The following is a 274707-nucleotide window of genomic DNA, read 5'->3' as shown; positions in this document are numbered from 1 at the left end:
GAGACTAACTTCCTGCTCTGCTCTGGCTCAACCAACCACAGTTTTCACCACTTCTGCTCAAAACGGCTTTATTGAACCAGAACTCACATTTAGGAAGGAAACTGACTCATGGCAAATGTGTCGATTGCGATCTTTTTTTTTGTGAGAATTCAACACATTTTTTTATCTCTATTCCCTTTTTGACCAAGATTGCGTTGATTTGAAAATGAAACACTTTAGGGGCAAAGGTCAGAGATAATCATTTGAAACTTTTCCTTTTGATTCCTTTGGACTTGATTACGTAAAAAGTGCATTAAAAGTGCATAATCTAGCTCATTAATATGCGCGACATCATTGATTGCAAAAGTATCGATATCGGCAAGGAAAGGTATCGCATCAAGCTGCAAAATATCGCGATACATCACACAATCGATATGTTGTCACACACATGATAAAGCTATGTTCAAAACACAGAGACTTTCTTTTTCAATCCCAGATCACCCACAGCGCATGGATGTGTCAAGTATAGAAACGTGCACGGACACAGAGTCACGCCTCTTTGTTTACTGCAGGGAAGGAGTGCAGTCAGGACGAGAGCACCGCGGCGGCCATTTTGACCGTTCAACTCGACGACTATCTGGGAGGGAAGCCCGTCCAGTCCAGGGAGCTCCAGGGGTGCGAGTCCAACGACTTCACTGGCCTCTTCAAAGGAGGCATCATCTACAAAGTACGTAAGCTGTAAGATGCATGTACAGTAAGTGTCACTGTGAAGAAAAGGTCGGAGCTGCAGTAACAATGCTAACAGAATGCAGCGTCTACCTGGTTATATTGTTTAGAGTAGACCTTATTATTCCATCTGTGAATTTTTCTTCACCCCATTAAGAAGCTTTAGGATGTGCTGGAGAAGGCTTTGTGTTTTGGTCACACTCTCCCCTCATCTTTACAAGGTCTTGGTGGACAATGTGCGGAACTGAGCGGTAACAAACCTTGTGACATGCACTGGTAAAAAGAACTGTTTTCAGCCTAGATTTGAACATTATCTGAGTTGAGGCCTGTCTCACATCCTCATGAAGACTGTCCCAGATTTCAGCTGCATGAAACTGAAACGCAGCCTTTGTTGTCTATGCCTGACCATGAAGAAACGTTAGAGAGTTGTACTGGTGCTAAACCATGAAAGACTTATATTCTCTGTGAGACAGGAAGCCAGTGCAAAAAATGGCCCCTCCATCACAGAACCTCTAGTTCTCAAGAAAATATACACAAATTAGAGATCAAATGATTGTTAAAAGTACTCCAGAAATGTGAAAAATACTGTCAATTCCTTTAATATTTCCTCACAGAACACCAATTTACGTCATATATGATGGACAACACTTGCCTTTGTCGAAAGTGATACTTGACTACAATTGGAGGGTCCAGCCCTTTGTCTTTTGACCATGAAGAAAATCACCCTCCACCAAGCAAACTTGCCTACTCCTGCACTAGAAAAAATCGCTACCAAAAAAAGGATGTTCTAAACCGGAACAGTTCCGTTGGCCCGTCAGAGAGTGACCTGCTTTTGCACAGCATAATGTGGTTAACACTAACTCTCTTCCCATTCATTCTCAATGGTAAATATGGATGCAGTACACTTTTTGACCACTAGCGTCAAATTGGGGGCGCTGTTTCACTCCTTTCGAAAAGTTAAGTGATGTCTGGGTTTTTATCAGAGCGTTGTAGCATCAACTTTTCCAGTTTTCCAACTTCTATTTCATAGGTTGTTGACATAAACAAAGGTGGGCGTTCAAAATTGACTTATAAAATAATATATGCTGAACTGACACTTTCAAAATGAAAATGATGATAATAGGGCATTTTCTTTGAGTTACTCAATGAATGAGGTAAAGTCACTGTAGGTGCTGCAGATACAGGTGTTGTTGTTGTTTACATTTTGCACTATATTTCTACAGTTGTTGATTTTGTTCGACTAAAACTAGACTAGACTTGCCATAGTTAACATTTATATTAATGTAACATGTTGTTTGTGTAGATAGAATCAAATGCACTTGTATACAAAAGTGATATAATAGTCTAATATGATAAAAATATTATTATTTGCAGTCATATGTGTTTCACGCTTGACATCGCCGAGTTTGGCCCACGACCCACAGGAACTTTTTCATTTTGACCCTTGGAGACAAAAAGTTTGGGCACCCCTGCTCTAAACTAAAGTGTCCTTTTTGGTGGTGACGTTTTTCTGGCCAGGCGGTGTCTATTGCCTATTGAATAATCTATTGTCCGCCTGTTTTTTTTCTTTTTTTCTTTAAGGATGCAGTTAAAAAGATTAAAAAGATTGAATGCTTTGTTTCTGTTTTATTTCTATGGCGACTTTGCTCATTGTCCTCCAGTGGTGGATAGAGCCTCACCACTGAGCTTTCCATAAACTCTTTCGAGTTCCGCCTGGTAACAGTGACTCATGGCAGTCCTGACCATGTGAAATTACAGACGCGCAAACGTCACGCTGTTTTCCTTTCCCCCCGCTCAGACCGGAGGCGTCGCGTCCGGGTTCCACCATGTTGTGACCAACGATCTGACGGCACGAAGACTGCTGCACATCAAAGGACGGCGCGTCGTCAGGGCAACGCAGGTGCCTCTGGACTGGGCCAGCTTCAACAGCGGAGACTGCTTCATCGTCGACCTCGGACACGTGAGGACCCTATAACTTGTTCAGGTTTAATTCTAGTTCCAGTTCTGGTCCAGACTTGGTTTTGGACTGGTTTAAACTTTTTTTTTTTTTAATACTGGTCTTGCTCTTCCAGGTTTCCATTACCAAAACCCAGCTTAGTTCCTGGTTCAAATTTGGGATTTTTCCGAGTCAGTGGTGTTCAAAGTGGTTGATTTCATTATTTACAGATGCTACTGGTCAAATATTACTCCAATAACACTTAAAGTTGCCCAGTCAAATTATAACTTAAAGGCACACTGCGTAACATTTTGGATTAGAATACTGCCAGCAAAACATGACCACGTCTACATAAAAAATGCTGTTTTTGCAATGGGTAATCACAGAATGGAAATGGATGAGGACTTAAATGATTTGAATCTCATATTTGGCTGCCTTTAGTCAACATCTCCATGGAGACGAGCTGGAGACGTCCCGCTCGCAGTAAAGTTACACTCTGGTCTTAGGAGAGATGAGCCACTCACAGCACAGACGTTTTTGTAGAGATTTTTCAACCATAAAAATATCTGTGATTTTAAAAAAGTGTTTGTATTTAATTATATTTACTGGGTGGAATGTTATTTTGAGTGGCTTTAAATGAGGATTGTGAATAATATCGCGTAATGACGACAAATCGTAATTGTAGGGAATCACCAACCGGCTGTTCTCAAGTGTGCATTATAAGGCGTAAAATGGAAAATAAATTAACTTTGACTTTTGACTTTGGAGCTTTTGTAGAAACGTGCACTGATATTCAAGTACTGCAGATATCGAGTTTTCGAAGGACGCATTCGACATGAAGGAAAGCTAAAAGGATTACTTAAAGTGCGTTTCTTTTTTTTAATTTCTATTTTGTTTTTATCTGTGAGTGTAGGTGATCTATCAGTGGTGTGGGGCCAAGTGCAACAGGTTCGAGAGGCTGAAGGCGGCGCAGGTGGCCCGGGGGATCCGCGACAACGAGAGGAACGCCCGCGCCAAGCTGGTGGTGGTGGAGGAGGGCGGTGAACCGGGGGCACTGACTCAGGTACAAACTAAACGTCCTCAATCACGCTTTGCTTATACTTCTTTCCTTAAGTTTTGGACTCCTTCGCAACAATCATGAGTTAGTTTGATGTATAAATGTGTGGAAAGCGGGTCATAGCAACATTATGCTAACATCCCAGGACAATGATTGTTTTCAATCTACTGTATGTTTTATTCCTATTCAATATTGGATAATAACTTACAACATTTTAAAAACTTGCTTCACTGGAGCAGAGTTCTGTGTTTTAGCCTTGAAGCTACACCTCACAAACCTTGAAGCTAAAGGCTAACGCTAATTCAGCACTGACAAATGTTAAAATAGCACCACCATATGAACCAACACCCTCGACTTGATGTTTATTTAAGCGTTCTTCTGTTTAATAAGTATTTTTTTAGTTTGATTTTATGTTCAAATGTGGACAGGAAGTAGTTTATACCTTACACTAGCTAACAGGAAGTTAGCCAGTTGTGCAGCAGATATTTGTTTTGTTCTTTGGTTTATTGTAAAATCAGACATTCATGTAAGCCAACCTTTGTGTGCTGGGTATCTAATTTTTATTCATTTTTTTTTTTTTTGCAATTGTGAAGTAGCAGGCTAGTTGTTGCTAGCATGACCCTGGCTTGTCTTTGCTCTCTCAAGTTGTTGAACGTATTTAACGGCATGTTAGAAATGTGTTAAGACAGTTATACGAGTTTGAACCACAACAACACAACTTGACTTTACTTTGCTCTGTTTTGTTTGGTCACGTTATATTTAGGTCCTGGGAGAAAAGCCTGTGCTGCCGGAGGGAGATGATGATGAAGATGCCACTGCAGACATTTCCAACAGGAGGATGGCGAAGCTCTACATGGTATTATTTGTATTATTTTGTTATTTATTATTTTATTTACGTCCTGGTTTGGTTTGTGTTCAGTTCGGTCCTAGTTTTTATCAGTGCTATTTGGAAAAAGATTTTTTTTTTTTTTATCTCTTTCACTTTGGCTCTTGAAGTTCCTTTCTGAGTCCATTTTTACCCCTAGATTTCCAAGCTGATTTTTTTTAAAAACGTTTTTAGCATAAGGAACTCACGGCAAATGCAAAGACTTTCTCTGTGTCTGAATCCGCCTCCATACACTAATCCATTTGATACTACAGTTGTTTGATGCTAGAGACTCAGACTTCCTTTTATACCCGTCACTGTCTCTGGTGCAGGTGTCTGATGCGTCGGGCTCCATGAAGCTGACCGTGGTGAAGGAGGAGAACCCCTTCCACCAGAGTGACCTGCTCTCAGAGGAATGCTTCATTTTGGACCACGGCAAAAACAACATCATATTTGTCTGGAAAGGTAAACACAAACTTCAGGAAGAGGACATTTCTTATCTCTGACTCTTATGACTTACAAGTTAATTATTTTCTTGTATTTGATTGAAAGCTATTTATTATGCAACGGCCATTTGTGGGAAAATGTCGATGTTGTGCACTGCCTGTATTGGATCATAAACTATACACTTGCAATACAGTGACAGTCTAATTGCACTTTGCCCTCTGAGAGTTGTGAAATGGATCTATAAACTTGATACATCAAGTTAAATATAAACCTGAATAGCTCCTTCTGTCTGGTTTGTAGACAGGACAAATACAGTGGGCGACGGTGTAGTATTTTTAAATTGCCATTTTGTTATTATAAGAAGAAGAACTGTTTTTTATGTTGCACTTTTCACAGATAAAAAATGACTACTATACCTGATAAGCTATTTGATGTAACGTGCATGAACATCTCCAGACGGGACTCACACGGAACCGAATCCATACTTTCCTTACATTCATTACTCTTCAGACTTGTTTAACGTTCTTTTCTGTTTGTTCACCAGGACGTAATGCCAACGCCAAAGAGCGGCAAGAGGCCATGAAGACAGCGGAGGGCTTCATTAAGCAGATGGGCTATCCCGCTAACACACAGGTACATCCCGCAAAGTGCTTTTCCGTGTCAGGACCGACATTTTTAAAGGCTGCAAAAAAGTCACTTTGATTTGGAGAAACTAAGCGGCTAAAGTTTGGCACTTCGACCCTGGCAATGTGATGGAGATGAGGAAAAATATAATGTAAATAAGACGAAAGAGCTTTCATGTCGCTGTTTTCATGAAGGGTTTGTGTTAAAATACCGGTAGCAATAAAATAGAGTTTGGGTATTTTGGGTCTGACCTCAGCATACTGTGATTCTATATTTAAAATAAAGAGAAGCCCATTTCTCTTTATCGACGACATATTCAGGGCAGGGACGTTAAAGCTGCAGCATTTCATGTGACATAACCAAAAACACTTTACAAAAGTGGGTCAGAGCGGCTACAGGGCGCGGCTTCAAGCCAGTTGAAGTCGAGATCAGAGACCATTCTGTTATGTGCTTTTTGTTGCCTTCAGAAGTTGTGACAGGTAATCATCTCTTTGGCATTTGATCCGGTGGTTTTGGCAGGTTTCTACACCAAATGATTCTTTCCCACCACAAGAAGGAACATGCCCCGGCTAGTATCTTGAAATGAGCGGGTTTCTGGAGACTAGAAGTTGCTGAGCAGTTTTGGAGGAGGAGTTAGACATACAAACTAGAGCCTAGACATTTGCTTGCAATAAAGGAGCATCAAGTTGCTAATGGTCTGATGTTCAGCGCTAAGGTGTGGTGAGTCCCAACTTAAACGGACATTTACATGGCTATGAAACGCACCTGGACAAGTGAGGGACTACTCGGAATTAGTGTAAAAATCGAAAATCAGTGAAATCAAACTTTTTTTCTAGTTCACCAATTACCTGCCAACCACCTGTTAGTTGTTTCACTCACACAAATCTTACACATAATAAACTACAATTTCTTAGCTTTCAAACAAGGAACTGCACTGGCTTACAGGCTGTTGCAACGAAGCAAAAAGCACACAAAAGGGACAAAAAAAGAAACTTAAATATGAGAAAAATCAGACAAAAACGCAACATAAACACAGCTAAAAAGCGATGAAAAAGCAAAGAAACAAGCCACAAAAATGCAATGAAAATGTGACATAAATGCAGCGAAAATGAAAATAAAAAAGTTTAGATCAGTTTTGTTGGGCTTAGCTGTCAAAATAGGCGTTACACTGTAAGCTCTCCAGTCAAGAAGCTTTTCGATTTGGGTAATGCCGAACTGGTGAAAATGTGTTGGGTTAAGATAAATAAATGTTTACACTGCCAATGCTGACATATTTTCATCTGTTCATTTAATTTTTTTTATACTTTTTGTCCCCTTAAGTTTTTTTGGTCATTGTATGATACCTCTATTTCCTGTCTATTATGCACGCCGAGTGTTTTCTTGAGAGCTGAATGTACCAAGCAGAAGCGTAGCTGGCCATTAGGCAAGGCAGGCAACTGCCTGGGCCCCCAAGCCAGCAGGGGCCCCCAGAGGGCCAACAGATTTGACAAAAACGACCAAGAGAATATCAGTGATAAGGTGCAACGACAATTGGCCGTCGCATATTTCCTGAAAGGGCCCCATGAACCCAACCCCCCCCCCCCCCCCCCCCCCCCCTCATGTGCTCAAGGAGAGAGAGAGAGAGAGAGAGAGAGAGGGTGGATGCAACGTGTTGGGAGTAATCAGACACAGCTCCAACAGAATGTTTTGCTTCTGGCAGCAAAAACAAAAGAAAAGGAGGATAAAGAGGAGGAAGGAAAGCAAGACAGTAGCGAGTGTAATAAGTTACTGTAGTTGTATGTCTCTGAAGTGCTTTCCTTTAGCAGCCGTCATTGTTCGGCATGCAAATATCGTGTAACCATGATGGTGATGTGTGTCTACCAGTTGTTTGTGTGTTCCAACAGACTGACACAGTATTGAAGCTTCAGCACATTTCTGATGTGTTCACAAGTACGCCACACAGCCCCACTGTATCAGCTCATGTAACCTGTACACTGTCTGCCTCAGATCCAGGTGCTCCCGGAGGGCGGGGAGACTCCCATGTTCAAGCAGTTCTTCACTGGCTGGAAGGACAGGGAGCAGACCGAGGGCCTGGGGAAGGTGTTCGTCACCGAGAGGATCGCGCACATCAAGCAAGTGGAGTTCGACGCCTGCAAGCTGCACGAGTCACAACACATGGCCGCGCAGTACAACATGGTGGACGACGGCAGTGGGGACACGAAGGTCAAACATTTAAGGTTTACTGGTGTACTGCGAAACTTCACATTTAAAGAGTAATGTTTAGAATTGTGTTGTGTGTTGTTTGTAGATCTGGAGAGTGGAGAGCAGTGGGAGAGTTCCTGTTGATGAAAAGAGCTATGGGCAGTTTTACGGAGGAGACTGTTACATCATACTGTACACCTATGGGAGAAGACAGATCATCTACACTTGGTAATGCACTTTTGGACATCGATATACAAGTAATTTAATTTACTGTGGAGGCCATAAAAAAAAGGGAATACCGGAGGGTGTTTTCTACAATGAAATAACACTCCTTGGCCTTCTTGGCAAGGCCTATTCCAAGGTACTGAAGAGGAGAGTCTTATCAGTAGTGGAACCCAGGATTAAGGAGGAGCAGTGAGGTTTCAATCAGCCACATGTGCTTTAAGAATATGAAGAAGGCGTCTCTCATAGTGTTCCGCTCCGAGAGCAGAGCTACTGGGTGTCCTCCAGGGCTGCCTTTTGTCCCCAGGTCTGTTCAGGATCTCATCTCTGCTGTTTGCAGATAATGTTGTTCTGTTGGCTTCATCAAATTAGGACCTTCAGCGTGCACTGGGGTTCGCAGCTGAGGCCATGGTTCTCAATCGGGAAAAGGTGGCTTGCCCTCTCCAGGAAAGTCCTTGCCTCATGTGCAGGGGTTGAAGTATCTTGGGGTATTGTTCATGAGTGAGGGACGGATGGAGCATGAGATTAACAGAATGGCCTACATTCTCTCTCTTACGTCTGGCCATGAGAAATTGGGTTATGACCAAAACTAACAAAATGAATTCTCTCCTTAGGGTGGCTCCATATAAGATAAAAACAATCCACTTTTTAAATTAACAGTAAACACATTTGTCTGCCTCTTTTTTATCATAGGCATACTGTTTCTTTAGAATATTTTACCATTTTCAACACAAAAATAAATCCTCAAAGTCACCAAAACTGTTCCATCAACATATGAGCAAAACATATACCCAAGTAAACGTATTGCTAAGATTACTCGAGTACTAGTAGAAAGTAGCCGCTCAAGTAAAAGGTTATCGTAAAATCTCCCTAAACAAGTATGCACAGTTTGGCATCAACTACTTTCGGAAGCACCACTTCAGCACAGAGGTTTGGCAAACTCTGCAAATGTGAAACTGTGATTAACCACACACAGTTCAGTTCTCTCTGAGGTATATATTTTTTCTAACTGGTGACTTCCTCCCTACCACGCTCTACTTACTTGTCTTCCTGCTTTACCTCCGTCAACCCTTAATCCCGTCATCGGCTCCTACAATCACCACTTTATCTCGTTGGTAACACTAGAAACAAATCTGCAATTCTGAATCCAAGATAACTGGATATTTGCCGAGCTGAGCTGTAACAGAAGCTTAAATGTCATGCCCTCCGCTGCTGATTGCTGCCAGCAGGGGGCGTCATGAACCTAATCCACGTGAAAGCGAAAGCCCATGTTCTGTGGAGTTGTGAAGCGACTTCTTTTCAACATTCCTGGAGTAAACTTTATTCAGTCATCCTGTTCACTTTGGACGTTTCCTCTTCTACTGCTGTAGCCCTCCAATCCGTAGTTATACATGGTTAAATCCCAAATTGTCCTCCACATTTGTAGAGCCCATAATCCAGCATTGTTTGTGTTTTCATTACGCCGCCATGATGCCAACCACACTGTGCGTTGACACTTGGGTTGCAAAGTTTATCGACATCGAATCACAATCGAGGTTTTAACTACTGCATAATTTCAAGAAGCCGCGGATTTTATACTCAGATATGTTCTTACCTGAGCTTAGAAGAGTTGATGCGCACCGATCTGGTCTTTGTGCGTGCGCTCAGTCACGCAAATAGACCAGAGACGTTAGCATTTAGCCTCTCCCAGCATAATTCCTATAGCTCCAAACGGGGGTGAAGTTAGAAGCTACCAAGCTGCTGCTTGTTCTAATGTCGGGCAATTTGAGCAAGAATATGTTGTTTGACTAAAGTAAAATAAAATCGTGCAGCTCTTAATTGACACTGAAAGGTCATACTTATTCCCACTTCTGCCTGAAGGGGGAGCTCCTTGCCAGCTCTGGTGCTTGTGTTTCAGGGTTATTATCTTAGACATTGTTTCACATTATAAAATGTAAAATATTATGTAGTAAAACTAAGTCTGAATGAGGTGTGTCCTGTGTTTAGGCAAGGAGCCAGCAGCTCTTTGGATGAACTTACGGCCTCAGCTTTCCTCACTGTGGAGCTGGACCGGTCTCTGGGAGGAAACGCAGTGCAGGTGCTCCAGTCTGACAATCAAATGCATGATTTATAACAACGAGGCAGGAACGGAAATATCTTGACTGGTTTTCAGAAGAAAGGAATAGTAGTAGTATTGGGTCTCCATATTTACTAAAACTCCCTTCCTTCCAGGTGAGAGTGTGCCAAGGGAAGGAGCCCCCGCACCTCCTGAGCCTGTTCAAATCCAAGCCCCTGATCATTTACAAGAACGGGACGTCCCGCCTGGGCGGCTCCGTCCCGCATCCTGACAAACAGCTCTTCCAAGTGCGCCGCAACCTGGCCTCCATCACCAGGATCGCAGAGGTGAATGAGATTCTCTTGACAATGTAAAGTTCAGTTAGACAGGGACAACTTTGGACAACAAACGTACATTTATTATACACAGTTACTCTTTTCACTGAAAATAATTGCACTGGTTTACTCTAACTTTGTGAGCTGATTTTTTATCCCTTGGCCAAATTTTGTATTTATAATGTCTTTGTCCTGGTGCCTGTCTGTCCACAATTATGAGGAGAATTGTAGAGCAGCATCATTATTTCAATATCCTTAGCATTGGCTTTACAGTGAGAGTCTGGAGGTCTAAATGTTTTACAAATTTTATAAAATGAGCGAAATCGACCAATTGGCCTTGCATTTTGCCTCATTTGCGAACTAAGAAGGGCGTTCTGGTTAAAGGGACTAGACAGAGTTTAAATATGTTAAAATTATGCGCTGCCACTCAAAATGGTGTTAATTCGGGTCCGAAGTGCCGTCTTGCATGAGCTTAATGTAGAAACTGCAGTTACGTGTAAGACCTGAGGTGGCAGTTGTGAGTACAAAAATGACAACTTCCATCTAGTCCCTTTAAACAGGAGAGGAATTTTATTGTTTACTTTCAAATTTCACTCTCACTTTGTAAACCTACACACTATCACTTTAAAGGAATAGGCCACCAATGTTAAAAACTGAGATATGTTCTTACCTGAGCTTAGACGAGTTGATATGTAGCATAGCCTCTCCCAGCATAGGTATAGCTCCAAACTGGGTGAAGTTAGTTGCTACCAAGCTCTTTCCCTATTTAAATACATACATGAGCCTTTACATGATCCAAGTATAGTCGCACAAAATTAAACATGTCGATTTTCTAAGCGGTTAAAAAGGGGAACTATTGCAAGGCGTAGTATCACTAGTTCCCCTTTTATTCTCTTAGAAAATTGACATGTGTAATTTTGTGCGACTATACTTGGATTGTGTAAAGTCTCATGTAACCATATATAAATAGGGAAAGAGCTTGGTAGCTTCTAACTTCACCCCAGTTTGGAGCTATACCTCTGCTGGGAGAGGTTAATGCCAAGACCAGACAGGTACGCATCAACTCGTCTAAGCTCAGGTAAAAACATATCTCAGTATTTAAAAACTGTGGCCTATTCCTTTATATCATGTGACTCATGGAAAACAGAGATTGGAAACTCCACTTAGCACCAGGACCTGACCTGATACAGAAAAGTAAGACACCTGCTTTTTGGAGGTAGTGCTTGACATGAACGCTCTTACAGGTGGATCCGTGCGCTGCCAGCCTGAACTCCAACGACGCCTTCCTGCTGAAGCTGCCGGGGGGGAGGGGATACCTGTGGATGGGCAAAGGGGCCAGTAAAGAGGAGGAGAGAGGGGCCGAGTACATGAGCCGGGAGCTGAGGAACACGCCCACACGCATCGCGGAGGGCAGCGAGCCAGGTGAGTCCAAAAGACACGCTGGGATTATTCTACAGCGCTAACATTGATCGTAGATACATTTTTCAAAGCGTAGTCATATGTGCGGCTTGGGTTTGCAATTATATGATGTTGTTTCGCCTCACTTCCTTTTAGAGGAGAAACCGGCATGAAAATATGAAAATAGAAATGACATTCTGTAAAAAGATAACCAAGGCACTTAGATCAGCACAAAGATTAGGGATTCTGTTCAAACCAAACCATGGTCAAGTCGACAAACAAAAATTGCTGCTGCCAGAAAAATTGTTTGTGAAGTAAAGAAAAAAACACAAATAACTTTACCTGAAATACATGACTCTGAAAAAGTGGCGTAGCTGTTACAAGACACACAATAAAATAGAAAGCCGTTACTTCACAAATGCCACAAAGTATCCGCTGACAAAAAACCAAACAGCACAGAGACAAGCCTCAACATTTCTGAAACAATGTCATTTGGAATGATGAAACCAAAATGTGACTTTTTGGCCATGACCATGAACGTTACATTTGGAGGGGAGTCAACAAGGCCTGTGATGAACGGTGCACCTGCAGTGAAGCACGGAGGTGGATCGCTGATGTTTTTGGGGTTGTGTGAGCTTCAGGGAACTGGGTCAAAACTGATTTCAGGATGAATGCAGCATGTTATTAAAGAATACTGGAGGAAAAGTGTCATCAGCCTGGAAGCTGCACATGGGATGCAGTTGGACGCTCCACCACTCCAGTTTCCCCAGTATAATCCTGTGTGGCTTGTTTACATGCATGAGACCCATGCATGTTTATTAACATGCACTGTCCCGACCAAATAAAACAATACATAAACATGACAAGGGTCCAAAGCACAAAAGGCCATGTGGACCTCTCATTGGCTCCAGCAGAATTAAGTGAAGGTTCTGGAGTGGCCATCTCAGTCTCCTGACCTCAATATCATTGAGCCACATGGGGAGATCTCAAAGTGTCAAAAGAGCTACAAAAACACTGCACAACCTGTGACACAAAAGTGATGAAAAAGCAACAAAAAAACAAAGACAAAAAAACCCCAGCAAAAACGCAACAAAGCAGGCAACATAAAAATAAGTAATGAAAATGTAACAAAATGGATGGCAAAAACACACAAAAAAGTGATGACGCGAGGAAAAATCTTAGCTCACTTTAGTAGGTCTTAGCTTTCAAATGAGGCGTTACACTGGTTTATTTCTTTCTTCTACTGGAGCTGACAGCCCAGCTTTAAGATTTAAGAGGATGGATTTAAGAGGTTTAAAATGTTCATGAGACAGAAACTGTGACTAAAATGTCCAGATATTATTTTCGAATGAAATATGACTAAATAGAAATCATCCAATCTTCCACTGACAGTTTGAAAGAGCTTCATGTCATTTAGATTCTCTGCCAAAGGAACAGCTCTGAGCTTTGTTCATTTGGAGAGCAAACATGGAGCAACCTTGATTAAATATGATTATAATAAATATTACAAATGCAAAGCTGACTGAATTAATCTTACATGCAGTTTTAGTCGACTAAAGCTGGACTCAAATTGAAGAGAATTATTCAAGTTCAATAAATTTTTTGTAAAAAGACTAAAACATATTCTAAATTACAATACGGCAAATTGAATGCAACATGCTCACAAAATAGCATATTTTTCAACTTGCACTCGCTTTTTTGCACTTGCCTTGATGAAAAGACCCCAAAAAGTGCTCTGATCAAGGGAGAGACCAGTCTTTTTTAATAAAAATGGCTCCAAACAGCGTCTGATTTCAGAGCCGGTTCTGACCCTTCTGGGGGCCTAAGCAAAAATCCACCCAAGGCTATTTGATGAAGAAGCAAAAGTGGAACATAACCTCAATTTGGGCCGTGCCCCACTGTGTGAGAACCACTAACCACAAAGCCACTGTCAGACTGGGGTTTAGGACAACGCTATTTTCAACTACTTTTTAAAAAATGGTAAATGGTCACATCCTCTCACCTCTGGTCCCTGACCCAGTTTGGGAACCACTGACTTCAAAACAGCACCTGACAGTTATATTTTTATCTTACCACTGAGAATAAGCCTGACAGTAATTAGTTTTAGACCAAGCACATTCCGAGAACTGGAGTTACTGAAAGTAGCTGCGCTCATGCAAACCGTGTGGTTTAAACTCCCATTAGAGACAAATACAACGGCTTTGTCTCTCTTCTATTCACCAAACTACTGTCCTGATGCTCTGCTCGAGACAACAAGAAGATAGTTTAAATGAGTGTGTGGCAGATGCAGCCCCGGTCCGAGCGGAGTAAACATTAGACGAGCAGTGCCCTGGGCCGGGAGACGTTAGAAAGCCGTACGAGATGCGAACATGAGGCGAGACCAACACCAATATGTCTCTCCAGCTCATCCACTTCAGACTGCTCCATTTCGGTTTGTATGTGGCAAAGTAGGCGGAGAGTGTAGCATTCGCACGCTCATTAATCAGCGAAACAACACCGTAATTTGACTAAGATGCGGGGCCCTTGCGGCTGTGGGGGCCCTACGCAACTTGCATAATCTGTGTATAGGAAAAAAACAGCTCTGCCTGATTAAGCCCCAGCCCAGAAAAAAACACCATTCTTATACATGAAACTGTAAACAAGTAGTCCTCCTGACCACAACTGAAAAAGGGATTGTTTGCTGCAGCCTTAACTAACACTCTAACCCTCTTTGCGGTGTTCATTCCAGGGGACTTTTGGGAGGCGCTGGGCGGTCGCACCAAGTACCAGACTTCAGCCAACCTGGAGAGCGAGACCATGAGCCACCCCCCGCGGCTGTTCGGGTGCTCCAACAAGACGGGAAGATTCATAGTACGGCAAAAACCTCCTACACCCACTTTATGCTACTCTGACGCAATCCTTAAGGAGTTTACAAAAGAGATTACTCCCGCCTCTTCGGCAGCCTGTTGATTTCTCCTGTGAAGTCTGCAGTCTCGCTTTAATATGGGGAGTTTATTGCTGAGTAGGAGGGAGCTAATGTGTTTGTTTTTTTGTGTGTTGTTCAGATCGAGGAGGTCCCAGGGGAGTTCACTCAGGACGACCTGGCTGAGGATGACGTCATGTTGCTGGACACGTGGGATCAGGTAAAAAGAATTTGTACATGAAATGTTTGACAGTGTACTGACGCAGAACGATTGTAGGAAAAAATCTTCAAAGTCCTGTCTCAAACTGACATGTGTTTAAATATGGATTATGTTTTTGCTCACAAATCTAGCCTCCTTCACCGCTCGAACTGCGGCTGAAAACCATTAGTTTATCCGCCCGAGGGATAAACTAAAAACAGAAACTGGGGTTCAAAACCAGCTCCGTTACCCAGTCCAGATGGGTTAAATGCGGATGACAAATTTCCCTACAGGGACAATAAAGTATATTATCAAACAAACAGTTGACGACTTTGAAAATCCCATTTCTACTCTGCAAAACAGCAGACCAACCGAGAGCTTACACGCCTCAAATTTAAGGTTTCAAAAACAAAGATTCAGTTCGTGCAGGTTTTAAACACATCCTGCTGCTTTTCAGTTTGAGAGACAATAGACGTCAATCAGGTTTTTCAATGGGAACAGCAAAGCCTTGAGCATGTCTGGTGTTAATATCTTAGTTGTACTGCCAAATGCTGCCACCTAGTGACTCAATAAAAGAACTACCAATTCTATTATTGAGTCACTAGGTGGCAGCATTGCTCTTTCGTTTTCTCAGCTTTTTGGTCAGAAAACAGGGGGGTGATTTCACCTATTTTCTACGGACGATTACTAAAGAATGGAAAGAGGTACAAACAGACTTTTTTTTTAGATAAAAGAAGAGAGTCTAATCTTTCTTTAGGCGGGTTTCGTTTTGACATAGACCTAGACCTGAATTTTCTGTGGGTCAAAATCCTGAAAAACCTCTGGCAGTAGGGATTTGAAAATGGCTGGCAGTTAATAGTCAGACTTGTACAAGACTGAAATTCATTTTAAAACGTGTTTGCAGAAGTCCTCAGAGTTCTCTATGCTGTCAGGAGGCCGCACAAACCTTTCCTCTCTACATAATCTCTGTTTGCAGGAACATAGTAAGAGAATGATCAAATTAACCATCCGTCTATTGCAGGTTTTCATTTGGATCGGAAAGGATGCTAACGAAGTGGAACGGACGGAGTCTATCAAATCAGGTTCGAACGGGCGCATTTCTGTCATGGGGTCTCCAATCTGTAACCCTCCTGCCTTTTCCAGAGAGCTTAAGCCTAAGTCACAACCGGACGTACGACTATTTGGCAGGGCGATTTTTGGCGTTTCCCAAATCGCTGCGTTTAGTTTTTTGTATGTGGAGAACGTAGTTGTGGTGCAAGATCACCGCGCACCCAACGTACAACCTTTAAGTCAAACGTTTGTCACACGGAGGCTGCTCGGACGTACGGGCGTGTCGCTTCATTCGCACAGCCAACGCACGTAAGACAAACCTGCTAGAAACGTACTGGGCTTCAGGCGGGCTTCAGGCGGGCTTCAGGCGACCTTCAGGCGGCCTTCAGGCGGCCTTGAGGCGGGCTTAAGGCGGGCTTCAGGCAGGCTTCAGGCGGGCTTAAGGCGGGCTTCAGGCAGGCTTCAGGCGGCCTTTAGGTGGCCTTGAGGCGGGCTTCAGGTGGGCTTCAGGCGGGCTTAAGGCGGGCTTCAGGCGGCCTTCAGGCGGGCTTAAGGCGGGCTTCAGGCAGGCTTCAGGCGGCCTTCAGGTGGCCTTGAGGCGGGCTTCAGGTGGGCTTCAGGTGGCCTTGAGGCGGGCTTCAGGTGGGCTTCAGGCGGGCTTAAGGCGGGCTTCAGGCGGCCTTCAGGTGGGCTTCAGGCAGGCTTCAGGCGGGCTTCAGGCGGCCTTCAGGTGGCCTTCAGGTGGGCTTCAGGCGGGCTTCAGGCAGGCTTCAGGCGGCCTTCAGGTGGCCTTGAGGCGGGCTTCAGGTGGGCTTCAGGCGGGCTTCAGGCAGGCTTCAGGCGGCCTTGAGGCGACCTTCAGGCGGGTTTCAGGCGACCTTCAGGCGACCTTCAGGCGGGCTTCAGGCGACCTTCAGGCGGCCTTCAGGCGGCCTGCAGGCGGGCTTCAGGCGGGCTTCAGGCGACCTTCAGGCGGGCTTCAGGCGGCCTGCAGGCGGGCTTCAGGCGGCCTTCAGGCGGGCTTAAGGCGGGCTTCAGGCAGGCTTCAGGCGGCCTGCAGGTGGGCTTCAGGCGACCTTCAGGCGGGCTTCAGGCGACCTTCAGGCGGGCTTCAGGCAGGCTTCAGGCGGCCTTCAGGCGGGCTTCAGGCGGCCTGCAGGCGGGCTTCAGGCGGGCTTCAGGCGGCCTGCAGGCGGGCTTCAGGCGGGCTTCAGGCGGTCTGCAGGCGGGCTTCAGGTGGGCTTCAGGCGGTCTGCAGGCGGGCTTCGTCGTGCGCTTGTCGCAGAGACTACCCGGCAATTGGGAGGAGTATATACATATTTCAGCATACTTTGACCACATTCTCCCTGTGAAAATGATGATATCTGCTACACTGAAAGAATACGACACACTCCAGGTACATTCTGTCTTTCCGCCTCACTGCTCCTTGCCCTTTCTCTCTCCTCCCTCTCCGATACCTGTTCTCTCCTCGCCTTCCCTCTTCCCCTCGGCATATTGCAAAAACTTTGCACAAATGGCCGCAGGCACCTCTGAAGCTTTATATATATCGGAGTTTTCATGCAATATGCACTCTCGTCAAACAGGCAACTCACGATCAACTACGCGACATGTATGCAGGACGTCTGAACGTGCGTTGGCCGACACATATATGAAGTCCTCAAGTGCGACATATATACAAAAACAAAACGTACAAAATATACACTCTGGCCGCACAGACGACGCAAGAAGATGTACAATGTGTTTACGTTTGTCTTGCAACCTGAAAAACCTGATTTTGTTTGACATGACAAAGAACCTCTTGCGTTTTTTTGCACAAAGACCGGTTGTAACCAAGGCTTTACCTGATTTCTTTACTTTACAGACACTGCTGGTCAAATATTTCTCCAATTAGACATAGAGGCTTCTGGGTTATGTGTTTTTTACTTAAATGAAACAGCTGAAGTATTTGCTATTGAAAATACTTAAGAATTAAAATGACAAAGTACAAAACCGTTTGAATGAGATGTTTGTAAATGATGGCATTGAAAGAGCTTCTGCACAGCGCCACCTACTGTTCTTGAGTGTGCATTTTAAGGCCTTTGAAATGAACGCAACACACACACAAATTGACTTTCTCTTTTGGAGCTTTACGGAAATATAGTTTATGAAATATTATATTTATTTTGCAAATGTAGGTGGAGCAAAAGTAGCAAAAGTTTTCAACAAAAAACGCAACTCAAGGAAAGCACAGACCAGGGCTGTTTTTTTGGATACTTGTGTGGTATCCAAAATAAAGTTTAGGTACTACTGGTATCAAATAAATAAAAGTATCGAAAGCAGGTTCTGAAATAAATATTATATCTTTAGAGACTGCGTTTTTGATACCTGTTGGTCAAGAGACAGCATTAATGGAACTGACATGGTCTTTTGTGGAATAAATGAACTTTATTTTTCAGTTTTTTGGTTCTAGATGACAAATAATTTAGATTTTGTATAAAAACAAGTGGGACGGACACTCAAGAACTCCACTTAAGCAGTCTTGGCAAAACAAATGGATGCATTTTCAAGTGGAAGAGCAATAACCAACGCTCAGTGCAAGCAATAGTTACTGAAGTAACCTGAAAGCAAAAGTTGACCCTGATCTCCCTGTCGTTGCAGCCAACCAGTACATAAAGACAGACCCGAGCGGACGGGACAAGGACACCCCAGTGGTGGTAATGAAGCAGGGCCACGAGCCCCCCACCTTCACCGGATGGTTCCTGGCCTGGGACCCTCTGCACTGGGACGCGGTCACCAGGAGCATGAAGTCCCTCACTGTTTAGACTGCACTGTGCGATACTTCTGTACATCAGAGGCATGGTTAGCCTTTGGGGGGAACTTCTTTTGAAATATTGGTCAGGGTTTGTTTTGTGTTCCATTGTGTTCCAGTCCTCCACTGTCCACACCCAGCCACCCTGGTTCAGACTTTGCGGCCTGCAGCACATCAGATGGGACAAATAAATTCAATATTAAGGGTTACTAGCCAAAGTGGGGTAAAAAAAAAATATATATTAGCATAAAATACTAGCATTTGATATGTTGAGTGTTGATGCCAAGCCCTGCATGGATTTTTATCTTTATGCATCTGAAATTAAGTATGTTTTTATATTAATTTTTCTTGCCTAAAAACTGTATAAATTCACTATATTGCATTTGTTTTTATTTTCATACAAAGAGCACATAGGAGTGTTATAAAGTGTTTTGTGTCTGTTGCATGGACGAGAGAGCCCATTCACTCCAGTGAAATATTTATTTTAAAAACAATATTTCTTGCTTTTAAACCATGTACAAATGTAGATGGTTTAGCAAAAATGTTTTGATTTAGCCAACCAAGATTTGCATCAACTTTTTTTTGGTTTTTATTTTTGCAGTTTGCCTGATATGTTTTATGAAAGCTGTATTTCTCACTCAAACACATAACTGGACAGAATTACTTAACAGTATTCGTATAGATTTATTATGTCATTCTCTGATTTAAATAAAATCTATTAGCGTCCAGTGTCTGGAAGTGCTTTGTTATTCTTTGTACGGTCACAAGATGGCAGCAAACTACCGACAAACCCAAGGTTTAGGGTTTGTTTCGATTAGTTTAAGCTTGCGTTGTCCTGTGGAGGACATTAAAACAGAGGACAGTTTCCAGAGGACAGTTCCAAGATCCATTGAAACAAACAAACAAGCAAACAAACAAACTATTAAATAAATAAATAAATAGTGCACAAAGCGAGAAACCCAGATCTGTTCCCTAGCAACCTGGAATACCATTATTAATCTTTTTGAGAGATGTTTCCCACCCCCTTTTCATGCCATAGTCACCGTGGTGGTGGTGATGTCGCTGTGTGCAGTGACGACTGAACAGGTCTATTGACACGCGGGGTTATGTACATGCAGCAGATGTCTGTGTTTGCAGAACTCTTTTGACATTTTTTGAGTCATAAGACTCACTTGGACGCTTCTACTGTTAATATTTTCTCACCATTTAATTAATATTAAACAAAATGAACAAACGAACTAGCAGCAAAACAATCACTAAACAATTTCCATTGTTTGCCCAAAGCCTGCAAATGTTGAAAAACAAGAAGGCACAAAGGAATATTTGGAGTGGAAACTTGCTCAAATGGATGACTGCTGGCTCAGTATAAAGTATATGTCGCTGTAACAGATCAAACAAGTGGAATATAACTGGGAGCTTCAAGAAATCAATAAATCTCAAATCAAACAGTTAACCACTGTTCAAAATGAACTTGATAAATCCCTGAAGGAAAAAGCAGAGCTGCAGGGAAAATACGACAAGTCCCTAAGACAGAACGATCGGCTCAAGAAAGATCTGAGTCTTACAAAAACGAGGCTTAATGATGTTGAAGCTTCGCAGAGAAATATTATTACGACGGCCAAAGACAGACACAGACAGAACGTGTCCCAGATTACGAATGAACACACTTCGAAAGCTGGAGCGAAAAATGGAAAGATTGGCGCAAGATCGGGAAGCGAAATTAACTAAATTATCGCAGGCGCTCCAGGAAGCACATGAGTCCACGAGGAAAACGATAAGCGAAAGGGACGACCTGATCGACGATCTGACAAAGACGATCGAGGAGCAAAGGGCGGGAGAAGAACAGCTCTATCAAAAACATAAAATAGAGCTCAACGCCATGCGATTAGCTACACAACATGAAAACGCTGATGAAATGACTCATCTCCGTAAAAGTATAAAATCTTTGAGAAAAGAAGTCACCATACTTGACGTGATCAAGATAAGGAATGTAGAAATCTCAAAACTCAAACAGCAAAAGCAAGACCTTCACCAAATGATTGAGGTCAAAGATGAAGACGTCAACTTTATCAGAACCAAAAGGACCTGCATGAGAAGTTGAGGGCCTCAGAGACAACGGGTGGGTTGATGGAGGCTAAATTTCGAACAAAGAGTTTTCACAGGAGACCAGAGAGTTGCAGGTCGAGCTGAAGAAAACCAAGGTGGAAGGTCAACTGATTTTCTACAGATCTCTAGAGTGTGAGTGGAAAGACTTTCTGGTGAGTTTAGAAGCGTTTCGGGCAGTTTTGGAAGACCCCAGAGGCTCAAACAGAAAGTCAGCGCCATGCTCAGTCGCCACATTGAGCTGAAAGATAAACTGGACAATGGAGATTATGAAGGCACAAGCAGAGCACACGGACAACATCGTGCACCATCACAAGAGGGACAAAGAACCGATGGCGAAGGCGATGTCAAACTATCGTCAGCGCTTCGATGGCGACATGAAGTCGTGCATGGATCAGTGAAAACCGTCTCGCCACCAAGTTCCCCACCAAGGCCACCACAACCAAGCCGAGGGCAAACACAGCTACGACAAAAAGAATGATTCCCGATGTTAGCTAGGTTGACAGTTAAGCGCCCGTTGGCTAAATAGTAAATAGACTTAATACTCTGGAAGCAAGTGATCTACCTCTACACTATTTTCCCAATAGGCATTAGCGTTGAGGGGGCAGGACCATTTAAGCATTTAAAAACAAATAAAAACAATATAAAATGGACCCTAAATGTGCTCGAATTTCCTAACCCTAGCCCATAAATTTCCATGTGTACCTGTCTGGTCTTTAAGTGTGCGCTCAGTCTCGCACAACGATCAAAGATGTTGTTAGCATTTGGCCTCTCACAGTATATTCTTATAGCTCCAAACGGGGGTGAAGTTGGAAGCTACCGCGCACTTTCAAGGGCACGCACAAAGACCAGACAGGTACGCATCAACTCGTCTAAGCTCAGGTAAGAACATATCTCAGTATGGATAGACGGTGGCCTGTTCCTTTAAAAGACGAGTGGCCACATTTTGCAGCAACTGCAGTCAGATAATTAAAACCACCAGCGGATCAGCCCAGGTCCATTTTTAAAAAGCGCCTAAAAACACATTTGTTTACAAAAGCATTCTAGTCCAATCAACTCACACTGTTTATGATCGTCGGCATATGATATGTTTAAAGATGTTCTCATATCTGTTTTTTACTGTGAAGCACTTTGTGACTTTGTGTCTGTGAAAAGCGCTATACAAATAAAGTTTACTTACTTACTTAGTAAAGTCACAGGTCAAGTGAAACATCACCATCAAACATTTCTGGGCAGCAAAATAGCATGCAGCAAACCCGATCATAACGAAATATAAGATACAATAAAATGATGGTCACTGTTTGAATTTATTTAACTTTGATTAGTTTTGTATACTTTGCCACGAAGTTATCATAAGTAGCCTGTACTTTCTCCTCATGGTTAATTCTGTTAATAACTTCAGATAGATGTGTATTGATGAGTTTCGGTTCAAAGTAGCACCAGGATACTGTTCTTTCTGTCAGCACCCGCCAAACCGTCTAAAAACATCAAAGCCCTGTCGGAGAGTCGAGCGAGCTCGTGCGTCTGATCTAAACTCAGTCACGCGCTCCTGGCCTTTAATGTGCGCGCGCTCAGCCCAGCAAAAGCTGCGTCAAGCTGGCCAATCACAGACCGGGTAAACAGGAAGCAGGAAGAAAGTAAGCGTTTGAGGACAGTTTATACAAAATGCTATATTTTGAATTAAAAAAACAAAAACATTTACCTGTTTTTCTTTTACCCCGTCTTTCTTTCACAGGGTCAAATGTGCCCCCAGTCATTTGCATCTATATTTGGGGGGGGGGGGGGGGGGGGGGGGGGGTTCGTGACCTGAGAGCACCCCCATTATGACGACATACAAATCAGGTTTCACAATTGCTGGGTTTCAGGTGACATCACAGCCTTCTAAAAGCATACAATATTATATAGAGGTCCTCTGTTTCTTTTACTTTTTGTTTTAATATATGTTTTAATACTCTGTCTACTACAGTTCAAGATGCAATGTAAAAGTAATATGTAAGTAAATAAAAAAATAAAAATAAATTATATAGAGGTCCAATTATTTTTATTTTGAGGACATTTTTGGTCTTGTAGAGATTGATGATCATGGATCCAGTGACTAATATTAATGATCATTTTTGTAATTCATACATGTTCTTTTTATGCACGACTTGTGAAAGTGTAATGCAGTCAATAGTAAAAACTGTCTCGTGCCCCCCGCTGGGTCCTGTGACATCATCACATCCTAGAACCTGAAAACAACCAATAATAGGATAGGCCTATTGAAACCTCATTAGCCTCAGCGCTTGAATGGGAGGGTCGTTAGGCTACGATAGGGCACAATTTAGGGCTATCTCAAGCTATTCATGTATTTTCAAACAGGCCTTTTATCTGCCGGAGCTTTATTTTGGAGAGTGCCCGGCGGAAGTGCCTGCGCTCGGCTCTCGCGTGACTATTTGAAGAACAGAAAGCGAGTGGCAGGCGCTGTTGCGGTCAGAAGCTCGGGAGCTGTGGAGCGGGGCGCACGCGAGAGACTGGAGCGCACTGTGATTATAAACTACTGAGGGAGACAGGGATTTGTTTTCCCAGCTTTGCAGCACCCACGATTTCTATAAGGTAAGATTTCATTAGGCTTCTTTCCCTTCGTGAATTCGGCGCTTTATTTTGGAAATGCGTCACTTTATAAAGCGCCGGCTGAAGCACATTTTTGTTTATCTATAGTTTCTTACAGGGTGGATATGCTGTGGTTAATGGTGACTGTTAGAGGGTGAATTCCTTTATCTTTTGCATTTAGGTGAGATGATGCGAAGCTGAGGCCTGGCTGGGTTTTATGTTAGGACACTTGTTGGTCTCAGGCTGCCAACCCAAGTGAAATGTGTGTTCTTGTACGCATGCATGCACAGAGGGGACCAAACGCTGTTTCTGTCTGTCTGTGGCTGCACATTATCAAGCTCAGGGAATGCATTAGGCTTTCTATTTACGTGCCATTTAAAAAAAAAGATAAAATCAAACTTCACACACCTGTGACGCTCTGAAGAAGCGCATCAGTGCCTCCGTTCTCTTCTCACTCTTCCTTATTTCTCCTTTCACCTAAATCAGGGAGCGGTCAGTGTAGCCAGTGTGAAGGCCAGTGTTATTGTTGTTTATTGTGTGTGGATTCAGTGTGTGTGTGTTTTGCGATAATGTCACACTCAGGTCTTCAGAAGAGCAGTTAACATTATGCGTGCGAGCGTGTGCTTTGAAGCCAGTCTTTTGTGATGCGCTACATATCGCCGATGGAAATGTGCCTTTTAGCTGTAGTCAAGCTGTTGCCCAGCAACACATTTAAAGGGGTAGCTTAGAAATGTGTCACTGTGTCTCATTCCAGTGTATTTATTCATTAGAGTTTATACATCTGTGCATAGCATATGTGTTTGTTTTAATAGTGTGGTCTCTCAGAGTTCAGATAAGAGCTGTAGCCTATCCATAGCACTTTTTTATTATTATTTCCTAAAGCAATTGGATGGGGGGGAAAAAACTACTCTGCTCTTTAGTATCAACACATGAAGCTAGCCTATTAAACTACAACTATGCTGCAGAATATTCAAGATGTTGTGAGACTTACCAGCAACTTGTTCCTGTCACAACACACACCAAAAATATAATACACTGATAAAGCACTGGAGTGTTTGTAAACCTTTAGTTTGTCTTCCCGTAATGCTAGTATTTCATTGTATTTACTGGGTAAAATGCTTTGCGTCGTGGCTTTAAAACCACCAGACTGTTTTAAAAACCTCTCAATTTCCTCCTTATTGTTTCCTCGACTACAGATTATGTGTAAATCTCCAAATCCTTGCGTGTATCCGGGTGTTTACTGGGCCTGAATAGAAATCAAAGACAGTCCCCTCTGGCTACTCCATGTGCAAATGCGCCGCGATAACCACCCTGCTGTTTTTATTCCTCATCCGCCTCCCGCTGCCACTGTAATGCAGAGATGTGTAGTCCGCGGGAGCAGGCTGGATTAATCACTTGTTGTCTGCCTGCTCTTTTGTAAGTCGATGGCCTGTCAGTGTGTTGTTGTTGCTCATTATGCATCTTCTCTCCACCCCTCCAGGCTCCTGCTGCTGTGAATACCAAAAAGCCTACTTGAATATTAAGCGACGACTTCCTGTCTTTTCCGGCGAGATGGGGAACGGAATATCGGACCAACCCGCGCTCTTCTCCTGCCTGCCGTCCTTCCAGTCGTTCCACATTGTCATCCTGGGGCTGGACTGCGCCGGGAAGACCACCGTTTTGTACCGGCTCCGCTTCAACGAGTTCGTGAACACTGTCCCGACGAAGGGCTTCAACGCCGAGAAAATCAAAGTGTCGCTGGGAAGTAAAAGGCGCACCGCTTCTTTCCACTTCTGGGACGTCGGCGGGCAGGAGAAGCTCCGGCCGCTCTGGCGATCGTACACGCGCTGCGCCGACGGGATTATTTTCGTGGTGGACTCGGTGGATTCGGAGCGCATCGAGGAGGCCAAGACGGAACTGCACAAAATCACCAGGCTGGCGGAGAACCAGGGCGTCCCCGTGCTGGTGGTGGCCAACAAGCAGGACTTGCGGAACTCACTGACGCTAGCCGATATGGAGAGCATGCTAGCGCTGGGCGAGCTTAGCATGGCGACGCCTTGGCACCTCCAGCCGGCCTGCGCGATCATAGGCGAGGGGCTCCAGGAGGGGCTCGAGAAGCTCCACGCCATGATCATGAAGAGGAGGAAGACGCTGCGGCAACAGAAGAAAAAAAGATGAGCGTTTGCCGCAGCGACTGAATGGAGCGCTAGAGCTATTGTGTTAGCCGCTAAAAGGACGTAACAAAGTCGTCTTGGTCAAGGGCTTTCCGAAGTTTTGGGTTGGATTGTTGCCTGCTCGGGCGATGCATGGCCTGAAATGGTCAGACGAACTAGGTTGGGGTAATCCTGGCCGGCTAAAGTGACCCTCTCAAAGAAGTTGACACAAAGTTCTATAGATGGACTGTTACTATTACACAGTATGTGCTGCTTCTATGTTCTGAAACAATCACCAAAGTGTTCAATCCCATTGTTGATATACAAGTGTTATGTGTCCATGTTGCACAATGAGGGTGTTGGACAATACGTTTACATGAATGCTAATCATGCTAATGATTCACTGGAAACAGGAAGCACATGACCCCTATACACTGTTTGAAGGGAGATTGGAGATGCCAAACCTTCTGTGGAGAATGGGCAGCTGTTGATCACAGGAGCCAGAGAGCATAACCCAAAAACACTTAAATAAGGTCAGTGTTAAGGACCCCAGTGTAGCAACATTAGCATTTTATCTCCGCTGAAGCAGCGCAGTGTAAGGCAATGGGTGACTCTTAAAATGAGCCAGCGAATGTGAACTGTCAGTATTATTTGCACAGTAAAATGTTATGACAATCTGCTAGTTGGCCTGTGATGTGATTAATCAGTTTCTTTCCTAGCAATACAAAGATGTTATTAGTCAGTTATTGAACATGACTGCTCTAAAATGTTTTGCACTGTATTGCATTGTTGTACCCTAATCAAAAGTTGGTTTCGCTTGGAATCTTGGCTGATGTTTAGCAAAAGGCACATTGTTCTTTTATTGGACCAGGCACCTTAAGCTTGTCAATAGATAGTTTACAGTTGTATCCCTGTAGCTCTGAATGAGGTGAACAGCTGTGAGGTGAGGCGTGTGTCTTGTGTAATGGTTGACTGACAGCAGCAGCTGTCTCAGCAGGCCCAGACTCTACCTGCACACGCCGCTCTCATGCTCAGCACGCTGCCACTCTTCAATGCACTTTAGCCTCCTTCTCCTTCTCTGATGGACTCATGCACAATGATCATGTGGACTCTGGATCTGAATGAAGACAATTATTGCTTCTAAGAAGCATATTTTAATATATATCCACAGATAGATGAGTTGGATAATGTTGACAACGTTTTACTGTCTCTGTTTAGTTTAGCTTTGAGTAATTTTATTCATGTGTTGCAATAAAGCTGCCAAAAGTCAAAATAAACCTTTGTGTGTGTTTGTTTATCTGTAGAAAGGTGGTGGGTCAGCCCTGTGTCAGCACACTGTGATAATGCACAGCAGCTTTGAGTGGAAAAACACACTTTGTGTACTTTGTACTTTTATCTTAGTTTCTCTACATCAAACATCTGAATTGTTTTGACTGTGCGCGGCTCCTTTCCCCGTCACCTGAGCTGCCTGAAACATTGCATGTCCTTTTATTTAAAGATGTGACTGAAGGCACACTAAATCTTATTTCTATTAGCACAGCTTATCTCTTATTTACTTAAGAGAAGGAGGCGTGCGAGTTGCTCTGAGTGAGCCAGTAGCCGGGCATGGCCTCCTCCTTACTAAATTGAAGACAAATATGCTCCCAGGCCGTCACTGCTTTCGTCAGATGTTCTGTTTGTGGAAAAAGTGACACCTGCCGCGCAGCCACTGAACATGTGCAGTCAGTACAGGTTAAACAGCCCTGTCCAGCTGTGCACGGAAACCTCTAAACTATTAGTCTGCATGAGAAGTGCTGGGAAAATGCAGTGTCGCAATCCTAATACTAGAACAAGATTAGATTTGGAACAAAAACAAAGGCCATATGCTACAATCATTTACAAAATAGAAGTTATGGTACACACCGTTCTTTCACGAGCGCTATCGGCCGCTCAGAATAGACTTGGGGAACATTCTGCTCCTCTTAAGACTGTCTTTACTAAACAATAACAACACTTAGCTACTTTTCTCCCATATATTATACTCTTTCCTGTGTCATCAAAATATGCCTGCATAAACTGACTTCACAACAGGAAATAAAATGTTGTATCATAGTATTTACCAGACATTAGCCGGCACTTCTATAAATAGATCAATCTGTACTTCTAGTCTAGTAGTCAGCTGATAGGTGAGGACGGCTCGCTTGTTTTGGGGATTAGAGGCAGCTGGTCGTGTTGTTGTCTCAGGATGTTTGGGTTGGTCCTGCTGGGAGCACGGACAATCCCAGGGACAATATTATGCTTCCCTAAACAGTACAGCCACAATGTCAGGCCATAAACAGACAGAGGCAGATCACATTTATTTGAGGGATAAATCTGAGAGCATCATCGGCTACAGTCATAGTTTTCTATAATAATCTAGTTTAAAATTGAGGCAGTGAGCAGCTGAGAATGCTATATGGGCGACAACTCTTTATGTCTATTTGTAAGAAACGATACTCGAACACACCCCCTGCAGACAAAGGGAGAGGCACATGACCTGTCCCCATCTTTCCACACACTCCTGCTTCAGTTTTGGCCTTTTTAAGTTGGGACCTCGGTGGCCTGGAGGGGACCTCGGTGGTCTGGAGGGGAGTGGGGGTGGGAGTCCTCGGGGGTGGAACAGGTCCACAGAGAAGGACAGTAAAAAATGAGACAGACTGGCTCCCAGCATGCCACGGGGCCAGAGCGCCACCGGGCCAGGAACTTGAAAGAGAATGTCAGATGCTTATTTATGGAATGTTCGGCTGAGGCCAAGAGGAAGGAAAAAAATGTGGTCACAATTCTCAAGTGATGGTCAAAAAGACAATCATTTGGGATTTTTAGTGCGTTTTTCCTACTCCCTTATGGTAGTAAGAATAGTATTGTGTACATCATATCTGCATTGGTGTTCAACAGATGCCCTTCATAACACAACCAATACTTAGGGAAGCTTGCAAAATATTTACTCTAGTAGGATAGCAATACTTTACAATTGTTTTACTCGAGTTTATGTAAAAGCAGTGACCCAATTATAAATAATAAAAGAAGCTTTTCTTCTGTTACTGTTTGAGCAATTATGTTTAATACTGACTTAATCCCATTGACAAAACATAAAATAATATTTGACATTTTGATATTTCCCAGGAATACAGACAGCAATGTGTCATACAAGGGGGGAGATAAACCTCGTATGGGAATCACAATTGTTCTCTCTTAAACTATATGTATTTTTACACACCAATAAAGTCAAGCCAAAATCGGGTCCATTTGGGTGTTTTTTCACAGAAAAATTGTTCAAAATAAACAGCACTTGTTGCTAATGTTAGCTTATGTGGCATGAAGCTAGCGTTGCTTACTGGTTAGCATTGTTAGCAAGTATTTATAAGCTGTTGTACCACTTTGCTCCGCTCCGTGTCTCTGTATCTTAATGTAATTCAGCGTTCATTAAAGTATTGGTGGAGAAATGGGAGAAAGTTCTGTATATTTCCCGTCTTTGTTTTCCCCCTCTGGCCGCTTTGCACATGACCAAATGGGCAGTTCCAAAGATGCCGTCTGTACCAATAAAATAAATAAGAGAATCAAACCTAAACTAATAATGCGTTTCAGGCAACTGGTAACTGCGACCTGCCACTTGAAAAATGCCTTGTTGCGCTGCTCGAACTCGTAATTACGGCTTGTAAACTCGGAGACCTCCAGACTGCTCCGAGTTCGGATGTGACATGAAGACAGTAATGGCGGCCCCCAGTGGAGGAGCGCAGCTAATGATAAAATTGTTATAAAACGACTGCACTAGTGGTGTGAACGTTACTTTTGGCCATAGCCTTCAATATAATGTTATGTAGCAGGTTATGTGGGGAAAGATTCATCTAACATTAGCACATTATTAGCGACGTACGACTTTATTCAGCTGCAATGCTCTGAGCTCGTAAGTTGAAATTTTCAGAAAGATACCAGTTACCATTTGCCTGGAACAGGTTCATGAAACACAAGCGTTTCTTCTTTATTTCCTAATTATGTTAATTTCATGACATGTTGACCATCATTTTCCACTATAGGCAACTATAGTCCTCCACAGTCGGTCAGATGATTGCAACCTTGACCACTCAGAATGAAGATGGGATACATATCATATTTAAAGGTGCACTATGCAACCTTTTATGTCAAAAAGTTCATACTGTATTAGCGTCTATTTGACCTTTCAGTGACCCAGCGACTGTGTGGGTGATTAGCTTAGCGCCTTTACTTTCCATCACGGTGGCTCCTATGATGCTTCAGGATCAATTTTATTTCAGTTATTTAGGATTTGTTGTAGGTTTTTGAAATGGAATATATACGTTACCATGGATATGGTTCAATCAGCAGCGAAAACCTAAAAAACAACCGATCCTGGAGCATCCTAGAGGCCATCGGGATGGTAGGGCGCTATGCTAAACACCCGAGCATCTGCTAAAAAGTTGGATAATGCACCTTCAAAGGCACATATGGAAGCGGCCTGGGTCACATTTGAAATAACTGGATCTGTGTTGTTCACACGTCATGCAAAGTTCAGATACAGGTCGTACATTTGCAAAAACATCAGATTTGGGTCTGAATGTAGCTTTAGCCCCAGGCATGAATCAATCAAATCGATTGTATCTTTTTCTTTATTACAAAGCAAAGTTCACGACCTGTCCGATTGCCAAAGTCGATCCATTACTCATTCGCCTCCCTTCACTGATACGTCTTTCCTGATTGAAATACAACGCCAGGATGTTGTAACAGCCTTTGAACAAAACACCCGCCTTGTATTTTTTTTTCCTCCACCATTTCCCCGTGGTGCATAGGTCAGGGCTGGTAGTGCGTCAGCATTGGCCCGTTCCCATGCCCCGTTCTGGGGGCTCTTGAGGGGTCAGTGTCCCCAAACATCGGCATCAGCCGGACTTCCTCAGCCCGGTCCCGTCCTGGTGGGGGCAGTTTTGGATGGTGATGAAAGCTCTCATTATCGGAGGATTAGTTCTAGCTTAGGGGCATGAGAGGTACTGTGCTGGCAGGCCTACAGCAGGGCTACAAGATAGGAGGGGGGAAAAACTTTGTAACTGTTGTTAATATCGCAATACTGATATTATTGCAAGGTTTTACAGAAGCAATTTATCTATTTCAACAGAGTACAGTGAAAATTGTAAGCTAAGATTAGCACAGAATGCTAATCAGTTAATGAGGAAAATTGTTTAATGTTGTGGAAACAATCATTTCACTACATATTGTTCCGCCCTTTTATGACTTACTTGACAAACTGGGGTGGTGGCCTATGTAGTAGTAGTAGTATTTCAAGTCTGTTTGCTAGTACAGATGATGACTTTAAAGAAGAAGGAGATGGTGATCGACTTCAGGAGGAAGACACTACCGCACACACCACTGAACATCCAGGGGGAGGACATTGAGGAGGTGGACAGTTTCAAGTACCTGGGTGTTCACCTCAACAATAAACTGGACTGGTCCCACAACACCAATGCCCTGTACAAGAAGGGCCAAAGTCGCCTCCACCTTCTTCTTCTAAGACACTGAACAGTGAAGAGACACCAAGAGCCCCTGCAGCACGGAGGAGGCATCACAAGAGGAGCTACAGGAAACAACAAAAGGGACCAACGAGGAGATGGTGATAGACTGTGGAGGGAGCTGTGCAGGAGGAAGAGGAAGGACGAGGTGGAGCTGACCAGTGCAGGACACTACGCTCTGAGACGGGGACAAGCCCAGGAGGCGGTGCACCGTTTCAGATGATCAGAGGAGACAGAGGGCAGCTACAGTTTCTCCTTCCTCCAAGGTCATGCGGGTGGAGTGGCTGAAGGACAACGAGATCATGGACCCGGCCGAGGACAGGAACTTCTACATCACCGTGGACACAACCTGATCATCAAGCAGGCGCGTCTGTCCCACACAGCCAACTACACCTGTGTGGCCAAGAACATCGTGGCCAAGCGCAAGAGCTCCACCGCCGTGGTCATCGTCTACGGATTTCCCATCAACCAGTGCTCCTCCTGTGACCAAAACAGTGAAGATGGCGGCCGCGACACAACCATCTTTCACCAAAGAAAAAAAAAAAAGAGTGGTGCGCACTGAATGGGTGCTGCTGCCGGATGCTCTCTCATCGAATGCAATTTCTCCATCTGTGAGATCAATAAAGTACCACCTTACCTTACCTTCTGAGGAGACTGAGGTCCTTCAGAGTGAGCAGGCCTCTGATCAGGACTTTTTATGACTCTGTGGTGGCCTCTGCTCTCCACTACGCTGCCGTGTGCTGGGCCCCGGGCAGCACAGAGCGGGACAAGAACAGACTGAACAAGCTGGTCTGGAGGGCCAGCTCCGTCCTGGGCTGCCCCATGGACTCTGTGGAGGAGGTGAGGGACAGGAGGGTGTTAGCCAAGCTCACCTCCATCATGGACAACACCTCCCACCCACTGCACGGGACTGTAGTGGAGCTGAGCAGCTCTTTCAGTGGCAGACTGAGACACCCTCAGTGCAAGAAGGAGCAGGTCCTTCATCCCCACTGCTGTCAGACTGAACAACAAGACTGTAAAGTAACATGTGCAATAACCCCTTTGAAAAGCTACGTGCAATAATCTGTCAGCGCCACTTTATTCCCTGTACCAGCATCACTCACTGACAACCTTATAACTCCGCCCCCTAGGATTTTTGCTTTTACTTATTGTACATAAGATGCCTCTTTTTTCTACTATTTAGCTGTTTTTTTTTTCTGTCTATTTTGCACACCCTGAGTGTTCTTTTTGAAAGCCGAATAAAACAAGTGAATTTCTCCGTTGTGAGATCAATAAAAGATTATCTTATCTCATCTTATTATTATTTAAAGGCCTTTGCTACAGTGGAGGATTGATTCTGGTTCTGGTCTTACACGAACCTTGTGTATAACTGGACACGATTCCAAATGTAGGCAGTTAGTTTGTTTACTGTTGTGCAATCAGAAACAGCATTGGCCTATATTTGCCGTTGCTTTGCTTTGCTTTTTGACCCATTTCTCAAAAGTACGTTTTTTTTTAATACTCATACACTCTCCACTAACAGACTTCAAACTTAACAGTCTTGTACTTAAGATTATTTTGAAGGTTTTATTTTTGTAATATGTCATTCCTAGCCTGATTTGTAGATTTGTTTTACTAATAATATCTTATTTAACAACTAAAAGAGATATCCATGATAGTGACCCATATCTGTGTACGGTTATGGAGCAGGGGTGTATTGGTCATGGAGGTTCTGTTCATTGATTTCAGTGTTAAAGGATAATCTGATGGGGCTCAGTGGGACAGGAGTGTGAACGGGCCGTCGTCACAGCGGCGGGGTGGGGGTGGGTGGAGGGGGGGACAGGAAGTGCTGATAAGGAAAGACGAACCACTCCCTCGTTTGAGCGCTTTTCCTGAGAACAGCCTTGGACCACTGCCACGAACAGCCTCCCTATGACACAGACCATGCAGGCGTGTTCACAACCGCTACTGCAAGTTACGCTACGATAAGTTGGACAACTCACGGCTAACTGTTCTTACGCCGTTTTATGCCCGGGGCTCATTCATCTGGAAAAAAAATAACCCAACGTACTGCATAAGTTGCTATAAACACACGAGAAAATCCACACAGAGCTGCAGTAAAGGCAAAGAGAGACCACTTATCTGCAGTAATAAGTAACATCTCAATACTATTGTTAAATAAAAATACATAAATGAATAAAGCACAAGCATTGAGGAGCTTGGACATGGGCTGTGCTGTCTATGATGGACAGTGCAATAAAAAAAAATCTAAATTATATTGAATGAAAAAAAATAATAAATAAAATGGCATCTGTACAATTTTGATAAAACTTCTCTTAAAAGGTGTCGCCTACTGTATTTAAGGAAATGTAAACGAGTAAATTAAACTAATTACCGACCAATCTGCTGTGAAAAAGTATTAAATAAAAGTATGTTGAGGAAAATGCCTTGCACTCGTAAAGGTATTCGGAATCTGCAAGTACTTAAATCAAAGTACTCATACTCGTATCGGTTTTAGAAAAAGTGGTATCGGTGTGTCCCTCCTGCTTATTATACTTTTATCTGTCAACATACTAATATGTTATTAATAATGCGCTTATTCATATACCTATTCCTATCCTTAACCCTTAACCTAACCCTAAAATGACTAATGCTTATTAATACTTAATGAGCATTAGTGGGACAGGAGTGTGAACGGGCCATTGTCACAGCGGCGGTGGTGCACACCCACCCCCACCCCGCCGCACACCTTAATCTAAAGCGATACCTATATATCTTTGCTGATGAAACTACAAACTAGAAATTACAAACTAGGACAATATTTTTCATCCATTCATTTCAAATACTAGACTTTCTTAAAGTTTTTCAACTGGCCTGAGTACGAGTAGTTTAGGTGTGTACTTTCTTGATCACTTACTTGACTCAATTTGTGTCACTTTTGTTATAGAAATGTCCTAAACTGAAGCACAAGGTGAGGATTTTTGGTGAAGCGCCTGGCTGTCTGCCACCACCCACTGTACCCCGCCTACAGAGCTCCGTCACTGCAGAACGTCTCTCCTGGCACAACTTCTCCATTCATAAAACCACGCTGATGCAACGTGTTGTTTATGACCCACACTTACGCACAAAGGTACAGTATAATTATCCAGGTTTACTCACACCATGGCAGATGTGTGGAACGCTGATAACTGTTCACAAGCTTAGGCCATGACACACCGAGTTCAACCTGTGTTCAACTGTCACCTCCTGTCATGAGCAGAGGTGGGTAAAGTCCTTTACTATTAACTCAACTTAGACCAATGTTATTTTATAATAATTTTACTCATGTAGAAGTAAAAGTGAAAACACAACAAATCAGGCTACGTAGAAATGCTGTTCATAAAAATCTGTTTATAAAAGCTGCAAACAGAACTGGTGACAAAGGGCAGCCCTGGCAGAGACCCACATGCACTGGGAACAGGTCCGACTGTTATTCATGATCAAATAAACAGATTGAAAGAATGAACAAAAAAGAGAGTGGAAAATGTGGAAGTACTTTTGAAGCAAGGTGTTTCACCCCCCTTTTTTCCACTTAAAGTTATAGTCTGTAAATTTGCAAAATGAGGAGAGAAAGAAATTTCAACAGAAAAAGTGCATTATGCAACTTTTTATGCGGCAAAGAAAACTTTATATTTGTAAATTACATTTTTGTGACCCAATGGCCGTATGGATGGTTAGCACCTTTACTTTCATCATCCTAGTGGCCACCGTGATGGAAAGTAAAGGCACCATGCTGGCCACTGAAAGTTCAAATACACACAAATAAAAAAAAATCACTTTATTTTACATTGAACCAAACTACATTTAGTACAATGTAATGTGCTCTGTAACAATCTGTAATAACTTTTACCTATGGGTTAGATACACAATGAAGTAATGTGTATTAGTACTTTGTACATAATGTAATTGGACACGAGACCTTTAGGTTTAGGGCTTAAGGTCAGGATTAGAGTTATGTCTTAATACATTTTGTACCTACAAACTACAAATATATATTATTTCATTGTGTATCTAACCCATAGCTACAAGTTATTACACATTGTTTCAAAGCACATTACATTGTACTAAATGTAGTTAGGTACAATGTATCAAGGGTACTGTAAAATCAAGTGTTACCAAAGTTGCATAATGCACCTTTAACTTAAAGAAATATGTATATTTACTTTATAATATTACTCAAGTGGAAGTTAAATGCTGTGTGGTAAAACTAAAAAGTCAAATTACTTTCAAAACATACTCTAATAGCCTATAAATAATAAAATAATAGTCTACATAAACCATACCCCACCTCTGGTCAAAAGGCTTAAGTCAGGGGTGTCCAAAGTGCGGCCCGGGGGACAAATGCGGCCCTCAGACCAATTTATGGTGGCCCTCGGTCTCTTGCTGTATCGGTACACATCACCAGAGATGGACCTTTTTATTTGAAATGTAATAATTTTATACAATTCTAACCTAACTAACATTTTATTGTGAGACTGAGCTGGCATGAAGGTTTTAAGCTTAAATAGAGGTATGGGGCACAATTTAAACCTCTGCTAGTCGAAGGTTTTGTGGCACTAACTACTGATCTACGGCCCTTCACCCCGTGTACACTTCAATATGCGCCCCCCCATGAAAAAAGTTTGGACCCCTGGCTTAAGTGATTGAGAGACTGCCATATCCAGAGGCTCAGCTGTTCCATTCTAGCTCTTAGTACATATTGTGTCCAAGACACTTCACCCATAACTCATTCAAATTTGGACTTCAATTGTATTCTATTTCTTGCTCGTTGCACCCTTTTTAATCACTGCAGCATGGTTGTTTGCTTGCTCTTGCCACAACAAGCCACATAAATGTCCTGAATGGAAGAGCATGTAAATTCAACTTAACTACATATTTATCCGAAAAAGCCCTATAGGCTATTTTTATGTTTTGTTTTGTTTCAGTGTATTGAAAGTGAAAGGAAAATGCTGACGCGTTGGTGCATTTCTTTCCCAGATTGTAAACAGAGCTTTTTCTGTCCACTGGGGTAAAGTCCACAGGAGGAGACAATGCGTTGATGATTACAAGACCCTGACAAGGCGAGAGCATAGAATGACCCTGTTCCGCCCGATTGATAGAGAAGAAAAATGACAGGAGTTAGCCCAATATGGTAATGTGGACATTTTTAAACAAACTGATTTCTTCAACTGATGGCTTTAGTTCCAACTGGCTACACCCTAAAACCCCATGTGACGATTATAGTTCGAAACAGCACTACCAAATTCCTGTCAGGCCCCCAAACAGCCTTCAGGAGTCTTGCGTAACTGCCTTTCTGTGCACGTGCTTCCACTTGCCCCCCTGCCCTCGGACACTGTGTTTTTAACAAAGCTTATATAACCATTATTTACAGCCTCATGATCTGCATATTCCAACATCCCAGTCTGCTTTCCAGTCGTATCCCCCATTTTCACTAGAACTGCATAAAAAAGAAAAGGAAAAAAAGTCTTCCCGGCAACAGTGAAGTGTGGCGTAATAATTGGAGCAGATGGGCTTTTGCTGCTCTGACACACTTGTGGAACCGCTGGCTGTCATATTGGGAGATGATTTGCACGCTGGAGAATGGATAACTGCACCCACTATGGAGGAACGGGTTTGGTCTGTATGCTGTACCGTATAGGGATGACTCAAACAACGCACTCTCGCACTCTTGTGTCTATGGGTAAAAAGTTGCTTCAAACCTCCTTTCACGGTTTTCGAAAGGGGAAGAAATCAGCTAATGTTTGCTTTTATGCGAAATTGAGAGCACTCTAAAGGGTTGTCCTGAGTGTTTCGAACAAGCCAGCACGTCCGCCGCCGGAGAGACACTATAGAAGGTGACAAGGTTGACGCACCTGGAACCGCTCAGAGAGTTGTTAATGCTGATTTGTCCTGATTGGTTTCCTCGCGTTGCTTGTTTGGATTGAGGGGGCAGCTGGAAGGGTGTTTGGCCCCATGGTTCCTATTACAGTCTGCTTTAGAATACATCCTTTACACAACCGCAACAGCCCTAGATGTGGGACAGTCTAAATCGGTGGATAGAATGAGCTATGTGTTATTCATGCTTCTTTAAAATACTACCTTAATGTCACATTGCCAAACTGTCCGGGTTATGTGTTAAGTAAAAGTAATGAATATAAGGAATATAATATCAATCAATCAATCAAACTTTATTTATAAAGCGCTTTTCATGCCGAAAGGTATCGCAAAGTGCTTTACAGATTACAACATTTAAAACAATACGCCTGGCACACCCTCCCATCCCTAATCTAAACCCAATGCTAACTCTAGCCCTGAAACCACATCTTGACCCTCAAACAGTCCTTCACACACACAGTAAAATAACTAGATATATAAGGCTGGGTACAGATGGACAAGTGTGGAAGCCCCAAAAATATGGAAAATGTGTCAAAGCAATCCAGCTATATACAAGACAGCAGCATTGCCAGCGCAGGGCACATGGAGTGTGGTGAAGCTGTTTAGAATGAATGCTTAAAACAATCGCTGCAACGTGTTACCCGCAGGTTACCCAAATTCAAAAGGCAGATGCGAACTGAAAGTACAGTATTATGAAACCTAACGGAACAACAGTGTTAATTTTGACAACATATTTTAATTTAGTTTTAGTCTTAGTCTTTTGACGAAAATGTAATTCGATTTTAGTCTAGTTTTAGTCTCGACTAAATTCACTTGAAATTTTAGTCGACTAAATTTAAGATGAATTTAGTCGATTTTGCATTGATAGTATTCATTATAATTATAATCATATATAATCTTGTTCCTCTGCTTCATGGAGCTGCTCCACATGAACAAAGCTCAGAGCTGATCCTTTGGCAGTGAATTTACATATGAGGCTCTTTCAGACGGTCAATAGAAGTTTGGGTGATTTTAGTCTCTCCCTTTCATTTTTATTTAGTCTTATTTTAGTCGACTAAAATATCTGGACATTTTAGTCATAGTTTTAGCCTCATGAAAGACTTCTAATTTAGTTTTAGTCCAATTTTAGTCGTCAAAAAAACCACTTTGACTAAAATTAAGACTAACTATTTTAGTCGCCGAAATTAACACTGCGGAACAACTTGATTTAATTTAACTAAATTTCCTGTTTCTTACTTAAACCAACCTCACTTGACATTTAACTTTAGGGACATATATATATAGGCTTAATCAACCTATTTAGAAGCTAAAGATTCGAGCATGCATCCCTGATTGACTCGAAAATCCGATTACTGCATCCTCCAATGAAACAAGCTCTCTCTGACTGCTTTATAATTACAAGCGGCACAGGAGAGACTAGAAAACCATACTGTCAGTATTAGTAGTGAAATCAATACGAGACTGATATGTGGGGTAACAATGGGGTACATCACCAGTAAGAAACACACATATCACTGACATAGAGGAAGGCGGCGTTCTTTGGGAGACAGTCTACTTGTTAGGGATTTCTCCACCATAAAACATTCAATACAGACCTTCTATTCAACACTATAGACACACATGGCAAGCGTCCTCCAGAGTCTTCATTAAATCAATTCTCATTTCAAGGGCGCACATCTACAGCACAATATACAGGGTCATGCTTGCGTAACCTTTACAACAAGTGCGCTGTTCAACTTTTCCCACAACTTTCGAATGTGGAAAGTGATGGGATAATAATCATAGGTGTCAAAACCAGCCCAAAACACATTAAGTCAGCGGCAGGTTTAATAATCCAATGTGCAGAGAGCAAATCTCATTCCTCCTCATGATAATTGCACAATGTTGTCAAAGGAAGAGTCCCAAAAGAAAAAATGAAATAGAAAATCTGTTGGAATCAGCTGATGGGTTCATTTATTTATGAACTCTATTGTAATTACATTGAATTCATGAACCAATCAGAGGGAATATCTTATTATAACATCTGTTGAAAACATCCACACCATGCTTCCTTTAGATAGGGCTAGCAATAACATTCTTTTGCCTATATTTTATTTTAATATCATTTGTTACTCTCACCTATGGTCATGAGATTTGGGAAGTGACCGAAAGGACAAGATCGCAAATACAAGCGCCCGAAATGAGTTTCCTTCGTAGGGTGGCTGGGCGCACCCCACGAGATTGGGTGAGGAGCTCAGTTACGCGGGAGGAGCTCGGAGTAGAGTCGCTGCTCCTTCACGTCGAAAGGAGCCAGCTGAGGTGGCTCGGGCATCTGTTCCGGATGCCTCCTGGTCGCCTCCCGCGGGATGTGTTCCAGGCATGTCCTAGTGGGACAAGGCCTCGTGGAAGACCCAGGACACGGTGGTGGGACTATGTCTCCGAGCTGGCCTGGTGTCGCCTCAGGGTCCCCCCAGAACAGCTGGAGGAGGTGTGTGTTGGCCGGGAAGTTTGGGCATCTCTGCTGAGACTGCTGCCCCCGCGACCCGGCCCCGGATGAAGCGGAAGAAAATGGATGGATGGATTGATCATTATTTATGTATTATTATTACTTTTTTTCACATTAAGGGAAAAGCATAAAGATAAACAATAACATAGGCTGAATATTCAATAGAGTTTCAATTAAAGCAACCCACAAATAAAAAATGCACGTCTTGTTTCCTTTTGTGAACATTAAGACAGTGCACTGTAAAGGTTTGGAGAAATTCTCAGTTTTCTTCAGTAATTGTGAAATTGCAATATTTTTCCTCGCAATAATCATGACCCAAAAATGTACAACTGGGTTAGTCGTAAAGTATATATCCAAATGTACGAAATTTAAGCAAGGCATACGCCTAACAGCACAGCTTTCCTTTTGAGCTTGTGCGTCTCAGTCAATATTTTCAGTCAATAGAATAGGTTCAAGTATTGATCCCTGGGGAACTCCTCTAAATCCGAGCAATTACATAAAAGCCAAGGCCCTGTAAAAGTGTTTGTAATCCATCAGGATCGGATAAATAAACCCAGCTGCTTTAGGATTGGTTCAGCCGCAGAGAAAGTGTTACTTGTGACAGGCTTGTCCAAACACTAAATTAACATGTAATTCTCATGTATGTTTTACAAAGGGGCGTTTGTTTCTTCACACCAGCTCTTGACCCTCCTGTAAAAAACAACACCACCGTTTAGATCTCACGCCAGCTTCAAACATAACAGTCAAAAGCATAGAGGTGCAGTGATATTGAACTGGCCAAATCAGCTTATTTTAATTGATAGTACTCACACCAAATGGTCCCACATGGATTGGCACATGTCTGCTCGTCACATGTTAAAGATGTGCTCTAAATCAGGAGGAGACATGACAGTAAGGCTGGAGTAAGCAGATTATAGGAAGTGTGTGATTCTCGTAAAAGGCAGGAATGGTTCCAACACGACATCTGGGAGAAATTAGATTTGTGCTTGCACCGTGCTGATAAAAAAAAAAAAGGCAAATGGTGTTGCATAAAAGGTTGCGTAACAGGCACAAAAACATCGACAACAACCATGTGTGACTGTACAGGTGCTTGTTTTTCCATTTCTCACAAGGTGAATTCATATTTTTAATTTTCATTATAATCCAAACCATTTCAATATGCAAAATGTGAACAGTGATTTAAAATATAAGCGGACCCAGCAGTGACCCTTGGGGAACACCTCAATGGAATAGGTTCAACGATTGACAATTATAGCGATTAAAGTACAAGCAGTGGAGTAACTTTTTGAAGAAACTGCACTTATTAGGGTAGTCATGTCATGTAGTGTTTTTTTAATTCTACTTGAGTAATGAAGTATCTTTACTCTTACTTGAGTACAACAAGATAGGTGCTTATCCCACTGTGAGTGAATTCTAAAGTTACAAAAGCTTCATTTCAACATCGAATATATGTTTCTGTTTCGTTCCCCTTTTTCTTCAGATATAGATTTTTTTTTTTATTGGAATTTTCTTTATTTTTCATTTTACATCATTCCATGTTTTCTTGCTCATATTTTTTGTCACAACTGAAACATAAATCATACTTTTGTGCTCAGTAAATCATAGTACTCAAGTAACATTTTCTCCAAGTATTTTTTTTTTCTTTTACTTGAGTATTTGTTTGACCCACTACTTTTTACTTGTACTTGAGTAAATTTATTTCAAAGCAACGCTACTTTTTTTGGCTCTTGACTCTTAACACTTGTCGTGAACATTTGAGAACATAAATATAATGATTGTTCTCTATGCTTGTGGCTATGGGAGGATTTTCCCTCTTTATTTTGGCAGACCATAAAAGCTAAACATTATTCCCCGCTAAGCCTTTAACGAGTGTTTTGAATGTTGAGGCAGAGTGCGCAGCAGACCTCAGCTCCTGGAGGAAGCTCCGTCCTGGCGTGGTTCCTTCCCATTCGGCTGGACGCCTGCATGGTGTGAATGACCTCACGCTCTGAACAATAGCAGGAGGGACTGTTTTGTTTTTTTGTTTTTTTTTCCGCACCTTTTTTGTTCTCTCATTTTCATTTTTCAGTTTGGCTGCAGTCGTTTTCTCACTTTTAAACTGTGAAAGGAGGACATGGTAGATGCTTTGGCAGACAGGAACACTAAGCAAGGAGGACGACCATAGAAATAAGTCATTTAACTCAGTGCATTTCCTCCAGTTTGGCTTTACCCAAATCTAGAAAGCTTCTTGAAAAATAGCAACAAAATGAGACAAAAGCTATGATGAAAAAGCAATAAAATAGCGACAAAGAAGTGACAAGAAAGTGACGAAAAAGAAATGAAAAAAATGCAACAAAAAAAGCCACAAAAGAGCAATAGAACAGGGACAAAAACGCAACAAAAATGCAACAAAAAAGAAACAAAAAAGAAACAAAAGAGTAGCTTAAAAGGGACAAAAAAGCAAAGGAAAAGAATGTCCAAAAAGTGACAATGTGAGGAAAAAGATCTGTTGAGGAGTTTTGTAGGTCTTAGCTTTCAAATGAGCCATTACACTGGCCTGTAAGCTGTAACCTTTTAGATTTGGGTAAACCTGAACTGGAGAAAAGGCACTTGGTTAAAGGAACAGGCCACCGTTTTTTCATACTGAGATATGTTCTTACCTGAGTTTAGACGAGTTGATGCGTACCTGTCTGGTCTTTGCGCGTGCCCTCAGTCATGCAAAACGTCCAAAGATGTTGTAAGCATTTAGCCTCTCCCAATGTACTCCTATGGCTCCAAACGGGGGGGGGTGAAGCTTGAAGGCTATACCACGCTCTTCCACGGGCACGCACAAAGACCAGACAGGTACGCATCAACTCGTCTAAGCTCAGGTAAGAACATATCTCAGTATGGAAAAACGGTGGCCTGTTCCTTTAAGGCGGGGTTTAAAATACATAACATTTCCTTGTTTGGCGATCCATTAAAATGCGCTTTACAAGAATTACAAGAAAACATAGGTCGACTTCCCCCACATTTATGAACCGATATTTCCACATTTCTTGCTAAGATTTGACAAAGCACACATTTACCAAAGCACTCTATACTTTAAAAAAAAACAGGTTCCCTTGAGTTCAAAGCCTGTAGTTTGTTGTTGTTTTTGTGCTCCTGCAGCTGCTCTCTGTCCTGGGGTTTGTGCTGACTGGTGCTGAGCCAGTCTAACCACATCCTGATCACACCCAACCTGCCTCCTTCTAATCTCACCTCGCACCCGGAAATCTGCTGCATCTGCGGAGTCATGGCGTTTGGCTCTCCGCGAGGAAAAGACAGTATTTTTTTTCTTATTTAGGAGGGAGGGAGGTTTTGCAATGTTGTTCTCTCATCAGAAACGCACCTGGAGTTGTGTTTGGAGCCACACGTGCATCTTGGAGCAATCTTTCAATCTTTTAAGAGGCCTGTTTCTTTGTTTCCTTCATTCTTGCTCCTTGTTGAAACAGCGTTTTTGTTTTGGGGCTTTTCTTGTTGCTTTATCATCACACGTTTTTGTTACTCTTTGGTTGCGTCATCCACCTGAGCGTGTGACCAGGTTGGAAAGTCCAAAAAGGGCCTCCGCAAAACCAATAACACACCAACGTTTTCTCGACCCTACAATTCTTTATTCATTCTGAGGTGGTGCTCGCTCGAAATCCACCCGGGCCAGATAAGCTGAAGTCCGCCCATTTCCCTGGGTCAGAGGGAAACAGATAGTTGACGCTGTGTTCTGTGATAAGCGCAGAACCACCCTTTTCTCATAAGAGTAGTTCTCAGAGCGTGACGTAACCCCAGGATAGGTGGCAGACTGTATATACCGTGACCTGACTGTGTGTGGCTGTCAGGTGCTGGGCCGCTGGTGACTCTATAGGTTTTAGTACAGAAGGACATGCTACGTTACATTGTCATTACATTTGGGCTTGACACGAAGGCTTCTTTGAGAGTCATTGTATTTGCTAATGCTACCTGCTGTGACATTGCTAACTGAGGGCTGACCCACAAGCACACATGACGGCAGTCGCCCGAGTCACACATTATCGATGTCAAAGGGGATTCCAATAGAGAGTCCAGAGTCCATGTTCACAGCTCATTATCTCTGTTCTATTGCTCCAATGCTGTGTTGTGTCATTCCCTATCTGGGCAATACTATAGCCTTACGCTGTAGTGTTTGGAGATGAACATGAAGTGTTTGGAGTGTTCTATATACTTATTACGTACCATATTGGGAACATTGTGTACAGTAATGGGAACATTATTGTTCATAATGGGAACATTAACAGCAAATTTTATTGTATTTAAAGAGGGGGTGTTATGCCTTTTTCAATCACATAGCACCAGTCTATAGCAAACACAATGATGACCAAACCTTCTGTTGGTCTGTAAATGCAGTAAATTAGAATAACTGCCTTGTATAAAATTGCTCTCTCAAAATGGCTGTAGTGAATGTCTTGAAATAGGCCTCTGTCTCTTTAAGAACCTCTGACCCTTTCAGACACGCCCCCTCCACACGCTGTCTGTGGCATCAGTGGGGAGGGGGTTCTGCTGAGGGGCAGTGGTTGGTTACTCGGCTGGTGACGAAAGCTCGGAGGCGTCTCCAGGAGGTGGGGGCGTTCCTAGGAGGACTCAGGCAAACCTATCCCTAAAATGGCTGCCATCAGAGTTTTTACAGATTACTCAAAAATACGTGAATGTGCCAAGGCAACACTTCAGGCATGTTTTTAATGAAGGATGAACTCAATGAGATTTGAAAAACCTAGAAAGTACAGACAAGTCATATTCACTTCAAATCTCCCATTGTATAAACTCAGGTAAAACATCAAGATAAAGACGTCAGAAGTGAATTACAAGAATCATGTGACACCAGTTCTTTCCATTGAAAATCATATTGTAATTTATTCCAAGAGTGCAGTGTAAAAAATGCCCCATTTTTCCATCTCAGTGGGACTGTGGGCACAGAGAGCAGGGGGAAGTCGTGAGAGCTCGGGCTGCAGCTGCTGCTCCTCAGCTCAATGGGCTGCTGCAGTTAAGGAGAGTCAAAGTAACATGTGCAATAACCCCTTGCAGTATACACACAATAATCCCTGTATTTACATCACTTATCTGCATCACTTTATCAACCACTTGTACTATGATGTAAACCTGCACTGTTAATACTGACTGTAACATTTTTGTTTTAGTCTGTTTACTTAATTATATACTGTTTATACTTTTTGTCCCCACAAAGTCCTTGGTAGTCATTGTACATAAGATATCACTATTTTACTATTTAATTGTTTTTTCCTCACATTTCCTGCTTATTTGCACACCCTGAATGTTTCTAAGAGCTGAATGTAACAAGTAAATGTCTCCATTTCTCCATTAAAGGCTATCTTATAATATCTTATCAACCAGTGTTCCCAATGTATCAACTGGTGAAACACCAAAGATGACCAGCCCATCCGGGCGTTCAGGACACAGAGGTGAGTCAGCGACCTCAGGCTAGTGATAAAACACGGTGCTTCATAATAAACCATGTAATTGTAGTCATATATACGTATAAATGACATCACCATAATCAAGAGCAGGCATAAAAGTGAAGATTAAAAGATAAATAATCAACTATTAAAATACCAAGATATTTATATTCTGTCACCAATTCAATCTCACCTCTTTCATAACTTTACACACTTAAACAATAGATCAGAGCAGGATCATGGTAGAAGTGATAGGACTTGTATTATGGGATAGCACTGGGAATGTTCATCAACCCGAATGTGGCCAGTTCAGTGAGTCGCCACACCAGCTCTTGTTTTTGTGTCACTTCATCAACAAACCTCTCCAATAATGATAATACCTCTACAAACACAGTACATATCTTTATAAATGTTGTTTTTGGCTCACTTCTAGACTGTTTCCTTGTGTATTGCAAGCACAACAGCCTGTTCCCACTATTGTCCCTGTAAGACGCCAACTCTCCGTGCAAGAACCTCCGGAATTGCAAAAGTTCGCCACATTCGTCGGCCATCTTGCAAAACAAACAAACCGTAAACAATCTCCCCCCTTCACACGCGCTGCGCATCTGCTGTTGATTTTGCGCGCACGCCCTTTTGCTCTAGCGTTTTACAGCTCGCGTTTGACGTGCCAGATTTTCCACTTGGGCACAGAGCGGTTAATGGCGTAATTACTGCGTCTGTGCTAAGCTATAAAAAAAGAAAAAGAAAAGAACAGAAAAACGGCTCTGTGGAATGTCTAGCCCGGAGATTCAGACAGAGGTGAGGCCCGCGGCAAAAACATTCCAAAGCCAGAGCTGGGGATTAGCGATGCTGTACATAAAGTAGGCTGGGCTTCGGAGCCAAATCCTCCTTGGAGCGCGATCAGAGAGAGAGAGGCTCGCAGGTTATTTTTGCAGCCCGGCGAGTCAGTCTGAGGCTCTGGGTGTGTGAACGTGCTTGGACCAGGAGTTCACAAGGCGGGGCGCAGCAAGGAGGTCAGATCTTCGACATGACGTAGTGATATATACGTGTTTGGATCAAATTCAAATCAAGGACAATGGAAATAAAAAAATAAAGACCAGCTAGTGCTTCTCTTCACAGCTAGAAGGTCCTGATTCGATTCGTTTGCATGTTCTCCCCGTGTCTGGGTCTAGGATTTCTCTGGGTACTTGTGGTTGGTGGTGGTCAGAGGAGTCAACAGCGTGGATAAATACTGACTACAGTGTGGAGCTTTGAGAAACTCGGTAACACAGGCTTGAAAAGTGCAATACAAGTGTAAGGCATTATCATTTTCGGGCGCTTGCCTCCTTCGCAGGGTGGCTGGGCGCACCCTTCGAGATCGGGTGAGGAGCTTAGTTACCCGGGAGGAGCTCGGAGTAGAGTCGCTGAGGAGCCAGCTGAGGTGGCTCGGACATAGGTTCCGGATACCTCCTGGTCGACTCCCGCGGGAGGTGTTCCAGGCATGTCCTATTGGGAGGAGGCCTCGTGGAAGGCCCAGGACACGCTGGAGGAGGTGTGTGTGGACCGGGAAGTCTGGGCATCTCTGCTGAGACTGCTGCCCCCGCGACCCGGCTCCGGATAAAGCGGAAGAAAATGATTTGATTATTTGTGTCACTATTCTAACAAAGGCGACAAAAATGTGTATCGTATTTTCTTCTTATTCCAGTATTTATCATTCAAGAAATGGGAAGTAACTTGTGCGATCAACAATAAAGTTTACAAGCTTCAATTCAGAGTTTAAAGGAGACATAATCAAAACAAATCAACTTACATTACGTTTGTTAAGTGTGACGTCACGACTTCCGCTTCCAGGTACTAGTAGACCGGCAAATATGCGAGATTTTATTACTTTTATAACAGTAGGTGTAGCATTTTTTGGCTAATGGGCCTGATAAAAAAGTATGTTCAGTAACTCTCTGTTGAGTTTCACAAATATTAATTGTGGAGTTTTTTGTAGTTTCTCACACATCTCGGGACCCGGAAATAGAGCTGTGACGTCACCACTTAACAAACGTATGCCATCCCTTTGTCAAAGATGGTTATGGTTAAGGTGAACTTTATTGTCCCTGTAGGGAAATTTGTCCTCTGCATTTCACCCATCTTTTGATGCCGCTGGGGCGACCCGTGGGAAGCAGTGAGCGACGGCTCTCATCTCCAGATTTTAGCGGTCTCGTCTTCTTCAGTACTTCCTGACAACTATTGCGTCATTGTTAAAACTCAAAAACGTCTTCCACATTTTTAAAGCCTATAATCCAACATTATATTGGCTGTTTCTCAATTGCAAGGATCCGTCCTCCGTTTGGCCACTTCGTTGACGTCCTCGGTGGCGGCTCCTCCAAAACGGAGCGGAGTGTCCTCTCCCCGCCGCCTTTGAGCTCAAATGGAACGGCCTCCGGAGCGAGCGGATGCGTCAGGTCACGTGTCAATCTATGCTCATTAAAACAACTGTTTTATGAATAACAGAGGCCAGGAAACTGTTTATGTGGAACAAAACTTTTTTTTAAAGTGAGTTCAAACTAATAAAGTTTTGCGAGAAAAGAAAAAAGAAACTATGCTGCAGTGCATCATGGGTAATTTCAGCTCTCCGAGGCAGCGGAGGATCCACAGGTGTATCCTTCGTAAATGAGCCAAACGGAGGAGTCGAGCTGCGAGGGGGCGAGTGGTCCAGGTGAAATGGAACACCACTTGGCGGCGCTGTGATGACGCGAATGACGTCCGAAGTGGTCGAGACTCCGAGGATCCTGGCAATTGGGAAACAGCCATTGAGTCTGAGCCGTTGTGCGTTCAGAGTAAAGTGTGTTTATCATCTGGGCTGAACCTGTAAACCACGCTGTAAATCAAAACTGAAAGTTCTGTTTTTTTAACAAGTTATTCCCACAGCGGCCAGCAGGAGGAGCCCCAGACAAAGTCTTCAGTGGCTCTATGGCATACAACGTAAAATTTCAATTCTTAGGCACCCAATTAAAGTTTTTAAGTCTTCAATAAAATAAAATAAAAGTAGGCTAAACTTAACATTATCTGTTGTACTAAACCTGTTAGTCAAGTATCCTGTTGTTCCTTATCATCCCTAAAGCCCTGTGTGGTCGAGCACGAGTCTGAGTATAAGGCGCAGCCCGACAGTGAAGAGAAGAGTCCAGAATGGCCCCTCTATATTTAACACAGAGAAACTGAAGTCAGCTCCTGACGCCCTGAGACTGAGCACCCGATATCTGCCACTGCATAAAACTGTCAGCGCAGAATGGTGTTGTTGCTGACTGCTCAGGACTTGCAAAAACATTTCAAGGTAGATCAGACATCATTGTCTATTATTTTTATTTATTAAGAGGACTGCTTTATTGTCAGATATTTGTGCTCCAAACTCATTCCTAACTTTCCAGACGCATTTCTAACGTCCCAGCTTTTCCACAGAGATGAGTTTATCATTCAGATTCTGAAAACGTCATTGAAAGGGCAATTCATTTGTGGCAAACCTCAGAACGTTTCACAAACGCACCACAGTGTCAGTCCCAACAATTCAGCAAAAAGAACATTTGCTTATTGGCTTTCTCCTGGGTTTACTGGAATATAGCTTGTCCATACTGGGTTACGTAGTTACATATAAGCACGTCAGTGTGTTGTGCACCATGTACAATGTGAGCTCTGCAACCACGCTACCTGAAATAAAAGCTGTCGTTCTAACATTCACCTCATCGATTCTGCTTACCTGAAATGACGGTAGAAGACATACCATTTACAATATATTAAACAGTATGATGCTGCCTTCATGTGCTCTCGTAATTATGATAAATACCATTTGCAGAGTGAAACATTTAACATAAACGCCGCCGTCATCTCGTATGGGAAATCATTTTGCCTGATTTCCTTAGACTGATGGTTATGAAGCCTACACTATGCATTTACTATTTCACCACTCAATTTTAACATGGTGTCTTTTTCCACTTATCGTCATTTAAGATGTTATAAGTGTTACTGATCAAAGCAGATACAAAGGAGCAGTGTGTCAGCAGGTTGTAGATGACTTTCTCACGTGAATATATTTGTTTATACAATCGGAATTTCCACTTCACAACTGGAAAGGATCATCTTCACCAGAGCACATGAAGGCAGCATAAACTTAGATCGGTATCAAAAATGTCCGCCGGTCAATGGTGCATGTCGATGATTTTCTTCTGTGTTACTTCCTTGTTTGCGGCCCAGCATGTGCACTTCTTCTCGCGCACCACGTGAGCATTTTTCAGACCAATCAGGGCAGCGGATCTCAACATCGAAATCATAGAAAGTGATTGTTTCGACGATTAACAACGTCACGCCGCCGATACCCAGCCTACAGAACAAAGTTTGCCGTCCCCGATGCTGTTTGATGTGGACGCCTCCTGCAGGGACGCCCGGGCCCCGGCCTCCGACCAGTCAATACGGAGCAGTCAATAGTGCGAGGGTTCAGTGCGATAATAACTGGGTCACAGTCTAAACTTAGCACGATTGACTGGAGTTTGCTTCTCTCCTGTTTATACCGCCTCCAGCAAAGTTTGGCATTAGAGGTTTTTCATCAAACAACTTATCCGCTTAAAAGGGGCTGCGATCTGGAGGTTGAAGTCATTTGCTGATTATTCAGACGTGGAAACTTGCAGTACTACTAATACTACAACTACTTCAACCTGCCCAGATGGTGTAATATTGTACACAGATTCTCACGCTGCAGAATGTTGACGCTCAGTTTGAATCACGCACATCATTTTCTAATCCGCATTATGTAAGCACACAATCAATACTCTTACTAAATATAATCTGGTTATGTAATCATGTCATTAGGTTGGTTAATATTTGATTTCTCTTGTGTCATATTCATATATAATGCACATGACAGTGGGCTGTGCCATGTGAACTGAAAGCTAAGGCCTGTAAAACTGATCTAGCCGCGCTGTCGTACGTTTTTCATCGCTTTTTCCGTCACGTTTCTGCTGCTTTATTGTTTTGAACTTTCACCGCGCTTTTCTCGAGAGGCTTTTAGATTTGGGTAATGCTGAACAGGAGAAAATGTGCTCGGTTCAGGCGGGGGTTAAGAGGTTAATACTTTCAGATCATGTGTGTGCTCAGATACTGGAGTGTGATGACGCCACCAAGTCATGATTAATGCACTAATCTTTTTTGGGGGGGATTAATCATGAGTTAAAGCTTTTTTAATTATTATTTTTTAATTATTATCTGAGCTAAATAGCTAAATTATGAAGCTAAGGACTGAACAAATTATCACAAAATTTGACAAAAACAAAGATACTGTTATTTGGGAATTATAAAGACGAACATGTACAGTTAAATATACAGGGGGTAAACATAGAACGTGTTAAAGAGATCAAATTCTTCATTATAGCTGAAAAATAAACTGGAAAGTGCTTATTCAATATATACTGTACATAAAAAGTAGCTAAAAGTATAGCTGTATTAAACAAGGCAAAGCATGTTTTAAATACAAGGGCTCTACAAACTAACTTTATAATCTTTATATAATTATTATAAAACTATTTTACAGCCATTATTCATTCTTCAAAAAAGAGCAGTAAGAACAATTTCTACTGCTGGTTACAGAGATCATGCCAATCCACTGTTTATTAAAGGTGCATTACGGAACTTTTTATGTAAACAACAAAAGTTGATATTTGTGCGTATTTGACCTTCAACCTCTTTAACCTAGCGGCTATGAATGGTTAGCGTGGCACCTTTACTTTCGATTACAACGCTCCAGGATCAATTGTTTTGTAGGTTTTCTGGTGACAGGGTCCGTCAGCAGTGTATACCTTCCAAACAAATGATCCTGGAGCGTCACAGAGGCCACGGTGATGGAAAGTAAAGGCGCCATGCTGAGACTCACACAGCCGCTGGGTCACTACAAGGTCAAATATGCACAAATATAAAAAAAAAAATCCCATATAAAAAGTTGCATAATGCACCTTTAAAGCCCAAAACTTCCTGACATGATCACTTTTAAAACTAATAATAACAAAATGATGTGTCCTATGCTGTAAATGTATTGAGCTGCACATTTGATATTGAGCTCACAACTGCCTTAATCATGGCAGGTTGTATTTTGACACCATATGAGTTTATTGTTTAGGGTCCGAACAAATAAATATGTATTCATCCATTCAAAGCTTTAACTTTGAAAGCCCTAGTTCATTAATATTATTTAAAGAATTAAGGCGAGTCACTGCAGGTGAATAGGGAAAAAGTTTAAATTTACAGATATCAATTTGAAACTTTTGCTGTAGATCACTGGCATAAATGTGAGAAGAAAAAAAATGAAAGTTGTGTCATTTTATCTTTTTATATAAGAACAAGGTGTTTTATGCCTAAAAATGCCCCAAATTTCCCATCTTTTCGGCGACAAAATCTGAATAATGGATAGAGCTACATTCAAATTTATGGTTTCATTTTATTGATGAATGAGTTGCCAAGACTTTTTCAGAGGGGATTTTGGATATCTTATTTAGTTTTAAAATAAGCTGTTTTTTGTGGAAAAATTTGTAAAAATTTAATTTTCGCCTTATTTTTTGACATTCAAAACTCAATAAATGGGGCTTAGGGATTAGATAATAAAAAATCCCTCTGAAAAAATCTTCCAAATATTGTTCAGTCCAAGGCTGGAAAATGTGAAGTCTTTAGGTCCGACTGACGTGGACATAGTGTCGCCACAATGACAGAAAAATGTGTTTTGAGAAAAAGGTCCTTGAAATTGCATTCTCCCATATAAGTCTATGGGGGAACATTGAATCAGCGCAATATTTAAACATGTTTTTGTGAAGATTAGGTATATTTTTGGTTTCCGGGTGAAAGCTTATATGTTCAGAGACCAATTTGGCCCAAAACCTGAAAACTGAAAAAAAATGAGTTTTGCCTGTAGTGTCTCCCCTTAATTAAAGAATCATTAGTACATTGTCAACGCTTCAGTAATATGGGAACAGAGGTCTACTATTTCGGCTGAGCCACAAACAGGACAATAAAGTCACAAATGGGACATATGAGCTAACAGGGGCCTTCCCAGTTCCACTAACCAGAACTCTCTTCTCTCCATCTTCCTCTAAGCGTCATCTGAATGTGGTTTCAAACTGGCTGGTTGAGATTCCACGCCCATGCGAACAAAGAGAGAAAGTACTTTTTGTTCCTCCACAGTATATTTCCAACCTGTTTATAGGAATACACTGATACAATCACGAGTCCACACGGAAATGACCTCTCACATCCGAAGTCTCAGTTATTTTTAGCCACATGTGATGCCTATTATTGCATTTAGGGACTTTTCAGTATAGGGTTATATACCATGTGAACAAAGACCAGTTTGTTTCTGCAGTGTAAACAATTATAATCGTACCTGTTAGATCATGTGTGGGTCGCACCAGCACGGATCAACTCAGATTAGTAAGAATTTCAGTTGAGTAAAGTAGTTTTATGTAGCATGCAAACCGACAGTTTCATAAGTAAAGGCATTTCAGGTCAACTTGTCTTTAAGTTTATGTGTCTGGGGTTTGTAAAGATTTGTATCCATTTCAGTCACAACAGATGAATGATGTAAGTATTGGACGCAACAGAAAAATGTGTGTAAAACAGACACAAAATTGACACAAAATTCCGGCAACACCTGCAGCTGTGTTTTCTATTTATTTTTTTAACCCTGGAGTTATAACAGGGTTTAGACAGACAGCAGCAGGTCAAATCTAATACTTTTTAATGCCCCAATACAATTATTGTAAAGTTAGAAATGCACAAATCTGTACATATTTAATTTCTCTTAAAGGAACAGGCCACTGTTTTTCCATACTGAGATATGTTCTTACCTGAGCTTAGACGAGTTGATGCGTACCAGTGTGGTCTTTGTGCGTGCCCTCAGTCTCGCAAAACGATGATGTTAGCATTTTTGTTAGCATTTGGCCTCTCCCAGTATATTCCTGTAGCTCCAAATGGGGATGAAGTTGGAAGCGACCAAGCTCTTCCACAGACACAAAGACCAGACAGGGTCAACTCGTCTAAGCTCAGGTAAGAACATATCACAGTGTGAGAAAAGGGTGGCCTGTTCCTTTAAGATTTGTAACATTTCACCAAGCAGAGGAAATAAGGGGAAATTTAAATATTCACAAGCAATTTGGACAATTGGAGCGAAAAAACAAACAAAAAAACAGCTAAAACTGCAGCTGAATGTGTTTGAGCATATGCAGTCAAAATTACTTGCGCAAAATAATTATTTTCCAAGAAGTTTACATTTAAACTGAATCCAATTCAGTGTTTTTTAATGACATACGAGGCCTTCATTTCGGCTCCCTCTTGGTCCCTCCTGTCAGGCCGGTCCACAGGAAAGCTCGTCTCATTGGTCAAAGCAATGCCACCTGGGATTTAGTAGCTAAGATCAGCAAAGGGATTGACTTTATAAAAAATATACCTATTTACTATTACTTACAGTATGTTACATCCAATTACAGGCCCTGGCGGTCTGTTATACACAATCTATAACATTTGTCAAATATTTCAACTTACAGACTGTCACTTTAAGGCCTTAATTTCAGCAAAATTCCTTCAGTGACTTTAATGGTGCATCATGGAATGTTTTATGTGGGAAAAAAACCTTTATATTAGTGCATATTTGACTTATTAGTGACCCAGTGACAGTATGGGTGGTTTATGTGGCACCTTTACTTTCCACCATATAGTGGTCTCTATGATGCTCCATTGTTTTTAGAGTTTCTGGTAGGTTTTCACCACTGACGGACCCTCTCACTAGAAAACATACAAAATCAGTGATCGTGGAGCGTTGTAGAGACCATCCAGATGGAAAGTAAAGGCACCACCCATACAGCCATTGGTCATAAAGTTAACTTAAAGTAAACTCGACATGTCATGTGTCTTAGACATTCTTTTGGGCAGTATTGATGTTTTACCATTTGAAATGATGCATATGTTTATGTTTAACAGTAAATACAAGTTTGCCTTCTTTAGCTAACGGCATGCTAATAAATCCATTGTGCCTTGATAAACACACATCATTGTTTTTCTTTGGATTTGTTATATTTTACAGAACGCACCAACATTTTAAACCACATTATCAGCGTTTCTAGGGATCACCAGTTGGATTAAATGGAGTAAACGTCATTGGAGCTTTAACTCGTTCACTGTGGACGTTTGGTGGAGAACTAACTGATCCGTATCTTCCCTGGGAGTGAAACTTTAGAGGCAAATCATCACGTTGATCTAAAATACAGGAAGTCTTTTAAACAGTACGTGGCAGTAAACCTATCAACCCCAGTCTAAATCCAGCCTCATTCCACTGGGCCATTTTATCTGCGCTATTTACAGTATAAGCAACTGTAGCACTCTGCGAAGGCTATTTTAACTATTACTTTAACCAGGGACTTGGGCCCAATGCTTTTCAGTCTTTTCTGTACACAGCATTGTTTTTCCATATTTAAGGGGAGACACTACAGGAAAAACTCATTTTTTTCAGTTTTCAGGTTTTGGGCCAAATTGGTCTCTGAACATACAAGCTTTCACCCGGAAACAGAAAATATACCTAATCTTCACAATAACATGTTTAAATATTGCGCTGATTCAATGTTCCCCCATTGACTTATATGGGACAATGCAATTTCAAGGGCCTTTTTCTCAAAACACATTTTTCTGTCATTGTGGCGACACTATGTCCATGTCAGTCTTCAAAGACTTCAAGACTTCAAATTTTCCAGCCTTGGACTGAACAATATTTGGAAGATTTTTTCAGAGGGATTTTTTATTATCTAATCCCTCGCCCCATTTATTGAGTTTTGAATGTCAAAAAATAAGGCGAAAATTAAATTTTTACAAAATGTTCCACTAAAAAACAGCTTATTTTAAAACTAAACAAGAAATCCAAAATCCCCTCTGAAAACGTCTTGGTAACTCATTCATCAATAAAATGAAACCATAAATTTGAATGTAGCTCTATCCATTATTCAGATTTCGTTGCCGAAAAGATGGGAAATTTGGGGCATTTTTAGGCATAAAACACCTTGTTCTTATATGAAAAAATAAAATGACAGAAAACTTGCAATGTATTTTTTTCTCACATTCATGCCCCTGATCTACAGCAAAAGTTTCAAATTGATATCTGTAAATATACATTTTTTCCCTATTCACCTGCAGTGTCTCGCCTGAAAGTATATTTGCTGCTATTTGTAATTGTAAAACTGCTTTGAACCTATTGTGGCAAGGGCAATAGGTAGGACACATATGACACCAACAACGCCACCCAGGGAGTATGGCCCTGGGACCAGAATTACTCTTAATACACCGCGCTAGGTTGGACAATAAAGAGAGAAGGTTTAATAAACTATAAATCCATTTTTATTTAGCGACTCATTAAAATAGGCCTATGTACACTGATAAAAATTCTATGAGGTAGTACATGCAGGACAAACAAATCCCATAGCACAAAACAAACACACAAGCGACCAATTGGCAACACATGCACATGCAATAACAGGAAAACAAATTATACACAAACGGAATTAACACCATGCAACCAAATCAAAATCATGCAAAAACAAAGTCGAAACACTAATTAATAATAAGCACAACAAACCAAAATACATAAAGAACCAGGCAAAAACAACATGCAAGGCGGCAAAACTCACCGCAGCCTGTAAAGGGTCAATCGTGTGTTTGAGCAAGTTTCATACAGGGCATTGGGACTGCCTCGGATCGCACCCTCATAGATTGTAAACATTTGATAAATAAAATACTTGAGGACAAAACAACGGCACTCCCTCACAGGGGGCGGCCTGAAGACAGCCGTATGTCACACGTCTGGTGCCTAAAATGAACAGGACATGGTCGTTAAGGAATATGCCCATAATCTATGAACTAGTGTTTAAGGACATCTTACCGGCTGACCGAGATTGCGTGAGCGCACGAGGAGCGCGAGGAGAGGAAGAGGCGCGGGGGAGCGCGCTTGTTCCCACGCAGCTCAGGATCTAAGGTAAATTGGGTGTCAGCATGGTCCAAGACCCGAAAGAAGTCAGACAAAGAGGGCACTTACCCGGGGAAGACCCCAAACCCGCGCCGAGCCCTACTGTACACTCTGCGCACACGGGCAGGAGGAGGGGAAGAGGCGAGGAGGGATTGCGCGCTATCCAACACAACTCCAAATCTAAAGCCAGTATAGAATCAGCATGGTATACAACATGGTACAAACCCATAAGAGCTAGACAGAAGTGCGCTTACCTGGAGGAAACCCAAACGCGCACCGCGCGGCTGATGCACACACTCCAGCAACGGGGAGAGAGGAGACAGCCCGGTCGCTTACGGCAGACCGACGCAGGCCTGTGCAAGAGACGCGTTGTGTTAGAACCTTCCACGGAACATGGTAAGGGAAGAAAGGGAACGCACTGACCTGAGCGAACAGGCCTGACATGCACAGGGGTTAGGGACTGTGAAGCCCCGACCCAGTCAAGCAGCAGCACGACACGACGCCGTCGCAAAGCCGAAAAGACGGACGCGCCGTGCGCGTGTCCGCTTTTGAAACCTATGTCGGTGACGCCCACTGCGCACCGTAAAGGTAACCACACCACCATACCGACCTATTACATTCTACCCCCCCTTAATTTGTCGGCGCCCCGACGACACCGAAGTCAAGAATCTCTAAGAGATGGTGGCTCAAGGCTCAAGGCTGTTCCCGAGGACTCAAGAACGCGGGGAAGATGATGGACGTTAGAGTGTTGCCCAGCCGTCGCACGAGTGGTGCGACGCAATACTGGCCTGCCTGCTCCAAGTTGCGGTGCCTCCGCCTGGCCGCCCTCCTCTACAGCATCCCTCGGGGGGTCCGGGGGCTCCTGACGCTGCTCCTGAGGGGAGCCCACATCGGGGTGTGTCGTAGGGGTTACACTCCCCGGAACGCCGGTGACGAGAATCCATGAATCATCACCGAAAGGACGCTCTTCATCGGGAGACTCCACTGCCACCACCTCGGTCTGTGGAGGTTCCCGGGACGGGCCAGGCACCACCTGGGCTTTTAACCTATCTCTGTGCACATTACGGGTGGCTGGTAGATTGGCAATTGGAGCCACGGTGTAAACTGGCCCCCCGTCCAAAGGGGCCCTCACTATCTGGTACAACTCTGGGCACCAGATGTCTTGGATTTTGTGGCGACCCCTAGCCCCCTGGTCCCTGAGGTAAACAAGCTGACCAACCTGCAAGGGGTCCTCCTTCACCCGGAGGTCGTGTCTCACTTTTCTGCGACCTGCATTGGACACCATTCGCTCCCGTGCACTGGCAAAAGCCATTTTTAGCTTCAAGCAGTGTTCTGACACCCAATCCTGGACGGTTCCTCGCAGAGGCTCCCGGACCTGACCCAGGGCAAAGTCAATGGGAAGCTTAGGCTCCCGCCCAAACATCAGGTAAAAGGGAGATTCACCTGTGCTCTGATGAGGAGTGGTGTTGTATGAAAAGAGCACGTGAGGAAGACATGCAGCCCAGTCCTGCTTCCGGGATGGAGGTAGGGTTCGAAGAAGATTGTGGAGGGTGCGGTTAAACCGCTCACATTGCCCATTTCCAGCCGGATGGTATGCTGTGGTCCGTGACTTTCCAACCCCATAAAGATTACAGAGCTGATGCATGAGAGCACTCTCAAAACACCGACCTTGGTCGGAGTGTATGCGGCCCGGCACGCCGTACTTGTAGAACCACTCCTGGGTGACGACCCGGGCAACCGTCTGGGCTCGTTGATCCCTAGTGGGCACGGCAATAGTGTACTTTGTGAAGACATCCGTCAGGACCAACACATTCTCAACCCCAGAGCGGGTGGGCTCGAGCACGGTGAAATCGAGGGCCAGGACTTCATTTGGTCGTGAAGCAAGCAGGTGGCCCATATAACTATGAGGCACCGGGGCAGAATCCTTGGCCATCTGGCACCTCGCACACTGCTGTACCCACTGCTTAACGTCGGCCGACATTCGAGGCCAGTAACACCGCTGGCGTACCAAATCAAGGGTTCGGTCAATGCCCTGGTGCCCATGTTCCTGGTGGAGTTGTTCGAGAGTCTGTTCCTTTAGGGCTGCTGGCAAGAGAAGTTGGAGGAATCCCTCTTGACCATCCGGCCGAAAGACCCGGCGGTAGAGTACTCCTTCCTCCTCAACCAACCGGTCCCACTGCTGGAGAAGGATTAAGGTGAGCTTGGAAAGACTGCGGCGCTCGTCCTGAGTTGGCCGGGCCCGCCGTCTCCAAAAGGCAAGGAACTCCCCGAGGCAAGGGTCGGTATCTTGCAGCGCACCCATATCCGCACTAGAGCGGCTAGGAAAGACTGTCATCAAGGACTGGGTGCACACCAGCGGCCCTACTGCTTGCTGCAGCGCCAATGGGACCGTACTACCAGGCAGTACGCCTGCTGTCATGTCTGCTGATGTCAAGTACTGCCTGGACAGAGCATCTGCGTTACCGTTGCTGCGCCCAGACCTGTACTTAATCTGGAAGTCGAAGGCCGCAAGTTGGGCAGCCCACCGGTGCTCAAGAGCCCCCAGCTTTGCAGTTTGCAGATAGCTCAGTGGATTGTTATCGGTAAAAATCACACACTTATGCCCGAGCAAGTACTCCCGAAACTTTTCGGTCAGGGCCCACTTGAGTGCGAGCAGTTCCAGCTTCATAGAACTGTAATTGGTCATATTGCGCTCAGTGGGCCGCAGACCACGGCTTGCGTAGGCAACAGGCCGTAGTCCATTCTCCGTCTCTTGAGAAAGTATGGCACCGAGCCCGCTGAAGCTCGCATCCGTTTCCAGGACAAAAGGTTTGGAAAAGTCTGCATATGCGAGCACAGGGGCTGAGGCCAACTTCGCCTTAAGGGTCTCAAAACTTTCCTCGCACTGTTGGGTCCATAACTCACCCAGAGGTTGTCCAGACCCTCTTTTGGTTTTGGTCCCCCCGATCGTTGCCACTAGCTTGTGGAGTGGTGCGGCCACTTTGGCAAACCCCTCCACAAAGCGGCGATAATAGCTGGCGAAACCGAGGAAAGATCGCAGCTCGGTAACGTGCTGAGGGCGCTTCCAGTCCGCTACGGCCTCGATCTTAGCAGGGTCTGTAGAGACACCATCTTTGGAGATGACATGCCCCAAGTATTTGACCTTCGGCTGGAAGAAGGAACATTTTTCCAGTTTGGCCTTCAAGCCTTCGTGTTGGAGGCGGCCCAGGACAAGATCCAGCCGCTCCACGTGCTGGGATACAGAGGATGAGAACACAACAATGTCGTCGAGATATAGCAAAAGTGACTGACACTGTTGGTCTCCAAACAGCCTCTGCATCAGGCGCTGGAAGGTGCTTGGTGCATTGCACAACCCGAATGGCATTCGATTGAACTCAAAGAGCCCAAACGGGGTGCAAAAGGCAGTTTTTTCCTTGTCCTGTTCCGCCACTGGGACTTGATTGTACCCGCTGGCCAAATCGAGGGTCGAAAACCAGCGGGCACCCGACAACGCGTCCAGGCTCTCCTCGATGCGAGGTAAGGGAAAGGCATCCTTCCTGGTCCTGGCGTTCAGAAGGCGGTAGTCCACGCAAAGGCGAAGGCTACCATCCTTCTTCCGAACCAGGACGATGGGAGAGGCATAGGGACTGCAACTTTCCCTAATTACCTGCGCCTCGAGGAGCTGGTTAATATGGGCCTTGACCGCCTCATATTCCGAAGGTGGAATGCGCCTGTAGCGTTGCCGAATAGGCACGTTATCCAGCAGGGGGATCTCGTGGGTGATCAAGCCAGTGCACCCAAGGTCCCCATCGTGAGCAGAGAACACCGTCCGGTATCTCTGCAGTAAGGCCCTAACCTCGTTCTGTTCCTCAGGACCCAGTGCCGACAAGTCCACGGCCTCCACTCTGTCCGGCTCGACCCCTGCTGCTGCCTGGGACGACACCGTGGCTGTAACCGTGTCCACCTCCGTGACCCCTGCAGGGAGGCTCACTACCTCAGCCTTGCTTAAGGCTCCCAGGCCAGTCCGAGGGTACAGGAGGGCATCAGTCTGGCCCACATTGACCACAGGGACATAGACCGTACCCCCTACAACCTGCAACAAGCATGGGGAGACGAGCAACCCAGCTGGGACACCACAGTCTGGCGGCTCGAAAAGAACAGCTCTGCCAGACAACTGCTCAGGGCAGGTGCTGGCAACAAATTTCATGGTACCCCCCGGTATCCTCACCGCCCGTGGACCCCGGACTCTAACGGTGCAAGTAACGGACTCTGATTCACCAGCTGCAGCCTGGTGGCACTTTTGAAGGGCCTCAACCACTGGGCCTGGAGCTTGTGCAATGGCCGGTAATTCAAACAAAGAGGGGCCGTAAGTGCCAAATAGTTCTCTATAACAACGACCGATCACATTCATCCCTAAAATACCCGGGACTGAGGGGCCAGGTCCAGGGGGATCCCGCACCACCAGAATCCCACACGTAGGGATTATCTTTTCGCACAGCGTCACGTCGAGCTCTAAATAACCAATGTATGGTATTTCGAGCCCATTAGCGGCCCGGAGCTGAAGCCAGTGACAGGACCTCAGCCGATCCGGGCCCCATGGCTCAAAATGGGCTCTGAAGAAGCTTTCGGTGACAGTTGACACCATGGACCCAGTGTCTAGCAAACAGGACACCGGTACCCCGCCCATGCCCACCGTAAGGGTAGGGCAGGATGCCATTAATCCCGACAATGCACTTACCTGTGAGCCTGTGGACTCCCCTCCTGAACCTTGGCTCCCTAGTTCAGAGGGCTTCAGTTTCCCGGCTGGCCGGAAGCATGGGGCAGACCTGAGACCGAACTGGCTCTACTCCGAAACGGAACCCGCTCTCCCTCACACTCACTGGCATAGTGGCCAAGCTGTCGACACCTTCGACAGATGATGCTACTCCGAGGTAACGGACCCCTATCACTTTGCGGTGGAGCCTGCAGTGCAGCCACAGTTTCAGTGAGGCGATTAAGCTGCTCCTGCTGACCCTTAAGTAGTTCCATCACCTCACTCAGGCCCGGCACGGGGGCAGGTGGTGGTGCTGGTGGTTGTGCCGGTGGTGGGCGCATACCCCCACGAACCCCATACTGGAGGCCGTGAACCGAGGGGAGGGAGAAACTACGCTCACGAGGAGCAGGGGGCATTCCCTCTCGCTCCCACTGAAGGGCTTCGGTGCGTACCCGTAGCAATGTGGCGGTAGGATGTTCCCGCGCATACCGCTTTAGCTCTCTACGTAATGCGCCGTCACTGACGTGCTCCATAAACTGGTCACGTAACAACACAGCTTCATTCGGCACACCCTCTGGTGTCGCTTGTTTTACCTGTTCCATCAATGACAGGAGCGCTAATGAGAACTCCTGTAGGGTTTCCCCTTCCTGCTGTCTCCTTGAAAAGAACGCCTGCTGAAGTGTGACATATGGTTCTGTGCAGCCGTAGAGCTCCTGAAGAACACTGAAGATTTGAGCAGGATCTTCCTTGACTTCTGCTGGGCGAAACCTCAACTCACTTCTAGCCTCACCTTCCAAATGGTCCAACACAAAGAAGGCTTGGTCCCTGCAGGACAGGTGCCGTGCACGCATGCAAGCCTGAATCTCTTCAATCCAATCATCTAATGACAAGCCAGATTTGCCACTAAACAGCGGGCACTTCCGGTCCCGGGACATCACCACCACCCGCTCGTTGAAAGTAGCGTGAGCAGGGGAAGCTGAACCAGTGAGAGTGCCGGAAGCCTGGGTAGCTCCACTAGGGCCGGCTTGGGCCGGGGCCCTCTCCCGTAGAAGGCGCTCATTGTCTGCCTTAAGCTGTGACAACTGCTCTCTGAGCTGCTTTAGCTCCTCCTCCATACTAGTCGTGGCAACACACACCTCAAATCGCGGGTAAGGGATCAATTTTGATTATTGCTACCTTTGGTTGTTTTCGATCCTGAAAAGAATTGCCGTTGTCTTGTCCAATAATCCTCAAAGAAAACACGTAACCAAAACGGATACAATATAGAAACAATTTTACAAAACAGATCACAACCTCTACTTTCTGTCCGATCCTGCCAACAACGCCAAATGTGGCAAGGGCAATAGGTAGGACACATATGACACCAACAACGCCACCCAGGGAGTATGGCCCTGGGACCAGAATTACTCTTAATACACCGCGCTAGGTTGGACAATAAAGAGAGAAGGTTTAATAAACTATAAATCCATTTTTATTTAGCGACTCATTAAAATAGGCCTATGTACACTGATAAAAATTCTATGAGGTAGTACATGCAGGACAAACAAATCCCATAGCACAAAACAAACACACAAGCGACCAATTGGCAACACATGCACATGCAATAACAGGAAAACAAATTATACACAAACGGAATTAACACCATGCAACCAAATCAAAATCATGCAAAAACAAAGTCGAAACACTAATTAATAATAAGCACAACAAACCAAAATACATAAAGAACCAGGCAAAAACAACATGCAAGGCGGCAAAACTCACCGCAGCCTGTAAAGGGTCAATCGTGTGTTTGAGCAAGTTTCATACAGGGCATTGGGACTGCCTCGGATCGCACCCTCATAGATTGTAAACATTTGATAAATAAAATACTTGAGGACAAAACAACGGCACTCCCTCACAGGGGGCGGCCTGAAGACAGCCGTATGTCACACGTCTGGTGCCTAAAATGAACAGGACATGGTCGTTAAGGAATATGCCCATAATCTATGAACTAGTGTTTAAGGACATCTTACCGGCTGACCGAGATTGCGTGAGCGCACGAGGAGCGCGAGGAGAGGAAGAGGCGCGGGGGAGCGCGCTTGTTCCCACGCAGCTCAGGATCTAAGGTAAATTGGGTGTCAGCATGGTCCAAGACCCGAAAGAAGTCAGACAAAGAGGGCACTTACCCGGGGAAGACCCCAAACCCGCGCCGAGCCCTACTGTACACTCTGCGCACACGGGCAGGAGGAGGGGAAGAGGCGAGGAGGGATTGCGCGCTATCCAACACAACTCCAAATCTAAAGCCAGTATAGAATCAGCATGGTATACAACATGGTACAAACCCATAAGAGCTAGACAGAAGTGCGCTTACCTGGAGGAAACCCAAACGCGCACCGCGCGGCTGATGCACACACTCCAGCAACGGGGAGAGAGGAGACAGCCCGGTCGCTTACGGCAGACCGACGCAGGCCTGTGCAAGAGACGCGTTGTGTTAGAACCTTCCACGGAACATGGTAAGGGAAGAAAGGGAACGCACTGACCTGAGCGAACAGGCCTGACATGCACAGGGGTTAGGGACTGTGAAGCCCCGACCCAGTCAAGCAGCAGCACGACACGACGCCGTCGCAAAGACGAAAAGACGGACGCGCCGTGCGCGTGTCCGCTTTTGAAACCTATGTCGGTGACGCCCACTGCGCACCGTAAAGGTAACCACACCACCATACCGACCTATTACACTATGAAACCTTTTTTACAGTATAATGCGTTAAATAAATACCCCAAGGACTCAAAGGAATCAATCATATCTGCCGACAAACATGATAATCTTGGCAAAGGAAGAGAGTTTGGATCAGAACTGGTTTGGTGAAAGAAGTGTTTGGTCTTGGATGGATTGCTCCTAGTTACGTGTGTCAGACTGTGGGTTGGCGTTTTGAGGGCGGCGGGTTTTCAAAACACAGAGGAGCGCCATCACAGGGCAACAGCAGATGGGTCTCGAAGGTCATGAGTAGGGCTGAAGACGCAGATTCAACGCCTTGTCTACTGTTTTAATGCCTCTGACTGCACAGGGAGCACTTGCAGCATGTCCAAAGAGAGGAGTGGACCGGAGGGACGCTGGGACAGGGTGAGGAATCAGAGGAGACAGGAAACCGCTCAGTCTGGAGGAAATGCATCACGCTTCATCCTATAGAGTAGACAGACACAACATCACGTCCAAAACAAGCCCATTGTATTTGGGTACGAGACACAACTATGATCCAAGAGCTCAAATAAAGCAAAACAACAAAGCACAGGCACATAAGCTTATTTGAATGCTTTACTTAGTCTTAGTATATAAAGTATCTCTTTACAGAAGCAAGGATGTTGAACAAGTTTAGAATCTCACATACACCCCTTGTTGCGGCGAGCTGCCCGTCACCCCGCCTCCCTCTGCAGAGCCCAGGCGGAACCAATTTTCAAATGAACAGGGCGCGCCCGGGCTTCGTTAAATGGGGCACCCGTTCACCTGTGTGTGTTATGCACGGGGAGCTACAGGGACATCACGGCAGCAAAAGGCCAGCAAAACTGCTGCCTCAACAAAGGAACGGAGAGTTTTCCAATCCTCTAAAATGCAGTGCAGGACCGGGCACTCGCAAAAGACTCTGGAGTGACGGCCGGTAAGAATCTGCGCTATTTGCGAACGAGATGAACGTTGTCAATGCGCTCTATGCTAAGCTGCTGATTTCTTGTTTTTGCGCACATATTGCTAATGTTAGCATACACTGCTGGAAAATACTCGTGTAAAAACAAAGGTGGAAACTCAAAGAACCTCATGGGTGTTCTTACAATATCATTGGTTAAAAACATCGAATAAATTATGTTGCCCATACTTACCTTGTGTACTTGTACGTGTAACATTACGAGCTAAAACATGGATATTTGGGTTTTATGTGTAAAAAAATAATACTCGTTATACCTTTTATTGCAAATAATAATGTTGAATTGTGCATAGCGTATACTTACACTGGGTATCTTTGTGTTCTTGTGTTTTAGGTTTTTCACCTACTATTATTTCTACAAACAACTACTACTGTTCATCAATAAATAAGTTGATCAAATGAAGTTGAATTGAGTGAATTCCAGTTAAAATTCTCCAGAAGCGTTGCCCACCCTAGTCAAGCATAGGAACCCGCACAGCTGCAAATTGAAAGCTTGACACCCCTCACATTGGTCCACACGAGATACAAAACTGCTGGCAACAAACGTGAGTACACCCTCCAGTGAAAATGTACAAATTGGGCTCAAAATGTCACTATTTTATGTTGCCACCAGTATTTTCTTGGAGCTTACGAGAGCTTCCGTTTGGGGATAGCCCACAGATGCTCAGTAGGGATCGAGGGACAGGCTCAACCAGTCCATAACCTTTACGCTCAGCTGCTTCGGCAGGGCAGTCGTCGTCTTGAAGGTGTGTTTGTTTCTCATATTGGACATGCTCCTTTGATCCAGTTTGTGAAGGGAGGAGGGTCACGCTCTGCACCAGTGTGGTCGATGTTAGCCTGTCGGTTTTCAGATCATACGCACTGTGTCAGATTGGTCTGTATGGATGACATCCTCCTGTAAACATTGACACAGGATACTCGTTACCATAGACATGCACTAGCCTGGCACTAGCCTAGCACCACTAAACTCTTCAAATATAAGGACTGCATGAATTAAAATAAAAAAAATATCTCCAGAAAACACTCTGGATAACTAGGAAATGTGGCCCTATAGATACAGACGGCATCGCGTCAAAGAAGGGGGCGTGGCTTCGCCGAGGGGGAAAATACAATCTTTTGGGAAACACAATTTTTCACTCTTTTTAGCCGTTTTCTGCTGTAATATAAACTTATTTATCACATACAAATAAAGTCAAGTGTAAATCGGGTCCACATGGATATTTTCTCACAGCAGATTGTTCAGTAGAAGTGAAAAAACGGCAGTCGTAGCAAGCACTAGCTAGCGTTAGCACGATGTTAACATGTAGCATCATGTTAGCATTCTCTGTTAGTTATGTATTTATGGGCTGTTGAACCACTTTGCTCCTCCCCATGTCTTTGTATCTTTATTTAGTAGAAAACTATGTTCATAATTCAAATAGTTTTTGAATAATTAGAGAAGAGATTTTTCTGAAGGCTGTGGGCCTACCTCGAGTTTTGTAGAGGGCGCTGTGAATTTGCACATTTATACAAGATCTTCACAGACTAGACTACTTTGTGGTTCATTTTCTTTCCCTCAGTGTTGTCCAATGCAGTGTTAATTTCGTCGAATAAAATATTTCGTCATACATTTTGTCATAGTAATATTTTTGCCGACTTTTTACTAGACTAAAACTGTGACATGCCCTGAAATTATCGTCAACTAAAATATGACTAAATAAAGAGACATAATAAGAAACATAATCCAAAGTTCCAATGACAGTTTGAAAGAGCCTCATATAATTTACTTTCACTGCCAAAGTAGCAGCTCTGATCCTCGTTCATGTGCTAGAGAAAACATGAAGCAGAGGAATAAATATGATTATAATGAATATTACAAATGCAAAGTCTAAGTTGAATTTAGTCTAAATTGAATTTAGTCGACTAAAACTAGACAGAAATTGAAGAGAATTATTTGATCTAAACTAAACCTAATGACATTTTCGTCAAAAGACTCAAACTAAATCAAAATCTAAACATATCAACACTGGTCCAATGAAACGCTATAACAAAATATGTGCAGAAATGGATCGGTATATTCAAACTGCTGCTAAAAGATCATTGGTGCTGACAAAGCAACCCCGCAGGATTTAAAAACCTTCATCTACACTCAACCAGTGCTTCTCAAACAATGCTCAGCACTCAGGTATTTCCTCAGGCGGTGCTTGGCGTGAAATGTCGAGAAGCACAAAGCACTAAACTATATTGGTCCACACTTGTCGGATAAGTAGTAACCAGCCGCTCTGACAGACAGACTGAGGGAGATGGGCCCGGCACCACAGGCCGAGACGTGAGCTCACCGTCAGTCCTGCTCGCGCCCCATAGCCTTCTTGGGTTACTGCCAACCTCAGCACTTTTTGTTTTATATAGAACCAGCCTATATGTGAGAAGTCCTGGCTGGCAGATGATTGGCAGATTTAAATTTATGTCAACAGTGCCGTATAATGAAGCGGGAGAATGAACTTAACAAACAGAAGAACTTGCGGCGTCTGTGTACACTGGTGTATGCATGTGAGTGTGGATGGGTGCGTTTCTCCTTAACGTAAAGTGCCCACTTGAGGGAGAAAAGTACTGCATTGTTGAATGTATTTCCTCCCTCTGAAGTCGTTCTTCCTGCCGTTTCAGCAGCAGCCCCATCTCGGCCCGTCGATATACAGTCAAAGGATTGCAAACACTTTTTAATGCACTGGTTTTTCTTCTATTATGTATATAAAAATGGGCTAAAAATTAGGACAGATTATACAAGTAGAATATCGGGGGTGTAAAGTTACAGTCTTAGTGCAGGTTATCAATAAGTGATGCTTGTACAGGGAATAAAGTGCAGTTGATACAGAGATTATTGCACAAAGTTTTGCAAGGGGGTTATTGCACAAGTTACTTTACAGTCTTGTTGTACAGTCTGACAGCAGTGGGGATGAGGGCTTTGTGGTAGCGCTCCTTCTTCCACTGAGGGTGCCTCAGTCTGCCACTGACATTATATGAAATTAATGTTAGCCTTCAGCTTCAAGACAAACTTTCTATAAACACAAGCATCTCCTCCACTGAAATATTTACATCCAACAGCAGGTTCACACGATCATCTACCAGGAACTCATTGTCCACATAAAACTTTAGAAAATATGGTAAGACTTTTTTTGTCACATTTGCCGACAAGATCGACAGACGGATCGGTGCGGCGTCAGCAGTGATGCAGTCGCTGTATCGGTCTGTCGTGGTGAAGAGGGAGCTGAGTCGGGGCAAAGCTCTCGAGACAACAAAGTTACAGAATATCAAAAAAAGAGAGAATACATTCCCCAAGAAAAGACAATACAGTTCCAATAACACATTTTACCCTTTCTCTTCCATATATGAGTTCATTGTTCCAGACCTTGAAACGACAGACTTTGCAGTTCATCTGATCGTGGTCGAGGTTTAGCCAACATAAATGATCCTCTAAGTTCAAACAGAGCGGTTTGTTATTTTTTAACCATTTCTGGACACAATCTGGAAGTATATTGTTTTTTTAGTTCATTTGAGAAACATAACCGACGAGACCAGGGTTCATTTTGCGTAACAGGGGACCTTTAAAAGCACAGAAATGTCAAATTAGCATAACTCACCCTGCCTACATAACGCTTTCTTTCTTTGGCCAAACACTGCATAGGCCATAACACATTCCCCGTGTCCTCCTGTTTACTAGAGCAGGTATCAGCACGTGGATATAGACTTCAGAGCGTTGACAGGTCACATGCAGCAGAGCCCTGACGCCCGTCACACTTAGCCCCAGCATGTATTTACGGCAATGAGTGAACGGTGTAAACGATGCAGGCTCACAGAGGTTAGGGGCAGAGAGCACGGCTGGGGCTTTGTCTGACGCCGTCGCGACTTTACGACCTGTGGGCACGATGTGCTGAGTGGGTACGTCTCGATTTAGGAAGCGTGCGACAGGGACGGGGTGTAGTGGTGGCTAATTCCTCAGTGGTCACGTCACTCGGACGGTGGGGTCTTAGATCAGAGAATCTCATCTGTCGAAGTGTCAGGACTAGGGCCGTCACGGTATGAAAATGTTACCTCACGGTTATTGTGACCAAAATGATCACGGTTTTCGGTATTATCGCGTTTTTTTTATTTTTATGTGTGTTAATATGTTCAGAAAGCATTGATAGTCCTACACAAACTGAAATAGTTTCAAAAAAGTTTAACAGTGCTTATTACATTTTAAAAAAAATACAGACAAAACCTTATCAAAAGTGCAACTTTTCACATCAAAGGAAAGGGTATTACATGTACTATTTATAGCGCCAGAAACAAAGAAGAATATCTTTGAACTAGATAAACCGTCTATATCAGGAAAATTGTTCTCACTCTGTGTCCTTCCAGTGAGCTTTCGCTTTGCAGATTTGGGAAAATGCCATCAGACACATCAGCATTTCAGCTAAAACGCTAACGTTAACTTGTTAAGAGTTGTGGGAGACGGTCACGCAGGAGAGTCCGGAGGGTCGAAGTATTGCTGCCTTGAGAGACACTTTTTCCTGCACGTTCCGCAAACAGGAAAACTGTCTCTATCAACTGTCCTTCAGCTTTCTTAAAATACCCAAAATGTGCCCAGACTTCAGGCTTGTCCTCTCTGAAGGCTGATAGATCCTGCGCGCTGTCGTCTCGGACATGATTCCAGCTTCGAGAAAGTTTTGTTTTGGTTGCAGCTACAGAGTGCGCCTGCGCGGCAACTTCAGCACATAAAATATTTTTTCAAAAACAAGACGGTAATTATTATTGTCAACATTTTTTTCTACACCGGTAACCGTGACATCCCTAGTCAGGACCCAACTTCATCCTCAATCCTTCATGCTCAAATAAAGACAATTAAAAAGCATGATTAATGTCAAAGCAGACAAGCAGCAACTTCACTCTCTTGGCCTTGAAGGACCCAGATTTCAAAGTAAACCAATAGCTAGCTTATGAGTTGAAGACATTTCAGACCTTCTTATTACGAAGAGATCCCCACACCTGCAGCACAATGGAGGCCTCACGAGAGGCGCTGCAGGGGGGCAAAAAAGGGACACATGAGGAGGTATCCGGTAAAGACTCACAGGTAAGCCACACAAATCTTCTATCCCCACTATTGTTCTGGCTAATGTACGTTCACTGGAGAATGAGGCGGATTATATTTGTCTACTCTCTTCCCAGAAGATGGTGAAAGACCGTGGTGGAGCGGAGGGAGCTGCGCAGGACGAAGAGGAAGGAAGAAGCAGAGGAGCTGACGAGTGCAGGACACGAGACAGGAACAAACACCGTTTCAGAAGAGCACAGAAGGCGGCCAGCCGGGTTTCCTCTGGGCGCTCCAGTTTCCTCTGCCTCCATAAACACGCTGGTCAGGTCGGCTCGCTCAGTCGCAGCGGCCCAGGACAACACTTGAACTTTTTTGTTGTACAGTTGGACAATGACAAATAAACCCCTTACTTACATAAGACATTCATTGATCATAGCAGTGTTGGGTAGCGCATGAAAGTAATTGTTCAGTCATCTCGTTACTTCTCTGGAAACGTAACTCGTTTTTGTACCCCTGTGTTAAGAGTGCTCCTGCGTTATAATAAACATCTATGTAGCATTTATTTGCTGATCGTGTTTTCCAAAGGCCCCAATTCCCAAACCAAACCACCATAAAAAACGAAACCATGCAAATGTCTACATAATAATGCAATAAATCAGCTTCTCCGAACTTTATTTATGTATTAATTCTGACAAACGGCTTTCAAACACTCAAGCACGCCGTAAGGGAAAGGGTTACAGTATAATAAGATTCAAAAACATAAAAACATTGATTAGAATGAGTGAGTGATGCGGAATAGGTGAGTTTTGAGCCTGGATTGAAGTAGAGAACAAACAGGCAGGACTTTGGCAGAGGAGGAGCACAGTGATCAAAACGGATTGGTCAGATTATACAGTTGATGAACCGGGAGGCAGCGGAGTCATCTGAAGGATTTGGTGAGATGCATTCAGAGGAGGGTGTTCTGGTAACAATATAGACGGCAGTGTTCTGGACAAATTGAAGTTCATTTAGGGCTTTCCGAGGCAGGCCATACAGGAGAGAATTTCAATTTAAAACAAGCAATGAAACAGCCAATTGGTAGCTAAAGATGAACAAATTGGCCTTTGTTATTAGTGATGTTTTTATCTATTTATTTTTGTCACTGGTTTGTTTCCAGCAGTTTTTGAAGGGCGGGCACAACTGAATGTAGATCAACAACAGTACAGCGTTATTTCAATCAGTCAGTCACAGAAAAGCCCTTTCACAGCCCGCAGATCAGGCTGAATGTCATGATTGAACACTATAATAGGGAGTCCAGATGTCCCAGGTCCCTGTGGATTTTTTCAAAGCCATTGACACGTCCCAGTTTTACATAGAGGCTCCGTCCCTCGGGTTGTCGAAACGAGACAAATATAGGACAAGAAGCATGTTAATGTGGGACAAAGATGTACAATCGAAATAATTCTACTTCTACTTTCCGATCTCACGGTGTGAGCAGGGTGGATGCAAATCTGCCAAGAAGTGAGATGTGGTAGAATATCCAATCAGAAACGACTTTTACTGACTTAAACTGGGCACTGTTGGCGGCCACAGCGGGTCGCGGAGGACATGCAAGAAGGAAAGGGGATCAAGCAAACTCCAGTATTTTACATGATAAAATCTCACTTACAATTCTCGGGTATTTCTCTTTGCAGTATGTTGGCACAATCTCAATCTCTATCACCTGCCAACTCTTAACACGTTGAACTGCTTACGTCGGTGCAGCTGGGAGACAGGCTGGCAAAGACGTGCAAACTTTCTCCATTGTAGGTGCTTCAGGCGAGCTGTAGCGCAGGGCCCGTTGTTGTTTTAGCCTGACAGCTGTCGCACATGCCCAGGTTTGTCTCTGTCTGAGGTGTGAACGTAGACAGTGAAAAATGTGATCTCCAAACACGTGCTTTCACCTGGAGACTAAGGTTATATCCACACCAAGACAAACCCTTCTCTGTAAACACGGATCCGGTTCAGTAATGCCGTGCGCCCACATGAAGCCAGTCATGTGTGTAAAACCGCTGCGATTCACCTGCCAGGCCTGCATGTGGCGCTGTGACGCTACCGCAGATAATAGGCTACATGCGCGGTAAACAGGAACACGTTGTGAAAATGAAGCCGCTTCATGGATTTAGGATCTACCACAGAAAAGATGAGGAGAGTAATTTATTCTTCAGGCTCAAGGGACTGAAGCAGAAAAACTGTCAGTGACCGGACTTTCACTGTCTGTCCAAAAACACAGACTGAATGGAGGCGAACTCTGCCGTCTTTTTGTCACCTGTGGCTCGCGGTGAAGCTGACGTAAAACTCATTATTAGGTCAGTAAATTATGGATAACAGATACAACGCTGGCGCTGTGATGTCACCGTGTTAGTAAAAGTTGTGGAGACGCCGTAATGACCGTAAACGGCGTTTTGAGGTCTTTCCATTCTGGGACCTTGTTCGGAAAATGTTTGTTTACAGACCCCCAAAACACTGGCTTCGTGTGGATGATACGCTGGATTGATCAGATGGTTTTGTGTTTCGTCCTGAACTTGACGAACTAACTCAGGGGCCCGCCGAAACAATTCTGTTGGCCCACCAGAGAGTGACCTACTTTTGCGCTGCGTGTGGTTAATACTAACTCTCTTCCATTCATTCTCAATGGTAAATATGGATGCAGTACACTTTTTGACTACCAGCGTCAAATTGGGGGCGCTGTTTCACTCCTTTCGCAAAGTTAAGGAAACACTGTTGTGGTGTCTTTGTATTTATCAACTTTCACAATTTTACTTTTATCGCAAAGGTCGTTGACGTCAACATCAGTATATGGTAGAAATTGACTTATAAAAAAATTGATGCTGAACTGACACTTTCAAAATAATCTAATGTGGCATTTTCTCTGAGTTAATGAATGAGGTCAAGTTACTGTAGGTGCTGTAGATACAGGTGTTTTTTTTTTTTTTTTTTTACATTTTGCACTAAATTGCTACAAATGTTGGTTTTGTTCTACTAAAACTTGGCTTTTGCCATAGTTACCATTTGTTTTAATATAGCATGTTATTTGCATAGATAGAATCAAATGCAAATGTAGGCTATCGAAAAAGTAAATAAAATAAAGTAACTTTGTAATTTGCAGTTATATGTGTTTCGTGCTTGACATCGCCGTGTTTGGCCCGCGACTCACAGGCAATTTTTCCTTTTGGCCCTCGGAGACAAAAAGTTAGGGCACCCCTGAACTAACTACTTTTTCACTGAGTAAATTCCCCTCTATAGATTTACTCATGAAATTGTAACTTCAGACACCTTTTAGACAAGGACACAACAACAGTTTGCGCCGACCTTCCAGTTATGAGGCAGTCCGGTCTGACCCTTTGGAGAAAAAAAAGGTGAAACTTCTTCCTCCTGCTTTTGGAGCTGTGCCTTTTGCGGTTTATTCACATTTCCGTCACGTCAGAGTCGGCGCCGTCACCTCAGGAATTTCAGTGTCAGAATCACCTGTGTACTTCGCCTGCTCCAACCTGCCGCACTGGGAGAATATCAAGATCAGTCTGATTTCAAAGTAGAGCATATCAAAAAAGCAGAGATCAAAAGTAGAGATATCAGTTTGAAACTTTTTACTTCAGATTACAGGCAGAAATATAAAGAGGGGGGAAAACAGCGTATATTTACGTATATAAAAAAACACAAGATGAAGCATGAAGCCATACTAACGTCACCCTGATCACTTTTATAATGGACATAAACTGAAAAGTGGGGTATGCAAAATTATCTATACCCCCTGAGTTAATACTTTGTGGAACTGCCATTTGCTACAATTACAGCCGCAAGTCTGTTGGGGTCTGTCTCATCTTCTTTGCAAAGCAGCTCAAGCTCTGTTAGATTAGATGGAGAGCGCTTGTGAACTGCAGTTTTCAGATCTTTCCACAGATTCTCAATTGGATTTAGGTCTGGACTTTGACTTGGCCTTTCTCACACATGGATATTTTTTTCAATCATTCCATTTTTGCCCTTGCTTTATGTTTAGGGTTGTCTTTAGTTTTATGTTTAGTCTTGCTGGAAGGTGAACCTCTGCCCCAGTTTCAAGTCTTTTGCAGAATCCAACAATATTGGCCTGTATTTGGCCCCATCCATCTTCCCATCAACTCGAACCATCTTCCCTGTCCCTGCTGAAGAAAAGCGCCCCCAGAGCATGATGCCGCCACCACCTTGTTTGACAGTGGGGATGGTGTTTTCAGGGTGGTGTGCAGTGCTACTTTTACGCCAAACATTTCGCATTTAGGCCAAAAGGATCCATTTCAGATTCAGATTCAGAAAACTTTATTGATCCCTCAAGGGCAACTGATTTGCTGCAACCTCAAACAGATATTGCACAAACACATCACAACACTCACTGTGTGTCACTTCCAACAATACAGAAAATGGATGATATAAAAATAAGAAAGGACACATTTCTAAAAGGTCAGGGTCACTTGATCAACACACTCCCTTCAGAATTAAACAGTTCAGTGACAGAGGGGACAAAAGAGTTGGATAAACGATTTATTTTGTTCTCATCTGACCAAAGCACCTTCTTCCACAAACAGAAAACGGGACTTCTTATGGTTTTCTTTTATAAAGGGCTTTTGGCTAATAGTTGTTTTGTGGACAGTTTCCCCCACCTGAGCTGTAGCTCTCTGCAGTTCATCCAGGGTCATCATAGGCTTCTTGGTAACAGCTCTGGTCAGTGCTGTCCTTGTTCGGTCAGTAAGTTTAGGAGGACGGTCAGGTCTTGGCAGGTTTGCAGTGATGCCAGACTCTTTTCATTCCTTGACAGTGTATTTAACTGTAATTTGAGAGATGTTCAAAGGTTTGGACATTTTTTTTATAATCTAACCCAGCTTTGTACTTCTCAATAACTTTATCCCGGACCTTTCTGGTGTGTTCTTGGTCTTCATGATGCTTCTGCTCCCCAATAGTCTCTTAACAGACCTCTGAGACCATCACAGAGCAGCTGTATTTGAACTGACATTAGATTACACACAGGTAGAGTCTATTTAGTCATTATGTGGTCAACATGTGATCATTCAGAAATCATCAGGCAACTTCTAAAGGCATTAAAAGAAAAGAGGTAGACACTTTTGCAGTTCAAAAATCATGTATAAATTTCATGTCACTGTGTCACTTAGAGTGTGTCTTTCATGTAAAATTTCAATAAAATATATTTATGTTTGCGGACCATAGCGTGGCAAAATGTTGAAAAGTTAAAGGGGTGCGGATACTTTTTCAACCCACCGTACAAATCCCTCTGGCAAAGTAAACAAACGTCCAAGAGTGGAAAACTTGGTGCCTGTATTTGCTTCTTCAAACAGACATGTCGCCACAATAAAGTAAATGAATTGAATGTGTTTAATTTACAATATTTGAACAACTTATTGTGAAGAATACGTGTTTTTGTCTCCTTTCTGAAACTCTTTCAAACCAGTCGAAACTGTGGCCCCCCCTCCCCATGTCCCATCTTACTTACCCTGCTTTACGCTGCCTGTGGAGACTCAGCACATCTAGGTCATGTTTGTGTACATACCACCGCTGTTGTCTCCTTAAAGGGGCGGCGTCAGGGCGTCAGGGAAGCGCAGAACCGGTTTGTGCCAAGAATAGACTTAGAAGAGGAAGCTGGTTTGCATAAAACGTCCCACCTGCCGCGTCACCTGTCACGCGTCAACGTCGGTGACCAAAACATTCCGGTCTCAATCCGAAGTCAGGGATGAGCCCGTTTGACAGGGACAATGCGCCGCTGGAGTTTCCACAGGAGCGTTTTATGACCTGGTGTAGCTATTAATACTTTTGGACTGCCCGTTTTAGCGCTACAATTATTTACTATAGCCCTGGCATTTATCTTAGCCTTATTTAAACTGCTTCACTCTCCTTTGTGCCTGCAAATTCCCAGAAACTAGGCCTAGGCTCAGTTCCCATTTATGATACATTCTGTATAGTTTTGGGCCCGTTTCATTTTTTGTTCTTTCACTTTCCATTTGACCACTTGGATGATGCGCTGCTTGAACCCTCGAGTACTGTTTTTGAGAATGGGTCATTGACAAAGTAAACCACACGGCAGAACATTACGTCAAGAGAAGAGACAAACATCTCAGTGATACCGAATGCACTCGCAATGTTCAACTAGACACCGACAATGTCAATTTTGCAGTGGGTTTTTAAACTAAAGCAAACTGTAAGTGTCATTGTAATGCTGACAAGACACCAAGACAACAATAAAAAAAGATGGGAAAGCATCATTTTCTTTTCAGCGTCAGGAGCACATGTTTTTGTTTGTAGTTTCCACTTGCAGCAGATAAACAGAGGAGTTTGAAGGATAAATAAAGCAGTCGGCTATAGCAGCGTAGCTACAGTTGGGCAGCACAGTGGTTAATGCTTGTGCTTCACAGCAAGAAGGCCTGGTTTCCCCTACCACTAAAAACATGCACAATAGCCCAGGTGTGTTTGAGAGAGCAAGTATAGGAACATGGATTGAAATTAGCCCAAGGCTACAATCCTGCGTGGTGTGTTTACATGCATGAGACCCATGTTGTACAAAATCAGAAGACCTTAGGAAAGTTTGATCAGTCATCAATCCATGGGGCAAAGGACTTTGACCTTTGCATAGACTCCACCCCGAGATGAGGAGCATCGAGCGAGGGATAAGAGTGTGGGGAAAGAAAGTAATGACTGTTGAGAGATTAAATATGTGTTTTTGTCTGTTAATAGTTTGGGATAGAGAGAGTACAACTGATGAACTGCTGAGCTAATGAATGAGACAAGCAGTGTCCAGGAAAAGCGATGCCAGTAATTGACTCATTACTGACTTAATTACTGAAATGGCGGACAGAATCACTCTGAATCATGTCTGCTGGAGCTGAAGCCCCACAATGAAAGGGATTCACATGACGCTTCCAAAAAGATTAGATTTTCATTTTACAGGTATGTGTAGATGAAGTTAACATTAGCACATATGAGGTGATTTTGCATGTGTCCCCTTTAATAAAGTACATATTCAAGGTCCTACCACATGGTGAAATAAAAAGTCATTGACTCGTGCTGACTGGCGCAGTGCAGAGAGGTAAATCCCTGTGACTTTGACTGAGATATTAGAATTCCGCTGCCGTCTGTCTGTACTCCACGCCGCTCCGATCAAGTACGGTGTCTCTCCTGGGCGAATCCCACTCAGAAATGTGTTCTTCCCACAGGCGAAGTCTTCAAACAGCTCCTCATCCGCCGCAGACAGGAGGAAGACACTCACGGAAACATGGAAATGAACATACAGTACAGCATTGACGAGCGAAGGTGATGGTAAAATGCAATGCCAACAATGTTACGTTCACGTGACGGTATGACTCTCGAAATGCAGATGTTCTGAACATGGTTTATGGCTAATCTCTCAGTAATGGCCAGGCCTCTTCATGGGAAACAAAAAGTAACTAAGGCCTTGTCCACACTTGTCCTCACAAGTGCCATTTCACTGTTATCCCTTTACAGACCAGCCAAAGTATTTTGAGACAATCGTGACAAATCAAATGCATTTTGCCGGTTTTCAAAATCTCGTCAGATAAACAGTAAAGCACCACACTGACTGGTGATCGCATGACAGTAGACTGTCCTTGAACATAATAACATAATAACTGAAGCACCCATGCTGTTTCTGATGTAAACACAGGCCGCGTGTGTGACAGATTTAGTCACAGACAGTGAGGTTCGGCCACCTAAACCTCTGCTTATTTACTCTGTCCACACTCAAACGCATAACCGAGGTACACTACAAAAAGTAAATATCAAGCATTAAATGACTTGAACTGAGGAAATATATCTTGTTTTGAGGGGTTTTCCCTCATTTAGACCTTTTTCCTGATCTGACCAAGATTGTTTTGCTCGTTTGAGGACATTTCAGATGGTTCTATGGGAAAACTCGCTTGAAATAAGAAAGTGTAACTGCCCATGGGACAAGACCAATTTTCTTACCCCATTGGCAGAGAACTCGAAATAACGGCGAAATGTATTTAAATGAGTCAGAAACATCCCAGAACAAGTGGAATAATCTACTTCTACATCTTAACTAGTGAAAACACATTTGGATTATTAAACTGAGTCATTTAAACTAATCTAGTAAATAACTTTTGCAGTGTTTTCCTAAATCTTCACTTTGGCTGTAGGGCGTAAACCTTTTCAGGGACAGACACCTGTGGTTTGATGTGGATAATCGGCCAAACTGTAGGAAAATATTTTAGTTTTATGAAGTACCCTGCTACGTGTGGACAAGGCCTGAATGTCGACGTCAAGAAATGTCCAGCTGTCTCAATTTGGCAGACTCTCTCTTCAACGCAAATGCTTTTTTTTTTAAACTTTATTCCTGTTCATTCATTCAGTTACCATTAAAGTTAAGGAGACATGACGTACATCCAGTTTAATCAGAATTAGTTCCAATTGGGATCTGTTTGAGCCCCTTTTAGTCCTGCTTTGATCTTTATCCAGGCCTGGTGGTGCTTTGGAAGGTCAAACGTTTTGCGAGATGGTGCTTAGTGTGAAAAGTGTGAGAACAAGTGATGTAAGGTAATAGGCCTGATAGTTTTCGGGCATGTCAAAGTTAATTCATGTGTCACTGTCCCGCCTTCACCTCTTAGGAGAGTAATGGGTCATGTGCAAATGCTTAACACAGGAAGAGGCTCCGCTGTTGTTTATCTGAACAGCATGTGTTAAACTCTGAGTCTGAACTGCTGACAGACACAAGTAACAATGAAGGAACTTGCCCCAAACAAAAGGCTGTCCGGTCAAACACATTTTGTACATAATGATTTAATATGAAACACAATGACTGGTCTTCCATTAAAGTGATACTCTGTAAGTTTAAATGTTTTTTTTTTTTACCAATTTTATAGATTGTGTTTAATTGAACGCCTTGGTGTGAAGTCTGATGTGAGTCATTTTAAATAATAGTGTTGGTTTCAAAGTCTTTTCCTTTGCCGATCTCAGACACTAATCAGAATCTCCGGGCTATTACCAATGAGAGGCTTTCCCGTGAATGTGGAGGGGGAGGAGCTTGTTCGCTTTCAAACTTCACTCGCACTCCTCACTTTGCGATCTCACGGACTATCACTTTAACCCCTTAACTCCCACCTGAACCGAGCCCATTTTCTCCAGCTTTACCCCGATCCAAGAGCTCCTGGAAAAAAGGTGTGAAAATAGCAACAAAACTGAGACGAAAACAAGGAAGAAAATGTGAAAAAAGTGAGAAAAAATTGGACGAAAAAATGACAAAAAATGTACAAAAAATGTACAAAAAATGACTGAAATGGATGAAAATTTGACGAAAAATTGAGAAAAAATGGACGAAAAAGTGACAAAAAAATGGACAAAAAGTGATAAGAATTTGACAAAAAATGCAAGTAATTTGACGAAAAAGTGACAAAAAAATGGACAAAAAAAATCAAAAAAATTGACAAAAAAGTGACAAAAAATGTACAAAAAAATGACAGAAATGGATGAAAATTTGACGAAAAATGGAGAAAAAATGGACGATCACTTTTTTTTAACAAAAAGTGCTAAGAATTTTTCAAAAAATGCGAATAATTTGACGAAAAAGTGACGAAAAAGTGACAAAAAAATTGACCAAAAAATTGAAAAATGTGACGAAAAAGTGACAAAAAAATGTACAAAAAAATGACAGAAATTGATGAAAATTTGACGAAAAATTGAGAAAAAATTGACGAAAAAGTGACAAAGAAATGGACAAAAAGTGATAAGAATTTGATAAAAAAATAAGAATAATTTGACGACCAAAAAATTGACAAAAAAAATTCAAAAACTTTGACCAAAAAGTGAAAAAAAAAAGTCACGAAAATTTGACAAAAATGAGCTGACTGCCCAACAAAAAAAGTGAATCTGATGACGTGAGGAAAAAGATCAATTAAGTTAGGTAGATCTTAGCTTTCAAATGAGGTGTTACACTGGCCTACAGGATTTGGGTAAAGCTGGAGAAAATGCTCTCTGTTCAGGCGGGAGTTTAAAGTTTAAGAGGTTAAATTGTTTAAGAGTTTGGGGCTCCATCAACTTTGTCCTTTTTTCACATTTTTCCAGAATAGGAGTAAAATTAAGTACCGTAATTATGGTCACGATCAAACTTAAACGACGCATCTCTATATATTTTGAGCACATTTTTGGTCCAAAGTGTCTTTTTAAAAATGATTATTATCCTACACTGTTCCGTGAGTCCAGATAGGGCGGCCCTTCAAGGTAACGCGCTTCTTATTGACCGGCTTCATTTCTGTATCGAAGGCGTAATCCCAGCCGGTGAGGGGAATCCATAAGCACCCGCGCCTCCAAAGATTGAAATTCTGACAGCTTACAGTTCAAAGACAGACGGCAGACGGGCTTTAAGTCTATATGAGCGCGCCAGAACAAATACGATCACACTCGCAGCCGGGAGCGGGATACAACTTTAGAGTTAGGCTGCAGTGCGCTGCTCGGTTCATTTGGATGGAACTGTTGGGCATTGTTTTATCATCAAAGGACATGTTTGAAGTTAAAGGAGCCGTATGACGCTTAAAGCCGCCCTCAGCTCTTCCATTTTGCCCGCCCGGAAATGTTAGATTCATGCATTGTATTGCTCGATGTGCCAGCTTCGAAATAGTCGAATAGTGTGTAAAAATAGTGTGTTAAAATACCTGATATTTTTCCTGATTACTTTTCCCCCTCCAAGTCGAGAGACAGTGCATTTAATCATTTTAAAGTCTCTTGTATCAGTTAATATCAGATATTGGGGGACACTCAAACCCCCGGTATCAGTAGCAAAAAAGCTGGCCGACATTGGGACGTGTGTGTTGGACAGCACCGTCGGTCATAGAGGTCGACTGTTACTGGCTGGTCAGCAGATCAGTTGGATTTTAGAAGGAGAGCTTTTCCAGTTTTATCACCTAGCCTGAAAAATATACAAACTTCTTTTCTCTATAAACGGAAATGAAAAGGGGCTCTGTGAGAAAACAATGGACTCGCCTTAGACGACCAGCACACGGCGTTTGAGTGGGGACTGAGGCATTTTGTTACAATTTACTACTAAATACAGGCTACAAACATTACTCGCACTGTGCAGCTTTTAGGCTTCAGTGTAGATGCTGCTCTGAGCAGGTGAGACGGGGGCAGACAAGAGGAAACCTGAGCAGACAAATAGTCACCTGCCCCCCCCCCCCCCCCCCCCCCCCAAACAGTGACAGTGCGTCGGGTTGATGTGAATCCTCATTAACAATCTTATTTATTTATTTATTTTATTTATTTATTTATTTGAAAAGGAGGGACAATACATATTAATGAACATTTTTACAAATGTAAATATGCCAGATTATAGCCTTAGGCTAATTTCCATCTGCAGACCCCCTGGCAGGTTGATGTTACACACGAGTTAGTAAAAACATACAGAGACACGATATACAGACTATATACAGACTATATACAGACTATGTACAGACAGGAATGAGAACAGTGATCACATCATGTTAAAACAAATAACAATAACAAGAGTGGACAGAGGAGAAAATAGAAAATAGTAAATGCATCGACTGTATTGCACAAACCTCAATAATGCACATGCCCTGACAGACCTGATATTGCACTGACCCATATTGCACCATTCTGTGTTGCACTGACCCATATTGCACCATTCTGTATTGCACTGACCCGCATTACACTGACCCCTATTGCCAACCCATGTTATGGGACTCTTATTGCACAACCCGTATTACACTGATAATTGTATCTCTATCTTTGGTTTCCGAGAGTAGGTCACAGGCCGATGCCAGAAAATAGCATAATGCTGTCACTACCACCCTCTCAACCTCTGCTGCAGAAACCCTTATTCATGCTTTCAGTACCTCCAAACTGGACTATTAAAGGGACAGGCCACCGTTTCTCCATGCTGAGATAAGTTCTTACCTGAGCTTAGACGAGTTGATGCGTACCAGTCTGGTCTTTGTGTACCCTCAGTCACGCAAAAAAAACAAAGATGTTCCTATGGCTCCAAACAGGATGAAGTTGGAAGCGACCACACTCTTCCACGGGCACAAAGACCAGACAGGTACGCATCAACTCGTCTAAGCTCTGGTAAGAGCATATCTCAGTATGGAAAAACGGTGGCCTGTTCCTTTAAAGCCTCCTCTACTCACTTCCTTCCAAAAACTGCAACATGTCCAAAACTCCGCCGCTCGTCTCCTCACCTCCACCTGCTCCAGAGACCACATCAAAAACAATGCTTTTTCCACCGTTTAAACTCCATGTGACAACCAACCCCTGACCCACATGAGACAACCAGCCCCATCTGACAAAACCTTCGCATGGCTTTAAAGCAGTACTAAGTAACGTGGAGGGTCTTTCATCTCCCCCTGGTGTCTCTGGACAGAAAACCATGTTTGCAACTTGACTGCCACCGGTCTGGAGAAAGCAATACACACTAATGGAATCACGAAGAAGAAGCTAACAGGCTAACGGGCAAAGCTAACTGCGGGCAAACGTCACTTTAAACAGTATTTACAGCCAAGTTTGAGTGAAAAAAAATATTTCCATTGTATAATTGGATGCCCAGTAAGCCTCTCTCTCTTCGCCTTTCCTGTCAGCGTAGTATTTACTCTCCAAGACAATTGATAAGTTAAAAAATCTTAACTTGCTACTACACCTGCAGTTGCGCTTATGGCCTCTAGGGGGAAGAGTTACTTAGTACTGCTTTAACTTGGTAGATCAATTATCAATCAATTCAAAGCTCACAGGCTTTAAATAGAAAAAGACATCAGACAGTTAAAAAAATTGGCCTGAAACCAACAGAAATTGCTCTGACGGTCACATCTAGCCCCCAGGCCGCACTTTGGGCACCATTGCTCTAGAGTTAATTTATGTGACATTTAAATGACTTCAGTAATGTCATTTATTTCAATAATTTTCCTGCCTCAATACGTCAAACTTCAAATATCGTTATGGTGAGATGCCTAAAGAAAACTACATTGAAAAGGTACTGTCTGTGAACTGGCCCAGATACATGTTATAAAAATCACACTAAAGCACCACTTCAGCTCACAGACATTAGTTTCTGTATTTAAAAACATGCTCCCGTCGGTTTTTATCGCTCCGAACACGCGGCGGAGGGAAAGTGGAGCAGAGCGAGGCTGAACTGCAGGCAGCTGTGGGAGCGCGGAGGGCACAGTGGGAGAGGACGGACCCCGCTGCTGTTCAGAGGCAAAACACCCTGCAGCTGCTCAGACTAAACAGGTCACACACTGGAGGTAAGACTACTGAAAAACAAACCCATTTGGGAGCCTCACACAGCCACATTTACAGCAGCAAACAGCTAAAGCCTGTATTTGTGCGCCGTCAATGAAAACTATAAGCCAACGGTCATCCTGTTTCCCCAACACTGAGCTCACGCGGGAGGCACGTGGCTTTGTGGTTCAGGCGAGGTTCTCCCAGCAAGAAAGCGAAGACGGTCGGGGTCGATTCTCTGGATAAAGAGGAGCCTTTCTGTGCAGTTTGTATTCTCTCCAGTTACTTTGTGTTCAGTGTTGTTAAAGGTGTTTAAATTAGCGGCTAACATCGCCCCCTGATTCGGGATGTGTGCTGTGGTCTTTGCTGTTCGGTGAGGGATCTTCCAGCATATACATTGGCAATGGGACTAGGCTCCTGGTTTAAGGATAACCTTCACTTGTTTTCCACTGTGTCACATCCCCCAGCTAAACAACTGCAATAGAATGACTGGGTTGTGACAAGTGCATTTGAATGTTTGTTTTTTCTATGCTCTCCTCAATAACTCTCCCCAAATAAAATGCAGCACCAAATCGGACACTGGTGAGAGAATGAGGACAGCAAAGGACTTTTGCTCAGTGGCATTATTACTATTTTCAGTTCATATTTTGCCAAGAGTAACTCAGAAGTAACTCAAAGTAGTGTAACTCAGCTACACTTTAGACGCTTCTCAAGCCGTAACTACTTATATAGAATATATCCATCCATCCATCCATTTTCTTCCGCTTTATCCGGGGCCGGGTCGCGGGGGCAGCAGTCTCAGCAGAGATGCCCAAACTTCCCGATCCACACACACCTCCTCCAGCTGTTCTGACCCCGAGGCGACACCAGGCCAGCTCGGAGACATAGTCCCACCAGCGTGTCCTGGGCCTTCCACGAGGCCTTGTCCCACTAGGACATGCCTGGAACACCTCCCGCAGGAGGCGACCAGGAGGCATCCGGAACAGATGCCCGAGCCACCTCAGCTGGCTCCTTTCGACGTGAAGGAGCAGCGACTCTACTCCGAGCACCTCCCGGGTAACTGAGCTCCTCACCCGATCTCGAAGGGTGCGCCCAGCCACCCTGCGAAGGAAACTCATTTCGGCCGCTTGTATCCGCGATCTTGTCCTTTCGGTCATTACCCAAATCTCATGACCATAGGTGAGGGTGGGAACGTAGATCGATCGGTAAATCGAGAGCTTTGCCCCGACTCAGCTCCCTCTTCACCACGACAGACCGATACAGCGACCGCATCACTGCTGACGCCGCACCGATCCGTCTGTCGATCTCACGCTCCATCCGTCCCTCACTCGTGAACAAGACCCCGAGATACTTGAACTCCTCCACTTGAGGTAAGGACTCCCCACCGACCTGTAGAGGGGAAGCCACCTTTTTTATATAGAATATATCACAATTTTAAAGTAACTTGCTCAGACCAGAAGTAACAGCCTCTAAAAGGCATGAAGCTGTACACATGACATTCCCATTACATTTCAAACAAAAGTATGTTTTTCAAAATATTGTCCAGTCGATGATTTAGCCTACGATGGACAATCCCTGGATGAATGAGTACCTTCACAAAAAAGGACACACAAAAAAAGCCACGGGACGCCCAACGTAACACCTACTAACTCGTGGCAAGTGTCACCGCTTTAAAAGCTTTTTGTTGTCAGCCAAGAAACTTTGGCCCTTTCTTTCCCCCCAGTTCTGAGAGATTACTGGGCTGTCTTGGAAGCACTGCTCTTTTGAGGTCAATCCACAGATCTTCAGTGAGGTTCAGGTCAGGTGACTGAGGAGGCCGTGGGAAAAACACCTACAGCCTGCACCTCCCGAAGTCCACCGTGGATATTGAGGAATGTGCCAATTTGTCCATTTGCTTTTAGACGTCTTCTTTTTCACAGATGGTGTTACGTTTGGTTGCAGAATTGGCTGGTTGAATTTAATTGAGTTCATTCTTCCCTCATCCATCCATCCAATTGGGAACTCTCGTACCGTCATATCCGGTCTTTGGCGGTAACAATAAGGTTGGGGGGAGTTAAGCTTGTAGCATTTTTACGAGCTTGTTTAATTGAGGTTTCCTCTTGTTGCAGCGTGAGCAGATCAACAGAGTCATGTTTGAAGAATAAATCACTTGAAAAGCACTTCAATATTTAGAAAGCTGCATGAGTGAACAAGTAGGCTAATACAGCAACAGCTTTATAGGAATAGTTCAGTGTTTTTCCATACTGAGACGTGTTCTTACCTGAGATTAGACGAGTTGATGCGTACCTGTCTGGTCTTTGTGCCCGTGGAAGAGCGTGGTAGCTTCCAACTTCACCCTGTTTGGAGCTATAGGAATACATTGGGAGAGGCCAAATGCTAACAACATCTTTGGTCGTTTTGTGTGACTGAGGGCACGCACAAAGACCAGACAGGTACGCATCAACTCGTCTAATCTTAGGTAAGAGCATGTCTCAGTATGTAAAAACGGTGGCACAGATGGTAGAGCGGGTCGTCTCGTGATCGGAAGGTCGGGGGTTCGAATCCCACCTCCTGAAAGTGCACACTGTCGTTGTGTCCTTGGGCAAGACACAATTGCCCCCAGTGTCAGCATACATTGGTGTATGAATGAGAGTATGAATGGGTGAGTGGATCCTTGCTGTAAAGCGTTTTGAGTGCCTAATGTAGGTGGAAAAGCACTATACAAGTTGAGACCATTTACCATTTTAAGGGCTTAGCTAACGTTAGCATTTGATCTGTTGTACAAAAACAACATAGCTTAGAAATGTTGTCATCTATCCATGCGACAAAGGGAAATAACATCCCAAGACTCTAGCTGGCAAGGATGCATTTATCTCTGACTTTAGTGGAAAAAGCTTTCACTTGTGTGGCGTACTCCATTGTTGGGCTGATTGTTGTGTTCATTCGGGGTAATATTGGCTGAGAATAAGATCCGTTCACCTTAAAGAGCCGGTCGGTCGGTATCCATGAGCTGTTTACTCAAGCACCTGCTGGATCGGGACCAGAAAAGGCTGTCTGTGTCGTGGAGAAACCATTAGCTTGATTGTTCGTCTAATTTCCTCTATTCTGTGCATTGTGCTAATTGATTTAACTCTGCGAAATGCTGTGTTTTCAGTGCCCGTAGGAAGAGTCCCATTTTGCAAAGCAATGACTATAATAAACAAGCTTCAACTGCCCGGCAGTCAGCGGACACCTGGATTTTGCCTTGATGATGCTTTGTTATAAAACGTGGCACATTTCTGACCGGGGAGATTATGTTTCTCTCTCACAGAGGCCCATTGTTGATTGCTCAACGCGCCGCTGCGCTGGCCCACAGGTTACACAAATAGTAGCTTTCCCACTAATAGAACAGCCCTCCCTTTGTTTTTTTACGAAAGCCTCTATTTTCAGACTGGGTCGCGGAGGTGGGTCAGAGGGGAGCGCGGAGCAAGCTGTAAGTATTTCACAGCTGCCCGGCTCACGTTAAAGCACACGCTCAAACAGAATGTTGCACAATGGTGTAACAAGTGTTAAGGTTACAACACTGCTGTCCCAGTGCATCTCTGTAGGATGACAGCCTGGGACATTTCCATATAGGCTCCGGTTGATTTAAGCATTAAATAAGCCCATAAAAGTTGAAATCATTGCACTTTCAGTGACCATCATTAACCATCATTACCAACACACATATACTAAAAGCTTAATCCTTCAGCACACTCCTGATCAAGATAGTTTAAGATCTGGAGAGGGGTCAGAGCCATTTCACTACAACTGCCCATTGTGTTCCTGAAAAATGGGTCACATATGAGGGTCACTTATATATCATCTTATATTGTGATGTTATTGTAATTTATAAAAAACATTTAAACACAGTATGTTTCATTAAGTTCAAAGTCATATTTTAAGCCCACTTTGGAAAGGACTTAGAAAAGAAGATTTGTTCTTAGCCGAGGACAGAGCCAGTGATCCCTTGGGACGCAGCAGTGTTTGGAGAAGAGAGTGGGATTTTTTTGTGTCATTTTGACCACACACAAAAAAACGCACAGCTTCTTGTCATGTACATATCTGCTGTGGGGCCCTGACACTGTAATGCAGGACATTTCAAAGTGTAGATTAGGTGCAATATGCCAATATATACTCTTTTCCAGCCTGTACTTGCTATTTCGCACCTGTCTTGATAAATGACCCCCTCAATCTTTTGGGCAAAAATGATTGTCGGATTTAGTCACTTTTTAGTCATTTCTATATTTGACAGTTTCAGATAATGGGGAGTCCTTACCTCAAGTGGAGGAGTTCAGGTATCTCGGGGTCTTGTTCACGAGTGAGGGACGGATGGAGCGTGAGATCGACAGACGGATCGGTGCGTCGTCAGCAGTGATGCGGTCGCTGTATCGGTCTGTCGTGGTGAAGACTCAGCTCCCTCTTCGAGATCGGGTGAGGAGCTCAGTTTCCCTGGGAGGAGCTCGGAGTAGAGTCGCTGCTCCTTCACGTCGAAAGGAGCCAGCTGAAGTGTCTCGGGCATCTGTTCCGGATACCTCCTGGTCGCCTCCCGCGGGAGGTGTTCCAAGCATGTCCTATTGGGACAAGGCCTCTTGGAAGGCCCAGGACACGGTGGTGGGACTATGTCTCCGAGCTGGCCTGGTGTCGCCTCGGGGTCCCCCCAGAACAGCTGGAGGAGGTGTGTGTGGATCGGGAAGTTTGGGCATTTATAATGAGACTGCTGCCTCAGTGACCCAGCCCCGGATAAAGCGGAAGAAAATGGATGGATGAAAAACTCAAAAAGGTTTTAGTCTCTTTTAATTTAGAAAATGCAAGAAAAAAACAAGCATATGATGCAGCTTTAACCTATTGACAGACAATGTGATGCTTTATAAATGTCAGAAAAAACACCTTCTGACATTTTTGTCCAGTCTATTGAACAAAAGCTCGTCACGTTTTAGTCACTAAAGATGTTGTTTGTTTAGCTCATCACGTCACGTTATGGTGATGAAAAAAAGGACGTCAATGACAACAATGTCATTGTTGACAAACCAACACAGCAAAAAAGCAATATCCTGTATTTGATATCCTTTGTATAGTTAATAATTTATAATTTAATGTTGCCTGTTTGCACCAAAGTAAATTCCTAGTTTGTGAACCTGTTCACTGACAATGGCAAATCTATTCTGATTGTGATTCTGTATCGTTAAGAGCGATGGTAAGAAATGTGTTTGTTTTTTTCATCAAAGTGTGAAAACAAGACTAAACTAATACTAAATCAGGACCAAAATGAGGCTAAATTTGACCTAAATTTGGAAAATCATGACTTTAACTGAACTTCTGCACATTTTGGAGTCTCTGCGTGAGGTTTGCAGCACATGTGTCAGCCCTCAGTGCTTCTGCCTTCTCTCCATGTGGCTTTTGCGTCACCAATATTGCGATAAGGTACAATCAGGTAGAACGCTGTGGCTTAGTGGAGAAAGTGTTTATCCCTGACGTCCCTCACGACATCCACAAACCCCCCCCAACCCCCCCCCCCCCCCCCTCGCCTCGGCGGTGCTGGCGCAGATAAGGCGGCGCGGTGTGCTCCATTGTCAGCTCTGAATCCATTGTTTCTGGCCTGTGTCGGAGCGTGATAACGTCTGAAACATGTGCGTGCGGAGGGAGTGCAGATGTCCTTGAAGAGCAGCCACCACGAGGCGTTCAAGGACATCACAAAAGTTACCTTCTCCGGCAAAAACATGACTGACTGAAATCCAGCATTGCGCAGAAGTGGAGTAAGTTCTTTGAGTATATTAGTTTTTTTGTCCTGATTTAAATATTTCCAATGTTCCTCAAGACACAGATATCACTCCTTGTTTCTCAGCCTCCTCAGGGCATCGCCTCAACCGCAAACATTCTTCTGTCTGGGAGGTCTGTATAACTTCTGTAGCATCCAGTATCTTTTTCTTTGAAGCCACTTAAATGTTTGTTCTTCCCGTACTTGTGAGGGAACCCAATGGTTAGAGAGGTGCTCAGAAGTCCCGCCCACGGACACATACCACTACAGCAAGTATATAATCAACTAGGCTCTTATCTTTATGGCCCTATTAGTGAAGGGAGGGTAGTAAAAGAGAGTGTGTCCGGGACCAACCAGGAGAGTGTGGCCACGGCTTTATCCAGCCACCAGGTCACCAGTGTTGTTTTACTGTGACTCCAGAAACAGCTCCGACTCCATAATGCTTTTAGTCACTGTTTATGTTTTTGTAAATCCGTCATGTGCTATTCACGGATATTTTCCAGCAAACACACCGACATGTTTCTCGGAATAGGTTGAATCATGGTAAACGTTAACAGCGCTGGCTCCAGAACAAACGGACTGGATCGGAGTTTCAAATGGAGGTACTCTTCATCAAAATACACTGCCATGTGAGACGTTTAGCAGCGCTCCCGTTTGCACCCCTGTGGATGTGGGCCTGCCCGGGGGCCTGCCAGACGCCTGCTGCTCCAGGCTTCAGAGATCCATGTGGAGCTGCCACCGTCTAAATCAGGGGTGTCCAAAGTGTGGCCCGGGAGCCCAATGTGGCCCTCAGACCAATTTTAGGTGGCCCTCGGGCTTCTTGCTGAATCGGTACACATCATCAGAGATAGTCTTTTTTTTTTTTTTATGTAATAATTCTACACAATTCTAGCCGCACAACTAACATTTTATTGTGAGACAGAGCCGGCATCAAGGTTTTAAGCATAAATAAAGGTATGGGGCACAATTTAAAGCTACTCTAAGCGATCCCGTTTTGCCGGTCCGGCACCGATGCATTACCAGTAAGCTCCTCTAGATGCGCCACCATGTGTGCCACACCCAAACAGTAGAAGAAGACCGACGCTGCACCTCGCTCAACCGTTTAATATAATAGATCCATGCCCTCACTTCACAGCACATCCCTCCCCCACCCCCTCAACCCCTCCCCCGCGCCATGTAAACACAAACACGTGAACAAGAGATTGCAAATGTTTGAAGCAGAAGACGCAGCAACAGTTAGCGGCTAACAGTTTAGCATTCTGGCAGAAGTTTGCAAAAAGATGGTGAACTGACAAACATGTGACCAACCTGCTCTGATGCAGCTGAAATCCTCCTGAAATGTCCGTTTGTTTATTAATCCAGTGTCTACAGGAGCTGTCAGGTCTTTTTCCTCCTTTTTTTTCCTCACAAAGCAAAGCAGCACCTGAGGAGAGGCTGAGGCGTTCAAGGGTTGCGGGGGAAAAAAGTACTACACTGTAAACTTAGCTCTTTTCCCCCCAAAAAAGTGACAGACTTTCATGAAAGTTGCAGTTTAGCAAATAAATGTAAATCTCAAAATAGTGGAGGTTCTCCCGAAGCTAGTGACAGAGTTCAGTTTGGAGTGTTTTTTTTTGTATATATGTAGCAGCCGAGGCTTAACTTAAATCAAAAGTGTATCTACTTTAAGAATTACCAACAACGCCACCTTGGATTCTGGGCCCAAGGAACCACAATTATTTGTTTACAAGGTCACAGGTTCGAGAGGAGCGTGAAAATGGACAGACAGCAAAAGTTATTATACAAAATACTTTATTTTAGTTTTATAGAAAAAGCATTTTTTGTTAAATTTGTAAGTCTATTTTAAAAGCATTGAACACACACAACCGCATTCACACTCATTCGTATCCACATCCACTCAACAATTAATAAAATAAAACAAAATCCACTAATCCTATTGCAGTGTGGCGCTCAGGGCCAAGCTCCACAACTTGGAGACTAGGATAGGAACGAAGTCTTACAGCAGCCGTTGCGTATTAGGGCCACGCAGATGGCGATAGCCTTGTTACCTTGTTTGTGGAGGAGTAGTTCGTGAGACCAGCGGGGAGCGCACTCAGGTGCGGGAGCCCTCGCGCCCTGGTCAATTGAGTTCAGTTCAGTTCGTACGCAGCTTTAACTTTGTGCGCCGGGTGGGCGCTTACTTTGACCAAGCGACCAGCAATTCGAAGCGATCACGACCATATGGACGAAGAAGGGGAGGTAGGAACAGGATCCTATGAAAATATGACTTGTTTTAGAAGGAGAAGCACGCATACATTTGTTTCCTGGAAGCACTGTGAAAACATACCGTCAATTGAAGCACTCCGCACACGATTCGCCCGGTCCTCTCTCAATACGACCGCGTTGCACCGCATACGCACGGCGAGGAAAAGCCCCAACGCCACAGCCCACGGGGACGGCAGGTAGAGCACGCGCACGGCAGAGGCGTGAGCTCGAGAAACGCCAACATGCTACAAACAGCACGGTTTTAGGACAGATCGAACTAGATTTAATGAATGAAAACCACACGAAAACTTACCAAAGACGCATACGGCGAAAGCGTAGTTCAGTTGCGCGGCCTTACGCCTTGTACAACTGAATCGTGTGTTTGGCACGAGACGCCGGCCAAACGCAGCAGCTCCGTCCCCAGGCTAAGCTATGCGACGTCAGAGGCGAAAGGGAGGGCTGAAGGTGCGTTGCGCCCCTAATATAGCATCGGGTGTAGCCGTGATTGGTTTGCCAGCGGAAGTGCGTACTACCACATTCATATTTTGTAATAATACGGGAAATTTCTGAGATGAAACTAATAGGGAAGAAGAAAAAGGAAGAAGAAGAAAAATGTTATCTAATTTTGAAGCACTTCGAATCGCCCTGTGCATGAATTGTGCTCTACAAAGGAACTAGCCCCGCCTTTGTCGCTGTCCGGCTGATATCGCGGGCCCCATTCTGCGGTTTGCAAGCGATACCTTCACGCTTACATGCCTTATATAATTCAAAGCAACTCCTCTTCCTTTCATCTGGTGTATTTTATAACCCTGTCATAGCTGTAGATTTGCGTCCGGCACAGTTTGTGTTCGTCTCGTGCTCCGGTGCTCTCCCACAATAGACCCACTGGACTTCCGGGACATTTCTCATATAAAGGCCCCTTTGTGCCGGTTCAGCCGTGTGAGTGGAAGGATCCATCACGGCCCGAGTGCGTACAGTGCCCCCCCCCCCACCCCCCTTGCCCCGCCGCGGCCCTCCATATCACCCCGCGGCCCGCCACAGTCCTGGGCTCGGAGAAGCTGAGTGAAAGGAGAAAAAAGAAAGTGCGCATTTGGTTTTTCATTATGAGGAGATGAAAAGGGCTTCCCGGAGCTTAACGTGGAGGAGATTCAGGTAAGAGCGTCCACTTCAGAGCGCCCTGCGAAAGTCTGTGAAACGCAGCGCGACCAAGGACCAGGGCGCCGCGCCATCCTCTGCATAATAACACGGGATGTTCCGGGGCGCTCTGGAAACGTGGACTTTCGAAGGTCAATTTTGTAACAAGTTTTATTTTAAAGGAGCGCTTACGTGAAGGCCTGTTACTGTTAAGGACAAATGGGCGCTTTGACAAAAAGAGAAAATGCTTCAGGAGCTGTGAAGAGACCATGAGTCCGGTCAGTTGGTGGTTTAGTTCAGCAAATTGTTTTTCACCTTTTCTGGGATGGCTCATAAAGGTAGCCAGAACACAATTTTACTTAAGATCGCGGAGCCTTGGTATTTTGTGTAGTATCACTCCCTTGAAAAATGTATCTGTTAAAGGAACAGGCCATCGCTGTTCCATACTGAGATATGTTCTTACCCGAGCTTAGACGAGTTGATGCGTACCTGTCTGGTCCTTGTGCGTGCCCTCAGTCAAGCAAAACAACCGAAGATGTTGTTAACGTTTGGCCTCTCACAATCAATCAATCAAAGTTTATTTATATAGCACTTTACAGCAACACCAGGAGGACCAAAGTGCTTCACAGAAAGATAAAACACATTTTAAAAACACCAAATAATTACAACCTAGACACAATTCAGTGCTCTAAGAATTAAAAGCAAGTTTGAAGAGATGAGTCTTTAATCTGGATTTAAAAAGGGACAGGTCCGTGAGAACACGCAGACTGAGGGGCAGGCTGTTCCACAGTTTAGGCGCGGCAACAACAAAGGAACGATCGCCCCACTGTTTGTACCGGGACCTGGGCACGTCCAGAACCATCTGATTGGCAGACCGGAGAGCTCTGCTGGGGCGATGTACGGTCAACAACTCAGTCAGATAAAAAAGGAGCGAGACCATGGAGGGCTTTAAAAACAAGCGTTAACATTTTAAAATCAATCCGAAAACGGACCGGGAGCCAGTGCAGGGAGGAGAGGACGGGAGTGATGTGGCTGAGTCTGGATGAACCGGTGAGAAGACGGGCTGCTGCATTCTGCACTAACTGTAACCGGTGGAGTGACGACTGCGGGAGGCCAGAGTAGAGAGCGCTGCAGTAGTCCAACCGAGAACTGATAAACGCGTGGGTCGCCTTCTCAAGGTCTTGGCGTGAGAGAAAAGGCTTCACCTTGGTCAAAAGGCGCAGCTGGAAAAAGCTGGCCTTGACCACTGCATTTATCTGTTGTTTGAAGTTGAGTTCTCGGTCAAAGATGACTCCCAGGTTCCTGACGGCATCTCGGACTGGACCCACAACCCTCGACTGAATCTGAGGAACATCCTTGGAACCAAAAATAATAAATTCAGATTTAGTTTCGTTGAGGTGGAGGAAGTTCTGCGCGAGCCGTTGTTTAATGTCCGAAAGGGAGCTATGGAGGGAGTCAAGAGTAGAGGCAGTGTTAGGGAATACTGGTAAATAGATCTGGACATCGTCAGCATAAAGATGGAATGATAAATTGTGTCTGGCAATGATGGACCCGAGCGGCAGCATGTAAAGTGAGAACAGGACCGGGCCAAGGATGGAACCCTGTGGCACCCCAGATGACAGCGGGGTAGAGGAGGAAGAACAATGTATTCCTATGGCTCCAAACGGGGGTGAAGTTTGAAGTGACCAAGCTCTTCCACGGGCACAAAGACCAGACAGGTACGTATCAACTCGTCTAAGCTCAGGTTCCTTTAAAGGAGCTATATCATGCTATTTTAGCCATTCCAAAGTTAAGTATAGGCATTTATATGATATATTGTACCTCTACCATTATGGAGCACTCATTTTTGTGATAAATATAAGTGTTTTCTGGAGGTATTTTTCAAACCCGGAAGACACAACGCTTCGATTCAGTTAACTCCGCCCCCTCTCTCCGCGCATACAACTTTACCGTAATATAAATAAACAGCAATAAGTGAAGTCACTTCACGATGCAGTTATACGGAGTTGACATCTGCAACACAGCTTCATAAATGGCTAACACACATGCTAATATGCTAACACACAAGCTAATATGCTAACACACAAGCTAACACGCGTTTGGACTGACTCACCGCTCTGGTCCATCGCTGTTTACATTATGGGACTCGCGTTGGTTATAAAAGTTAATCCACTTTGATTCTGGCGAAGGTTCCCCAAACATCCATCAGAGACAGTCACAGAAAAACAATATTTTGGTTGATAGTCGCTGTTTCCCGGAGAAAAAAACAGCTGAGTGGCCTCTTCCTGAAAAGGGTTGAATATAAACTCCTCGTCCTCGTAGCCAAACGCGCTTCTTTTTCTCCGTCCGTGACATTATCGTTAGTTAAGAATGAAGAACAGGTGTGTCCAGAGTAGGCAACGAGCTCCATCTTCACAGCTGCAGCGCAAACATGACTGATCTGTTCAGACGCGATGTGTTTGTTTTGGCCTCAGCTGACCTGGAAGCACCTCGGGCACTTCCTTTTTTTTTTTCCCCACTCTGGGGGTGTTTTTGATAAGGAAATAGCATAACAACATGGCTAAAAGCTCCAAAAAGTCGATTTTGCATGATATAGGACCTTTAAGACAATACCCCTGATTAAAAACAAAGTCAAATACATTGAAACATTTGGACATTACTTAATACTGAAACCCGATATTTTGGGATCTACCAAATCGCTAAAAGTAGGTGACTGGTAAGGACGGCTGGGACGATACATTTTTGTCACGATCCAATTGCAGTACTCAAGGGCCTATCCGAAACGTATTGCGATACAGTAAGTCATTAAACTAAGTAAAATGTGTAAAAAGACGACAGTGTTGGAGCCACGTGTCACCATTAGGAGGTGCTGTAGTGCTATATAAATGGGGAGCCACTCCTTAGTCCCACAGGTGTTGGCAATCCAGAGGAGCACACGGTTTGCTGACCGCTTCACTGTGTCGGATTTTAGCCCTTTTTTTTGTATATGGAACTAATTAACTGGATTTTATGACGATTATTGGAAATCGATTTGAATGTGAATTTAATAAAGCAGCTGTAATTTCGTAGATTTTGACTCTTCGGATTTGTATTGAGTGCACACTGTAAGCTCTCAGGTCAAGACACTTTTAGATTTGGATTATGCGATCTGGAGAGGGATTTACGTCTGAAACGAGACTTGAAAGCAGCACATGAGGCACAACAATCAGAGGTTCCGCTTGTGCCACATTAGAAAAGTCGCTGCGTAATAGTGACGTTAGCCTCTCACCACCACGCAGCTGTTTACATCCAGTTCAAAGGTCATGGCTTTAGAGAGGGCACGTGAAAAGCCCCATGTTAAAAGGTCAAAAATGCGATATTTTTGTTTGAGCTTTTAACCAGGTTGGGATGTTTGCTCATTGAACACATGCCTGGAGTGTTTGCTATAATAAAGTACACCTTTTTTTGACATGAAGTACTGAATATGGGGCAAACCGAGTCAGAAAAAGCCCCCTCTCCGCCTGAGTGCGCGTAAACTGTGCCTGTGACCTTCGCGAGCGCCGTGTTTTGTTTGACAGTCGGGTGCGTGCCATGGCCTTTTATAGAGCCGGCAGCTCCGTTCTCCCTCTCCCCTCGCTTCATGTGTGAGCCTCATGCTGACAGTTACGTAAACGTGTCTCTGCGCCCTCCAGACGCGAGAGGACTTCGGAACGCGCCCTCGTCCTAATATTTACACTCCGGACCAGGCAGGGGAGTAATGATGGAATGATTATGCTGCAGAACACGATAAGGCTGAAAAGTAAGCACTGAGCAGGGTTTGGTGTTTAAAGGTACACTGCGTAACATTTTGGACTATACTGTTGCCATCAATACAAAACATGCTCCCAATGACCAGACACTGCTATTTCTGCAGTGAGAAATCAAAGAATGGATTAGGATGGGAACCTAACCTGTTTAAATCTCACATTCTGCTGACTTTAGTCGACATCTCCATGGAATCGAGCTGGAGACGCACCCACTCCCGGTAAAGTTATGTCATGTCTTAGGAGAGCTGAGCCGCTCACAGTAACATCACGTTTGTTTGAGGTCTTTTTCAATGCTGAAAATATCTGTCATTGTCTTTCCATTTGATTTTTTGGGGTAAAATTCTACGCGGTGTAGCTTTAAGTAAACTTTTGGCACTTTTTACTGCAGTCTTGATCATTCCACACAATTAGCTAAAACATCAAAAAGAAGCATTTGTTGTGAGACAGAGCTGGCGTTATGGCTCCAAGCCTAAATGCCAGTTGAATGTTTGAATTCACTGAACACCGATGTCAATATGCGGCCCACGTTGAATTTAGTTTGGACATCACTGGTCTAAATGTTGTGTAATCCTCCCCTCTAGTGGTGAAAGACAGGCATGGCAGGTGACATTTTATTCCTCTGAGAAAGTTCCATTTGGATTCAGAATCTAAACTTCTTATGTGGTTTGGCAAGAACAACAATAAAACTACAACAAATAAATAATATATTTCTTGTCAAATCCATCAAAACTATAGGCAAACTATGCAAGGTGCCCTTGTGGCCCCCGCAGCCACAAGGGCCCCGCATCTCAGTCAAACTGCGGTGTTGTTTCACTGATTAATCAACGCGTAGTTACGGGCCTATTTGTCTCAAAGATTAGCTTAATCCACACGGTTCTCATGCACGCAGTTACTTACAGTAACTCTGGTTCTTTGAATGTGCACAGTCTAAAACGAGTTGGGCTCCTCACAGGCTATTCTGTGGTCAGACACGATTCTCAGGTGCAGGTGTCAGTTAGTTTAAAGGGGGGGTTTTATGCAAAATTGACTTTTTCAAGCTTTACATCATGTTATTATGTCACTCCCTCATTAAAAACATGCCTGAAGTGTTGCCTTGGCACATTCACGTATTTTTGAGTAATCTGTAAAAACTCTGATGGCGGCCATTTTAGGGATAGGTTTGCCTGAGTCCTCCTAGGAACGCCCCCACCTCCTGGAGACGCCTCCGAGCTTTCGTCACCAGCCGAGAAACCAACCACTGCTCCTCAGCAGAACCCCCTCCCCACTGATGCCACAGACAGCGTGTGGAGGGGGCGTGTCGGAAAGGGTCAGAGGTTCTATTTCAAGACATTCACTACAGCCATTTTGAGAGAGACATTTTATACAAGGTAGTTATTCTAATTTACTGCATTTACAGACCAACAGAAGGTTTGGTCATCATTGTAGTGTGATATAGAGTGGTGCAATGTGACTGAAAAAAGCATAATACCCCCTCTTTAAATCAGCGGTTCCCAAACTGTGGGCCAGGGACCAGAGACCAGAGGTGAGAGAATGGGACCATTTGCCAGTCTGACAGTGGCTTAGTGGTTCTCACACAGAGGGTCGGGGCCTGAATTGAGGTAGCTATGTATCTGCCCTGCACTACAGCACAGTGAACTGTTTTTGACCGTAAATGGATTCGCTCTTCGTCGAATAACAGTGGGATGCGCAAGGTAGGGCCCCCCGTGTGGATGTTTGCTTAGGGCCCCAGAAGGGCCAGCACCGGCTCTGCCACCAGCCAACCTCTTTACCTAATGATGTCAAATAGTGTTTATGTACACCACACCACCACATGACTGTACACTTCACTTCCCTCAACGTCCACAAGATGGTGCTGTAACATGTGTTAGAAAGCAGCAATCCTCTCACTGAAGGTCTGTAGATTTTGTTTCATCTCAAATCTTCAAGTCATTTCAAATTTGCAGGAACAAATTAGTAAATTCATGGTGCTATGAGCACTATTGCTGAGCTGGCAGATTTGTTCTCCAGGTGTATATGAGGAAAAGATGGAGACATGGCTTTATTACTGCCTCAGTGAAGCTGTGACAGTACAAGCCGAACATGCAGATTTGGACTTTTCGATTTGCTATAACAACATAAAGTTTATATCACATTGACTGATGTTGCATACTCACATTATAGCTGATTTTAGCTATTTTAGTCTATATCACGCAAAATCGACTTTTAAATGGCTTCTTAACTTAAGCAATGTGATATTCTCTTAATATATCTTAAATCACATCGAGAGGTGTTATTGTTTCAATCGCTCATGTTTCACTAATCATATCCAGTCTGAAAGGCTCGCGACCCACTGAAAAAGGTTCCTGGGACCCATTCGCTGATAAACACTGTGTGAACGATAACTCCACTTCATATTTCAAAATGTCTGTCGGTTTATTAATATTATGGAAAGTAAAACGTTTCCAGACGACACAGACCCGAGATCCATCGAAATAAACTATGACATAAACTGATGAATAGACAAATAGAGCACAATGCTAGGAGGAAATACTGGCTCGACGTAACGAAGCATCGCAAACGTTGACGAAACAGCTGAAGGGTTAGATCAAGGAGCTTCAACAAAAAAAATCCTTCGTACCTTCAAAAGCTTCCACAACTCGCCCCGTCCTGCCTCTCATACCTGCTCCACCACAGTAATGTATTATACTGTACCAAACCATATTTAGACCATTCCCACTAAAACACACTTTATCAGCTACAAACCAATCTATAAAAATCTCTCCAGTGATTTCCAGACTTGACGAATCTCCATCCAAAACAAACGTGTTTCTGCTGTGCTTCTTCTCTATCCCCACCACCGCTGATGATTAAATAAACCCAGGCCATTCCTCTCAGTGTTGTTTTTTCTTTATATAATGGTTGAAAATGTAAATGTGCAGAGCGTGTGCCAGCAGCAGCAGCAGCAGCAGCAGCAGTGTTGGTCTGGTCTGTCTCTCAGCTCGGGTCGGTGCACAGGGTCCTGGCGGGCGAGTGGCGGCCTGTCCACAGTGAGCGCCAGAGAAAGAGCAGGGCAAACCGGGAACTGGTCACAGGGGAAACCGGGAACTGGTCACGGGGCAAACCGGGAACAAGGCACAAGCACTATGTTGTTTATTGTTGATAGATCTGTTGATGTGCATCGCCAACACAGCATCATCCTGGAAGAGTGACGAAGAACAACTTTCAAACCTTCTTCTTCTTTCTTTTCTTCCTCCACTTCTTCTTCCTTTTCTTCCTCCACTTCTTCTTCCTTTTCTTCCTCCACTTCTTCTTCCTTTTCTTCCTCCACTTTTTCTTCCTTTTCTTCTTCCACTTCTTCCTTCTCTTCTACTTCTTCCTTTTCTTCTACCTCTTCTTCCTTTTTCTTCTACCTCTTCTTCCTTTTTCTTCTTCCTCTTCATCCTCTTCTTCCTTTTCTTCCTCCACTTCCTCTTCTTCCTTCTCTTCTTCCACTTCTTCTTCTTCCTCTTCTTCCTTCTCTTCTTCTTCACCCTCTTCTTCCTTTTCTTCTTCTTCCTCTTCATCCTCTTCTACTTCTTCCTTTTCCCCCTTCCTCTACGTCTTCTTCTTCTTCTTCCTTTTCTTCTTCTTCCTCTTCGTCTTCTTCTTCCTTTTCTTCATCCTCTTCTACTTCCTCTTCATCCTTTTCTTCTACCTCTTCTTCTCCTTCACTTTAATTTGTTCTTCTTGATTTATCTTGTGTCAAAGGGAAAACACAAAACGGTCCTCCATACTTCCTTTGAAGCCCATTATCCAACACTGACGATGGGTTCAGATGTGGGCGGAGTTGTTCTTACTGCTGCCTACAGGGGGAGCTCCAGGAAAACTCCTCAGCAGCCCTGGCGCCTGTGCTTCAGAGTCACTGTTTTGTTCTTCTATACTGCAGGGCGACAAATGATGTGTTTAGGACTCATTTATGCTCAAGTGCAAAGTGAGGAAAAAGTCAGAGTGAAATTTGAAGGTAAACAGTGAAGTATCTCCCCTCTGCCTCCCCCTACTGACTGGAGCAGAAAGCAGGAGCAAAACCTCCCCATTGTAAACGATCAAGCCCCCTTTCTCCTGATTGGACCTGACAGAACGGTCCACCAGAAAGCTCGTCTCATTGGTCAAAGTGGTGGCACCGGGAACAAGTGCAAGAGATCAGCAAAGGAAAGGACTTAAAAAGAAAAACTTTGATTAAATTAGGGAAAAAATATATCAAATATTAGTGGGAAAAATGGCAAAAAATGTGGAGAAAATGTGTAAAACAAAATTTGGGAAAAATAGGACAAATATTCAGGAATAAAATGGGAAATTTAATGTTAATTTATTCAACCTAAAACAACCAAATCACTTTCATGCTGTCCCTGGTCCAACAGCATAAAAATGTTTTCTTTTCCTTTTTTCGGTACCTGCTTTCGACACTCTGGCTCCTGAGGTGGCTCGGGTATCTGTTCCGGATGCCTCCTGGCCGAGGTGTTCCAGGCATGTGCTATTGGAAGAGGCCTTGTGGAGGACCCAGGACACGCTGGTGGGACTATGGGCCAGATCTTGTGGCGGCGCACGGGGCGGTGCAGGCTCTTGGCAAATTATTTTCCGAGTGGCGGCGCTATGTGCCATTCGCCTCCGCCACCTGTGAGGGGGCGTCACAAGAGGAGGTGACTGCACTGATGGAAACACGGCTGACATTCACTTCCTCGTTTACATTGCGCTGTCTTGCGTTCTTTCTTAAGCCTTAGGCTCTCACAGGTCAAACTAAAAACTTTATTTACCCCATCGTGAGCTAAACCATGTTCACGTCTCGAGAGAAAAAGAGCTACAGCGTCCGCTGTGGCGAAGGATCGGCCGCGCTTGGCGTGAACGCGAAGCAAAACAAAAGCACATGTTCATCCCCCACTCCCACACAACCACTCTCCTGGACGCGGAGTCGATCTGGTTGGAGGAAAATGTGTGTCTCCACCCACTTAAATACGCTAAGTCTGGAGTGGCAAGATCACAAAGTGCTCCTACTGAGCGCAAAATGTCACGCTATCGTCTCCGTTTTGATGCACAAGATCGGGCCCTATGTCTCTGACCTGGCCTGGTGTCGCCTCGGGGTCCCCCCAGAACAGCTGGAGGAGGTGTGCGTGGATCGGGAAGTCTTGACATTTCTGCTGCGACTGCTGCCTCCATGACCCGGCCCCGGATAAAGCTACTTTAAAGAGGGGGTATTATGCTTTTTTCAGTCACATAGCACCAGTCTATATCACACTACAATGATGACCAAACCTTCTGTTGGTCTGTAAATGCAGTAAATTAGAATAACTGCCTTGTATAAAATTGCTCTCTCAAAATGGCTGTAGTGAATGTCTTGAAATAGGCCTCTGTCTCTTTAAGAACCTCTGAGCCTTTCCGACACGCCCCCTCCACACGCTGTCTGTGGCATCAGTGGGGAGGGGGTTCTGCTGAGGGGCAGTGGTTGGTTACTCGGCTGGTGACTAAAGCTCGGAGGCGTCTCCAGGAGGTGGGGGCGTTCCTAGGAGGACTCAGGCAAACCTATCCCTAAAAGGGCCGCCATCAGAGTTTTTACATATTACTCAAAAATATGTGAATGTGCCAAGGCAACACTTCAGGCATGTTTTTAATGAGGGAATGACATAATAACATGATGTAAAGCTTGAAAAAGTCAATTTTACATAATACCCCCCCTTTAAATACTTTCATTTTGTTGATACCATTAGTACATAAACTTTCTTTTTTCCATTCCGTACCATCCCTATTATATAATCATATTAAATATGCAAAACATTTAGACTTACAGACTGTATCCTTAAATGTCCAGGAGGAAAATGTGATGGACAACACCAGCACTGCTTGAGCAGCAGGCACACAGCTGTAAATTTGATATGACACACTAACAAGTTTCTGATGCACAGTTAGCGCCACAGATTGAGCTAAAAGAGAAGAATTATGTAACTGACTAATGTTCCCCCTGATGCATGTGTGCGATGGCAGGCTATCCGTCGCCGCCTCAGGGTGGACTTTACCCCAATGATGAATTTGGACCACCCATCCGCCTACATATCCCACGCGGCACCAGGGCTCTCCGCCAACAACCATCCATTCTCCCGCGTTATCTCGTCAACGCCGACATTCGCCAAACACTCATCGCTCGGTTAAGATGGCGACGGCAGCCCGGCGCTCCGAGTCCAAATAAAAGCGGAGAACGTGTCTCGCGGAATTTATGTCACGGTTGTTGTCTTTTAATCGCTTCTCGGCGCTGACCGAGTGTTTGAGGGCGGCGAGGTACGGAGGGGGGCGGCGAGCCAAGTCAAATACACAGCGGAGGGCCTGCCAGGCAAATGGAGCGGCGCGATGTGAAAGTGCGTTTGAAAGATGTGCGCCGAGGAGTGTGTGGGTTGGCTGTCACGGCGTGCTTTACGGCGGAGAAAAGCCCCAAAAGCCGCGGGGGTTACGGGCCGCTTTGTCTGGCTCATTATTTCACAAACTGACGTGCTAATGATCCTTCAGTTCCCCAAAGCGCAAAAAAAACGACGGTGTTTTGTTTTTACGTTCTTAATTTATGATCAGACTAACTTTGGGATTAGAGTTTGATGTGGAGTGTAAATTCAAGCTTCCAGTTGCTTTAAAGTTAGACTATCCATTTCAGAGTTTACAAAAGAATCTTACCCAGTTTCCCCTCTTCATTTCTGTGATGGTTATTATGGCGGAAGAGGAGCATTCCCTAACTGCCGGGTGTCCATACTGTACATCAGTGTTTCCCAACTCAGGTTACGTTAGCAATTAGCAATGGGGCCTGGAATTATTTCAGAACTCAACAGTATTTTCACATAAAAGTACATTTACATTTTTTTGCAGTAAAAGATTTGAATTGGAGAGTATATACACCATATAATAATAGGTGTGTTTAAGATGAACCAGGCGGGCGGTGCAGGCCACAGACACACGATGCTCCCGCGAGAGCAAGGCGCCTGGAGTGAATGAGTCCGCCCTGGCTCATCTTACACACACATAGGGCCCGATCTTGTGTCTCAAAACGCAGACTATAGTGTAACATTTTGCGCTTGTTAGGAGCGCACTTTGACGTGACTTAGTGCATTAAGTGGAAAGTACGTGGGGTGAAGAAACATCCATGGCCAAGGGCGGCGTGTATACAAGAGCCGATTTCCTCCAACCAGACTCCGCAGCCGGGAAGGGGCGAGGGAGAGTGGTTGTGGGGGAGTGGGGGGTGAACATGTGCATTTCTTTTGTTTCGCATTTACAACCAAGCGAGTGCCGATCCGCGCCACAGCGGACGCTGTAGCTCTTTCTCTCCCGAGACACAGACATTGTTTAGCTCACGATGGGGTTAATCAAGCTTTTAGTTTGACCTGTGAGAGCCTATCATGCTTAAAGGGGCTAGATGAAAGTTAGCCATTTTATACTCACTACTGCCACCTCAGGTCATGTGTGTAACTGCACCTTCTATATTAAGCTCGTCCATGACGGCAATTCGGACCTTTTCGAGTGACAGTGCAGGATTTTAGAGGCAGTTGTGGTGAATATGTTTGAGCTCATTCTACACATTAGGACATTGTTGAAACATGTAGGGGGAGGAAAATACTTAATTTGAACTTTTTTAAACTCCTTAAGGAGTTAAGGAAGAACAAAAGGCAGAGTGATGTAAATGAGGAAAAATGAATGTCAGCGGTGCCATCAGAGCAGTCACCTCCTTTTTTAAGTGGCGAAGGTGCATAATGCATTGCTCCGCCACGTGGAAAATCACAATTTGCTAGAAGCCTGTGCACCCTGTGCGCCAGGCTCAAGATCTGGCCCCTAATGTTTCATCAAATCCTATTAAGTATTTCAGACTCATTTTTGGCCCAACACACCATGAAATACTAATAAAACTGAGTGGATCACTTACTAAATAGCACTCTTGAGGGGGATATTAACTCGGAGTTGGACAGTCAAAGGATTTGTGTGACACAAAAAAGTTGGGCACCATGACTGTACATGAGGGCCATGAGTTAGATGGGAGTCCAGGTATTTGTGACCAGTGATGCCAATAGACTATTCATTTCAGCGTTTCCTGAAAAACCCAGTTTTCCCTGTCTGGACATTTCTGTGATGGTTATTGTGATGGAAGAGGAGTATTCCCTAACTGTTGCCGTGTGTCCATACTACACATTACCCATTGCTGTTTCCCAACTAAGGGAAACTTAGTAGTGCTACTTAGTTACTTACTTATGGGCCAAGGCATGAGCCAATGTGCATTGAAGAGATTCATTTTAAACAGTATGTGCTTCTAGTCTATTGTTTCGGAGGAATTCACAAGGACATGGGACCAAAATCTCATAGTGAAACTGTCCCATCTAAACTGGGACTTCTGGTCACCTACTTTAGAACAAATGTCTGCTCTCAGCTCCTTTCACTTCAATGCTAATTTATATCTCCAACAAACATGAGCTGATACAATTAAAGCTTTCGTTGCCAGAGTTAACAGAGACTGTGCGATAACAAACGGCTATATTGACCTCATTCCTCCAATGCTCGTATGGCTCTTAAGTAAACATGAGGACAAGGTTTTTTGCTCACCCATTTCAATTTAGCTCATCATTGAAATTATACACTTAACAAAAGAATCAAACCACAGACATATTCAAGGTCAAATAAAAAGATAGGAATTACAAATATATATATATTATGCAGCCCAAACGTGTAAGGCAACATTCCGTGACAATGCATGCCGCCATGTGGTTTCTGTCACGCCATTTGAAAACCGCAGTTCTTGATCCCACACCAACTGCAAGTCAGTTTTCGAGACGATTACAATGCGGTCTGAATCTCATGAATATATTTGAAAGTTAAAGCAGACGTTGAAAGCGCAAACTCGCCTGCCTTTCCAGTCAGAAGTAGCGGAGAGGCCGAGTGATATTGTTGGAGGCGCGGCGCTGGAACCCTGCAGCCGCTCAGCACCGCTCGCTTGGTTCTCCGTCGGAGCGTTCGTCAGCTCCGTCCGTGACACACACCTGGCATTCAAGTTACCAGCGTGACTCCAGGCCAATGCCATTTGAATAAAAATCACTCATGTTGTGCTTTTGACACTCTCTCCGGGCCTGGCTTTATCCAGTGCAATACTTAACCGTACACAGGAAATCAACAACTCATAAATTAGTGGATGTATGTGGGGGAGAGTTTCTGCAATGTTGGACACATCATGCAAAATCAACTCTTTAGAACTTTTAACACTCTTGTTACATAGTGCCTGTGTCAAAAACATACCTGTTGTAACCGAATAGAAGGACTTTAACCTTAAATGTAATAATCAATCTTCATTTCAGTCTCGTAGACTCTTGATAGACACGCTGGCATCTGTTTAGTGATCGTTTATGGTCATCCAAACTGTATTCACGTCTAGCAGTAGCACACATGCTTTTCAAGTTTATCCTGGAGTACTGTTCATTATGAGAATAAGAATGAGGAAACTTTATAAGTCCCGTGAAGGGCAATTCTTTGCAGCAATGAAGAATTGTTGCTGCAAAGTGAAGTACCTCTGAAGACGTACTTGACTTCACTATTTCCAATCATATTTCGTGTACTTTGAGGAAGCGAAATCTGTGTGGCTTTGAACATAATTTGAGCTGTTTTAAACTGAGTTCCACAAATCTTATTATAACATGAATTGACAAAACAGAAAAAACAGGGAGTTTACTACAATTATAGTCCAGATAAGCCCTCTTTCCAGTGCCCCCAGAGCACAGAGGAGTACCTGACACTGCTCTGCTCAGGTCTTACTAAAGCACTAAGAAGTTCATTTTGAGTCTTGAAAAATGTCTACACAACTTTTCTTATGTCAGTGTTTAATTTAATCCCATTACTATATGGCGGCCGACTGGCATTTGTCCATCGAAGGACCTTCAAATGACCAAAAGTGTCCATCTGGATTTAAGCTGGTCAGGTCTAGGTTCAGCAACACTATGCGCCCAAAGAAAGACTACCTGAACATCCTAACCAGGTTATTCCGTCAATGGATTCCTTCTTCATAGACGGCACAGGCATATTCCAAGATGATAATGTCAGAATTCATCGGACACACATTGTGAAAGAGTGTCTCAGATCTTTACCCCACTATGGCTATATCCACACGAAGACGAGACTTTGTTTGTAAGCACGAAGCCAGCTTAGTAAATGTGTGCGTCCACATGGGTCGACTCAGGTCTCTGAAATCGGCGCAATTCATCTTCCAGACCTGTGTGAGGCGCTGTGACGCTAACACAGATAATAGAACAAGATGTAAAAGGCACATGCGCAGTGGAATGTGTTTTGTGGAATGTAAACAGTGAATATGAAACTGATTCGAGGATTTACGATCTACAGAAGAGACGAACTGGCGAGTTTAGACGTAACGGGACTAAAGCAGAAAAACCTGTCAGTGACCGGACTTTTACTGTCAGTCCAAAAACACAGACTTACTTGGCCGTGTTTCTCTAATTGTGAAACTCATTATAAGGTCAGTAGATCATGGATAACCGACACCACTCTGACGCTGTGATGTCACGGTTTTAGCAAAAGTTGCGGAGACGTCGGAGCCACGTAAACGGCGTTTTGAGATCTTTCCACTCTGGGAGCTAGTTTGGAAAATGTTCGTTTACAGACCCCCAAAACGCCGGGCCTGTATGGATGATACACTGGACTGATTGGTCCACAGCTTGACTTCGTATGGACAGAGCCTAAGAATCTTTGGGATGTGCTGGAGAAGGTGAACTGTCTTCCACATTTTTACAGCATTTTTACAGCCCATATTACATCACTGGACCCCCCATTACGGTGCCACTTAATTTGGCAGCATTACTGATCATAGGACAAACACTTATTCATAACATAAAACCTGAATTCCTGAATTCAAACAATCTAACTAAAGCTGTATGTTATGTTGGCCTTGAGTGTCAGTTGCTGGAGCTCCATTCCACCCGACATACCACATTAAAAGACGGCGTGACCTCCTGCACCATCGGCCCATCTGCTCCTCCACGTTTGATTTAGCGAAACTGTCCGTCCCCGTCATGTCCACACACCCAACCATCCTGCTCCATCCCGTTGGCGTCTATGTTTTCCCGGAGGCCCCCTGGAGACCCGTCCAGCCGGCTTCCTGACCGGTGTGCTGCTTTTGTCGGCTCTCCAAGCTGCCCAGCCAGGAACTTCCAGTCGCACCGAAGATTTATGGAGCCCTCACGGTCGGGGGGCAAAGCCTCTCAGTACGCCCAGAGAGAGAGAGCGAGAGCGAGAGAGGGGCTGGTTCAAGAACAACAATAACATGCCGACACAAAATCCACTCTCGGGGAGAAGCGGACGGTGAGAAATTGAGGCCTGACCCTGGTATGCCTCAATAAAATTTCCAGTAGATTTCTGTCATTTTTATGGGTTTGTTTTTAGCCGTGAAGTTCCCACACAAAGCATCGAGAACTGGAAGAATGGATATGAAGAGCAAGCAAATAATATTTGAAAAATGCACAGCTCGATGAATTGACAATTTAGGTTTTGAAGCACTTTATATCAATATTCTTGTATAGGGCTGGGACGATACACTTTTGCTGCATTACAAATGGTATCACTGTACAGAAGGCTCAATGAAATATGTAATACAATGCACCAGGTATTATGATTCGTCATAACAATGGACTGCAATACTTTACCCTGAAAGAATGCAATTTTCACAAATTTCACACTTTGAGTTTCCAAAAGTTACAAATAAAATATAAATCATCAGACATTGAGTAAGACATTCTGAAAGTGCAAATGGTGGAGACGTTTAAAAAGTCTGGCTCTTTTGTTTAAACCAGGAGTGTCCAAGCATCGAGGGCCGCATACCGAAGTGTATGCAGTGAGGACGGCCAAAAATCGGCAGTGAAACATTCACACGAGTGCATTTGAGAGAGGTTTAGACCGTGCTCCAGCCCTTGAGCGGGGCTTGGAACCATAATGCTAGCTCTGTCTCGTAATAAAATGTCAGTTTTTGAGGTTTTAAGTGTGTGCATTGTGGAATTTGCAGTAAAAATGACTATCTTTGGAAGACTGAGGGCCACCAAAAAAAAAATGGTCCGACTCTGGGCACCCCTGGTTCAAACCAATCAGTCAGTAGCAGAACTGGTATGATTCTATCTTTAAGTCAAAAACATTTGCAATATTTATTCTATAACTGAGTAGAGTGTCAAAGTATTGCAGTCATGGTTTTTGACCCCAGTGGCCCTAATTGCACCCCTCCTGATCAAGGCAGCATTTTGAGACTGTAATACATGCCTTTGTAGCGACCAGGTTGGATTACTGTAACGGCCTTTATGCTGGTGTGAGCCAGGGGGCGCTCTCTCTCGACTGCAGCTCGTTCAGAACGCTGCAGCTCGGCTTTTAACAGGGACACGGAAACATGACCATATCTCACCGGGTTTAGCTTCGCTCCATTGGCTCCCAGTCAGATTTAGAGTTGATTTCAAAATTCTTCTCTTTACTTTTAAAAGTCTGAATGGCCTCGCCCCCTCCTATATGTCTGACCTGATTCAGCCTCACGCCCCCTCTCGTGCTCTCAGGTCAGCGGATCAGCTGCAACTGGTTGTCCCAAAAACCAAGCGCAAACTTCGGGGAGATCGGGCCTTCTCTGTTGCTGGCCCGCGGCTGTAGCCTGGCATCCAGACTAATCTCCGATTCCCCTGTCGTAGAAAAGCAACTTCTTGAGGCGGGACTAATGTGGGACAACCGAAGCGCATAGCAGCCAATGAGAACATAGCAGATGTGACGACGGAAACAGCGACAAGAAAGTTGTGTCATTCGGACATTAACAATGGCGCTCCCGCCACACGGAGTTCAGTAAATGACTTCTGTCGTTTATGTCAGAAAAACTTAAGAACACAAGCATACCGGAGCATTACGTGAAGTGGTTGCTTGTGTTGAAAAACTACAAAACAAAGGCGCAACAACGTGACGCCCGTTCAGGGAGCTGCTCTGATTGGTCGGTAGGCTCCATATCGCTGCGTCACTTCCTTTGAAAGCGCGAAATGGAGTGTTGCCAGACCCGCTTCTGTAAAGAAGCGGAGTCTGTTTGGCGAGACTACCGCGGCTGTGGAACCAGCTGCCATTAGAGATTAGACAGGCCCAGTCCCGACCTGTTTTTAAATCTCTCCTGAAAACGCACCTTTTTTCTCTGGCGTTTAACGCAAATTGGTGTTGCCTGCTGTTGCTGTTGTACTTTTTTCCTTATATTTTTTTACTGTAAATATTTGTATCTGTTTCTGTGTGCGGCACTTTGGCCAACTGTACAGTTCTTAAAGTGCTTTATAAATAAAGTTGGTATGGACAATGCAGCTTGTCCGCTACAACTGGCAGCGTGTCATTCGCACCGGACTGCAGACACATGACACCACCATGTCCCAGAATCCTGAAATATAAAAAGACAAGCAAGAAAGCAAAATCCTGCGACATCGACATGCTGGTGAAGGTTGGCCCACAGTCGCAGCGGCTCAGCACTCAAGGTCAAGGTCAAGCACTAACTCGAAGACTTCTCAAAATGACAAACACTAACCAACTAACAAGAAGACGAATTCTAGCAGCAACCTTCAGATCATTCTTTTTCTTAAGGATTAGTTTTATTTAGATCCAGGGCTTTATTGGGCAGGAGAGGGTAAAAGGGTGTGAAGAGCTCTTTCACTCTTTCACTTCTCCATAACAGTCTCATAACGTATAGCTACTTAACAATGACAGTGTGATGAATGTGTGTCCGGACGTGCCTCTTAAACTCTTTCCAATAGCGTTTTCCGTGGCTCAGCGCATTTGTGTAGCGTGTATATCATCACTGTTTCATTACCGACTTAAAGAAGGAAAAAAAAAGCCCAACCGCAATTAATGGCTCGACTGTCGGGTCCCTCGAAAACCATGTTGTCAGATCTCATGAGGGAAAGTAGCCAGGCCAGGTTCTTTACTATGTTTTGTTCAGCTTTTGAAACTCCATTGGACTCCTTGAAAATAGAACACCTCTTATATTGTCACAAAATGTAGCTATAGCGGAGTCTCTGAAACTGAATGCTCTTTTACAGCTCGCGACTCGCACAAGACAAACATACAAGCCAGCAATCTGACAGACGACGGGAGAACTCGATAAAAACTAAAATACAACCTCAACTCCTCAAATATTATCACACGTGGATTATACTTTAAGAGGACATTGCAGCCATGGCCCTGAGCCGTTGTTTTCCTTATACCTGTTCTCCGTGGTGGTGGGCGTCGGTGAGAATGTGACGAATTGTATGGCGGGGTCGAACCTCCTGCTGCGACGGCCCATTTCACTGAGAGGGTCCGGTCGAGTGTGGAGCGGTTGATTTATGACTCTCCGGAGCCGCGGGGGAAGTGACTGTGGGTTTATTCTGTTCCAGGTGCACTTACAGTCACGTATACGCAACTACAGTAAAGCTTATAGGCTGCCGTTAAAGCTAAGACCGTCTATGTTCAGCTTCATAATGTTGGACTGGACTCTGCTAGAACTGTTTGACTCTACCAGAGCTGCTAATTTGATCCTTTTTTGAGTAGTGTGCCAGTTTTGTTTCTCCTTCAACTGCGAAAGCGAAGTTTCCATCTGTATTTCCTGGATTTTCTTGCGTAATAGATAGAATCAGGAAATGTCCTCCATATGTTCAAAGACCATCACCGGACCTGCTCTGAGCTGTCCCGCACGTCCCAAACGCGATCATCACTGCGCTATCACTTGATTAGCGCGGCGTTGGCTAAAAGCGGCGGTTTACTCTCTGCTGCCAGTGGAGGGCGTTCCAAACAAGACGCAGGACTCTTACCAGAGCAAGGCCTCACTCGTCAAGTGTCTTATTAATGTGCAAACCTGGGAATATCAAGCAGAGCCGTTTTTTCATATGCACAAACAACACAGGGTGCGTAGGGCCCCCGCAGCCGCAAGGGCCCCGCATCTCAGTCAAACTATGGTGTTGTTTCACTGATTAATCAACGTGTTGTTATGGGGACAGGCTCTCTGACAGCACTCACTCTCCGCCTACTTTGCCACATATAACACCAAAACGGAGCAGTCTGCAGAAGTGGATGAGCAGGAGAGACCGACCGCCTTCTCCCTGTCACTTCAAGGCGCGAGTGCTTTTCCGCTCTTGTCTGGGACTCGGGGCTGCATCGGCCACACACTCATTTAAACTCTCTTCTTGTTGTCACAGTATCAGGACAGTAGTTTGGTGAATAGATGAGAGTACAGCTGGTCTACGAGGCCTTTTTGTCTCAAAGAGGAGTTGAATCCACACGGTTCTCATGGGCACAGTTACTTACAGTAACTCTGGTTCTCTGAATGTGCACAGTCTATAACGAATTGGGCAACTTACAGGCTAATTCTCAGTGGTCAGACAGAAATAATCGTCATGTGCAGGTTTCAGTTAGTTTTAAATCAGCGGTTCCCAAACTGTGGATCAGGGACCAGAGGTGAGAGGATGGGACCATTTGCCATTTACCATTTTTAAAAGTTGGGAAATGGACTAGTAGTAGTCCTAAATCCCAGTCTTACAGTGGCTTAGTGGTTAGTGGATCTCACACAGAGGGACAGGGCCTGAATTGAGGTCATTAAGATAAGATAAGATAAACCTTTATTGATCTCACAAAGGAGAAATTCACTTGTTACAGTCGGCGTTCAAGAAGATCACTCAGAGTTAATAAAGTGCAGCACCACTGCACAGTGAACTGTTTCTGACCGTAAATGGATTCTCTCTTTGTCAAATAGCCATTGGATGTGTACTGCAGGGCCCCCGTATGGATTTGCCCCAGAAGGGCCAGCACCGGCTCTGATATCAATACAGAGGACTCTGAAAGCAGACACAATTATGGATTCTGCTAACTGGCAGTCACCGTGACTTTACCATATCACGACACAAATACTTCTGACTTTTGGCTCGTGAGGCTCATCAGGGCACTCGGGATAAGTCTGACTTCATTTTTGAAACACCACAGACCTTCCTCGCACAGAACCGTTTTCTCACATCATCTGATTTATGAGCGAACTCCATGAGCTCCTATGATGTGTTTGCTAAACACACTGGCACTTGGCGTGAAAAGGCCGCCGTCCGCCTCACGCTCCTACAGCAGCGAGGAGAAGACGAAGAAGGGTCTACAGAACGTCTGCGGTCCAGATGTTGGTGCTCCGGAGGGTCCCACTGGAGGGCCCACGGGGTGGGGCCAGCGCAGCCTCTGGAAACATCCCATTACAAGCTGTAAAGCGGGGAGGGGGGACTGACGGCGGCCAGCGGATTCCAGAGTATTTTCATTTCTCCGGGCGAATCCACGGTCTCCACCAAAGCGAGTTGTCTTAACCCTTGGTGGACCCGGAGGTTTGAAGACAATAGGAGCAGATCTGGTCTTTTTCCTCAAGTGAGCGAGTCATAAATCAGGCTCTTTGGGGAACGCCGTGGGCCAAGGCCAAACCCAAGAGCAACACACACGGCTGACGGAGTGTAGGAAATGTGTGCGCCGAGCTTCCACCCCGCTGCTCCACAGTTCAGCTCACGTCTGCGGGCGGACTGCAAGATACTGCACTTCTGTAGGTCTATATTAGAGAGTTTTCATTCAGAATTTCAAAACTACACACATTCTGATCCTGCCAATGGTCGAACTCTTTTCCTATAAGCACTTGCTATTACTACACTATGTAACATCTTAAGTCCAACGCCAACACTTCCCCTCAGGCTAAACTTCCAGGAAATAGTTTGCAAGAAAAAAGAACATCATTTCACAGCAACAATTAACAGAACGTTCAAGACCTTTGACAGAGGAGAGAAAATAACAATTTTTTGATGTTTCAATAGATCTAGAAGTAGCTGGTGCAATTTTTTCCTCCAAAGAAATCTATATAGTAACTCTCTCAGGCGCCCTAGCCTGTATGCCATCCTTTATAAAGTACTGCATTCCATTTTTAATAGTGATGTGATGTGACATTCATGACCGACTGGCTCAATTGTGAGTCAATTTTAACCCAGAACTCCCCCAAACTAACACAAGAATCAGCCCAGCAGCGGAGCTTTTGGCTCTAAAGTCAAAGCAAAATTGCAGACAACAAAAAGTAAATATGTTGGATTGAGGATATTAATCTTGTTTCAAGCGGTTTTCACTACTGTAGATGTTTTTCCTGATCAGACCAAAAATACTTTTCTTGTTTGATGACATTTTAGACTGGTTCTAAGGTGATCTAACTTGAAATAAGAAAGTGAGACTGCCAATGGGAAAATAGCAATTGTCTTGACCCCATCTGCAAAGAAATTAACCTGAAATAAAGTAATGTCAAATCAACTCAAATTTAAGTGGAGACACTACAAGCAGCCCTCCTGGAACTGCCACCTTAACGTGGTGGAGGGGTTTGAGCGCCTGAATGATCCTGGAGCTCTGTTGTCGGGGGCTTCGTGCCCTTGGTAGGGTCTCCCATCGCAAACAGGTCCTAGGAGACAGGTCAGACAAAGAGCGGTTCAGAAGCCCCTTATGAGAGACCAACAGGCCCGGTTAGAACCACGAGGCCGTCCTTCCGTGGACCCACCACCTGCTGGAGGAGCCATATGGGGCTGGTGCAATGTGATACGGGCAGCTCCAACAGCCCCCATGACCCGACAACGGAAAAGTGGAAGAAGATGGATGGATGGATGGACACTACAAGCAAAACTTTGAACACACATTGAATGTCAAAAAAGAAAAAAGTCGTTTTTGCGTTTTGTTTTGTTCTTAATTACGAAACTAGACGCTCTAATCCACCTTCTGTGTGATTTTGGGAGCTCTGTGATGATCAGAACTGAAATAAATGACCATCAATAACTTGTGAAAAGTCACGATCTGGACATTTTATCTGGGCATTTATCACAACGGGGCAGAAATGATCACGGCCCTCGCCCCCTAAAACCACACAGCACAGTGAAGTTTGGTGACTGGAGCTCACGATGTGGGGCTGTTCTAAAACCCATTTCCGAGGAAACTCTAAGCGCTGCACATTGCTCCTTTAGACCATTACTACATTAACCCCAGTCGAGTCAAGCCAACCTAAACCCACGTCTGGACCGCAGGACTAAAAACCACGTCCCTGTATGTCCCCACTTCCAAATATGACTTCAGCGGTGCGTGTGCCGCGGGGCGGTGCGCGGTGACAGATGGAGGCTTGGCGAGCTGCTCTGAGCAAACCCAGGGAGCGCGGCTGGTCTTTCTCCACACATGAAGGCTGAACGTTTGGAAGGCAAGTCGGCACACGGTTCTCCCGCTCTCCTTGCGCCTGGAGGAACCGTGACAGCCCAGCGGAATTCAGTGAGAAAACATGTGGGATGATGGGGGACACGCCCGAATGATGTTGGATCAGGCCTAAAGAGATGAGTAACATTTAACAGTCTCCAACAAAATGCACTTGTCAGAACTGTCTACCATGTTGCAACGCTTGCTCTTCCACTTATCCCCAAAAAATCGTCCCAGGACTTTTAGGTCAAGACCAGCCGTTCAAAAAATCGGTCATTTTCATTGCAGTAGTTGAGGCCGTTTGCAATACAATAAGCCCCTTAAGAAAAACAGTATAAGCTACAAATCGGAGGACAATAGCTGCACGTTGTTTCTGCCGAATTCAAGCTAACCTCAGACCAATCACGGCATTAATCTTGCCGTTTACAAATTGCTGGAACATTTGTAAAATGACTTAACAATCTGAAAATGCGCGTTAAGAAAGGTCCTCTCGCGACACAAATAATAAATTAAACCATAAACTTTTCCAAACTGCGCGCCCAACATGCACTTCTTTGCATACATTTGTCTAAAATGTATAAAAAATAGAGGTCTGAGGTTCTGTGGGTCCTGGAGGGTGCTACAATAAACTGTTTTCACTAATATTGGCAAATATGACGTGAGGGACATACTGTAAGTAATGTTATGTCATGTTAACAGGCAGCAACCTCCCTCTCTCTTGGTACACCTGCATTTTTTTTCCTTTTTATGCAAACTGCATTTGTGGTTTCTGTGTTCCACATTGTTTTACTGGATACTTTTGTATGTCTTTGCCATTTTTTGTGAGGTTTGGTGGATTTTTTTTTTACTGCAGAGAGTCCATAATGGTCCTGAAGAAAGAAGATCAGCTAAACCCATTTGAGACCTACAAAGTTCTTCTTCTGAGACACTAAAGAGACACCAGGAGACCCCACACCTGCAGCACAGTGGAGGCGTCACAAGAGGAGCTACAGGAAACAAGGAAGGGACAAACGAGGAGGTATCCGGGCGAGACTCACAGCTTAGCCACACATGCCTTCTATTGTTCTGGCTAATGGAAGTTCACTGAAGAATAAAACAGATTAACTGCTAAGCTCTTCTCAGAAGATGGTGAAAGACTGTTGTGGAGCAGAGGGAGTTGCACAGGAGGAAGAGGAAGGAGGAGGAAGAGCTGACAGGAGTGCAGGACACCACGCTCTGAAATAGGGACAAACCCAGGAGGCGGTGCACCATTTCAGAGCATCAGAGGACCTCTGAAGGCAGCCAGCCAGGTTTCCTCCGGGTGCCCCGACCTCCAGAAACATGCTGGTCAGTTTAGCTCAGACGCAGTGGCTCAGGACTAATACCTGAACACTATTTTGTTGTATTCTTGTAAAATGCCAAATAAAGCACTTACTTAATGTTATATCAGAGACGCCCATTGCTCATTATACATGAGATTATCTGGGAATCATAACTCAAAATGCGCTAAAGTAGGGATATAGCACGTGCCAGAGAGGCCAAATGGATATGTTGTGCAATTAGGTCCAAATAATGATCTGACAGCAGCAGATTTGACAGTTTCTATTGTGGGCCAGTGTGATTCTATATGGGCCTGTTCACACATATGGCGTAACCAGCCCAAAGTACGTTGGGAAAACTCCCAGTCCTCCCGATGACCAGTCCAGCCCTGATGAAGTAGCTGCTAAAACAATTTACCCGTCAGGATGGCGGTCTGTTGAAAATAAGTTTAAAAGTACAAAAATGTTGTCATTAATCATAAAACTGGACCGGCAGATTGGAATAGAAGTTGCTGACGAAATGTTCCTCTGTTCTTTAGTTATGTAATACTATGCCAAAGCAGTTAATAGCTCCTTCCAACTAGAAAATAAGACATGCACAGTGATTCTTTTAGCTAGGCTTGCGCAATGTAGTTCCGCTCGATTGGAACCCGGGAGACGTGGTTTGGGGTTTGTTTTGATGGGGAGCGAGGAGGGTCTTAAAGAGACAGAGGCTATTTGGAACAACAAAAGTAAAGTAAATAGGGAAAAAATGTATGTGATTTTCAGATTCTGCGCTGCAAAAATGTATAGGCACCTCACTAAAAAGTATTTCTTGTAACCCAGTGTCATCGTTCATCCATCTTCCTCCACTTACCTTGGGATGGGTAATTCTCATGCTTCCCTCACACCAGACACTTCATCCAGCTCCGCAGAGGGAATCCCAACATACTCCCTGCTGCATACGGTCAGGCTGTGGTAAAAGAAGAGAACAACCTGCACATCTTTCGGCTCTTTGGCGTTTAAGTGAGAGGTAATACGGTAAAGAGGCCATTTGTGGTCAAGTGTCTCCTCTTAAGTTGCACATTAGATCTGGGACACGGCTCCAGTTCAAATATCCAGGTTGATATCATCCTATCGACTGTGAAGCTCTTTGCGGAGTTAATGATAAAAACACACAAACCTTTAAAGTAAATGACTAAGCAGCTAGGGTTTGGTAGGTGTCGCGTTTAAACTCACATAAGTTGTTGTCCCAGCAGGGAGGTTTTATTGACCACAAATATTCCAAAGTAGCATCTCCCGTGCGTGTCTCACAATGGCTAAAACAGCTGTGCGTCAGAATCCCCTGTAAGTTTACCCAAAGACTGTGGTTCCCTGGGTTTCATCAGTCAGCCGTATTCACAATCTGCAAAATCTGAACAACTTCCTGAGCTGGACAACATTCCTTGGCTGCCGTCCGTTCTTTCCACTCGAAACGTGAAATCTTCTTTCGCGTGAATCTGATCAAGATTGCGCAAACAAACTGTGGGAAAAGGTTACTATTGATTATCATAGATGAGTGGTTTTCCAATTCCTTACAAAGATGTGTAGTCTGGTACTTGCCGTTTTCTATCGTGAGTTATGAAGGACATGATTGACCAATTGGGAAGTAACCAAGAAATATTGCTCTGAAAATCGCCATCTTCGGCTAAATCAACAGATGAACTCCTAAACCTTTTCTATTTGCAGGTGAGAAAGTTCTAAAGTTGGTTCTGAATGTCAACGATTCGTGTTTTGAGAGTCATTCCATTTGCTTTTGAACAGAAAGCAGGACAGTTGAGGAGCCAGTGCTTTCGGCGGTGAGAAAAAGGGGTAGACTCTACAAACAACGCTCTTCTTAAAGGGGGGGTATTATGCAAAATCGACTTTTTCAAGCTTTACATCATGTTATTAAGGCATTCCCTCATTAAAACCATGCCTGAAGTGTTGCCTGGGCACATTCACGTATTTTCGAGTAATCTGTAAAAACTCTGATGGCGGCCATTTTAGGGATAAAACGCCTGATTCCTTCAGGGAACGCCTCGACCTCCAGGATACGCCTCCGACCTTTCGTCACCAGCCGAGTAACCAACCACTGCTCCTCAGCAGAACCCCCTCCCTGCAGTGTCCAGCCCTAAGATGTAAACAGAGTCATCAAGGAGGATTAGCTTCATGTGTTGTGAACCGGAGCCACAGCAGACTTTTACAAAGACACACATCAGTGTTTCTGTTACCGAAACACCCAGGATTAAAACCGGTGACAAGAACGCTTATTTCAGTGGCTGGTTCTGAGCTGGGAATGTCTTAGGGCCTTGATGATGCACAGAGCCTCCGGAGAAAGCTAATGCTAAACTAACCTCGAGTCATCACGTGAAAACGAGAAATATGCACAAATAAAGTCAATAAAACCACCACACACATAAAGAACCGTTTAACAATGATCACACACGGAGCCTGGCTTGTTGATTTGGAAGTTTATTGCTCACATTTCATCTACAGTGAGTCGTAGCCGAGTGGTTTTCTCCCGGAGCTAACAAGCTAGCCGCGATAAGCTAACGGGAAAATTCACTGAATACAAGCAGCATATTATGCACTAAAAAGGTCACTAAAACAAGCAACTGCTTGAAGCAGCCTTTATGATGATCACACACGGAGCCTGGCTTGTTGATTTCGTAGTTTATTGCTCACATTTTATCTACAGTGAGTCGTAGCCGAGTGGTTTTCTCCCGGAGCTAAGGCACTATTAGCCGCGACAAGCTAACAACCTTCACCTTCACAACATTCATTGAAAACAGGCAGCATATTATGCACGAATAACGTCAATAAAGCAGCAACTACTCGAAGCAGCCTTTACGATGATCACACAATGAGCCTGGCTTTACACATTTGTGGTTTATTGCAGACTTTTCATCAACAATGAGCTGTAGTCGATTATAACAAGCTAACGGGTAACCTCGAAAAACCATTGTCCACCTGCACAAATAATGTCCGTCTTTGAATCGTATGGGCTCCTGCAGATCCTGGTGTCGTCCATGGGGGTATAGTTAGAGATCCATAGGGCATGGCAGATGCAAAGAGAAAACCTCCAAACAGCAGTTATTTTTCAGGCAAGAGCCCCTTCCAAGCGTCCGGTGTGGAAGGTTCGTCTTCAAATCATATCCTGTGTGGCCATTGTTCCCAAAGTGATAAACAGTAGCTCCTTTCCAACAATAAAAATTAAAATGCACCAATCGTAGTTTCAATACTGTGGAGAAAACGAGCGGAGTGTTGTGATGCCACAGACAGCGTGTGGAGGGGGCGTGTCTGAAAGGGTCAGAGGTTCTTAAAGAGACAGAGGCCTATTTCAAGCCATTTGCTACGGCCATTTTGAAAGAGCAATTTTATACAAGGCAGTTATTCTAATTTACTGCATTTACAGACCAACAGAAGGTTTCGTCATCATTGTAGTGTGCTATAGACTGGTGCTATGTGGCTGAAAAAAGCATAATACCCCCTCTTTAACATTAGCATCGGTCGCTCAAATTGCCAGTTGAAATGGTCTATTATAAATCTCTCACAGGACAAACAAATTTCTCCCACGGTGAGTTAAACACTGTCCATATTCCAAGTGTGTCGATCTAGCGCCAGTAGCTGCAGCAATGTCATCAAAACACTCTGCCACCCATAGTAGCGGAAAATATTCCAGTCTGGGATGGTCTGTAGGTGATAAAGCTAGCATCGCCAGGGGAGTCTGTCCATGGCAGTTATGAAGCTGAAGATTTTACACATGCCCCCCGTCAAAAGTCTAGTCTACTGTCTGCATTTAGAAACACACGATCCTAGTGGACACTTCATGCGGAATGGGTCAGGGGAAAAAAACTAACCAGGGGGCCAGATGTGGGTTAGTGTTTGCCGAATGTTTGGCATCCCTGGTATAGAGGGTATGGAGCGAGTTGAGAGTAGCTTTCTAAAATGAAGAAGCCCGTTACCGATATGAAGGTAAACCCTTCACTAGTGGATCAGTGTGTGCTGAATTTTGTGTTATGAAGCCGAGGCGTCAATTCAACCTGGTACACCAATTTCAGCATCACCTACCTCCAGCCAATGATCGCTTCCTCCAGCCATCAGCGTAAGATCCGCACCTCCATAGCAGCCAGATTGCTTGGGCTTAAAAGCAGGCCCTCCGTCCATGGCTTCTACCTGCTGCATCTTTACGGGTCTTCCATACCACCACCAGTGTCCAGGCTCTGGGGAAGACATCTCTAACTCCAAGCTGTTCACCCATACTGACTTTCATACATACTACTGCCGGGGTCTGAGTCGCCAAAACTAATATACACGTCAATAAATCTTCCTAATTTTGTCTGTTTGAGTCTATCCAGGTTGAAATGTTCCTATGCAATTTTACTGTAAAAATCTCACACAGTTTTATACGTAAATGACCCTTAAGACTGATCCCTCTGAGAAGTGGGAATGACACAGTGAGCTAAAGCTTCCAATTTAACCAAGGGCTGCCAGCACGTCGATGATGCCGAGATGAACACACTTTGAGCACTGGAGTCTCAGAACAGGTCTTATTGATGGTTCACGGTCTTCAAAAAGGTGGAAGACAGTTTTGTGCTTCATTTATGACCCATTATAAACACCTGGACGTGCAGACTGGAGCGCCGCCGCAATAGAAGAAACAACCAAAGCACAATCCTGTTTACTTTGGTTGTTGCTTCCTCTACTGCTGAAGCACTCCGATCTGCACTGCGTTAATATGGCAATATACCACTGCAGGTATGTTTGTGACCAGGTAACGATAGAACACGGTCAAAACGATTGTCACCTTCAAGTCCAGCATCCATCTGTCTGCTGTGGTTCCTTCTAGGTAGCCAAGTGCATTCTCCCAGAGTCCCGCTGCATTTCCAGATGGGACTAAAGCCTCTGCGAATTAACATCTCCCCGGGAATTCCCTTTCATTCACGGCACGCAGACAGCCCTGCCGTGTCTCGCATTTATCAGACACTGTCAGGCCCCTAATGAAACACATGCGCAGAGGAAAACCCTGACTGCCGCCGTCCACCGCAAGACTGCTCCGACGCACGCTCCAGAGACAGTCCCAGCTGCTTCTACTTTCTCCGCCAACAAACAGGGGGATTAGAACGGACATCAGCAATGAAGAGGGCTGAGGAAGAGACGTGGTTGTTGTCTGTTTTATTCATAAAGTTAAAAAAAACAAATCACGTAAACTCCTTTCAAATAAGTAGGAATACCTGTAAAACCAAGATATTATTCGTTTGTCAAATCACGATTAAAAACATGTTCATATCCAGGTGGCTGTTACTATCTTTGACAATCCATTCTCAGTTTAGTTTGAAGATGATTCAAACCAAACGCCTGTGTCTACATCTTAAAAGCTCTTTAAAATTGATCGAACAAACTGTCCACGCGGATGGTTTGACTGTGTTGATGATCGGACCTTGTCGGTCCACAACGAAATGTGGAACCTTCGTCATCGGACTGGGACACTGAAGTATGCGCTGGGTTTCGTTGGGTTTGACACTGAAACGGCGCATGTGAAAGCTAGAAACGAGTGGTTCTGCTTGATAACAGTTTGAAGATTGTCTATTGATTTCAATGGCCTGTCCTGAAGGGCGTTTGTTAGCCCGGCCAGGAGGATTACACGCTTTTTCCAATTCTTTACTTGTAGTCTGGGATCAGGCGTGATTTCCAATGGGTATGATTGACAAGAGTATTAACGGGTGATCAATCGAAATTTAGTCGAAATTGCAATCTCTACTTTGGTCAATCTCAGGTTTACAGCCATTTCTGTGGCAGAAACAGAACCTAGTTTTGGAGTTAAGCGACAATGGGGGATTTTTAACTGTTAAATCATACTGGAGGACAGTATTTGTTCTTGTTTGAGGTTTGTATTAAAGGTGTTTCTAAGTTCATGAATTAGTGACATGTATTTATTTTATTTATCAATATGTGAAATCAGAATTCTTGTCTTTGCCACAACGTCCAGCCCGAGTTTCTGCAAAAACAAAAACTTGAGGATAGATACAGACGGCATCTCCGGAATCGCCCATATATGGTCATGTTTGAAAACAGTTGAGGGGAAAACAATTTGGAGAAAACTCTAGACTTTCTCTAATTATTCAAAAACTACTTTAACAAATGCTGAAATATGAACATAGTTTTCTACTAAATAAAGATATGGAGAGGAGCAAAGTGGATCAACAGCCCATAAATACATGAATAACGGAGAATGCAAACATGTTGCTACATGTTAGCAGCGTGCTAATGCTCATGGTTAGCTAGCGTTTGCTACGACTGCCGTTTTTTTCACTTCTACTGAACAATAAACTGTGATTAAACATCCATATGGCCCGATTTACACTTGACTTTTTGTATGTGTGATAAATAAGTTCATATTTCACCAAAAAAAGTCTAAAAAGAGTGGAAAATTGTGTTTCCCAAAAGATTCTATTTTCCCCCTCGGCGAGGCCCCGCCCCTTTCTATGATGCCGTCTGTATCTAGCAACTCGGGTCAGACTTTAAACAGCTGTTTCAATCAATTTACGTTTGGAACGGGAGGAAAAAACGTTTGACAGAAGCCACAAACGAGAAGACAATCCTCCAGAGAAGATGAAGCATCAACATCTACGCAGGTACATTCTTGTCAAGTACATTTAAGAAAATATTTTACTAGTGGGTAATTCTGAATGTGATTCTGATTGGATTGATATAAACCTTTGGAGATTTGATTGATTGTTAGCAAAGTCCTGCTTTTAAACAGGAGTGGGTGGCTGTCGCATTGTCTCCATATTTAAAGAAGTCCTTCGTTTGGAGCTGTATAAGAAACCCCAAGAGAGCAAAAGTCCATGATGTTAAAACAGATAATCCGCCACCTTTTGTAAGTTGTCCAAAAGTCTGCTTTAAAACGGTCTCTGCCTGTCCAGGCCTGTTCTCTAACATGCCGTTGTGGAGGGTCATAGATGGCGCTCGGAACTGCGGTCGCTGTCTCGGCTGTCCTCCTCCTCGTGAACATTCCTGGGAGAGGGGTTGTGACCCTGTTTGGGGGAGTCCTGCGCAGACCGGGGTGAGCCAGCAGGAGGCGACAGTCCCATCAGCCCCGAGAACTCGGATGGCAGTAATGTCCCCTTCTTCACGTGGTTGAGTTCTTTCTCTCTCGCCGCCGGCCCCTGTTGGCCTCCTTTGACCCGTTTCCACTTCATCCTCCGGTTTTGGAACCAGACCTTGACCTGCAAACACAATACAACAATCACATCAGCTTTTGAAACTTTAAGTTGAGTATTTTAAAGATCGACAAGCACAGCAACGTCTCCAGCTCGTCTCCATGGAGATGTGACTAAAGTCAGCAGAATTTGAGATTTGAACAGGTTAGGATCTCATCCAAATCCATTCTTTGATACCCACTGCAGTAATAGCATTTTCTTTGTCGAGCTAGTCATTAGCAGTATGTTTTGTATTGATGGCAACAGGATCGTCCTAAATCTTACGCAGTGTCCCTTTAAGTAAAAGGTACAAACTGGTTTATGAGAAATTAAAATGACTGTATACATCTTCCAGGACATTAAGAGTCCAATAAAACGCATTTCTGGAATCATACAGCAGCCGTCAGTTTCGTGATGAACCAAATGACTTCTTCCAGGGCCACGATTGTTAACAAGGGGGCGAGAACATATTTTGAAACAATGGTTTGTGAAATTAGTTTTTAGTTTTTGTGTTAACTCCTTTACTGCGTTAAAATAAACTTGTAACTCTGAATAAGCTGCAAGCAAACAATGAAACCGCAACACAGAAAGAAAAGTTATTCAGCGATAACACAGAGAGAGATCAACGTTTAAATCAAATAAGATGATTGTGGGCTGATTTTTCTTCTTCTTCATTGATCTCCGCATGGGGGCCCAAGCTTTTTAAAAGCTGGGTCCTTCATGGCTAGTACGAACTCTCAGCTGTAAAAATAAAAAAATCAGCAGAACCTCATAAAAAACATAACAAAGATGTACAAAAGTATCCAGTGAAACAATGTGGAACACAGAAAATACAAAAGCAGTTCGCAAAAAAGGCATAAAACACTGCTGTACCAAGAGAGAGGGAGGTTGCTATTTTCTGGGTGATCCCTGTAGTAATTTGACTTTAAGTGCTACAGTCACGGGTTGGACTCCCCTTTACTCTAAACAGCATTGTTCACTTACTTTCACTCGAGAGGCCCTGGATGAGACAGAGCGTTTTCCTAATGACCGTTTGCTGTGCGGCGGTAAAGGAAGTTGCTGCCAGTGGTTACATAATGGCTGGCGTGAGGATAGCGCTGATATGGGTCGACATTTGAGCTCCTCTGGCTGAATCAACTTTCCCTGACTCCACACTTTATTAATGTTGGGGTGACACACTTTCACGCTAATTGCAAACTACAGATACATAACGCGCATTACCTCTGCTGACCTCTGCAACAACAACAAACTATATCTCCCACGAATGCGGAGATTATTTTTAGACAGCATCTGGTCTCGATTAGATTGTAGACACAGATAAATCGATCTCCTGATCTCGAGTTGTATCACAAACTCGCACACTGTGGCGATGTGTTAACACAGGTGGACAGGGAGGCCTTATCTTCCCATGACATCCTAATGATCTCAGGGGTCCTGACCCAAAACAGACACGGTATTCCCAGCAAAGGAGGAGGTGTGCGAGTACTCTATGAAGACTTTCAAAGTGTATAGAGCCATCTTAAGCTTATACAAAGTGCAATGGCAAAAAACAGGAAGCAGCAAGTCAAATGTTATGCCACAACCGTAACAAACCTATGCATTTGTAATATTTAAACATTTTTATACATTCCAGCAATCAAAAGAATAATGGAAAAGGTGAATTTTCAAATCTAAATTGGGCACAAAGGTAAACAACTTTAGCTAAAAAAATGTGTATAAAACTGAAGATTTACAGACATTTCATTGAAACCTGCTACTAAGTTTGATTTGCTGTATTTCTGATAAGTTTCAGGTGACAAAGAAAAAAGTCGAGCAATGTCGCAATTTCCAATGAACTTTAAATGTAATGCCGTTTGGAATCAAACTGAAGACTTTAAGTTTGACATAACATTCAAGGCCTTTATTTGAGCACAATTCATGCAGTCTTTTAATGCCAGATAGAAAAAGTGTTTTTTTCTGTAATGTCAAATTCCATTAGTTGATGAATGTCATCTAATGGTTAGACATTTCAATTTAGATACAGCTGGTACGGTGTCATACAAGGGGACGTGGCTCATGGGAACAGGGTTGCCAGGTTCGCCAGTGCAGCTTTTTAAGCCTTTTGGTGGGTGAAAAAAAATAGTTTTTTTGCTATGCTGTTTTTAATGTAAAATAGGCTATTTTTATCCACCATCAGTATAAAAATTTCTAATGGCAAACCTCAAACCCAAGGCTTTTTTTTAGAGAGAGAGACAGAGAAAGAGAGAAAGGGGTGGTTTGTCATCTTCGCAAGAGCACATGTTTCTGTAAATAGAACAAAAACATTGAAGATTCCAGCCGTGCTGTATGTCTACACCGAGTTTGGGCAGTTTTTCAGATATTTTTGGGCCGGTTTGGCTGCCAAGACCTGGCAACCCTGCAGTGGAAACACCATTTTTCACTCTTTTAAGACATGTTCTTGACTTTATATATTTATCACACACCAATAAAGTCAAGCCAAAATCGGATCCATATGGAAGTTTGTTCATGGTCAATTGTTCAATAGAAGCAAAAAACCTATATGCTAATGTTAGCATATGCTGTATGAAGCTAACGTTAGCTTCCTGGTTAGCATTGTCTGTATTTATGTAAGTATTTATGGGCTGTTGAAGCACTTTGCTCCTCTCCATGTTGCTGTACCTTTATTTAGTAGAAAAATATTCATAATTCAAGATGCGTCTGTATCTGTGTGTATCTCCGTTATTGTCAGTGGCATCTCTCTGGTCTGATAAACAACAATGTCAGTCACTCTTCTGTTACAAACTGTAGGACGCGGGAGTGGGGCTCGACTTGGAAACAATCACTTAATTTAACTCGTTCCCACCTCTGGACCAAATCAAAATAACTGTGTGGGAAGCATACGTTGAAAGTTCCTCGATCTGTTTTATTAGCGCGGTGTTAGGAAACTGCTGACAGGACAAGCTCAGTCCTGTGAGAGCTATCCGAGCTGAGCCCCGATCCAAAGTGTTCTACCCTGTCAAGCTGTATTTTAAGAAATAAAACACATACCAGTGGCCATATTCAACTCCTAGATTATAACATACCAACATTCCCATTATTATTCACCAAGCCACTTTATATTTTAAAAAACACTTGCACGTCAGATAAATTTACTGCAAGCATTTCCTTGAAGGTATAAAATGTGTCCTCATTCGACTTGTAATTTGTCTTGGAAGTTGACTTGCTTTTCCAACTCGCCATCAGAGCAAAAACAGTGCGGTCATGTTACCAAAGCATCAAATTTATGTTTCCTGGACTGTCAAAAGAAACCATAAATTGTCATCTTAGAGCACCAACAAAGTCTGAGAAGGTTAGCACAACAATGAATGCTCTAATGCTGTGTTTACTTATTTAATATGAGGTCTTTTTGAACAGCCTCAACAGCGGACGAACGTCACGAAACACAAGATGACAGATGGCGTTACACGTTCCCCATCTGAACCCTCGGTGCCTCGTATCTGAAAAAGTTCCCCCTCCTTAGGTTTTGAGGAACAGCAGTACCGGGAACATCAGTCCTTCCAGATTCTGAAAAGTGAAAAGTACTCGCTGTTGGCTTTGATCCCAACCCCCAAATCCAAACCCAATCAATCAGTCAAAGTGTATTTATAATAGATATCAGGAAGACCAAGGTGCCTCACTGAAAGATAAAACAATTGAAAAACACAAATGTTCCACAGTTTAGGCGCGGCAACAGCAAAGGAACGATTGTCCCAATGTTTGTACAGAGCTTGAAGAAGAAGAAGCCTACGATTCCAACCCAAATCCTAACTGTGTCCTTCCATGAACCTCTTAACCTTCACCTTCACCAAGTGCATTTTCTTTCTGATCTTTGTATCAGCTTTACCCAAATCTGAAAGTTTACCGCCCATAGGCCAGTCATTTGAAAGCTAAGACCTACAAAACCCATCTAAACAGATCTTTTTCCTTTTTTGTTGCGTTTTCCTCACATTTTTGGCATTTTTCTGTTGCCCTTTTGTCACTTTTTTGTGGCATTTGTGTGGATTTTTTGTTGCTTTTATCGTCACTTTTTCATTCACTCTTTATTCCACTTTTTCGTAACTTTTTCCGTTGCTCTTTTGTGGCGTTTTTGTACAAAACCTTTTTGCATTTATTCACTTTTTTAATCACGTTTTTGTTGCTGTTTTGTTGCATTTTGATACTCGTTTTCGTCTCATTTTTGACACTTTTTCAAGAAGCTTTTACATTTGGGTAAAGACAAACTGGAGACAATGTGCTCGGTTCAGGCGGGGGTTAAGAGGGTAAAGTCTGATGCGGAAACTGCAATAAACGAGTTATGGTTCTCCCTCAAGGATATATAACAGTGGAGCCATAATTGTCAGTGTATTTTACCACGCTACAGTTTTATAATGAATGATTATCTTCATTGCTTTAACATAAATGAGACTTTAATCTGGTTATTTTTTCCCCAGCGGATATTCTCCAAAAGATGTTGCCCTGCTGCCAAGAGGCTGAGGTCAAGCCACTTCCTGTATATCCCCAAGTTTTGACATTAATAAACTAACGCCGTGTGTCTGCAGGTTTTTGGTGGGTTTATACCAGAGAAACCTGCCTGGCTGGTGCAGTTTGGACCGTCTTCAGGGGGCTAATGGTTCACTTTGCCCCAATGGAAATACATGGGCCTTATGCTCCCTGATAATGCTGTTAGAAATGTATTTTGGACTCATGGTCTTTGGTGGAATCAATGTCACATTTCATAAAAAGTGCTTCACAGCCACTAAACATTACGACTTTTCAAATTCCAAGTACATTGTAGAACCATAGATGTTAAAGTCCCAGACAGCATTTTTTCCTTTGACCTTTATTTAACCAGGAAAATTGCTATTTGAGACATTTTGTGGGTGCTACCATTAGACGCTTTTGTGGCTAACAATGAAATAATTGCCTATTCCTGACTGCAGCCTTGTTTTCTGGGAAGGCGGCGCGTCAGGAGGAGCTGCATAAATGTTCGCCAATTACCGACTGTAGATGATTTAGTCCCTGAACAGTTGAACATGTCATGCTAACGCGCTGCAGCTAATCGTTTCCAGACCGCAGAGACTCTTTGAATTGTCCCTGTTTTTCCGCCGTGTCCATGAACTGGCCAGATGCTTCCAATGCTCCACCGCAACGCGTTTGAGGTTAATTGCGTCGTGGACACGTCAGGGTTGCGGCTGACCGGTGAAATGGTCAAAAGTGCGGATAATGGGGCTGCCGCCGGCCCTTATAATACGGAATCGGCCCATGTTGACCCAGTGTTCCATATTAACCCGGGACGCTATTTGTTTCATATTGTGTCACACTTGATTTGGTGAAAGTCCAATAACAGCTGATCCACCGCAGAGATAAAGCGGATGTGGAAAGGGAAGGCAGAAGGCGTTTAACTCTCATCAGCAGTGGCAAGGCAAGGCAAGGCAAGTTTATTTGTAGAGCACAATTCATACACAAGGCAATTCAAAGTGCTTCACAGTTGAAAACAAATAGAATCAATAAAAACATCAACATAAAATTAATCAATTACAGTAAAAGGCGAGAGTGCAGATAAAATACTTTCAGTCATATGCATCGGTAAAAAGAACTGTTTTCAGCCTGGATTTGAACATTGTCAGAGTTGAGGCTTGTCTCACATCCTCGTGAAGACTGTTCCAGATTTTAGCTGCATGAAACTGAAACGCAGCCTCACCGTGTTTATTATTGACTCTGGGAACCACCAGGAGGCCCCTCCCTGAAGTTCTCAGGGCCCGAGATGGTTCATACGGCTCTAACATGCCAGAGATGGACTTTGGAGCTAAACCATGAAAAGACTTGTACACAAGCAGAGCTGTTTTAAAGTCTATTCTCTGAGTGACAGGAAGCCAGTGCAGAGACCGGAGCACTGGACTAATATGGTCGTATTTCCTGGTTCTTGTCAGGACTCGAGCAGCAGCGTTCTGGATGTACTGTAGCTGTCTGACAGTGAGCAGCCGTTACAGTAGTCTAACCTGCTGGAGACAAATGCATGGATAAGTCTCTCCAAGTCTGGTTTTGACACTATTCCTCTGATCTTAGCCATGTTTTTCAGATGGTAAAAAGCTGCTGATGTTATTACTTTGATGTGGCTGTTTAAGTTCAGGTCTGAGTCCATGATTACTCCTAGATTTCTAACCTGATTTTTTGGTTTTAGAGAGAGAGACTCAAGGTGACTGATAACACTTTGTCTTTGTGCCTGTGGGCCAAAGACAATGATCTCAGTTTTGTCTGAGTTTAGTTGGAGAAAGTTGTTTTGCATCCACAAACTGATCTGTTGGATGCAGTGACAGAGAGTATCTACAGGCCCATGTTCACCAGCCGTCAGTGACACGTAGATTTGAGTGTCATCTGCATAGTTGTGGTACGACAGTGGAGTGAAGTTCAGACACGATTTACAGCAGTTCAGACTGAGCAGCCAGTGAGTGAAAAAAAAAGTGCTGATCACACGATCCCCCTCAGCAGAACCCCCTCCCCACTGATGCCACAGACAGCGTGTGGAGGGGGCGTGTCGGAAAGGCTCAGAGGTTCTTAAAGAGACTATTTCACACATTCGCTACAGCCATTTTGAAAGAGCAATTTTATACAAGGCAGTTATTCTAATTTACTGCCTTTACAGACCAACAGAAGGTTTCGTCATCATTGTAGTGTGCTATAGACTGGTGCCATGTGATTGAAAAGCATAATACCCCCTCCTTAACCAGATGATTTAAACCAGGGGTGTCCAAAGAAGTGTATACAGTGTGGAGGTCAATGCAGCCAAGTATTCAACTCTGTGCATTTAACAGAGAGAGGTTTAAACCATTGCTCACACTTTTATTCGAGCTTAAAACCATAATGAGGTTTTAATTGTGTGCATTATTAAGCTTGCAGTAAAAAGTACCGTCTCTGGTGATGTGTGCCAGTTCAACAAGAAGCCCGAGGGCCCCCGGGCCGCACATTGGGAACCTCTGATTGAAACAATAGACTTAACCTCTTGATCTCCACCTGAACCAAGTACATTTGCTCCAGTTTGGCTTTACCCAAATCTAAAAGCTTCTGAAAAATTAGCAACAAGAAGGAGACGTGAATGAAGATGAAAACCCAGGCAAAAAGAAACATAAGTGATGAAAACCAACAAAACAATGACAAAAAGTGAGGATTAAAACTGCAGCAAAACAGGCATCAAAAAAGCAACAAAATGCAACAAAAACACAAAATATGAGACAAAAAAGTAACGAGAACGCAAGGAATAATCTTAGATCAGCTTTGAGGCGTTTCACTGGCCTGGATTGACTCCAGGAAGAGTAGCTGTATACTTGTTACAGCTAATGGAGACCAAAATAAATAAATAAATATAGGCTAGAAGCTCCAGTCAAGAAGTTTTTACATTTGGGTCAAGTTTACGTGGAGAAATGCTCTCGGTTCAGGCGGGAGTTAAGAGGTTAATGGAATAGCTGCTGTTTTTATTATGGCATTACAGCCCATTAAATATATCTATGTTGACCAACTTACATGTGTTTAAAATGTGGAAATTTGGTCTGATTTCTACAAAATTTCAGGAGGAGGACCCCGTGACCCCTTCTTGACATAAAAGCACATTTGTGATTTTCTTTCTTTTTTAAGGTCATGCATCCATTTATTGCTTCTTTGGACTATTTTCTACTGTTGGTAGTTAGTGTTACTTTTTTCCTGTGCTGACAAGCCTAGCAGAGAATGATGAGAGAAAGCTTTCATTTGAGGAATACAAGGAACGGGGTGAAAGACACCAAAGATTTAAAAAAGCAGTTGGCATGTCGTATCACCATGACGTTGCCCCAACCTTTGAACTGAATCCTGATTTTAAACACTATCCAAACACAATTGCAGATATTTTTCTACCGTACTTGTCGCTCGGTGAGATCCAAGTTGACGGCGATCTCGTAGCGTCTGAGTCTGGTCAGGTAGTTGTGGTGCGCGAATTCCGACTCCAGCTCCCGGATCTGCTCCTTGGTGAAGGCTGTGCGCTCCTTCCTGGGCTTGCTGCTGTTCATGTCAGACTTATAGCTCCCGTCCTGGGACTCTGAAACGAAAAGCAGAACTTTTTCCACGAGATGCAAAAGAAAACAAGGGAGAGCTGGGCCAGAGAGGGGTCGGGGGAAGGAAAAGATTTGAGCGGCGTGGGGGTTGATAAATGGCTGGGGCCCTTCTGAAAGCAAAAATGAAATGAAAGCCGGGACAATTAGAGGTGCCAATCATCTTTTATTGCGGCGATATTGTTGCTGCGTGTTGTGGCACTGAAGGCAGGGAAGTGCAGACCGTTTATTTTCGACGCCTTAGCACTGGGACTTCATGTTGTATAACTTAAAGCGGACATATAACGCAGAATTGTGGCTTGTAAATCTGCTTTTGGTCACGTCAGCGTTGATAATTCAAATGAATGTGTGAGCTTGGATAATACACTTGATGGATAAAGGGGGTCTGACATGTTGTTGTAGAGAGCACTTCACTGGCAGCCGTTGGTATGCGCTACACAGGGAAAAAAACAAGACACAAGCCACCATTTTTAGTTCTCGGCATGCTAACAAATCAATGGTGCCGTGATGGAATGCAAAGATCTTTAATAAAACTCTTGATAGGACATGGACATTGTAATGCGTTGGAACGAATGGCAATTTTGGTGGCCATCTTATGACTGGCCATTGTAACCCAGTGCAATGTAATCAAACGGAAACACCACCTTTTTCCTTGATTCTGTTTTTTATAGATTTGGTCATGGATTTTCCTCTGTCAAACACTCAATTCAGTTCTATTTAAATCAAATATAACATTTTTTTCCCACTTTTATGTACTTTTTAACTCTGACTAACATTTATTGAACATGGAACAGTGACGCAAGGAATGCCAACCACTGGGAATAATGGAGAAAACAATGCGGCTAAACAACACGACTGAAAAACGAGACATCCTGACTGAGAGACCGAGACTCAGAAGTAACACAACCCATCACAAACAATTAGTGCATCTTTCATTCTGCCGTTGAATGAATGAAAATGTTTGCTCCTGGTTTTGCATTGGTTGCTAGGGGTTAGCCTTGCCGGCCAGTCACAAGATGGCCGCCACGTTTGCAGCGTCAAACATGAGTTTTATTAAATATCTTTGGAAGGACGGCTCAGAGTGGGACTTTGAAAATGCCGAAGACACGTCTGGGTTCTGTCTTTCTTGCAAGAAAATCCAGGAAATACAGACTGGAGTGCTTCAGCAGTAAAAGAATAAACAACCAAATTGAACAGGATTACTCAAAGCTGCATGAATGCTCCAAACTAAGACACGCTGTCTACTTCTCTCCAACCACTCTACTCGAAATAAATTCTAAATTGTGACCTGCTTCAGGGAGAAGATTCAGACAGAGATTGGCCATATAAAGTTGCCACCTGGACTTGTTTCTATAGTTAAAAAAATGAAAGAGTACAGAATTTCCTCCAGTTCAGGACAGCCAAAACCAAACCATTTTGGATTGATCGTCACATTGCGATTCAGTGCTTCTCTGCCTAAAAGCTGACCTGCTTAAGCTTAATAGAAATGATCAATATGCACCATAGTCCTTTGTTTCTCACACTAGATTGAAAGTCTGTTGACTCTCGTTGCTCTGGCCGTACTTTGAACCTTTTCTGCATATCCTCGCGCCGGTGATGAGATCATATTATTTCCAGTCACATTAATGTCTTTGTGGTCAGTTAATAGCGAAAGGGAAGGCTCTGTTGCGCCGTAGCGTTCCGCGTCTATAATGATCTTTTTCACAAATACACATAAATCAATCCAAGCTTTCATCATGATACTCTGCGGAGGCCAAAGTGTGCAGTGAGACTCGCATCAACGTGTGTCGCCAACATCTGAGCAAATTAAAAGAAAGCAAAACAGTTTTTCTAGTGATGTCTTTTGTTTATTTGGTCTTTGGCTGACAACTGATACATTCCCAGGGACTCATTGCGGGAAGAGACTGTTAATATCAAGCACTAAACGTTCTGTCTTTCATGGTTAAACCACCTTTATGGTTAGCATTACGACAATAAGCACAGAAGGTTTTAGTTATCAGGTTATAAGCTGCTAGATGGCTTTAGCTACGCAATCACACATGCTAATTATTCATTAGAAACACTTGGTAGTATTTATATTGTTGTATTTTGTGCTGTATACCCTGAGGTTGTAGTAATCCCTGTGAACTCAGTTGACAATAAAAAGTGAGAAAGGTATACTATTTGAGAAGTTGCGACTTCGAGTATGTCATTTGTTTACATTAGCAACAACAGCTAACGTGGCAGCAGGTAGCGTTTATGTCACGTCGCTAGCAATCACCTACCTACAGCCAATGATCGCTTCCGAGAGGGCACTTCAACCAATCATCGCCCTCTGTCCCGCTTTAAGCCTCCTACAATCATGGATCATTCGCTTCCCAGCTGTGCCGCGACCCACCTCGGCCCCCGTCTCCGCCTCTTCTGCCCACGGCTTCTCGCTGCTGCTTTCTTCATGGGTCTCCAATCCACCGCCAGTGTCCAGGCTCCGGGGGAAGACATCGCTAACTCCAAGCTGTTCCTCCATACAGACTTTCTTACAAACATATATCAATGTCTACCGCCGAGGTCTGATCGCCAAAACTAATATACATGAAATCAAGAAATACAAGAAATCTTCCTAATCGCTGCTTTTGTCTGTTTGAGTCTATCCAGGTTGAAATACTCACATAACCATATTTCACTCCCATTTGGCCCCATAGAGGAGAGGAGGAGAGGCTAAATGCTAACAACATCTTGCTAGCTCATCTAAGCTAAGGTAAGAACATATGGAAAAATGGTGGCCTGTTCCTTTAACAAACATATTGCACAATGTGGCTACGCTAGCACCTCACATCCTGTTCATTTCCAGTGGGATTAGCTTTTTATTTTCTTTTTTTTTTGAAGGAAATATGCTTATTGGAACAGGTCCGAAGATAACAGGAACAGGAACTGGCCCTCAAGACTTCAGTCATCGAACCTAGCGTAGCCACATCGTGCAACAAAGCCACTTACCCAACAATAACGCACTCATTGAACTGCAAAATAAAATCTACATCCTTGGTTATTTTTCTCCTAAACTTAGTCTTAACTACCAAGAAAAATGAAATTGTGCAAAATATGATTTCTCCTTAAATCTTGGAAAACGTCCCAGACACCGACCACAAATACAGCCTGTGAAAATAACTCGTAGCGATAGATCATAAAATAGCCTCCATAAACTTTCAGGACCCTTAATTTTCAACATGTGCGCAAAATCCGTCACTGGGTCAGCGACGAGGAGCACCGGTATAACAAGCGACTCTTTTCAGTTTATTCCATCGTGGCTTGACCCTCTTTACGAAGATCACAGATCGGGTCTAAAGCGCCGTAAAAGCGCTGCGGTTTCTGAGAGCCTATGAAGTTAGCGTGGGGGAAATGGGATTTGGGTTACGCGTCTGGCAGCCTCAGCGATCCCCACAAAGCGTCGAACTTGTCCGTTTTGAAATCCTGCCAGCGACAATCGAAAAAGTCCCATTTTTTTTACCATTGTGGTTGGACAACTCCGATACGCATTGCTTTCAAAATCTCTGGGAAACGTCCACGAGATGATGCGATCTTTTGGGACTTTTTTTCTCACTGTTCATGGAAAGCACATGTGCTCAGAAGTAGAGATGTCAAAATTTACGCCAGGAAGCCCAGGTTTTATACGACCAGTATGTGACCTACTGTAGCTAAGTCTCTATTAGCGCTCACGGTTCCCCGGAGGGTTGTCCAAAAATGTGTTGAGGACTGCAGCTGAGGACACACGAGTCATGACCTCAGTACCACTGTCAGGATAGTTTTACGCTTCAGATTTTTACCCTCAGCCATAATTGGATCAAAACCATGCAATAATGAAAAAAGAAAACATTTCCAATAAACTAAGTTATAGCTTTACTATTTTGAGTGTGAGATACATTTGTGTTTGAGATATTCACAATACCCGCTTCTTTAAGCTCTTAACCCCCTCCTGAACCGAGCACATCTGCCCCAGTTTGGCTTTACCCAAATCTAAAAGCTTCTTGAGCAAAGTGTCAAAACAGTGAGGATGAAATTACAACCAAACAAAGTGAGCAAAAAAAGGAATAAAAGAGCGACAAAAACAACAATAACACATTAAAAACACGACTAAGGGTCAAAGCGTCAAAAAGTAAGGGAAAAGGCAATGAAGAAAGCAACAAAAAATGACAAAAATGTGACAAAAGCAAGGCATCCAAAGAGTCATGATCAGTTATGTAGGTCTTAGCTTTCAAATGAGGCGTTACTCTGGCCTATAGGCTGTAAGCTTTTAGATTTGGGTTAAGCCGCACTAGAGAACTGGTTAACACCACTTACCCCCCCCCCCCACCTTAACCAAGCACATTTTCTCCAGTTTGGCTTTACCCAAATCTAAAAGCTTCTTGAGCAAAGTGTCAAAACAGTGAGGATGAAATTAAAACCAAAAAAGTGACCCAAAAAAAGCAAAAAAAGAGCGACAAAAACGTGCTGGAAAAACAACAACACATTAAAAAAGCGTCAAAAACACGACTAAAAAGTGACAAAAAAATGATGGGGAAAAAAGTGTCAAAAAGTAAGGAAAAAAGCAATGAAGAAAACAACAAAAAAAAGGCAACAACGCATCCAAAGAGTCACCATCAGTTTTGTAGGTCTTAGCTTTCAAATGAGACGTTACTGTATGGCTACAAGCTTGGGTTAAGCCAAACTGGAGAACTGGTTTTCTCCAGTTTGGCTTTACCTTTAATCTAAAAGATTACAGCCTATAGACCAGAGTAATGCTGCATTTGAAAGCTAAGACCTACAAAACTGATCGGAACTTTTTGTCACATTTTCTAAGAGTTTTCTTTATTTATTTTTTATCTCTTGTTGTCACTTTTATTTTTGGTTATTTTTTGTCTCTTTTTTTCCAAGAAGGTTGTAGATTTGGGTAATGCCAAGCTCAGTTCAGGTAGGTTCATTATAAGGTGGGGGGGGTAAGAGGTTAAATGATAGTAAATATCGCGTTTTGGTGTAACTGAATACTTATACTCCATATGTGAGTGGCAGTTGTACCTGATATCTCGCTCTTGGCTTTCGTGCTCCTGCGCTGCGTCTCCTCTGAGCCCAGGCCGCGCTGCCCGTACTCCCCCGGGCCGCCGCCGCCACACGCATCCGCCCCCCCTCCGGAGCACTGTTCTGGGGGGTTCATGCCGTGCTGGGCCGTGGGCGACTGGACGATGTGCGCCGGAGCGGGCCAGCCGGGGGGCGCCTGGTTATTCTGCGGCTGGGACAGGGGGCCCCCCGGGTGGGCTCCGAAAGCGCCGGCGTCCTCTCCCCCGGGGAACCCGCAGGGGGGAGAGGAGCTGGGCAGGTCCAGGAACGGATGCAGGCCCTGGGACGGGGCGTGAGGGCTGCGGAGGCAACCGAACAGCGAGTGGTCCATGGCCAGTCCGCCTCAAGTCCTACAGGATGTTTTGGGGGAAAAAAAACTTTCGCAATCTCAAGTGGAGTTCACTCAGAGGAGTCTGGGAGAAATCCTCATGTCAAACGTGAGTGACGCATTAAGTATTTGGATTTTGTCTTATTCCAGTTCAAAAATAACAGAAAGAAAGATATGAGAACTTCAAGGGTGGGTTCTTTCCAAATTTCAAAACAGTCTTTTACTGTAAAAAATGTTTTAAAAATCCCAAAAAGTCAGAGGAGGGAAGGCTTTCAAAAAAGGACAAAATTCTTCTTGACGTTCAAAGCAAATTTATCTTAAAAGATATTAAAAAAGAACCTGAATCCCACTCAAGATGCTGTAATCACTGCCGTAAACCTTGAATTACATTAAAACATAAAAACAAAAAACTTTAAAAAAAGATACAGTCCTTACACGAGATCTGTTTTCTCGGTACGATCCCGTAAATATCCACAGCGATGCCCAGATGCCAGAGGAGCGGCCCCGGTGGAGACTTTTGGGGATGACAGCTCGGAGCTCCGGGGGTAGAGTGGGAAGTGGAGGCAGCTTCCAGGGCGTCTGCAGTTCGGAGGGAGGGGAGAGGGAAAGAGGGGACGCGGCCCGGGGACTTAAACGCGTATATATGGGCTGTAACGTGAGAGGGAGGCTGGCTAACCGCTGCTGACCGCATGCACGCGATATACTCTTCCAAAAACGCAACGCACAATAAATCTGAAGCTGGCTCCTGGCAGCGCCGGGAAGGGAAAGTGGGCAGTTCATTGGGGAGATCTGCTATTTGAGCGAAAAGTTGTTATTGTGAGTTGAATCATTTGCAATAAATTAGTCATGATTTGCATATTATTGTAAAGTTGGTCAAATGACAAGTGAGGCTGAAGCTCCCGGCTCTTGGCTTTTATAGCGGCTTCTGACACCTTAGCATTATGGCAGAAATGGGAAAGATGACAAAAAAATATCCTAAATATCACCTCTTTTTCTCCGGGTGAAAGGGTGTGAGGAGCAGGGAGAGACATTTAGCATATTGTTGGAGCCCAGAGCGGTCAAACACTGTATTTGTTTTTTGTCTTTTTTTGTTAGGGTAGGGCTGGGTTTAATTCAGGGGTGTCCAAACCTTTTTCATCGAGGGCCACATTTTGAAGTTTGTACGGCATTGAGGGCCTCAAACTGGTGGTCAACATGGTGAAGCGTTCAACTGGATGCATCTAAGAGAAGTTTTAACTGTGTCTCACTCCTTTATTTAGACTTGAAGCGTATTGCAGCTCACAAAAATATTAGTTTTAGAGGCTATCATTGTGGACAATGAATCAATTTGCAGTAAAAACTTCCACCTCTGGTAATATGTGCTAATTCAACAAGAAGCTTGGGGCCACAAAAAATTGGTCTGATGGCCGCATTTGGCCCGCGGGCCACACTTTGAGCACCACTGGTTTAATTAATTAATTAAGCAATGTGAATCAATTTTCCTGATATTGATCCAAAAGCCCTTATATCGATCTTTTTAAACACGTTTTCCCATAATAAGGCCATGTGACTTTTGTTTTGGTCATGTCATGTTAAATAAAAGTAGGATTAATGTAACTGCATTGGGTTCATGTAAATATTAATGTTTTTACTATTGCACAAAGAAGCTAGAGTTAGTTTCTACTTATTTATTGGCTTATTTGGTCGGGACAGTGCACGCTAACACACCACACCGGATTGTAGCCATGGGCTAATTTGCATCCGTCACCCCCCATGCGCACTCTCATTCATCCTGGCCTATTGTACATGTTTTTAGCGGTGCACACAAGGAGAACATGCAAACTCCACACAGAAAGGCCCCATCCCCATTGGAATCGAACCCGGGACCTTCTAACTGTGAAGCACAAGCACTAACCGCTGCGCTACCGTGTTGCCAAATATATACAGCATTGTTTCTTCTGAGAATGTCTTTCCAAGTCATTTTGGTACTGCGTGATATCCTTAACTGAATCCAAAATCAATCAAATTGAATCGAATCGGGCTCTTGTGAAGTGAATCAAATCGATTTGGAAAATCTAAATTGATGCCCAGCCCTACAATACAGCGTCATAGATTTGCTAAAATGCCATTAGCTAAAAAAAAGAAGCAAAAATCAGAAGTAGCTCTAACTACTCTGAAGTATCACAGCACGTACTATAACGCTGGACAAACAACTATCCTTGCAAAGCAGTGGGAGCCCAGGGTGCTGAGGGTGCTGCAGCAGCCCCTGGTGGGTAGCTTACGCATTACAGGAAGTGTAATACTATGAATAGGAAATCAGCACCTCCTAAACAAAATATATTCTAGAGTGTGTTTACAAATGAAGATTCGGCAGCATCTGCATCATTGGACAAGTTTTTAGACCGAGGGGGGGGTTCACTCAATAGGACCTGTGATTGATGGGATTACTCTTCTTCTTTTCTTTTCCTTTTTTTTTTTTGCAAACATTATTTACAACACTGTAGAAGAAAGTATAGTATATAAATACAAAGATGAGGGGGACATGAGACAATAGACTGATGGGGGTATACAATAGTGAGTGGAGCTGCGCGTGGCTGGTAAAGCTGACTACAATAATAACTAACTACAATCTATCTATCTATCTATCTATCTATCTATCTATCTATATCGATCGATCGAACGATCTTATTTATATAGATCTATAATTATCACGATGATTCATTTTCCCTTCACATCCATATCAAATGTATGTCATGTTAATAATATAAAATAAGTAACTATAAAGCAAAGGAGAAAGGATTATGAAATAAAAACACAAAGGACAGGAAAGAGGAAGAGAAGAGAGGAGAAAGAAATAAAGAAAAAAAAGAGAAGAAAAATTGTAAGATGTAAATAAACACTTGATGAGATGTTTACAATGGCCGCTGGCTGCTCTGCTTTATGACCACGACACTAGAGGCCGCCATTGCTCCATCATTGCTCTCTAGTACCTCCATATCGCCGCTAGTCTCCCATTGAAAAGCATTGGACTTTAGACACGTTAAAAAACAACTTTAACGCCTGGTTTCTAATTTTTGAACATTTTTACGGCTAGATATTCCTCCTGAGAACCAGGCTGGTTTTCGTAAGAAGAATTTTAGAAATCTCGTACTTAATGAGGGTCGGACTGTTAGCTTTGGAGCAGCGCGAGCTACACGTCACGCAAGGGCCGAGTCTACGGTGAAGATCCCGCCCTTATGCCCTTTTTAGGAACATGCTTTATCAGAGCTGGGGAGGGGGAGTCTGTAAATCCGCCATGAATTCCCCCTTGAACGTGGTCATTATTGGAAACGGGGAAGAGTGAGGAGGAGTAGTCTATTCTTTTTAACAGTCTATGGACGTTTCTGAGTTTACGTCAATGAGACGAGACGAAAATGGGAGAAAGTGGTTCATCAGACCGTTCACAAACAGAGCTTGTGAGCGGAGCGGGAGAAAACACCCGGTAAACGTGACACTGAGCGGCGCCGTGAGTGCACGTGGACTCACAGGCTGCAGGCTGCGCCCCCCTCTCCCTCTATCCCCGCTGTCCTTCTAACACCCCACACCACCATCAGTGTCCTCCATGTCCTCTGACAGCGATGTCACAGGGACTTTATCTTTTCTCAGGACAGTTTTAAATACCATAGTCTATGCACACAGAAAGCATGTTGATATACAAATGTGCAGAAGGTAAAAAAGAAATCTGGAAGTGATGATCAGAAGACGAGGAGAGCGGACACTTTGGGGGAAAAGTCGTGTTTACAATGACACTTCTGCCTATTGTGGTCTAATCTGTTTGTCAATTATTATTGTCAATTACTATTTATTACTAAAAGGTTAGTACAGCCTGTCAACCTTCATCCCAATTCCCAATACTTATCTAAATAATAAAAATAAAATTACTTTTTACTTAAAGGGACTATACAGAGTTTAAAATTATGTATTTTCCTCCCCCTACATGTTCCATCCATGTCCTAATGTGTAGAATGAGTTCAGACCTGTTCACCACAACTGCCTCTAAAATCCTGCACTGTCACTCATATAGTAGTTAATTGCATGAGTTTAATATAGAAGGTGCAGTTACGCATAAGGCCTGAGGTGGCAGTAGTGAGTGTAAAATGACAAACTTGCATCTAGTCCCTTTAAAGGAACAGGCCACTGTTTTTCCACACTGAGATATGTTTGTACCTGAGCTTAGACGAGTTGATGCGTACCTGTCTGGTCTTTGTGCGTGCGCTCAGTCACGCAAAACAACCAAAGATGTTGTTAGCATTTAGCCTCTCCCAGCATATTCCTAGTTAGAAGTTAGAAGCGACCAAGCTCTTCCACAGGCACGCAGACAGGTACGTATAGACTCGTCTAAGCTCAGGTAAGAACCTATCACAATATGGAAAAACGGTGGCCTGTTCCTTTCAGTAAATAATCACTTTTTATAATGAAACTGACTAAAACGTGACTAAAACTAAAAGCATTTTCATCCAAAAGAACGACAAAAACACCACTGAAATAAGCATTAATGCAGCCGTAACCACTCGTATAATCTTTTAAACATTGATCATTAATACATCCACCTGGTCATTTCCCGAGCTCGCCTGAAGGCCTTTCGATGACTCACTCTTCGTCAATGACAAACGAGCCATGATCAGCTTTTCCTCACGTTTCTATCATCCACAATGGATTCCTAATGTGCTGTGTGTGTCACAGTCATTGCGCCGCTCTGGGCTCAGCTGAAACTCTTTCTCTTTTTTTTTTTTCTTCTTCTCTCGACTCTGTGCTTCTATTTTCCTGGCTGGCCGAGACAAAGGCCTCCAGAGCCAGGAAAGTGGAAATCGGATCCCGTGGCTTCCAAACATGACGTCAGCCTTTGGACCGAAACAGCCGAAAGAGAAGACAAACTCTGGCGCTGAGTGACAGCCGGGGTTATTAGCGTGTGGTCAAACTACCGGACCGACACGTTTCTTATGATAACCGGGCTTTCTTCTTGTAATTGCGGAGGGTAAACGGGAACAGATGAAGTCTTTTTTTTTTTTTTTTGTTGGAAGACAGGGTGGGGGGGGGGGTGGACTGGACAGCTGCGCGGACCACAGTGGCTGAAAATGGCTCGTCTTGAAGTCCGACAGCTAATCACACACAATTACGGATGATTAGACCGAGGACAAAGAGCAAAGACGGGGGAATCGTTTCTATGTTTTTATTACCGAACCCTCAATTTGACTCAGCTGAAGCTATTTCCAAACCAGGCTGCATGCAGAATGTTAGGAATTGGGATGGCTAATCATAGAGCTGGTTATTAGAGAGCTACTTTTAGGCTCCAGACCAAACATTTTCAACAACGTCAGAAGAATAGATTTCCCTGAACCTCTTTATCTCCTACAGAGTGCATTTTCTCCTGTTTGGCTTTACCCAAATCCGAAAGCTTCTTGAAAAAGTGTCAAAAAAAACGCTAAAAGAGAGAAAAAACTGAGGTTGAAAATGCAACAAAAATGTGACAAAAATGTGACGAAAACGCAAACAAAAAAAGCCCCAAAAGAGCAAGAAAAAAGTGACATTAAAGCAACGAAAAAGCAACAAATTTAAGGGACAAAATGTGACGAAAACGCAACAGGAAAGCCCCCAAAGAGCAACAAAAAACAGACAAAAAAGTGACAAAAATGTGATGAAAAAGCCCCAAAAGAACAACAAAAAAGTGACCAAAAAAGAGACGATAACTCGGCGACGAAAAAGGGGCTTAAAAAGGCGCTGGGCAGCAACAATACAGTGAGGAGAAGGGTCAAGTTGGATCAGTTTTGTAGGTCTTAGCTTTCAAATGAGGCGTTACACTCTATAGGATGGAACCTCCAGTCAAGAAGCTTTTAGATTTCAGTAAAGGGGGAAGGGGATCTTATTTGTATAGCGCTTTTCATTCACACCCAAAGCGCTTTACACATGAAAGTGAGTTCATTCACTCCATGCTGATGGTGGTAAGCTACATTTGATAAGATAAACCTTTATTGATCTCACAAAGGAGAAATTCACTTGTTACAGTCGGCGTTACTTTTGTAGCCAGTTTCCCCTGGGATAGACTGACAGAAGCGAGGCTGCTCACATCTGCGCCAACGGTCCCTCTGACTACCACCAACCACTCACACATAGGGTGAAGTGTCTTGCCCAAGGACACAACGACATTCTGCACCTGCAGGAGCCGCGATTCCAACCCCCGACCTTCCGATCACGAGACGACCCGCTCTACCATCTGCGCCACTGTCGCCCCGAGTGGAAAACCGAGGTGGAGAAAACACACGGGGTTAAAGTGGGGGTTAAAGGAACAGGCCACCGTTTTTCCATACTGAGATATGTTCTTACCTGAGTTTAGACGAGTTGATGCGTACCTGTCTGGTCTTGGTGCGTGCACGTGGAAGAGCTTGGTCGCTTCTATCTTCACCCCTGTTTGGAGCTATAGGAATATGCCGGGAGAGGCCAAATGCCAACAACATCTTTGGTCGTTTTGCGTGACTGAGCGTACGCACAAAGACCAGACAGGTACGCATCAACTCGTCTAAGCTCAGGTAAGAACATATCTCAGTATGGAAAAAGGGTGGCCTGTTCCTTTAAGAGGTTAAGCCTCTGGACAGTTCATTGTTTTTTGGAAAAACATAACCAGACTCAAAATCCACATATTCACTGTCTGCTGTTTGTGTATCTTTGCGTTCTGTTCTGTCTGGGCTCTGGCTCACAGCTAACCATTTCCTTTTAGAAGTTTCGTGTCAATCCGATCTCAAATCCAGAATGAAATGTATGACTTCTCTCACCAGGGGAAAACATCCCTTTTTCAAAACTATGGGCAGTGTTGAGCATTTTCATGCACACAGCGCCTCATTTTGACATGAAAACAAAATGTCCCAAAACGTTTGTCTCATATTTCTAAGAGCAGACGTCAAATTGATATCTCTAAAGGTATTTATTTATTTCCCCCATACTGACCTGAAAAGAGTTTAGCTGCTGATTCGACACTTTTCTGCCTGATGTTTATTAGTTCTTTTTCATGTCTTCGTACTTGGGTAAACCGCCGTGTTTGTTTTGAGAGGACAGATCCGGCCGTTCTTGGAAAAGAATTGGAAAAGTGTGTGTAGTCTCCAGTCTAGTGGCTAATGCCACCGTGTTATTACTGCGGTGGGGGGGTCTCACTATTCATTTGTGCTGACAAAAAGGTTGATATTTGCGGCAGTTTTTGTTTCATGTGGACAGGCCCAGTAATTACAGTGATACTGACCAGAAACCGGGTCAGAACATCTTCATTTTGACAGTTGCACCACACAAACTGGCCTGTCCTCCAATCGACTCTTCAGAATGTTCTGATGTGGCATGAACGGAACCTACACCTATACTTAAATCAACATAACAAATGATAGACTTGAAGTGATATTGTTTAATCGATCAAGCTAAATTTAAAACAGCAACATAGTCATGGAGGAAATGAGTTATCAGCAGATGGGAACGCAATATTTTCTAAAGTTCACAAACCCACAAAAAAAGTGTTTCCTTTGTTGTTATCTCAGAAACCACCAGCAGAGGGCAGCATCGGCTTTCAATGCTAAAGCTCAATGATGTTTGCCCTTGCTAAGAGCTCCTCAAGTTCCGGATTTCTGAGATTTCCAAAATGTGGATCTTTGTTTCAACATGCATCTTGAGTTTAAGACTGAATGTGGACTAATGTTTAGTTTTTGTGATCTGTTAACAACGTGGACATTTGCTTCTATTCACAGGACTTCTACTTGACTTTGCATGACAATCAAAATGTTTCTTCTCCAGATAAGGTGTAAGGTGTGCTTCATTGATCCCCGTAGATAATGTATTCTCCGCACTTGGCCTGTCCGTCAATGCCGCTGGGTATTAGGCAGGCACCTGGGGGCCCATCTGAAGATGGCTGGAGGATTCACCTATTGTACCTACGCAGACACGGAGAGAACATGCAAACTGTGAGGCACGAGCGCTAACCACTGTGCCACCGTGCCGAGACAGGTCCATGCTCAAGAATGGCGGGAGGTTTTGCCTATTATGCATGTGTTATATTCATGGGGAAAACTGGTGTAACCCATCCAGACAAGGGTGAGATAAGCAAAGTCCACTCAAAAAGAAATCAAACATCCAAAAGACTGACCCACTTGGCTGTCCTGGCAAGTCCAGAAAGATAACGCTGAGTTTTGAACACGGGGTGATCAGTCTGGACGCCCTTGTCTGCACCGAGAAAGAATCCTAGTTTGTGAACCTGTTCTTAAACAATAGCAATAAAGAACATTCTGATTCTAAAGTTCATGCGAATTAAGTATCCAGGCAAACATATCTATCATCTTTATCTTTATCCCAGTCTCACTGTACGATCTACGACCTGCGATGTTGAGCTACGAGCTAAGATTTTGCCTCATGACGAGTGATTGTTCGTCGCAGACGGCCAAAATCTCGCAGTGTACACCTGGGTTAAGACATGGAATAGACATACCTGACAAGTTTTGGATTTGGAAATAACATTTTCCAGCACCCGCTGCGAGCTGTCCCATCACCACAACCTAGCTCCAAGAAGGGGTCAAATACGGTAGTCTAGCCAAAATGGGACACTTGACAGCAATGCAACCTGCCACCCAGGCAACTGCAGGGTCTAGTGGCAGCGGCAGTGAGATCTATGGGATAATAATAATAATAATAATAATAATAATAATAATAATAATAATAATAATAATAATAATAATAATAATAATAATAATAATAATAATAACAATAACAATAACAATAACAATAATAATAATAATAGGTTTTATATAGTGCTTTTCTGGACACTCAGAGACGCTTTACATTGCACTATTCATTCACCCCATACTCAGTGGTAGTAAGCTACTATTGTAGCCATAGCTGCCCTGGGGTAGACTGACGGAAGCGACTGTCAATCAACAGTGGTTGCGCATAAATCACTCGAGGGTGGGGCCGAGGGGGGTGGGGGGGTTTGGCGCAGTGGCTTATGGGATGGCACATAGCTCCTAGTCACCGGTTAGTTAGCACCAGAGGTCCCTATGCTAAAGTGGCTATGATAGTTAGCGTCGAGGCTCCTTTTCCTAACTCCTTCCTAACTGACAGCCCAATTCGGAAGCATCTTGTCATGGCGGACACTGACGCACATCCGGTTTGGCGTAAGACCTCTTACCAATCTGCTCGTTTCGGACGCAGCACTGGTGTTCCCAAACGGTCTCCCATCCAAGTACCACCAGGCCCTTCCTGCTTAGCTTCCAAGGTCTGACGGGATTGGGCAGAGAAAGGCCGTATGGAAAACACTAATACGGGAGGACGGTGGGAAAGAGGAGTAAAAATACAGCCAAACCGTGACACTTGTCCTCTTATGAGGAGAGATCCTTTGACACCTTTGAGTCTTCACCTGATAAATGGACAAAGGTTTGGGGTCTGACGAGAGGCTTCCAAAAAGGTCATGTTATGTGATGTACAAGCAGTTCATCAATTCTCCTCCGCTCTTTCTCTGTGTGAAATCATAGATGTGTTTCCTACACACTCCAATCTAACTGCACAACTACCGACAAACTCAGCAGGTGAAAAATACACTCCCAGGAATGCTGGTACTCGCTTTGTCTGCAAAGACTTGAAATTCAAAAGCTGCGACTTAGGACTTGACTTGGACTGGACTTCCAAAACATGGACTGGCCTTGAGAAGACGCGGTGGTACCACAGTTTGAGAACCGCCGTGCTTCACAAAGGCATTATCTTTATATCACGAACATAAGAAATACGACTCCATATGAATGGAACCTGTAGAGAAATATCGGCAGCCTGTAGCTGCCAGTCTACAGTTACAGTGATTCACCTGAGCGTTATTTTCTTTGGCAGCCTGCCCTCCCTGGCACAGGAACACTGGCTTCCACAAGGATTGATCAAATAAACAACATGTAAACGGTAATTAATGATCATTTCAAATGCTATTAATCACAAAGTGGAAACGAGGCCGTACTTATGAATCAGATCATTGTTTGAAAAAGCCCCAGGACGTACCCGCACTCATCCCCACGGCAGATGGGGGCAACGCAAGACCTGCAAACATGTAACGGAAAACACTGACATGAATGAAACAGAATGGGTTCAAACTGCAGAGGAAACAACAACGCGGGAAGCACAGAACGCATCAAAGAAAAGTTGGTTTTACTATTGTGACTGAGTGAACTTTGTGAACTTCGACACAAACTTCAAAAACACGTCTAATTTTACGAGGGGCAAAACAAAAGGTGGAGAAAATGAATGAGCTCCCCCTCAAAAAAAAAAAGGATGAATGAAGGCAGCGTGGACTTCTTCAATGGAGTTATTGAACTCGCGTTGTGCCTTTGTGGAGGGCTGAATACATGACAGCGCCTCTGAAGTGTGCATTGTGACTGGAGCAGGGGCAGTGGGTGTGTCCGCGCGTTCAAACGCCGTCCTGGGACACAGGACTGGCACTGATGTAAAAAAAATACAAGGTATACACAACTATTTAAAAATAACTATTTTGAGAGTGTTTCATGTATTGTCTGTTGTTTTATGAGGCTGTGGCACAGTGGTTAGAGCAAGTGTCCATGATCCTGTTGTATCCTTGGACACTTGGTCCACACACGTGTGTGAGTGATTGTAGTAGTTGGGGGGACTAGGTTACATTCATCAGCTGACCCCAGGCCTACTTACAGGACCACCTTATGGGCCACTTTGAGAGTTTGTGTTCTGCATCCTCTGGTGCAAAGCCAGTCTAGTGCTTTGACCACAGACACACAGTCAAATGCCATATTACTATACGAGATAAGAGAAGTAAGTGTCTTGCCCAAGGACAGTTTGCTCAAAACGTTTTCACAGTCACAAATGTTAAAACACGCAGTACAGTCATACAGGCACAGCTCACGTGACACATGTCATGGCACCCAAAGCGTTTCATAAGAGACAATGTTTCATTCACTCCATACTTGTGTATGGAGTGGTGCTGCCCTGGGGCAGACTGTGGGAAGTGCGTCATCGGACCGTCGACCACCAGCAGCTCACACACTCACAGGCTGTCTGGAATCCGCTCAGTCTCCCGTCCTGAGATCTTCAGGTCTAACTGTTGTTTCTGTTGTTTCTGAGTTCAGACTGTATATGCATTCACATATTGCACACAGGCACGGTAACTGTCCATCAGTTTCAGAACATTTAACGTTTAGTTTAACTTTTAAATGTGTAAAATGAAGCTGTGCTCCCCTTGAGACTTCTTGATCAGAAACTCTTTTGCCTTTATTGTATGTGAATACTGACGCTATAATAATATTCAGGCCGGCTGCATTTTGTGAATGAATTTATTAGCATTGTGCCTTTGTGGCGGCTGAATGAAGTGCTGCGTGCATTGTGACTGGAGCAGGTAGAGTGGGCGTGTCCTGACCGCTCTGTCCCGCGGGCCCTGAACACAGCCTGTATATAAAGTGCACCTGTGGGGATATAGCTCCACTCATTCATCACCTCTACACCTCGCACGAGCAGACATGGAGCACTTGCACATTCTTCTGCTGTTGATCCTGGTGCGTCTGGGGGGCTCCACCATGTTCAACGACGCCACGGAGGCTCTGGACAGGCTGACGGTCAGCCAGAGCCAGACCAGAGAGGAGCAGGGTCAAGAGGACTTAAACCAGGCCAGGAACGGGGGGAGACAGCGCACGGACAATGCACGCAGTGGTGAGTTTAACGTGTTATATTCAGTTTTACGTATCATGCACTATTGTAACCAGCTGTTTCCAGCAGAAATACATCTACAAATACTTCACATTTGACATTGGTGATACAAGCTTTGTTAAAGCCTATAAGGTGACATTGAGGTGGAGTGGAATATCTATATCGCTGTATAGCATTAAAATGACATTCACATTTGGTCAATGTGTTTATATTTTAGTGGCTGTATTGATTTAAAAAATGGTTTTAAAAGGGCATTTACTCTTGAACTGATGTATAATAATAATAGACAGAATTGTATATTTATGCTGTGCTTCTCTAAATGAATTAGTCTCAGGAAAAGTGCCTGTAAAGATTTCCTGAATGTAGTTTTTTTCAAATCCACCAAGACGGCTTTGCTTTGCAAATTCTTTTTTTTTTTAAGTTACGAGAGTGAGATGAGAATACAGTTAGCTCCGGAAATCAATTATCTTTTTCATAATAATGTTTTATAGATGAAAATCCCATGTGTCTTTGGGCATGACACATTTTAAACGATAAAAGCACAAAAGCTTTCACTTTTGCACACAGGATGGCAAAACACTATGATAAAACTAATCATTTTCATTCTTGTGTTAAATCAATCACATCCAGAGGTCATTCAAAAAATGACCTCTTCAAGCCCCGATGTTCAGACATTGGACTATATTTTTACAAAGTTGGTTAGATTTTCAAATTGAGATTTGAGAAGGTTCAAAACATCAAACTGTTCTGTTGGAGAAGATTCTATCAACCACCACTCGTATGCAAAAAATGTATAAATAACATTTTACAATTATAACAATAATGATCAAGGGCAATTACTAGACTCTGCTTAAACAATTCAGTGAAATGTATGAGCACTGAAGTACTTCTGTATTGAAAGTGATATCTAGAATCTAGTCTTTTCCATTCAATTTCAGCTTCATGACACTGTTTATTTATACAATATACTATTATATATTTATACTATATACTATTATATATTTATACAATATACATTTATACATTTATACTATATACTAGTATATATTGAATCCTCAATATCACTGTCTTTGGCCGCAGGTCCGGACCAGAGCCAGGTGGGCTGCAGGGAGCTGAGGTCCGCTAAGTACATCTCGGACGGCCAGTGCACCAGCGTCAACCCCATCATGGAGCTGGTGTGCGCCGGCGAGTGCCTGCCCCACCACCTGCTGCCCAACTGGATCGGCTCGGCCAGCCACTCGGGCCGCTACTGGAGCCGGCGCGACACGGTGGAGTGGCGCTGCGTGATCGACCGCACCCGCACCCAGCGCATCCGGCTGCAGTGCGAGGACGGCTCGTCCCGGACCTACAGGATCACCGTGGTCACCTCCTGCAAGTGCAAACGCTACAGCCGCCAGCAGAACGACTCCGCCCACAAGGACCCCGCCCCCAGAGACCACACCCTCACGGACAGCAGGAGGAGGAGCCACAAAAAGACGGCACTGGTGGAGGAGCAGACGGAGTTACGAGAGAGTTAGACTCCACTGGGGCTTCATGGGATGGAATGGATTCAGGAAATGATTCTTTCTGTGCGGAGGGCGCCAATATTAGCCTATCAACACGCACGACTGACACCACGCTACATCAGCTGTGCGTGTTGAGAGGCTAATGAGCCCCTCCACTATGGCATGTTTGCTTTTTGACCCATTGGTAAATGTTCGACACTGATTACACTATAACAGGAATCTCCAACCTTTTTCGCCCGTGAGCATTTTGAATACACTCGATACTCTTGAGTCCGTCCATCATTGTCAAGCCTAGTTTTGCTGTTTTTGAACATTACAAACGTGGGTAGCTTTTTGGTAAACTCAATCGATTGCCCATGACACAGAGAGGTGCAGCCTCTATATCAGAGACTTCACATAATAGAAATAGGTGAGGGATACTTCCTGAATCTACTGCATTTGAAACAGCGTTGGACTGGTTATAATGATAAGAAACCACTTCAGAACTCTGTATAATATGGGATGCTTTATGAAGGACATGGACAGTCACCTAAGTGTCGCCTGTTGGTCCAGAAGAATATTTGTCACCAGTGTACAAACTGTATCATATTTGCTTTGGTTTTCGAATCTCGCTTCGACAGACAGACTTTATCTAAAGTTCAATGTTGAGGAAAGACTTTGTAAATACCTCACTGTGTGCTCATGCTGTACTGCATATTTTACTTTTACATATATTTTTCAAAAGATTTATCATGTCGCCCTTTACGGTTTATAAAATAAGATCGTGTGATTAAATATTTTCTGGAAATCTTGCCTAATCACTAAATTTGTGCAAAAACTATATACATTAAACCTACATATATCTTTGCAGGCCTTTGAGCTTCACCTGTAATCCGGATTTACAGGTATAAGGTCGATCTACAAACATATGGTACATCTGGATGCTGTATTTTATTTGTTTACAGTATCACTGCGTTCCTCTGATGACACAGGAAATAAAACAGCTCTAAATATAGTCTATTTTACCTGGTAGCCCCGCCCGAAATGGAGATTAGCATCTTTTGGTCATTTGTTCCAATTGATCTTAATGCTAGTTACAGACTTAGCAGCGTGGACAACAAAGCTAACGGATCATTGTTAGCCTCCACGGTCAGTCACATTCAGGGCATTAGCAACATTTTTCAATTTAAAATATATTTTTGAAACTACATATAGGGGAGCCTAGCTATTTATCGATGTTTAATTCACTGAAGAGCAGATGAATGGTCCGACAGAGTTGTAAAGTTATATCTAATAGAGTGCAAATAGATAAATAATACTTTAGACGTACTGTTTGTTTTAAAATGTGAATGCTAGCTTTGTAAGATAATGAGTGCTATTAGGCGTATTGTAAATGTACACATTATACGGGCTAAGATGTGGGTTTGAATAGAATGTAATTTATTTTTGTATAAGCCACTTTTGAAGTCCTCTCCTTTTATATTATGCATATATTATATTTTTTGTCATTGTCTGAAATAAAATAAAAAAATATTGAATGAACATTGTCTGTGAGCTGGTGTTTTGGGACAGAGCGCCGCAGGCATACCAGACAGTCTTACGGCAAACAGGAACTGCGGAACAACAGAGGCATTAGTCAGTGATGAAACTGTCTTTTCAGCGGCCACTGTACTTTGTTTTATTGTGAAGGGGAGACCTGTAGCTTCGGGCTAGTGGGGCTTGTTCCAGCTGCGGCAAACATGTTAAGACGCTCCATTGTCCGCCGTATCCGTTGATTTTCTGCCTCTGAAAGCTGAGGCTGAGGGCCCGGGCACGCACTCAATAGAATCACCTGCGCCCGATGACAAGAGCTGTTTACTTGTGTTACAGCCGGGGAAAGAAAGAGTCGCGCTCCTTTTGTCGGGAAGATCCTGAGAGCCGCATCATAACAGGCCGATGGAATGTGGAGTGCATGATGTGTGCGCGGCGATTCGGCTGCATTCTTGTGGGGCAGATTCTTTTTTTTTTTTTTTTTCTCATGAAGCTATGGCATGTGGGACAGACAGTCACTTCACAAAACACCACAGCTCATTACGGTGATATGCTTTATCTTTCACTGTCACACACAATAGCCATGGCATCTGGATAACACAACAATAATTCAACAAAAACTTTAAGAGAAGACGAGGACAATACTGTAAAAAAAATAAAAATAAAAGACTTTCATTTCATTATTGCCATTGCATGTTGAACACAAGAGCCTATTGTTTAACTAATGGGCTCAACAATTGTGATTATTTTGAGATTTGTTACTGATTTCGAATAGTCGCCTCATCTGAATCACTGATACTAAGCTACAGTGTATGTGAAGTAATACAGTATTGATTAGTATTGATTGTAATAGCGGCCCGAATATACGGTCGACATCAGCAGTTCTCAACTGGTGGGTCGGGACCAAAAAGTGGGCCGTGGGACCATTATTAGTGGGTTATTGGCCTTTACCAAACCCTATTATAGAAAACTTTTGATACATTTGAATCGACTGAACTCTACAAACAAATGCTGCATTTTGTTTTAGGTGCTGTAAAAAGATGACAAAACTGCAAACTATTCCATGTACAAGTTGAAATTATATTTATTGTGTTATGATATGTTGAAGGCGGGTCCCTGAGATATACCATATGACAGGGGTAGGCAACGTCAGGCCCGGGGGCCAAATCCGGCCCTCCAGCATAGAACCGCTGGCCCCCCAAGATGATTTTGAGATATATTATTATGCAAATAAGAGGGCAAATACCTATTAAAGTACCTTAAAAATGTGAGAAATAGTGTCAGTATTTAAAAAATGTCCTGGCAGAACGTCCCACTGGGTCATTTTATATCATGTAAAACGTGGATTCTAGTCCCAAAAGTGGGTTGCGGAACAATTTTCAGTGGGTCGCGAGTCTAAAGGGAACTTTTGTTCAATGTTTTCCATCTGAAACTGCATGGGAACACTAACAGAGTTTGTGCAAATGTTTGTTATTGGGTTGTTTTGATCCACTGCCGTATGAGAACAACTATAAAGGGCTCCATGTGATTGTTTTGCTTGGGGCCCCAAAACACGCTAGCTACGCCACTGCGGACCAGATTATTTGGAGACCACATCTCGCCCCTGGGCCTTAATTAAAAAGGTCTGATGTTTGGTTATAGTTTCATATGCTCATATGTTATTTTTATGTCACTGTTCCTTACTTTCACAAAATGTGTTACTGTGTGGTATTTTTGCCCCATTGTCATGAGCTGGTGCAATGTTTTGACACAGCACTGCCCTGGGTTTGTCCGGGGCCTCACCTCGGGTTTCTCAAAACGTGGTTTAAAGTCAAATTATTAGGTTAAACGTAACACGCATAGATGATAGAAAACCAAAGCCCCCAACAACAAAGCATTTATAAATGTTTTGTTGTTTGTTTGTTTTTTTTGTGGAGAAAAAGGCAAAGAATGGGAGAGAGCGCTGAATGAATGAGCCCAGGTCAGTGTGTGTGGAGACGACCGCACCTCCCCCTTCTTTACACAATATGGACAATTCATAAAACATTTGCCAGTTTTTAACCACGACACTGATTCATATCAAAGGAAATCCCGATCTTTAGCGCCATCAGGGCCGGTGAAGGGGCTCTTATGAAAAACAGACACTAATGCATTCCTCTCATTGTGCACGTTTTGCGCACGTAACCTGCTGGAAAAATGAACATTGTAATTGGACAGCAGTGCCCCAGTTCAGTCTGAGACAGTCGTGCGGACAGCCACCAGAAGTACTGCAGAGCGGAAGGGTGGTTGTTTTGTAGAGTATACCATAATATTTAAATTATTATACAAGGTAGAACTACTCGATTATTGAAAAAATAATCATCACGATTATTTTATTCATAATACTTTTTTTTTAAAGTCTTTATTTTATTTATAATATATTTATTGATTAAAAAAAAACTATACTGAATATTTTCTGTTTTCTGAACAGTCATAAAATTACAAATGATTTCAAGTATGCCTCGATTAAGGAGAGGTCTCTGTTTCACACCTGCCCCCTGCTGGCCGGCCCTCACACCTGCGCAAGTAAACTGAGCAGCGCGGCCTGATGACATCATCACACAGCGCTGTTTGTTTTTATGTCAGGCAAAAGCATGAGGCACGTGAAATACGAAGGGAAAATAATCCCAGCGCCATGAAAAAATGCAATCTGCTTTGCAAAAAAAAAAAAAAAAATCAGATATATTTTTTTGCGTTTTTTTTTCTTCCGATTATGCTAATTTTGTAATCATTTAGTGTAATAATCGAAATTGTAATCGAATTTCGATTAATTGCACGGCCCTAATACAAGGTATGAAGTTTCATACGCAAATACACCGGTGCCTCAGCAGCTATAAGTGCATGACTCCACTCACCTGAATATGAGTGTGTTTATATGTGTTCCAGTATCCCTGTCATCATATCGAGGTTATGATAGTATTTTCTCAGAGAAAGCAGGATATTCATATCCTTTTACACATGGGCAACAGGTTATCATGGATACTTATCCCAATGAGAGTATCCTGAGACACTGGCTTAGTACAATAACCAGGATACTCATTGTTGCTTAAACACTGTTGCCAAGCCTGGAGTTTCCCTTCAACACCACACTGGGGGACTGCTCCTCATCATCGCCTGCTCTTACGGATAAGCATGGCCTCTCCAAAGTCATGCATGTAACATAAATTGGCACTGGGAGTTTGATGCAGGCAGGGCGCCATGTGGTTACGATCCCGTGAAAAATACGCTGCAATTAGTCACCAGCGAGTGTTCTGCCATTACTGGGACTGCCGCCCAGCCACAAAAGGGGGATGCAGTGTTAATCTTCCTATACTATGAATCTTCCTCGGCGGCAGCGTTCTCTTCTTCTATACATCAAAGGGAGAATGGAAAACCACATCAGAAAAGCAGCAGAAACTCACGGTCTGCAAACATGTAAACTTAAAAAGGGCCTAACTGGAGGTACACAAAGGTCCATTTTGTGGGTGTCCCGGTGCCTGGAGCGCTGGGTGTCTGCCTATATGTGAGTGAAAAGACTGAAAACAGTCAATGTGTGGAGGACACACCTGTTTGTCATTCACACAGCAGCGCGACTGAAGAGGCCCTCAGAAAGACTCACAAAAGCACGGCCCATTCACCGGCACCGCGGAGCTACGGTGCATTCACAGTTCATCTGCGGCTCGCGCTGCTTTTCCTACAGCACTTTCAGTCTTAGTATTTGTTTTGTTCATTTGAGCTACATTCCTCTAATTAAATGTATCTATCGTTATTTTGTATTTTTGTACACAGCTTTTTGTTTTTTAGCTTTTTACTGTTATTCTGTGTGGAGTTTGCATGTTCTTCCCGTGTCTGTATAGGTTAGTGGTAGGTTAAAAAAACATGTGCAATAGGTGAATCCTCCAGCCAGGTGTTTCTGACCACCAGCCTGGCCCCACATCATGGAGATGGGTCCCCGAGCGCCGGCCCACGCTGGCAGCTCACTGCTCCTACAGGTCGCCCCATGCGACACTGAGGATGGGTCAAATGCAGAGAACTCTACAGAGATTTCTCTACAGAGATGAATGCAGTATAACTTAAACAAATAACTAAACTTAAACTTTCTGTGTGCTTAGTATTAGCATTCTTTAGTGACCGCTTTTACCTGTTCCCCGAAAGTTTATTGTATTTTTTCATAATGACAATAAATTAAACTTAACTAAAACTTAAAGTATCACTGAAATGTCATTTATTTTGTTCCTCCTCTTCTGTTGGCGATATTTAATATTCAGAGGTTTGTGAAAAAGTGTCCACGTTAATGTTAGTGATGGGACTCGATTAAAATGTTTAATCGAGCTAATCAAGGCTTTTGTAATGAATTATTTGGCAGTGTCTATAGAATCGTCCGACGGCTACAAACTCTCTTTGTTATTTTGCCGTCTCCTTATGATAAGTCGTCCAGTAACCAAGGGTTCAAACCACTCTTGTCTTGAACAAATCAACATGTTGTTTTTTTGTTAATTTTAAGCACTTGGTAGTGGTTTGAGAGATAAAACAAGTTTTAAAACTAACCATTAGTTTTTAACTGTTATGTCACAATATAAAGTTCGGGAATGTGATGTCATGTCGCTAAGCATTATGGGATTAGCAGCAATTGTAAACTAATGGAGATTTTAAAAGTTAAAATACTGGAGTTATTGTTATTGGACACCACAGTGAGTTAGATGTATTTACCAGCAGTAACTTAGCAGCTAATGGAGTTGTTCCACGGCTATTTTCTCCACTTTTTATACTGTTTTTAGCTAATGTTAGTCAATGGAAATGTACGCTAACAGCGACAAAGATGGCGGATCTCCATGGTAACTGTGGAACCTCAGCCTAGACTTTTTTCCTGTTTCTAAACTTAAGCGTTTTCCATTTCTTGGCCCAAACCTTAAAAACAAGTCCTCCTGAATCCTCAACCTTAACCAGCTAGATATTGTCCATATCAAACACATGCGACGGCAAAATAGCCGGAACGTCCGACGGCATCGTAGACGCTTCCTTGCATTAGACGGTTATAAAGCACGATGCGAAGTGCATTATAACTGTCACAGCTCCGAGTTGTTTTATCCGCTTATACCATGGTCCCACAAACTTAACATTTTATAACAAATGTTTTTATTTATTTATTTTTATTTATTAAACTCACTAAATATGCCAAACTACAGGGACTATTTTATGTGTTTTTTTAGCCGGTCTTGCACTGTCTGAACGCTCGTCTCAGAGTGAGCCATTCTCTGCTACGAGGATCTCAGTCAGGCTCAACCAAATAACATCAGCACACGCTGCATCGCCAGAACAGCTGCAGTGGAGTTGCTTACACTTTGGCCTCACGAACTGAAACTTTTATGTTTGACTTTACTAATCCAGGCAAATATGCTGAAGTGCAGGGATCATTTTATGTACGCCTAAAAATTATGAATAGTTCCTTAAAAATGGAAAGCTTTGTTGCTGTCATACAATATGTTTACAATAAATTACTTTGGATCTTTTGATAGAACATTTTTAAAAACGTATTTGCAAAAATCTTATATATAGATTATAGGTATAGAATGTAGATTGTTGAATCTCACACTTGATGATTTTTTTTCCAATGCAAGATGACGTTACAGTTTTCCCTTTCTTAAACTGAGAACCATGAAGCTCTACAACAAACCCTTGCACACATTCCCATCCTTCACATACATCTATATCCACGTTTTCCAACTTCTAGACTGCAAAGCCTTTAACACAGGGGTGTCGAACTTGCTTGGGTCGTGGGCCGAAAATCAGACTGACCAATAACCACATGGCTATAATATGCTGTATATATCCTGATCTCTTATTATGTCAGTGCCTCAGTGCCCTCTTCTGGAACAAGTGGAATTCTTCTTTTTTTATTTAAGCTGCCCCTAGTGGCTGGGGTGAGCATTCTGGCTATTTCTTTAAAAATCCATAAGAGACTCTTTTTTTTTTTTTTGACATGTAACAAATATCCTGAAGTGCAGGGATCATTTTATGTACGCCTAAAAATTATGAATAGTTCCTTAAAAATGGAAAGCTCATATTTTACTAACAGTAGGCTGACCTAGCTGCTTACTCTCCTCTACTTCCCATTCATCAAATGTTTTGTTAAACTTGGAAATTTAACCGCAAGATCCATCTCATTCATCCCAGTCAGTCACTAATTAGGCGTTTACCTGATTCATCTGTGTAATGCGTTGCTATGGTGATGCCTGCAGAGGAGTGATATCCCAGTAATTTTATCTACCGGACTACATGTGCAGTTATATGAAAATAATGCACGCCAATCAGAATGGAGTATTCACCCAGAGGTAAGAGGTAAGGTATATTTTAAATGCTTTTTTGTATTTTCCTACATTTGAACTTATCTGAAGTGGAGATGTGAGGTCTGTGTGCTCAGACCTGACCTGCGACCATGGCACAGTTGGTAGAACGGGTCTTATCATGATTGGAAGGTCGTGGGTTCGAATCTCAGCTCCCGCAAATGCACACTGTGTCCTTGGGCAAGACACTTCACCCTCCTTGCCTCCGGTGTCTGCGTACATTGGTGTATGAATGAGAGAGTGAATGGGTGACTGGTTCCTCACTGTAAAGCGCTTTGGGTCTGATAAAGGTAGAAAAGAGTCCATTTACCATTTAAAACACTTCAAAGACAACAGCAGCTTGATTTATTTTGGAGAATGATCTTTTTAAATAAGTTTATGCCGACTTGTGTGAATTAACAAGGGAGGGAGTTCAGCTTCCTGATAGCCTGGTGGATAAAACTGTTCTTCAGTCGACTGGACCTGGCCCGTGGATTTCACAGTCTCCTCCCTGAAGGCATCACCTTGAAGAGACTATGTGATGGGTGCGTACGGTCTCTGGTGAGTCTGACGGCTTTGAGGGTCAGACGGGTGGAGTTTGACACTAAAATAGGTGTTCGTCCCTAAGCAATGTCTGCAGGAAAAAGGAAACTGAAAAAGACTCTGTGACTCTGAAGTGAAGTGTGACACAGCCCGAGTATTTGAGCTTGTAGGCTAGTTTTTGTTAGCATCACTGTGACAGTGACCCTGAAAGTTGAAACATGCTTTTAAATTCATCCCTGCAAAGAATTGGGGGGTGAAAGTTGGGACCACAACTAACATTTTAAACTTTCATGAAAAAACACAGGTATAAATGGGGAGAATAGAAGACAAATGAATAAAAGTTGTATTGTTGACATGATCCTGATTTTGCATGTTGCAGGTGATGGTCCGGGTGACTGTCGGAGGTAACCGCGGGTCCGTGAGACGGCACATTAAGGATACAGAGTTTCCTATCCACGAGGCGATGTTATTGTGAGGCGCTTGGCCCCTGCAGACAGAGGCACATGAAAGCCTCCTGTTTGTTCCTCAGCCTGGATTAGGTGGCAACACAGAATGCTTAAGAAACACATGATAGCCTTTTCACTTGTAGATGATCTCATCCTTTTGGAGAAGGCAGTAGAACAGGCAGCATCTTCGGTTACAGTAAACGCACTGCTGCTTGTAACGCTTTGTTTCTGTCATACAATATGTTTACAATCTTTTGATAGAACATTTTTAAAAACGTATTTGCAAAAATCTTATATATAGATTATAGATATAGAATGTAGATTCTTGAATCTCACACTTGATGATTTTTTTTCCAATGCAAGATGACGTTACAGTTTTATCTTTCTTAAACTGAGAACCATGAAGCTCTACAACAAACCCTTGCACACATTCCCTTCCTTCACATACATCTATATCCATGTTTTCCAACTTCTAGACTGCAAAGCCTTTAAAACCGGGGTGTCGAACTTGCTTGAGTCGTGGGCCGAAAATCAGACTGACCAATTACCACATGGCTATAATATGCTGTATATATCCTGATCTCTTATTATGTCAGTGCCCTCTTCTGGACACAAGTGGAATTCTTCTTCTTTTTTTATTTAAGCTGCCCCTAGTGACTGGGGTGAGCATTCTACAAAGGACCACATTAAATTATCTCGCCGGCCGCATGTGGCCCGCAGGCCTTGTGTCTGACACATGTGCTTTAAGGCCATCCCAGGGAAGGGCCCGGTCAGTACTTGGATGGGAGACAGTGACTGTAATTAAGCAAGGCAAGTTTATTTGTAGAGCACAATTCATACACAAGGTAATTCAAAGTGCTTCACAGTTGAAAAGAGAATTACAAGAAAACAGATGAAATCAATAAAAACATCCACATAAAATTAATCAATTACAGTAAAAGGCAAGAGTGCAGATAAAATACTTTCAGTCATATGCACGGGTAAATAGGACTGTTTTCAGCCTGGATTTGAACATTGTCATCCTCATGAAGACTGTTCCAGATTTTAGCTGCATGAAACTGAAACGCAGCCTCACCGTGTTTATTATTGACTCTGGGAACCACCAGGAGACCCCTCCCTGAGGTTCTCAGGGCCTGAGATGGTTCATACGGCTGCAACATGTCAGAGATGTACTTCGGTGCTAAACCATGAAAAGACTTGTACACAAACAGAGCTGTTTTAAATTCTATTCTCTGAGTGACAGGAAGCCAGTGCAGAGACCGGAGCACTGCACTAATATGGTCGCATTTCCTGGTTCTGGATGTACTGTAGCTGTCTGACAGTGAGCAGCCGTTACAGTATCTAACCTGCTGGAGACAAATACATGGATAAGTCTCTCTAAGTCTTGTTTTGACACGATTCCTCTGATCTTAGCCATGTTTTTCAGATGGTAAAAAGCTGCTGATGTTATTGCTTTGATGTGGCTGTTTAAGTTCAGGTCTGAGTCCATGATCAATTCTAGATTTCTAACCTGATTTCTTGGTTTTAGAGAGAGAGACTCAAGGTGACTGATAAATGAGTGAGTGTGTGAGTGATGGTGGTGGTCGGAGAGACCAATGGGCAGCTGTGGCTACAATCATAGCTTCACATCAAGTGTGAAGTGAATGACTAAAAATTATAAAGCGACTTTGAAGGTCTGGGACTGACCTAATGCAGTATTATTAGCATACATTTTGTGACTAGTAAAAAATGTCATTTTCAACATTGAGAAAAAATAGCCTGTAAATGTTCATGACTGTTAACCATTAACAGAAACCAGAGAGAGGTGTGTTCTGCAGGATAGAGGCCAAACTATTCTTTAGACCAGAGGTGTGTAAATAAAGGCTCTTCAATCCAGCCTGATATGTATTGTCTAAAAAGGGTAAAAACATCACTCGCATAAAGGAAGATAGTGCATTCTGCTAGTATTTTGTTGCTTTTCTTGTTTTTATGTGTGTAGGCAGTTGCAGTTTATATGAGAACTGCTGTATATGATGTCAGATTTGATACATTCCGAGTGTGCCCCCCCCCCCCTAAACTCATATGATGGGCTGAATCAGACAGAAACCAAGCTTGCTATGTGGATTTCCCAGCATGCCTCCCTCTGCCTGTCGGATACCCCCGCTCCGACCGGCTCCCTGGCCCTGGTGAATGAGCTCATAGTGATGTATGTGTGTGTCCATTATCCAAATCGCAGCAGACAAAGCTCTCCCTGCACCTTTATGTGCCGACACTTTTGCCCCCAACACCCTGGAGTCCTGTTACACGCCTTTCCCAGGGCCCGCGCACAATGCCACTCACCTGCTCCCCGCTTTGATACAGGTGGAAATATATCCACCCGCAACACTGGCCACCTCACGCCATTATTGTCGCCTTTCCAAATCATCTCCAATTACCCCCCCCCCCCCAAAAAAAACTGTCACATCTCCTCATCCGACAGGGAAGAAAAAGACGACCGGCGGCGGAGTTCGGGAGAAGACGGTTACTCGATACGACGGGGGGCACTTGCTGATTTTTGCATTTTCAAAAACTGGACATTGGAGATCAGGTTTTTCCTCGAGTCCGGTGATGGAGGTTGAGTTATGATTCCATTGACAGGCATGGGGGCAAGAAGCTAGACTGAGATTACAGAGTGACCCCATGAAATCGCTCGGGAAGACGGTGGAGTATTTGTGGCTGATCGGAGCGATTAGCGATTGTAGTTTACCGCTAGAAGGTCCCGGGCTGTGTGCTAATGTCAACTTTAGTTCTATAGCACATTTACAACTTAAAGGAACTAGACGGAATTTACAAATGTTAAGATTATTGTATTTTCCACCGCCTACATGCTTCAGCAGTGTCCGAGTGCACATGTGTCTAAGTCAAGGCCCTGTGAGGAGCATGAATTCCTGAGTATGTCAAAAAAAAGTAAGTCGCTAGTCTCATTCCTGTGCGGAGTTATGGATTTTTAACGGAATAACCAGTTCGCTCACTCCAGCCACTAGGGGGCAGCTTACATTTTTTTTAAAAAGGAAAGAATTTCACACGTGTCCAGCAGAGGGCTCTGACATAATAAGAGATCAGGATATAAACAGCATATTATAGCCATGTGGTAAATGGTCAGTCTGCCCCAGGGCGGCTGTGGCTACAATAGTAACTCACTGCTATTGAGTGTGGAGTGAATGAACAATGACTTTATGGAGCACTTTGAGAAACATGTCACACAGGAAGCACAATAAGTATAAGCGGTTCTGTACGAGGCCACAGTCCTTTACAATATAAAGCGGCCCGCGACCCGCCATGGGGGCTGAATTTCGGCCCACGACCCAAACGACTTTGACTCCCCGGTCCTAATGTGTAGAATGAGCCCAGACAGTTAAAACCCTGCTCTGTCACTTAAAAAGTTGGTATTTCGGGCCAAGCTTAACACAGAGACTGCAGTTGCATGAAAGACCTGAGGTGGCAGTGGTGAGTAAAAAAAAAATGACACTTCCATCCAGTTCCTTTCAGCAGCCCAAAGAGCTTCACAAGTAACTAGAAATGGCTGCGCCATTGCGATTGACTGCGGAATTGCGGGAAGCGAATGCAGAAACTGTTCAAATTGCATAAATAGCTTAATTTGCATAATCTAATTTTCATAAACTGGTAAAATGCATGAAATGTCATGTTGCATAAACTGTATAAACTGCATAACGTGGTAAAATGCATGAATGGGTCAATTTGCATAAATTATGTAAATTGCATAAACTCTTTAAAATTCATAAATCCTAAATGGCATAAACTCTTAAATTGCATAAACGGTTTAAAATGCATAAAGTGGTTAATTTGCATAAATTGTTAATATTGCATAAACTTTTAGATTCCATAAACTGGTCAAACTGTTGAAATGGCCTCAGTGCTTGATTGGCAGAAGCTGCACAAATGGCTGAAAGTCCTGGAGTCTCCTGATTGGCTGGATTCCCCCCATACACACCAATGCAAAAATTTCAAACTCTCGTATAAAAAAACTGGAAAACTGCAGAAGGCCAATTTTTTCTCAAAACCCACAAGTTGCAGAAGCTGAACATGCACAAAGTGCAGAAATTGCATAAAATGCAGAAAAAAGTGCAGAAAAGCATGGATTTGCGGCAGCCCCATTATAAGTCAATGGGAAAAATCTCCGACATTTTGGCCGATTGCGGAAAAACCGTAAATTGCAGAAGTCCCAAAAGTAATAGCACCCTTCTCCTCAACATGCGGAACGTTTTGATGCATAACTTGCATAAATTGCACAAAGCATGAAGGTGCTGAAAGCTCTAGAAAATCGGGAAAAAGATGGAAGAGGAATAATAATAAAGAACATGAAAACCAATGATTGACTGAAGCGAATGCAGAAATTGCATTCAAATTGCATAATCAAATTTGCATAAACTGGTAAAATGCATAAAATGTTCTCCCCGTGTCTGTGTAGGTTTCCTCCAGGTGCTCCGGTTTCCCGTATACCACTAAAACAATAGGCCAGACTGAATGAGAGCGTGAGTGAGTGGTTGACAGTGGGAGGGGCCGATGGTACAGACTGGTAGCCTCACTTCCGTCAGTCTACCCCAGGGCTGCTGTGGCTACAACAGTGGTTTACCACCACCGAGTATGGAGTGACAGAATAATGACGACAGTGTGGCGCTTTGAGAAACTTGGAATTACAGACTTGAAAACTTGAAGCTTGCCTGGCTCTGCCATACTCTTCCCTGTCCATTCCACGCAGGGAATGAGTCTGGTCATGGAGCAATCGGAGCAGTTTGAACGGGCGGGTCTAACGCGCACACACTGTCAGTGAAATAAACTAATTAGCGGACGTGACGACAGCTGTAGTCCAATTAAAAAAATATTAGGGATGCATCGATACCACTTTTTCTAAAACCGATACGAGTACGAGTACTTGGATTTAAGTACTCGCCGATACCGAATACCGATACGAGTACAAGGCATTTTCTTCAACATTCTTACTTTTTTTTTTTTACAGCAGATTGGTTTGTAATTAGTAAATTTACTCATCTACATTTCCTTAAGTAAAGTAGGCAACACATTTAAGAGCAGTTATATTAGAATGGTGCTGATGCCATTTATTTATTTTTTATTTTCATTCAATATAATTTTTAATGTTTAATTTTTATTGCACTGTCCATCATAGACAGAAAAGCCCATGTCCAAAATCTCCCCAATGCCTGAGCTTTATTCATTTATGTATTTTTATTTAACAATAGTATTGAGATGGTTACTCTCTTTTCGTCTTTACTTCAGCTCCGTGTAGATTTTCTCGTGTGTTTTGTAGCAACTTAGCGAGTAGCTACAGCGTTTTCATTGTTCTGCTGCAGCTCATTTTCGCTCAATATAAACATGCTGTATCTCTTTTATTTGGATTTTCTGAGGACTTTTTAGTCGCTGGGTTAGTTTTTCAGATGAATAAACCCCTGGGCTTAAAACGGCATCAGAATGGCCAAAACTGCGCTAGCCGCGAGTTAGCAACGTTAGCCTGTATGTTGTGAACACTGCAGACGCTGCAGCACTAACAACATTTAGCTCTAGTTAAATCCAGCACAGACTCTGATTTAGAGAGCGCAGTCTGTAATAAAGTCAGCTCTATGTGGATTATTGTATTTACACTAAAGAATTCTCCAGTTTGTTGCTATTTTCTCTCCTCAGCTGAGAGGTGCGCCTCGTAGGTGCGCTGGCCGCACGTCAAATGGTATCGGTTTCTGGTATCGGGACCTCATGAATGAGTACGAGTATGAGTACAAGCCTGTGGTATCGGCCCGATACCCGATACTGGTATCGGTATCGGTGCATCCCTAAAAAATATGAAGTGAATATAAACTCACGCGGAGAACGCGAGGCAAAATCCTCAACTACTTCATCCATGATTAGTTTTGGCTAATATTAATGTTAATTGAACTAACAACATATCGGTGCAGCGAGTGACATAACCTTGTCATTTCTCTGTGACGGTCGTGATTGGTTCAGCTAGGCCTTAGCCGCCAATCAGCAACTTGTTTGCCGTGTGTGGCCAGACCCACCAGACCCACCTTATCAAGCTAATTTGAAGCAATTGGCTTTTTGCACAGTATGGCTATGCTAGTTCCTCTGACCTGAACTTGTGAGCGCCAGTACTTCCTGTCTGTATTCTTTTCCTGGAATAATAATCCTATTTTCTAAAGATTGCGTTGTGGGCAGAGAGTTCCCAGTAGATGATCATTTACTGTGTGTTCAAATCTTCATGTAGGAGTTCAGATCGGAGACGCCTGTGATCATAAAGGATTGATAGTTTGTCTTGAAGCTAAAGGCTAACATGCTATAAAAAAAAAAGTTAATAAAAGCACTATTTCCAATTGTATAATGCATGAAATGAATGTTAGCCTTCAGCTTCAAGACAAACTCACTGATCCTTATGAACATAGACGTCTCCTCTACGGAAATATTAACACTGTACAGCAACTCGTTAACCTGCAGGAAGTGATCATCTACCAGGAAGTCACTGTCCACCACAGAGTCTTTAGGAAACACGAAGATTCAAACGGGTCTAAGCTAATTTTAATGGAATTTAATACGGACAGGAAGTACTAGCGCCCACAACTTCAGCTCAGAGGAACTAGCGTAGCCACACTGTGCAACAAGCCAATACAAGTGTGAGCCGTTATTATTATTTTAGAGTGTACCATGTTGTCCTCTCATCAAAAACATGTAGCTTCTGGTGCAACTTTGAGTAATCTTTGGATCTTTTTGAGTTTTAAGATCTCCACTTCACTACAGCCACACGAGTCACACCAACCTTTTTTTTGTTTCTCTTTTCTTTTTTCCCCTCTTTATTGAAAGAGCTGCACAGTGAAGGGGAGAAAGAGGAGGAGGTGGGAGGGGCTTATTTTTGAAGGTGGATATTAGCTTGGGTAACAATCCTGTATATGAGTGGCGAGACCTGGAGAGGGCTTTGCACAGCGGTCACACTCTCCCATCACACTTTGCCAATAACACAACCGCTCTGACAGAACACGCAAGTTTAAAAGTAAAGTTCACAATTTGGCCACAGCTAAATATGGCACCGAGAACAACGCAGTCACTCACCGGCGATGTCTTCATCAGAGATAAGGCTCACTGTTTCGGTGCTCCATGAGAGGGGAGTCCACTGAGTCCACTTACCAACCGTGTCCTCTGCAGGTAAGGTCTCAGTGCCCACACTTTGGTCGGTGTTTGTGGTGGATGTGAGCCCAGGTGTTGCTCTGCTTCAGTGGGATGGAAGTGGCCTCTCCCTGGCACACAGAAAGTCCAGCTTTAAAAAGTTATTGAGAAAGGGATGGCAAACATATCCACAATAAACATTTGCCTTTCCAAGAAAATAATGAAAACCTAAAAGACAGCATTGCACACACTCATATTACGCATGGCAAACAAATATTTTATTCTGAATTTACTCTTTTTTAGAGCATGTACTCCTTTACTGCACCGCATGGGTAGATGGGCCTCACATGCTCTGTTTAACCTCTTAACTCCCGCCTGAACCGAGAGGATCTTTTTCCTCACGTCATCAGATTTTATTCCATCATTTTTTTGTTGGGTATTCAACTCATTTTTGTAACATTTTTTCGTCATTTTTTTAATCACATTTTTGTCATTTTTTGTCATTTTTTTGTCCAATTTTTGTTATTTTTTTGTCAAATTTTTATCACAGTTTATCATTTTTTTGTAGCATTTTGTCACATTTTTGTCAATTTTTTTTTGGGTCATTTTTGGTCACATTTTTGTCATTTTTTCGTCAGTATTTTATCGATTTTTTGTCATTTTTTTGTTACATTTTTTTCATTTTTTGTCATATTTTTGTAATTTTTTTGTTTTTTTTTGTAATTTTTTTGTCAACTTTTTTATCACATTTTTGTCATTTTTTTGTTAATTTTTTTTTCATTTTTTGTCATATTTTTGTCATATTTTTGTATTTTTTTGGTCACATTTTGTTGCATTTTTGTCATTTTTTCGTCAGTTTTTTATCTATTTTTTGTCATTTTTTTGTTACATTTTTTTTATTTTTTGTCACATTTTTTTCATTTTTTTGTTATTTTTTGTCATTTTTTGTCACATTTTTAACACATTTTTTTGTTACATTTTTTTCATTTTTTGTCATATTTTTGTAATTTTTTTGTAATTTTTTTGTAATTTTTTGGCATTTTTTTTGGTCACATTTTGTCGCATTTTTGGCATTTTTTCGTCCATTTTTTGTCAATTTCTTGTGACATTTTTTGCCACTTTTTCATCACTTTTTGTCACTTTTTTGTCAATGTTTTCTCACTTTTTTGTCACATTTCCGTCATTGTTTTCGTCTCAGTTTTTTTGCTATTTTCACAGCTTTTTTCCCAGAAGCTTTTCGACTGGGGTAAAGCCAAACTGGAGAAAATGTGCTCGGTTCAGGGGGGGGTTAAAAGAGAAAACATCAAATTATCAGAAGCTGAAAATATTTGTTCGGCATCTGCTGATCCTGTTTTTTAAATATAATTGAGAGTTTTGTCTGGACATCTGCACCTCAAGTGAGAGTTTTTATGTATTTTATTCATTTTATCTCATGTATTGTATCACACGGCTGTCGCTTCAAAACAACAATACAGTATTAGTAACGATTCAACGAAAATCGATTTAAAATTGGTTGAAACTGCTTAAAATGTGAGTGGATGTAAAAAATAAAAGAATCGATGTTAAAATGATGAGTTCATTTTCATTCCTGTCATTGTTTTTGTAATATAAATCCATCAGTTACAGTTTGTTACAAGGACGAAAATGCAGATGCTAAAATGAAAGAAACATATATTGGTTATAAAAAATGTTTAAAATCGATAATAAGTGCATCCCTAAACAGTGTGGCCATATTTGGGAGCTGGGATAGTCGTGGCCAGTGTGGGTCGACTGTCCTGGGACGCAAGTCAATATCCCTCAGTGCAAAGAATACGTTATGACACAGATTGCCTTATCTTCTCAATACGAATGATATTAAAGCCACATTGTGTAATAAAAGTCTGATTTATCGTAAGAAGAGGCTTGTAGCAGGGTAAATGTGACTAATCACTGGTTGCCTGCGGACATTGGGGAGTGTGTGTGTGTGAGTGTGAGTGGGGGGGGTGCTGTATTGACAGGGGTCCCGGCACTCTCCCATGGGAGCCCGGCTAAGGAACTCACGGAACAATGGGCCTCTGCAGAAACCTAATGCATCGCCAAAGGACGTGAGCCTGTGTGAGAAAGTTGTACCGTCAGCAGCAGATTTAGAAGTGAGTGGTTAAGAAAACTGTTTTTTTCTCTGCTGTGAATTTGATTAAAACATACATTATGGGCCAAGGTGAGTCTAAAAGTATAGTCCAGATCAGAATAATAAAAGTCCGAAAACTAATGCACAACATCCACTGTCTTCTTTTGGACCTGGTTTACAACAGCACAATTCTTCTTAAAAACAAATGCATATTTAAACTTTTTCAGCTGCTTTCATAATCAATATGAGATAGGCAACGTGTACATTTGTTACTGTCAGTATAACGTGGAGACTTTAGAAGAATTTCATCAGATAAGACTTAAAGGCACACTGCGTAACATGGCTGTATGTAAACATGCCACACCGGATTGTAGCCTTGGACTAAATTAATCTGTCCCCAACTCACACTCATCCTGGCCTATTGTACATGTTTTTTTGTGGTAGGGGACACCAGAGTGCCCAGAGGAAACCTACACAGACATAAGGAGAACATGCAAACTCCACACAGAAAGGCACAGTGGGAATCAAACCAGGGACCCTCTAACTGTGAAGCATGCGTGCTAACCACTGCTCCAACGTGCCACCAAGAATGGATTTGGATGACGACCTAACCTATTTAAATCTCATATGTGGCTGCCTTTAGTCAACATCACCATGGAGACGTCCCACTCCCAGTAAAGTTACACTCACTTTGCACTTTTGTAAAGAGTTCAACAATAACAATAAATGTCGGCAAAATGTATTTTATTGATTTAATTGGGTTAAAAGTTGCGCTGCTTTATGGAACTTTTAATGTAAAACAATAGCTCCAGGATCAATTGATGTTCGAGTTTCTGGTGGGTTTGGCCTCTCACCAGAAAACCTACAAAACAATTGATCCGGAGTGTTGTAGAGGCCATGATGGCCATCATGATCAAAGGTCAAGCTGGGTGCCATGCTAACCATCCATTCAGCACTACAGGGGAATGATGCACAAATATCAGCTTTTGTTTTGGGGGTTTTCGCATAAAAAGCTCTATGATGCTCCTTTAAGTACATGTTGTCTCATGTATCTGCAGTTATAAAGCCACTTAAAAAATAAATAAATTTAAAAAAGTGTAGCTTACCTCTTCCACTTACCGTGGATGACTCTTGATCGGCAGTGCAGTGGCTGCACGTGGGTTTAGGCGGTAACAAGAGCAATGCTGCCCTCTTGTGTTGGAACTCAAACTGCATCTCCACTCACATTAAATCATTTGAAATGGTTTAGATGTACATGAAGCAAATGGAAAGCTTACGTTGCTGCGAGTTAGCATTACATTTAAGCTAGGTTTTGTAGTAGCATTTAGACTTTGTTATAAAAAATAAACGTGCTTTCGGTGGTAACAGTAAGTGTTTCATTTGCTCAGGGTCATTGTGAAAGACTTTGAATTATTTGCATGGACAAAGATACAAAATGGAAATTTAGCAAAAAGAATTACTTTAGCCTAAGCTAATGCTATGCTAACCAGAGGTGGGAAGAGTAAAAAGCACTGCATGAAAAAACTACTGACTAAAGTACAGTTACTTCAAAGAGTTGCTTAAGTACATGCAGTTGATGCTGCAATGAATCCAGAACACTTTATTTGCAGTTTAATTTATATTTTTAAATGATGAAACTAACAACAGGATGTAAGCGTCAATATACTTTTATTATGATGGATCAACTTGTGGTATTGTTCAGAAAAATTATACAATCAGCTAACTCCACATTATATCACATCTGGTCGACAGTGTGACGTCATACTTAGGGCCCTAGGACATAACGTCAATAAACCCATTGACAGACCCTCACTGTGTTTCCCCGTATGGCTATGTGTCTTTACTCTGACTGCCAAAACTTGACCAGATTAATGGTGTTACTACCATCTGGTAAACGAATGCCAGTGTAGGCTGTGGCAAGACAAGTCCCAGATGTGGCAGCCTCCAGTAATAGTCGCTCGCTGCAAAAGACCGATTTGATGTTTGACAGATTTGACAGTCTGTCACGGGTAAAAACTGGCACATTGTCTATGTCATAAAAGCCAAATGTCAAAGTCTAATAAACAAATCTTACAATACAAAGTCATTATTTCTCATCATTTGTCTTGTCTTGTGACATAACAGAAAATACTTCCCACTTCCAACCCATACGTCAGTTTAACCCACTAGTCTAAAAAGGAGACATATCGTGCAGAATTTACTTCACTGAACCTTTTGCTTCATTCCCACAGGTTTGAGAGATCCAATTCCCTTTGGCTATTTCTCCTTCTGTTGCAAAGGCACTGCGGTCTTTAGCCTATAAACCATCTCCGGAATCGTTCTGCTCTCAAAACTGTGTCGCCTTGCCTTGAGCCAAAATATTGTCTACAGTTTAAAGTGATAGACTATAAGATTGCAAAGTGAGGAGAGAGCGAGAGTGAATCCACTCCTGGACCTGAAAGCCACGTCTAGTCCTTGAAATGAGGAAAGCGAGAACAAACTTTCCAAAGTAAACAATAAAGCTCCCTCCCCCTCCCCTCCTGATTGGAGCTGACAGGCCGTTTAACAGGAAAGCTCATCTCATTGGTCAAAGTGACAGCCCGGGGATTCTGATTAGATGATGAAATCAGCAAAGGGAGGGACTTTAGAAATAATATTGTTATATAAGGTTGAGGTTAAGGTAAAATTTCAGACTCAGGCGGTCAATTATACGCAATCTATCACATTTGTAAAACATTTGAAATGACAGACTATCACTTTAAATCAAAACATCAATGCTGCGGTGCCCAAAAGAAAGTTCAGAAGCCTCAGTAATGCGTGATATGTCTACTTTAAGACATTCATATGTAATCAGTAACAGTGGTGATCTCCAATGCCTGCGTAAAACATGTTATTGTGGTAGGGGCCCGGTCCAGGGTTCATTCCCGGGGGGGTCGCGGGGGCCCCTCAGACGAGGTGGAGGGCCGGCTCAGCAGCTCCAGGGGGCAGCCCCCGGCAGCCGCCACCTTCTCCTCCGCCCTCAGGCACAGCTCCTGCAGGAAGTTGGCCGTTTCGAACACCAGGTCACTCTCGTCGTCTGAAACACGAACCCACAGCATCAACACATCAGTATGCTTGAGTTTAGTTTGTTTTCATCTTTCATTCGTTTTTGTTTGGGCTAAAACGCATTGCTTTATTAACGTTGTTTTGACGCAGGCTTCCTTTACCTTTCAGCTCCTTTAGAATGGGAGTCTCCTGTGGCTTGGGCTCCTGGTCCTGCAGAGATCCACACATCTTCTTATGTGTGAACCAGTGAAGCTTCTGACACGCCAGACTGCAGTAGACCACCTTCAGACCGCGCCCAAGGACATGAGGGTAAACATTAAAGTGGGCACTTGAGGCCGAAAAACAATCATGTTTTACGTTTTAGAACTTGAAATCATAGAAATAAACAGGAGAAGCAGCGTTCGATCCTCACATATGCGGACAGTTAGCAAGTCGGCGAGTCTGTGAACTTGCACAATGTATTTTGCCTATAGCCGCTAGCATTTAGCCATCAAACCTAGAAAATTATGAATAATAAAGATGTTTTTAGCTGTTGTCAACCCATCGACCACATTTAGGTGAGATCAAAGCCTTGTTAGAAATCATTATTGAATGTACAGGTCTTTTCCAATTTTACTTTAGATACACATTAGCATATGAAAGAGTCTGGGCAAAACGCTAAATCATATTCAGTTAAGTTTCTGCTTTTGGTGGGGCAGGATACACGTCCTAATGGCCGCTAAACATCATCTTTTAATATGTTAATGATGGAGAAACCACAGAAATTATATAAATGTCATGAAATGGACATACCTTGCCATACTTTAATATAGGGACTGGCTCCATCATAGGGATAAAATTGAGGATAGAACCCTCAATTCAAACTGGTCCGGGAAGCAGTTTGCGCGCATTTGAGGGCACAGGCTAACAGCGTTTCTGTCATTTCTATGCTTCAGATAATGTCTATGAAAAGAAAACTGACTGTCATCCGGATTTTGAATTGGCTAAGCACCCTCTAGTGGCAGCAGTGGGAACGACACGCTCTAAAACTGTTCAAAACAAGCTTTCACATACTGTGAAATTATTGTTGTAAATCAATGGCAGTGTGATTTGCCTCAAAATGCTGATTTAGGGTCAATATACAGTGGGAGGAAAAGTGAGTACACACCCTGTGGAATGTCTTAAATTTCTCTCTAAATTGGTCACTAAATGTGGTCTGATCTTTATTAAAATCACAACAATGATTAATTTGGTTTGCGAAAGAGCTCTTGGATGCTCCACAGCAGTACTGGAAAAATATTCAGTGGGCTGATGGACCCAAAGTTGAATAGTTTGGGAGGAAGACACAACGTCATGTGTGGAGGACAAATGAAACAGCACTTACTGATTTACACAGGGAGCACTTCTTGTCCGCTCCCTTCTCCCCGCATGTCATACAGTAGTCTCCCTCCACAAACGCCATCTGGCCGGTCAGCGCCTGGGACAGCACTGCGAAGGCCGTCGGATCGTTTCCCTGGAGACAAAAAGAAATAAATGACCACGGGGGGGTGCAACTGATGCTTGTTTCAGCGTCTTTCTAAACGACGGACAATGGACCCGAATTATCCTGGGAGCTCTGTTGTCATGGAAAACAGGTCCTTGTTGACGGGTCAGACAAAGAGCGGTTCAGAAGCGCCTTATGAGAGACCAACAGGCCCGATTAGAATTGTGAGGCCGTCCTTCTGTGGACCCACCACCTGCAGGAGGAGCCATAGGGGCTGGTGCAATGTGATTTGGGCAGCTCCAACGGCTGCCCCCACGACCCGGCAACAGACAAGTGGAAGAATGGATGGATGGATGGATGGATGGATGGATGGATGGATGGATCCATCAATGGATGGATGGATGGATGGATGGATGGATGGATGGATGGAAGGATCCATCGATGGATGGATGGATGTACGCAAATTTTTACATTTTCAAAATGTGACAAAATGAGCTAAAGAGGGGGTGTGCTCTTACAGGTGTTTGGAAACCATGTCAAACATATCTTTAGCACTAGCTTACACTTTGCTGGTTAGAAAATGTAATATTGGTATAAAACAAAATATCCAATATTGTCACTTCCTGTTTTTCAAGATATCTCACCAATATCTCACTGTAAGGTCCTCCATCTCCTCTTGCTCCCCTTCGCTGTGAAACAGCTTTAATAAAGAGATTAAGAAAGGAAAGGGAGAAGCTATGGCAAGTGTTTTTGCTCTGCAATTAAAGGATTAAGCTCAGAGAGAGATTAAGAGGGGAGGAAAACATTTCCTGGATCCGTAGGACTTCAGGGGGGCTTTTGGGAGAGTGGCTCCACGTATGTTTTTGATAAAGTACAACATCTTAACACACTAAAAAGCTCTAAAAGGTAGATGCTGCATAGTTCTGTAGTCGTAGCCTCATTCACAAGACCCACTAGATGTCTTAAAAAGAAAAGGTTAATTGCAGAAGAAGAAAGAATACGAAGAATAAGAAAATAGCAGTCAGTTGAAAGGACTTTGGGCCATTTGACAAGTTTGTAGATTTAACCTGATCAAATTGCTGATAAGGTTCAACATTGGTGGATTTTCTGTTTGGAAATCTCTTCCAAAAACAGTGAATCTACCACAGAGCCCCCGTGTTTGGGAATCATGTCATCAAATTGTTCAATAGACCAATTAAAGCCATTTGAACTCATGTGAACACTCTGCTGCTCTGATGTTGTCTGGACTTACGATCTCTACCGGTGCTATGCTCCTCACCAGCTGCTGAAGCAGGTTGGTCTCGCAGTAGGGGAACTTCTTGATGCAGTCTCGGATAAACCTCTCCTGGTACTGAGGGAAGCCGTCGGTGTCGCGGCCCCTCAGGAGGCTGAGGACCAGGCAAGGCACAAATTTAGTGCTGTTCTTTAGACAATGGTGTTCTGTGTGTGGGCATATGTGTGTGGTAACCGTTTATTTTAAGCAGAAATAGCCAAACCATGGTAAAAAAAAAAAGATATTAAAAAATGACAAGCCACCGAGTTTAGTCGATAGCATGCTGACAAATCAATGGCACCATAATGACTCCAGGTTGACCGCAGAACTGCTCAGAACAGTTCCAGAGATGGCTCGTTTTATAAACTGTAGGAAACTTTGTGGTTCTGTCTGTGACGCTACAAAATCCAGGAAATACTAATCAGACTTTCTGGTTGATGAAATAATGGCCAAGGTCAACAGGATCACTCTAACCTGGTTGAAGTGAAATACAACTTCAGCCAAATCATTATTGTAACATTAGGTGACACAATATCAGTATAACAATAAGCGTTAATATATGGCAATATCACTAAGATTTATTTGTTTATTTTTTATGTTATTGTTTATTGTTATTTGCTTCATTAGTTTCTGACTTCGTCCTTGTTTTCATCATAATTAGAAATGTTAAAGTGTTATTTTGACGCAATTTGATGAAAAATGTAATCGCTAAATGATTTTTGTTTCAATTTCTGGGACCGCACTGTTTTGAAATGGTTTTGTAAAATAAAAACAGTATTGCAAGAAAGCCATAACTCCAGATTTTGCGTCACACTGCTCATACTGGTCAAATATTTGTGTTTCATCGTGTTCACCTCCTGAGCAGCGTCTCGAGCTGGTCGTCCTTGTTCTGCCGGAAGGCGCGGCACTTGTTGAGCACACACTTGAGGTAGTGCATCTTCATGGCCAGCACCTCGTTCATGTCCTGCTGCTGCATGCACTGCTCGCACAGGAGCTCCATGACCTGGCAGCACCTCTGCAGAGCCAAGGGGTCTGCCAGCGTGGGCTCGTCCCGCACCAGCAGCACGATCTGGTACGGGTACGGCGACAGAACAAGGAGGTACAAAGTTCACTCTTTATTGTTACGCATAAGATCAATGAGACGATTTCAAGACAGTCATCCAGGTGGTTAGTTTAATCTTCTAGCATTAAGGTGAGAAACTGTAGTTAAGAAAGGAGGTCTTTTTTAGAGACTAATAAAGAAACTCCTGATAATGGGCTCTCAAATTTTGTAATGTATATTGAAATGACCATATTTGGATAACACAGAGTTGTCTGGGAAGTTGAGAGCTTCTGATGTATGTCAATATTGGTATTTTAGGTTTTATAATTTGAATCATGTCTCTGTAAGAATTAAATAGCAGACATATTGAAGACTTTGACTGGGGCTCCTCCTACTGGCAACTGTAGGAATAACCTACTACAATACAAACTTTCGGTTTCGATATGCAGCGTGGTTTACAGTCAGGCCTGACAAACACCCTTTGAGTCGATTTTGTAAGATACAACAAACTGAACAACCACATACACACAACAAAACTAATCCATGGATGTTTTTGAATAGTAAACAATATTACAACATCAGGAACCTTACAGTATTTTTATTTTTCTTACGCCCTCTTGCTAATTCCTGCTTACGACACTGTTGGCATTTTGAATACCCGTCGGAGCTTTGATAAGTAAACATGTGAGCGCATATTAATATCCCGTTCTAGTAAACTACATACACAGTAATGCCCGGCCCTGAAAGTCAATCTGCGTGTCCCACTCATTCAGATATTTTTAGACCTGGAGTGTTTCAGAGGGGGCCGTCCGTCGCACCACTGGGCCTCTGAGGAATTCAGAAAGCACAGGGGGACCCGTGGAGCATTGGACTTCATGTTAGGACTGACCAGGTGTCACCACGTTGTGATCGTAAGCACTCTAGAGGTTGATCTCAAAGGGTTCTTTCATATTTTGGTATCAATCATCCATCCATCCATCCATCCATCCATTTTCTTCCACTTTATCCGGGGCCGGGTCACGGAGGCAGCAGTCTCAGCAGTTGTGGTGGGACCCCGAGGCGACACCAGGCCAGCTCGGAGACATAGTCCTGGGTCATGTACAAGGCCTCCTCCCAATAGGTACCAATCATACAATCATATTTGCAGGTCGGCTCACATTATTGTTATAGAATGTCCTAAATGATGCTTTTATGGAGCCGTTTTTTCTGTAAATCTGTACGAATTATGCTCTGTTAGCCTAAACTTTTCATCCTGATGTTCCACTCGGCTATCATTGTGATTTTGATTTTCGCCGCAAATATGGGAGCTGGGTCCAAAAAAATGGTTAGTGTGCTTCAGTTAGCCCGCGCTGAACACTATGGGGAATGCCACCCTCACTTAGTCCATCACTTTTCTACAGTCTGTACAATTCAATTCAATTCAACTTTATTTGTGTAGCACATTTGAAACACCTGCAGTCGACCAAAGTGCTTCACAGTGACAACATGTTGCAAGTAATCAATAACATGCCAAGAAACACTCAGCTAGCTCGTATTGAAGGCCAGGGAGAAGAGGTGTGTTTTCAGTCTGGACTTGAACTGTTCCACAGACTGAGAGGACCTGACAGACGAAGGAAAGCTGTTCCATAGTCAAGGAGCTGCCACAGAGAAGGCTCTATCACCTCTCGTTTTTTTCCTACGTTTAGGAACCTCCAACAGGAGCTGGTCAGCTGACCTCAAGGCTCTTGGGGAATAAAGTCACAACAGATCACTCGAAGAGAGCGGGCCCAAGGAGTGGAGACATTTAAAAACAATCAACAAAACCTTAAATTGAACATGAAAGCTGACAGGGAGCCAGTGTCAGGAGCACAAAATAGGAGTGATGTGCTCACGCCTCTTGGTGTTAGTCAGTCAGTCTATGGCAGGGGTGGACAATTCATTTTCATAAGGGGCCACATGTGGAGCCTGAATTGAGTCAGAGCCGCAATAACTTGAACTTATTCTGCTCAATTTCATCCAGTTGTACATTACACTAAATTGTGTATTTTGAATAGCTGATACCTACTGTTATTTAGTAAAACTATTATTTTCTGTAAACATTTAGCCATATGAAGCCAAGGACGTGCATGTGTGTGCATTGTTATTTAGGTTATTCAACTTTTTATCCTCGTTAACTTCAACCATCGCACTGAAAGCTCCTCTGCGCTTCCTTTCGAACGGAGTGAATGGGAAATGAAGCGATGCACTATAGCAGGGGTCTCCAAGTACATTTCCCTGGGTGTCAAAATATATGGGGAGTGTATCGCCATAAACAAAAGCTCCAAAGTAAAAATATGTTTTGATTGGGAAAATACTATTGAGGAAACTTTTTTTTCAATAAATGAATAATAATGAGCCCGACAGGACTGTAGCCTCATAAAAACGGTTTACACTTGTATTGCACTTTACCAGCCTGTGTCACAAGTTTCTGCTACACTGTAGTGTATTATTTATTATTTATTATTTGTTATTTATTCACTTCGCACTCGGTGGTAGTGGTAAGCTGCTGTTGTAGCCACAGCCGCCCTGGGACAAACTGTAGTGTCCATTTACCACGCAGCTAAAATGTGTTGTTTCTATCCTGATCTCTCATTATGCCAGTGCCCTCTGCTGGACGTGTGTGGAATTATTTCCTTTTGTTTTTATTTAAGCTGCCCCCTTGTGGCTGGAGTGAGCATTCTGGTAATTTCTTAAATAAATAAAATAAATCATTGTTCCGCACAGAAATGGGCTAGGGAGGTACTTTTTGTTTTTGACATACTCAGGATTTGATGGTCACTCCCATAGTGGTGTAGACTGATTTAATCTGAAAACAATGACACGCAAACCTAAATCAGACCCCGCGCTGTTCTTGTTGAAAAGTGGGTGGGGCTTGTCAGGTTACATTGAAGAACTACGGATAATCTTTAAATATCTGTCATCTGAACACTTAGTTGTCACCTTGACCGGGTTGAGGTTGGTGGTCATTATGATTTTGTGCAGTGGACCGGCCAGTCGAGCGGGCAGCATGGGCTCAGGGTCGACCCCCTGTGGCCGGGTGTAGAAGTCCAGGCGCGCCCGCGAGAAGTAGTTGTTGATGACAGTCACGCAGTCGTGCTGGCCTGGAACACACAGTCGATAACACTGTAATGGAACGTGTCGAGATGTGGCATGCTTCCTTTGCATTTCATATCATTGTGGTGCTTTTGTAAATTGTATTTTGTATTTTAAGAATGTGTCAATGGGCCTGCATTTCCATTTTCACCGACAGATGGGTGTTTTGTAACGAAGGTCATTTTAAGGCTGAATAGACTGAAAGAGTGTGAGGAAGGTGTATATACATAGACCTACAAATGACACCGATCATCAACAATATAACTTTTGACGCCATTGTGAGAAGATGGTTTGACTTTTGTTCACGCTCACCAACAAAGGCTGCCATCTGTGCCGCAGTCCGCCCCACTGAGTTGACCAGATCAATCTCTGCCCCTGCGTCCAGCATCATGGAGGTGATGTCCGTCTTCCCTAAGATACATTACGCGTGAATGAGTGAGACAGTGGTGATGGTGAAAGGCTCCTGTGGATCAGTGACTACCTGACAGGCCTGCGAACATGAGGGCCGTGTAGCCGTACTCGTGCTGGTTACAGTTGACGTCGGCCCCGTGCTGCAGGAGCAGGCGACACATGTCGGCCTTCCCCTTGTAGGCCGCGTGCATCAGCGGGGTCATGCCGTTCTGTGGAGGCCAGCGGAGCAAAAGTCCATGAAAATAATCATAATAATGCATCGGTTTAATATAGCGCTTTTCTGGACACCCAAAGACACTTTACATTGCATTATTCATTCACTCCATACTTGGTGGTGGTAAGCTACTATTGTAGCCACAGCTGCCTTGGGGTAGACTGACGGAAGCGAGGCAACCAGCCCCTACGACCACCACCACTCACTCACTCACTCACTCACTACATTCGCTCGGCTTCCTGGCTGGACCAAACGGTCTCCCATCCAAGTACCGACCAGGCCCTTCCCTGCTCAGCCTCCATGGGCAGAGCAAAGGCGGTATGGCCAAATAAATGAAATGAGCCAAAAACAGTAGATATCAATAAAATGTATGATATATATCTACTGTTTTGTATTTATTGAATAAATACATCTGATCTAACACACTGTAGTGTCCAAATGGAATCAGGAATTCCAGAAATCTTTATGGTTTTAACGATACAACGATACTATATTTATAGTTCATACTTGAATTTCAGTGTTCTCTCAAATGCTAAAGCTCCTGGATGTGAAATGAAATATTTTTCCAAAATTGTGCATCCCTAGTTTAATACCATAGTCTAAGATTTCATCAACACAATGTTTTTGCTAGGGCTCTGCACCAGTGAAAGGTTAGCAGAATGAAGAAACTGTTGCTAAATGGTTTAGCTTAGAAGAATTCACTTTATAGAATGTATGCACATTATCATTCAGTTTTAGACCATAACTGTATGTATATCTTTGGTGCCAAACTAAGGAAAAAGTAGATTTTTTCCTGACTAAAACTGAAGTAGTCAGTGCAACCTTGAGTAGAGGTCTCCCGATGAAAAAAGTCCAAGCTCATAATTTGATGATTAGGTTACGTCCTTTTCACCTAATATAACTTCAGGATTCTGTGTCTTTAATAAAGCTTGAATGAATGAATTTCAATAAATAAAATGAGTGCTACATTCACGCGTCTGTCACCATCTTAGCGTCCCCGTTGCTGTTGCATCACGCCCACATGCGGCGTATGTAACCTGTCTTGTTGATGGCACCTGACAGTGACAGGAGGAGGGCTGTGGGCTACATTTAGTGCTTCTGCTATTATCCAACACCTTCAAGGACTAGGTGGACCACTCGAGAGTCTCCTCCATATGTCCCGCAGCAGGGCACACGCTGCACCCGCCCCAGCCCCGCTCACATTACCAAAGAGGAGCAGAAACAATGATGTCGGCGATGTAGTGCAATCGCAGTGTCATTAAGGCCGACATCTGCAGGAGATTTGCAACTTTACAACTTAAAAAGGGGTTCGTTTTTTGTTTTGTTTTCTTACGGCCCTGATTTCGTATGTTATAAGTCTGGCTTTGACACAATATGATGGAAAAAACAAAATGCCCATAATGTTTATCACATTTCACCATTTTTCTCACATCCCTTTGAATAAGACAGTGGATTACATTTATATTTGTACATTTTATGCTTGTGATTGTAAATGTGTTGCCAGATAGTGTGTACTTATATGTACCTATTCAGTGGGGCTGGGACAAAATATCGTTTTGCAATATATATATATACATCGCTTTACTTATGTGACCTGCCTCGTTATAATCTGGCACATTTACAATTTTTGCACAACTTGTATATGTGCGTGTTGTCCCAATCAAATGAATAAATGAAACCAGATTTGGAGCTGATGAAAACAAAAGAGCCAGACTTCTAAAATGCTTCCAGCCATTTTGCGCTTTTCAAAATGCTCTAATGAATTGCAGTTTGTGGTGCATCGTCCCAGCCCTAGTATTCCGTATAATGACAGTCAACGCTCAAACACTAATGCCCCAGGACAACACATCTCTCCCCATATTGTTCTGCCCTAATAACAACTAGCACTAGATCAGCTTCACGACAGTTTGGATGGCGTTCGTACCTCATCCAGGCAGTTGATGCGGATTTCATTGTTGGCGAGCAGCTGGGCCGCCTCCTGCACGTCACCTGCACAAGGACACAAGGTCTCTTTCCCGACAACTCGCAAAACAGTTGCCCCGCACCCGCTGATGTCACGAGGTGGTGCCCCCGTCCGCGAGCCAAGGCGCCTTCACTGGGATATCATTTCTGCGCTTAAATTGCCACCACTGATGCTTTATCAATGTGACAAATCCGCCAGAGCTTTCCCCGACATGCTACACAGGAAGTCGTCGTAATGCTTCGCCCAAAACCTGTAACTCTCAGTCGTCCAGGAAAGAGCTACTGTCGCGGAGATTTTAAAATGTGGTCAGCTGGACTGGGTTGACTGAGGAAAAACCTGAAAACTTTGAATCCAAAATCCAGCGTTGCTCAACTTAACGATTATTTTCACCAATTACTCTCCCACTTTTACTTAAGATATTCATTCAATATGTGCAACAATTGTAAGAAAAGTATCTAATTGTATTGTTTTTGCAGTAGATTTTTAATGCACATTTCTTTCTTGGTGCACATTTTGAACTTTTTTAGAATCATTTGGGTGAGACTGCTTTTCAGAACCTTTCTTTAAACAATTGGGTTAGTCGACGGTGGCTTTTCAGTAAGATTCCAGACTTTTAATTGCTCACGTTTTATATGGTAGCAGTCTCATACTATTGGCAAAAGTTCTACACCACACATGAATGCATTCAAAATAGGCGTTTTAAAAAAAAAAGTTAAAATGTGTCTGCATCCTCCTGCATGAGCGAGCCTTACCCGTGGCGATGACCTGCAGGATCTTCCTCTCGGCCGCGGACAGGTCTCCCTTCTGTGGGGCAGTCATGTCTCACTCCGCTCTGACTCCAAGCCCTCTGTCCACACTGAGGTCTCTCCTCTGGTATGCCCTCCTCTGCCGGGATCGCCGTGGTTACAGGTGGCTTGGGCTCACCTCCGCCAATCAGGGCCCAGGTAACGTTTTGACGTGTGGTTGTGCGGTAGCTTTTGAGATGAATATGGTTTGTTAGATTGTCTCTCAGATAGATTGAATTCCTCAGACTGTGGGCCTCTGTGCGGAGTTTGCAACACAATCAATACAGAAACTACCGCAGATTAATACTCCTGATATAAGTACTCCTGACCATGCTGCCAGCTCGAGATCTGGAGGAGGGTCCACCAGCTCAGTGCTTATATTGCCAAAATCAAAGGAATAGTATCTTAATTTGACTGAGAGAGACAAATCCACAGCAGTTTTGGGGGATGCAGTACATCCTGAACGCTGGTGCCGGAGTCCTCACTAGACCTGTGCGGGCTAGCTGAAACTCGTTTGTGCTAGCAATTTGGAGCCAGCTCCATTATTTAGTATAGAGCGATTATAAAAATAAAAATTGTGAAAGCATAAAATGAAGATTGCTTTTGACCCTTACGACTACAGATGGAAATTAGCTTGAAATACTACAGTCTGGTACAGTCATCTTTGCTCACAAGCTTAAAGTCACTGTACATTGTCCTGATAACTAAATAAATGAAAATGAAATGAAAGACGATGTTGCACATGTTAAGACAAACAAAACTTGGTCAGAATGACAAGCCGTTGTTCAATGACTTAAAGAGGGGAAAAAGGGTTTTAATGGAAAGTCCAGAGCCAGCCGTCATTTCCTTAAAGTTTCAGGAAAAAGTCTGCCACAATGAGCCCATTGTTAATTTTACAGTCTGTTTATTTGATTCATTTATATGTTGGAAAATCCCGCTGAGATGCTGCATCTTGTTTACAAGGGGGTCCAGTCTAAGCAGGACCCAGGAAATACGACCATATCAGTCCAGTGCTTTGGCTTCTTGTCGCTCAGAAAATAGACTTTTCAAACAGCTCTGCTTGTTACAAGTCTCTTCAGCACCAAAGTACAAGTACTCTGACATAGAGTCATGTAACCCAGCTTTGAGAACCAGAGGCGTAACTTGCCTTTAGGAAAGGCAGCTGCCTGGGGCCCCCAACAGGCAAGGGCCCCGTGAACTGGCCCATTTTGTTATAAACTTGCATCAAACGCTTGATATACAGTCGTCCTAAGATTTTTGAGCTGCAATTACACCATGTCTCCACTAATGTACCATGGCGCTGTTTATCCCCATCCTGCTGCTGCTTTAGTGAGTCATGGTTTCCTATAATGTTAACTTATAATGAGCAGTGGATAGACTTTTTACTCATGTCTCCACCAGATTACATTTCTAAAGTGTTTATTGTGACGCTCATTATGACCTAAAGAACCTCAGCTTTCTGTTCTGAGGGAAACTTGTGCAGAGAACTGCATTATGGGAGTTGTCAGGTGACCAACTCCTGCCCACTCGACGTCCTCTCTCCCAGTGCCCAGTACACAGGGCGGCCACCAGAGGGCCCTCTGCAGACATTCTTGCTTGGGTCCCCTTGGTACCCTTGCTACACCACTGCTGAGAACCTCCGGGAACCTTTCAAGAAAGTACCCTCTCATTGAATCACATACTGTCACCCAGACTGAGCAAATGGTAAAAATAGGCACCGTAATGTCCATAGCTCATGTCCATTCTAATTATAGGTCAGTTTGTCTATTTCTAAAGGAAACATGCAACCATCCCTCACAGATGTGAATAACTGGGCTCAGTGCCTGGATGGATTTCCCAGAACTTAATAATGGACGGTCTATTTTAAAGTTGCCCGAGCTGCTCATACTCACATACAGCAGTGTGGACAGCACTACTTCTACTATACTATACTCTCTGAGCTCCCTCTGCCTTTATTATCTTTTTTGGCCCCTCACTTTTCACAGAAGCACCCAGGACACAACGCAAGCCATTAAAGTGATGGTCTGTATGTTTTCAAAGTGAGGAGAGACAGAGTGAAATTTAAAAGTATAAAAACCAAATTGCTCCGTCACGAGACAAACGCAGCTGTCATGAAATTGCGTTGTTTAAACAAACATGCCTTTGTGTATGTATGTATATATATATATATTTTGTTTCCAGATGCTGTATGAATAGGGAGATTGGCACTTTTTGTCAGCTGTGGCTCATGGATCTATTATATTAAACTGTGGCTACGTTACCTCCTCACGTGAGGAGTAAAAGGTACATGCATATATTATAGATGTGGGTCAGAGAGCAGACAATTAGACATATGATAAGTTAGACTAACATAAGTACATTCAAGATTCTGCAACAAAAACTTTTTTTTTTACTTTTTGTTGTGTTTTAGGCAAGTAAGCAAATTTTAAATAAAGTTTTTTGAGGGTCTGTATCTGTACTGTAGGCTACTTGAGTAGTATTAAAGTTGAGAACTTTTACTTCACTTTTATTCCACTACATAAAACTTTCTATTCAACTGCAAGGCTCCACAGTAAAGTAGGCGGCATGTTTTGTCCCATTTTAAAGGCCTTGTAATGCTCACCCCGGAACAGCAGGTGGCGCTCTGCAGGAAGAAAGTTGGTCCAGGTTTATATGGTTTGTCCCTGCCTTGTTTCGATACAGTTGGGGAAATCAGAAGAATTCTTAATATTAGAGTATTATTTGACCAATTGTATCTTTACTATTACTGAAGTAAAGAATGTTTTACTATCTTCCTGTTGGCCAGTGCTGGGTAAAGACCACTTCCTGTCCACATTTTAACGTAAATTAAATACAAAATAAGATTATAAAATCAGAAGACAACATCTAGCTAAGTGTGTTTCTTGACAATGAGTTCAGATTGTGGTGGTATTTTGACATTTGTTAGCATTTTATTAGCCTTTAGCTTCAAGGCTAAAACAGCTACATCTATAAACACAGAAGTCTCCTCCGGTGAAGCGTTTACATCTAAAGTTTTTAACATGTTGTAAGTAACTATCCAACAGCTGCTGGTTTTCTGCCACTACACGGCTGAGTCTCCTGAGGTATAAAACATAGACAGGAAGTAGTCGTTCCCAGAGGAAGTAGAAACATTCCATGCACAGAGTTGATCAAAAATTGTCACTTGAATCTTAAGATGATAAAATCGTTCGCACTTTTTCTAAATGATTCACATATGTGCTGACAATGTGCTGTCAAACACTGAGTCCAGACAAGGCGGATTAGAAAGCGTAGTAATCCCTGACTCACTGTCTACTGCCTGCATGATTAAAGCTACTACTGATAATACTTCAGATAATACTTCATTCTGCCCATGAGAAATGAAATGGTCTCCGTCAGTGTGAATGGCCTGTAGTGTTCGCTGGTGTGTAACTTGAGCTGTGTCCCAGTGGGCAAAGAGAGAGAGAGCCCACTACAGTACAGTATATATATATAGAGAAGGAGCGGAGCACGAGGTTCGCACCAGTCACAATCTGTGCAACTCTTTCACAGGCAGCTCCAAGACCCCATCGCTGGTAAGAATTCATTTTACTATGATATATTTTTGGCAACACTTCCAAATACGGTGTACCTTTGAAGCATTTATAAACGTTTATCATGCATAAATACAATAAAACTAACAACGAATAAATTATGAAGATTAAGTTAATGATACAGTACCAGTAAAAAGTTTTTCCTATGTATTATTTGTTCTATTTCAAGACTATTTACTTTGTAGATTCTCACTGAAGGCATTCATTTATGCATGAACACAAGTGGAATGATGTTTTAAACACAAAATAGATTCCGCCTTTTGCTTGGATCACTGCTTTGCACTTTTGACATTTTCTCAGTGAGATTCACGATGTCGTGACCAGGAATGGTTTTCCCTGCACAGACAGTTGGAAACCATTTCAGGGACGACCTTATGAAGCTAAGTGAGAAAATGCCAAGAATAGAGGGTGGCAATTTTGAAGAATTTAAAATATAAAACATATTTGGAGTAATTTCAGCTTTTTTTTGTTTCCGACATAATCCTATGTTCATGTGTTCATTCATAGTTTAATGCCTTCAATGAGAATCACACAATGGAAATAGTTGAAAATATAGACAGCCCGAAACCTTCAAATGTTTCCAAACTTTTGATCAGTACTGTACATTAAGTTGTATTTCATTTTTAAAGCTGTTTTGAGCTGTAGTCAAAATACTTTCCTTACCTAAAATACCTACTATATCTACTCATATTTATTTATAGGAAGGCCTACCTATTCACCTTATTCTGCCCAATACGCTCCTGTGAGTCCTGTGAGCTCCTGTAATCAATGGAAGAGCGGGAAGGAAATGAAATGTGAAGAAGCAAGCAAAGATATTTACTTTAAGTTGTAGGCCATTTTAAACCTTTAGTTAACAATAAAGTTTCTATAAATTATTAGATTAGTAGATTACATAGACAACTGTAATATTGTCAATAATGGCTTTCACTTGTGTTGCACTTTGCGAGCATCACAAAGCACTACACTTCATTCATTATTCATTCATTCACTCTATTCATGCGGTGGGGGATTATTGTAGCCACAGCTGCCCTGACATGGAGTGGCTGAAGCCAGTCTGCGCCCTCGGCCTCTCCGACCACCGTTTACTCACACGCTACACATTGAAACATAAGCAGAGCACACAAAGAGAACCGGGATTCAGATGCCGGCAGACTGGATGAGCCGAGGTCACAAAGAGGTCACTGTGGAAATAAAGCCGTTGAAGTTGGTGGATATACTGTATATTTACTATATTTATCTGTGCTTTCATTTAAGCAACACATTTGACAGAGCAACTTTTACTTTTATTGGAATATTTTACTGGCAGTATCTGTGCTTTTTCTCAATGAATGAAATCAAGTACTTTGACCATCACTTGTCCCCATTTGTTTGTTGTTTTCTCTTGTATTGGCTTATCCCAAAATTCATGTTGCAGTGACAATGTGTGTTTCTCCTGCAGGACTTGTATGAATACCGGCAAGCAGCAGAAGCCAGTTCTAACAGGCCAGAGGTTTAAGACCAGAAAAAGGGGTGAGTCGCAATATAGAAAACACTCAAATTGTTTCATTTCACCCAAATGAGAGATCATGTTGAGTGAAGTGAGTGGTTTGTTGATCTCCACTAAAGTAATGACTTTGATCCTGGCATTAAAGTCAGAGTTGCCATTCTCAATTCTTCACATATGTACTTTCACTCGGAAACTTTCTCAAAATGCCATTTCCTCAGTAAGTAACTTAAAGCACTACATGTTCTAGTCTTGTGCTTACCAACATGTTGAAAGTTTATTCAGAAGGATTTTTCAATAAGTAATTCCTAGCCGGGTTTATTGAGCTTTGAACGCCCAAAAACAAGGCAAAATATTTGTATCTACTCTACACCAACAACAAAACTCATAGATTTTAACCTGGTTCCATTATATTATTATATACAAATGTTTCCATGTGAAAACATTAAATTAAATAAATCTTGCGATACATGTTTTCCTGATATTTTTTGTCAGTAGTACACTGGAAAAGTTTCACCGTGACATTATATCTCATTTTGAAGTTTTTTCCCCAATTCGCCAGCAATTCACCAGCAGCAGTCTGGCTATTGTACTATTGCACTGTAATATTTAGAGTAGGAGCATCTAAACATATGCAGATAGGCTGGATATTCATAACAGACATATTTTGTGGCGATAACGAAGAGTAATCCTGTGAGACCCCCCTCCCCCCAGCAGCTGTGCTCGGCCCTCACTCTCTGCGCCTGTTGTTGAGTACTTGTTTTGCTCGTTCACTTTGTCATGACAGCACTTTGGATTAGACTGGATTTTTTAAAAGTTATGACAGACACAATTGTCTCTATATTTTTTTCATTGATGAGCGATCAGATTAGAAACACGTCATTGAGTAGATTAATCAGAAATCCCTGTTTGGGTACATTTGTGCTCTGTAGTCAAACCAGAAACAACCACTGACGAGAAAGTAGCAGCTTTGTCGACAGTGAGATTCAAATTTCCCGTCTTGAATCGTGTGTGAGATTCAAAGGCATGGTGCTCAATTGGTTAAAGGGACTATACAGAGTTTACAAATGTTAATATTATGTATTTTCCTCCCCTACTTGCTCCAGCAATGTCCTAATGTGTAGAATGAGCTCAGACCTGTTCACCACAACTGCCTCTAAAATCCTGCACTGTCACTCAAAAAGGTGTTGATTCGGGTCCGAAGTGCCGTCATGCACGAGCTTAATATAGAGACTGCAGTTACACGTAAGACCTGAGGTGGCAGTAGTGAGTATAAAAATGTAAGCTTCCAACAAGTCCCTTTAAAGTCATATTTGAAAGACCAGTCTTTTGTTATGAATCTTGAACCCTTTAACTAAAGAAAAGCCCCGCTAATATGAGGTGTGCCACAAGGCTCAATTTTAGGACCTGTTTTCTTCGCTGTCTTTTTGCCGTGTTTATTTGTCTAGATTGTGGATTGCTCTGAGATGTTTTTACCTTAGTTTATTATTAATCTGTACAGCCCGTTCGGGAAATAGCCTTATTCATCAAGGTGCGTAAAACATTTTTTCCGACCAGAATAATTAGCTCTTCTGACCCACTGCAAGTCAAGTTAGCCGTACCTTTAGAGACTATAGAGTTTGATTTCAAATGTTGCAAGACGTTTTAGCCAAAGACAGCAACATTTATAGAGTAACGTTAGCCAAAAGAGTGTCAGGGCAATAGCCAAAACACGGTTTAATAATTAAACAATACAACCGTAGTTAACTTTGTCTGGTTCCTGTTGTGTCGCAGATGAAAAAGAGAAGTTCGAGCCTACAGTGTTCCGAGATACCATTGTTTTGGGCCTGAATGACTCGGGAGGAGACCTGGAGGCGGTGTCCAAGTTCTTAGACGTCACCGGGTCACGAGTGGACTACAGGCGGTATGCAGACACGCTGTTCGACATCCTCATCGCCGGGAGCATGCTCGGTACGAGGGGATAGGCAAGGCAGCACAACTTTGGGGGTTTTACTGAAAGAGAATAAAGAGTGCATTGAAAAGCAAAAGAAAGAAAACACAAAAGAATCATTGAAAATCCCACTGTTTAACTAATTTGTATGTGCTCCTGGAGGTCATTATGATAGTTTGTAGTGGTCTACGCAAGGATTGAGCCATCTTTTTGGCTTTATTTCACTTTTAACCAAAGAGACCAAGTCCAAGTTCAGTCTTAAGTCTCTGACCTGTAAATCCAAGTCATATCCCAAGTCCCCAATTAAAATGTTGGTACAAAACAACTCGATAACTAAAGGTTGCACATGCACTCTCATCTGGATTCTTACGATACGCTGGCATATTTAAGCCTAATTGTGCCCGTGATGTGACCAGCTCCTGGGGGAAGTCGTATTGATGAGGGAGACCAGACCAAGGTGACAGCTGTGTGTGTGTTCGGTGCAGAGGAGAGTCATGCTGCTCAGCGCCTTTACGCCCAGGTGACTTATCACTGCACTTACTGTATCTGTGGAGAACTGTGCACTCTTTTATCATTTTAACTATAGTCCTCTGTCTGACAGGTCTTCAACAAACTCATCCGGAGATACAAGTATCTGGAAAAGGCCTTCGAGGAGGAGGTTAAAAAGGTGCAACTGCTGGAAAAGGATGAATTAGTTTTGTTTGAATATGGAACTTTTGGGGGATTTAGAGGAACAATGATGAAACAAAAACAAGATACAACTGTTGTTATTGTTATATTCTATTTTATGTTAGCTTCAGAAAAATAAGTAGTAGTAGTACTGGTGGTGGTAGAAAGCATGTGTTTCAGAAAATGTAATCAAAAGGGAAGAAAATAGAAGTAGGACTACAGAAGGTGTGGAAAATGGAACAAAACGCCAAAGGAATTTTTAAGATTAGGCCAAGTCCTGCGGTTCACGGGTCAAGAACGCAGGGCCGGCCCAGCCAGAATTCAACTACGGAGCTGCTTACGGCCCTGACGCCACCTGGGGGCCCCCAAGAGTGCCTTCAATTTAATTGAAAGTATAGCCCAGCCTTGCTAAATTTACTTTGCCTGCATTTACTTTTGAACTGTCCGTATGTACAACTGTGTCAAAGGACCTTTCCCTTGAAGAAGTTAGAAGTAGAAAAAAAATCCATGCACCAAGAGCAGTTGCACCAATAGTTAATCTTAGGGTAGATGTAATGAAAATAGAGTTTAGTTTAGTTAAAATTGGTTCGGGTCGCATCAACAACAGATTTCTGATATTTGGGACAGTGATTGACCACCATGCCTCTCTATGTGTATCAATTTGTTAGGATGTCCCTCAGTCTTTAGTCGCATAACTGTCATCTTTCCTGCAGCTGCTGCTCTTTCTGAAAGCCTTCAGTGAGTCGGAGCAGACCAAACTGGCCACGCTCACAGGGATCCTGCTGGCCAACAACATCCTGCCCCCCTGCATCATCAGTAGCCTCTTTTCCGAGAACGTGGTCAAAGAAGGTCTGAAGTGAACACTAGTCTACTCTGTGTGATCTGAACGAAAAGTGGATGAGTCTAAGCCGTTCTACCTGTGCTGTAGGAATCTCTGCGTGCTTCGCTGTAAAGATGTTCAAATCATGGATCGCGGAGAAAGACGCCAACTCAGTCACCTCGTCCTTAAGGAAGTCCAACCTGGACAAGAGACTGTTGGTGAGACCTAACTCCAGATTCATGTGATCTCATCTGTTGTTTATCTGTGGGCAGCATGTCAGCTAGATACAGATCTGTCTTGGTCGCCCGATATGGGTTTTCCCTAGTCCGATGCTGATTTTTGGGGAATTTTATTAGCCGATGCTGATATGCACGGCCGATTCTTTTGAACGTTTTTTTGGGGAGGGTCAGATTCTTGTGTGTCACCTATAATCCTGTGTATGATGCTTCTAAACTCTAAAATGTGTCAGTGTTGAACTGTGACAGCGGGGGGTGCTTTATTAACAGGACATTCAGGTCTAGTAGGTGCTTTGAGGGAGGTCGTTTTAAAGACAAAAGTCAGCAAATTCCAAAACAAAAAATGATAAGTCTCTATCTCTTACGATTATGAAATTATAAGCAAATATCTGATACATAAAATACATGAAATAGGATAATAGCCCCCTAGCTACAAACTTGTGACCAATTTTCATTGCAATTTTTCTCAGTTGTGGCCTAAGTTGTGGGAGGACCCATTTGTCTGAACTCTTTCCCATGCAAAAAACGGGAAGTCGCTATCACTTTCGGTTCCGAAGACATCGTAAAATACACAAATATACACCCAACCTCTACTTTTTTGACAAGTTGGCGTTTATTTTGTACCTTATGTATTCTGAAAGACTGTTTTACAAATACTGTATTTCATGAATATGACAAGATATGGGGTGAACGTTCAAAATCAAAGCCCCACTAATATGTGGTGTGCCACAAGGCTCAGTTTTGGGACCTGTGTTTTCTTCGCTGTCTTTTTACCGTGTTTATTTATCTAGATAGTGGATTGCTCTGAGATGTTTTTACCTTAATTTAATATTCATCTGTACAGCTCGTCAGGAAATAGCTGCACTTCATAAATGCGACTATAGTAATTACTAAAATATTGGTTTTAGTAATCACACAAATGTATATTTTATCCCAGTGTGTGACCAGTCAAGCGACCGACCCACTGACATCACAAAAACGTTTAACATGATGTAAAACTCCAGACATGCAAGAACGAAATGAAACACTCTTCCACTCTCGTAGGAGCTGTTCCCGCCCTCCAAACAGAGTGCGGATCACTTCTGTAAGTACTTCACCGAGGCCGGTTTGAAAGAGCTGGCCGACTTCCTGAAAGTGCAGCAGAGCCTGGGCACGCGCAAGGAGCTGCAGAAGGAGCTACAGGAGCGGCTCGACCAGACCGTGCCCATCAAAGAGGTATTGCCACACACCAGGCCTAGATCAAACTAGGACTAAACCAGGTCTACAAAGGGTCGCAAGTCTAATGGTCTAATGGAAACTGAAGTTCATTCAGAAAAATTCCAAACGGTGGCCCCTGTTTCCCTGCTAAAGTCATGCGATCGCTGCATGTGTGTGTGCTGCAGATAGTGGTGTATGTGAAGGAGGAGATGAAGAGGAACCAGCTGCAGGAGCCCGTGGTGATGGGGCTGCTCTGGACCTGCCTGATGAACGCTGTGGAGTGGAATAAGAAGGAGGAGCTGGTCGCCGAGCAGGCCCTAAAACATCTCAAGGTGCTCCACTTTAACTCACTTTACCCTCGAGCAAGGGGTGTGTGTAAACAAAATATCTGTGTGGGATGGATCTGGATGTGTTCATCTACCGGTATATTCTATCTCTGCAAGTCTGTAACATAAGTGTTGTTAATGTTGAAAACATTTTTTATTATAAGAAGTGTGTGTTCAAATTGTGCACTGTATAATGTATCTTGATTATTAAAGATAAAGATGGTCAGAAAAAGTGACATAAAAGATACATACAGTACCTCATCAATGCAGATGCAGATGACAATTCGGATTTGTCTGTTAATTTCAGAAGGAAATACAAAAAATAAGTGAAAACTACAATAACTATGCTATAGTTATAATATAATAACTATACGGCTTGTGCTTGAATTCACGGGGACAAACTTTCTTCCTTGCTGTTAAAGAGTGGCATTCACAGTACATCTGCACAGCGCCACCTCCTGTTCTGGAGTTGGCAACACAGGATTTCAAGCAGCCAACTTTATGTGTATTGGGTTTTTTCTTTACCTTGAAACCTTTTTTAGAAATGTAGTGGCGTAGAAAGTGTTTTCAAATAAGTGTAATTAGTTGTCAATAAAAATACAGCTCAATTAAAGTGCAGATCCGCAGAAACTGTAAAGCAATGTTATGTCCTCCCTCGCAGCACTACGCCCCCCTGCTGGCCGTGTTCAGCTCTCAGGGCCAGTCCGAGCTCGTCCTGTTGCTGAAGGTCCAGGATTATTGCTATGACAACATCCACTTCATCAAGGCCTTCTCCAAGATCGTCGTTCTCTTCTACAAAGGTGCAGCTTATACCCAGGCCTGGCCAAACACTTCCCACTCTCTCACTGTTGCAAATTATCGGCAAATGATTTTTATTTTCTCTCAATGAGGCCTTTCATCTGACTGTAATGTTTTGATTTAGTTCTATTTTAGACAAGTACTTGATCTTTTTGAAGTTCGGAGAAGTGTTATTATCACACAGTTAATTTTACTTTCATTTGAGGAGTACTACTTTGACATAACAGCACTCTTGTGTAAAACTGTTTTGCTCCAATGTGAGTAAATCTATTAATGAGAAAGACATTCAAACAGTTACTCTTATAATGCAAGAAATATTTAGGCCAAAATGGTGTGCTTCTGTTTAAAGTGATAGTGAAGTCTGTAAGATTGCACAAATGAGTTTGTGATCACACCCGAAAGCCACGCCAGTTTGCAAAATCAGAAGAAAGCAAGACACTTCAAAAGTAAACGATGAAGCAACCTCCTGATTGGACCTGACCGGCCAGTCCACAGGAAAGCTCGTTTCATTGGTCAAAGTCATGGCACCGGGGATTTTGATTAGATGCTCAAATCAGAAAATGGAAAAAATGACTTACGCTATGTCAAATTGTAGGTCCAAGCGGTCAATTATACGCAATCTATTCAGCTTGTAAAACATATAAACTTACAGACCATCACTTTAAGCAAAATAATTTCAAAGTCTCATTTCCAATCCTCCTCAATTCCAAACACATCCACACTTACAAAATAAATTTGTGCGAGTGCAACATTGACTCCCTCCATGACTTTACAGCCGACGTGCTGAGCGAGGAGGCCATCTTGAAGTGGTACAAAGAAGCGCACTCGGCCAAAGGGAAGAGCGTCTTCTTGGAGCAGATGAGCAAGTTTGTGGAATGGCTCCAGAACGCAGAAGAAGGTACAGCCACAGTAATAACGGTCATCTCTACCAGCAGATGGCAATGTGACCACACTGTTTGTTGTCCGCAGAGTCTGAATCAGAGGGAGAAGAAGGCTAAAGGTAAAAGCAGCAGCTGTAGTAATCTCACATTGCCCGCACGAAAGGAGTTCTATCCAGGCAGATCACCCCCCAACCACAGCCTGGGACAAGCTTTTGGTCCTTTGTTATTGTTAAGCAATAGGCAAAAGCATTTTATTTGTGACACCTTTTTATGAATAAAGTGGTTTTATATGTACAACACGAGGCTTCATTATTGATAAAGCCAGAGCTGCCAAATTCTACCATGGTACGGCTTAATTATGGTGATTCTATGATTCTCAACTTTTTGTTTATGTCAAAAGTCTGTCTTACCTATGTTTCTAATCCATATTAAAGTGATAGTCTGTAAGTATAAATGCTCATGGAGATCAACACTCAAGTTCAAATATCATTACAAGTTGCTAAATTTGGTGTCCATAAATGCACATGTTTGTAAATTATTTCAGCATTCCCTTGTTTTAACAGGAGAAAGTGACGTACTAGTAAAGCGTCACAAAACATCCGCCGACAAAGCTATTTTTGTCAGCTTAATGACTTCTGTAGGAGTGGTTCATTCTGGAAACAAAGCTCCATAAATATTCTGCTGCTTTTTTTTTTGGGCTGAGAAATAACAGGACTTGTCACAGTGCAGCCAATGGGAGACCTGGATGACTCAGAGCCCGCCCACCGTCATGTGCTTTAAAGAGTTGACCTGGAGTCAAGTTAGCGTGAATGACAAGAAGAAGAGGACGTGAGCTTCTCTTGCAAAGTAAAAGTCTCTCAGTCAATCAATAAACAGAGCATTTTGAGTAGAGCTTTTTTCCCCAGTAAACATGACGTCACAATATCCTAAGAGCCCTAGTTTAAAGTAGAGGGCGGCTGAAAATTCCAAATGCAGATTTCTAGTCTTAGTTTATTGCCCATTTGTCTGCCATTCCTGGGCCAATTCACATAAAACAAAATCTGTGACAAAGTTCAAAGTCGTCTCTTCCAGCACATATGAACTATTGTCCAATTATTTCCTAATATTCAAAGGCATGTGTTTGATGTTGTCCAGTAGAAAGGACTTTCAGCAATAAGAATAATGTTAGTGGTTTTGTGAATCCAATCACAGTCAAAAAATGACCAGGAAAACATTTTAGACATATTCTGTTTGGAAATGTCTTTCAAAAACAGTTTCCCTCCCATAGAGTTGTACTGGCCCCTGCCCTCCAACTGAAATGAACATGAACCTCATGGCATGACTCTTTGTTTTGATTTACCACTCAGATTCTAACCCCAACCTGAACAGTACATTTCCTCCAGTTCAGCATTACCCAAACCTAAAAGCTTCTTGGAAAAAGCGTAAAAATAGCAACACTTGTTTATTGTGAGTTTTTTTTTTTTTGCTTTTTGCTTTTCCGTCACTTTTTTGTTGCATTTTTTGTCAAAAACACGACTACAAAGTGATGAAAAAAGCCACAAAAATGCAACGTGACAAGAGAGTGACAAAAAAAAAACCAAGGCAGAGGGAACCCAGGCTGCTGAGGGCGCCACAGCACCCCCTGGTGGATCGTTTACGCATTACAGGCAATATTAAAGCAGTACTAAGTAACTTATTTACCTTAATAAATCCTTTTCGTAGTCCCTGTGGGGGTAATACAAGTGTTTATGGGATGATTGGAGGGTCTTTCATCTCCCCCTGGTGTCTCTGGCCAGAAAACTATGTTTGCAACTTGACTGCCCCCGGTGTGGAGAAAGCAATACACACTAATGGAATCACGAAGAAGAAGCTAACATGCTAACGGGCAAAGCTAACTGCGGGCTAACGTCACTTTAAACAGTATTTACAGCCAAGTTTGAATGAAAAAAAATATTTCCATTGTATAATTGGATGCACAGTAACCCTCTCTCCCTTCGCCTTTCCTGTCAGCGTAGTATTTACTCTTGAAGAATTATAAAATATATACACGGTTTTATACTGTTTTTTTATTCTTATTACTGTTTAGCTTGACTTAACAAAATGTATGCGAAGTATTCTCAGTTCTCTGTTACAGCGGAAAAGTACCAGAACACCAAAGTGTGTGAGCACAAAACCCCCGTGCCCCAAAAGTAAGATAAACAACTGCCTTCCTCCAGAAGGATCTTATCAGTTGTAACATTCCATTGAAGACATAAAATTGGGGGTCGCGGGGCGGAACTATGTGATGCAGCAGAAGCACTGGAGCCAATGGAACCAATGAGATTTAGTTTTAGGCTCATGAATATTCCAATGTTTAATGTGATACAAATACTCTGCTTCCTAGTAAAAAATCCAGTCTCTCCCATGCAATGGACAGCTGGTAGGCTCGATGTTAGGGAACTAGGGAAGCAGAGCTCTGTATTAGATGACCTGTTAGGGAAATAAACCTTTGTGATTTAATCTTCTGAATCCTGGGTCATCTGTGCTGGTATGTGTTATTAGCTGGTAGTGTAGCGTTGTTTGTCAATAACTCTTCTTCCAGTGTTGAACACGCCTGGTGTTGTCCGACGTTTGGGTAATTAATTAGGAAGTGGACAACACAGGAGAAGGAGTAAAAAACTCTTTACCCAACATGTGGTGACCTCGGACGTGCTGCAGGGGGACTTATAGACAGACAACACGGGACGCGGCTGAGGACCGGTCTCCTTAAAACTATTTGCGGTAGACATACCAGACATTCTTTTCCACATCCAGCCATCAGCGATTTCACGGACGTCCAATTAGATTAAGGTAAGACGACTTTTGACTTCTACTATTGTGTGAGTCTCAAAGTACGTCTATTTGCTATTTTTCCAAAGTTTAGTTTAAAGATTTTTACTGAAATCGACTGTTGGCTGGTATAATCTGTGAATTGATGGTGGAAGGAATAAGGGACACACGTTAAAATTATAAACTGTTGAAAATAAAGTAGAGAAAAAGTAGTGAAATGACAAAAGAAGTGAAATAGTGAAGAAGAAGAAGAAGAAGAAGAAGTAGAGGACTGCACGCTGGGTTTTACCCTTTAAAAGCCGAAAGGTGCGTAGGTAGGACCTCCCAAGGCCACGGACGCGTGGACTAAAATTAAAACGTTGAAATAAGTCGTTGACGGATTTGGGGACCGTCTAAAATAGTGGGTTAGAGTCCCAAATAGCAGAGAAAAATTAATTAAAGAAGTGCGAGAAAAAAAAATTAATTAAAGAAGTGTGAGAAAAAAAAAAAAAAGAATTAATTAAAGAAGTGTAAAAGAAGTGTAATAATGTGTGAAGTGAATTACAGAGATACGTGAAGTTGTTTTCGCGGAGAGAAAAAGGAATTAAAGGTAAGAAAAAGAAAAAGAAAAAGAAAAAGCGACTAGAAGGTAAGAGAAATGTCGGGAAAACACGATTGTGAGAAATGGGTTATGTGGTTGTGCCAGGGAACGGGCTTCCTGAAGGGAAGGTCAAAGAAAGAGGTAAGGAAGGCAACAGAGGCGTGTGCACAAATGTATGAAGAACAAAAGAGAAATCCTAAGGAACCACATGATTTAGGAACACTCTGTGGAACGCTGACGGCGGGAGTAGAACTCTGCGCTATGGAAATGCAAGATGCGGAAGCAATGAAGAAAAAAAGAAAATTGGGTAAGCAAGACCTAAAACTCACAAACCTCACAATAAGAAGATATTTTAAGATCAAACAAAGAATCGAACCGGTCTTGGAGGCTGCCGTATCTAAATGGACAAAGGAACAAAAGATTTTCTCCCCCACTACGGGGGGCGGGACAAAACAGCCCCTCCCACAGGGAGGAGGCCCCGTCTTGGGCCCTTCGGCCCCTCTTTCATATGAGGCGGGTGGAGCTGGTGGCTCTCTCTACCCTCAAAAATCACTTCACGGACTTCTGGATGTGGCTCCATCAGACCAACTAACGAAAGGAGAGGCACGAGAAGCCTTCGATAGAATTCAGAAAATGACCAAAGAAGCGCATGATACAGCATTGGAAAGACAACGAGAACTTTATGAAGACCAGGTTAAAACAATGAAAGAGGAAAGCAGAAGTTGATGAGCTTAGACGGAAACTAGAGGAATTCACACTTAAAGCCAAACCAGACCCAGTGGCAAGAGGAACATATCCCCTAATTCCCACTGGGGCGCCAGAGGTGGGAAATGTTCTCCCTATGGCATAGAAACCACTTAAATGTACAGAAATACAACAGATGAAAAACACCCTGCCACCCCTACAGGAAGGGGGCAGGAAGTGGTTTCGCACTCTTCAAATGCAGTGCGCAAATGCCACATTAGCAGTAGGAGATTTGAGAGGCTTGGTGGCGTCGTGTGCTCCTCCGCACGCAGTGGATCAACTCCTGAGAACATCCGGCTTGGACAATCTGCCCCTGCATCAACCTTTTGACCCACATGTGGAAGGCTTTTTAGCGGTGGTGGAATTAATGTATCCCCCTCCACACCCGCAGCCCCCAACCTTTTCCGCCTATTTACCTGGGATGTGCCCTACTAAATTCTTGGAAGAATGTGTTCAGGTCTATGTGAGCTCAATGCAAACCCACCCATACAGAAACCCCCAAACAATGTGTCTGTTCCTCCAGGGGGTGTTGGATGTTTTGCCGGAACCAATTAAAACAAGCCTGATGAGTGTTCCAGGATTGTCTTCGGACTCAACTCTCTTTTTGACACATTTAAAACATCACGCCGATCTGTATAACAAAAAACAACGCGAGCGTGAAACAAATTTTAAAGAAATGCAAGAAGAATTGCTAAAATCTCAGCTGAACCAAGCACGGCAACAGGCCACAGCTGCGAGTAAAGACGTAAAAAACAAGGCCCAGGGGCAAATGGTGGCAACAACCTCGACAACTGAAACAGCAGACACGCCTGCCCCATCACCCGCAAGCGCCTTATACGCCTCCCAATCACAGCCCTTAGGGCAACATAACCCCAACATGCTCCTACCAATGCCCCAAACCCAAACACACATCCACTTACATGGGAACTAAGGTGGGAGGGGCAGAGGGAATAATAGGGGACAGTTTAGAGGCAGAAGGTTCGGCGGGCAGGGCTATGGGGGACGGCAGCAACAAAATAACAGAGACAAGTCATGTTTCCAATGTGGAGGAACCGACCATTGGGCCAAACAGTGCCCTCAGTCAGGATGTTACAATTGTGGAGCCACAGATCACTGGGCTAGAGACTGTTCCTAACCCCCAGCCCAAGCTAATCCAGGAGGACGAGGTGGGCCTCCTCTGAGAAATCCAGCGGGAGGGCCTGGCCCTGCACCGTGGAGGCGTTGGGGTGGAGGACATAACTACCCTGTGTACGACACCCAAGGATGTTTTCCCTACGACAGGGATGACCACTGCTAGGGGTGCCCGGTGAGTCCTGGCCCCACCCCAGAACCGTTTGTTCCTGTAGAGGTTGGTGGGGAAAAGTTGATGATGCTCGTGGATACGGGTGCTACGCATTCTACGATGAGGAAGGCTGCCCCGCACATGCTAAGTGATAAACACATCAACCTTTCAGGGCTCACTGGAAAAGCGACCCCTCTACGGATGACAAAGAAATTGAAGAGACATTTTACAAGCTACGGGAGCTTCCATCTAATGCTCCCCGGATGTAATGCAGGTCACATGGTCTAATGGACAGAAAATCACCTGCACACCTTCAACCTCTCATGGACTTTACGTTTTTCGAGAGGACCCTGAATATCCTGGTGTTTCAATCTACTGACTCCTCCTTGAACCTGATACCCCACAGATGAATGGAAACCATGTTTCTCGATGCTGCACCCATAAGCCCCTCCCAAAGACCCACTGCATTGCACTCTTTTATATGATAGAGCATTAGACCCTCAATATCAGTTAGATTTTGAACAAGAGTTAAAGGGAAACACATATACGATAACAGCCACCCATTTCTATGTCCACAAAACGGGAGTTGTTGCCCCAGTTGTCCTGCCTGAAATTGTGAAACCTTTTTATAAAAGAGACTCGCTTACTGACCCACATATCTCTCTATTCTTAGGCTCTGGTCATGAAGAGCGCGAACTAGGGCCTCTGACTTATAAATTGAACCACACCCTGGAATGGGAACAGACCGGACTTCTTGGTATAATGTATAGTCCATTTGAAAAAGCTTATAAAGTTGACATTGGTTCTTGTACTGATGCAGTTGTAGCAGACGAGGAATTTCTCTCACGGTCACACGGCCGTGAACTTACAGATCATGAGGGGACTGCTCAAAGGTTGGCTGGGTTCTCAGGAGAGCTGTGGGCGGAGGGGCCCGCTGATATCGGACATTGTAATAAAGTTGATCCAGTGGTTCTAACGGTGCTTCCTGGTGCACATGTGTATGTCCCCAGAGGTCATTTCGCCATGATAAATAGAGACATGGCATAGAACAGGCCTTAACAGAATTATGGAACTCTCCCCGTTACTTAGGACCTTTTGAAGTGACTCAGAGGACTGCTACAGCAGTTAAAGTGCAGGGAAAAGACAGCTGGTTTCATTGGACACATCTGAAACCTTGCTCGGACAAGACCGGCTACCACTGGTCCCACACTTTGCCTAATGATGGTGAAAGTGGGTCTGGGAGCCCCACTGAAGGGGGTGGGCAAGCAAACCCACAAACCCATAAACTTGAACTAGAGATAAAGAAGGACAAAATCTCCTCTCTAAAGTCATGGCTACAAAAGCTAGGCCCACTTAGGTGCCCATACGGGGTGTGGGGTGTAATACTAGCTCTCTGCATACTACTAATATTAATGGTTTTAAAATTAGAAGATCAAAACAATTGTGATAAAATGGTTGAAGGTCAATCAGTGAAAGAATTAAAACAGACACTGTATAACATGTGTAAAAAAGTAGGCTAAAAACAAGGTGGAAATGTAGTCATTTATCGTAATCATAACGGAATGATACTGGTTAAAAGGCGAGGAGCAGTATCCAACCGCCACACTTATAATGGGTTACCCATTATACAGAACAAGCGATTGAAACTTGGAATAAAAAAGGAAAATATACACACCCAGGTTGCAAGGAGTATGCTAACTATGCTAACCTTTCAAACTGGGTAAATCCAATAAATTGGACCGCAATTAGAGATAAGGTGAGTAGATTCAAGGACCAAAATCCACAATGGACTTGGTTGAATTGGCTAGAGTCCGGTTCCTGGATCCACATCCTTCAAAAAGTGAGTATTATAATAGGTGTTGTGTTACTGTTATGTTGTGTTTTGTTTTGTTGTGTTGTACCTCTCATTCGCAGCATGATAACCAGGGCTTTAGCCCTCTCAGGAGGCCCTGAGGATCTGGAGATGGGTTTTACAGAGACGCCTGAAGGGGGCGTCTAAGATCTGTATACTGAAAGAGCCAGAATGGCGTTTAAAATCGATTGGACCCAGACGAAGGCTATGATGGAAAATGTGGAGGAGATTTTATCTAACCAAACATTTAAGAGTGTTGTTTTGTTTTGTTTTGTTTTGTTTTGTTGTGCTTTGTGTTGCAGGAATGTTTATTTTTATAGCAATACGTGATGGTGCGCGAGGCACAGAAAAAATAAAGTGTACTGTTGACCTTGGTACTCCATCGCTGACCTTTCGTTGGGAGAGGTTGGTGAGTGGAGATTATGTCTGGGAGGAAAAAGATGATTTTGAAACTCCTCAGGAACTGATTGAATATGCTCAGATGAAGATGGAGACCTGGTGGTGGTTTTGATACTCAGAGAAACGGTGAATCACTGTTCAATCAAGGTTTTACATTTATTAATTAAGGGACTTAGTGTTTTAGTTGATCTCTATCGAGATCAGAAGGGGGAATGAAGAATTATAAAATATATACACGGTTTTATACTGTTTTTTTATTCTTATTACTGTTTAGCTTGACTTAACAAAATGTATGCGAAGTATTCTCAGTTCTCTGTTACAGCGGAAAAGTACCAGAACACCAAAGTGTGTGAGCACAAAACCCCCGTGCCCCAAAAGTAAGATAAACAACTGCCTTCCTCCAGAAGGATCTTATCAGTTGTAACATTCCATTGAAGACATAAAATTGGGGGTCGCGGGGCGGAACTATGTGATGCAGCAGAAGCACTGGAGCCAATGGAACCAATGAGATTTAGTTTTAGGCTCATGAATATTCCAATGTTTAATGTGATACAAATACTCTGCTTCCTAGTAAAAAATCCAGTCTCTCCCATGCAATGGACAGCTGGTAGGCTCGATGTTAGGGAACTAGGGAAGCAGAGCTCTGTATTAGATGACCTGTTAGGGAAATAAACCTTTGTGATTTAATCTTCTGAATCCTGGGTCATCTGTGCTGGTATGTGTTATTAGCTGGTAGTGTAGCGTTGTTTGTCAATAACTCTTCTTCCAGTGTTGAACACGCCTGGTGTTGTCCGACGTTTGGGTAATTAATTAGGAAGTGGACAACACAGGAGAAGGAGTAAAAAACTCTTTACCCAACACTCTCCAAGGCAATTAATAAATTAAAAAATCGTAACTTGCTACTACACCTGCAGTTGCGCTTATGGCCTTTAGGGGGAAGAGTTACTTAGTACTGCTTTAAATAAACTGTAAATAAGCACAGTAGTGTTTTAGGGGGGCAATCTTGTCTCTCAGCACCCACTAGCCAAAATATCTTCCCACGGCTCTGAAAAAAAAAACTCTGAAATCACGAACAAATACTTTAATAGCGACAACGCGACAAAAAAGTAGAGTAAGAGTAAGAGTTGTAGGTCTTAGCTTTCAAATGAAGCGTTACCCTTCCCTATAGGCATGGAGAAGTTTTTAGATGTGGGCAGTGCTTAATTTGATCCCCCGTTTGGGGGAACGCATTCCCCCAATTCAATTTTTTTTAGGGTAAAGGATCCGGGAAATATTTTGGGGGATCCGGCAAAAAATGTATCTGATATAATGGTGTCTAATGAGAGTGTTCCGGCAAATGTTTTGGCCTGTTCCCCCAATCCATCACATCAGAACAAAAGTGTTCCTGAAAATACTAATTTACAAATCAAGCACTGGATGTGGGTAAAGCCAAAGTGTAGAAAATGTGCTCGGTTAAGGTGGAGGGTAAGAGGTTAAAGGAACAGGCCACCATATTTACATACGGAAATAAGTTCTTACCTGAGCTTAGACGAGTTGATGCGTACCTGTCGGGTCTTCGTGCGTGCCCTCAGTCACGCCCAACGATCAATGATGTTGTTAGCATTTGCCCTCTCTCAGTATATTCCTACAGCTCCAAACGGGGGTGAAGTTGGAAGCTACCACGCTCTTTCACGGGCACAAAGACCAGACAGGTACGCATCAACTCGTCTAAGCTCAGGTAAGAACATAATGTCAGTGTGGAAAAACGGTGGCCTGTTCCTGTAAAGGATATTATGCAAAATGGACTTTTTCAAGCTTTACATCATGTTATTATGTCATTCCCTCATTAAAAACATGCCTGAAGTGTTGCCTTGGCACATTCACGTATTTTTAAGTAATCTGTAAAAACTCTGATGGCGGCCATTTTAGGGATAGGTTTGCCTGAGTCCTCCTAGGAACGCCCCCACCTCCTGGAGACGCCTCCGAGCTTTCGTCACCAGCCGAGTAACCAACCACTGCTCCTCAGCAGAACCCCCTCCCCACTGATGCCACAGACAGCGTGTGGAGGGGGCGTGTCGGAAAGGCTCAGAGGTTCTTAAAGAGACAGAGGCCTATTTCAAGACATTCACTACAGCCATTTTGAGAGAGCAATTTCATACAAGGCAGTTATTCTAATTTACTGCATTTACAGACCAACAGAAGGTTTGGTCGTCATTGTAGTGTGATATAGACTGGTGCTATGTGATTGAAAAAAGGATAATACCCCCTCTTTAAAAATGTGCACACCTTTAACCTCATTGAACTTGTCTGGAAGTTAGTAAAACACACAACACCGGCAAAGGGTTGTGTCATGAACTGGCTTAGGTTTGGCGTAGTCCATCAATGAAAAACTAATCACTTTCTTTCTAACCAGTGCCTTGGCTAAAACACAGGCACTGGTTCTACACTGTTCCATGCTACGCTTCCCGTTTTCATTTGAACTGACCTTTCTCTCCACTTCCTGCGTGCCGCCGTCTCTCTTGACGCACCCTCATGACGCATCGCAGTCTGAGGAGCGGCGTTGCTGGGCACTGTCTATATTCCAGCGCGACCTCAATCATCTCCTATAGCCTATATCGCCTCTTTTTTCCCCCCTCCCCATTTTTTTTTCTTCTACAAATTCAATCCATAAATCCAACAGTGATTTTGAAGATTTCTCTGTGATTAGATTTGCTTCTTTCCCGGCGACAAACATGGGCTGCGCTGGATTCACCTGCTCCAAACACTGCCTGTGCGCGCTCAACATCCTCTACGTGGTGAGTACATGGACCATATGGCTCTAACATCATGATACAACGGCTTATGAAGAATAAAGAATTGTTCATTTGGGGCTTGGGGGGGGGGCAATGTAGGGAGCGAAACACTGTAAACAACACTCCGAGGTCAGCGAATGATCAATTATTCAACCGCGAGGAATCGGATGCGCGCGGTCGCAGTGAAAGAAAGCGGCTTGATTGGGAGGATGTGGCACGGGAAATGTGTGCTTAATGTGCGCGTGAAAGGAAGACAGGGTTGTTTAGAGTGCGTTCCAAAGGTATTTCCGAGCATTTTTTATGGCGCTGACTGCTGCAGAGGACGTCCTGTGTGAGCTTTGCCTGCTGATAGCGCGTTCTTATCAACACCGCCTTCTCTCCAACTCCTGCTGGACTGGCAGAATTTGCCTGCGTGCGCGATACCGACGTTACCTGTGAGGCGATGGGAATGATACGCAGGCCTCTAGGTGGAGTTATAGTCTTTTTTGTGTGTGGAATGAATGGAGCACTTTAAGACGAGACTGCAGATTAATAGAGATACATTAACCCCTTACCTCCCACCTGAACCGAGCACAGTTTCTCCAGTTTGGCTTTAGTCCAAAAGCTTCTGGGGAAAAAAGCTGTGAAAGTAGCAACTGAGACGAAAACAATGATGGAAATGTGACAAAAAAAGTGACGAAAAATTGATGAAAAAGTGGCAAAAAATGTCACAAAAATGTCACAAGAAATTGACAAAAAATGGAAGAAAAAATGACCAAAAAATGACAAAAATTTGACAAAAATGTGACAAAAAATTGACAAAAAATAGATAAAAAATTGACAAAAAAATGACAAAAATGTGATACAAAAATTACAAAAATGTGCTAAAAATTTGACCAATTTTTTTTTTTTAAATGACGAAAAAATGACAAAAAATTGATTACAAAATTGACAAGAAAAAGAAAAAAATGTGATAAAATTTTTTTTTTACAAAAATGTGATGAAAATTTGACAAAAAAATATTAAAAAATGACGAAAAAATTACAAAAATGTGACAAAAAATTACAAAAATGTGACAAAAAATCACAAAAAAGTTACAAAAATGAGTTGAATACCCAACAAAAAAATGATGGAAAAAAAATCTGATCCTCTCGGTTCAGGCGGGAGTTAAGAAGTTAATTAAATCTTAACTGTAGATTCTAAACTTAATCGAATTTACTGTATTTTTTTTATTTTTTTTTATTTTCATATGCTAAAGGCATGTGCGTAAAAATCTTCGGAATTGCATGTATTTTCAGGGTGAAATTTGGATTCATGGAAGGAGCTAGATTTAAATGTATGGGTTTATCTTATTTACTCCTGGTAAGAATTACAATCTGATCTAGTATTTTGGGTTGGCCTATGTGTTGTTTGTCTGAAGCCGTAACATTACGTGGAGAGGTTGTCCTTACTTTAGCATAATGGCAAAAATGGCCTTTGTGTTAGAGAATAAACAACGGTGTCCGAGAGGATTGATGAAGAATAGGCAGGAGTCTGGATGTCTTCTGCGAGAGAAGTTTGTTTACCATCGGTACGGGACCCGGAGACATGAACTCGAGACATTGCGCTGGTCCTACCGTTCAAATCTGCCTATGCCTCCACAGAAGAGGGATACATGCCCTCTGTCGAGCGTCATACTGGAGCAAAACATTCAGGAGGGAAGACACCTGAGCACCACAGTCAAGGCTACGACAGAGATAGTACGACTTTACGTCTTCTGTGGGAGCATGGACAGACTTGAATGGTAGGACGAGCGCAACGTCTCGAGTTCATGTATCCAGGTCCCGCACTGATGGTAAATGAAGACATCCAGACTCCTGCCTATTTTTCATCAATCCTCTCGGACACCATTGTTTATTCTCTAACACTTTGGAGTTACAATTCCTCATAGAAATCCTTATTAAATCCCTGTTTCTTTGAGATCTGAAATCTGAAATCTGGACCAATCTGGGCCAAAACCTGAAAATTGCTCTGCAGCAGTGGCGGTTGTTGATGTAAATTCTAGGTGGGGCTGTTGTTGGGTAAACATTTTGCACTATCAGATCTTCGTAAAATGCATTTACGGCTGCCTGTCAGACCATAAAGAAGCATTTAACCCCATATCAGCAAATCCCCACCGAACCAACGTTACAAACATCTCTCATTAACCAGAGCACAGAGCATCAGGCACCGCAAGGCAAACGTTCTCACTATGAACGACAGTCAACAACTGACACAACCTAATTTTAACAGCAGACTGTTAAATCCTGTTTAAAGGTAGAAAGCAGTGCAAACGATGGGTCATTCTGGGTTCATTCTGTCCCGAATCCACTCATTTACTGGAGCCGTGACTCAACTCGACTCAGGACGTGACTTCTTTCTGAGGCGACGTGAGGTTCAGGTTAGGTGATGTGGACCTGTGGACCGTCTTGACTGATTTCGCTCTCAAGTCCTCTCATGCCGTGTCCGCATTTATAAACTTTCTAACAAAGCTTTTAAAGGATTAGGGATTAACTTCAAGGGGTAGTGAAATGCTATCAGAATTCACAGGAGGGTCCCTTGCTATTCCTATTAAGGAACTATTAAGTACTATTACATTCTTTTATAAAGGGCTGGACTTGAAATTGGACTCAACTTTTGATGATAGTGACTCAAGCAACTTGGACACGGACTTGCACATTCAGAACCTGAAATTAGACTGAGGACATGAGGTTGACTCGGCCTTCAATATTGATATTGAAGTCCTATTTGAGCTCCTCCACAGACTGAGTGCACATGGGGAGGAGGAGTATGCCAAAGTTTAGGGGCCACCACTGAAAAGGCTCGGTCTCCTCTGGACACAGACAAAAGGAGCTGGTCTGCAGAGGGTAGGGCTCCCGCAGCCAGCGAGTGTGGACGCTCATACACAATCAATAAAACGTATTCGACGGGGCGTGTTCCTGTGCCTGTCAGCAGACGTCCCGCTGCATTTTGGTCCCCCAACAGGCGCTGGAGAGCTTTGATCCAGCTCTGTGTAAAGGGAGTTGCGGTAATCCAACCTCAAAGTGATAAAAGCATGGATCGCTTTCTTTAAGTGTTTTTCTGGCAAGTAAGCCTTCATTTTAGGAGGAGTCCTCGGTTGGAAATAGCTTGCCTTTCTCAGCAGATCCGATGTGTTTGTCAAATGTTGAACTCCTAGACACCCCGCAGATCTAATTATGACCTGTATCTGTTGCCCCTGCAGATGGTGAGCCTGCTGCTGGTGGGCATCGCGGCCTGGGGCAAGTGGCTGGGGCTGGTGTCCAGTTTCCAGGTGGTGGGGGGCCTCATCGGAGTGGGGGTCTTCCTCTTCTTTGTGGCGCTGGCCGGACTCATCGGGGCCATGAAGCACCACCAAGTCCTGCTCTTCTTTGTATCCTTCACAAAGCCGACATTCAGGGGACGCTCAGGTAACCAGAGCTGAGGGGGAGACGAGGCTCCAGGAACGAGCCGTGATTTTGGCACTTTTTATTCTTATTTTTTTTAGACTCTGGGTGACAAAATGTGCCCATGTGTGGCCACCGTAAACATCAACAAAAGGCTAGGTTACTGTCTGTGCGTCCTTTCTCTGCTAATGTTTGGGCATTAGCCTCTTTCAGAGTTGGCTTCAGCGCGTCTCAGGTCGTCGTCACGGAGACAGATCCCTGGATAAACAGTGAAAGAGCAGAGTATCCTCCCGACGGCTCCGGAATGGCACATAACAAACAGACAGGCTCCAGGAGCTGATGGAGACCTGTTTACAGGATTAGAACAATCTCATTTCACATCATTAAAGCTGGATGTTTGAATATCCAGGATAATGGTCACTAAGGATGTAAAGCGGCACCTGGCATGTGTATATTTGTAAAGATCACAATTCCCTAGTGTCCCTGACCTGACCCTGACAATACAGCGATATCAAAAGCTTTTCCTCATTATCATGGACTTTATGTTATGTGGCTGGCCTTAAGGCATTGCAAAAGAGGATTGCAATACTTACTACGAAGCTGGTTGAATTGAACTTGGATTTGTTCTTCAAACCCAGACGTGGAGCTTCTGATACCTGTGAGGCGATGGGAATGATACGCAGGCCTCTAGGTGGAGTTATAGTCTTTTTTTGTGTGTGGAATGAATGGAACACTTTAAGACGAGACTGCAGATTAATAGAGATACATTAACCCCTTACCTCCCACCTGAACCGAGCACATTTTCTCCAGTTTGGCTTTAGTCCAAAAGCTTCTGGAAAAAAAAGCTGTGAAAGTAGCAACAAAACTGAGACGAAAACAATGATGGAAATGTGACAAAAAAGTGACGAAAAATTGATGAAAAAGTGGCAAAAATGTCACAAAAAATGTCACAAGAAATTGACAAAAAATGGAAGAAAAAATGACCGAAAAAATGACAGAAAAAATGACCAAAAAAAAGACAAAAAATTGACAAAAAATTGACAAAAAATTGACAAAAAATGACAAATATTTGATAAAAAATGGACGAAAAAATGACAAAAATGTGATTTAAAAAAATAACAAAAATTTGATAAAAATTTGACAAAAAAATACAAAAAATTGACGAAAAAATGACAAAAGTGTGACAAAAAAATGACAAAAAAATGATGGAAAAAAAATCTGATGACGTGAGGAAAAAGATCCTCTCGGTTCAGGCGGGAGTTAAGAAGTTAATTAAATCTTAACTGTAGATTCTAAAGCGGCACCTGGCATGTGTATATTTGTAAAGATCACAATTCCCTAGTGTCCCTGACCTGACCCTTACAATACAGCAACATCAAAAGCTTTTCCTCATTATCATGAACTTTATGTTATGTGACTGGCCTTAAGGCATTGCTCTATTGCAGTGGCACTTTAAAAAGTAAAAGAGGAATACAATGCTTACTACGAAGCTGGTTGAACTGAACTTGGATTTGTTCTTCAAACCCAGACGTGGAGCTTCTGTATAAGTGGTTCTACAAAGCGCGTTATCGGTCGGTTTAGTTCATAGACACAGGGGCGGACTGGCCATATGTCCATTCTGGAAGAGCACAGAAGGGCCACTGGCTCTAGGGCCACAAAGTCCCGCCTCAACCGAGCTTTACCCAAATCTAAAAGCTGAAAAACGCGGACAAAAAACCCCCCTACAAAAACGTGAGAAAAACACAACAAAAAATGATAGAAAAGGAATTCCGTGGAGCATGGTGTACCACAAGGTTCAATTTTGGGACCATTATTATTTATTATTTATGTTAATGATTTTGCTTCTGTTTCTACGACCACCTTTCCCGTTCTTTTTGCTGATGATTCCAATCAAAAAAATAATAATAATAAAAAGCCGAACTGGGGAAAATGCACTCGTTATTGTTAAGGCGGGTGGCAAGAGGTTAAAATATGTATTTGTGGAAGTGCACAATTACGCTAATTGAGTCCAGGGCTGTTTTTCGGTCCCAGTCCGCCCCTGCATAGACATAATATTAATAGACTCACTTCTCCCCATTTGCCATAATAACCACGTTCGAGGGGGAATTCATGGTGGATTTACAGTTTCCTCCTACCCGGCTCTGACCTGTGTTCCTTATAAGGGCATAAGGGCGGGATCTTCACTGTAGACTCGGCCTTCGTGTGATGTGTAGTTCATTCGTAGCCACGCCATTAGCTCTAATGCTAACGGCCTGTCAATCAAAGTCCGGCCCTCATTAGTGTAAAATGTTCCTTACGAAAACCAGCCTGGTCCCTGTAGTCGCGCCTAACTTTAAAGTTGTTTTTTTTAACGTGTCTATAGTGCAACGGTAGCTTATGGAAGACTAGCTTATTCTGCCGCCCCTATATGGAGGTACTGCATCATGTGGGCCCCGAGCGTCCCGGTCGTAAAGCAGCGCAACCAGCAGCCATTGGTTTGGTTAACCCTGGGTTTCTCTGAGGACTTGTGAGCGCGTTCGTGCGAAACAGGAAGAGTCAGCGCCAAGCGGCCAATCACGGAAGGGACACAGACACAGCTCATTTGAATATCAAAATCAAGCTCACTAAACTCATGGCGAATATTTTCTACAGCGCCATGAACTGCGCGAGTCTGAACAAAGCTGCGCATGCGGAGTAAGTTCACATCTTCATTGCAACTGAATGAGAAATGAGAAATAAGCCGTTTTCATGTAGGCCTATGTACAATCTGCGTCAGCCACATCCGTAGTAAAAGTTACAACAAAGTCGCTACTTTTAAAAAATCCACGCGCGCTTTCAAATAAAGGACTACAGGACTTCTTCCTCCTCTTCCCTCCCTCCGTACTCTGCAGAATTTGGGCGAGAAAGCGGAGGATTCTCTCCTCTGATTGGTCAAAGAGCCGTCTTCTCATCAAAACTGAGAACTAAAGCTGGTCCAGAGCTAAGGGCATGTTTCCATGGAGAGCAATAAAATGGTTTAAACACTGACAGATGTAGCTATAATCAATGATACACTATAATACGGTGAGAATTATAGTAATGAATGAACCTATTTAATACTTAGAGAGGGAAGCAAAAGGAAACAAAAAAACACAATAACATGGAAGTCTCCCTCTGCCTGTGTATCTATTTTCATACTTTCACAGTGGTTTCAAGACACAATTTAAGTCAATGTTCATTGCCTTGGCGGGGCCGGGAGTAATATCAAATCCTAAAATGGTTTAGTTACTTTCCGTCTCTTAAATGTTTCATGCCGCCCTCGGAGCACAGGTGCACTCTCGCTCCAGCGCACCAGAATGTTCCAGCCTCAGCGCATGGGGCCGTGTTTTGGAAAATACATCTTCCATTCATGTATGCATGTGCAATAAGAGCCGGCGCGGACTCAGATATCACACAGGGCTTAGGCCAGTACTAATAAGTCTGCATTTTCCGACAGGGCTGAAGGGGACTTTGTAGGGCACACTTACAACGTCCTATTATGTCAGATCGTTTTTTCATAGAAGGGTTCAGAGGTCGACCGATATGCCTTTTCTTTTTTTTTATGGCTGATACCAATTTTGGGGGATTTTGATTGACCGATACCGATATTCAAGGTTATTTTGGTTTATATGTCTGTGTATGATGCTTCTAAAGTGTAAAATGTGAGTGTCTTGCCCTGTTGCTGTATTTTGTCCCCCCTGACCTCCCGCTGAATATTGATGCCGTGTTTCCGCGAGTGCTTTTTCCTTGACGGCCTGTGTGCAGTACATGATCGTCCTCTTCCTGGTGTTCGTGGTTCAGCTCTCCGTGTCCTGTGCGTGTTTGGCCATTAACAGGGAGCAGCAGGTGAGGCTATCAGGCGACACCCACTTATTCAACATATGCAACAAAGCAACGTCCCGCCGGTGAACACCTATTACTCAAGTAGGGTAATATTCAACATCTCGTTCTGCAACATCAGCCCGGGCGCCCGCAGTCCAGACTCCAAATGTTTTACTTGATTAGTTAATGAACAAAAACAAAATATTTCATTTAACACACATACAACAAACGAGGCACTGTTACTGCTGTGGGAGGCTGTAGAACAAACAGCTGGCATTCGCTGTGATACTGCCCCCTTGTGGATATGTGTGACTTTTGGAGGAAAATTTAAAAGCGTCGTGTTTCCCGTAGGATCACTTGCTGGAGGTGGGTTGGAACAACTCCCAGAGCACTCAGAGAGACGTGGAGAAGAGCCTGAACTGCTGCAGCTTCAGACACGTGGACTACAACACCACCTGCACAGCTGTAAGTACACACAAACACTGCCATTTTTACCACAGCTTCTACTACTACTACTACTACTACTATTGTTCATTCTTGTTTCCAAAGCCAACCCAAGTAGGTCTTTGTTCTTCTCTACACAAACGCTTCAGTCTTGTGTTGATGCAGTACAAATACTACGTCAACTCTACCTGTGTTGCTTTAACTACACAGTAGTATAAGTACTGCATGTACAATTAAACTATTGTATTTACCCAATAGGTGGCGTTCACGAGTTCGAATGTGATGATGTCATAATGTCAGATGGAGGGCAGGGCCAATGCAACTCTATGGGAGAAATACAGTTTTTGGAAGAAATCTCCAAAACAAAAATTGACAAATGATTTTCCTCTTCAGTATTTGATCGTGATTGGATTCACAAACCTGTGATATTATTTTTTTGTCTGAAAGTCCTTTCTACTGGACAACATCATGGTCATGTTTTCGCATATTGTCACCACTTTTTGACATTTTTTAGAGATAATAATTGTACATTAGCTCATATGTGCCGACAGAGGAGACGATGAACTTTGTGACAGTTTTTGTTTCATGTGGATTCCTCCAGTAATGACTGAGATATGAGCCAAAAAACAAAGACATAAAAATATGCATTTTGTCAGTTACCACCGTTACCATAGTTACCGTCAGTTGACCCCCACCTCAATGTTAAACTATAGGCTCTTTAGAATGTTGTCAAAGTGTCACGTGAACGCTACCTATACTACAAATCCAGTTTTCTTTTCCAAACCAGTGTGGTTATTAATGATAAGAATAAGAATCAGTCGTGCATGGAGCTTTTCCATCTTGCCCAAGAACACAACAACAGTGTATATTTGATTGACTCACATAAATGTGTCCATTGTGTCCAGACGTGTTTCCCGAACCACTCGTGCCAGCCGTGTGCAGATAAGATCCAGCAGTACGCCGGGAAGGTCCTGAGGATCGGCGGAGGCATCGGGCTGTTCTTCAGCTTCACTGAGGTCAGACTTCTCAGTGTTGCTCCAATGTCAATGTCAATGTCAACTTTATTTGTATAGCACGTTTACAACAACACTAGGTGCCCAAAGTGCTTCACATACAGGTGCACAATATAAAATGACAGTACAAAACAACAAGAGAAGCACACACAATAGAGTTATAATACAGCTCAACTTGAATTGAACGCCAACGCAAACAGATGTGTTTTAAGGACAGTCTTAAAGGTTTCTATGGTCGGAGCAGCTCTGACATTTAGGGGGAGACTGTTCCAGAGTTTGGGAGCAGCCACACTAAACGCTCGATCTCCTCGCGTCTTTAAACGGGATCTGGGCACGTTCAAAGACAGCTGGTTCGCAGACCTTACTGATCTGACTGGGGCATAAACGGACAAAAGCTCAGAGAGATGCTCAGGAGCAGATCCATGAAGACATTTAAACACAAGCATCAAGATCTTAAAGTCAATTCTATAGCTGACAGGCAGCCAATGTAGGGAGGCCAGCACAGGGGTGACATGTTCCCGCCGCCTCGTCCCTGTCAGTAAGCCTGCAGCAGCGTTCTGGACTTGTTGTAGGCTCCACTTACATCTATTATACAGCTGTGCCACGATTAACATGGATTACAGATAGATTGTGGCTGTGACTTAGTGGGTTTTAGTGTGTTCTAACCAGTCACTGCGGTTCCATGAACAGGGGGGGATTCCCAAAACTCATGTAAAGACTTTCCCCTGAGTCGGCGACCTGCCTGACCCGATTATACCCAAACTGGAGCAGCATGTAACAGCCTAGCACAATCAAAAAGCAGTGAATTAGTTCACCGTTTCTGCACAGGATAAATGCCGAGAGGGACCATGTTAGCTACATCAACGATGCCTTTGTCTGTACTTGTTGGACTACTAGTTCAACAAGTACGACGGGAGCTAACTTTAGCGGCTGGATCAGCACCGAGAATATGTTTGGGGACAGACAAAATTCCCATTAGAGCTACAGCAAGCTCCAATCAATCCTGTGAAATAAGCACCAATAAAGGCAATAAATCCATCAGCTACATATAAAGCGCCCTTTGTGTTTGTTGAATTTATAGTTTATCACACAAATCTCATCAACAAGGAGCCGTAGCCTGGAGTAGCCTATAGGAGCATAGTATCTTCTATCTATCAAAGGCCACAAACAATACAAACAATCTGCCTCTGTTTGAGCTTAAAAACTGGGGGTCATTCATCCACATTGTCACTCAATCAAGAAATCCTTTTTTATTCGTATAGTGCCTTATAGAAAACAACAGGTTAACTACAAGAAAGTCCAATCTGTCTTAGGACTTGCACTACCAGACTGAATGAGCCGTCCAAATAAGTCCTCAGTTATTAGCACAGGCTGTATTTGTATTTATTTAAGCGTCGATAGTTATTCTTCCTCTCTGTTTTCAGATTTTGGGCGTGTGGTTGACGTACCGCTACAGAAACCAGAAGGACCCTCGGGCTAACCCCAGCGCCTTCCTCTGATCTCCCCCACCACCGCCTTCACCCTTCACACCCAACAGACTGTAAATAATGACTGATGTGATGTTGAGAATTCGTGTGAGGTCAATAACGTTCTAAAAAAAGGGCCTATTTGTTGTTGTCAGTGGCATTACAGGGCTGTAACTGAGCTTTTACTACTGGAGGCCTGCACTAGCACTAACTAAGAGATTTCTGGTGACAAACCCAAAAGGCATTGGCCGAAGCTTCGTTTATTTGACCTAGCATTTTCACAATCCGCTGTACGTTTTGTTTTAAGTTTTCTGTTCAACGTAAATAATGTTGTGCAGGACTTTAGTTCACCCTTAAAACAGTCACACCTCAGACTCCTCAGTTTAGCATTTGCTTGCATTTTTCCAAGCATAAGTTCTTACGGGGTATTTTTAAATATCCGACAAATATGCATTTTTTGAATCTGCTCAGTCATCAAAATGTAAGATTTTTTGATTAATAAACAGATTATGTGTATGCTGATTGCAATCTCCAGGTGCCAGGAGTCTATTTATTTCCAAACTGGTTTTAGCTATTCACCTTATTCCGCCCCGCCCACTTTTGCCACTTTTTTGCGTTGTCTCCAGGGGCGGACTGGCCATATGTCCATTCTGGAAGAGCACAGAAGGACCACTGGCTCTAGGGCCACAAAGTCCCGCCTCTACCGAGCTTTACCCAAATCTAAAAGCTGAAAAACGCGGACAAAAAAAACCCTACAAAAACGTGAGGAAAACACAACAAAAAATGATAGAAAAAATCATTAAAAAAACAACAAAAATATGACAAAAATGTGGCGACGTGACGAAGAGTTTCCATCACTTTTGTAGGTCTTAGCTTTTAAATTAGGCGTCACATTGTTGCTCTCCAGTCGAGAAGCTTTTAGATTTGGGTAAAGCCCAGTATTAAAAAAACATGAATCTAAAAGGAATTTCGTGGAGTATGGTGTACCACAAGGTTCAATTTTGGGACCATTATTATTTATTATTTATATTAGTGATTTTGCTTCTGTTTCTACGACCACCTTTCCAGTTCTTTTTCCTCATGATACCAATCAAAAAAATAATAATAAAATATTATATAATAAATATTCTCCGCTCAAATCTGATGTTTAGTCGATTGATTTGTGTAAAATGGCCGATGTTCATTTGCACCGACATGTCGACACTGCAGCGTTTCTCAGCGCGGCCTGAAAACGGCTTTGTTTTCGTGCAGTGGCTGATTTTATGTGGACTTCTCCAGCCCCATGTTAACAGATAGGAGAAAAGGGGCGGGCACAATTCATGGCGGCGCCCACGCGAGCCTCTGGAATAAGGTGAATAGGATCTGGCAACCCTGAAGTGTGGCACAGGCATAGCAGAGGTTTACAATGTTTTAAGTGGCTAATGAAAAGATAACTGAGCCAAAATAGAAACCTACCAGTGTTCGACTAGTCGTCTAGTGCTAACTGGTCACATTTATGAAAAATTAACAACAAGAAAACTGTACAAACCCGACCTATCCGCCTCCTCCGTCACTCTCCTGTGAAAATGAGAGGAAATGGGTTCTAGCATCTTGGCCTGGCAACTCAAGAAAAACGAAACGTTGACTAAATAAAGTGCTTTTTCAGTTTTTCAGCATAAATGTGAGCGTGACTAAATGGCAGACACGGTTAGCTTCAGTTAGCGTGTACATGTATTGCTATTTATTCTCTGCTAGTGTATACGTTTACAACTCTGTGTGGACTGAAAGGTATTTAATGACACAAAATGTCCAATGATATGCTTTCGACATGAATGGATTCAAATTGCCATGAGGCCATTTTTTTGTTTCATTGTTTAAATATTTGATTGATTGATTGATTGATTGATTGAGACATTTTTACCTATTTTATGGTGAGAATCTGTCCTCAAGGTTCAATGTATTACAAAATTTGTCTCACATAGCATAACTTTGACTTCTGTTCTTGAACGCAGCACCTCGTACCCGGCGTAACTTTAAATTATTGACTGAAAATTGTACAGAGGAGTGAGCGTGTGGATTTGAATACTGTGTATGTGGCGTGCCTTATGTGTTGTTTGGCCTTTTGCATGCTGTATAATATGAAATGCCGTAAGTACATGGCACTAACTGTTCTCTTCTTTGTACGACTAATAATAAAACTCTAATAAACTCTAATGTGGTGTCACCCATCACTACTCAACAGTCCCGCCCACTTCCGGTCCTTTGCCGGGGTCAAGAAACTGAAGAAACCGCTTAAACACTTGCACGGTTGCCTAAGCGCATGTATTAGACTTGCCGTAAAGTCAGGCTAATATTAAGGTGCTACAGAAGGCAGAAACTAAGAATATATAAATACTTTTTTATATATATATATTATTGCCAGATTTTAACCTCTTACCACCCGCCTAAACCGAATGCATGCTGTCCTCTTTCGCTATAGGCCTGTGTAACACCTCATCTGAAAGCTAAGACCCACAAAACTGATCTTTTTCCTCGTGTTGTTGCTGTGTTGTGTCACCTTTTTTTGTTTCTTTTGGGGGGTTTTTTCCCCAATTTTTGTTGCATTTTTGTTGAGTTTTTGTCACATGTTTGTGTTTTTTTGGTCACGTTTTTTGGACAGCTCTTCCACGTTTTCCCTTTTAAATATGGTTACGTGAAGTGTTCCACTACAAAGTATAATTAAACAATGTGGATTTTCTAAGCGGATAAAAGGGGGGACTATATTGTAAGGCGTAATAATACCAGGAGTAAATTGGCATCCGCACAGTAAAGTGAAGATTACTGCGCGGATTTCGAACTACTCCTGGTATTATTACGCCTTACAATATAGTTCCCCCTTTTATCCGCTTAGAAAATCCACATTGTTTAATTTTGTGTAATTATACTTTGTAGTGGAACACTTCACGTAACCATATTTAAATAGGGAAAACGTGGAAGAGCTTGGAAGCTTCTATCTTGACCTGTTTTGGAGCTAGAGTGGAGAGAGGGAGAGGCTAAATGCTAACGCCGTCTGTGCTGTGTTTACGTGACTGAAGGCACGGGTGAAGATCAGACAGGTCCTAAAGAACTCGTCAAAGCTAAGGTAAGATCATATCTCAGTATGTAAAAACGGTGGCCTATTCCTTTAAACAATAAACAATATGTCAATTAGGAAAATAGAATACCACAGAAAAAAGCTAGAACTATTCATTCAGTCAAAGAAACTATATTTTTTTTAAATATATTTTTACAGATATTAGTGACGTGTTGACAGCTTTACAGCGTCTCCATCTCTATGGACATTATGCTCTCGATGTAACAGATTTTGGCAAATGGAAATCTTTACTTTGACGTGTGTTGTAATGATGGACCTCAGCGTTAGCTTTAAAGTAAAATCTAAAGTGCTCCGGTGTCACGGTTTGATTAAATTGGATATTCTGTGCACAAAAATACTCATTTGTTTAAAGCAGTACTAAGATAGTCATGCCCCTAGAGGTCATAAGCGGCACTGCAGGTGTCGTAGCATGTTGCGTTTTAGTGACAGAAGCGTGCCGGAGAAGAAAAAACAACACAACAAAAGCAGACCAAAAAGCTACCATTAGTTTTGTAGGTCTTAGCTTTCAAATGAGGCGTTAAACTGACCTATAAGCTGAACAGGTAACTAGAAATGTTGTTTTTTGGTCTCTTTTTCATTGGAATTTTACGATAATATCTGTCAGTGAGAGAATTGGCCCCGGCTCCTGGATTTACCGTAAGTGGTGCAATCCTGCTGTCCCCCTGTAACAGATAAAGACATCTGTGTGTCCGCCTCGCGCAATCTCAACCCGCAGCATGTTTTCAAAGAGGTCTTGGCATGCAGCTGCCTTTGATTAGATACAAAAGAAATATATGACTTTACTTCATGCAAGTTGGGTCGTTATTTCATCATTTGCCATAATCGAAATCCAATACCTTAAAATGTTTAGAAGTGTTTGTCTGCACTAGCCTGAAATAAAAATAAAAACTACTATCTTTATTAAATGTTATTTGGCTATGGAACCTTATACCACAGAAAAGAAAGAAATTGTACTTTAAAAAGACAGTGCTCGTTTTCATATAGTGGAAAACAATGAGATTACCTTTGGACTATGATATCCTTTATCTTTTGAATAGTTTCAGTCTCGTCAAGCCGGTTCTGAAAAGCCGCTTGGCCACTCGTGATGCGGAGCAAGCAAAACAAAAACAACAGAACACTTCCCGTTGAAAATAAGGAGTTTCATATTTATTCAAGGCTTGATTTTTTTTTGGTATGCAATAAAAACTCCATCATTTAAAAAAAAGAAGCGATTTGTCGACAGTGCGTAGATTCTGCTGTAAACTCGATGTTGTCTGAACGTCGGGACCATTGGAAAACCCAAAGGGGCGTGCTCACAGCTCCGACTTGTAGAGCTTCAAGGCCTTCTTCAGGTTTTCGAACACTGCAGAGGCAGAAACATCAGAGAAAGAGCGTCAAATGTATGTGATAAAATACTACAAAAAGATAATGAAGTTATAGATAGAAGTCAAATATTGATTTTAGAGAATTCCCGTTTTTTAACCTCTTAACTCCCGCCTGAACCGAGAGGATCTTTTTCCTCACGTCATCAGATTTTTTTTTTCCATAATTTTTTTGTTGGGTATTCAACTCATTTTTGTAACTTTTTTGTCATTTTTTGTCACATTTCTGTCATTTTTTTCGTATATTTTTTATCACATTTTTGTAATTTTTGTGTCAATTTTTTGTCATTTTTTTGGTCACATTTTTGTCATTTTTTGTAACATTTTTATCACATTTTTGTCACATTTTTGTCATTTTTTCATACATTTTTTCGTACATTTTTGTCATTTTTTCGTACATTTTCTATCAAATCTTTGTCACATTTTTGTAATTTTTTTGTCAATTTTTTGTCATTTTTTGGTCACATTTTTGTCATTTTTTGTAACATTTTTATCACATTTTTGTCACATTTTTGTAATTTTTTTTGTCAATTTTTTGTCATTTTTTTGGTCACATTTTTGTCATTTTTTGTAACATTTTTATCACATTTTTGTCACATTTTTGTAATTTTTTTGTCACATTTTTGTCATTTTTTCGTACATTTTTTATCAAATCTTTGTCACATTTTTGTAATTTTTTTGTCACATTTTTGTCATTTTTTGTAACATTTTTGTCACATTTTTGTCACATTTTTGTCACATTTTTGTATTTTTTTTGTGACATTTTTGTCTTTTTTTTGTCCATTTTTTGTGACATTTTTGCCACTTTTTCATAAAGTTTTTCGTCACTTTTTGTCACTGTTTTCTCGCTTTTTTGTCACATTTCCATCATTGTTTTCGTCTCAGTTTTGTTGCTATTTTCACAGCTTTTTTCCAGTCCTTTTTTGGACTGGGGTAAAGCCAAACTGGAGAAAATGTGCTCGGTTCAGGTGGGAGTTTAGGGGTTAATCCCTGCCACCCGATTGTACTCAGTGACCTACATATTTTGGTGTCGCTGGGCTCGTAGGCGTACAGGCGGTTGGAGTAGCGTCCGGCGATGTCGGCTCTGACGGTCATGGAGGGGTCTGAGGAGAGGGGACAGGGAAACATCTCATTCAATAAACGGGTCATCAGAATCAGAAAACATTATCATTCTCTGCAGCGACTTGGACAAACATACACCACGGAGCAGACGTGTACACTGGGTGCTACAGCTGTTTACAGTGGGCCATCCAGACCAAATCATTTCTAACAAACAAATCGTGGAGGGGAAAAATTATTTTAAATAGCGATTAGCTTTGATAAAATTGCAAAAAAAACATATTTATTAATTTATTTATTGACATCTTAACCCCTGCCTGTGTTATTCTTGCTTTTCCGGCACATTTTTGTCGCTCTTTTGTCGATTTTTTTCACAAGGCTTTTAGAATTAAAGAGGGGGTATTATGCTTTTTTCAATCACACTACAATGATGACCAAACCTTCTGTTGGTCTGTAAATGCAGTAAATTAGAATAACTGCCTTGTATAAAATTGCTCTCTCAAAATGGCTGTAGTGAATGTCTTGAAATAGGCCTCTGTCTCTTAAAGAACCTCTGACCCTTCCCGACACGCCCCCTCCACACGCTGTCTGTGGCATCAGTGGGGAGGGGGTTCTGCTGAGGAGCAGTGGTTGGTTACTCGGCTGGTGACGAAAGCTCGGAGGCGTCTCCAGGAGGTGGGGGCGTTCCTAGGAGGACTCAGGCAAACCTATCCCTAAAATGGCCGCCATCAGAGTTTTGACAGATTACTCAAAAATACGTGAATGTGCCAAGGCAACACTTCAGGCATGTTTTTAATGAGGGAGTGACATAATAACATGATGTAAAGCTTGAAAAAGTCAATTTTGCATAATACCCCCCCCCTTTAAGGGTTAAGAGATTAATGGATCACATGACATGAGATCACATGCGCTCTGGGGAGTAAAAGCATTACATATTTAAATTATAAGGTGTACAAAAAGCTAACAACATGTTCCTGTTGGCTTTGTCCTTGAATACACAAAGTGGAGCGACACAGCCCACACCTCACTGTGACGTGGACAGCCCTGGAGAACTGCGCTCAGAGTGAAAGGTCAACGGTCCCACCCTCATCCAGCTCATACTAATGTGTTCTAAAATGCATGGGACGCTTGTATTGATTTTCTGGTTAATATTTCAGACTTACCAACAAAGATGATTCTGGGGACGTACTGGCCGTCAGGGGAGAGGTTCTTGTCCGTGGTTTCGTACTGCCAATGACAACAATGTAAATAATAACCAATGATAAACCACTTTACAAAGTTTTGCTTCGAGTTTGAGACTTGAGGAAGCATAATTCTAGGTCCAAGACTGCTTCTTGTAAGGGGCTTGAAGCGATAATACAAGGGATTATACAAGATAAAAACGAGACACAAGCAACCATTTTTAGCTAAAGGCTAGCAAATCAATGGTGCCGCGATGAACGCAATTAAAGTGTCAAACGGCTCGGAATAGGTCCAGTGGGTATCTGAACTTCAAAAGTACTTCCTGGTTCTTTTTATTACACAGAACAATCCAGGAAGAACTTACCTTTCACATTTTTTTCATACATTTTTAAGGTTTTATGCAAAGATTGATCAATGATGTGGTGTCTGTGGGACTTATTATAGAAGTAAAAAAAATATGATTCCAAAATCTCAATGAACATGTTAAGAAAAGGAGAAACAGGCACTGATCTTGAACCCTTGCAGCCTACAGTAACTCACCATCAGGTTGAGCACCACAAATTCCTCGTCCAGTTTCTTCATGATGGCATCGTCCTCGGAGAACTTTTTCTTCAGGGCTGCAGAACAAACAGGTGTGTTTCAACCAGGATCAAGGAAGAGCCGACATTTAACACTGAACATGAGCAAACACATGACTCAGACCTGTCCAAACAATCCTTTTGTTGACTCTGACTGAACAAGTGAGGACTCAAATGTAAATGTAAAATATGAAAAGTATTTGAAAATGAAGGGAACTGAAGTCCACATAGTCCAAGCTCTCTATTATAACTTTTCAATTAAAGTCCTTCCGCCCCTGTAATTTACCTTTAGTGGATTTAGCCAAGTCTCGTCCACATAAATAGATTTCTGATTTTATATCAGAAGGATGACTTAAATACTTCGCAAAAGAATACTTACTTTTTCAAAATATACATGACTAAGTTAAACATAAGTTAAAGACAGGCTCATTGTTTGAGATTAGTTGAAATCATAGATGGTATAATAGCGATAGACTGTGGAAGGTATGCCTTGCCCAATTGTGAGCGGGCTAACTGAAGCTTGTACATGCTAGCAATTTGGCTGGGTTTTTGGAGCCAGCGGCCAGATGTTAATAACGCATCCACACAGCATCCATGCTTTTCACAGTCTATGGTTCAGATAGTGGCTCTATTTCAAGGAGTGAAACTATCTTATATTTATTGGCATGAATATAAGGAACATGTATTGCAAGTTTTATTCAATGTTTATTATGTAGATTGAAGTCAAAAGACATATTTGACTAGTCTTGAGCTAAATAGTAGCAGTCGAAACTAAAACCGTGACCGTACCTTTGCTGTGTGGACAATCCTCCAGGTGGAAAATCACCATCAGTGGCTTGTTGCTGTCGACACAAATGAGTGATTCACAGTTAATAGAGCGACATGTTTTGGGAAAGGACGACAGTGTTCCTGTTAGTGCGTTAAAGCTGGGATACCTGATTTTCCTGTTAGCTGTGCTGCTACAATTGATTGGAACTGTGGTTACAAAACGTTTCCAGGGCGACAAAGGCAAAAGTGACTTCATTTTGTTCTGCAGCTCAGGGTGCAGGAGCAAGAACTTCTTCTAGTTTTAACCTCCAATAAAAAATGTGCTATGCTTGGATGCAGACAGCATACATGGACTGTTTGTTTTCCGCTGTGTTTACAATATAGTCTCTAAAAATAAGTCAGGTAACCCAGCTTTGATTTGCAAGTTTCTAAATAACAATCTGAAATGACCTGGGCCGCATTTATTCAGGTAATACTTCATTTATTCATGAAAACAAAACACCCTGTCTCTATGGGATCTTGTTACTCAAACCTGTAGTTATGACCTCAACAAACATGAGCTGAAATACAAAACTTCTTCCCTGTGAGTTCAAAAAGGCTTGATTTCGTCTTAGAAAATATTGGGAAAATTCGTAAAGAAAAAAATGTGTAAGTGAAAGGAATGATTAACCGTCATTGATCAAGCTATTACTCATTTATGTAGCATAAGCACTAGAGCTGTAGCTGTATGTTTAGAGCCTGGCTAAATGGATATTGTGTCGCTGGTTTTCTCACTTTGATCTGGACCAGTACAGAGCCTCCTCATAGGTCTGAGCCCAGATCAGCTGGTCGCCCCATCCTGCAAAAAGAGTATAGGGTTAGTCCTGGTTCGAATTTCACACAGAGTTTAATAGTTCAAACCGTTTGCTGGTAGCAGATTGCTATATTAAATTGCATGCAATGTGTGTACAACTGTGGCGGTTTGGCTCCTAAAATATAAGAGAAAAACCCTGGTTGACTTTCTTTTTTGCTCCAATCTTGAAGTGAGTGAATGAATCAAAAGTATCACTTACAGAAGAACAAGCTGTTCCATTGGCTTTGAAGTTAATACACTATTTCACTGTTTCGTCAAATACGTTTTACATTTTGTTTGTATGAGATTGGGTTAGATTTATTGTAAAACATTTAGTACCAAAATCAGTTGATCTTTACAAAAATGCATTTTGCTACGAAGCCGTCCATATCTTACGGATGGGGCCTTCAAACATGTATTAATATTTAAAATGGGTGACATGTCTGAACCACGTTGGATGGATTATGGATTATGGACAGATACTATGAATTAAAACTGTTTCTTCCCATGTGCATGTTTGAATATCTGCCATTGAATTCATTAGTTTAAAGTTGAAAGTTGAAAGTTAGACAGTGGGTTCAGAAGGTTTTAAGATGTAGGACTGTGTTTCTAAAAATAAAACCAAATCAAGTTATTTTCTAGTGGCAAACGCTCTACACTGAATGCCAATTAATACACTAATACATGAAGACAATGCGAAATAAGACGAACAGCAATTTCATAGTTTCAAAAGTACTCTTTAGTTGTCCTGTAATTGAACACAATTGAAATATTCAAGTTCATTCAGCCGCTGCAATGCACAAATGCGGAGCCTGAGGGTAGATTTGTCATTTTGAACATTGTCCAATTTCTACATAACCACACACACGCTGAAACACAGTATTAACTCCTTAATCCACAGCCCAACGGGCACCGTCTCCCGTCACATACCTCTGGATAGCGTCTGGGGGATCCTCTTGCCAGACTTGGGGATGTACTTGCCAAAAGCGGAGGACAGGGCCACCAGGAGCACGAGCAGGGAGAAGGCCGCTTTCATCATGTTCGGCTGCTTGCTGCGAGAAGCACAAACGCACCTTTGAGAATGAGTAATCAGAGGGTGTCAAGTGTCAGCGCTAAAAGAGACGGATTTGTCCCTGAAAGCGTGATGTCGGCATGCCCTTATTGTACACGGCACCGCTTGTAGACAATACAAAAGCATAAGTGCCGACACACACCCACACACAGTGATTTGCACGCCCTTGAAAGTACTTGTTATTTTGTCAACTTAATCAGTGGAATCATAAACTCGAAATGATGCCAAAGGAGGCTTTATATATATAGCACATGGAGGCTGAATATAAGCTTAATAGACTAATAATATGTTGCATTTGATTATTATAGTTCCAACTTCCACCCAAATGCAGGTAAGCCTATTGTGATTTAGGCTAATAGTTAAAGCTTGGCAAAGACAAAACTATTGCATCAAAGAAAATCTATTTTGCATATTTAGAATAAGCATTAGAAAAGACAGGCTTTGTGTTGCAATTCAAATATTGACTGAAATTTACACTAGCATAAAAAGGCTACAATGAACAAAGCTAATAAAGGATTTAGCTCCCATGGTCACTACTCAGGCCAGTTTTCTAAAAAGGCTACAAAAAAAAGTAAGCTAACAGTTTCCCAACAAGAGATTAGCTAAAAAAAAAACAATGGAGTATAGTAAGCTAGCATCACGGAAGTTGAGGAGGACACGTCTCTGGCTCATACCTGTAGCGGGTGTGGAGTTGAGGAGAGGAGATGAACTGGACTGGATACGGTCTGCCCTCACCTGACGCTTATAAAAACACCTGTCTCAGCGCGCCCCGCCCCCTCGCACGCAGGCCCCGCCCCCACGCATTCCGGACCGCGCGCGAAAGTGGGGGAGTGAGAGAGAGGGAGCGATGCGATGCTACGATTGAGGGCACTTGGCCACATCTTCTCCTTTCGAGACAAATCCCCAACATTATGTATTAACTTCATGTTATTTTATCAATAGGCTTGTGTTATAATTCATTGATAGAGTTATATTAGCTAAATAACGCCATTGAAGAGGATGTGAGGAATAGCCTATATATTGAACTAAAATCAAATCTAGCTGAGATAAGTAGCCTAAATTTGCCTTAAGCCATCATGTTTAACCTGAAAGAAGCCATACTTACTTGTATTGTGAACTGAGAAACGCGGGAACGTCTTTCAGTACAACATTAAGAACGTAAGGGTCCTTATTTCATTTGTACATATATTTATTTTTCAGGACCATGCACAATTACTTCAAGCTCCAGAGCACAGATGTTTGTACCGTGTGGGTGAGGTGTCATGTACTATATAAGTAAGGCAAGGCAAGGCAAGGCAACTTTATTTATACCGCGCATTTCGTACACAAGGCAACTCAAGTAGCCTAAGTAAGTGCTTTATTTGACATTGTACTGTGTCCTAATATCATTGTATAGAAAAGTGCAGATAACTGTAGGCTCATAGTTTCTTCAGCACCATCAAATGCAAAACAAACAACGATAGCGTCTGTCATATTTATTTTATGATGAGCATAGTATATGCTACAATAAAAGACTATAATAAAACCCACACATCCAAATCAATTATCACAAATAAATATTTACTCTCAATCCTTGTTGGAGTGACATTATGTCCTGCTCATAAAAGAATGTTGAAGCATTTTCTTCACATTAGATGAAAAAAGTTACATGTTGTGTGTTATGGGCCCTTCATCACGTTGTTTTCATTTCTGCATTTAAACATAAAGTTACCTGCTCTGTTTGAATGCAGTCTTTTGCAGCAGTGGATCCAATCCCAGAGGAAGAGTGAGGGGCCTAGGGTGAGTTTGGACAAAGGTCCCATTCACTGGAGCTCGGATGTCCTCTCTACAGGACACTGAGGACAGACCATAGCACCTTCATTACACAGACCTGTACTCATCTGCTCGCAATGGGATTAATGGCTTGCATTTAGATAGATAAAAAGACAGGGGCATATAACCATACGTATAACCAGAAGGTTTGCTGTGACTTCATAGGGATTTGGTTGTGGCTTCATGACCGACACCAATCACACAGTCACACAAGGACTGCCATACATCGGAAAGATGAGCAGCATAAGTGAAATTCTTGCTCAGTGCAAATTACCGGTATATTGTTTGATAGACTAAGTCACAATGCTCCAAAACATAGGCTTAAGAAGAAAACTGTCACCTTTAACAGGCCTCAGCATGAAGGCAGTGAGCGAGCTCCACGGCCCAGTTCTATCCATCATCAAAAATGTTTTTTCCACACAATTGCCTCTTCACATGAGTATGTGTATATATATGTGTATAGTATATGGTTAGTAGTTAGCATCAGACTGTGTTAAAATCTGTAAAAAAAATAATGCTAAAATAATAAATATATAAAAATAATACAAATAATATGCCATAATAAAATTGCAACACAAGTTTCTTAGCAAAACATTCAGCCTTGACATTTGCTCATGACATGCCCATGACCATTCTAAGGTCTAAACCTTTTAAAGACAAAGTAAAATAGCATTATGTACAACATTTGCACGCACTTTTGTATTGTCTTTTGCACTATTTGACGTCTGTGTCATTGCTGATATCGGGTTTTGATTTAATTTGATTTAAATATGAATTTCCTCAAGTAATAATTAACATATCATACTAGACTGCGTGGACGCCATGTATTGGAGGAAGGAACTCTTTGTTTGAAGCCTAATATGGCTCTGTTGTATTTGCTGGTCGAACAGGTTATGCACTCATGTACAGGTTATGGTGAGTATGCCAGGAGGGGTGGGACAGATCCGTGTGGACAGGGTGGGTCAGGGACAGGTGCAAACTGTGGATAGAGAGACAGAGAGAGAAAAAAAAAGAGAGTGAGGAGAGCCCTTTTACAAACTTCCGCCCAAGGGCAAATATTGAACTTGCACAGCCCTGAGAAAACACTTAGAGGCTTGAAAAGGAGGCCGCGCAGTTAGGACACCTCAGCACTACTGCATCCTGGAAAACACGAGACCAGGAAAAGGAACAGGGAACAGTCTCCTTCTGGAGAGACTGAATCTACACCACCGAGGATGGAGTCGATGTAAAGCTGTCTCATGTAAAGCGCTTTGTGACCATGTCTGTGAAAGGTTTAAATAAAGGAAGTTAATCAAATGAAACCTGTCAAAATTGAAGGAACAGTAAATATCTCTCAATCTAAAACACTGCTTTTCTGCAACTCATGGCCCGGTCTAACCCTGAGCTGAAAGACCAGCTGCACAAGAGCTCAGGGAATATAAGACGTATTACAATCAATGGAAGCATCAGACCGTAGCATACGGAGCTATCGGATACGTCCACACAGGCACTGATTGTAGGAGTTGGATGTCATTTTTTATTTATCAGATGGTGTATCCTTCCAAATCAGATCGGTTTGTAAATATAAAAAATCAGTAAAAGCCTTATGGGGGAACTGGTAAGTAATTCAGCCCTGAATCCTGAGCAGGCCTCGGCTTAGAGGGGAATAAAGCCCAACATTGTTACACTTTACTTTGCTTGACTTGACTTGACTTGACTTGACTTGACTTGACTTGACTTGACTTGACTTGACTTGACTTTATTTTACTTGTGTCTCCCTTGTGAGGAGTTTGATTTGGACAGGGTCTTTGCTACACATTAACCTCTTAACCCCCACCTGAACCGAGCACATTTTCTTCAGTTTGGCATTACCCAAATCGAAAAAGCTTCTTGAAAAAAAGCGACAAAATAGGATGAAAACACAACAAAAAGGCGACAACAAACGTGCCAGAAAAGCAACAATTACACGCTCGATTAAAGAGTGATGACAAAGCAACAAAAAGGTGATGAAAAGCTAACAAAAAACATAACAAAAAAGCGTCCGAGAAGAAAAAGAAAGAGGCGATGAAGAGGCGGCAAAAACACCACAGATGAGAAAACGTGGCAACGATGTGACAAAAAAAAAAGGTTAGGATCAGTTTTGCGAGTCTTAGCTTGGCTCTTACTCTGGCCTATAGGCTGTAAGCAAAGTGGAGAAGCTTTTCGATTTGGGTAAAGCTGAACCGGAGAAGATACGCTCAGTTAAAGCGAGGGGGGTTTGAGGTCAAGACGCCACAAATAAAACACACAACACATGCATTGTTACCAAAGGACTCACATGAGCAGTACATTTACTTTGTACTCGCCCAGGAGCAGGTACTCCGGGTACATGTGTGTGGTCAGAGGGGACGCTCCTGGTCTGAGCTGTGCCGGTGTTCCAGGAGCGCCCAGAATCTTCCCTGCTGCCTTCACCAGATCGGATATTTGTGTCTTGGATTTGACCGGCAGATTTCCAAACCAGCTGGTGATTCCGTAGCTTTCAAATGAGACGTCACACATGGCTTTCTGGTCAACAAACTTTTAGCTCCGGGTAAAGCCGGCCGAACTGGAGAAAATGCACTAGGTTAAGGTGGGAGTTAACAGGTTAAAGTACATTTTGAGTAACTGTATTGGGGTAAAGTTAGGCTTTGATTTGAGAGGATAAAGAATACAGCTACGTTCCTAATATCAAAGTAATACATTGCAGTAATCAATCATTAGACTTCAGTTTCAAATTCATAACAATAAGAAAGAGAAGGTCAAGACAGCCGGGGGAAAGTTGAACTCGATGTTATTATGGGCTGTGGGCATTTGGAAAGTGCTTTTATTAGAGCCAGACCCTGTTTGGATTATTATTGGACATTCGGAACAGTCTAAAAAACTCAATAGCACACAAGCCCATCTCATGTCATATGGTCTGATGTCCGGTAAGAGGCTGATTCTTCTTTTATGGAAGGGGAAAGAGGTCCCATCATTAAAGGCCGGGATATCAGTCATGACAGATACTCTACATTTGGAAAGAATCCGTTACAACTTCATTAATAGACTGGAAGATTTTGACTGTGTTTGGAAGCCTTTCACTTTGTACCTGGAAACCACGGATCGACAATCTAGTTGGACTGACGGATAGCACTGTGGGGTTTGGGGGAGGGGTGTTTTTTTTTCTTTTTCTTTTTCTGAAGTCTGTTTTTTTGAGGTGTTTTAGTCATGTTATGTGTTTGTACATGTCGGTTTTGTCTGAATAGTGTGAGATTTATTTATTTCCTTTTGTCTTTTTTGTGTCTTTTTTGTAAAATGAAGCATTCAGTAACTTCAATAATGGTAAACCTGTAAAAAGATTTGCCTCAATAAAAAATATTTGAATCAGAAAGTGCTTTTATGCTTTCTGAAGTCAGTCGATGTAACAGGTGTAGTTTGTAATAAGCTGCTTTCATGCATGAACAAAATGTAAATCAGTGTGAAAGTATTCAAACTACCCCACAGTTAACACCTTTTTCATGTTGTATTGGCGATTTTTGCCATAAGATTTGTATATTTGATCCAAAACTTTATCTGCACAATATTGGAAAAAAATACGTAGTTGGCATTTTATGTTTCTATTCTATGGATTTTCAGTTCAAATTATGGGAAACACTTCCAGGGGCATTGGAGAAAGACTGAAGCATGAACTGATGAACTAAACCAAACTTTCCTTTCCCTTTCCTCCGATTCTCCCAATACCAAGCCTTGAGCTGAGCGTAGTGGAGCGTTCCCCCCTGTGGGTGCAGCCTGACGTCACAGCGCTGTTTGTTTTGGCTGCCTCAGTACCAGCTCATTGTCACTGCCCCGTAAGAGTCCGCTCTGTTTGTCTTTTCATTATCTTATTGTGGCATGTGCGGAGACGTTTGGGTCGGGTCCAAGGCCACCTCAGCATTCAGGGGAAACGTCGGCCTCGGATTGGCTGATGAGCACGCGTGAGTTCAAGAACGTTCTTTTCAAGTTATAACAGAAAACATTTTGCATTTTTGACCATTGATTTACAGTGGGAGGAAAAAAATGAGTACACCATTTGGAATTTCTCACATTTCTGCCTAAATTGGTCACTAAATGTGGTCTGATCTTTATTAACGTCATAAGAATTATTAAACAGTGTCTGCTTAAACTATTACCGCTCAAACATTTATATTTTATCATGTTTTATTGGCCATAACATGTAAACACTCACAGGACAGCGTGGAATAAGTAAGTACACCGCCTGAATCTCACCGAACTGCAGCAGTTTTGTAAAGAGGAATGGTCAAAGATTCATCCTGATCGTTGTGAGCGTCTAATCCGCAACTACAGGAAAGCAGTTATTTAAGTTGCAAAAGAAGGATCAGCAGATATTTAATACAGGGGTTCACTTACTTATTTATATACCTCCACACGTGACATTGTGTGTTCCTCCCAAAATATTCGACTTTGGGTCCATCAGTCCACTAAATGTTTTTCCAGTAGTGCTGTGGAGCTCTTTCACAAACCAAAGTTGAATAGTTTGGGAGAAACACACAACGTCATGTGTGGAGGAAGGCCTTGATTTTGTATATTTAATGACTTTTAAGGCTTTTTAATGCCATGCGGAAACCCTGTATATTGGCTATTTCCTCAAACAATTAGGTTCTTTTAGACCATTCTCACTCAGCATGACTGTCAAAGGCCTTCAGAACTAGTCATTTGCAGTAGTTTTCAAGAAAGGCTCGTGACCCACTGAAAATGACTCCATGACCCACTTTTGGACCGCGACCCACCAGTTGACAATCAGTGCTAACACAAAAGAAGAACACAATAATTTTCTGTTTAAGAAAATTAAATTAGGCCTCTTTTTCTATACTGTTCCTAAAATTAGCTTACAAATTCTCCTCATCTTTAGCTTTTGGTTATCTGCCAATGAAATGACACAATCGGCCTGTATTTGGACAGTTGGATAACACTGTCAATGCCACACACAATGGAAGCACTCATTAATGTGCTTTGACAATAAAAACAGGGAGGAGCTGTTGACTCCTCCAACAGCCTGTGTCCTGCTGTCCCAACCAGGATGCAGGCAGAATACGCAGGACCAGGAACTGACAACAAACTCCTGCTCAAAGAATAATATTCATTGTTAATACAGGATGTTGCAATTGTTGATAGGGAGAGTGGGTAACGGTTACTACTATAGGCTACCCAGATGCAAAAGAAACCCTGTTAAGCTACTGTTAAGTCTATACAGTTGTAAAAGTAGATAGGAAGATTGTAGATGGAAATAATAAACAAGCAAACAAAAAATGTATACTATCATTTTTTTCTTTATTACGTACAGTAAAGAAAATGTATACACACGTTATATTTGTACAATAGGCTTTTCATTAGTCCCATACAGCAGGCCTTCCCTGGTCATTCCACAAGGGGGCGATACGTCCTATAAGCTCACCTTTCATACAATTTTACTTTCAGTTTTTATTTTACTCTGGAAGATTAGCATTTCAAACTGGTGAGACAGGTGCTACTTGAAATATTTGGATGTCATCACCTATATAATTAGTAGTTCATTTGTATAATTTCTTCATTATATGCAAAATGTTAATGGTCTTTAATATATTGAATTCAGTATGATCAGTACCTTTAAAAGTATTTTTTTCCTCTAAACTTTATGCAACTCATATGTAACGATAGCAAAACACCACCAATGGTTGGATTTCTGACATTTATTTTATACATTTTGTACAAAAGAGTCAACTGAAAATAGAAATGTGTATGAATGTGTATTATAAATTAATACTAACATTTCATACTGACAAAAAAAACGGCGGCCATTTTTGTAAAAAATGGCGCAGTGTTCCCTCTATCGTATCAAAATAAAAGTAAAGTAAAAAAAAAAAAAAAAAATGGGGAAAATAACCACAAAAAAAAAACATTTACATTCCGTCGGTCCCACAAGAGACGCAAAAAAAGTGAATTTGTTTTCACGGAAAACACAATGTCAATTTTTACAGCAGCGGACCCCGCGCGGGATGCTAACACTGACTGCGCAGCTCATAATTGCCAAAGCGGTACACTTCTCAGGTAACCTGGCTAACGCCATGCTGCTGTGTGCGCTCGAATTATTTCGAACTGCACAACAGCCTGGGGACCATGGCCGAAATCTCCGGTGGATTTGGGAACCAATCACAGAGCGAGGAGGGACGGCAAGACGATGACGCGCTATTCGATATATGAAAGCTTGTAGTTTATTTACGGATAATAAAAAAAAGTTTATTTACGGATCCAACGTGACAGCAGCAGACACGATGGTATTTTTTGATCAAGCTTTAGACCTTGTTCTAAATAATTTAGCTCAAAAGTTTACAGCGGGTACGTCATACGTCATCTCATACGATGATACGATTGGCTGTGGCTACTGCAGACGCATGAGACTTTTTTTTTTTTTTTCGTATCGCCCAATAAACGAGTATGGACGATCGTAAACCACACCTCTCCTACGAGAAAATGAATTGGTGGTCCCCAGACTAAATATCACTTGTGATTTTAGTCTGGTGTTAGCCAGGCTACTTCTCAGGCTAAAAAAAAAAGAAAAGGCTTGGAAATGCTTTTCAACACGCACACTTTGGACATTCAACACAAGCAGCGGTAGGGAGGAAATTTCCGGAAAGCCGGTAGCATGAACACCATCGAGGACACATTTTCGGGCAGCACAATATCTATATAGTAAAATACACTTATCGTTACTGACAATAGCACCATTTTTGCGACGTTACAGGTTGTGCTAGTCACGATTCCAGCTGGTTCTTTTTAAAAAAAAAGTCAAAGTTTCGCTTTGATTACGATTAGCGCTACCGAAGTTAGCTTTCTATTCTTTTCGCCTATGTTAGCTAGCATCATAGCGCTATCCAAAGAGTACCTGTTAGCACAGTCGCGCGTTTGCTGCCCCCCCACCTTTGTTCATCTTGTAAAGTGCTTTCTAAGTGGAATACAGAAGGCAGCCGGCGCAACACTTTCAGGCTGCCGTCAAAAGTGAAATGCTAAAGCCACGGAGCAGCCGAGAGAGAATACAGTCTGTAGGTTTCCAGTTCTTTGGGGCGGTGGGGGTTTAGGAGGAAAGCGTTGAAATGGAGGAGCGGTCTTCAGTCTGTCTTTTAAAAAAGTCCAGGTAAAACCAGAGTTGTTTGATGATTGTCTGTGGCGGGGGGGCGGGTTAGTGTCCGTGCTGCGGGGCGTTGTTGCCGTTGTAGTTGGGGGGCAGGGGCGGCCCGTTGACCCCCGGGTGGTAGAAGGCACAGCTCCCCTCGTAGCGGCAGTTGCCCTTCATCATGAAGTGGCGGCACACGGGTCTCTTCGACATGTCTGGGGAAAAAAAAGGTACACTTTAATTGAACAGTCTCTATGAATTGGTCAATGTAGGGTGTCATTTTGTATTAAGTTTAAGATAGGGCAAATAAAGGTTGCTACAATGTTACAGTCATGCCAATTGTTAGCCAAGTAAACTTAAGTATTAAGTTTGAAAATCTAGACTTATTCAGAAGTTTTAGATATTGCAAAAATATAATAATAATCATTTGAATTAGATTGCAGTTAACTGTCCATCCCTAATGTTCAAAGAGCCATTCTGAATCATTGTTAAAACGTACCGTTCATGTTGTTGTGTCCGCCCCGGGGGCCCCCTCGGCCCCGGCCCCTGAAGCCCGGCCCTTCCCCCCGGCCTCGCCCGCCCCTGTGGAAGTGGCCTCCCCTGTGCGGGCCGCCTCGCATGGAGTCGTCGCCCCAGTAGTTGCCGTTGTCGCCGCCGCGGCCCTGTCCCGGCGGCGGGGGGCCCATCATGCGGGGACCTCCTCCCGGGTTGAAGGGCGGGCCGTGTGGGGGCGGCGGGTGGTTGTAGCGGGGGCCTCCAGGGCCACCGGGGCCTCCTGGACCTCCAGGGCCGTTGGGTGGGTAGCCTCCGTTCATGGGCATCGGCATGTGCATGTTCATGTTGTTCATGTTGTTCATATTGTTCATGTTGTTCATCCCGGGGTTGTGGCCCAGCAGACCCGGGTTCACTGTAGAGGAAGAGAAGAAGACGCTTAGACTGGGCTGTGGAAACTAAATGTGCTGTTTTGAAATGTTTTGGGGGTAAAAATCTAACTTGAGACAGACACTTTGTAGCATTTTTGACATCAAATTTGTGTAGAGCGAAATTATAAGTTAGTTGTGGAACAGGGCACCAAAAAAAGAAGAAGATATTTGAGAACTGTCTCAACCTTGACCTTTTGCGCATTTTCAAGTAACCGTGTGTTTTTGTTTTAACCCCTTGACTCCCACCTGAACCGAGTACATTTTCTCCAGTTTGGCTTTACCCCAATCCAAAAGCTTCTGAGAAAAAGGTGTGAAAATAGCGACAGAACTGAGATGAAAACAATGATGAAGACATGACAAAAAAGTGAGAAAACTTTGACAAAAAAGTGACGAAAAAATGACAAAAAAGACAAAAAATGGACAAAAAAATGACAAAAAAAGACAAAAAAGACAAAAATTGATTAAAAAAAGACAAAAAATGTGACAAAAAAAATGACAAAAAAATATTTAAAAAAATGACAATAAAAGGACAAAAATGTGACAAAAAAAAGGACAAAAAATTGATTAAAAAAAGATTAAATTAAAAAAGATGGAAAAAAATCTGATGACGTGAGGAAAAAGATCCATTTAGATGAGTTTTGTAGATCTTAGCTTTCAAATGAGGTGTTACACTGGCCTACAGGATTTGGGTAAAGCTAAACTGGAGAAAATGCTCTTGGTTCAGGCGAGAGTTAAGAGGTTGAGCCGAGGCTGTCAAAATGTGTTAATCTAGTGCTAAAAGGGAACTGTTTGTACGGTGCACAGTCTTTGCCGTGTTTGTGTGGGCGTTTGGAGCAAAGCGGTCGTACCTGGAGGCCCGCCCTGGTTCTGGTTCTGCTGTAGAGACCCCAGCAGCTGCTTGATCTTCTCGTTGAAGTCGGGCTGTTTGACCAGGTCCTCGGTCGACTGGTTCCCCTGCGCGCCCTGGAGCAGAACAAGAGGCGTTTAGATCCAAAATGAATGGCACTTCCCTGAATATTACACGGGCGACTTCTTACCATGATGGAGGACAGCAGCTCCTGGACGTTGACCGCGGGAGCCGCCTGGTTGCTGACCGGGTTGGACGCCTGTGGGCTGCGGGAGTTGGTGCTGAGGTTGCCCATGAGGTTGGCCAGGACGGGAGGCAGTTTGGAATTGTCTCCTCCCAGCCCGACGCCCTGCTGCGGGGTGGTGTCCATGGGCTCTTCCGCCATCGACGAGTCCTGTGGGGAGGGAAGAGAGACTTCAGTGGTTAGTATTCATAAAAGGAAGCTGTAGAGGTTCATGTGTGAGGGGGTCGCGACTGACCTCGTCCAGTGGGATGAGTCTCGGGGGCATGGGCTCGTAAGGCTCGGGGTCTGGTTCGTGCGGACTGTCGGGAACACTGCAAAAACATTACAACGGTTAGTCAGTGAAATCTAACTGCAAAATCAGGGTTTATGCAGATAGCAGCAAGTCAAACTGAACACATGCTGTTTTACTGCCATTTTAATGCAGTTATTAAATATACAATTGCAGGTTAATGTGTTTTGGAACTACTTTTATTTATTTTTATTTATGCACTATTGTCAAAATAAAGTAGTTATCATGCCAAATTAAAATCCAGTTTAACGCATTTTATTGACATTCAAGACCTTCCTTTTGGTACAATTATTTGAATGACTTAAACGTGTATGTATAATTGACCTCCTTGGTCTGCAATTTGACGCAACGTATTTGAGGTCATAATAAATAGGTATAGGTATATTATTTCTAAAGTCCCTTCCTACTAATCAGAATCCCCGGTGCCATCACTTTGACCAATGAGACGAACTTTCCTGTGAACCAGTCTGACAGGACCAATCAGGATGGAAGGGGGAGGGAGCTGGATCGTTTACTTTTGGAATTTCTTTCTCTTTTTCCTTATTTTGCAAACCAGAGGTGGCTTTCAGGTGCAATAAGGAGGGGACGGGTGGGAACTTGTTTCCTTTTGGAATTTCTCTCCCTCTCTCCTCAATTTGCAATCTTACAGACCATCACTTTAATGCTATGTGAAAACTATGAGGGTTTTTCTCTTTTTGTCAAATTCTGAATTTTCATCCTTTTAAGCATCAGTTCTCGTTCACAACTGGTTAAGATCTAGGTTGTTCTAATTGGATTTTATTAGATTTGTTTTTTTTACCTGTCTTTGCTGAGGAAGATCTCCTGGAGGATGCCCATCTCCCTGTCCCGCTGCGTGAGCTTCTCCGTGCTGTTGGCCCCGGGCACCACCAGGCACCCGGGCAGCATGAGGGGCCGCGGGGGCGTCCAGGGCACCCGCTCCTCCATGGTGTCGTGGGAGTGCCGGCGGGCCATCTCGAACGTCTGCCGGTCCATCATCAGCTCCCTCTTCGCCGCCTCGCCAAAGTCCTTGATTTTGTTGACGTTGACTGTTGAGAAGAGAAAGGAACAAACCTGGTGTTATTGTGGAAACCCGGCGTTATTGTTGAAATGACGGCGCGGTGAGAGCGCGGCTCACCTCGCTCGGTCTCGTCCAGGTCGAAATAGAAGTAGTGCTTGAGCTGCTCCTCCTCTGCCCAGTGAACGGTCTTCTTCTTCTTGCCCTTTTTGGTCAGGGTTTCCTCGTCGGCGCGTGGTTCCGACAGCGCGTTGGGCTTGTCGCCTACAAATACCACAAACAAACCAAAAACAAAATTACACTTTTGTCACAAGATGAAGACTAAAACTAAGCAAAAATATGAACACTGAAGAAACAACACATCGTAAAGTGCTTACCGTTCTCTGCTGTGTCTTGGTCTTCCATGGGCACGGGGGTCCCGGGCTGCTCCGGCTCCTGGTTTTCATCCGCCATCCCAGACCCGACTTCAGGAGACGAGGGTTTGGCGGAAGACGAGGATCTGCTGTCGAACGGACTGGCCTACACCAAACAAACACCAAAATGAGACCATACTGTATACCATGCTTTGATAGGATTACTTTAACGACGCCGTACCTTGTTGGAGGTGGGCGACACGGCCTTGGATGCGGGCGACGTGGGAGCTGCCTTCTTCTTTTTGATTTTGATTCCGGGCACTGGGGCGGAGTTGAGAGCGTCCAGGAAGCCTGTGGCCTCCATTGCTGCAGGTGGGGCAGACAACAGCAGCAGTAAGCACCAGTTTTTTCAAAAGCATGGTTTTAAATCAACCACAGTGGAGTGCGTGCAGGACTTACGTTGGGCGGGAATGATCTTGACTTTGATCTCTTTGGCAGCGTTGGACGGCATGTTGAGCGGCTTGTACTTCTTCTCCAGCGGCGGAGCGTCCAATGGGCCACTGTATGAAAAAAACAGTGAGTCGAATGTACCGGCAGAGGACAGTAGATCAGCAGATGTGTCAGTAACCACTAGATGGCACTGCGCTCACAGAAACGCTCACTGTACCTGGGCCTCTTGAGCAAAGGGGGCTTGATGTTGTACTTGTCGCCCAGCTGAGGCGCTATTGGCGCCTTCTTGACGGGAGGAGGGTTAGGAGTGTCCATCTCGAATCCTGTCAAAAGGCAAAGCTGTTAAAACCGTGTTGACCAACATGTTTTGTCAATGTACTATTTAGGCAGATGCAAGCCAAATCAAAACTGGATAAAAAGTAATTAATATTCTGAACTAGAGAGTAATTTTACAACCAGCCATGCTTTGTTGGCGTGTTCTCTGTCAAAGTCTCACCTATGGAGCGGATCTTGGCGTGGCTCGGCGCATGCGCTTTATTCTTGTTCTTCTTCTCCTCATCGCTGGTCTTGTCCTTCACCACGGGAGCCTTGGGGTCCTCTTTCTTCTTCTTCTTCTCCGCTATAGACAAATACACACAGGTCAGAAGTCTGCTTTCGCAAAGTTCGAACATTCGTACGGCGCCGCTTAAACATACCAACAGCGGCTTCATTGGCGGAGACTTTCTGCGAGCGAATGGTGGCCATCCAGCCTTCTACGAGCACAGACGCTAACTTCCTGACATCTGCGGAATCAGAGAGGAGCATTTAGCACGACACAGACAGCTATAAAAGTCGAACAAGCTGCATTCTGGTTCGCAAAGGGTTATTTTTTCTTGTACAAGTAAAGAGTTTATAAAGTACTTTGCTTGGATGTTTTAGGAATCTTGTTTATTTGAATATTAAGAGATAGGCCAATTAGATAGCAACCTATTAGCCTCCAAACTCTTAATATTTACATTTTTTGCTAAAATAAGTTGAATTTCGAAACGAGCTCCATCGAGTAGAAGCAAGAAACAAACTCACCTTCAGTCTCTGCGCTCTTGCTGAGCTGCTTCACCAGCTTGGCCGTGTTGTTCTGCAAGATCATTCAAGTGTGAGTGACTTCGATTGCCGAAAGCAGAAAAAGGCGATAAAAGTGTCTGCAATAATGAGAGCAAGGGTTTACCAGTTTGAGATGGTCGATCGTGAGGGGCAGCTTTTGCAGCGTGAGCAGGATGAGGTTCAGCAGCGGCGTGTTGGTGGTGGTTTTGGAGTACGTCAGCCAGGAGTTGAGTAACCGGTAACCCCCGACTCGGATGAACCTGCGTTTACAGGAGGCGGCGGGTTAAAAGTGCACCGTTTTCAAAAGTTTTCAAGTTTCGGATGGATTCTCTGACTATGTTGATGCGACGGGAAGGTTGAGCAATACCTGTTGAGGACGTCGTGCGATTTGGTCTGCAGCAGGATATTCAGGTACATGCACCGACTGACCATCTTAGTGGAAGCCTTCATTAAGCTGCAACACACACAAAAAAGCACAGAAATGAGTTTTGTTCAGACGACATTAGCAAAAACCAAATATATTTCTAGCTTCCAACCTGAACACTTTGGGAACTCCCTCCAGACTTCGCAGCTCGCCGTCTTTCCCCAGCAGATTCTCCACTCCTTTCAAAATCTCCCTCGGGTCAACAGGTCCCCCGGCCATTTCTGCGCAAAAAAAAAACAGGAAAGTAGGAATCATTATAAAAGCCGTGTGTCAAAACATAAGTACAGCAGGTTATTCAATTAAAGCTCGTGTTGCTCAAATGATAGGTCTTTTTGTCTTTTATTTTTGCCAGCCAGACAAAGAAGTAGCTCCAGGGAACGAAAAAAAAGGCCACAATATCCTAATGAGTATCTTATGTTAGGTACGACTCCAACCTGTTCTCGGTGATCAAACGAAAACTCGCAATACAAGAAAGACCAAAACAGTGGTTCAGCGTACAACTCTTAACAAAGGAAGCGCATGATACGTGGTTGATCATGTTGGCAGGGTTTCAGTGTTGCATCCTACGTGACCACCACTCAGCGCCGGGCACAGCAGATGTGAATGTAATGAGCTGGTGTTGTTCATTTTATACAGAAGCTATAGTAGTTTCTTACAAGTTTTGTTTATTTTATGTACTTGGAAGGAAGAGGTGTACAAAAGCAGTTAAGAGAATTACTTTTAAACAAAAAAATGTTAATTGATAGAAATGTTTTTTTTAATACCATCTGTTACAGTTAAACAACAGCATTTCAAAAAACAAAAAAAAAGGTTATTAGTACGCAGATGAAGTTATATTTGGAAGGGTGAGAGGAGAAGGCAATTTGAGTTATGAAACGATCGTGTCCTACTGTTACTGACTGTGCCCTAACTTCTTTTCCATCTGTCATCTCCGGTTGGCTCAGCGGCTGTGGGCATGACATCACTGTCAGCTGTTCTCACATTGTACATACGTGGCTGTCTGCTGCCCCCTATGGGCCCGCGGAGGCGCTACAAGAAGCTATGAAAACAAACAATCCCTGTGCAGAGGACAGCGCAGTGATCGCGTTACACCGAGTGACCCATTTACATGGATTTGTGTGGGGCTTAGTTTAGAGGCCTATGGAAACCTGAAGAAATACAGATACATAAATATTATAAAATTCCCTGGGGTAAAAACAGATGGGGAAAGTAATGAAGTAAAAGTACACATTTTATGAATACTTTTTAACTTAAACTGGGGGGGAAAAAATTTGAAATTAGGTTTAAAGGGTTTTTTCCCAGTGACCTCTTTGTAGACGTGCCACAGGTGAATCTAAACGTTGCTGTAAAGTCGTTTTGATCAGAAACTAGTCGTCTTAAGACCTCAACTGCACAACAGTACAGTTCTTCATAAAACTGTACTGTAAAACAACAATGATTTCCAAATCCACGTTGAATACTTTTACTTTTCAATACATTTGAAAGAGGATTATTTAAGTAGCACTATCTTCTGACAGTTGTATGTGTTTCTGTATCCATCCTTTCAATAATTTGACTTTTTTTTTTCTTACACCAATGGTTCTATAGACCTACAACGCTTTGAGTATAAATGTAGCTTTTTAAGTTGTGGAACTAATTGTTCCTTTAAACTGTGGATCCATACATTCATGCCTTCTACATTTAACGACACCCAAAGATTCAAAAGGTTATGCTCTAACCTATATTGACAATAATGAAGTATATTAATTACTTCATGTGGTATCTGAATGACTGGAGGGAGGGGCTTAATTACCAAGTCTGGCAACCTAGTTTTTATTTTCATAAACAACTTCCTTTGCTATTGATTACAGTACATTATATGGGTGTGCCATACAAGCATGCATCTATTATTCATTCACTGCTAAGTAGTGTTACGCCTCCTGTAACATTCAAGTGTTTTCTTTTATATTAATCATCAAAAATGAGCATTATGATGTGAGAATCAGTCTGGTCTTACCCGATGGACTGTAGAAGTAATAAATAGTCTCAGACCTCCACAACACTGCACTTAACCCAACTCCTGTAAATGTCACAGCTGTTACACATGTGCAGAGTTACAGTTAGTGTTAGGACGTCACCTCTCCTCGGTCACTGGGGGGAGAACATCATTCATGACCACATCCGTACAATAGTGTTACACATCACTTGTTTATGATGAAATGGAAACACAACCTTGTAGGCTACAACATGTCATCGAACTACAAGTTTGAAGCTGCACGTGTTGTTATTTGTCAGAGTAAATCCGCCCTCCGTTACATAAGGGCGGCTGAGAAGAGCCTATAAAAGGCGCTGACTTGTGTGACAGCGGAACAGCGGGACGGACCTGCCGCTGCTGAAGCCCTGGGAGAGAGAGAGAGAAAGAGGGGGAGGCGCTTTACTCAGCCCTCCCTCTCCTCCCTGTTAACCACTTCACCGACGGAACAACATTTAACACTACAACAACAGCCCTCCTAGCAGCACTAGGCTACGAAGAGGGAAAACAAAGCGGCTAACACCGGATATAGCATCGCGAGTAATGTCAGCGTCAGCCAGCGGAGTCTGGTCTGGCAGTACATTTTACAGTCCGAGCGAAGCCCTTGCTAGCGCCAAGTGCTTTCCGAGGGGGGGGGGAAAAAAAGGCAAACCACCACTAGCTCTCCATAAATTTGGCGATCCCAACTGTTTGAGCTTCAAAGACCATCGCGTCCTGCAATCTTTATCCACAGATTGCCGAGCACTGCGCTGCTGCTGTCGGGAAGTCCCTGTACTACTACCGGCGCAGTATTCCACAAACTAGCGCAATCTTTATGTATAGATTGCAAAGGGAGGTCGTTCCGTGGAGCAGCCCCTACAAAGCAGGTCTGGCAGGCAAAAATCCGACATCACGAGCCCTTATTCGCGTTTTTTTCCCTCTCTCTTTTTACGCCTACGGCAATCTTTATGCACAGATTGCTTATTTACTTGCTACAATAGGTCCATTTAGTCTCACACACAAAGAAACGGAGCCTCGGCGTCCGTAAGCTTTCCTGTGTGAGCTCATGCTATCGGCACTATCGGTAATCGAATTATAAGCCAAATAAACGATTTTAAGTCTACAATTAACAATTCATAAATTTTCAATTTAACTTCAAAAACAACTTACTACTGATACTATAGATCCTCAGCGTCTCGGGAGTTTATGTGCTTTTCAGGCACTTATAGAGCTTATTCAGACAATTTTATATCGTCAGCCTTCATTGTTTTAATAGAAACTGAAGACTTGGGTGGGGCTGTGATAGCTAAATGCTACCCTTTCCTTCGGGAACAACTTGAGCCAAAAATAGTAATCGAATGTCCATTACTTGAAGAAAAAAATTTGATTTGAGCGGAGATGTTCAAAGTCCTCGACGATCAATCTTCGGCAATGCAAATTCATATCTGAAAGACACAAAGGAGACACACATTCAACATTGAATATAACCGACGACACATTTTACATTCATTCTTATCGTTATATAATGTTAATAGATAAAGTATGAGCTATGTTTCAATGTGATTTTATATGATATTCGAACAAAAAAGACGAAGATAAGCCTCGCTGATTGTCTGACTTCACTTACCTTTGACCAAATCCAGGAATGAGCTCGAAGGGGAGGGACTTGGGTTTTATAGTGCGTGACGTTTTCTGCGTCATATGTGACGTTTTCCTCATTTTTTTTACCCGAACAAAATGGCCGCTAAACGACCTCTGTTTCCCCTCAAGGGCATAATGGCGTACATCAGCAATTCTTGGACTTTTTACCTTACTGTTAATCTACAAGTACAGTTTCGTGGCGTAAAATGTAACTTTGTACAATATCCCAACTATATATGTCGAATTAAGTAGATTTTAACGGGCTTCTTTTGTATAAAATGTTATATATAGTTATGGCTAAGATGGCGCCCGAAAGCCTACTCTCTCGCCTGTTCTGCTCACGTGACTTACAGAGCTAATGTGACGTCATCGTGTGTCTAATCATTTCCAAATAATCTCAAACATAAAATAAAAACGTGAAAGACTACAATGATTGCGTTGACGATACTACAAACAATTCTAAACATAATTTTAGAAAAAGTTTATTCCTACTTCACCTCTCACCCCCTACCTATGCCCCCACTCAGAAACAACATGGCCGCCTCCATGCAAGGCGTTGCGAAGGTTTTATGGCGAATAACGCCTTCAATTTTGCATCCTCTTCGGGTTTATCAGGTATTCATTTGTCACACTTTCATCGCGTGCTATATGATTTATAAAGCCTCAACCAAGACATGTCGCATGAACGCTTTTTACACGTAAGGAGGCCAAATGATGCTCCTGTTAGCTGTGGGGGCTTATGTGTTGGGGTAAATGCGTTTTGTAAGATGGGAAAAGGCTTAAATAATGTTTTTTCAATGTATTAGGAAACCCATAGATTTAACATTTCATGCGCAAACAATGTGCCTATTAGTACAACATTTTCGTGAATATGTTTTCACGAGCAGCACAAGCATTACAATATTGTCAGCTCCTAAAACGTTCACATTTATTTTAGGAGCTGTGTATTGTAAGATTGTGTTCCCTCTTCTTGGTTATTATTTCTTACAAATACTGTCTTGCACAGTACATTTCATTTGTCTTTCTTGGATTGCACATACATTTACCGTTTTGTTCCCCAATCTGAACCTTATTAAAGAAGTACAAGTGAGGTTCTCCACTTTGAGATAAAAACAAAATATTGTCATGTCTCCAAACCATTACCCCAAATAAGGTCCTAAAGTTGGCTATGTAAGATTAATCCTTGAACATGACTTTTTTGTGTCCCGAGATCGGGGTAAACATGTTCAAATCAAAACACTACTTTACTACAACTTTTTTTTTCCCGTCTGCAGCCCTGTCTCCAGAGGTTGCCACTCCGAGCGAGGCTTCCCCCTGTGTATTCATCACGTCACCCTTTCTGCCAAGCGGCTTCACTAGAAGACAAGGGCGCTGCTGAGGCTGTCGAGTCTCTGTCCCGCTACAAAGAAAAACCCTGGGAATATCTGGAGAGTGAAGGTGCCTGTGTGCACGATTACCTCATTCAGTTTGTGTCTTCACGTGTAACAAGTTTTGTTTTTATATGTTGACAGAATATATCCAAAAGTACGGAAGCGATCCCATATACACAGGCTACAGGAGAAACCATAAAGGAGGAATCCCCCCGCAGAAAACACGAAAGAAGTGCATTGTAAAACACATCTCTCCTTTGACATTGATGCAGGGCTGCTTTCAATGTTTTATTTTACAGAACTTAAATTCCATTTGTTTTACAGAGAGGGGACAAGGTTTGTGGAAACCCTTGCCCAATCTGTCGAGATCAAAATATTATTATTCATCACCAGGTGTGTTGGCTTCTCTTTTATGATTACATTTAAGGTTTTAACCTCTTTGCCCCCGCCATGACCGAGCACATTTTCTCCAGTTCAGCTTTACCCAAATCTAAAAGCTTCTGGACTGGAGCTTACAGCCGATAGGGCAGAGTAACGCCTCATTTGAACGCAAAGACCTACAAAACAGATCTAGACGGATTTTTCCTTACATTGTTGCTGGGCTCTTGACACTTTTTTTTTTTTTGTTGTAGTAGCTTTTTTGTTTCTTTTTTGTCTGTTTTCTTTTGTTGCTTTTTCCATCCTTGTTTTCGTCACTTTTTTTCCCGCGTTTTCATCCTGGTTTTTGTGGCTTTTTGTTTTGCATTTTTATCTCATGCTTGTCACTTTTTCACCATCATGTTATTGTCTGCTCATGTACTCCTCGCTTTAGTCATTTCTTTTTGGTTGCGTTTTCATCCTGTTTTTGTCCCTTTTTTAAACTTTTTTTTAAAATTGGGTAATGCCAAACTGGAGAAAATCTGCCCGGTTTATGCAGGGGGTTAAGTGGTTGAGCACGATGACCAGTACATGTTTTTCCAGTATCTCGGGACAAACGAAACTAGCAAGGTAGTTAATTTGCATAAGTAAGCAGCGGAGAGAGTGTCCTAGCAGAGGACCTTAGTGACAGACACATTTACAATTACTAAAAGAAAATCCACATATATAGCACCAACTAATAAAACTACAATACCAAAGATGCTCTAATTTCCAAACAACCTAATGGCTGTTTCCCCTATAATGAACAAGCGGCAGATTTTCCACAAATGCACCAATTGCATTTTATGGCGTTTATCTCATGTCTGGGTACAAGTCAAGTAAGTATAATAACACGTTTTCTAATCAATTATGAATATAGAGGTTAGTGGTGCAAGAAATATGAGCCTGCATAATTGAGACATTTTGGGGGAATTGGTGGGTTTATTATATGAACTTTGATGGTAGCGGTTTATTATGTTTGCATAGGGCTGGGTGCCAGTACATTTTTTTCTGATACCGGTACTTAAACGATACTTGCTTTTCGATAGAAATACCCGAACGATAGTTTTTTTTCGATGCCTATGCTAAATTATTTGTCATGTAGAATCAAAAAACAGATTAATAATGTAATTATTACTTTTGCTACTATTTCATTTCTTTTGCATTTGTATCATTTGTTTGAGGTGAAACAAATGAGAAACTTCCTTCAACTACAAAAGAGGGAGAAATCATTTTCCAAGTTTTTCGTACTTTTTTTTTTTTTTCTTTTTTGTTTTTCGATTTCCCCCCCCCCCCTCAATTTTTTACAGATTTTGCCCCAAATTTTCCCATTTTTTTTTGTTTTTCCCAATTTTTTACCCAAATTTTCTCACTTTTTTTTTTTTCATTTCTTTTCAACTTGTGTGTTTACCTTTTTAAATTTTGATGACCAACAGCATCAAAACTTGAATATAAAGTTTTTATATTTCTTTTCAGTACCTGCTTTCAATACTTTTATTTCTTCTATACCAGTAGTGCCGGAACCTTATTTTTTTGATACCAGACTGGTATCATTTAACGGTACCCCGCCCTACATGTGTCACACGTGTGAACTCTCATACTAACAAGGCTTAACTGTTCCTCTTCAGAATGTGAAGCTGCTGGAGCAGTTCATCAGCTCCCACACAGGCATGATCCATGACCCGACCAAAACTGGTGAGCTGATCTCGAAAAGCCTTTGAAACTAATGACAGCGAAACTATCATCAATGCTCCTCATGTGTGTGCTCTCAGGTGTGTGCATGAAGCAGCAGAAGGAACTGACTGAAGCGATCCATGCAGCGCGCGATCATGGTAAGCAAGATCTACCATTTATTACCGTAATGGGGGACTTTATGGAACTCAACCACATCAAAGCCTGCTAAACCAGCTTAGCTTTACCCAAATCTAAAAGCAAAAACGCGACAAAAGAGCGTCAAAAACATGCCGGAAAAGCAACAATAACACAATTAAAAAGCAACAAAAGCACCTGACTAAAGAGTGATGAAAAATTAAAAAACGCAATTAAAAAAAGCCGCAATAATAAAACACTTCCAAAATGTGACAAAGCGTGCTGGAAAAACAACAATAGCGTGACTAAAGAGTGATGAAAAAGGAACAAAAATGATTAATCCTTTTAATGTGACCTGGTTTCTGCTTTTACCATGACCTGAAGAAACGTAACCTCTTAACTCTTAAAGTTTCATCTCCTTTTTGTCTTGTTTTGGTAAGGTTTTTTGTCATCTTCTTGTTGCTTTTTCCCTTGCTTTTTTGTCGTGTTTTTGTCGTTTACAAAAAAAAAAGATTGTGTTGTTGTTATTTTCCAGCACGTTTTTGTTGCTCTTTTGTTGCTTCTTTGTTGCTTTTTAATCACGTTTTAATCCTTGTCTTCAGTTAAAGGAGCTATACCTCATTTTACTTCTAGTAATGGAATTACATTTATTTTGTCCTCCTATAGTATTGTAAACTCAAACATTTGTGGGAAAAACAGTGCATCAAATTATAAAACATTTGTATCAATGTTATGAACTTTTAGAGTATTTTTCTTATGCTTTTGTGAAAGTGACGCCGAAAAGTGAGTCAGTTCTGCTCAAAACTATTAAAGTTTTAAAAAACGTCAAAATATTTAACTATTTATAACCAATTTTAAAAAAAAATGCCACTAACATGAAATTACGGAGAAAATGTGAAAACTCAACTTTACATAAAAACAAAAAAAAACGATCAAAATCAAAGTTGTTACTGATCTTTGACAGAGACAAATGTTTCAAAATGTAAATCCTAATTCTGCCCAAACTCACTTTTATGTGGAAAATAAACCATTTTTGTGTTCTTTTTTTTTTGTCATTTTTAAATTGGCTATACAACAGTAAAATATTTTTGATATTTGTTCAAACTTTGGTAGTTTTGTGCAGAACGGAAGTGGATTAACATAATTATGTGAAAAAAGTTAGAAAATATGTTCATCTACAATATTTTTACAGCCGTCAAAAAGTGGCATGAAAAGCCACTAATGTAAGATGAGGGTAGTAAATTTGTACAGGCTGCATCAGTGACCAATATGAAATTTTTAAATTATATTTTGATAATGTTTGTCAAACTACGTTTTTGTTAGAAAAAAATAGTAAAATGTCTCAAATATAGAAAAAGTTATGGCCAAATTAACAGTAAAAAATGGCCAAAAGTGGCACAAAATGCCCCAATGGAAGACCAGGGTTAATCCTTTTTTTTGTCGCTTGTTTGTTGTGTTTTTGTCGCTCTATTTTTTATTTTTATTTTTTGTATTTTCATCCTTGTTTTCGTCACTATTTTTGACATTTTTGTTCAAGAAAGCTTTTAGATTTGGGTCAAGCCAAACTGGAGACAATGTCCTTGGTTAAAGTGAGGGTTAACAGGTTAACAAACAAGAGTTTAAAAGCACTTTACTTTATTTTGTTGTGTTTGGCGTTGTCTTTCAAATAGCGGATCTGCACTTTAAATAACTCTAAAAGGAAACGACATCTTGACATATGCACAACCTTATAGTATACTGTTGATTATACATTGATGACCTGCAACAAGAAAGCAAAAAGCAGTGAGTATTTGTAATCTACAAAAGTTGCAACAAATAAAATCATGGGTAAACGTTCAAACAAATTTTGAATGACCCCCTTTAATAAGAACAAGTAGTATTTTCATTTTGTTTTGTTTTTATAGTTAGATTACGTCCATACTAAAACAAAAATCAAACTTTGCACGAAATGCTTTTTCACTTACCCATCTGCACTCTTGCTCTCCCTGCAGGCTTCCTTCCTTTTCAGATTCCATATGTGGAGTTCATAGGAGAAGACTACTCCAACTCCCATGATGCAGTGGGGAAAACTCCTCCCCCCCCTCCCTCTGCTACAGCGGGGGAAAGTTGGTATAAATGGTACGGCCAGTTAACACCCGACGAGAACGAAGTGGCCAAAGTCAAGAAAAAGTACAAGGCGTATTTAAAAAAGTGAAGACGAGCTGTTTTACTTTGTATTGTGTGTGTACAGCGTATACCATTAAAGATGAACCATGGACATGAAGACAAAAAATATAATTGATTTTTTCTTTTTCTCCATCAAAAAAACAAGAATCTATTTCAGGGTTTTTTGCAGGGAGTGTTAAATGTCATTAAAAAACATTCAATTGGATTCGAACTGGAAAATATGACATTGCTCAATAATTGTTACTGTACAAGTTCATCAAAAGAGCGCGCTGCGAGGCGACGGCGGGAAATGTTTTTTATTTCACTATTTTACTCTGTTGGAAAACATTTAGATGAATAAAGAAAAAGAAAAAAAGGGAGAGAAAATATAGCAAGATGTTTTATCTTTTTTTTTATGACGGAAGGCAGGAAGGATGGGAGAAGGAAGGAGGGGATGTGAAATAGAAAGAAAGGAAGGAAGAGGGGGGGAGGGGAGGGACAGAGAACGAAATAAAGAGGGAGGGGAGAGAGGGGGAGAGAGAAAGGAAGGAAGAGAGGGAGAGAGAAGGGAAGGAAGGGAGGGAGGGAGAGATAAAGAAAGAAAGAAAGAGGGAGGGGAGAAAGGGAGAGAGGAAGGAAGGAAGGGGGAGAGAGAATGGAAGGAAGGAAGAGGGGAGGGAGAAAGAAAAATAAAGAGGGAGGGGAGAGAGAAAGAAAGGAAGAAAGGGTGAAGAGGGAGAGGGAAAGGAAGGAAGGGGGAGAGAGAGAATGAAAGGAAGGAAGGGAGAGAGAAAAAAGGAAGAGGGAGGGAGAGAAAGAAAGAAATAAAGAGGGAGGGGAGAAAGGGAGAGAGGAAGGAAGGAAGGAAGAGGGGAGGGAGAAAGAAAAATAAAGAGGGAGGGAGAGAGAAAGAAAGGAAGAGAGGGTGAAGAGGGAGAGAGGAAGGAAGGAAGGGGGAGAGAATGAAAGGAAGGAAGAGAGGGAGGGGAGGGAGAGAGAAAGAAAGAAATAGAGGGAGGGGAGAGAGAAAGAAAGGAAGAGAGGGTGAAGAGGGAGGGAGAGAGAAAGAGGGAGGGGAAAGAGAAAGAAAGAAAGAAAGAAAGAAAAGGGGGAGGCAGGGAGGAGGAGAGGAAGAAAGGAAGGAAGGGAAGGGAAGGAGGGACGTCCATAAACCACCACCAGAGCTCGCTAAACGCACGTGTACACTTCACCCAATTTTTAGTGATTTGAGCAAAAATGTATGTCCCCTTTCCAGATAGACGGAAACCCATCCTGATCAGGGGGAAAAGAAATATGTTTTTAATGACGTAAAAGTGTAATTCATGAGGAATTGTGCTCATGTTAAACAAAACAGACTGTGCCCTTGGTGATTTTAAGATTCCTGCAACTAGAACTTTAGATTCACTTATTCTGCGTCATACATGGGTCACTATTGGAAATGAATTCAAAATCAGCTACTTTAACTTTTAATCCAGTAGAAAAGTACAGATACAGGCTGTAAAATGTGGTTAAGTTAATAATGGTTAGTAGTGTCCCTGCTGAAGTTGCACCATTATGAGACAGACATGGAGGAACCCTGGCAACCGCAGATTCAACCTTTCAGAGTTGTGTTTCTATTTCAGCTCTGGAGTGGGGTATATTAAAAAAAAAAGAAGAAAAAAAATGTCGGGCCTAATACATGCTCATTTTAGTTTATTATTAGTAGGATGACCGCGTTAAAAAGTGTTTTTTTCAAATACAATTTACCTTGAAAAATTTAAAAATAAACGAATAAATAAAATAGTGGTACATTTCCAACCTACATTTATTTTTCAACCACAATTTATCTGGAAATATTGACATTTTTGCCCTGTATGTACCCAGTTTTTAGTTCAAGAGTCCCAACATCAAGAAAAAGGTCAAAGTACACAACCAGTGGGTCCTGTTTGAAAAAAAAAAAAAAAACTCTCAAACATTTTATTAAGCTTTTATTGCAAAACATTCACAGCTGCGCTAGGCCTACACAATATTACAGGTTACATGTTGCCGTATTTCACAATAGCAAAAAACTAAACTGTCAAAGCAAAAACAAATATGTCAGGGATCATCCTTTTTGACGACCTGGTGAGGTCTTCAAATCTGAAGTATTTGACGTCAGGGTTAAGGCTTTTTGTGTGCATCAGTATCGGCATATCACCAGGGGGTCATTATTAGAGTTGGACTTACCCAACATGAAGTGTGCTGACACTGGGAAGTAGACATTAGCTAAGCTCGCAGTGTGGATGTGCTCCATGTTGTCTGCGTTGTAGAAGGACAACTCCTTTCTGGGGCAGTTCAGGTAGATCCCTATTTTCTGAGGTTTGCCTTGAACTGCTAGAACTGTGGAGTACCCTGAAGGATAGATTTGAAAGGTACCAGCATTGTGACTCAAGTAAATATTAGGTACACCCAACTGCCAATTACTATGTTGACCCACATAAACCTCCCAGTAATGCTGCCCTGCGAATGTGTCTGTGCTTTGTGTAGAGCTGGGCTGTTGATTCGAGCTATAAACTGTAAATCCACAATTGTTACCGTACTGATTATTTCCTTGTTTCAGTTGATTATACGTTGCACTGCGCTGATCCTGAGACACCATCAGGCTGGTTTGGTAATTTTTCAGAAGCAGCTGTTCCTCTCGGGGCGTCACCACCTGAAGCATCTCCTTCCACACGAACAGCTGCAGGTGGCTCTCGTACGGCCCCAGGGACAGTTCAATCTTCTGCACCTGGAAATTTCCTCTTTTGGGCTTGAAGGAATATTTTACCGCCTTGGCTTCCTTCTCCATAGACCACGTCTTCAGGAATCGCTCATGGTCTTGTATTTGCAGAGCAGACGTCACCGTTTCCTCCAGCTTCCTGTTCTCAGCGATGGCGGCTTCCATGTCACGCAGCTTCTCGCTCATCTGGTTTAGACCGGCTTCCTCATCAGAATTCACTTTAACAGTGAGCTCTTTTTCCCTCCTCTTCAGAAACTTGTACATTTCCTCAAACTTGCTGCTGATCAGTGATTTCAGCTCTCCAGATCGCCGCTTGGTGCTGTCCACCTCCCCCTTCTGTGACTGGACCAGGGTCTCCAGAGCGTCAGTATCTGCAGATATCTTTTGAGCTATATTCTGCAGCTCTCCTCGCACCAGAGCAGCAGCTTCACTCACAGGTTTGAATTTGTGCGACTGGTGTTTCTGTGAGTCTCTGCAGATCACACATACGAGCTGTTGGTCCGTGATGCAGTACAACTTCAGCTTCTCGTCATGTTCAGGGCACAAAAACTCTGCTTTCTAGAGAGAAAGAGGGAGACGAGAGAGAGGGAGAGAGAGGGAGGGAGAGAAAGATAGAAAGGAAGAGAGAGAAAAAGAAAGAGAGAGTTAATCTTCAAATAAAAAAGGCAGCTTTTGTCATATTTACAGTTAGTTATTATACTATTTCCGTTGTGAAAGTTAACTAAATAAGTTAATTACTCACAAAATGTATCCCACCAGATTCAGAACCCTCTCTTACCTCTTTGTCATGTCTGTACTGTAGTTTCTGCTTGGTTTTCTCCACCAGACTCTTCAGGACATGGTTGGTTAGAAGAGACTGTCCCTCTGTGTCCACTGAGGCTCGACACACTGGACAGTTCTTCTGTTTGTCCAGAGACACGCTGATACACTCTCTGCAGAACGAGTGTCCACACAGGAGCATCACCGGCTCCGTGAACACCGACAGGCAGATGGAGCAGGTCAGGTCTTCAGAGACACACGGTGAAGCCATGGCCTCGCTGTGAAAGCTACTGAATCAACTCAGTAAATCAACTGTTCAATCCAGAGGCAGATTTCCCAGAAATGCCACACCCTCTTTGGCTAGTTTGCAAGTAAAATTCAGGCACACCTGTTTTGAAAGGTGAACATGTAGTTTTGTAGCCCTACCTTTGTAGATGTGTTGCCACTAGGTTTTCATTTTTCAGAAATGTAAACCTGCTCACTTCTTTCGGTCTTATAAAAGTGTCATAAAGGTGAGGCCTACACAATCTAATGATCTAATCGAAACAGCAGATAAATGTTTGTTTTTTTGTTTATTATTTATTTCAAGACTATTCACATTGTAGAGTGTATGTGTACATAGAGGGATTTATGTTTGAAACCAAAAAAAGTCAAACAGATTCTTGAAAATAGCCGCCTTTTCCTTTGATAACTGCTTTGCACTTTTGACATTTTCTCAGTGAGCTTTACAATGCAGTCACCAGAAATGGTTTTCACTTCACAGACTGTTAGACCATTTCAGGGACGACCTTGTGAAGCTCTTTGAGAAAATGCCAAAGTGTGGCAATTTTTAAGAATTTAAAACATAAAACGAACAAAAATAAAGAAAAGCTGACACATAAAAAGTGTTTCCCAATTTTTGACGGTAGGCCTTCTACTGTACTACTACTTTATTCTTGTGGCCTATAAATGGAGATCACGTTTGTCCCGTCTCCAAAAATAATATCTAGTCAGTCCTTTCCTTGGGTCAGCAATATTTTTATGTTGAATTTTTATATATGTGTAAAATAAAATATAATAACATATAATATTTTGAGATAATGCCGTCAGGTTGGCAATACCAAGTCCCTTTAAATCATCCCTTTAAGTCATCTTTAAATCGAATAGATAAACACTTTCTTGATTTTCATGTCTCTCACTCTGTTCAACAAACTGAAGCAAATTTGACTTCAAAGGTAATATTTTGTGTAGTATATAAAAATGTAAGTAAAGTCCATTACAAATACCATATTTCCATTATATTCTATTGGGGGGGAAAATAAAGTGATTTTATTTATGTGCCTACAATGGAAATAAGATCCAATCTGATGAAATACAATAAAAATGTCAAATTTCACTCCTTTCTTCTAATTGAAATGCGGACATTTTAAAATCCATTGTTTTAAACTGCACAAGAGGAAAGAAAAACATGTATAATGGAAGTCAATGGGGCTGTTCCAGCCATTGCATTGTTCGAATAAAGAATCAGCCGCTAATGAAAAAATATAAATATAAACTATTTTAATTCACCTCTTTGACACATACAAGGCTCCGCCCTCCTTTTAAGTGCAAGTTTCTAAGTTTTTAGCTTTATGTGTTGAAATTTGGATTTTTACAGTTAAAATCTAGAAATGTATTAAATGTTACATAACATAACATATAAAGTAGTTCATGAGATTTATCCCACACACAAACAAAATAAGTGGGAACAAAATATTGAATAATGTAGATTTTATAGTGTAAAGTATAGTGTTTTATGTAAGTAAATGTTTGTACACCAGGGTGGCGAAAGGCTGCAAAGGTGTAAATCGCTCATAACAGAAAAAAACACAAATTCAGTAAAATCACTTTGTTTTATTGCATTTTTCAAATAAATGTTTCCTATTTATAGTTTTACCTCAGTATTTTTTTGTTGGTTACATTACCACCTCTCATTTTACAATACAAACCTGTGACAATTGTACTTTTTTGAGTAAATTTTTCGGCCTTTTACTTGTGCGTACCATTGAATTGATGATAGCAGGTTCAGGCCCTGAGGCAACAAAACAGCCCCACACCATGATGCTCCTGCACCAACTTCACAGTGAGGAGAGGGTTTTGATGTTGGTGCTGTCCCATTTTTCCTCACACATGACGTTGCGTGTTCCTCCCAAACTATTCAACTTTGGGTTCATCAAACCAGGTAATATGTTGCCAGTTGTGCTGTGGAGGTACTTTAATTATTTTATTAAAGTTAAAATAGTTAGTAGTGTCCCTGCTGTAGGCCTACCATTATGACAGACATGGAAGAATCAAGGAAACCTCAGATTTAACCTTTCAGAGTTGTGTTTCCATTTCAGCTCTGGGGTGGGGTAGGCTATATTAAATTTTTTTTTTTTTAAAGTGAAAAAAATAAATAAATAAATAAAAAATAAAATAGTGGTACATTTCCAACCTACATTTATTTTTTAACCACAATTTATCTGGAAATATTGAAGAAAGTGGGACGTCTCTAACATTTTTGCCCTGTAGCTACTGTACCCAGTGTTGAGTTTATACTTTTTAAGACTCCCAACCTCAGGAATAAGAAAAAGGTCAAAGTACAAAACCAATGGGTCCTGTTTGAAAAAAAATAAACCTCTCAAACATTTTATTAAGCTTTTATTGCAAAACATTCACAGCTGCGCTAGGCCTACACAATATTACAGGTTACATGTTGCCGTATTTCACAATAGCAAAAAACTAAACTGTCAAAGCAAAAACAAACATGCCGGGATCATCCTTTTTGACGACCTGGTGAGGTCTCAAATCTGAAGTATTTGAGGTCAGGGTTAACGCTTTTTGTGTGTCTCAGTATCGACATATCACCAGGGGGTCATTATTAGAGCCGGGGTAACCCAATGTGAAGTGCGCTGACACTGGGAAGGAGACATTAGCTAAGCTCGCAGTGTGGATGTGCTCCATGTTATCTGCGTTGTAGAAGGACAACTCCTTTCTGGGGCAGTTCAGGTAGATCCCAATTTTCTGGGGTTTGCCTTGAACTTCTAGAACTGTGGAGCGCCCTGAAGTGTAGATGTGAAAGGTACCGGCATTGTGACTCAAGTAAATATCAGGTACACCCAACTGCCAATTACTATGTTGACCCACATAAACCTCCCAGTAATGCTGCCCTGCAAATGAATCTGTGCTTTGTGTAGAGCTGGGTTGTTTATTCTGCACATAACTATATACACCACAACAATATCCATAACCTGAGCGACCTCTGCGACAACCCCCACAGTGTTGACTAGTTTCCTGCAGTTGATTCAATGTTGCACTGCGCTGATCCTGAGACACCATCAGGCTGGGTTGGTCCTTTTTCAGAAGCAGCTGTTCCTCTCGGGGCGTCGCCGCCTGAAGCATCTCCTTCCACACAAACAGCTGCAGGTGGCTCTCGTACGGCCCCAGGGACAGTTCAATCTTCTGTACCTGGAAGTCTCCACCTTTGGGCTTGAAGGAACACATGACCGCCTTGGCTTCCTTCTCCATAGACCACGTCTTCAGGAATCGCTCATGGTCTTGCATTTGCAGAGCAAACGTCACGGTTTCCTCCAGCTTCCTGTTCTCAGCAATGGCGGTTTCCATGTCACGCAGCTTCTCGCTCATCTGGTTTGGACCGGCTTCCTCATCAAAATTCACTTTAACAGGGAGCTCTTTTTCCCTCTTCTTCAGAAACTTGTACATTTCCCTAAATTTCTGACTTATCAGTGATTTCAGCTCTCCAGATCGCTGCTTGGTGCTGTCCACCTCCTCCCTCTGTGACTGGACCAGGGTCTCCAGAGCGTCAGTATCTGCAGATATCTTTTGAGCTATATTCTGCATCTCTGCTCTCACCAGAGCAGCAGCTTCACTCACAGGTTTGAATTTGTGTGACTCATGTTTCTGTGAGTCTCTGCAGATCACACACGCGAGCTGTTGGTCGGTGATGCAGTACAGCTTCAGCTTCTCGTCATGTTCAGGGCACAAAAACTCAGCTTCCTAGAGAGAGGGAGAGGTAGCGTGTTAATATTCAAATAAAAGAGGCAGTTTTGTAATATTTACAGTTTGTGCGCTACTAAATAAGCTATTTACAGGTAAAAAATGCCACAGGCTAATCACAAAATGTATCCCACCAGATTCAAAACCCTCTCTTACCTCTTTGTCATGTCTGTACTGTAGTTTCTGCTTGGTTTTCTCCACCAGACTCTTCAGGACATGGTTGGTTAGAAGAGACTGTCCCTCTGTGTCCACTGAGGCTCGACACACTGGACAGTTCTTCTGTTTGTCCAGAGACACGCTGATACACTCTCTGCAGAACGAGTGTCCACACAGGAGCATCACCGGCTCCGTGAACACCGACAGGCAGATGGAGCAGGTCAGGTCTTCAGAGACACACGGTGAAGCCATGGCCTCGCTGTGAAAGCAACTGAATCAACTCAGTAAATCAACTGTTCAATCCAGAGGCAGATTTCCCAGAAATGCCACACCCTCTTTGGCTAGTTTGCAAGTAAAATTCAGGCACACCTGTTTTGAAAGGTGAACATGTAGTTTTGTAGCCCTACCTTTGTAGATGTGTTGCCACTAGGTTTTCATTTTTCAGAAATGTAAACCTGCTCACTTCTTTCGGTCTTATAAAAGTGTCATAAAGGTGAGGCCTACACAATCTAATGATCTAATCGAAACAGCAGATAAATGTTTGTTTTTTTGTTTATTATTTATTTCAAGACTATTCACATTGTAGAGTGTATGTGTACATAGAGGGATTTATGTTTGAAACCAAAAAAAGTCAAACAGATTCTTGAAAATAGCCGCCTTTTCCTTTGATAACTGCTTTGCACTTTTGACATTTTCTCAGTGAGCTTTACAATGCAGTCACCAGAAATGGTTTTCACTTCACAGACTGTTAGACCATTTCAGGGACGACCTTGTGAAGCTCTTTGAGAAAACGCCAAAGTGTGGCAATTTTTAAGAATTTAAAACATAAAACGAACAAAAATAAAGAAAAGCTGACACATAAAAAGTGTTTCCCAATTTTTGACGGTAGGCCTACTACTGTACTACTACTTTATTCTTGTGGCCTATAAATGGAGATCACGTTTGTCCCGTCTCCAAAAATAATATCTAGTCTGTCCTTTCCTTGGGTCAGCAATATTTTTATGTTGAATTTTTATATATGTGTAAAATAAAATATAATATTTTGAGATAATGCCGTCAGGTTGTCAATACCAAGTCCCTTTAAATCATCCCTTTAAGTCATCTTTAAATCGAATAGATAAACACTTTCTTGATTTTCATGTCTCTCACTCTGTTCAACAAACTGAAGCAAATTTGACTTCAAAGGTAATATTTTGTGTAGTATATAAAAATGTAAGTAAAGTCCATTACAAATACCATATTTCCATTATATTCTATTGGGGGGAAAAATAAAGTGATTTTATTTATGTGCCTACAATGGAAATAAGATCCAATCTGATGAAATACAATAAAAATGTCAAATTTCACTCCTTTCTTCTAATTGAAATGCGGACATTTTAAAATCCATAGTTTTAAACTGTACAAGAGGAAAGAAAAACATGTATAATGGAAGTCAATGGGGCTGTTCCAGCCATTGCATTGTTCGAATAAAGAATCAGCCGCTAATGAAAAAATATAAATATAAACTATTTTAATTCACCTCTTTGACACATACAAGGCTCCGCCCTCCTTTTAAGTGCAAGTTTCTAAGTTTTTAGCTTTATGTGTTGAAATTTGGATTTTTACAGTTAAAATCTAGAAATGTATTAAATGTTACATAACATAACATATAAAGTAGTTCATGAGATTTATCCCACACATAAACAAAATAAGTGGGAACAAAATATTGAATAATGTAGATTTTATAGTGTAAAGTATAGTGTTTTATGTAAGTAAATGTTTGTCCACCAGGGTGGCGAAAGGCTGCAAAGTTGTAAATCGCTCATCACAGAAAAAAACACAAATTCAGTAAAATCACTTTGTTTTATTGCATTTTTCAAATAAATGTTTCCTATTTATAGTTTTACCTCAGTATTTTTTTGTTGGTTACATTACCACCTCTCATTTACAATACAAACCTGTGACAATTGTACTTTTTTGAGTAAATTTTTCGGCCTTTTACTTGTGCGTACCATTGAATTGATGATAGCAGGTTCAGGCCCTGAGGCAACAAAACAGCCCCACACCATGATGCTCCTGCACCAACTTCACAGTGAGGAGAGGGTTTTGATGTTGGTGCTGTTCCATTTTTCCTCACACATGACGTTGCGTGTTCCTCCCAAACTATTCAACTTTGGGTTCATCAAACCAGGTAATTTTTTGCCAGTTGTGCTGTGGAGGTACTTTAATTATTTTATTAAAGTTAAAATATTTAGTAGTGTCCCTGCTGTAGGCCTACCATTATGACAGACATGGAAGAATCAAGGAAACCTCAGATTTAACCTTTCAGAGTTGTGTTTCCATTTCAGCTCTGGGGTGGGGTATATTATTTATTTATTTATTTTTAAGTGAAAAATAATAATAAATAAATAAATAAAATAGTGGTACATTTCCAACGTACATTTGTTTTTTTAACCACAATTTATCTGAAAATAAGATAAGATAAGATAAGATAAGATGGTACTTTATTGATCTCACAGACGGAGAAATTGCATTCGATGAGAGAGCATCCGGCAGCAGCACCCATTCAGTGCACTTTGGTGAAAGATGGTTGTGTCGCGGCCGCCATCTTCACTGTTTTGGTCACAGGAGGAGCACTGGTTGATGGGAAATCCGTAGACGATGACCACGGCGGTGGAGCTCTTGCGCTTGGCCACGATGTTCTTGGCCACACAGGTGTAGTTGGCCGTGTGGGACAGACGCGCCTGCTTGATGATCAGGTTGTGGTCCACGGTGATGTAGAAGTTCCTCGGCCGGGTCCATGATCTCGTTGTCCTTCAGCCACTCCACCCGCATGACCTTGGAGGATGGAGAAACTGTAGCTGCCTCTGTCTCCTCTGATCATCTGAAACGGTGCACCGCCTCCTGGGCTTGTCCCCGTCTCAGAGCGTGGTGTCCTGCACTGGTCAGCTCCACCTCGTCCTTCCTCTTCCTCCTGCACAGCTCCCTCCACAGTCTATCACCATCTCCTCGTTGGTCCCTTTTGTTGTTTCCTGTAGCTCCTCTTGTGACGCCTCCTCCGTGCTGCAGGTGTGGGGGCTCTTGGTGCCTCTTCACTGTTCAGTGTCTCAGAAGAAGATGGTTGTAGATCTCAAATGGGTTGAGCTGATAAGCTAGCAGTTTGTTTACCTTCAAAAAGCTGCTTTCTTCAGGACCATTTTGGACTCTCAAAGTAAACAAATCCACCAAACCTCCACAAAAACACGGTAAAGACGTACAAAAGTATCCAGAAAAACAACGTGGTTCGCTGAAAAAGGCAAACAATTCACTGAAAAAGGCCAACAATTCAGCTGCACCAGGAGAGAGGGAGGTCACTTCCTGTTTTCACGTCGCCATGGCGAATATTGAAGAAAAAGTGGGACGTCTCTAACATTTTTGCCCTGTACTGTACCCAGTTTTTAGTTCATACTTTATAAGACTCCGAACCTCAAGAAAAAGGTCAAAGTACAAAATCAATGGGTCCTGTTTGAAAAAAAACCCTCTCAAACATTTTATTAAACTTTTATTGCAAAACATTCACAGTTGCCGTATTTCACAATAGCAAAAAACTAAACTGTCAAAGCAAAAACAAATATGTCGGGGATCATCCTTTTTGACGACCTGGTGAGGTCTTAAAATCTTAAGTATTTGACGTCAGTGTTAAGGCTTTTTGTGTGTCTCAGTATCGACATATCACCAGGGGGTCATTATTAGAGCCGGAGTAACCCAACATGAAGTGCGCTGACACTGGGAAGGAGACATTAGCTAAGCTCGCAGTGTGGATGTGCTCCATGTTGTCTGCGTTGTAGAAGGACAACTCCTTTCTGGGGCAGTTCAGGTAGATCCCAATTTTCTGAGGTTTGCCTTGAACTGTTAGAACTGTGGAGCGCCCTGAAGTGTAGATTTGAAAGGTACCAGCATTGTGACTCAAGTAAATATCAGGTACACCCAACTGCCAACAACCATGGTGACCCACATAAACCTCCCAGTAATGCTGCCCTGCAAATGTGGCTGTGCTTTGTGTGGAGCTGGGTTGTTGATTCTGCATGACATAACTACGTACACCATTACAATGGTGATGTGAGTGCCTGCTGTAACAAGCGTCACAGTGTTGACGCATTTCCTGCAGTTGATTCAATGTTGCACTGCGCTGATCCTGAGACACCATCAGGCTGGGTTGGTCATTTTTCAGAAGCAGCTGTTCCTCTCGGGGCGTCACCACCTGAAGCATCTCCTTCCACACGAACATCTGCAGGTGGCTCTCGTACGGCCCCAGGGACAGTTCAACCTTCTGCACCTGGAAGTCTCCACCTTTGGGCTTGAAGGAACACATGACCGCCTTGGCTTCCTTCTCCATAGCCCACAACTTCAGGAAACGCTCATGGTCTTGTATTTTTAGAGCAGACGTCACCGTTTCCTCCAGCTTCCTGTTCTCAGCAATGGCGGCTTCCATGTCACGCAGAGTCTCGCTCATCTTGTTTAGACCGGCTTCCTCATCAGAATTCACTTTAACAGTGAGCTCTTTTTCCCTCTTCTTCAGAAACTTGTTCATTTCCCTAAATTTCTGACTGATCAGTGATTTCAGCTCTCCAGATCGCCGCTTGGTGCTGTCCACCTCCTCCCTCTGTGACTGGACCAGGGTCTCCAGAGCGTCAGTATCTGCAGATATCTTTTGAACTAGATTCTGAAGCTCTCCTCGCACCACGGCAGCGGCTTCACTCACAGGTTTGAATTTGTGCGACTGGTGTTTCTGTGAGTCTCTGCAGATCACACATACGAGCTGTTGGTCCGTGATGCAGTACAACTTCAGCTTCTCGTCATGTTCAGGGCACAAAAACTCAGCTTCCTAGAGAAAAAGAGGAAGATGAGTGAGAGAGAGAGAGACAAATAAAAAGAGAGAAAGAAAGTAAGAAAGAAGAGAGAGAGAGGGAGGGAGGGAGGGTGAGAGAGAAAGACAGACAGACAGAGAGGAGAGAGAGACGGAGGGAGAGAAAGATAGAAAGGAAGAGAGAGAGAAGAGAAAGATAGATAGATAGATAGATAGATAGATAGATAGATAGATAGATAGATAGATAGATAGATAGATAGATAGATAGATAGAAAGAAAGAAAGAATAAAAGAGAAAGAACGAGAGAGAAAGAGAGAGTTAATCTTCAAATAAAAAAGGCAGCTTTTGTCATATTTACAGTTAGTTATTATACTATTTCCGTCGTGAAAGTTAACTACATAAGTTAACTACTCACCAAGTGCATCCCACCAGATTCAAAACCCTCTCCTACCTCTTTGTCATGTCTGTACTGTAGCTTCTGCTTGGTTTTCTCCACCAGACTCTTCAGGACATGGTTGGTCAGCAGAGACTGTCCCTCTGTGTCCACTGAGGCTCGACACACCGGACAGTTCTTCTGTTTGTCCAGAGACACGCTGATACACTCTCTGCAGAACGAGTGTCCACACAGGAGCATCACCGGCTCCGTGAACACCGACAGGCAGATGGAGCAGGTCAGGTCTTCAGAGACACACGGTGAAGCCATGGCCTCGCTGTGAAAGCAACTGAATCAACTCAGTAAATCTGCTGTTCAATCCAGAGGCAGATTTCCCAGAAATGCCACACCCTCTTTGGCTAGTTTGCAAGTAAAATTCAGGCACACCTGTTTTGAAAGGTGAACATGTAGTTTTGTAGCCCTACCTTTGTAGATGTGTTGCCACTAGGTTTTCATTTTTCAGAAATGTAAACCTGCTCACTTCTTTCGGTCTTATAAAAGTGTCATAAAGGTGAGGCCTACACAATCTAATGATCTAATCGAAACAGCAGATAAATGTTTGTTTTTTTGTTTATTATTTATTTCAAGACTATTCACATTGTAGAGTGTATGTGTACATAGAGGGATTTATGTTTGAAACCAAAAAAAGTCAAACAGATTCTTAAAAATAGCCGCCTTTTCCTTTGATTACTGCTTTGCACTTTTGACATTTTCTCAGTGAGCTTTACAATGCAGTCACCAGAAATGGTTTTCACTTCACAGACTGTTAGACCATTTCAGGGACGACCTTGTGAAGCTCTTTGAGAAAATGCCAAAGTGTGGCAATTTTTAAGAAATTTAAAACATAAAACGAACAAAAATAAAGAAAAGCTGACACATAAAAAGTGTTTCCCAATTTTTGACGGTAGGCCTTCTACTGTACTACTACTTTATTCTTGTGGCCTATAAATGGATATCACGTTTGTCCCGTCTCCAAAAATAATATCTAGTCTGTCCTTTCCTTGGGTCAGCAATATTTTTATGTTGAATTTTTATATATGTGTAAAATGTGTAAAAAAGGGGCAGATATTATAAGACTTGTTCTTCTCCTCTGCTCCGTTTCATTCATACTGTGCTGGCGGTTTTATTGTGATTGCATAACATCACTTTTGAATGAAATAAATAAATAAAATGAAAATGAAATGAAATGAAAAAAATAAAATATAATAACATATAATATTTTGAGATAATGCCGTCAGGTTGGCAATACCAAGTCCCTATCTTTAAATCGAAGAGATTAGATAGATAGAACACTTGATTTTCTTGATTTTCATGTCTATCACTCTGTTCAACAAACTTAAGCAAATTTGACTTCGAAGGTAATATTTTGTGTAGTATATAAAAATGTATGTAAAGTCCATGACAAATACCATATTTCCATTATATTCTATTGGGGGAAAAATGATTTTATCTCAAATTTCACTCCTTTCTTCTAATTGAAATGCGGACATTTTAAAATCCATGGTTTTAAACTGCACAAGAGGAAAGAAAAACATGTATAATGGAAGTCAATGGGGCTGTTCCAGCCATTGCATTGTTCAAATAAAGAATCAGCCGCTAATGAAAAAATATAAATATAAACTATTTTAATTCACCTCTTTGACACATACAAGGCTCCGCCCTCCTTTTAAGTGCAAGTTTCTAAGTTTTTAGCTTTATGTGTTGAAATTTGGATTTTTACAGTTAAAATCTAGAAATGTATTAAATGTTACATAACATAACATATAAAGTAGTTCATGAGATTTATCCCACACACAAACAAAATAAGTGGGAACAAAATATTGAAAAATGTAGATTTTATAGTGTAAAGTATAGCGTTTTATGTAAGTAAATGTTTGTACACCAGGGTGGCGAAAGGCTGCAAAGTTGTAAATCGCTCATCACAGAAAAAAGCACAAATTCAGTAAAATCACTTTGTTTTATTGCATTTTTCAAATAAATGTTTCCTATTTATAGTTTTACCTCAGTATTTTTTTGTTGGTTACATTACCACCTCTCATTTACAATACAAACCTGTGACAATTGTACTTTTTTGAGTGCATTTTTCGGCCTTTTACTTGTGCGTACCATTGAATTGATGATAGCAGGTTCAGGCCCTGAGGCAACAAAACAGCCCCACACCATGATGCTCCTGCACCAACTTCACAGTGAGGAGAGGGTTTTGATGTTGGTGCTGTCCCATTTTTCCTCACACATGACGTTGCGTGTTCCTCCCAAACTATTCAACTTTGGGTTCATCAAACCAGGTAATATTTTGCCAGTTGTGCTGTGGAGGTACTTTAATTCTTTTATTTAAGTTAAAATAGTTAGTAGTGTCCCTGCTGTAGGCCTACCATTATGACAGACATGGAAGAACCAAGGTAACCTCAGATTTAACCTTTCAGAGTTGTGTTTCCATTTCAGCTCGGGGGTGGGGTATATTAAAAAAAAAATTTAAAAAGTGAAAAAAAAATAAAAATAAAAAATAAAATAAAATAGTGGTACATTTCCAACCTACATTTATTTTTTTTAACCACAATTTATCTGGAAATATTGAAGAAAGTGGGACGTCTCTAACATTTTTGCCCTGTAGCTACTGTACCCAGTGTTGAGTTTATACTTTTTAAGACTCCCAACCTCAGGAATAAGAAAAAGGTCAAAGTACAAAACCAATGGGTCCTGTTTGAAAAAAAATAAACCTCTCAAACATTTTATTAAACTTTTATTGCAAAACATTCACAGCTGCGCTAGGCCTACACAATATTACAGGTTACATGTTGCCGTATTTCACAATAGCAAAAAACTAAACTGTCAAAGCAAAAACAAACATGCCGGGATCATCCTTTTTGACGACCTGGTGAGGTCTCAAATCTGAAGTATTTGAGGTCAGGGTTAAGGCTTTTTGTGCGTCTCAGTATCGACATATCACCAGGGGGTCATTATTAGAGCCGGGGTAACCCAACGTGAAGTGCGCTGACACTGGGAAGGAGACATTAGCTAAGCTCGCAGTGTGGATGTGCTCCATGTTATCTGCGTTGTAGAAGGACAACTCCTTTCTTGGGCAGTTCAGGTAGATCCCAATTTTCTGAGGTTTGCCTTGAACTGTTAGAACTGTGGAGCGCCCTGAAGTGTAGATGTAAAAGGTACCAGCATTGTGACCCAAGTAAATATCAGGTACACCCAACTGCCAACAACCATGTTGACCCACATAAACCTCCCAGTAATGCTGCCCTGCAAATGTGGCTGTGCTTTGTGTGGAGCTGGGCTGTTGATTCCGCATGACATAACTATGTACACCACAACAATGGTGACGTGAGGGGCTGTTGTAACAACTGCTACAGTGTTGACTAGTTTCCTGCAGTTGATTCAATGTTGCACTGCGCTGATCCTGAGACACCATCAGGCTGGGTTGGTCATTTTTCAGAAGCAGCTGTTCCTCTCGGGGCGTCGCCACCTGAAGCATCTCCTTCCACACAAACAGCTGCAGGTGGCTCTCGTACGGCCCCAGGGACAGTTCAATCTTCTGTACCTGGAAGTCTCCTCTTTTGGGCTTGAAGGAACACATGACCGCCTTGGCTTCCTTCTCCATAGACCACGTCTTCAGGAAACGCTCATGGTCTTCTATTTTTAGAGCAGATGTCACCGTTTCCTCCAGCTTCCTGTTCTCAGCGATGGCGGCTTCCATGTCACGCAGCTTCTTGCTCATCTTGTTTAGACCGGCTTCCTCATCAGAATTCACTTTAACAGTGAGCTCTTTTTCCCTCTTCTTCAGAAACTTGTACATTTCTCTAAATTTCTGACTGATCAGTGATTTCAGCTCTCCAGATCGCCGCTTGGTGCTGTCCACCTCCCCCTTCTGTGACTGGACCAGGGTCTCCAGAGCGTCAGTATCTGCAGATATCTTTTGAGCTATATTCTGCAGCTCTCCTCGCACCAGAGCAGCAGCTTCACTCACAGGTTTGAATTTGTGTGACTCATGTTTCTGTGAGTCTCTGCAGATCACACACGCGAGCTGTTGGTCGGTGATGCAGTACAGCTTCAGCTTCTCGTCATGTTCAGGGCACAAAAACTCAGCTTCCTAGAGAGAGGAGAGGAGAGAGGTAGCGTGTTAATCTTCAAATAAAAGAGGCAGTTTTGTAATATTTACAGTTTGTGCGCTTATGCTATTTGTTCGTCGGGTATATATCCACTTGAGCATGTTCCTCCCATTCACAAGTTGTGAAAGTGAACTAAATAAGCTATTTACAGGTAAAAAATGCCACAGGCTAATCACAAAATGCATCCCACCAGATTCAGAACCCTCTCTTACCTCTTTGTCATGTCTGTACTGTAGTTTCTGCTTGGTTTTCTCCACCAGACTCTTCAGGACATGGTTGGTCAGAAGAGACTGTCCCTCTGTGTCCACTGAGGCACGACACACCGGACAGTTCTTCTGTTTGTCCAGAGACACGCTGATACACTCTCTGCAGAACGAGTGTCCACACAGGAGCATCACCGGCTCCGTGAACACCGACAGGCAGATGGAGCAGGTCAGGTCTTCAGAGACACGCGGTGAAGCCATGGCCTCGCTGTGAAAGCAACTGAATCAACTCAGTAAATCAACTGTTCAATCCAGAAATGCCACACCCTCCTTCTTCTTCCTCCTTGGCTGTCGTGCGTCAAAAAAGGCGAACAAGATAATTTTTTATCTGTACCTGTCGCAGTTTGAATTTGTTCAAGCCCGGGCCACACAGCACAATACACAGTTGAAGAATATGTACAAGTTTATTTTTAAAAGTCTTCTAGGGATAAAAACCGTTCATAAAAATTGTTCTTATAAAAACGTTGGTAAAAAGTGGGGTCCAAGATCGTCCGGGGCAATGACAATTAGGGGATGCGAGTCCCCAGTGATGAGACCAGTCAAGAGGTACTAGCCGTCCGAGTCCAGTGAAAACAGCAGCGCCAAGTCGCCGGTCCCGCTTCTCAGCTGTGTTGATGCTCCGTCAGCTACAACAACAAAGTGCAATAATTGGTATGGGGCAGATTGAAGGGCAAATACGCAGGCAGTCGATAACTCAGGGTGCGTCCCTTTACTCCTCTGGTTCCAGGCATATCATGCGAGTTCGCCTCCGCAAACGTCCCGCGACTCTTCCCCAGGTCTGCAACACCCCTCCGTGCAGTAGTAGGACAGTGCAGCTGTAAATGGTAACAGTGGCCGTCAGTAGACTACTCGCCCAAACCCTCAGCCCACACGCACACACAAGCGGCAATCATGGGTTCGTCCCTTCACTTAGCTGGTAATGGCGTGTCACATGCTGCTGCTGCGGCCCACTGTCCACGGTCCTGCTGCGTTGTCCACGGTCCTGCTGCGTTGTCCGGTTGTCCTCCTGCGTTGATGTGCCGGTCTGTTGAGCTGTCCCTCGGTCCCCACGTCCACCGGTGACTGCCCTCCTCCGGTCTCACTTCCTTGTGTTTAAGAACGGAGTTCGCTGATTACTGCGTTCAGATGTCAGTCTCTGATTGGCTGGGCAATTTGGGTCAAACCATTGTGGCAGGGGTGCACTTAAACACTTCAAATCAAATATGAAAATAAAAACATGCAACCAAAACAAGCAAAGTATAATTAAAGTTAAGCAACCCTGCCCAATGCGTCCTCTCCTCCTGACATCTCCCCCCAGTTTTTAGATAGTCGTCCCGACTACTACAGCGACTGCACTCTGTACCGTAATGGTGGATTGCCCAAATTCTGACGTTGGGAGCGTCTTACGGGTGGCTGCTCGTGAGGGGGCCCTGGTGCTGGCAATTGTACATTTCCTTCTGGCTCGGGTGCCGGACAAGTCTCTGCAACAGGTAACATAACAGGTAGGAAAAGTGGCATAGAATTTGGTGGCACAGAGCGTATCGATTGGGCAGGCTCAGTAACCGACTGCTCCCCGGGTTCTACTGGGCATGGTCTGAGGTTATTGCGATGCATAGTCTTTATAGGCCCCATATGTCCTTCAGGCCGAATTTCATATGCAGGCGAATCAGGGTGGAGTTGGGACACAACAACGTAGGGTGACCGTTGCCAACGGGGAGCCAACTTGCCCTGGTCATGGCGACGGAAGTTTCTGAGCAGTACCCTTTCTCCTGGGAGTAGAGGTACATTCTGAGCTCTCCTGTCATACCTGTCCTTATCCTTTTGTTGTTGTGCTTTTGTTCGCGCAATAACATGTTTATAAGCTTTAGTCAGTGTCCGGTGATGATTAGCAATCCAGTCATGCATGTTGTAGGCTTGGGACTCTGTTGGAGCTCCTGTGGCCATCTCTACCGGAAGCCGGGCGTGGCGTCCTGTCAAAACAAAATGAGGGGTGAGGCCAGTGCTACTGTGTGCGGTGTTGTTATATGTGAAGAGCAAAGCAGGTAGGCTGTCTGTCCATCTCACTTTCTCCTCATCACTCAAGGAGGCCAACAAGGTTAACAGAGTCTGATTAAAACGTTCGCAGGCACCATTACCCTGCGGATGGTAGGGCGTAGTTCGTACCTTCTTGCAGCCGTAAAGATTGCAAAGTTGCTGGAGTACAGTGGATTCAAATGCTGATCCTCTATCAGACAGGATTCTTTCGGGACAGCCCCATATTTGGATCACATGTCGCCAAAGGGCTTGGGCTGTGGTGACTGCAGTTTGATCCTTTGTTGGCACGGCCCACCCAAATCTTGAGAATAGATCAGTCATCACCAAGACATACGGATAGGGGCTTTGGGGGTTTCCTAAGGACAGAAAGTCAATGGCCACCGTTTCCATGGGGTAAGAGGACTGTATGGGCTGGAGGGGTGCTCTTACCTCTGGCCCGGCTTTGTGTTCACAGCAGGCGGTACACTGCATTGTCCACTTGCGTACATCCTCCCCCATATGTGGCCAAAAGAACGATCTTCTCAATGATGCCTCAATCCGATTAGCTCCCATGTGTCCACAGGAGGAATGATAGCGTTCCCACAGTAGATGCTGGCATACCGGGGGAACGACTATTTGATGGAAAATTTCACCTGTTAGAGGATCTTTTATAGCACGCCGAAGAAGACCTTGGTTCAATTGGAGCTTGTCCCAGTGTCTAAGAAGGCTTCTGGCCAATTGTGGCGCTGCAAGTCTCACCTCTTTGAGGGGTCTCATGTCCTGCTGGAGCCATGCACAAACCAGCCTGAGTGCTTCATCCTTCTGCTGGTTTTCACGCCATTCAGTCACTTCGTCAAGCTTTGCAGTCACAGGATTAGAGTCAACACTTGTGCCGGGTCTACAGTTCTGTGGAAGCCTGGACAAAATGTCAGCATTCTTATTTGCCACGCCAGGTCTGTACTTAATTATAAATTGGTAATTTGAGAGCTTTGCCGCCCACCTTTGCTCAACTGCACCCAACTGAGCGGTATCTAAATGGACTAATGGGTTATTGTCAGTGAAAGCTGTAAAAGTGGCCCCTAGCAAATAGTCCTTAAACTTATCCGTCACGGCCCACTTTAGTGCCAAAAGTTCCAGTTTAAAAGAACTGTAGTTTTGGTCATTCTTTTCAGTGGGGTGCAGACTCCTGCTGGCATATGCAATGACCCTTTCACGTCCCTCCTGAACCTGGGATAAGACTGCACCTAGTCCCTCCAGACTCGCATCTGTGTAGAGATGGAAAGGTTTAGAAAAATCAGCATAAGCGAGTACGGGTGTACTTAGTAAGGAGAGTTTAAGTTTTTCAAACGCTGTTTGGCACTCGGGTGACCAAGTAACCTTTTGTTCCTTTTTGCTCACAGCCGCAGATCCTCTCAAAAGGGCATGCAGCGGGGCAGCGATCTTGGCAAAGGCCGGAATGAAGCGCCTGTAGTAACCCACAAAACCCAAAAATGATCTAACTTCTTTTACAGTGCACGGGGGCTTCCACTGTTGGACCACTGCAGTCTTGTCGGGGTCTGTTGATACCCCTTCCTGGCTGACAACATGGCCCAAGTATTTGACTTTGCGTTGAAAAAAATGGCATTTATGTGGTTGAAGTTTAAGGCCATGTTTCGACAGACGCTGGAAAACCTGATCCAAATGAGACAAATGGGAGTCAAAATCGGGTGAGAATACAATGACATCGTCTAGATAGATCAGGAGGGAGTCATGTACCATACCACCTAAACATCGGTGCATTAACCGTTGAAAAGTGGCCGGTGCATTACAGAGGCCAAATGGCATTCTGTCAAATTCATATAAGCCCAGTGGAGTGGTGAAAGCGGTTTTCTCCCTATCCTTTGGGTCCATTTCTACCTGCCAATAGCCGCTGGCGAGGTCAAGGGTGGAGTACCAACACGCTTGTTTGAGGCAAGTGAGGGATTCCTCAATCCTGGGCAAGGGGAAGGCGTCCTTATGGGTAAGCGCATTCAATTTTCTGTAATCCACACAGAAACGCCATGACCCATCCTTCTTTTTCACAAGGACGATAGGGGCTGCCCAAGGACTAGAGCTTTCTCTAACAACCCCTTGGTCCAGCATGTTTTGTAGGAGGCTACGCAAGTCGGAATACAGAGATGGAGGAACAGGGCGGTACCTTTCTCTGCTTGGTGGTGCGGTTCCTGTGGGAATTTGATGCAACACTGCGCTGGTACGCCCAAAATCATCCTCATCGGCTGCAAAGACTGAGCTCCAATGCCGCAGAAGGTTATCCATCTTATGTTGTTGTTCTGGGCTGAGGTTTTCACCACGTAGAGTGCACACCGGGTTGTCTGATGGTGGAGAGGCGAGGGTTGTTCTCACGTCCACTTCCACCGTGCCTGGATCAGTTGCAGTCAACACCAGGTCCTGTTCATTACAGATCTGTTCAGATGACAGCAGAAAAACAGAAGCAAGTGCCTGCCTTGGAGGAATGGTGACAGGGTAAGGGTTAAGATTTTGAACTCTCACAGGTATCTTACCCCCCTTGAAGCTGCAGAGCGTCCGTGCCACTTGCCACTCCGTCCCCCCAGTTGTCCCTTCCACCAGGACCTCACCGTGAGGGAGCTGTGCTGTCCCCAAGACATTTGCCCACACCACCATCTCACTTTGTGGTGGGACCTCAATAGTGGTGTTTTTGGTCAGACGAGCAACACCAATCTTCCCATCAGTCAACTGGTGTTGAGCCACACTGTTACAAACTACGAAGGCTCTCTCCCAGTGGTTGTAAGCTGATGGGGTTACAGTCACTCTGAAGGCTGTAGTCCCAGGGTGGTTTCCTTGAAACAAAGACTCCCAGCAGCTAAATATGACATTCATCCCGAGAATAGCCTTGTCAGCTCCAAGGCATGAGTCCTTTACTATAATGGCGCCCTTGTCCCGCACTTCCACTCCAGCCACTTCAAAGTCTAAGACTACATAGCCTACATATGGAATTTGTAGTCCATTAGCAGCCTTAAGGGTCAGCCATTTCAGTTCTCCCGTGCTCCGAAGGGGAACATTATTAAACCATTTATGGAAAAATGTCTCTGAAAACAATGTCACTTGGGAGCCAGTGTCCAGAACACAAGGAATTTTTACACCTGAAGCCATTATCTCTACCCCTGGGCATGAGCCAACCATCTTATCCTTTAAAATTTCCGGTGACTTTTCCCCAGCTACCTGCCCTACGGCGGCTGGGGGTTCTAGTTTAAAGTAGGTGGTGACTGTTTTTTATTGGGACAGTATCTTACAATATGACCCACTTGTTTACACAGTTTGCATATAGGTCTCCCCTGATCGTCCCACTGGAATTCAGTTGTATGGCTCAGAGCTGCAGGCTGTCTCCGCCTAAATGAGTTATTAGGATGAGCGTAGGCTTGACTCGGTAGTAGTTGTTGTTTAAGCTCGTCAACAAGAGTTTTGCTTAGGATTGACAGTTGTTCCTGCATTTCCTGGCGTATTTCAGCTTTAAATTTTTCCTTCCAATCATACGGGGCATTAGGTGTGTGGGTAGATGTGATAGGTGTTTGTACCCTTGATGTCCAAGCCTGTTCTGAGCCAGCATGGTCGTCCTCTAACGCGCGGGCTTCATCACAGACCCTGGTGAAGGTAAGGTCGGGGTCACGCCGCACCAGCCTCTGGAGCTCCTGTTGGATGGGGCCTGCCCTCAGACCCAGGATCAGTTGGTCACGAGCAGTGATTTCATCCTGTGCACTGCCACCTGGCTCCTCTGTTCTCCACCTACTAAAAAGTTCACGGAGACGTAAAATGAATGCCCCTACGCTTTCTCCCTCCTGCTGCTGGCATTTAAAAAATTGGACACGTAATTGTGCTAAAGAAGTCCGTTTCCCATATAAACCTTTTAAATGGGATAAAATTTGTGCAGCAGTAGTTCTGAGGTTGGGATCAAGTAGTACAATTTCTCTGCGTGCACTGCCCTCTAGTGCCCCAATGACAAAGTCTGCTTTTTGTTGGTCACTGAGACCTTGGGCTCTCAACATGGCCTCAATTTGCCAAACCCATTCTCCAAATTTCACCTGATCACACTCCCCTGAAAATTTTGGCACCCAGGGCACCCCCATAAACCAAGGCATAACCATCGTGTTAACCATAGCTTGGTTGCCTGCCGGTGCAGCCTGAATGTCCACAGGTGCATTATTTGCTTCAGGCATGTTTGTGCCGTGTGGTAAGGGCTACTGCCAACAACGCCAAAATGTCGCAGTTTGAATTTGTTCAAGCCCGGGCCACACAGCACAATACACAGTTGAAGAATATGTACAAGTTTATTTTTAAAAGTCTTCTAGGGATAAAAACCGTTCATAAAAATTGTTCTTATAAAAACGTTGGTAAAAAGTGGGGTCCAAGATCGTCCGGGGCAATGACAATTAGGGGATGCGAGTCCCCAGTGATGAGACCAGTCAAGAGGTACTAGCCGTCCGAGTCCAGTGAAAACAGCAGCGCCAAGTCGCCGGTCCCGCTTCTCAGCTGTGTTGATGCTCCGTCAGCTACAACAACAAAGTGCAATAATTGGTATGGGGCAGATTGAAGGGCAAATACGCAGGCAGTCGATAACTCAGGGTGCGTCCCTTTACTCCTCTGGTTCCAGGCATATCATGCGAGTTCGCCTCCGCAAACGTCCCGCGACTCTTCCCCAGGTCTGCAACACCCCTCCGTGCAGTAGTAGGACAGTGCAGCTGTAAATGGTAACAGTGGCCGTCAGTAGACTACTCGCCCAAACCCTCAGCCCACACGCACACACAAGCGGCAATCATGGGTTCGTCCCTTCACTTAGCTGGTAATGGCGTGTCACATGCTGCTGCTGCGGCCCACTGTCCACGGTCCTGCTGCGTTGTCCACGGTCCTGCTGCGTTGTCCGGTTGTCCTCCTGCGTTGATGTGCCGGTCTGTTGAGCTGTCCCTCGGTCCCCACGTCCACCGGTGACTGCCCTCCTCCGGTCTCACTTCCTTGTGTTTAAGAACGGAGTTCGCTGATTACTGCGTTCAGATGTCAGTCTCTGATTGGCTGGGCAATTTGGGTCAAACCATTGTGGCAGGGGTGCACTTAAACACTTCAAATCAAATATGAAAATAAAAACATGCAACCAAAACAAGCAAAGTATAATTAAAGTTAAGCAACCCTGCCCAATGCGTCCTCTCCTCCTGACATCCCCTTGCACATGTGTTGCCACCAGGTTTCAAGGTTCAAGGTTCAACTTTATTTATGTCCCGAAGGAAATAATTATGCAGCAGGAGTCCACACATTCCATTTCTTAGAAACCTGCTCACTTCTTTCAGTCTTATAGAAGTGTCATAAAGGTTAGGCCTACACAATCACCAAATCATCTATTCGAAAAAACAGATGAAATGTGCAAAATAGTCATCATTGAGGTTTGGTCTAGTTTAGTTTAGTTTTAAGTTTTGCGGGGTAAAACAGTGTTTAAAACAACATGGTTTTTTATGTAGCCTATTTTCATTGTAGATTCGCACTGAAGGCATTCATGTATGAATTAACACATGGAACTATGTTTGAAACAAAAAACTCTTCAAAATAGCCTCCTTTTGCTTTAAAGGTGCACTATGCAACTTTTTATGTAAAAAAAAAGAGAAAAGAAGTTGATATTAATGCATATTTGACCCAGTGGATGCTTTGGGGGTTAGCATAGTGCCTTTACATGCCATCCTGATGGCCTGTAGGACACTCCAGGATCAATTGTTTTTTTAGGTTTTACTGCTGATTGAACTGTGAAAAAACCTGAAACAAAATTGATCCTGAAGCATCATAGGAGCCACCGGGATGGAAAGTGAAGGCGCTAAGCTAACCACCCATACAGCCACTGCGTCACTGAAAGATCAATTACACGCACAAAAACCTGTTTCGGACTATAAAAAGTTGCTTAGTGCACCTTTAAGTAAATATTTGATATTTAAATAAATATTAAATATTTGACGCAGATTCTGATTCTATTGTAGGTCTTAAATGTGCGTTAATCTGCAAGAGGAATTGTGCTCGTGTTAAACAAAACACAGACTTCTAATACAAGAACTTTAGATTCACTTATTCTGCGTCAAAATATGTTCAAAATAGGCTATTTTTTACTTTTAATCCTGAAAAGAAGAGATACAGGCTTAAGGAGCTATTTGTCAGTTTTTTGTGTTAAGTTAACCTTTTGGTTTATTAGTCACAAATTAGGAGTTTTGTCATTTCTAGTCAATTCTATATTATTTGTATGTTTTCTAAGTATGCTTTCTTTTTGTATTTTGTTTTTAACATGCAAAGTTAATTTGAAGTTGTTGTTTTTTATTTGTTTGGTTAGACCTGGGCACCTAAGGGATATAGGGGAGTAACGCAGGGACTCCCGCATGGACCTGGGTGGGCCTATGGTTTAGAGCAGGAGAAGCAGCAAGTAGGCCTCACGTGTTACTTTGCTGTTTGCCTGCAAACTTGGAAACAAACCTTTTGAAACTTTCAGTTTTGCTTCGATATTGGACTATTTTCCCAATCCTGTACTGCGTAAATCAAAACCCATGGTGTGCATTGGTGTCTGTTTGAGTTAAGTGAAGTCCTTAGTTTGGTTATGTCCAGGTTTGAGTTCTTTTTATTGACAAATAAGCCTAATACAGTGGTATGTAAAGTATGGGCCCCCCTTTAAATTTTCCACATTTTGCTATACTATAGACAATAAACATAAATGTATTTGATTGAAATTTTATGTGAAAGACACACACTAAGTGACACACAAGTGAAATGAAATTTATACATGATTTAGATTTGTTTTTTTAAATCAAAACTGAAAAGTGGGATGTGCAAAAGTATAGGCCCACTTTCCTTTTAGTGCAACCAATGGCCTTCAGAAGTTGCCTGATGATTTCTGAAAGACCACATGTTAATGACTAAATAGAGTCTACCTGTGTGTAATCTAATGTCAGTTCAAATACAGCTGCTCTGTGATGGTCTCAGGTCTGTTAAGAGACTATTGTGGAGCAGAAGCACCATGAAGACCAAGAACACACCAGACAGGCCCAGGATAAAGTTATTGAGAAGTACAAAGCTGGGTTAGGTTATAATAAGCTTTCCAAAGCTTTGAACATCTCTCAAAGTACAGTTAAATACACCATCCAGGAATGGAAAGAGTCTGGCATCACTGCAAACCTACCAACACCTACCATCCTCCTAAACTAACTGACCGAACAAGGACAGCACTGACCAGAGCTGTTACCAAGAAGCCTATGATGACCCTGGATGAACTGCAGAGAGCAACAGCTCAGGTGGGGGAAACTGTCCACAGAAAAACTATTAGTCGTACAACTGCACAAATATAGCCTTTATGACAGAGTGGCATTTTCAAAAGAAAACCCTAAGAAGTCCCGTTTTCTGTTTGCCAGAAGCCACCATGTGGTCTCCATATCCATGTGGCTTTCAATTAAATATATTTATGTTTGTGGTCCACAGTATGGCAAAATGTCAAAAAGTTAAAGAGGGGCCCATACTTATGCATACCACTGTATATGCTCATTTTAGTTTATTAGACCAGCAGGATGACCACCTCAAAAAGTAAAAGTGGGACACGTTTTGCAATTTGCAATCAAGCGTCATATTTGAAATCTTTTTCAAATACAATTTACCTGGAAACATTGAAAAAAGTGGTACATTTCCAACCTATTTTGCTCTGTAGTTTTGAGCTTATGCTTTAAGGATTCTCAACCTCAAGAAAAAGAAATAGAACATTGTCAAAAAACAATGGGTTGTGTTTGAATCTCAAACATTATAAACTCAAAACTTTTATTGCAAAACATTTACTGCTACGGTATGGAACATTACAGATTACAAATTGCTATGTCACAAGAGCAACTACACTGTAATAAAAGTCAATTATGCCAATGATAACAAACATGCTACTTATAAATCACCTGGTCACCCACATGTTTAGCAACGTCTCATCTAATAAAGCGTTTGGAATCTGGCCAAATGTGTCTAAACGTGACACCAAAGTTAAAGCAAGACAGCGACATCATTTTGATGAGCTGATGACGTCCCTCTCCCAGCAAAGTCTTAAAATCCAATACACTTTCATCTTTTAATCCAGAGACAACTAAAACTCCACAGAACCATGTTACACATGTGGCAAAAACATAATGCCATAAAAGTCTTAAAGATAGTTATTTTAATCTGAAATGATAAATGTAGGTTTATACAGTTATGTAACATGCTAACATAACACAATAAACACGCCGTGAACCAGGCAGATTTCCCAGAAATGCCACACCCTCCTTCTTCTTCATCCTCCTTGGCTGCGGCATGTACCATGTGATGTTTGTATATATATATATATCATTCTCTTTCTTGAAAATGGAGCAATATAACCTGTAAAAAAAATCACAACAAATGTTAAATATTGTGAAAATTATTTCAAATTTCATTCCCGTTTCTTACCTGTAGCAGTATGGTTCATCTGGACAATAATGTCTATCTGCTGACAACCTAATAAAGTCATCCCCAGTGTAACTAGATGCTTCTGTTGATTGATAAAGATACCAACTTAACAGCATAGGAATTGCTTGTTATTTTTGCTCCTAAACAACCATAACCTAACCATAACCCTAATCTTATCCTAACCCTAACGACCCTAAACATAATTGTAAAACATAAATACAATATCAATTAAAGCCGCAAGCGGCATTTAGAGGCCCTCACGAGCAGCGTTGGCCGGTTGGCGCACGCCGTCGCACGCCACCGCAACAACCGGGGGGCGCTGC

At 42.8% G+C, this 274707-nt stretch overlaps 14 protein-coding genes and 1 long non-coding RNA gene across 16 annotated transcripts in view; 6 read left to right on the top strand and 9 right to left on the bottom strand.

The window, feature by feature from the left end:
- The window catches only part of scin (scinderin), a gene marked incomplete at its 3' end in the record, with an annotated part of 25796 nt that extends 7039 nt beyond the window's left edge, over nucleotides 1-18757 (top strand). The window contains exons 2-16 of the mRNA XM_079571247.1: nucleotides 552-706; nucleotides 2504-2665; nucleotides 3555-3704; nucleotides 4462-4554; nucleotides 4896-5028; nucleotides 5555-5643; nucleotides 7621-7836; nucleotides 7922-8043; nucleotides 10024-10114; nucleotides 10249-10419; nucleotides 11652-11829; nucleotides 14534-14655; nucleotides 14850-14927; nucleotides 15928-15988; nucleotides 18594-18757. Coding sequence (XP_079427373.1) covers nucleotides 552-706; nucleotides 2504-2665; nucleotides 3555-3704; nucleotides 4462-4554; nucleotides 4896-5028; nucleotides 5555-5643; nucleotides 7621-7836; nucleotides 7922-8043; nucleotides 10024-10114; nucleotides 10249-10419; nucleotides 11652-11829; nucleotides 14534-14655; nucleotides 14850-14927; nucleotides 15928-15988; nucleotides 18594-18757 — 1985 coding nt within the window. The remainder of the gene's footprint in view (nucleotides 1-551; nucleotides 707-2503; nucleotides 2666-3554; nucleotides 3705-4461; nucleotides 4555-4895; nucleotides 5029-5554; nucleotides 5644-7620; nucleotides 7837-7921; nucleotides 8044-10023; nucleotides 10115-10248; nucleotides 10420-11651; nucleotides 11830-14533; nucleotides 14656-14849; nucleotides 14928-15927; nucleotides 15989-18593) is intronic.
- A 4568-nt stretch (nucleotides 18758-23325) lies between these two features.
- On the top strand, nucleotides 23326-26824 carry arl4ab (ADP-ribosylation factor-like 4ab). The gene is made up of 2 exons (XM_079571342.1): nucleotides 23326-23439; nucleotides 24917-26824. The coding sequence occupies exon 2, from the start codon at nucleotides 24988-24990 to the stop codon at nucleotides 25591-25593; it is 606 nt and encodes a 201-aa protein (XP_079427468.1). The 5' UTR covers nucleotides 23326-23439; nucleotides 24917-24987; the 3' UTR covers nucleotides 25594-26824.
- Nucleotides 26825-121961: 95137 nt separating this feature from the next.
- Nucleotides 121962-135730, bottom strand: meox2b (mesenchyme homeobox 2b; the record flags this gene model as incomplete). The annotated part of the gene is made up of 3 exons (XM_079571501.1): nucleotides 121962-122287; nucleotides 130147-130322; nucleotides 135361-135730. 3 exons carry the CDS (start codon nucleotides 135728-135730, stop codon nucleotides 122015-122017), a joined length of 819 nt encoding a protein of 272 aa, XP_079427627.1. The 3' UTR covers nucleotides 121962-122014.
- An 11483-nt stretch (nucleotides 135731-147213) lies between these two features.
- sostdc1b (sclerostin domain containing 1b) lies at nucleotides 147214-148935 on the top strand (the record flags this gene model as incomplete). Its single annotated transcript, XM_079570365.1, has 2 exons — nucleotides 147214-147421; nucleotides 148499-148935. Exons 1-2 carry the CDS (start codon nucleotides 147232-147234, stop codon nucleotides 148933-148935), a joined length of 627 nt encoding a protein of 208 aa, XP_079426491.1. The 5' UTR covers nucleotides 147214-147231.
- A 19865-nt stretch (nucleotides 148936-168800) lies between these two features.
- Nucleotides 168801-180375, bottom strand: LOC306974267 (ankyrin repeat and MYND domain-containing protein 2-like). 2 transcript variants are annotated; one of them, XM_079571444.1, is made up of 10 exons: nucleotides 180244-180375; nucleotides 179453-179517; nucleotides 177385-177523; nucleotides 177216-177314; nucleotides 176751-176911; nucleotides 173605-173819; nucleotides 172730-172865; nucleotides 171379-171507; nucleotides 170177-170297; nucleotides 168801-170046 (listed from the first exon to the last, which is right to left on the bottom strand). In XM_079571444.1, exons 1-10 carry the CDS (start codon nucleotides 180308-180310, stop codon nucleotides 169889-169891), a joined length of 1290 nt encoding a protein of 429 aa, XP_079427570.1. In that variant the 5' UTR covers nucleotides 180311-180375; the 3' UTR covers nucleotides 168801-169888. The 2 variants fall into 2 exon arrangements, with proteins under 2 accessions (XP_079427570.1, XP_079427571.1); XM_079571445.1 differs by having other exon boundaries at nucleotides 172757-172865.
- A 3405-nt stretch (nucleotides 180376-183780) lies between these two features.
- bzw2 (basic leucine zipper and W2 domains 2) lies at nucleotides 183781-192404 on the top strand. Its single transcript, XM_079571374.1, has 12 exons — nucleotides 183781-183830; nucleotides 185287-185357; nucleotides 187105-187281; nucleotides 187678-187781; nucleotides 187863-187928; nucleotides 188644-188779; nucleotides 188859-188968; nucleotides 190031-190201; nucleotides 190369-190515; nucleotides 191171-191309; nucleotides 192083-192205; nucleotides 192277-192404. The coding sequence occupies exons 2-12, from the start codon at nucleotides 185294-185296 to the stop codon at nucleotides 192303-192305; spliced, it is 1266 nt and encodes a 421-aa protein (XP_079427500.1). The 5' UTR covers nucleotides 183781-183830; nucleotides 185287-185293; the 3' UTR covers nucleotides 192306-192404.
- A 10112-nt stretch (nucleotides 192405-202516) lies between these two features.
- On the top strand, nucleotides 202517-213211 carry tspan13b (tetraspanin 13b). Its single transcript, XM_079570651.1, has 6 exons — nucleotides 202517-202606; nucleotides 205824-205991; nucleotides 209767-209847; nucleotides 210175-210288; nucleotides 211173-211283; nucleotides 212705-213211. Exons 1-6 carry the CDS (start codon nucleotides 202544-202546, stop codon nucleotides 212777-212779), a joined length of 612 nt encoding a protein of 203 aa, XP_079426777.1. The 5' UTR covers nucleotides 202517-202543; the 3' UTR covers nucleotides 212780-213211.
- A 3854-nt stretch (nucleotides 213212-217065) lies between these two features.
- agr2 (anterior gradient 2) lies at nucleotides 217066-223415 on the bottom strand. The gene is made up of 8 exons (XM_079571526.1): nucleotides 223385-223415; nucleotides 222569-222690; nucleotides 221581-221644; nucleotides 220828-220880; nucleotides 220001-220077; nucleotides 219442-219505; nucleotides 218239-218322; nucleotides 217066-217200 (listed from the first exon to the last, which is right to left on the bottom strand). Exons 2-8 carry the CDS (start codon nucleotides 222675-222677, stop codon nucleotides 217151-217153), a joined length of 501 nt encoding a protein of 166 aa, XP_079427652.1. The 5' UTR covers nucleotides 222678-222690; nucleotides 223385-223415; the 3' UTR covers nucleotides 217066-217150.
- An 8026-nt stretch (nucleotides 223416-231441) lies between these two features.
- ppp1r10 (protein phosphatase 1, regulatory subunit 10) lies at nucleotides 231442-240705 on the bottom strand. Its single transcript, XM_079571243.1, has 18 exons — nucleotides 240431-240705; nucleotides 237383-237491; nucleotides 237214-237300; nucleotides 236971-237106; nucleotides 236829-236880; nucleotides 236462-236548; nucleotides 236263-236385; nucleotides 235984-236089; nucleotides 235776-235876; nucleotides 235558-235682; nucleotides 235341-235482; nucleotides 235084-235227; nucleotides 234748-234994; nucleotides 233895-233970; nucleotides 233606-233809; nucleotides 233417-233531; nucleotides 232145-232552; nucleotides 231442-231860 (listed from the first exon to the last, which is right to left on the bottom strand). The coding sequence occupies exons 2-18, from the start codon at nucleotides 237487-237489 to the stop codon at nucleotides 231712-231714; spliced, it is 2409 nt and encodes an 802-aa protein (XP_079427369.1). The 5' UTR covers nucleotides 237490-237491; nucleotides 240431-240705; the 3' UTR covers nucleotides 231442-231711.
- Nucleotides 240706-241414: 709 nt separating this feature from the next.
- Nucleotides 241415-246757, top strand: mrps18b (mitochondrial ribosomal protein S18B; the record flags this gene model as incomplete). The annotated part of the gene is made up of 7 exons (XM_079571372.1): nucleotides 241415-241516; nucleotides 242176-242338; nucleotides 242413-242510; nucleotides 242596-242664; nucleotides 244296-244362; nucleotides 244440-244499; nucleotides 246468-246757. The coding sequence occupies 7 exons, from the start codon at nucleotides 241415-241417 to the stop codon at nucleotides 246668-246670; spliced, it is 762 nt and encodes a 253-aa protein (XP_079427498.1). The 3' UTR covers nucleotides 246671-246757.
- A 2022-nt stretch (nucleotides 246758-248779) lies between these two features.
- LOC306973441 (nuclear factor 7, brain-like) lies at nucleotides 248780-250388 on the bottom strand (the record flags this gene model as incomplete). Its single annotated transcript, XM_079570364.1, has 3 exons — nucleotides 248780-248991; nucleotides 249175-249916; nucleotides 250137-250388. The coding sequence occupies 3 exons, from the start codon at nucleotides 250386-250388 to the stop codon at nucleotides 248780-248782; spliced, it is 1206 nt and encodes a 401-aa protein (XP_079426490.1).
- A 2576-nt stretch (nucleotides 250389-252964) lies between these two features.
- LOC306973440 (nuclear factor 7, brain-like) lies at nucleotides 252965-254549 on the bottom strand (the record flags this gene model as incomplete). Its single annotated transcript, XM_079570363.1, has 3 exons — nucleotides 254288-254549; nucleotides 253432-254131; nucleotides 252965-253176 (listed from the first exon to the last, which is right to left on the bottom strand). The coding sequence occupies exons 1-3, from the start codon at nucleotides 254537-254539 to the stop codon at nucleotides 252965-252967; spliced, it is 1164 nt and encodes a 387-aa protein (XP_079426489.1). The 5' UTR covers nucleotides 254540-254549.
- A 3397-nt stretch (nucleotides 254550-257946) lies between these two features.
- Nucleotides 257947-259823, bottom strand: LOC306973439 (nuclear factor 7, brain-like). Its single transcript, XM_079570362.1, has 2 exons — nucleotides 259564-259823; nucleotides 257947-259130 (listed from the first exon to the last, which is right to left on the bottom strand). Exons 1-2 carry the CDS (start codon nucleotides 259813-259815, stop codon nucleotides 257964-257966), a joined length of 1419 nt encoding a protein of 472 aa, XP_079426488.1. The 5' UTR covers nucleotides 259816-259823; the 3' UTR covers nucleotides 257947-257963.
- Nucleotides 259824-262474: 2651 nt separating this feature from the next.
- LOC306973438 (nuclear factor 7, brain-like) lies at nucleotides 262475-264135 on the bottom strand (the record flags this gene model as incomplete). The annotated part of the gene is made up of 2 exons (XM_079570361.1): nucleotides 263873-264135; nucleotides 262475-263641 (listed from the first exon to the last, which is right to left on the bottom strand). Exons 1-2 carry the CDS (start codon nucleotides 264122-264124, stop codon nucleotides 262475-262477), a joined length of 1419 nt encoding a protein of 472 aa, XP_079426487.1. The 5' UTR covers nucleotides 264125-264135.
- Nucleotides 264136-267422: 3287 nt separating this feature from the next.
- LOC306974275 lies at nucleotides 267423-268604 on the bottom strand. Its single transcript, XR_013793617.1, has 3 exons — nucleotides 268456-268604; nucleotides 268092-268342; nucleotides 267423-267586 (listed from the first exon to the last, which is right to left on the bottom strand). It is a non-coding gene; the product is annotated as an uncharacterized lncRNA (long non-coding RNA).
- Nucleotides 268605-274707: the final 6103 nt, after the last annotated feature.

The sequence above is a fragment of the Gobius niger genome (assembly GCF_951799975.1).
Source record: "Gobius niger genome assembly, chromosome: 14".
Classification (NCBI taxonomy): domain Eukaryota; kingdom Metazoa; phylum Chordata; class Actinopteri; order Gobiiformes; family Gobiidae; genus Gobius; species Gobius niger.
The sequence above is the reverse complement of the archived record's forward strand: the minus strand, read 5'-3'. Positions and strand labels throughout refer to the sequence as shown.

Coding starts and splice junctions, on each gene's coding strand:
- arl4ab (XM_079571342.1), top strand. CDS start 24,988: ATGGGGAACGGAATATCGGACCAACCCGCGCTCTTCTCCTGCCTGCCG.
- LOC306974267 (XM_079571444.1), bottom strand. CDS start 180,310: ATGACTGCCCCACAGAAGGGAGACCTGTCCGCGGCCGAGAGGAAGATC. Junction 173,820..176,750: donor CCAACCTCAACCCGGTCAAG/GTGACAACTAAG, acceptor TACCCGTACCAG/ATCGTGCTGCTGGTGCGGGA. Junction 171,508..172,729: donor GCATAGCACCGGTAGAGATC/GTAAGTCCAGAC, acceptor TTTTGTCTCCAG/GGAAACGATCCGACGGCCTT.
- bzw2 (XM_079571374.1), top strand. CDS start 185,294: ATGAATACCGGCAAGCAGCAGAAGCCAGTTCTAACAGGCCAGAGGTTT. Junction 185,358..187,104: donor GTTTAAGACCAGAAAAAGGG/GTGAGTCGCAAT, acceptor GTTGTGTCGCAG/ATGAAAAAGAGAAGTTCGAG. Junction 190,516..191,170: donor AGGCCCTAAAACATCTCAAG/GTGCTCCACTTT, acceptor CCTCCCTCGCAG/CACTACGCCCCCCTGCTGGC.
- tspan13b (XM_079570651.1), top strand. CDS start 202,544: ATGGGCTGCGCTGGATTCACCTGCTCCAAACACTGCCTGTGCGCGCTC. Junction 202,607..205,823: donor CGCTCAACATCCTCTACGTG/GTGAGTACATGG, acceptor TTGCCCCTGCAG/ATGGTGAGCCTGCTGCTGGT. Junction 205,992..209,766: donor ACCAAGTCCTGCTCTTCTTT/GTATCCTTCACA, acceptor GCCTGTGTGCAG/TACATGATCGTCCTCTTCCT.
- agr2 (XM_079571526.1), bottom strand. CDS start 222,677: ATGATGAAAGCGGCCTTCTCCCTGCTCGTGCTCCTGGTGGCCCTGTCC. Junction 221,645..222,568: donor CCCCCAGACGCTATCCAGAG/GTATGTGACGGG, acceptor CTCTTTTTGCAG/GATGGGGCGACCAGCTGATC. Junction 219,506..220,000: donor TTGTGGTGCTCAACCTGATG/GTGAGTTACTGT, acceptor TGTCATTGGCAG/TACGAAACCACGGACAAGAA.
- ppp1r10 (XM_079571243.1), bottom strand. CDS start 237,489: ATGGCCGGGGGACCTGTTGACCCGAGGGAGATTTTGAAAGGAGTGGAG. Junction 237,301..237,382: donor GGAGTTCCCAAAGTGTTCAG/GTTGGAAGCTAG, acceptor TGTGTGTTGCAG/CTTAATGAAGGCTTCCACTA. Junction 235,228..235,340: donor CCAAGACACAGCAGAGAACG/GTAAGCACTTTA, acceptor TGGTATTTGTAG/GCGACAAGCCCAACGCGCTG.
- LOC306973439 (XM_079570362.1), bottom strand. CDS start 259,815: ATGGCTTCACCGTGTGTCTCTGAAGACCTGACCTGCTCCATCTGCCTG. Junction 259,131..259,563: donor AGTACAGACATGACAAAGAG/GTAGGAGAGGGT, acceptor CTTTTTCTCTAG/GAAGCTGAGTTTTTGTGCCC.